General features: G+C 56.0%; 19 protein-coding genes across 84 annotated transcripts; 11 read left to right on the plus strand and 8 right to left on the minus strand.

Annotated features, from left to right (window-relative positions):
* Positions 1-7,481: 7,481 nt before the first annotated feature.
* On the minus strand, positions 7,482-23,132 carry ZNF34 (zinc finger protein 34). Of its 16 annotated transcripts, none has more exons than XM_061438194.1 (8): positions 23,028-23,132; positions 22,322-22,434; positions 18,322-18,374; positions 17,920-18,060; positions 17,482-17,608; positions 16,979-17,089; positions 7,862-15,124; positions 7,482-7,741 (listed from the first exon to the last, which is right to left on the minus strand). In XM_061438194.1, exons 4-7 carry the CDS (start codon positions 17,950-17,952, stop codon positions 13,764-13,766), a joined length of 1,632 nt encoding a protein of 543 aa, XP_061294178.1. In that variant the 5' UTR covers positions 17,953-18,060; positions 18,322-18,374; positions 22,322-22,434; positions 23,028-23,132; the 3' UTR covers positions 7,482-7,741; positions 7,862-13,763. The 16 variants fall into 16 exon arrangements, with proteins under 16 accessions (XP_061294178.1, XP_061294181.1, XP_061294176.1 ...); XM_061438197.1 differs by having other exon boundaries at positions 22,312-22,434; XM_061438192.1 differs by lacking the exon at positions 18,322-18,374.
* C14H8orf33 (chromosome 14 C8orf33 homolog) lies at positions 7,964-9,902 on the plus strand (the record flags this gene model as incomplete). Its single annotated transcript, XM_061439541.1, has 6 exons — positions 7,964-8,157; positions 8,229-8,274; positions 8,358-8,513; positions 8,704-8,788; positions 8,934-9,080; positions 9,404-9,902. Coding segments are annotated over 6 exons (768 nt in total), but the record flags the coding sequence as incomplete, so codon positions are not given.
* A 2,618-nt stretch (positions 23,133-25,750) lies between the features above and the next one.
* On the minus strand, positions 25,751-28,428 carry RPL8 (ribosomal protein L8). Of its 2 annotated transcripts, none has more exons than XM_061438284.1 (6): positions 28,323-28,428; positions 27,953-28,099; positions 27,729-27,870; positions 27,294-27,512; positions 26,173-26,288; positions 25,751-25,944 (listed from the first exon to the last, which is right to left on the minus strand). In XM_061438284.1, the coding sequence occupies exons 2-6, from the start codon at positions 28,088-28,090 to the stop codon at positions 25,786-25,788; spliced, it is 774 nt and encodes a 257-aa protein (XP_061294268.1). In that variant the 5' UTR covers positions 28,091-28,099; positions 28,323-28,428; the 3' UTR covers positions 25,751-25,785. The 2 variants fall into 2 exon arrangements, with proteins under 2 accessions (XP_061294268.1, XP_061294269.1); XM_061438285.1 differs by lacking the exon at positions 28,323-28,428 and adding an exon at positions 28,226-28,281.
* An 8,217-nt stretch (positions 28,429-36,645) lies between these two features.
* On the plus strand, positions 36,646-46,097 carry ZNF7 (zinc finger protein 7). Of its 12 annotated transcripts, none has more exons than XR_009740660.1 (7): positions 36,648-36,746; positions 37,217-37,268; positions 38,129-38,173; positions 38,651-38,777; positions 40,465-40,581; positions 41,851-45,306; positions 45,552-46,097. XR_009740660.1 is itself a non-coding variant. In XM_061438114.1 (7 exons), exons 2-7 carry the CDS (start codon positions 37,245-37,247, stop codon positions 43,833-43,835), a joined length of 1,860 nt encoding a protein of 619 aa, XP_061294098.1. In that variant the 5' UTR covers positions 36,648-36,746; positions 37,217-37,244; the 3' UTR covers positions 43,836-46,097. The 12 variants fall into 12 exon arrangements, 9 of the variants coding, with proteins under 9 accessions (XP_061294100.1, XP_061294098.1, XP_061294093.1 ...); XR_009740661.1 differs by having other exon boundaries at positions 41,851-45,064; XR_009740662.1 differs by having other exon boundaries at positions 41,851-43,964.
* A 6,118-nt stretch (positions 46,098-52,215) lies between these two features.
* COMMD5 (COMM domain containing 5) lies at positions 52,216-54,285 on the minus strand. Of its 4 annotated transcripts, XM_061438290.1 has the most exons (3): positions 54,177-54,282; positions 53,686-53,910; positions 52,216-53,282 (listed from the first exon to the last, which is right to left on the minus strand). In XM_061438290.1, exon 3 carries the CDS (start codon positions 53,063-53,065, stop codon positions 52,391-52,393), a length of 675 nt encoding a protein of 224 aa, XP_061294274.1. In that variant the 5' UTR covers positions 53,066-53,282; positions 53,686-53,910; positions 54,177-54,282; the 3' UTR covers positions 52,216-52,390. The 4 variants fall into 4 exon arrangements, with proteins under 4 accessions (XP_061294274.1, XP_061294273.1, XP_061294275.1 ...); XM_061438289.1 differs by lacking the exon at positions 53,686-53,910 and having other exon boundaries at positions 52,216-53,117; positions 54,177-54,285; XM_061438291.1 differs by lacking the exon at positions 53,686-53,910 and having other exon boundaries at positions 54,177-54,278.
* Positions 54,286-63,837: 9,552 nt separating this feature from the next.
* On the plus strand, positions 63,838-123,350 carry ARHGAP39 (Rho GTPase activating protein 39). Of its 3 annotated transcripts, none has more exons than XM_061438087.1 (12): positions 63,838-63,959; positions 82,761-82,924; positions 87,914-88,348; positions 93,578-93,661; positions 103,684-105,040; positions 106,666-107,227; positions 116,853-116,945; positions 119,769-119,842; positions 120,203-120,402; positions 121,028-121,119; positions 121,527-121,696; positions 121,781-123,350. In XM_061438087.1, the coding sequence occupies exons 1-12, from the start codon at positions 63,930-63,932 to the stop codon at positions 121,973-121,975; spliced, it is 3,456 nt and encodes a 1,151-aa protein (XP_061294071.1). In that variant the 5' UTR covers positions 63,838-63,929; the 3' UTR covers positions 121,976-123,350. The 3 variants fall into 3 exon arrangements, with proteins under 3 accessions (XP_061294071.1, XP_061294072.1, XP_061294070.1); XM_061438086.1 differs by lacking the exon at positions 63,838-63,959 and adding an exon at positions 77,628-79,104; XM_061438088.1 differs by lacking the exons at positions 63,838-63,959; positions 116,853-116,945 and adding an exon at positions 77,620-79,104.
* Positions 123,351-123,450: 100 nt separating this feature from the next.
* Positions 123,451-126,622, plus strand: C14H8orf82 (chromosome 14 C8orf82 homolog). Its single transcript, XM_061438287.1, has 3 exons — positions 123,451-124,256; positions 124,791-124,839; positions 125,119-126,622. The coding sequence occupies exons 1-3, from the start codon at positions 124,062-124,064 to the stop codon at positions 125,562-125,564; spliced, it is 690 nt and encodes a 229-aa protein (XP_061294271.1). The 5' UTR covers positions 123,451-124,061; the 3' UTR covers positions 125,565-126,622.
* On the plus strand, positions 125,869-131,075 carry LRRC24 (leucine rich repeat containing 24). 4 transcript variants are annotated; one of them, XM_061438163.1, is made up of 5 exons: positions 125,869-125,952; positions 128,395-128,645; positions 128,795-129,073; positions 129,221-129,389; positions 130,010-131,075. In XM_061438163.1, exons 2-5 carry the CDS (start codon positions 128,478-128,480, stop codon positions 130,978-130,980), a joined length of 1,587 nt encoding a protein of 528 aa, XP_061294147.1. In that variant the 5' UTR covers positions 125,869-125,952; positions 128,395-128,477; the 3' UTR covers positions 130,981-131,075. The 4 variants fall into 4 exon arrangements, with proteins under 4 accessions (XP_061294147.1, XP_061294148.1, XP_061294145.1 ...); XM_061438164.1 differs by having other exon boundaries at positions 130,064-131,075; XM_061438161.1 differs by lacking the exon at positions 125,869-125,952 and having other exon boundaries at positions 128,271-128,645.
* A 388-nt stretch (positions 131,076-131,463) lies between these two features.
* Positions 131,464-135,194, minus strand: LRRC14 (leucine rich repeat containing 14). 2 transcript variants are annotated; one of them, XM_061438232.1, is made up of 4 exons: positions 134,932-135,194; positions 133,393-133,746; positions 132,623-133,207; positions 131,464-132,522 (listed from the first exon to the last, which is right to left on the minus strand). In XM_061438232.1, exons 2-4 carry the CDS (start codon positions 133,719-133,721, stop codon positions 131,955-131,957), a joined length of 1,482 nt encoding a protein of 493 aa, XP_061294216.1. In that variant the 5' UTR covers positions 133,722-133,746; positions 134,932-135,194; the 3' UTR covers positions 131,464-131,954. The 2 variants fall into 2 exon arrangements, with proteins under 2 accessions (XP_061294216.1, XP_061294215.1); XM_061438231.1 differs by having other exon boundaries at positions 134,831-135,193.
* A 375-nt stretch (positions 135,195-135,569) lies between these two features.
* On the plus strand, positions 135,570-142,109 carry RECQL4 (RecQ like helicase 4). The gene is made up of 23 exons (XM_061438311.1): positions 135,570-135,723; positions 135,788-135,821; positions 135,945-136,045; positions 136,283-136,423; positions 136,727-137,328; positions 137,421-137,520; positions 137,598-137,724; positions 137,833-137,943; positions 138,042-138,173; positions 138,258-138,350; positions 138,427-138,563; positions 138,958-139,041; positions 139,121-139,294; positions 139,367-139,546; positions 139,618-139,759; positions 139,839-140,101; positions 140,181-140,466; positions 140,540-140,669; positions 140,748-140,914; positions 140,988-141,168; positions 141,250-141,403; positions 141,562-141,670; positions 141,761-142,109. The coding sequence occupies exons 1-23, from the start codon at positions 135,640-135,642 to the stop codon at positions 141,883-141,885; spliced, it is 3,657 nt and encodes a 1,218-aa protein (XP_061294295.1). The 5' UTR covers positions 135,570-135,639; the 3' UTR covers positions 141,886-142,109.
* A 56-nt stretch (positions 142,110-142,165) lies between these two features.
* Positions 142,166-144,621, minus strand: MFSD3 (major facilitator superfamily domain containing 3). Of its 3 annotated transcripts, XM_061438249.1 has the most exons (5): positions 143,310-144,621; positions 142,850-142,997; positions 142,646-142,770; positions 142,470-142,579; positions 142,166-142,385 (listed from the first exon to the last, which is right to left on the minus strand). In XM_061438249.1, the coding sequence occupies exons 1-5, from the start codon at positions 143,995-143,997 to the stop codon at positions 142,212-142,214; spliced, it is 1,245 nt and encodes a 414-aa protein (XP_061294233.1). In that variant the 5' UTR covers positions 143,998-144,621; the 3' UTR covers positions 142,166-142,211. The 3 variants fall into 3 exon arrangements, with proteins under 3 accessions (XP_061294233.1, XP_061294234.1, XP_061294232.1); XM_061438250.1 differs by lacking the exon at positions 142,646-142,770 and having other exon boundaries at positions 143,310-143,997; XM_061438248.1 differs by having other exon boundaries at positions 142,470-142,770; positions 143,310-143,997.
* An 872-nt stretch (positions 144,622-145,493) lies between these two features.
* On the minus strand, positions 145,494-150,327 carry GPT (glutamic--pyruvic transaminase). Its single transcript, XM_061438229.1, has 11 exons — positions 148,197-150,327; positions 147,867-147,956; positions 147,684-147,792; positions 147,380-147,513; positions 147,048-147,291; positions 146,813-146,892; positions 146,587-146,723; positions 146,297-146,471; positions 146,064-146,219; positions 145,858-145,970; positions 145,494-145,787 (listed from the first exon to the last, which is right to left on the minus strand). Exons 1-11 carry the CDS (start codon positions 149,328-149,330, stop codon positions 145,697-145,699), a joined length of 2,463 nt encoding a protein of 820 aa, XP_061294213.1. The 5' UTR covers positions 149,331-150,327; the 3' UTR covers positions 145,494-145,696.
* A 94-nt stretch (positions 150,328-150,421) lies between these two features.
* Positions 150,422-174,028, minus strand: PPP1R16A (protein phosphatase 1 regulatory subunit 16A). Of its 8 annotated transcripts, none has more exons than XM_061438215.1 (15): positions 173,904-174,028; positions 159,777-159,938; positions 158,273-158,392; positions 157,979-158,104; positions 157,355-157,480; positions 154,606-155,585; positions 153,481-153,551; positions 153,259-153,404; positions 152,268-152,371; positions 152,064-152,188; positions 151,856-151,981; positions 151,702-151,777; positions 151,499-151,628; positions 151,173-151,338; positions 150,422-150,990 (listed from the first exon to the last, which is right to left on the minus strand). In XM_061438215.1, exons 6-15 carry the CDS (start codon positions 154,832-154,834, stop codon positions 150,616-150,618), a joined length of 1,548 nt encoding a protein of 515 aa, XP_061294199.1. In that variant the 5' UTR covers positions 154,835-155,585; positions 157,355-157,480; positions 157,979-158,104; positions 158,273-158,392; positions 159,777-159,938; positions 173,904-174,028; the 3' UTR covers positions 150,422-150,615. The 8 variants fall into 8 exon arrangements, with proteins under 8 accessions (XP_061294199.1, XP_061294205.1, XP_061294204.1 ...); XM_061438221.1 differs by adding an exon at positions 155,836-156,068 and having other exon boundaries at positions 158,273-159,938; XM_061438220.1 differs by adding an exon at positions 155,836-157,149 and having other exon boundaries at positions 158,273-159,938.
* Positions 174,029-174,071: 43 nt separating this feature from the next.
* FOXH1 (forkhead box H1) lies at positions 174,072-177,809 on the plus strand. The gene is made up of 4 exons (XM_061438266.1): positions 174,072-174,605; positions 175,798-176,490; positions 176,776-176,880; positions 176,984-177,809. Exons 2-4 carry the CDS (start codon positions 176,317-176,319, stop codon positions 177,785-177,787), a joined length of 1,083 nt encoding a protein of 360 aa, XP_061294250.1. The 5' UTR covers positions 174,072-174,605; positions 175,798-176,316; the 3' UTR covers positions 177,788-177,809.
* An 83-nt stretch (positions 177,810-177,892) lies between these two features.
* On the minus strand, positions 177,893-185,427 carry KIFC2 (kinesin family member C2). Of its 13 annotated transcripts, none has more exons than XM_061438103.1 (18): positions 185,238-185,424; positions 184,938-185,019; positions 184,657-184,808; positions 184,393-184,531; positions 184,132-184,256; positions 183,961-184,026; positions 183,747-183,875; positions 183,123-183,200; positions 182,893-183,007; positions 182,710-182,819; positions 182,201-182,309; positions 181,934-182,091; positions 179,920-180,024; positions 179,718-179,839; positions 179,496-179,619; positions 179,260-179,389; positions 178,920-179,176; positions 177,893-178,832 (listed from the first exon to the last, which is right to left on the minus strand). In XM_061438103.1, exons 1-18 carry the CDS (start codon positions 185,334-185,336, stop codon positions 178,578-178,580), a joined length of 2,355 nt encoding a protein of 784 aa, XP_061294087.1. In that variant the 5' UTR covers positions 185,337-185,424; the 3' UTR covers positions 177,893-178,577. The 13 variants fall into 13 exon arrangements, with proteins under 13 accessions (XP_061294087.1, XP_061294088.1, XP_061294078.1 ...); XM_061438104.1 differs by having other exon boundaries at positions 182,893-182,947; positions 185,238-185,422; XM_061438094.1 differs by having other exon boundaries at positions 182,192-182,309; positions 184,657-185,019; positions 185,238-185,425.
* A 297-nt stretch (positions 185,428-185,724) lies between these two features.
* LOC133260118 (zinc finger TRAF-type-containing protein 1) lies at positions 185,725-199,716 on the plus strand. Of its 7 annotated transcripts, XM_061438256.1 has the most exons (5): positions 188,270-188,829; positions 196,447-196,685; positions 197,248-197,459; positions 198,781-198,863; positions 198,972-199,049. In XM_061438256.1, exons 1-4 carry the CDS (start codon positions 188,440-188,442, stop codon positions 198,846-198,848), a joined length of 909 nt encoding a protein of 302 aa, XP_061294240.1. In that variant the 5' UTR covers positions 188,270-188,439; the 3' UTR covers positions 198,849-198,863; positions 198,972-199,049. The 7 variants fall into 7 exon arrangements, with proteins under 7 accessions (XP_061294243.1, XP_061294244.1, XP_061294241.1 ...); XM_061438260.1 differs by lacking the exons at positions 188,270-188,829; positions 198,781-198,863 and adding an exon at positions 185,894-186,464 and having other exon boundaries at positions 198,972-199,716; XM_061438257.1 differs by lacking the exons at positions 188,270-188,829; positions 198,781-198,863 and adding an exon at positions 188,209-188,263 and having other exon boundaries at positions 198,972-199,716.
* A 3,519-nt stretch (positions 199,717-203,235) lies between these two features.
* Positions 203,236-214,302, plus strand: TONSL (tonsoku like, DNA repair protein). The gene is made up of 26 exons (XM_061438073.1): positions 203,236-203,342; positions 203,443-203,538; positions 203,687-203,829; positions 204,363-204,546; positions 204,894-205,023; positions 205,246-205,417; positions 205,491-205,605; positions 206,145-206,290; positions 206,371-206,523; positions 206,678-206,803; positions 206,917-207,103; positions 207,461-207,540; positions 207,636-207,725; positions 208,012-208,084; positions 208,181-208,344; positions 208,426-208,549; positions 208,664-209,421; positions 209,528-209,604; positions 209,948-210,098; positions 210,179-210,257; positions 210,608-210,909; positions 211,051-211,222; positions 211,858-212,033; positions 212,433-212,506; positions 212,723-212,856; positions 214,048-214,302. Exons 1-26 carry the CDS (start codon positions 203,318-203,320, stop codon positions 214,239-214,241), a joined length of 4,125 nt encoding a protein of 1,374 aa, XP_061294057.1. The 5' UTR covers positions 203,236-203,317; the 3' UTR covers positions 214,242-214,302.
* Positions 214,303-216,669: 2,367 nt separating this feature from the next.
* Positions 216,670-219,773, plus strand: VPS28 (VPS28 subunit of ESCRT-I). 3 transcript variants are annotated; one of them, XM_061438293.1, is made up of 9 exons: positions 216,670-216,759; positions 217,285-217,313; positions 217,432-217,469; positions 217,676-217,765; positions 218,382-218,487; positions 218,591-218,692; positions 218,996-219,049; positions 219,139-219,230; positions 219,525-219,773. In XM_061438293.1, exons 1-9 carry the CDS (start codon positions 216,723-216,725, stop codon positions 219,640-219,642), a joined length of 666 nt encoding a protein of 221 aa, XP_061294277.1. In that variant the 5' UTR covers positions 216,670-216,722; the 3' UTR covers positions 219,643-219,773. The 3 variants fall into 3 exon arrangements, with proteins under 3 accessions (XP_061294277.1, XP_061294278.1, XP_061294279.1); XM_061438294.1 differs by having other exon boundaries at positions 219,502-219,638; XM_061438295.1 differs by lacking the exon at positions 218,591-218,692.
* Positions 219,774-235,486: 15,713 nt separating this feature from the next.
* Positions 235,487-245,452, plus strand: SLC39A4 (solute carrier family 39 member 4). Its single transcript, XM_061438147.1, has 12 exons — positions 235,487-241,223; positions 241,671-241,955; positions 242,346-242,541; positions 242,642-242,784; positions 242,877-243,048; positions 243,400-243,572; positions 243,684-243,821; positions 243,901-244,029; positions 244,210-244,264; positions 244,394-244,546; positions 244,905-245,092; positions 245,179-245,452. Exons 1-12 carry the CDS (start codon positions 241,023-241,025, stop codon positions 245,305-245,307), a joined length of 1,962 nt encoding a protein of 653 aa, XP_061294131.1. The 5' UTR covers positions 235,487-241,022; the 3' UTR covers positions 245,308-245,452.
* The last annotated feature ends 2,422 nt before the right edge of the window (positions 245,453-247,874 follow it).

The following is a 247,874-nucleotide window of genomic DNA, read 5'->3' on the forward strand; positions in this document are numbered from 1 at the left end:
GCTCACGTCCTGTTTGGGTGTCAGATTTTTGTATTCTTGCAATATTTCAAACCTATCATTATTATATTTGTTATGGTAATGCACAGTCAATGATAATTGATGTTTTTAATACCACATGACTTGCTAAAGACTCAGGTTATGGTTGGCATTTTTAGCACTATTTTCCCCAGTGTACATACATTGTTTTTTAGACATAATGCTGGTGCACACTTAACAGACTAATAACTTTTATATTCACTGAAAAACTAAAAAATATATGTGACTTTTATTGTGTCACTCATTTCATTGCAGTAGTCCAGAACTGAACCTGTCATATCTCCAAGATGTGCCTGTATTTTAATTGCCATACTTTTTTTTATCTTTATGCTTATGTTGGGGGTTTCACTGTTTAAAATTGCCTCAAGCAGAAAGCTGAAGTGCTATCTAATGTCCCTAAGAGCAAGGGAACGGTGATGTGATGTCTTTTTGGAGAGAACAATGTGCTAGGTACACTTCGCTCAGTACAAGTCACAGTGCTGTTGGCTGAGTTCAATGTTTAGGAATCAACAGTATATAGCAAATAAGGTGTCTTTAGAGAGAAACACGCATAAAAGAACGTCATGTATTGATTGGTTGATGAAGATGTTGTGACCAGAGACTCCTAGAATCCTAACTGCATTTCTCCCAGGAGCAGTGGTTTGTTATTCCCTAATTCACTGTTCTCAGCTACTTTATGGGACTACCAGGAATGATGAAAATTGACTGTACATAAATATTTATATCTTAAACAGGCTAGGGGAATGTGCCATGGAAAGATTGTGTTAGTGGAGACTAGTGTGTCTCAGGAGATAGGAAGCAGCCATGATGGTTGAGAGTGAAACGTTAGGAGTGGTTTCTGGAGTGGCTGTGGGGGTGCAGACAGCCAGGCACAGCTAGATGAAGGCTCGCCATCCATTTTCTGAGCCTTTATTATATACCAGGGTGGGAGGCAGTGGAGAGGAGATTTGATGACATGAAAGACTTGACTTTCTACTTCTTCCTCGCTAAAGTTCTGCAAACACCTACTGCCTGATTCTGGGGGTTTGAACAGGTGCTCATATTGCCAGGGAAGAAAAATGAGGTTGCTGGTCAAGCAGAGGGCAGTAGGGGTTGCGAGGGCCTGTAAGGAGAGGTGGGGGGTGAGGCTCAGAAAGCTGGCAGATCAGCAGGGCCAGAGTAGAGTCAGGTCTGGAAATAGTTGCCTCCGTATGATTTATGGGGCATGTGCTGGCTGGAAGTCAGGAGCTTGGACTTTATGCTGGAAGAAATAGAAGATTTCTAGGCAGGAGAGCAATACAGTTTTGTTTTCTAAAGACCATTTCCACAACATGGTGGTTCAGAAAAGACAGGAGGGAGGCAAGTGCAGCCAGAGAGATGAATGAGAACTCGAATGCAGTTCAGGCCAGAGACAGTATGTGTTGCATGGTGGAGAGGGGTGGAGATTAGTTGGCAGATAAACTGATAGGTGGTGAAAGTAAAGTTCAGTTCAGTTCAGTTGCTCAGTCATGTCCGAATCTTTGTGACACCGTGGACTGCAGCACACCAGCCTTTCCTGTCCATCACCAACTCCTGAGGCTTGTTCAAACTCATACCCATCAAGTTAGTGATGCCATCCAACCGTCTCATCCTCTGTTATCCCCTTCTCTTCCTGTAAAATAAAGTCTGATGCTGTAAAGAACAATATTGCATAGGAACCTGGAATGTTAGGTCCACGAATCAAGGTAAATTAGAAGTGGTCAAACGAGATGGCAAGAGTGAACATTGACATTTAAGGAATCAGTGAACTAATATGGACCAGAATGGGCGAATTTAATTCAGATGACCATTATATCTACTACTGTGGGCAAGAATCTCTTAAAAGAAAGGGAGTAACCCTCATAGTCAACAAAAGAGTCCAAAATGCAGTACCTGGGTCAAATCTCAAAAATGACAGAATGATCTCTGTTTGTTTCCAAGGCAAACCATTCAATATCAGAGTAATCCAAGTCTGTGCCTTAACCACTAATGCCAAAGAAGCTGAAGTTCAACCATTCTACGAAGACCTACATGACCTTCTACAACTAATACCAAAAAAAGATGTCCTTTTCATCATAGGGGACTGGAATGCAAAAATAGGAAGTCAAGAGATACCTGGAATAGTAGGCAAATTTGGCCTTGGAGTACAAAATTAAGCAGGGCAAAGGCTAATAGAGTTTTGCCAAGAGAACACATTGGTTATAGCAATCACCCTCTTCCAGCAACACAAGAGACGACTCTACACATGGACATGACCAGATGGTCAATACTGAAATCATATTGATTATATTCTTTGCAGCTGAAGATGGAGAAGCTCTATACAGTCAGCAAAAACAAGACCAGGAGCTAACTGTGGCTCAGATCATGAACTCCTTATTGCAAAATTCAGGCTTAAATTGAAGAAAGTAGGGAAAACCACTAGGCCATTCAGGTATGACCTAAATCAAATCCTTTACTATTAAACAATGGAAATGACAAATAGATTCAAGGGATTAGATCTGATAGAGCACCTGAAAAACTACGGACGGAGGTTCACAACATTGTATAGGAGGATGTTATCAAAACCATCCACAAGAAAAAGAAATGCAAAAAGGAAAAACGGTTGTCTTAGGAGAGCTTACAAATAGCTGAGTAAAGAAGAGAATCAAAAGGCAAAGGAGAAAAGGAAAGATATCCCCATCTGAATTCAGAGTTCCAAAGAATAGCAAGAAGAGATAAGAAAGCCTTCCTCAGTGATCAATGCAAAAAATAGAGGAAAACAATAGAATGGGAAAGACTAGAGATCTCTTCAAGAAAATTAGAGATACCAAGGGAACATTTCATGCAAAGATGAACACAATAAAGGACAGAAAGAGTATGGACCTAACAGAGCAGAAGATGTTAAGAAGAGGTGGCAAGAATACTCAGAAGAACTATACAAAAAGGATCTTCATGATCCAGATAACCATGATGGTGTGATCACTCACCTAGAGCCAGACATCCTGGAATGTGAAGTCAAGTGGGCCTTAGGAAGCTTCACTACAAACAAAGCTAGAGGAGGTGATGCAATTCCAGTTGAGCTATTTCAAATCTTAAAAGATAATGCTGTGAAAGTGCTGCACTCAATATGCCAGCAAATTTGGAAAACTCAGCAGTGGCCACAGGACTGGAAAAGATCAGTTTTCATTCCAATCCTAAGGAAAGACAATGTTAAAGAATGATCAAACTACCACACAATTGCACTCTTTTCACACGCCAACAAAGAAATGCTCAAAATTCTCCAAGCTAGGCTTCAACAGTACATGAACCGTGAACTTCCAGATGTTCAAGCTGGATTTAGAAAAGGCAGAGGAACCAGAGATCAAATTGCCAACATCCATTGGATCATAGAAAAAGCAAGAGAATTCCAGAAAAACATATACTTCTGCTTTATTGACTACACCAAAGCCTTTGACTGTGTGGATCACAACAAACTGTGAAAAATTCTTCAAGAGATGGGAATACCAGACCATGTGACCTGTCTCCTGAGAAACTTGTATGCAGGCCAAGAAGCAACAGTTAGAACTAGACATGGAACAATGGACTGGTTCCAAATTGGGAAAGGAGTATGTCAAGGTCACCCTGCTTATTGAACTTACATGCAGAGTACATCATGCAAAATGCTGGGCTGGATGAAGCACAAACTGGAATCAAGATTGCTGGGAGAAATATGGCAATTGCTGGGAGAAGTATGCAGGAAAGTTTAGAGGAACTAAAGAGCCTCTTGATGAAGGTGAAAGAGGAGAATGAAAAAGTTGGCTTAAAACTCAACATTCAAAAATCTAAGGTCATGACACCCGGTCCCATCACTTCATGGCAAATAGATGGGGAAGCAATGGGAACAGTGACAGACTGTTTTCTTGGGCTCCAAAATCACTGCAGATGGTGACTGCAGCCATGAAATTAAAAGCTGCTTGGTCCTGGGAAGAAAAGCTATGACCAACCTAGATAGCGTATTAAAAAGCAGAGACGGCCAACAAAGGTTCGTACCATCAAAACTCTGGTTTTTCCAATAGTCGTGTATGGATGTGAAAGTTGGACCATAAAGAAGGCTGAGCACTGAAAAATTGATGTTTTTGAACTGTCATGTTGGAGAAGACTCTCAAGAGTCCCTTGGACTGCAAAGAGATCAAATCTGTCATCCTAAAGGAAATCAATCATGAATATTCATTGGAAGGACTGATGCTGAAGCTGAAGCTCCAATACTTTGGCCACCTGAGGTGAAGTGCCAGCTTGTTATAAAAGACCCTGATGCTGAGAAAGATTGAAGGCAGGAAAAGGGGATGACAGAGGGTGAGATGGTTGGATGGCATCACTGACTCAATGGACATGAGTTTGAGCAAGCCCTGGGAGATGGTGAAGGACAGGGAAGCCTGGTGTGCTGCAGTCCATGGGTCACAAAGAGTCAGACACGACTTAGTGACAGACCAACAACAAACTCATAGGACTCAGTGACTGACTGGGAGTAAGGGCTGTGGAAGAAGAAGCATTTGGAGTGAGGCGCAAGTTCAGGCACACATGTCTGGGCTAAGAAGGCTTCTGCAGGAAGTAGTTCTGGGCCAAGTCATAGAGAGATTTCACAGCCAAAGAAGGCAGGGAAAACCCCCTTAGGATCTGTAATTTACTCACTTCTAAAACTCTCGTTTCCCAGAACTTAGAGACATCCTAACCGTGGTTATTTTAAAATATGTCTACCAAAAAATAAATTAAAATAAAAAACATCTAAAATGTCTTTGGTTTTACTCCCTGAAGAGAAAGCCTGAGCTAGAACCAACCAGGTATGCTTTGCTAGATTTCTGATCCTCAGAAACTGTGAGTTAATGAATGTTTGATATTTTCAATGTGCTAAGTTTCCTGATAATTCGTTACCCCTCAATAAACACCTAAAATGTTAGCTTTTTGAGTTGGCCAAAAAGTTCATTCAGTTTTTTCCATAAGATGGCTCTAGTAATGCTTAGTTGTCTTTAACTTCATTGTAAGCAATTTTGTTAGATTGCATTGTGACAGCTGTTGTATGGGTGTGCTTTTAAAACAACTTACCAAAATTGGTGAATTTTTCTTTTTTCTATTCAACCACTGTGAGCAGAATGTAGGATATTACTTCCTCGACCAGGGATCAAACCTGTGCTTCCTGCAGTAGAAACATGGTGTCTTAACCACTGGACAACTAGGGAAGTCAGTGATTTTTATGTGTAACCATTTTACTATTAGAGATGTTAGGGGAAAAGCAACATTTTTGGCCTATTATGCTTTATTATTTCAAGAAAGGTAAAAACACAACTGAAACGCAAAAGAAGATTTGCTTGCAATATATGAAGAAGGTGCTGGGACTGATTGAATGTGTCAAAAGTGGTTTGTGAAGTATCGTGCTGGAGATTTCTCTCTGGATGATGCTCCACAGTGGTGTAGACAAGTTGAAATTGACAGCAATCAAGTTAAGAACATTAATTGAGGACAAGCAAATTACAGCATGGGGGAGATAGCTAACATATTCAAAATATCCAAATCAAGCACTGAAAATCAGTTACACCAGCTTGGTTATGTTCATCACCTTGATGTTTGGGTTCCACATAAGTGAAAAAACCTTGACCATATTTCCACATGTGATTCCCTACTTAAACATAATGAAAACTTTCTGTTTTTAAAACAAATTGTGACAGGCAATTAAAAGTGGATACTATACAGTAATGTGAAACGGAAGAGATCTTAGTGCAAGCAAAATGAACCAACACCAACCACACCAAAGGCCAGTCTTCATCCAAAGAAGATAACGTTGTGTATGTGATGGGAGTGGAAGGGAGTCGTCTGTTATGAGATTGTTTCAGAAAACCAAACAATTAATTCCAACAAGTACTGCTCTCAGTTAGATCAACTGAAGGCAGCACTTGACAAAAAGTGTCCAGAATTAGTCAACAGAAAATGCAAAATCTTCCATCAGGATAATTCAAGATTGCATGTTTCTTTGATGATCAGGAAAAAACTGTTTGAGCTTGGCTGGGACATTCTGATTCATCTGCTGTGTTCACCAGACATTGCACCTTAAGATTTCCATTTATTTTGGTCTTTACAAAATTCTTTTACTTATTATTTTTAATTGGAGGATAATTGCTTTACAATGTTGTGTTGGTTTCTGCCACACATCAACATGAATCAGTCATAGGTATACATATGTACAAATTCTCTTAATGGAAAAAAATTTCTATTCCTTGGAAGACTGTAAAAGTCACCTGGAACAATTCTTTGCTCCAAAACATAAAATGTTTAGGAAGATGAAATTATGAAGTTGCCTGAAAATTTGCAGATGGTAGTGGAACAAAACGGTGGATAAATTCTTCAATAAAGTTAAATGTGTCTTTTATTTTTACTTAAAAACTAAAGAAACGGGCTTCCCTGGTGGCTCAGTGGTAAAGAATCTGCCTGCCAATACAGGAGACATGGTTTCAATCCCTGATCCACGAAGATCCCACCTGCGCTGGGGCAACCACGCCTGTGCACCACAGCTATTGAGCCTGGGCTCTAGAGGCCAGGAGCTGGAACCATTAAAGCCCATGATCCACCACAAGAGGAGCCAGCACAACGAGAAGCCCACGCACCACGGCTAGAGAGTAGTCCCCACTCACCACCAGTGGAGACAAGCCCCTGCAGCAATGAAGACCCAGCACAGCCAAAAATAAATAAATAAATGGTAAATTAAAAAAAAAAAAAACTGAAGGAACTATCGGGATGAGCAAACTCTACTTTCTGATACCGCCCATCCTCTTGCCTCAGGAAGCGACCCAGATTTCACTGACAGGAATGATGAACAGCACCGCGCATTCCCGTTCTCCTGATGCCTGTGAAAGAAAGTGAAAGTGAAGTCGCTCAGTCGTGTCCGACTCTTGTGACCCCATGGACTGTAGCCTACCAGGCTCCTCTGTCCATGGGATTTTCCAGGCAAGAATACTGGAGTAGGTTGCCATTTCCTTCTCCAGGGGACCTTCCTGACCCAGGGATCGAACCTGGGTCTCCATCATTGTAGGCAGACGCTTTTACTGCCTGAGCCACTCCCTGACGCCTGTGGTGCGGGGCCAACAGCGGCTGTGCAGTAGGGTGGCCCTGGGCCGGGAGCCTGGAAGCGCAGGAGATGGTGCCGACCACACAGCAGCGTCCGGGGAAGGCCGCGACACTGCGACACTCCTCCAAGGCATGAGGGGGTTCCCGCAACTCCCGAACCCCCTCCCACCCTCTTCCACTTCTCTTGAAACAGAAGCCGCCTGCGTTGCGGTCCAGGGCCCCACGACCCGCCCACCTCGCCGTGTGGCTCGCCCCCGCCCTGCTTCCTGCTGCCAGAGCAGCCCCGCCAGGCCTGCAGGTCCTCGGAGGACTGCTGACCACTCCCCGCCCTGCTGGGGCCACTGTTACAGCGTTGCGCTCAATGACAGCTATTCATGTCTGTTGACCGGCCTTCTTTATTTTATTGTTTATTTATGTATTTTGGGGGGCGCAGGGTCTTTGTTGCTGCACACGGGCTTTCTCTACTTGTGGCCAGCAAGGGCTACTCTCTAGATGCAGCCGCAGGCCTCTCGCTGCGGAGGCTTCTTCTGTTGCAGGGTTCAGGGTTTAGGCTCCGCGCCTTCAGCAGTTGCCGACTGGGGGCTCTGTTGCCCAAGCACGTGGCATCTTCCCAGACCAGGGATCCAACCCGTGTCCCCTGTATTGGCAGGCAAGTTCTTAACCGCTGGGCGTCCAGGGAAGCCCCCTGTTTTCCCACTGTTCCCGCCCCACTAGCAGGTGGTTCCCTTGAGTAGCGTCCCTTCATCCAGAGCAGTACCTGCAACCTCTCCAGTATCTTGCCTGGAGAATCCCAGGGACAGAGGAGCTGGCGGGCTACAGTCCATGGGGTCGCAAGAGTCGGACACGACTGAGCGACTAACCCACCACCACCACCACCTGCAACCTAGTAGGTCCTGAGTGGTTCTCGTCCAGACGGTGCTCCGAGCGCCCGCGCCCCGCCCACCGCGCGCACAGCCCCCGCCCCGCGGAACTCTGCGACGCAGACTTGTTTCCCTGGGAGCGCATTCGGCGTGGGACCCCAGCCCTCCTCGGTCCTGGCGGCAGCGCATGGCGGTGAGCGGTGTGCAAGTGGGTAACGCCTTTGGGCGGTCGGCGGCTCCTCATGACCCTCGTTCTTTCCCCAGGCTCCAGGACATCCTGCTCGGGAGACAGCGGCAGCCCCAGGCCCAGGTACTGCCCGTGCACCCTGCAGCCCCTGGTTCCCCAGGCTGCTTCCTAAAGCCCCGAGTCCTTCACTGTAAGGCCTCAGCCAGTCCGTCTGCTTAGGGCGCCCTACGTGCCGTGACGCTGCCTCGAGGACCAAGAAGCAAAAGAAGAAAACCCGGGATGGGGCGTCTGTTGCCAATGGAAGCGGGAAGACCCCAGAAAAGCAGGACCCCGAGGAAGCCCCCCTAAGCGCAGAGGCCCAGGCAAGGGCGGGCCTCAGTCGGGAAGGGTGAAGTCCCGGGCGCGTACTGGGCGGGAGCCCGCCTGTGGGTGTGGTCCCGGATTTACAGCGGGAAGTGGATGAGATGCGGCGTTTGGGGTTCCTATGGGATGAGGCTGGAGGCCCCAGCACCCAGATGCCCGCTCACAGTCACTACCCACAATCCATCATAGGCTGAGCAGCTGGCTCGGGAACTGGCCTGGTGCGTGGAAAAGCTGGAGCTGGGACTGAAGATGCAGAGACCCACCCCTAAGCAGAGTGAGGGCCCATCTGTAGAGTTGGGGGAGGGAAACGGTGACAGTCCTATGGCCTCAGGTGCTGCCAAGGGATGGAATTGTTGCCTTTGCGGTAGGACAGTTGGAAGTGAGGATAGAGGTTACTAGTCCTTTGTTTTCATCTGCAGAAGAACAAGCTCTTGGAGCCATCCGAACCTTGCGCAGCCAGAGAACCCCTCTGCCCCGGAAGAGGCAGCTGATGCGCTCTTTGTTTGGGGACTACAGGGCTCAGATAGAAGCCGAGTGGCGCGAGGCCCTGCAGGCTCTCAGGACTGGTGAGAAGCTGAGAACTGGTTGATGAAGAACTGCCTAGTTCAAGGGGGCAAAAGAAAAAGCCTGGGCAGTGAAAGGGGGAAGCCTCGAGCAGCGGGGCTGCCACAGTAGGAGGGGGCTCAGGAAAGCCACAGGGAGAAAGCCTGGGGCGCGGGTCACAGAACTCCGGCTTGGACTAGCGAGACAAGGGGAGCAGAGTTAGTGAATCTCTCTGTGATGATAGGACGAGAAGCCAATAAGTTAATTTTTACAGTGAGGTTAGAGTTGTATGGGCAGTTAATGTTTGCTATTATTATTCTGATACTGTCCCTCTCTTCGCTTACAGCTGCCCACTCAGCCCAGGTGCAGCCTGTAGGTGAGGCTGCCAGAAAGAAGAGCCGAAGGGTCTGCAGACCTCGTCCAGAAGGAAGGTCCAAGGGCACCTCGGATACTCGTGATGAAGAGTTTAGGTTTAATTTCTTTTAGCCGCTTCCCTAGAGTGGCCACCTCTGCAGTGATGTGGGGTTTCTGTGGAATGTAGCACTTTTCCAGGAATGCTGTGGGGCAGATGGGAGACCTGCATGTTGGGTGCTGACAAGCCCAGGACCCCATTTGTAGGTTTTCAGCTGAGATGTCCTTCCTGCCAGAAGAGGGGGGTTCCTTTAGATGGTTCTACAGTAGACTGAAGTGAGTGTTCACAGTGTGTTGTAAAACAGCTGTCCCCAACCTTTTTGACACCAGGGACAGATTTCATGGAAAACAGTTTTTCCACAGAGAGGGCGGGAGGTGAAACTCAGGTTGTAATGCAAGCAATGGGGAGTGGATATAAATATAGATGAATCTTTCCTTGTTTGCTGTCTTTTCATCTCCTGCTGTGTGGCCTGGTTCCTAACAGGCCATAGACCAGTACTGGCCCAGGGGTTGGGTACCCTGTTATAAAAGACTCTCAACAGTCTCAGGAGCAGACTAAGTAGGTATTGTTAATAAGGGTTAGTGGGGAAGCTGTATAGTTGTACACTGGTGCTCACTTATGGAAGGATGTCCTCTCAAGTGGTATGGCGCTCCATACCATTGAGTCCCATTGCTGTAATAAAACTGTTTCTTATAAATGTGGATAAGCAAAAGCGTGTGCTAACTGTGCTGTTACAGGAAATGTAGATGAGGTGGTGTCAGGCACTGCTGGGTCCAGGCTCTCACCCCAGGGCTTGGTCCTTTATACTGCCTTCATTCCTAAGCAGGTGTCATCCTCAAGGAGCCAGTGTATCCCCCAGCAGCCCAGGCTTTGTTCTGAGGAGCAGGTAGCTTCCTGCCCTAAGAATCCCAGCCAAACACCAGCACTGACTCTCTGGGCAAGCTCTGATGTTAGCTGCTCCAGGTGATAGTCCCAGGACTTCTGCATTAAGTTGGGTTTTCACGGTGGCTTAATTCTGTTGTGACTGTGATGCCATCTTTGGTAGTGTTTCCCAAACTTGCAGACTAGACAGATACCCAGAGCCCACCTGCCTACTCAGCATCTCTGCTTTGGTGTTTCACAGATATTTCACACTTGACATGTCCACAGCATCTGATTAGTCCCTAAATCTGTCTTCTGCTTTCCGGTGAATGGCACTACTGCCCACCCAGTTGATTAGGCCCAAAATCTATGTCATCTCTGCAAAAGGAGTTCCTGGATCCAGTTCCAAAGAGTGAGTGTGTGTCTGTGTATGTGTGCGCACCTTGGCTTCCTCACACCAACAGCAATTCTTGGATGTCAGCAGCATGTCCAAAATTCAACTCAGTTATGACGTTATCTACCCAGAGTCAGATTCCACAGGAAAGTGCTCAACCTCACAAGACCCAGTTCTTCATCCACCAGTTGCAAGTCCAGGTTGTTACCTGTATTTCTGACCAACTGGCTACAAATCAGCTTCCCGTGACCCACTTCTTGGGTTCAGTTAACTTGCTACAGTGGGTCCCAGAACTCAGGAAAACTTGTTTACTCACTAGATTACCAGTTTATCACTAGGATGTGAATAACAGGCAGATGAGATACAGAGTGCCAGGCATGAGGGAAGGCATGGAACTCCGTGCTCACCACCCAGAAGCTCTGTTGGTTTCTATGGAGGCTTCCTTCACAGACACCATCAGTTCAACCTCTAGCCCATCCCCGCTCCCTAGAGGTGGAGGTTTTTAACCCTCTAATCACAGGCTTCATTCTCCTGCCAGCAAAGTGACACCTGACATCTCTCTCCACCAAGTGAGGACACACTGAGGTGGCTGTACTTTAGCCTGGGAAAGAACCCTGACCAGGAGCTAGATCAGCCAGCACACTGGTCTTGGACTTCTCAGTCTCCAGAAATGTGAGAAATAAACTTCTGGATTTTAATCCACCTGGTCTGTGATATTTTGTTATGGCAGCCTGAGCTAACACACCATTCTGTGGGTGGGGAAAAAAAAAGCTTTTCAAGAAATGTTATAGGGAAAACTATATCCACACACCAAAGATTTTAAAGTTGGACCCTTACCTGTCAAGATATATAAAAAATTAGTTCAAAACAGATCAAAGACCAAACCATAAGACCTAAAACTATAAATCTCTTTGAAGAAAAGATAGGGGCACATCTTGATAATATTGGATTTAATAATGATTTCCTGAATATGACACCCTAAGCACAGGCAACAAGAGAAAAGACAGGTAAGTTTTTGTTTTTGTTTTGGCTGTGCTGGCTCTTCACTGCTGTGCGGGCTTTTGCTCTAGTTGCAGCGAGCTGCTGCGTGCAGGCGTCTCTCATTGCTTCTCTTGTCGAAGAGCAGGGGCTCTAGGGCAAGTGAGCTCCAGAGCACAAGCTCAGAGTTTGGCGCACAGGCTTGGTTGCTCCGGGGCGTGTGGGCATCTTCCCAGATGAGGGATTGAACTCATGTCCCCTCCACTGACAGGCAGATTCTTTACTACTGAGCCACCAGAGATGCCCTAGATAAGTTGAACCTCATAAACATTAAAAACTTTTGTGAATGAAAGGACACTATCAACAGAGTAGACAGAAACTCATAGAATAAGAAAATATTTGCAATTAAAGATTAATTGCAATTAATCTGATTAAGATTAATCTGATAAAGATTATCCCTTTAATATGAATGGAAAGCTAGATTTCTAATTAAAAAATAGACATGCAACAAAGGTTTACTGTATAGCATAGGGAACTATAGTCAACATCTTGTATAACCTCTGATGGAAAATAATTTCAAAAATAATATGTGTATCTGTACAACTGAATCACCCTGCTGTACACCTGAAACACTAAGTCAACTATACTTCAGTAAAGTATATTTTTTTTTAAAAAAAAAGGAAAATTAAAGACTACCCTTCAAAATACATTAAGAACTACTACACCTCAACAACAAAAAGAAACAGCCCAATTCAAAAATGGGCAAAGGGTCTAAATAGACACTTCTCCAAAGAAGACATAGGAATAAAGGGTCAATAAGCACATGATGCTCAATATCATTAGTCATCACGGAAACGCAAACCAAAAGTAAATGAGATACCACTTCACACTCAGGGTGACAATTATCAAAACAATGGAAAACAACAAGTATTGAGGAAGACACAGAGAAACTGGAACCTTCATGAACTGACAGTGGGGATGTACAATGAAACTTCCATTGTGGGAAAGTTTGGTCATTCTTCAAAAACTTAGAAGATCCATATGATCAACTTTATTCCTGGGATTATACCTGCAAAGTATTGGAAGGATGGAAAGTACAAGCACAGATTTGTACACCAATGTTCACAGCAGCATTATGCACAAAGTCAACAAGCAGAAACACCCATAACCCATCAACAGATGATGGGTGAACAAAAAACATGGTGTCTGCAAACAATGGAGTACGCTTCAGCCATGAAGAGACCTTACGTTAAGTGAAATGAGCCAGGACACAAAGGCAAATGTGTGACCTCACTTACACGAGGTACTTCAGAGTAAGCAAATTCTTAAGAGAGAGGATAAGGAAAAGCGGAGGAGTGCAGAGTTTCTGTCTGTAATAAAAAAAGTTTTGGAAACAGATTTGCTGATGGTCATACAACACTGTGAATGTATCCAATACCACTGAGTTGTACACTTAAAAGTGGTTAAAATGGTAAACATAATGTTTTTACTGGAGAAGGAAATGGCAACCCACTCCAGTATTCTTGCCTGGAGAATCCTATAGACAGAGGAGCCTGACGGGCTACAATCCATGGGGTCACAAAGAGTCAGACACGACTGAGTGACTAACACACAATGTTATTACCACAATAAAAAAGGCAATATCAACTCTATTAAGTGACATAGAAAAAGTATGAACAACATGCTGTTTTAAAATTTACAAGGTGTAAAACCACATAAACACGTAGAACTCTCCAGTATGAGTTTTCCAGGACTGAGGAAACAGGAGCTGCTCTCACAAGTTCCACAGTACTTCTCTTGTGGATGCTATTTGAGTGTCTGGACACAACCTACGCTGATCGCAATAGTAGTGAGTTCTCTTTCTAAGGGTAGGCCACAGGGCTTCCCCCTTTTGCTTACCTTTTTCCACTCAATTTCTCTAAAATGAACATCCACTGCTTTTAAGAAAGAGGTTTTTAAAAATTAGAAGTGCCTGTTCACCTGTGACACCATGTGGACAGTAAGTAAAGAGAGGGTGGTCACGTGGGGGAAGTGCACCACAGACCTTGGGCCTCCCGACCGTCACAGGGAGAAGTCTTCCCGGAGGTGAATCCTCTGGTGCTGGGACATGTTGGAGCTGTGCCGGAAGGCCTTGCCGCACTCGCCACACGTGTAAGGCTTCTCCCCAGTGTGGATCCTCCGGTGCTGCAGGAGGTACGTGCCCTGGCTGAAGGCCTTCTTGCAATCAGCACACTTATATGGCTTCTCTCCGTGGTGTGACCTCTGATGGTGGATGAGTCTGGAACTGTTGTGGAAAGCCTTCCCACACTCACTGCACTTGTAGGGCTTCTCTCCCGTGTGGATCCTCTGGTGCTGGATGAGGTGGGTGCTCTGGCTGAAGACTTTGCCACAGTCATTACACTCATAGGGCTTCTCTCCGGTGTGGCTTCTTTGATGTTCAACAAGCTTGGTTTTTTGGATGAAGGCTTTCTCACATTCATTACATTTATAGGGCTTTTCCCCAGTGTGAATTCTTTGATGCTGGATCAGATTGGAGCTCTGGGTAAAGCCTTTGCCACACTCTTTGCACTCGTATGGCTTCTCTCCGGTATGGGTCCGACGGTGCCGGATGAGGATTGAGCCGTCACTGAAGGCCTTCCCGCAGTCACTGCACTTGTAGGGCTTCTCCCCTGTGTGGATCCTCTGGTGGTAAATGAGGGAGGAGTAGGCACTGAAGTGCTTCCCGCATTCGCTGCACTTGTAGGGCTTCTCCCCCGTGTGGATCCTCTGATGCTTCATGAGGTTGGGCCTCTGGTTGAATGTCTTCCCACACTCATCGCAACGGTAGGGGATCTCTCCAGAGTGCATCCTCCGGTGACTGATGAGCTCACAGCTCTGGTGGAAGGCCTTCCCGCACTCTTCACACTTGTAGGGCTTCTCTTCACTGTGCAGTCGCTGGTGCTTGACAAGGTTAGCACTGTACCTGAAGGCCTTCCCACAACAACCACAATAATACAATCTTTTCCCAACAGGAATTTTCTGATCTTCTTTAACTAAATTTGCAGCGAAAATTTCCCCTGAATCGTGAACTATATTTGTTTTTTTGCACCTGTGTACACGTTTATGGTTATTAAGGTATGATCTCTGTTCAAAACTCTGTTCACATATATCACATTTGTGAGGTCTTTGATCAGGGACAGGCCTTGACCGCGACCTGAGGTTTCCTCCAGACTCCAGGCCACACTCCTCATTGGCCAGTGTGACTAGCCTGGGGCCTCTCTGCTCCCCAGGCCTGTCCAGGCGCCCCTCTGGCTCCCTGACACGCTCATGGACTTCTCCTGGCTCAGGTCCCCGGAGAACACTCCCCCTGAGTGGGTCCAGTTCTCTCCCAAACAGCATTTCTCCTGAAGTGACCTCCTGGTTCTCAGTCCTGGTCCCATGAGCTGAAAAAACAAACAGAACACCTCAAGGTCACCTGTTCTGACTCTGGAAGGAAGGTAAAAGCTGCTGCCAACCACCTGTGGACTACCAGCTCCACCATCTCCAATGTCATGCAGACACGAGAGCCTGGCAGTCAGAGGCTAAAAGCCTTGCCCAGGGCTGCAATCACAGGGCAGTGCAAGCATCCACCCAACTCTTAATACTCAACCTTTCCTGCACACAGAGCCTGCTGCAGGATACCTGTCCTCGTCCCAAAAGGACGGAAGATGGAAGCTTCACAGCATCACCAAAACCAGAGCAAGGAGGGGCCCCAGAGGACACTAAGGATATCTGATGAAGAAGCTGCTGATCCACCCCAACATCCATGGTGGGAAACCGGCTGCCTCCCCAGGAACACAGAGAGCACAGCTTGTGCTAACTGAAGATTAGGGTGACAAGCACACAGGCCATGTCCATTCTCAAGGGTCTCCCCAGGGTCCTGAGAGACCACCCGTGAGCCACCAGCACTTACACTCCAGACGCCACAGAGGATGCCCTCATCTGAGGCCTTGTCTCCACCCTTCCTTCCCTGACAAGACACACAGTGACTCCACGTGCAGGAACATGCTCATCAGAAACTTGTTCTCTGTGAGCCAAGACACACACACACACACAACAGGCCCAAGGTGGGGACAACCAAATGCCCTGCAGAAGTATAGTGGAAAATACTCTGCGGTATGTTCATGACAGAACAGCAAATGGTGATGAGACCAAACTCCATACAACACGGCAGCCCTGCCCTGCAGGAGTCAGAGAGGAGGCCCAGGGGAGCTATGGGAGATGACAGAGGTGGCCCTGTGGTCTCCCAGGGAACTAGGAATGTTCCCTATTTTGATCTGGTGGGTGGACTGTTTGTATAAACTCACTGAGCTGTAAATAGGATTTGTCTCATTTCTGTAAGTATTTATATCTGAAGAAACAAATTTACAGAAGAGAAATTCAAGTCCTTTGAGCCAACAGTTCCTTCCAGGGACACTAGGAAGACACTGCAGGACAACACTCTCAGGTCATCCGCCGCAGTGAGTCTAGAGAACAGCCTTCCCAAGTACCTCCAGTGAGCACAGGGACACAGAAACAGAAGTGCGTTCAGTGAAAAATCAGCAACCCAGCAAAGCGCACAGGTCACTGCATTCCTGCTAGGAAGTGACGTCTGTGTGCGGGCGTGGCCTAGACTCCACTGGAAAAGGGACAGCAGGCACACACCGTCACACATCTGCATCTGGGTGCTGAAATCCAGGGTGATGTGTACCCCCTCCCTTTCCTGTATAAGTCTATGACCATCCAGTAGGTTAACTTAGAGGAGGGTGATGAAGTGATGCTCTTCCCTGTGGCCCCGTGTGACCACCTGATAATCCTTGGGAGGGAGGACTCTGGAGGGCAGGGCTCCACGGGGTCCCTCAGGGCATGCCCAGGTGTCCTCCCCTCTTCTCCTCCATCAACACAGCCCCCTCTCACCCTTCTACAAGATTCAGCTCAAGAATTACCCCATAAATAAACAACAAAGATACTGTACCACATGGGGGAAACAGCCATTATTTTGTAATAATTTTAAAAGGCATATAATCTAAAAAAAAAAAAGGAATATAATCTGTAAAAATACTGAATCACTAAATTATACACCTGAAACTAACAGAATGCTGTAAATCAACTATATTTCAATTAAAAGAAAGAGCACCCAGGTTTTGGCAGAGGCCGCTCCCAGGGCCTCTGTACTGCCCATCTTCCTCCAAACCCATGAGTCAGTTTGGTACCACATTCTGTGGGCCTCCACACATGCTTGTTCAGCAGGCGGGTTGGGGAGGCAGCCCCCCACGCACCTGAGCCATCAACGCTTGGTTGCTCTGCCCCATGCATGTCCAGGACCCACAGCTCATCCCCTTGCTCCAACTGTGCAATCACCTCCGGCTTGGGACCTGCAAGTCCAGCTCCTGGGAAGGAGACGGGGCCTGGGGTGGGTGCCACGGACACAGTGCGGGCTCACCCAGGACTGCCAAGGGAGAGGACATACACGTGCGGGGGTGACAGGAAGTCTGGATACTCCCTGGAGGGGTGGGCGTGGGCATGCAGTTGAAGATCTGAGCACAAGGGCTCTCTCCATCAGGAGGCGCATCTGCCTTGGGCCTGGGGAAGGCAGGCAGTCTCATCTGGGGCTGCCTAACCAAGCCCCACCGGGGGCCCTCTGCTGTGCAGACAGGCCTGCCTGGGACCAGAATCAGTAATACATCTCTGAACCCAGGGGATGAGGCCCCCGGCCCAGCCCCTGCTCAGCCCTCAGCCGCCAGGGCTGTTCCTTGAGTTGCATCCCAGTGAGGGGGCTCACCCAGCGATACCAGGTTCCTGTAAGTCTCCAGCATCACTTCCCTGTAGAGGCCCTTCTGAGCAGGGCCCAGAAGGCCCCACTCCTCCTGCGAAAGGAACACAGCCACGTCCTCGAAGGTCACTTCAGCCTGTAACAACAGGAGCTGCTGAGGCCCAGGCGTGCCTCAGGCTGGGCCCTGGGCTAGAGAAGTAGCACAGAGGTAACTACAGGCCTGACCCCCAATGTGTGGCCTGGAGTAGTTGGGGGAGGCGTGGGCCCTGACCCTTTGGCTGCTGAGCCAACCCATTCAGGGAGGCTAGGCAAATCCAAGGTCACCCTTCCTCTGCTCAGCACCCCTCAGCATCCCACACCAGAGAAGCCTGACAGTTTGCTAAGGCTGAGCAGACAGGGAAGCCCTGGGAGAAGACCTCCCGCCTCCCAGGGAGGACAGACACTCACCTGAGGCAGGGCACACAGATCCAAAGCTGCCATCCCCTGGTACCCTGGGCTTCCTGGGATGGATGGATGCAGGAGCCAATCACTGCCTGGCCCCTCCCACAGTTGGCCTCAGCACTCGGCCTCCGAAGCAGACTCTGCTCCCTGCAGACACATGCAACATTTCAGATCATCTGCCCCTACCTCCTCCCAGGCACAAAGTTATCTCATTCAGGTGGAAAATGGAGAGTTATTCACTTTACATGAAAGAATAAAGATAACACATTAAGGGCTGAGAAGGAAAGGGAAGTTAAAAAAATTGAACAGAAGGCGAAAAGCAAAGACAAAGATTAGGAGTCAAAAGATACAAAATGAGCAGAGGTAAGTCCAATGGATGGGTAACTGAAGCAAAAGGATTAAACTCACCTACTGGATGCAAAAAACTCCCCAAGTAGATACACAAAGTGCACCTATATAACCTAAAATAAAATACACAGAAAGGCTAAACATAAGGCAGACCAAAGAAACAGTAATTAAAAGAAAGCTACAACAGCTATATTTACCTTCTCTGTATTTTTAAAGCTCTTTATTGGAGTAAAACATTTATACAGGAAAGTCAACAAATCCTGACCACACTGGTCAAGGGGCTCAGCAGACAGACCCAGCCGTCAGCCCTCCGGCAGCTGCGGGCTCTGCCTGCTTCCCCACCTCCCAAGGGAGAGCCGCTACCCTCCTCTCACCAGCACAGACCAGGGCCCTGGGGACTCCATTAGACTAGCTATGCTTTCTACATTCTGCGCTGGCTTCCTCCCTTTGGCACACTATTTGCAAACTCAATATGCATTGCTGCATGTGGTTTAGCAATATTTATACCAATCAAAACAAAACTCAAAAAAAAAAAAAAAAAAAAACTCAAACCAATAATCATTATTAGGAACAAAAGCAGACACTGCATGTTAATATAAGAAAAATCCACCAAAAAGCTGTAATTATAACCACACGTGTCTACCAACAAATCCTCAAAGTATAGATAATGAGAGCTAAGTGCAGTGCCGATAAGAAACATACAAACCCTCCCCTGCAATGAGAGAGTTTAACACACTTTCCTCAGAAGTGAGTGGATCAAGTAGAGAATACCTACTTAAAGCATAGAGAATACATACACATTTTTTTTCAAACTGTACATTGACTATTATAAGAAATACCACATACCAAGCAAAAAAAGAAAGTTTCAAAAAATTCCAAAGACTGGTATCTTTTGGCAAACATTCATATTGTGGTCCTACTATCTGATTAATTTTTTAAAAGTACCCCTTCAAGAAAAACATAAGAACAGAGACTGAAGGGAAAATGGAAATAAAGCTTACCTGAGGAAAAATGGGCATCCTTAACACATTTATTTTAACAAGGGGATTGAAAGAATAATCTAAGCATTAAACAAGAAACCAGACACAGAATAAGACAGCAACTCAAGGAAAGAAGATGAAGAAAATAAACATGATTTAAAGAAACAGAAAATAATCTCAACCTTGGTTCTTTGAAAATGCTAATAACATCTGGCAAGTCCAATGTGGGGAAGGGGAAGAGATGGAAAAGGACACAATATTTTAAAGAACAAAAAAGGGAACACAACTCTACATATCACACATACAGCAGTGGTTTTCAGAGTGCAAGCCTAGCCCCTGGCAGTCCCAGCACTCAAGTCTGGTTGGTAGCAACCCTAAAGTAACACAACAGAAGTGTCTGCATTGGTCAGTGACAAGATGGGGATGCTTGCTTCCTCACTCCGCTGCTGTAACGATGCACCAAAGACCCCAGTCAGTGCATTAAGTCACAGAAAAAGAAGCAGATGTCATAGTTCAGTGGTTAGGGAGCACAGGTCCGATCTTGGGTCGGGGAACTGAGATCCTGAATGCTATCGCTTGACCAGAAAAGAAAAGAAACACAAGCCATAAAGATTGCAAGAGAACACACAAAATCATCATTATTTGAGAATGATAAGACCATCTACATAAAAAATACAAAAGTATTAGCCAAGTGTTGGGATGATAAAGTTCAACAGGACTGCCATATAGAAGGTCAACAGGCTAGTTAATACCACTCCTGTGTACTAGTAATCAGCAACCAAAAAACAGCTTTCACAACACCTACGAAAACTACATGCTTATGAACAAAACTTTACTGAAGGACACTAAAAAAAAAAACAAAAAACACCTATGGAGAAGTAGACAGTGTTCATAAACAGGAGGACTCAATATAAAAATGTCAATTTTCCCCAAATGAACCTATTAATTCTATACAATCAAAATTGCAATAGGATTTTCCTGGTGATCCAGTCATTAGGAATCCACCTGCAGGAGACACGGGTTCAATCCCTAGCCTGGGAAGATCCCACGGGCCAAGGGGCAACTGAGGCCATGTGTCACAACTACTGAGCCTGCTCAGTCTAGACCCCAAGAGCTGCAATTACTGAGCCCACAAGCCCTAGAGCCCAGGCTCCACGACAAGAGAAGCCACTGCAAGGAGAAGACTGTACACCGCACTAGAGAAAGTCCAAGCAGCAAGGAAGACCCAGTGCAGCCAAAGACAAAACAGAACATATCATGACATCTGAGCACAATGACTGACTATCATGAGTCATGACTGAAGATTAACCAAGGAAATGCCGAAGAACTCAGGCAGAGCCATGCCCTACCAAATAGCAAGTCTTATCATGGGGCTGTGGTTGTAAAAGTGAAATACAGTTGTCCCTAACTGTCCATAGGGAACTGATTCCAGGATCATGCTCAACTGGGTATCAAAATCCAAAAATGCTCAACTCTCCTATATAAGCTCCATGCATACACTATGACACACTTGCAATGTTAACAGCAATGAACCATTCAATAAATGGGACTGGCACAACTGATTTTCCACAGGCAAGTAAAATTAGATCCTGCCTTCCACGGCACACAAAAAGGTATCTCAGACAGGTTGAAGGCCTGTTTCTTAAAAATGTTTATGGCTATTATAGGAAAATAATACGGAAAACACACTATCCAAACAGAAAAAATTGCTTAATTTTACTTTATCAAAAAAAACTTCTGTATGAGACACAACAAAATTAAAAGCAAATGGCATGATGAGAGAAGATATTTTCAAACATACTTAATAAAAGTTATGGGCTTCCCAGGTGGCTCTGCAGTAAAGAACCTGCCTGTCAGTGCAGGATATAGCAGGTTTGATCCAGGTCAGGAATATCCCCTGGAGAAGGACATGGCTACCCACTTCAGTATTCTTGCCTGGGAAATCCCATGGACTGAGAAGCCTCATGGGCTACAGTCTGCTGCTGCTGCTGCTAAGTCGCTTCAGTCGTATCCGACTCTGTGCGACCCCATAGACGACAGCCCACCAGGCTCCCCCGACCCTGGGATTCTCCAGGCAAGAACACTGGAGTGGGTTGCCATGTCCTTCTCCAGTGCATGAAAGTGAAAGTGAAGTCGCTCAGTCGTGTCCGACCCTCAGCAACCGCATGGACTGCAGCCCACCAGGCTCCTCCATCCATGGGATTTTCCAGGCAAGAGTACTGGAGTGGGGCTACAGTCTACCAGGTCGCAAAGAGTCAGAAACGACTAAGCAACTAAACAGCAGCAACAATAAAAGATATACATAGGATATATTTAAAAATACAAAAAGAAACAAACAAAAATCAATATTTAAACCAGTATTCCCTGGTGGTCCAGTGGTTAGGACTCTGTGCTTTCACTGCGAGGGCCTGGGTTCAATCCTGGGCCCTGGTCAAGGAACTAAGAGCCCACGTTCGCTGCCCAACTGAGGCCAAGCACCGCAACTACCGAGCACTCGCTTCAACTAAAAAGAAGCCAGCTGGTCTCAAGGGAGATCATGCATGCCACAACGAAGACTCAATGCTGCCAAAATAATAATTCTTTAAAAATAAAAAATAAGGCCATTCAACACACACAAAGTAAGCACAGGATGAAACCTAATAAATCATATAAAGAAATCAAACTGTCCAATAAACACCTGAAGATTTTCAGCGCAATTAAGAATTAGGAAAACGCAAATTAGAACAAGACTTCTCATCACCACAGATAAGGGAAAATATATAAAATGCTTCACAGTATCTACCGCTGCACTTCCCCCCATGGCTCAGTGGTAAAGAATCTGCCTGCGATGCAGGAGACTCAGGAGACGCGGGTTTGACCCCTGGGTGGGGAAGATCCCCTGGAGAAGGAAATGGCAACCCACTTTAGTATTCTTGCCTGGAAAATCCCATGGACAGAAGAGTCTGGTGGGCTACAGTCCATAGGGTCACAAAGAGTCGGGAGACGACTGCGAGACTGAACACACGAAGGCCTGAGAAACAGGGACTCACAGAGTGCCGCAGACAGTCTGCTAGTCACTCTGGAAACCCACCTGGCCCTACCTGGCAGAGCTGAAACTCTTCGAAGCCCTGGGACAGGAAACCAAATTGAAGGTACGTGCCCTTTAGAAATTCTTGCTAATGCACAAAAGACGCACAAGGATGTTCCTGCATATCTGTGTACAAGCAAAAAGTATTTTTTAAAGAGACATATTAAAAACAGAAACCTATGGGGCAAATAAAAATGTTTCAAACCTTGAATAAAAGCCTCTGAGAAAGAAACAGAAATCTGCTGCGGGCAGCAAGGTCTCAGAGCGTCAGAAGCAGAAACGGGTGAGGGAGAATCGTGCGGGGGGGCGGGGCCCGCAGGGGGAATGGGGAGGGGGCTGCTGCGGGAGGTGACAGGAGCTTGCGCGCGGGCCAGCTGGAGGCCCGGGAGTCAGGAGGCGGAGGTGGAGAAGAGCCACGGTAGGGCGAGGCCGGCGCGCTCAGCGCTTGGTTACCGGCAGCATCTCACTCCGCGGAAGCAGCCCCTTGGGAAGGCCCAGAGGGAAGTCCGGTGGAGAGACCAGGACGGGCTTGGGGCGGGTGACGGAGGCTCCACCGCGGTAGAGGGGCACGGCGAGGAACGACCCCAGCCGGGAGGGACTCGTGGGACTCGAGGCCTTCGGGTGGGAGCCTCGGCGGGAGATTTGGAGTCGAGGGGACGTCCCCACCCCGCGTCCCGGGCGCCCCGCGGCCGCCCCCGTCCCCAACCGCCCACCCTCACCTCAGCGCCGCCCAACAGCGGATGACCGACCAGGCCCCGCCTGCTCCCTAAGCCCTGAAGACCTAAACCTGACCGGAAGTGACGATCCCTCCTCCGAGATACTGGCAGGAGGCGCCTTCCGGTCGCTCTGGGAACAGGACTCCGCGTCTCGGTGGTCAGCAGTCGGCGTGTTGCTGCTGCTGCTGCTGCTGCTGCTGCTGCTGCTGCTGCTGCTGCTGCTGCTGCTGCTGCAAAGTCGCTTCAGTCGTGTCCGACTCTGTGCGACTCCAGAGACAGCAGCCCACCAGGCTCCCCCGTCCCTGGGATCCTCCAGGCAAGAACACTGAAGTGGGTTGCCATTTCCTTCAATGCATGAACGTGAAAAATGAAAGTGAAGTCGCTCAGTCGTGTCCGACTCCTAGCGACCCCATGGACGGCTCCTCCGTCCATGGGATTTGCCAGGCAACATAAAAGCTAAGCTTTGGCTCCAAAGGCTGCCGCCAGTTGGCAGTCTGGACTCATGACCCCGACGCTTTGCAACGAAGGCTAGGTGAAGGCTTTTGGTGCTCGATTCCAAAATTTCTTTACAGTGACACTCTCCCTAGACAGCCACTCAAGGCACTACAACTAAAATCAGGAAGGCCCTTTTCTTTACAGCTAAAAGCAGAATGTGAAGAACTAAAGGGCCTCTTGATGAAAGTGGAAGAGGAGAGTGAAAAAATTGGCTTAAAGCTCAACATTCAGAAAACTAAGATCGTGGCATCCGGTCCCATCACTTCATGGCAAATAGATGGGGAAACAGTGGAAACAGTGGCTGACTTTATTTTTCTGGGCTCCAACATCACTGCAGATTGATTGCAGCCATGAAATGAAAAGACGCTTACTCCTTGGAAAGAAAGTTATGACCAACCTAGACACCATATTAAAAAGCAGAGACATCACTTTGTCAACAAAGGTCCATCTAGTCAAGGCTATGGTTTTTCCAGTGGTCATGTGTGGATGTGAGAATTGGACTATAAAGAAAGCTGAGCACCGAAGAATGGATGCTTTTGAACTGTGGTGTTGGAGAAGACTCTTGAGTCCCTTGGACTGCAAGGAGATCCAACCAGTTCATCCTAAAGATCAGTCCTGGGTGTTCATTGGAAGGACTGATGCTGAAGCTGAAACTCCAATACTTTGGTCACCTGATGCAAAGAGCTGACTCATTTGGAAAAGACCCTGATGCTGGGAAAGTTGAGGGCAGGAGAAGGGGACAACAGAGGATGAGATGGCTGGATGGCATCACCGACTTGATGGACATGGGTTTGGGTGGACTCTGGTCGTTGGTAATGGACAGGGAGGCCTGGTGTGCTGCAGTTTGTGGGGTCGCAAAGAGTCAAGACATGACTGAGCGACTGAACTGAAAGGCAGAAAAGTACAACCTTCTTCAGGGCCATGTGATCACTCAGAAAATGAAAATGGTTCCCTGGTGGCCTAAACAGTAAAGAATCTGCCTGCAAAGCAGGTTTCATCCCTGGGTTGGGAAGATCCCCTGGAGAAGGGAATGGCAACCCACTCCCATATTCTTGCCTGGAAAAGCCCATGGACAGAGGAGCTTGGGGGGCTACAGTCCATGGGGTCGTGAAGATTCACACATGAATGAGCGACTAACACACACATACTGGTCAGAATAGCCCTTGTTTTAAACCTCTGTCCCCAGCACCAATGCCTGTAAATGGGGCCTTAATGCTCTTGGAGCAAACCCTCCCTGTTGCCAGCCCCCTGGACAAAGCCCCAGGCTTTACCCAGTAAAGCAAGTTATGTCCTGGCAAACATGTGCAGTGCCCTTTTCTCCAGGAAGAAGCTTACAGTCCTCTCGTGACAGAGGTCTCAGCAACAAAGGGTCACTGTCTGGGTGTGGGTGGCTGAGGGCAGGTGGGGCCCCAGAAAGGCAAGACCAACACTGAAGTTCACACTAGCAGAGGCATGGACCATGAGAACACGGAGCCGCCTGGAACCAGTGGCACCGTTACCGAGGGGCCCTGCCGCACAGCATCCCAAGACAGCCAAGATGACCAGCTGCTGTGTGCCACTTAGGAAGGTGGCTGCCAGTGCCCTCCACCCAGGCTACTGAGGGGATCCTTCCTCAGCCAGCCACCCACCACCCACCCTTACTGTGCCCTTACCATTACCTTACCCCTGTCTGCTTACCAGTCCCTCCTGTGGTCAGTTACCCACAGTGGCTTGCAGCTCTTGCTTTCACACCAGCTCACAAGCAGATCCACCGGGGGCAGGGCACTCTAGCTGGCCTGTGGAAGCACGTGGTCCTGTCACTTATGGGCCCCCAACCCACATTGGTGCCCAAGCCAGCATGGCCCTATCAGCTTTGACCAGTCTATCATTTAAGTTCCAGACAAGGTGCAGGTGAGCTATGACAAAAAAGGAAGCCCGTCTGGTCCTTCCACTGCAGGACAGAACACCCTGGCCCTCAGCCTGTGGCACCAGGGGCACCACTCACACCCAGTAGCACCCAGACCCTCAAGACAAGTTGAAGGTAATAAACAGGAGACATGGAGGTTACATTCCTTTCAAGTGGGATTCTCTGCTGTATGTGTTGGGGGCGGGGGGGTGGGTGCGATTTACAAGAGGCAAGGTGTGAAGCAACCCAGCAGCCTCACCCCCCAGAGCCTCCACTGTTCCCTGGTGCACAGGGCACTCCTCGGAGAGGGGACCCTTCCCTCTGAAACCAGAAACACACAGCTCAGTTGTGAAAAGAAACAAGCTTTATTGAGCCACAGCCCTAGTTCTCCTTCTCCTGCACAGTCTTGGTTCCCCGGAGACGGCCTGTCCGGCGGGCAGCAATGAGACCCACTTTCCGGCCAGCAGGGGCGTCTCTTCGAATAGTAGAGGGTTTGCCGATGTGCTGGTGGTTGCCACCTCCGAAGGGATGCTCGACAGGCTGCAGGAAGAAGGAGGTGATGGTGAGGTGGGGCTGACCCTCATCTACCTCAGGAGGGCTTGGGAACCGGCAGATTCAACCCGGCCTGTGCTTACAAACTATCAGCTACCTCAAACCACAGATCTCCCACCATCAAGAGGAGACACTCCAGGAAGGAACTTGTCCACCCAGTCTCACAGGCCTCATACACCGAATACTGACCCCACTGTCCACTTCCGGGCTACTTACGTTCATGGCCACACCCCGCACCCGTGGCCAGCAGTTCCTCTTTGCCTTATACTTGTGGTAGGCACGGCCGGCCTTCAGAATGGGCTTGTCAATGCGGCCACCTCCAGCCACCACACCTGTTGGAGACCAGGAGACTCAGGGAGATGTATCACCCACCCCACCCAGCGCTGGGGGACACTCCCCTCAGGCAGAGCATCCCCTGGTGTGTCCTTGCCAGTGCCCCACCACCAGGTGTCGTTCAGGATCACATGATCCCAGGAGCCTCAAAAATGCCTGGAAACCATCACCAAGCAGTAAATCCTGCAACAGCCTGTCAGCTAGGGCTTCCCCAGTGGCTCAGACAGTAAAGAATCTGTCTGCAATGCAGTATACCCAAGTTCAATCCCTGGGTTGGGAAGAAGCCCTGGAAAAGGGAATGGCAACCCACTCCAGTATTCTTGCCTGGAGAATTCCATGGACAGAGGAAATCCCATGGGATTGCAAAGAGTCAGACACGACTAAGCGACTAACACACACAGCCTGTTGGCTGATAGTTTTTTCAGCTACAGGGTAGCTAAACCAGGGCTTTACTCACATCGTCTGGAATGCCCACCTTGAGCCACAGCTTTTCAGAAGCCCTCCCCTTTGCAGGGTCTGGCACTAGGCTCCTCCCCACCCCAAAGAGGACAGCTGACCTGGCCCACCACTTCTCTGCCATTGTTCTGCTTATTCTGTGAGCACACCCTCAAGAGTCTCCCCCAAGCAGGACTGGATTTGCCACACGGATTCAAAGACGTTGTCAAACAGCCAACAAACTTGAGTACATGCATTTCAACACACTTTGTGGCTTTAACTAGGTGGCCCACAAAAGCAAAGATCACCTAAATCCAGGTTATCCCAGAGTGCAACTAAGCCTGCCTTTACTTTAAGTCCAGCACGTTGAACCCACTCTCATTCAACACCCAACCAGGAGTTAAACAGGCACTACTTGCATTCACTTAACAAGTATCCCGAATTAGACCACATATTGTGCTCAAGCTTAAAAAGCTCCCTGAGTGAAGCAGACAGCTGGGTTCCTGGCCCGTCTGGCTGCGGGCTGTCCACAGGAGACCCACAGCATACAACCGCTGCCTTCCACTCACCGACCACAGCTCTGTTGGCAGAGGAGATGACCTTTTTGGAGCCCGAAGGCAGCTTCACTCGCGTCTTCTTTGTCTCAGGGTTGTGGGAGATGACTGTGGCATAGTTTCCAGAGGCTCTTGCCAGCTTGCCTCGGTCACCAGGCTTCTCCTCCAGACAACACACGATGGTGCCCTCAGGCATGGTGCCCACCGGGAGCACGTTGCCGATGTTGAGCTGGGCTGCAAGAGAAAGGTGGTATGTCCTCACCACTGCTTGCCAAAACCAAGGCCAGCCTCCTCCCACAGCTCTCTGAGCACTCACCGGGACGCCTGGCCAAGCAGGTGTCCCCAAGTGAAGACTGCAGCCTTAACGTTCCTGCCTGGACCCAAGCTGTAAACCGCCAGGCCCCGCAAGTCCCTCCCCATCAAGACCTTTCACCTCGGCGCGGAGCTCACCCTTCTTGCCGCAGTACACAAACTGGCCGGTGTGGATGCCCTCAGCAGCGATGAACAGCTCTGTCCGCTTCTTAAAACGGTACGGATCCCGGAAAACCACTTTGGCAAGGGGCGCTCCGCGGCCCGGGTCGTGGATGATGTCCTGCGGGTCGAGGCAGCGTGAGCGGCTTGGGGGTCCCGCTGGGCGCCCCGCGCCCCAACCCGTCCCGGCCCACGCCCCGAACCTTCACGATGCCCTTGATATATCCGTGTCGCTCGGCGAAATCCACGGCGCGTAGGCGCGCGGCGCCTTTTCTGTGCTTCACATGTGCGCGGAACACGGAGCCGGCGCCCTTCCTCTGCCCACGAATCACGCGGCCCATGGCGGCGATCTGAAGGAAGCTCACAGTCAGCAGCCGTTCGGCCCTGGCATCCCCACCACCGGGCTTCAGGGGCCCCGCTCCCTTGGCTCCTCCTCCCGCCCTCAGGATCCTCCGTGTCCCCAGCCCCAGCCGTACGCCCCCGGCGCTTTTTCCAGAGTCAGCTAGGGTCCCTAGCGGAGCCTAGAACGACGGGGGGCGCCGGATGGCTCCGGATAGCACCAACACATCCTACCTGGTGCAGAGCGCGGCCCAAAGAGGGGACACGGCCCTAGAGAGCCGCCTTATCTTCCGGGGTGGGGCCGAGAGCCCGTAACCTTCCGGCCAAGGGCCGCCGCCGCCGCAATGCACACCGGGACTTGTAGTTCTATGGAGGTCGCCCGTAGCTCCTCCCGCGCGCCCGGCCTTCTACGCAAGCGCACTGAGTTAGACCGGCCGGCGCTGCACTTAAGACCCGGCGCGGGTCTAGCGGCGAGGCTGCTCTCTAGCAGAGGGGCCGCGGATTGGGTGGGCAAGGCTACCCGGCAGGGAGTCTCCAGCAAGATACATCTTTCTTTCTTTCGGAGAGGGGTCTCCTGGAGAAGTGGGAGGAGTCCTTCCAGAGAAGGTCCCTGGAGTTAGCAAAAGAGGAGGTGGAACCCCTGAATGATAACAGAGTAGGCGCAGACGGGGAGAGTTTAGTGATCAAGACCCTGGGTGTGCAGATTAGGCCTGAAGGGGGAGACCCGGCGAGGTAGGGAGAGAGGGAGGGCAGGGGTCTCACGGAGCAGAGGGGCTTGTGCTCGGGACTCCGGGGTGATGTTTTTGCTCCAGTGTGGCCTCGCAGGGGTGGATGCCAGGGAGACATCGGAAGATGACAGGAGCGGGAAGGAAGTGGCCATGTGGCCACGTTCTGAAGCCACGAGGGAGCAGAGGGGACTGTGCATGAGGCCCAGTTAAGAGACAACCGGCTGGGCGTGTCAAGGAGAGCCCACCAGGGGGCAGCACTTCCCACAGCAGGGCCAGAGCTGAGGGGGCACCTGGATCTCCTTGGGGCAGGTTGAGGGGTTTTGAGGTCAGCTCCTCAAAGGACCAGAAGGTCAGAGGGATGGAAGTGGGGACAGTGCTTGGACTTGTGTGCTGTGGGGTCCCTGGGATGGAGTATGGGGGAGGGGCGGGGCGGGACACACGGCCCTGCACTCTCCCTTTGACCCTAAACTGGCTTCCCAAGCTGTGGATGCAGCCAGAATAAGGCTGACCAAACCCACTCCAGGCTTGTGTCCAGGCTTTCACCACAGTCTGGGTACGACAGAGGTAGCAGTGCAAGCCCAGGAGCCAGGGCGTGTCTGGTGGCTGTGAGCCCCCACTGGGGGCCATGGGCCCAGGGAAGCCTGAGACCTGCTGTTCCAGGGGTGGTGCTCATGTGAACTCCTCCCTAAGGCCTACCTTGAGGCACATGTGTAGACTCAAGGAAGGGCAGCTGATGGTGGGGCTTGGAAGGTGCACACCCCTGCCTCATGCTTGGTGCATCTATGCAGAGATGGTAGTACTGGCTGGCGAACCTCCCACAGTCCGAGATCTGTGCCTCAGCTCCCCTCACTGGTCTGAATGTCGGCTTCCACATGAGGCAACTGAGCCTGATATACAGCCAGGTCTCTGCAGATCCGGGCCATTCAGGGTGGTGAGGACAGCCTCCCTGGGCATGGGGATCTCAGATCTTCAGGAGGGGCCCAACTGCCTTTGTCCCCAGATGAGGCACTCCCCACACAATGCCATTGCTCACACTGGTCAGCCGGGGTGCCCTCTAATACCACCGAGTTCCACTTCCTTTAAAAGTTGTTCTTCTCACACCTACACACATGAGTAATTTGGAATAAACTCGAGTAACCATGCCCCTCTTCTTTTTCAGCTATGCTCCCCACGCTAGCATCTTTGGCAAACAGAACCCTATACTCCTGCTGTCTTTGATGGGAACAATAATACTACCTATCATAAGATCATTGTGAGGGTTAGATGAGTGAATACACATGAAGAATATAAAGTAAGCCTACAAAAATCACCAGGGCTGTAGAAGTTAGAGGGGCCAAGCTCAGGCATAGACGGGAGAGGTGGCCTGAGAGAGTGACCAGGGGGAGCAAAGGGAGCCTTCAAGCTGGGCAGGATCAGCTTGTTGACAAGAGTTGTGCATGCTGAAGGTGTTTTTATCTCCTGTTTGTGTATTCTACTTCTAAAAATGGGTTTTTTTTTTTAAGTGTGCATGGGGGACTTCCCTGGTCCAGTGGATAGGACTCTACATATCCACTGCAGGGGGCAGGGTTCAATCCCTGGTCTCGGAACTAGGAGTTCTCATGGCACAACTAAAGAGCCCACATGCCTCAAGGAAGATGGAAGAGCCTGCATGCCACAACTAAGACCCAGTGCAGCCAAATAAATAAATATTAGAGAAAAATTAAAAAACATTCTCTGAAAGACCCACCTACAGTGATGAATGCTGGCCTGAGGTGCAGACAGGCCGTTGCCTCTGAGCTGTGTCAGGTAGTGGGCTCTCTGGCTTCAGAGCTCCTGCAACCCCCCAGCAGAGCCCCACCACCACCACCACCCTGACACACACACACCACTCAGTGATCATCTGGCCCCACACTGCAGGCCAGTCCAGCCGCTGTGATTTTATCTGCATTTGGGGGCCTCCTGGGGGCCTCTTGGACGTTTAGGGGTTGTGTATGGGGCCTTCTTAACTTGTCCCTTTCCGTGGACAAATAGCTCTTCTGTTCACTCCACCCTTTCCTGTGTCTGCCCACGTGCTCTGTGTTGTATATCTGGAAACTGTCTCATCCACTCTCCTAATTTGTTGTTCTACAGAAAAACTGAATATTCTGGAGTTGTCCAGCAAACACACACAATAGAGCCTTTATACTTTCACTTTGAGTTAATTGATGCTCATTAACATAAGCATAATGGGGATTTTCTTCTGATTTTGAAAAAATATTAATGACTTCCCTGATGATCCAAGGGCTAAGACTGTCTGCTCCCAATGCAGGGGCCTGCGTTCGATCCCAGGTCAGGGAACTAGATCCCACATACTGCAACTAAGACCTGGCCCAGCCAAATATATATATATATAAATATATTAAAGTGAAAGTGAAGTCGCTCAGTTGTGTCCAACTCTTAGCAACCCCATGGACTGCAGCCCACCAGGCTCCTCCGTCCATGGGATTTTCCAGGCAAGAATACTGGAGTGGAGTGCCATTGCCTATTAGCAAATCTCTGAAGTACTTGCAAAATGTGGTCTTGTCACTAATAAGCTAAGAATGTACTTAAAGAGGTACCCTTTTCCCAAAGTGCATTTTTAGCCCTGACATTTTTTTTCCAACTTTTTAAAGCATGGTAAAATACACATAATATTTGCCATCTTAGTCATTTATAAGTATGCAGTTTAGCGGTATTGGGCTTCCCTTGTGGCTCAGGTGGTAAAGAATCCACCTGTAATGTGGGAGACCTGGGTTCAATCCCTGGGATGGAAAGATCCCCTGGAGAAGGGAAAGGCTACCCATACCAGTATTCTGGCCTGGAGAACTTCATGGACTATATAGTCCATGGGGTTACAAAGAGTCAGACATGACTGCATGATTTTGACTTTCACTTTTGGTGGTATTAGGGTTAGGGTTAGGGTTAGGAGATGGGCCCCTGGGCTGGACACCTGGTGTTTGTCAACTGGAGTAAAATTCAAGCTTTGTTCTCACCCTGACACTTCAAGGACAAAGCTAGTGGCAAAAACTGAGCTCTGTTAAAGCAATGAGATGACCACTCCTGAGGTTAAGGAAGACTTCTCTGTCTGCACTTGCACAGGAAGGCTTCATGGGTGTCGAAAAGCAAGGGAGCCCCACCCCATTACAAGTGTGGACATGCACCCACAGGCCTCTGCCTTGGGATTCATCTTAGGAAAAAGTTGTGCACACATATTGGGGAGGATCCAAGGACAGTCAGTTGTGAAGAAAGAAACAAAATAATTAGCCAAATGTAAACAAAGACCCCAAACACCAGGAGAGATAAGAAAGCCTTCCTAAGTGATCAACGCAAAGAAACAGAGGAAAACAATAGAATTGGAAAGATTAGAGATCTCATCAATTAGAGATATGAAGGGAACATTTCATGCAAAGATGGACACAATAAAGGACAGAAATGGTATGGACCTAACAGAAGCAGATGATATTAAGAAGAGGTGCAAGAATACACAGAACTATACAAAAAAGATATTCATGACCCAGATAACCATGATGGTGTGATCATTCACCTAAAGCCAGACATCTTGGAGTGCAAAGTCAAGTGGGCCTTAGGAAGCGTCACTATGAACAATGCTAGTAGAGGTGATGGAATTCCACTTGAGCTATTTCAAATCCTAAAAGATGATGCTGCGTAAGTGCTGCACTCAATATGCCTGCAAATTTGGAAAACTCAGCAGTGGCCACAGTACTGGAAAAGGTCAATTTTCATTCCAATCCCAAAGAGAGGCAAAGCCAAAGAATGTTCAAACTACTGCACAATTGCACTCATCTCACACGCTAGCAAAGTAATGCTCGAAATTCTCCAAGCTAGGCCTCAACAGTACATGAACCGAGAACTTCCAGATGTTCAAGCTGGATTTAGAAAAGGCGAGGAACCACAGATCAAACTGCCAACATCCACTGGATCAGAGAAAAAGCAAGAGAATTCCAGAAAACCATCTACTTCTGCTTCATTGACTAAAGCCTTCGACTGTGTGGATCACAACAAACTGTGAAAAATTCTTCAAGACATAGGAATAGCAGACCACCTTACTTGTCTCCTGAGAAACTTGTATGCAGGTCAAGAAGCAAAAGTTAGAACTGGATGTGGAACAACAGACTGGTTCAAAGTTGGGAAAGGAGTACATCAAGGCTGTATATTGTCACCTTGCTTATTTAACTTATATGCAGGGTTCAGTTCAGTTCAGTCACTCAGTCGTGTCCGACTCCTTGCGACCCCATGAACCGCAGCACGCCAGGCCTCCCTGTCCATCACCAACTCCCGGAGTTTACCCAAACTCATGTCCATTGAGTTGGTGATGCCATCCAACCATCTCATCTTCTGTCGTCCCCTTCTCCACCCACCCTCAGTCTTTCCCAGCATGAGGGTCTTTTCAAATGAGTCAACTCTTCGCATCAGATGGCCAAAGTATTGGAGTTTCAGCTTCAACATCAGTCCTTCCAATGAACACCCAGGACTGATCTCCTTTAGGATGGACTGGTTGGATCTCCTTGCAGTCCAAGGGACTCTCAAGAGTCTTCTCCAACACCACAGTTCAAAAGCATCCATTCTTTGGCGCTCAGCTTTCTTTATGGCCCAACTCTCACATCCATACATGACCACTGTATGTATGGAACCATAGCCTTGACTAGACAGACCTTTGTTGACAAAGTGATGTCTCTGCTTTTTAATATGCTGTCTAGGTTGGTCATAACTTTCCTTCCAAGGAGTAAGCGTCTTTTAATTTCATGGCTGCAGTCACCATCTGCAGTGATTTGGGAGCCCAGAAAAATAAAGTCTGACACTGTTTCCACTGTTTCCCCATCTATTTGCCATGATGTGATGGGACCGGATGCCATGATCTTAGTTTTCTGAATGTTGAGCTTTAAACCAACTTTTTCACTCTCCACTTTCACTTTCATCAAGAGGCTCTTTAGTTCCTCTTCACTTTCTGCCATAAGGGTGGTGTCATCTGCATATCTGAGGTTATTGATATTTCTCCCAGCAATCTTGATTCCAGCTTGTGCTTCATCCAGCCCAGCGTTTCTCATGATGTCCTCTGCATATAAGTTAAATAAGCAGGGTGACAATATACAGCCTTGACATACTCCTTTTCCTATTTGGAAACAGTCTGTTGTTCCATGTCCAGTTCTAACTATTGCTTCCTGACCTGCATACAGGTTTCTCAAGAGGCAGGTCAGGTGGTCTGGTATTCCCATCTCTTTCAGAATTTTCCACAGTTTATTGTGATCCACATAGTCAATAAAGCAGAAATAGATGTTTTTCTGGAACGCTTTTGCTTTTTCTGACATCTTACCATCCCTGATTAAAACAGAATCCACATACATTTTAACTCACCAGGAGATTCCTGAGTGTTCGGGGATAGTGACAGCCTTCAGCAGCTCTGTCCCACTTCACTGAAAGTGTTATTTCCCTGTGCCATCTACTAGACTACAGAAAGTGGCCTTGGAAACACATCTCTTTAAAAATATATATACATATCTGTCCACACATTTTGTGGGATCTGAATTCCCCAATCAGGAAGTGAATCTGTGTGCTCAGCAGTGACAATGTGGAGAACTAATGACTGGATTGCCAGGGAATTCTCAAAGATAATTTAATTATTTATCGATTGATTTTTGGCTGTGCTGGGTCTTCGTTGCTTTTGCGTGGGCTTTCTTTAGTTGCAGCAAGCACTCTCTAGGCATGTGGGCTTCAACAGTTCTTGTACCCCAGGTTCAGTGACTGTGGCACACAGGCTTAGTTGTTCTGAGGCATGTGGAATCATCCCAGACCAGGGATCAAACCTGTGTCCCCTCCCATCCACTGCACCAACAGGGAAGTCCTTGAAAATAACTTTCAAGCATGGCTTTTCCCCTGGAAACACTTACAGCTCAGAATCCTAATCCCAGGCTGGAAATAGCCACAAAGTGATTTGGGTTTGCCCAGAGAAGAGGCACTGTGACCATTTGGGGACCATGCAGGCCCCTGGCTGTTAACAGTCTGTTTGCTCAGTGGGTCTAAGGCTCAGTGAGGATTATGGAATGCAGGTGTGGAGGCCCTGGAATGGCCTGCAGTGGACAGACACAGTCTCCTTCACCCTGCATCCAGGTAGCACCCTCAGAACCCTGGTCCCCACACCTCCCACACTGCCTGGGTGTCTGCTGGGTGGACACTCTGGGCCAGACTCTTGTGGCAGCTGAGGTGGTTCTGTCATCAGTCTGAAGATCCCAGTGTCAGCCCTGGCTCCCCTTCTTGCTCCCTGGGTCAGCCTCACGTTGAGTAGAAGTGCTCCCCTGATCTTGAGTAGGAGTACTCCCCTCCTTGAGGGGCTAGGCTGGGGCCCAGGTTTGCCAAGACCTCCTGGCTCAAGATGGTGCAGTGTGATGACACTCCAGCAGAAGGGGGACCCAGTAGGTCAGGACACCAGTGAGCTCAGGGTGCCTGAGTACTTGGCTAGGGGTTAGGGTTAAGAAGCAGGTGTACACCCAGTCCTTTCCCATTCCCCATTTCTTCATCTATTCATCTTTTGCACAGATGCTTTCAGAGTTATGAGGGAGGATGTGGCGATGGGAGAGCTGAGAATTGTTCAACATCTGGAGGCGTGGGGTGGGAGACCCAGACTACACCCCGCAGGCACCCAGGGAAAAGAGCTGGTTCCTCTGAGCATTCTAGGTTTTCCCTTCCACCTCCCCTAGGAGTCCGTCCAGGAACTGACTCTGTCCACCTCCTTCCTTGGGCTTGCGCCCATTCACCAGGGCTTTGCCAGGGACCCCAGGGTTTGGATCATCAATGAGGCTGGTGTCAGGGCCCTCCCCTCAACCTTGCCGCTCCAGGGCTGTCCAGCGTGAGAAGTTCCAAGGGCCCGGACCACACAGGAAGCTGTGGCCTCGGAATACACGCGCAGCGTCCTCCCCAAAGCTGAGGGAGCTGGGCTGCCGAAGGGGAGGCTCCTGCCGAATCCCAAAGAAGTTAGGGTGCCCTCCCCCTACACACAGGACCGCGTGGGTATGGGAGAACACCCAGAACAAGCTGCCCCAGGAGCCAGACAAAGCTGGGTTGGGAGAGGGCACGGCGAGGAGCAGCCTTGACCTGACACCCGGGCGCGCCGCCCTTCGCCTGAGGGCCCACCACCTCAAGTCTCTCGGTGGGTCCTAGGTTGTCCCGCTGCCTCGAGCCCCGCGACGCAGCCAGGGACGCCAGCCAGACGTCCCGGTTGACGTCTGCCCTGGGCCTCTCCTCCTGGTGGTCCTCACCCTTTCTGCAGCCCTCACAGCCTCATCTCTGGGCTGTCGGTGCCCCTCCACACTCTGCGGTGCCCGTGGCCCGAGACATCTCCACACCAAGGACAGGAACACCTACTCTCTCCACAGGGCTCCTTTGCACCCCATCTGGCCGCTCGCCCCCGTACTCCACTGGGCACAGCTGGGGCAGCGGCGTCTCTGTAGTCCTGGAGCCTGGAACAGGCCCAGCAGGCGCGTTCTGCCCGGCAGCAGCCCGCACACAGAACCCAATGCGGGGACCAGCGGCCCAGACTATGACCAGAGGTGCGCGGGGCCGGCCCGGGCGACCCTCAGGTCGCTACCGTTTCGTCCGGGTCTACTCCCCGCCTCCAAGCCACACAGCAGCGAGCCCGGGCCCTCGCTTTCCCCCGGCCCCAGCCCCGCCCTCCTTGAACTGTGACCCCGCCCTTTACCGGATTCCGCCCCGCCCGCTCCGGGCTCTGTCGGTTCCCAAGCTACCTGGCCCCGCCCCGTCTCCGGCTTCCTAGGTTGGGGACTGGCTGGGAACCACCGAGTTGGCTGAGCCTCCGAACCGCCCAGAGCAACCGGAAGTCTGCGGGGCGAGCGGTCGCGAGCGACTGAGGCCCGTTTCCGGCGTCGTCGCGCTGCTAGAGTCTCCGGCTGGCCCCAGGAGGGTGAGTCGGTGCTGAGGGCGTAGATTAGCGTCGGGGCGGCCCAAGTTCTCCTCCCCCGCTTGGTCTAAGAGGTCTCCTACCGGCCCCCTCGTCCTCCCGCCTCCAATGAGGCGGGCTCCGCGCTCCCCCGGCCTCTCCGCTGGGAAGCGCTGGTGGAGCGGGCGGCTCTGAGAGCCCGTTGGCGCCGGGTAGGGCGGTGGTCGAGCCTTGTCCGTCTTGGCCGGGAAGAAGCGGGAGGGGTCATCCCACAGATCCGGCCTCGCGGCAGCCTCGTAGCCTCCCCTTCGAGTCTAGGCATGCTCCAGCCTGCATACCCATCATCTCCCTCGGGGGCACTCTTTTACCCTTTCTCACTGCTCCTTCAAGACCTAGACTTCATGAAGGTGGCCAAAAGGGCTATGTCTTGGGATCGTAGGCTGTGTATTTTCTCTTAATTCTGGCTGCTACTTAGAGCCTGTACTTCTCTACAGGGACCCAGGATCCAGCACCGGGAGGCACATGCCTGCTGCTGGTCAGGCCCAGGTGGGGAACCGCTTGACAGTGGTCACTGCAGTCTGAATCAGCTCATGGCCTAAAGCTTCTTCCCTCAAGCCGCTTTTGGAGTCAGACTCTCCCCTAGGAAGTCTACTTCTCTATTTGACCTCCCAGGGGGATGCCCGGAGAGGGGTCAGGTTTTTGTACAAGGGTTGGGGTGTAGTCAGGTGTCCCCTCCTCTTTTCCCTGCAGTCCATCCTTCTGGTTCCTGTCTACTCCAGCCGCCCGTCACACCATGACTCATCTTGCTGCCTGAGATCTTGCCCCACTGGCTCATTCAGCCCTAGTCCTTCCTGCCTCGGAGGGTCCTTCTTGCCTCTGGCCCTTGCACACTCTGTTCCTGCTGCTTACGAGTTCCCTCCCCACCCCGATTAGCACCGAGTTAGCACCTAGGGGAAGTGACCCATCAGACTAAGTCAGAGTTTCCTAGTTTAAATGCTTTCTGAGTCCCTTGTACTTGTGCTGTCATCACAGTTGTAATTTTGGTTTGTTTGCATGGTCAGTTAACTCTTTACCCCACTAGGCTGCTCCAAGGAGGTAGAGTCCTTGTGCGCTATTCACTACCACATCCCTATTGCCTAGCCGAGCACCTGGTACACATGGCAACTACCCATTACATGTTTGTGGAGTAATTCTTCCATGTCACACTCTCTGAAAGACGAATGAAGCTTCGGAGGGCAGATACTGTAGTGCTACAGCCATTTTGGCCCCACCACAAGTCCCTGCCAGAGAACACTTGGAGTTGGAAGTAAAAGATTGGAGGACGTGGTGCCCCCTCGATTAGTCTGGAAGTGAGAGGTTGGGGCCTCCAGGATCGTGACCTCTGACTCTTTGGTAACCGCCAACAGGTCTCTCAGCCAGGACACGTGGATTCCCACCCACCGAGCCTCATGGTAGGAGTCTGACTTCCCCTGTTCCCTCCCTCGTCTTGTGAGGCCCCTACCTGCTCCTCTGGGCACCCACCGTGCCCAATGGGCCTGGACCTAGACCCTCGGCCTCTTGCTGACCCCTTGCCAGTCTCGGGTGTGTCCAAGGTAGTGAGCAAACCCTGCTCAGATTGGGCCTGCCTGAGGCTCTTGGGGGAGGGTTGTAGATCCCCATGACCTGGGTCCCTCCCTCTCCTCCATACTGTCCCTCCCCTTGATTTTATTTTATATTTTGGCTACACTGCACAGCTTGCAGGATCTTACTTTCCTGACCAGGGATTGAGCCTGTGCCCCCTACAGTGGGAGCAGAGTCCTGACCACAAGACAGCCAGGGAATTCCTTCCTCCCCTCGATTTTAAAACCAAAGGGGCCTGGTGACTGTCTCACTCAACCTTGTGGTCTGTGTGCTTGAGACAGCCAGGAGACTGGTGTGTGTCCTTTCAGGAGGCTGTGACATTTGGTGATGTGGCCGTGCACTTCTCGCGGGAGGAATGGCAGTGTCTGGACCCTGGCCAGAGGGCTCTCTACAAGGAGGTGATGCTTGAGAACCACAGCAGTGTGGCTGGACTAGGTGAGGCTTTATTTGGACACCCCTAGCCCTTCCATCATCGGTCAGCACCCACCTATTTTGGCCTCTGCTAGAGGCTGCAGATCTGGAGGCCATGTGTTCGAGCCCTCATGAGCTAGGCAGGGGCTTGGGACTGTGAGTCCTTGTGGGTCAGAAGCTGACCCCAGGAGGAGTCTTGGTGAGCCAAGCAGGCTCCCAGGTTTGCATACGTCATGTGATTCAGTGCTCACAGGGTAGGTGGACTTTCTGCCTGAGTGGGTAGAAATACAATCCAAACTTGAAATGGCTTAAACAGCTACTCAGATTTTCAATTTTTCTAGTGTGTACTTATTCAGAACACTCTTCATTTTTAATGTCTGTTATGTTTGTATTTGTTTCCCTTATTTATTTTTGCAGCATTTTTTCACTGTGTTGACCGTGATTGATACTGACTGCCATGAGACTGTTGTTTCATCTTTCAGAGACCCAGCTTGTGGGTTTTGGGGGGCAGGAGGGGCAGGGCGCTCCGTCACTGAGTCTTTCCGCCTTTCTTCCTTCTTCCCTTTTAATTTATTGGGTCTGCTGTGTTGTTTCTTTCCTTCATACCTTTTGGCTGTGCTCACAGTGTAGGTGGACTTTCTGCCTGAGTGAATAGAAATAGAATCCAAACTTGAAATAGCTTGAACAGCTACTCAGTCAGATTTCTTACTGTTTCTTGAGCTTAGTATTTACCTGTTCTGTGTTTACCATTCTTGTTTCTAGTTGGTGTATTTAAAAACATGAAATTTTATGCGTAAATATCACTTCAGCTGCATCCTACGAATTGTAACTCACAGTAAATACAGTTGCCACTTACTCACTCATCACATAGTTTCTGGATAGTCATAGTTTTGAGCCACCCATTGTGGTTGCTGTTGTGTCCAGCTGCACTTGGGTCAGGTGCAGGCTGTGGTGGTGTTTCATGGCCTTTGCCTGACCCCCTTTCTGGCTGCCCAGGGACGTTTCTCTGTGAGCCGCACACGTGTGCTTGGCGGGAACCTATTTCCTGTCGAGTGTGGGGTCCTGCTGTCACCTGAGCCTTTGACCTTCTCTGCCTGCTGCCTTCTCCACCCCATGGCTGAACACCTGAGGAGTGCTCTAGCCAGAGGACTTGACTGGCCCTTGGGTGGGCTGGGAGCACTTCACATGGCTGCCCCACAGCATGGGGGCTACTGGCCCCAGAAGGCAGGTGCCAGGGGGTGCCTGCCGGTCTCCAGCCCTCTGCTGAGGCCCTGGGCTCTGTGTGAGGACTTGAGACTGGGGCTGCTGGCTGATGATTGGGCTTCACACCTTCTGATTTAAAATCCATTTTGGTTGATTTGTTGTTGTATTGTTTCTTAAGCAACCGTACCTCTTGGAGCATCCCTGAAGGGACTGAGGGAAGTGCTGGCTGTGCCTGCTTCTCTCCCTGTGGGGGATAGCTGGCCTGTGTTCTGCAGCCTTGGGTGACAGGACTCCCTGGCGATCCTGGCCCTGTCTCCATCTGCAGCAGGGCCAGACTGGGAGTCCACACGCTCCTCTCTGTCCAGCCTCAGGAGGCAGCAGGTCTGGACAGGAGGCCCCTGTGCTCCAGTAGCCCCCAACCCTTCACTCCTGGGGACCAGGGAGAACTGAGCCCCGAGCTGCACTCCCAGCCACAATGATACCGTCTCCTCCTCTGCTGCCCCCACAGCAGGATTCCTGGTCTTCAAGCCTGAGCTGATCTCCCGGCTAGAACAGGGGCAGGATCCATGGGTCCTTGACCTGCAAGGAGCAGAGGGGAGAGAGGAAGCCAGGACCACCCGGACAGGTGAGGCTTCTGGGCACAGGAGGGATTCAGGGTCCCCATGCCCGGCAAGGGCTCAGGTGGGAAGCTGGAGGGGGACCCCAGAGGCTGTCCATGCAGCTTTGCTGAGCTGGCTGGGTATGCTGTGGGGTGGGCCTAGAGGCGTAGGCCAGTCATGGGGCAGCCTCAGGAGAGACTAAACTACAGAAAAGCAAGGGCAAAGAACTCCTGTGCATTATAGCAAGACAGTTTGTTTTTGAACCACATTTTGTTAGTTTGAATTTTACTAATATTCATATTAAGCAAAGGCACACGTGTGACTCTGAGCAGCTGTTCACCTGCCACTGCCATGCTCCCTCCAGAGTTTCATGGGGTCTGGGTGACCCAGCCTCTCAGATGAAGTTCCAGGGCTGTGTTGGTGTCCTGAAGCTGCTGTAACAAAGCACATAGACTGGAGGCTTACCACAGCCGAGATGTACTGTTCCTTAGTTGTGGGGACCACATGTCCAGGATCAAGTCACAAGCAGTGTTGTGTCCCTCTGAAACCTATAGGGGAGGATCCTCCCTGCCTATTCCAGTTTCTGGTGCCCCCAGGTATTCCTTGGCTGGTGGCCACATCCCTCCATCCCTCCATGTGGAGGGCAAGCAGGGAGGTGGGCCCTCTGGAAACCCCCAGGAAGGAGGCGTCAGCGTAGCCCAGTGTAGTCACTGTGGCCACCTGGAAGCTGAGGGGCAGGGCAGCAAGGGATGGACACAGCAGTGTGAGTCAGAGGGCAGGACTGGCAGCGGCTGGAGAGAACCCTGCCCGGTGGACAGCTGAGGCCCACCTCTCTCGGACTCACCCGTGCGCCCCTTGGCAGCTCTTGTGCCTCATTTTTCTCAGTACATAACACCCCTCTGTTCAGTTTTCAGCCCCTCTTTCCTCCTTACTCTACTTCCTCTCACAGGCACCCTAACCCTGCCTCTTATCCTCCACCCTTTTGGGCTCACTTTGCCTCTTTGTGGGTTTTTCCTCGTACTCATTCCCTGTGAGATGACCTTTTCTCCATGTAGGAGAGTGGCTCTTTGGAGTCTTCCAGGTATATAGTAACTGAATGAATGCATTAAGCATGAACAGAACCAGATTTTGACCACTGTCAAAAGGCATTGACTTCTCATTGCATCTTTCCAAATGCTCAGTACAGCCTGTCCTGGGAGGGGGCTCAGTCCCAGGGGTGGTATGCACCCCCAACCCCCAGTCTCCTTTCTCTGAGCACAGGGGATTAGCAGCAATTTGCTTCCTGTTCATTTCAGATTCTACAGTTGGGACTGATGGTGAGCAGGACATGGACAGTTTTAAATCAGAATCCGGGGGGGTCAGGGTCAAAACCTTGCCCCAGAACTTTCCCCAGAGTCCTGGCTTTGGAAACACCTCAGATCCTGAAGTCTGTTCACAGAGACAGCCAACCTCCCTCTTCCATAAAAACTTCTTGAACATGGGGACCACGGGTCCCAGGAAGGCCTTCACCGAGGACGAGTTCCAGGGTCATGGTGAGTGGGGAAGCAGTGGCCGCCTGGGTTGTCAGCCTGATCAAAGTCAGTGGTCCTTCGGAAGGTGCGATGTATGTGGCAGGAGTCTGCGATCTCCTTCAGATGCTGCTCTACACCAGGAAGTGAATACCCAGCAGAAACCCAACAGATGCCAAGAGTGCCAAAAACAGTTATCCGATTGCTTCCAGGGGAGACCTCTGAGTACCTTTCCTGGAGAGAAACCGTATGAGTGTAGGGAGTGTGGGAAGGTCTTCAGGTTGTGCTCACAGCTTACTCAGCATCAGAGGATCCACACTGGAGAGAAGCCGTTTAAGTGCACCGACTGTGGGAAGGCCTTTCGCCTGAGCTCAAAACTTATTCAGCATCAAAGGATTCACACTGGGGAGAAGCCCTACAGGTGTGAAGAATGTGGAAAAGCCTTTGGGCAGAGCTCCAGCCTCATCCATCATCAGAGGGTCCACACGGGAGAGAGGCCCTATGGCTGCCGGGAGTGCGGGAAGGCCTTCAGCCAGCAGTCTCAGCTGGCCAGGCACCAGAGGACCCACACGGGAGAGCGGCCCTACCCGTGCCGGGAGTGCGGCAAGGCCTTCAGCCAGAGCTCAACCCTAGCTCAGCACCAGCGGATGCACGCTGCGGAGAAGCTTGAGCTCCCGAGAACCCCGGAGAGTCCCAGCCTGGGTGCACGTCAGAGGATGCATGTTCCTGAGAAGCCATTTAAGTGTGACGAGTGTGGGAAGGCTTTCCGGTGGGTCTCCCGCCTGAGTCAGCATCAACTGACACACACTGGAGAGAAACCTTATAAATGCAACAAGTGTTCAAAAGCCTTTGGTTGCAGCTCACGACTTATTCGCCACCAGAGAACTCACACTGGAGAAAAACCGTTTAAGTGCGATGAGTGTGGGAAGGGCTTTGTCCAGGGCTCACACCTCATTCAGCATCAGAGAATTCATACCGGGGAGAAGCCGTACGAGTGCAGTGACTGCGGGAAGGCCTTTAGCCAGAGCTCGAGCCTCATTTACCATCAGAGGATTCATAAGGGGGAGAAGCCCTATGAGTGCCTCGAATGTGGAAAAGCCTTCAGCATGAGCACACAGCTCACAATACACCAGAGGGTGCACACGGGCGAGAGGCCATATAAGTGCAGTGAGTGTGGGAAGGCCTTCAGCCAGAATTCCACCCTTTTCCAGCACCAGATTATCCATGCCGGGGTGAAGCCCTATGGATGCAGCGAGTGCGGGAAGGCCTTCAGCCGGAGCTCATACCTGATCGAGCACCAGAGGATCCACACTCGTGCCCAGTGGTACCGTGAGTACGGGAGCACCCTGGAGGCTTCCACCCACACGAGTCGTAGGAGAGTTAATACTGTAAAGAAACTTCACAAATGTAATGAATGTGAGAAAATATTCAGGTGGCGGTCGCATCTCATTATCCACCAGAGAATTCACACTGGAGAGAAACCTTACAAATGTAATGAATGTGACAAAGCTTTTAATAGGAGCTCAAGGCTTACTCAGCATCAGAAAATTCACATGGGCTAGACCACTTACCTTTACAAATGTGTATAAATGTGAATAAACCTACAGCCTTAATTTATTTGACATGGGATCTTTTACACTGAAGATCTAGAAAACTGGGGAAGATTCAGAATTGCTCTCTTAGGGAGTGTTGAGATTCCTACGTGGTGTATGTTTCTGCTGGCACGTTTGACCTTATCTCCTCCAATAAAGCTCGTGTCTCCATCAGGGTGACACGTGTAGCATTTGAGCTCTCAGAGGGATGACCCTGGACCTTGCGGACGAGGCGTGAGACGAGCCCCGGCAGCCCCACCGGCTGAGGGGGTGGAAGAAGTCACCCAGGACGCCTTCCTTAGGCCCCAGGTACCAGACTGGCTTCTGCAGCAAGGATGTGTTTGTGCAGGGCTGCTGGGGGGGTGCCTGGGCTCCCCTTCTGCTCTCCTCAGCGGATATGCCTCGCAGAGCAGCCCTTCTCTTTGGGGAGGTGCTGGGTCCATGCAGGCACGCCAGGAGCAGCACCCAGGCCTGGGGACAGTGTCCCTGGCCTGCCGTAAGTCCAGAACCCAGTGGCCTCCCCGAGCGTTGTCTTATAGTGGTTACAAGAATGAAAGAGCAGCCCCGAGGACGCCACCAGAGGCGTACCCTCAAAACACCAGCCACACGGACCACCAGAACTGGAAGGTCTGCAGGCAGACGCGTGAGCTGGTGCCTTTGCATATGCCGATGGGTGCTGGAGACGCCTGCTCACCAGGATCAGCATGGGGGTGTGGCCTCAACGGGCCCCACAGGTCCCAGGGCAGAGGGCCCATGGGTGCCAGTGAGCAAGCCCACTCTGCTGGCATCACCTCCTGCTCAGGTTTTCTCTGCCAGCACAGCCCGGCTTGGGTTGAGTGGTCAGAGTATGTGGCCATCTTGTCACCAGCGAAAGGAACGTGCAGGGAACATCGCTGCTCTGGTTGACTGACAGGCTGGGCTGCAGAGCGGCTCCTGGAGCAGCTCAAGGCCTGCGAGCTGCAGGATGAGGCTGACATGCAGCGGTAGTTCCCGCATGGCCCAGGGCCCTGGGCTGTGCAGGGGGACTCAGGATGAGGAGTGTCACCAGCTGCTACCCAGGACCACCCCGAGACCTGGCAATCTTTGGCACCACTGACGATAATCACAGGGCAAAGGGCTGTCTTCCATGGAGGGGCCATGTCTCCCGTGTCCAACAGGTGACCCTGAGGTCACTTGAGGGTTTATTGCAACAGGACTTGGTGGGTCACATCACACGGGTTGTGTTAAGCCCAGGTTCACCTTGTGTGATGTAGCCCAGAAGCAGCCTGTGGTTTTCTCTCCGAGAACAAGTGCCAGCCGTTCCAGGTGCCTGGAGAGGTTGGGACAGCAGAGTCCAGGATGTTCTCAGCAAGTAGACGGGACTCAACCCCCCAGCAGCTCAGCCTGATTGGCTGCTTCCCTGGCACAAGGTGTGTAGGTCGCAGCGCTGTCTTGGGACAGGATTGCCCCACCTGCAACTTCGGTGTGCTCCTGCCCTGGGTGGGGCACCATGCAGTGTGCATCTGCAGCAGCTGTAACCCCCCGCTTCACCCACAACTTGTGTCTGAAAGTCAGTGCAAGACGGCAGGGACCTCTACAGACACCAGAGGTTACGTCCCCACCTCAGCTGCTGTGCTGAACCAGGTGGTCACTGCCTTCAGAGCCTGGCAAGGTGGGCACCTCTAAGTGGGCCATATCTTAGGCCTTTTGAGCCACCTAACAGTGGGACAAGATCAAGGTCCTGGGTGGACATGCCACACCCCCACCCTCTGCTGGTGCTAAGAAAGTGGTTTGTCATCGGATGGGCCCTCCCCACAAGGGAGTCGTCCTGGCCACTTCCTGGTAATGACGTGCAAAGGGGCGCAGGGCCTCTGGACTCCAGGGTCTGCACCACAGGATGCTTGTCTTTCCTGACAGCACTTGCAGGCCAGCCAAAAAGGGCCCGAGGACCCAGCCTTAAACACACTCTAGCACCTGGACTCGGAATCAACATGGTCCTGTTGGGGCTGGCCCACTGTGTGCCCCGTGGGCCAAATGCAGGCCTGTGCCCACGTCTGTGAAGCCTGGTGGTCAGCCTGAGGACGCTGGCCTGGGACCTCCACAAAACCTGAGCTGGAGTCAGTCTGTAAATGCATGCAGGTCTGAGAAATGTAATCACAGACAGCCAAGGAGGCTTCGCCAATGCAGCAGCTGCTTCTGATCTGACAGCCTCCTGGTTTTGCTTCCTGGCCAGTCGGCAGGGCTCCTGACCACGTGGGCTTGGTGCTGCTCACAATCCGTGTGTGCTTGAATCACCTTCAGAATCTTCATGTCCCCGTTTACCTTGTAACAGGCCTAAGAACTAAGAATGGTTTTTACATTTTTAAATGGTTGGAGGCGGGTGGGGAAAGACTATTTTGTGACATTTGAGAATTATATTGAAATCAGATTTCAGTGTGACCAAATAAAGGTTCTTGGAACACAGCTGGCCCTTTGCTTGCAGGGTGCCTCTGACCGTGTGGCAGTCCTGCTTCCAGCCTTTGAGGTATTATTTTTCCTCTGTTCTTATGTTTTGTTCACTTAAATGTCCCAGGATAACCAAAAATTCAATAGAAATAAATCTTAAGCCCTACATTCCAGCCTAGAATACTGGCTGCAGAAGCATTGGGTGAGGAGTCTCCTTGGCTGCATCCACATGAAAAAGGTTTGTGGTATTTGTGTGTCACCTGACGACGTTGCATTCAAACTGCTGCTGCCTGGGTTTCAGATCCCAGAGCACGGAGAAGTGTCTTTCTTTCTTCTCTGTGTGCGCTGGGAGGAGAGGAGAGGGCTGCCTGCCAGGTGTGGGAGTTCTGGACTATTCTATCCTACTTCCAAGCTGTATTTCCCAGTTGGGGTTTCAGGAATAGTAAACTCATTTTAAGAATTTCTGGGAATTTCTTGGCACTCCAGTGGTCAGGACTCAGCTTTCCCCTAGATCCCACAAGATGCCCAGCATGGCCAAAGAGAATTTCTAGAATGCTGATAGAATAGATTTAAAATACTTGGGATTTCTTTCTCTTTTGGAGACAAATTAAACTCATAATTTTGACCTGAAATTTGTCTTCATTATCAGATAAGCTTTATGATACTTTGAGCATTCTGGAAGCTTCACTAATAAAATGGGGTGTCTGTGCAGAGCCCAGTGGGTTTTCACATTCGTGTGTCCCTTTGTGGATGTGGCTTGCACTCAGAGCCCAGGAGAAGTTTGTTGAATGAATGCTGTGTTTGAGGTACATCCGGCTTTGAGGTGAAGCTTTAGAGGCCCACAGATAAGAGAAAATGCTCCAGCGCCAAGAGTTTCCACAGAGGTCTACTTAAGGTCAAACATCTGCTCTCTGCAAGGTCTTATTCTTGTCTGGGGACATGGGGGCAGGGCTAGCTCTGCAGTCTGAGGGAGCCCTACAGGCGTGCAGGGAGGTGCAGCATTTAAAGCCACCCTCACCCCACCTGGTTTTGCAAGGCCCTGGAAGTGAGAATGGTTTTTCTGGTTTTGGCTGTGCTGGGTCACAGTGGTGGCACACAGGATCTTTTAGTTATGGCATGCAGGATTTGATCCCCGACCTGGGATTAAACCTGGGGCCCCTGCATTGGGAGTGTGGAGTCTTAGACACTGGACAACCAGGGAAGTCCTAAGAATGGGTTTTAAATGGTTGAAACAAATTTTGTGATGTGAAATTAAAATTTAGTGTCCACAGGACATTTTATTGGAATATAGTCATGCACATTGGTTTCATTGTTTTCTCTGGCTGTTCTGAGCTACAGTGGCAGAGCTGATAGAATCGTGACCTGAAAGGCTAAAATATCCTCTAGCTGTTTAGAGAAAAGGTCACCACACCCAACGCAGGTGAGGAGGGCCACCTCTGCTAGCCTCCAAGCCTGTGCCCCACAGCTGGAGGGACCTTCTTCAGCTGGATCATGTCTACGTCCCCACACACAGTAAGGCCAGAGGCTGTGCATGGTCTCGAGGCTGGTGGCCTCATTACCTGGCTCCGTTCAGCGCCAGGAGCCAACAGTCCCAGGAACAGCCTGCTGCCCATCGTCTGCTTCTCACGAAAACCTCTCTCTCTGTACAGTGATGCCTGTGTCACTGTTTGCCCGTGTGCGCCTCCTTGAGACAAGCACAAAGGCTCACAAATGGACAACCTGGGGCTGGCAGTATTAGAACTGTCAAGAGCTCATTGGAGGCCAAGGCGAGGGGTCGACATAGTCAGGGCCCACCACATCCAGCTTCCGAGGATGGAGGTCAATGTTCTGGTCCAGGCGTTCCTGACCAGTGACTTAAAAGGCACAGATGGTGCCTTCTGGGGATGAGGGAGAGAAGCAGGTGAGCAAGCAGAGCTCTGCACCCCCAGTTAGCAGCCTGGACCCCTCAAGGGTGGAGATGACAGTACGTATAGACATGGAGCCTCAGAGGGGCCCAGACCCACTGAGTCTGCTGACCCTCCAGGGCCTGGGGAGGGGATGAGCAAGGTGGACACACCCACGTGGCTGGCTGGGAGACAGGGGGCTACTCCGGCCGGGAGCACGGCAACAAAGGCCTCTGTGGCCTGGCAGGCAAAAGGGTGTGCAAACCCTAGTCCTGAGGCGCGGAGCTCCGAGCCTCGGTCAGAAAAGCACCCCTGCCTGCTAGATCAGCCAAGAGGATGAGGTGGGCTTCAGTTGAGAGCTCTTGTCCTCCTCCAGGGTCCCTCAGGAAGGGACCCTATGTGTGTTCCTGCCAAGTATGTGCCTTAAAATCACAGAATCGTAGCCATAGGGCCCTTCTGTGGCAGCGGAGCTAAGAGCTGGGGCACCTGGGCTGGGCTTGGACTCCAGTCCTCGTTCCTGGTTGCACCAGTGAACTTTGCTATGCTAACCTGCAAAACAGACACGCCGCAGCCTGTGGACGTCTGCCCTGAGCGCGTGTCCTCACCCTGGGGCTAGCGGCCTCGGGGGACGGGAGCCAGCACGGAGCGCCTCACGCCACCAGGGTCACATGCCCGAGAAGCCAGCGGATGTGCAGGCAGGAAGGGAAGGCTGGCAGAGAACCGCCCACCAGTTCCCCCATCAGCTGTGTGTCACTGGGTAACACTCAACCCTCTGCGCTTCGTCACCATGTCGGTGCCTTTGAGTTAACGGTCTAACATGAGCCTGGTGGAGCGCCTGCACTTGGTTCCTTCCACCTGTTCCTTCTCCCCACTCGGCTGCGTCGTCGGGGCCTGGCCTGTAGGGGGCGCGCAAGGACGTGCTTTGGGAAGTTAGGTACTGTCCGAATCTTTGGGACTCAGGATTGCAGCCCGCCAGGCTCTTCTGTCTACCTTGGCATTCATTGCTCGAGGCGAGAATACTGGAATGGGTAGCCATTCCATCCCGACCCAGGGATGGAACCCCTGTCTTCTGCATTGCAGGTGGATTCTTTACCAAAATGGTCGCTTTTTTTTTTTTTTTAAACAACACTATGCTAAGTAAAACGCCAACACAAAAGGCTACACAAGGTATGATTCAATGTAGAAATTGGTCACGTTCTGCCTTCTCTGTTCCTACCTCTAAACAGTCTTAATACATAAAATCCATTTACCACTTACTATTGATCAGTGATTAAAACAATTTTGTTGAAATACAGCTGATTTACAACGTTGTGCTAATTTCTGCTGTACAGCAGTGATTCAGTTATACATACACATTTTCCATGATTTATCATGGTCAGGGCTGGTCAAGGGCTCTGCACACTGCTGCCCTAAAGGCACCCAGGAGAGGCCCGTGCTCCCCCTTCCCCACCACTCTCCCACTCAATTGTTGAAGCCCAAACCCCCTGCTGAGCAGGTGATTAAGGTTGGATGAGGTCATAAACACAGGGCCCTGATCCCACAGGACTGGTGCCCTCTTAAGAGGAGGAGAGAGCGCTCTCTCTCACACACACACACTCACACACTGTCACATACTCACACACACATATTGAATATAGTTCCCTGTGCTGTACAGGAGGACCTTATTGTTTTTCCATCCTGTACATAATAGTTTGCATCTGCTAATCCCAGACTCCCAACCCTTCCCTCCTCCGCCTCCTCCCCCTTGGCATCCACAATTGTGTTCTGTGTCCGTGTTTTGTAGATGTGTTCATGTGATATTTTAGATTCCACATGTAAGTGATATCATATGTCTTTCTCTGACTTCACTCAGTATAATAATCTCCAGTTGCATAACATCACTGTGATTTTTAATTGTGGGAAAAAAGGAAACATAGAAGTTGCTCTGCTCTGAATGTTTGTGTCAAATGACCTAATGCCAAATGTGAGGAGGGGGGCCTTTGGGTGTGCTCGGGTCATGAGGGTTGAGCCCCCCCCTTTTTTTGGAGTCCCCTCATGTGTCCTCTCTCCACACGAGGACAGCGATGTCTGCAGCCAGGACCACGGCTCCCTGACCCTGCCGGCCCCAACCTCGGCCGTCCGCCCTCCACACTGTGAGAAATCAACATCTGCTGTTTTAGGAGCTGCCCAGTCTCTGGTGCTCTGTCTGCGAAGCCCAAGAGAAACTCAGCATGCCCACTGAAGGGATGCACGCTCTGCAGCCGGTAGACAGACCATCACGTTCAGGGAGAGTTAAATGAACAGAGCTGCGTTAACACACAGGCACAGCACAGAGAATAAGTTCAAATCTGGTCAAGACGGTTTCTCCACGGCTGTCTATGGGCAAAGGAGCTTTCTGGTTCTTTTTAGTTTTGTTTGTTTTTTAGGATTTTCCAAACATATCATAATAAGTACATATTCCTGACACATGCCTGACGGTTGAGGAAGAAGTCACAGCAAAGACAGCCTCCATCACTGGTTGAGGCAGACGTGGTGCTCAGCTTCCAGTGCAGGTCCTTGTGGGCAGGCCTAGGCAGCAGCGAGGATGGCCCAGTCCAGCTCCTGTCCTCAGGGAAGAAGGGCCCAGGATGCTGGCTGATACTGCAGACACGGGGAGTCCGAAGCCCTCGGCTGAGCCAGGACTGAGCCCCACGTGGGCCGTGGCTCAGGAAACCCCAGCTCTGAGTGCAGCCCCCAGGGCACCTTCTCTTCTCTGTCCCTTTGGCCCAACTTGCTGGGACCCTCGCTCAGGGAAAGGCCTAATTAATCAAGACCATGGGAGCATTCTGGAAACAGCACAGAGGAAACACTGCTGCCCTTGATGGGTTCTGGCACAGAGTGGGGACAGGAAAGGGGTGCTAGGGAAGGCTAGGGGCTTCCAACAGACATGGCAGGATGCTAGGTGGGCACCCAAACCCAATCACTATTTTTCAGAGGAAGCTCCTGCCTGATGCTTGGGCCCATTAATCCTACCAGGCTGTGACCTGGTTTCCTGGTAGAGCAAACCACAGAGGCGGGGACACTGCCAGGCCCCCTACCTGGGGTGCAGTTATGCCGAAGGGGACAGGGCTGGTCAAGGGCTCTGCACACTGCTGCCCTAAAGGCACCCAGGAGAGGCCCCTGCTCCCCGCTCCCCACCACTCTCCCACTCAATTGTTGAAGCCCAAACCCCTTCTGAGCCTGCATTTAAAAATGCGGCCTTCAGGGAGGTGATTAAGGTTGGATGAGGTCATAAACACAGGGCCCTGATCCCACAGGACTGGTGCCCTCTTAAGAGGAGGACAGTGCTCTCTCTCTCTCTCACACACACACACACACACACACACACACACACACACGCTCACACACTCTGTCACATATTCACACACACATGCATACACATGCACAGAGGGAAGTCCAAAGGTCGGGGGAGAGGCCTCACCAGGACCTGACGATGCTGACACGCTGACCCCAGCCTCCAGAACTGCGAGCAAGTCATTTCTGTTGTTCAAGCCACTTAGTCTATGGCGGTCTGAGCTGCCTGAGCCACCCAGCCGCAAGACACCCCGCTCCCCTCTCCGCCTCCACCACCAACTCCAGACTCCTCACCCCCATCCTGCAGCCTGCCCTTTGCAGTCAACACAGTATCCGGTGTGATCCTCTAACACGACTATCTCATCACACGCATTTCACTCAGAGTTGAGCCGAGTTCCCAGAGAGGCCCTCGGCCTGCCCCTATGCCTCCACTCATCTCCTCCCACTTGGCCGCAACCCCGCGCCCCCAGGCTTTCCCTCTGAGCAGTGTTCCTGCTTCCTCTTGGCTAAAGAACCACGTCCTCAGGAGACCCGCCCCAAGACCTGATTTAAAGTGCAGCCCAGCTCTCCCACCGCCCTGCCTCCCATGTCCGGAGGCTGCTGCACCTCCTGCAGCACCTACCCTCTCCAGGGCTACACTGCTTGTTTTTATTACACATTCCTCCCCACACCCCCTCCACTAGAATGCACTTTAAGGTCAGGGATTTAAGATGGGGAATGAAATGTGCACCCTGAAATACAGGGTTCCCAAGAGCAAAGGAGCAACAGCTCGGATGCTGCACAGGACAGGCTGAATAGCCTGTGTCCTCACAAAGGCCTTGGCCTGAACCTCAGACTACACGTGGGCCCACCAGCGCAGTGGGTGCCCTTACCTGGCAGCAAAACCGACCGACCACTGTGCAGAGGGCGCATGCAGTTTGATGCCTACCCAGGAGGACGTATTTTTTTTTTACAGTTGCTTTACTTCCAAAAACAGGGAAAGACACAGCTGTCTACTTCACTTAGAGAAAGACATGGTTACACTCCCTCCCTGGAGTGCCTTCTCAGAAGGGCAGGCTTCGCTCCGGAGAGCCCATCTGAGACAGCCGCCTGGGCGACTGGAGGCACTGGCGAGGCTCAGTCCTGCAGCTTGCGCTCGCACCTCTTCTCCAGGTCGGCCATCTCCTTCAGGACCAGGGCCACAGCAAACCGCAGCTCCTGGAATTTGGCCGTGGGAACCTCAAAGCGGAGGGCAGACCCATCCGAGAGCTTCAGGTGCATCAGGACGCTTGGCTGCAGGGAGCGGGCCAGGGCGCTGGTGGAGATGGCCACGTCCACCCTCCACCGAAAGTCGGCGATGTGGGGCAGCCATGCCCCCTGCTGCCTGGCCACAGAGTCAAGGAGAGGCCGCTGGCTACCAAACACCACGCTGGCCAAGTCCACAACCAGGTCTTGGGGGATGCAAAGCTCCTGGAGCTGGTTCTTGAAGGTGTCGGGCTTCAGGCTGGCCGGGGGCAGCCGGAGAGCCTGCTGGAGCAGGGTGTGTGTGCCAGCTATCAGGGCACCCAGCTGTTCCTCAGGCAGGTTGGCGCCAGCCCTGAGGTGCTGCACAGCCTCCCGGCAGTCTTCTCCCTGCAGACTGCTGACCACCAGCTTCAGCAATTTTCTGAACGTGGCCCTGTCCAAGTCCCCCAGAAGCTGGGGCATTGCTGCCACCTCAGGGGGCAACTGGGCCCCCAGGAAACTCACGCAGTCACTGTGACTGTCACCAGGGCGATGCAGGTGTGCAGCGGCAGGACCCACAGCAGACATCGATGCTTCCTGCTCTTTGACAGGCAGCCTAGTAGGTCTCAGCCCAGCCGGCCTGGAAGAGGTGCGAGAGAAGCCCAGTGACCCCCACACCCTTTGGGCCAGTGAATGAGGACTGACAGGGTCTCCACTCCCAGATGCTGATGGTATGAACCACTGATGACAGCCAGTGTGACAGGAGGTGCCCTGGAATCACGTGGCAGAAAGCCCTCTCTAGTCCCTGCAAAAGGGGAGGCAGAAAGCAGCTGAAAATGGAGATGAGGTGAGGAGGAGAAAAGGAAGAGAACCAGGAAAAGGAGAGCACACATGAGTTCTTCAAATAAACATCGAGTTAAAGAATGAAAGAGAAGCGAGGTCCAGAGAACACAAGGACACAACAGCCACTGCCACTGCAGACTCTGAGGCCATTTATCTACTCTGCCTCCGGGCCTCGCATGGCTCTACCATCAACACGGAAATCAGGCGCAAACAATCACTCAAGCCGAAGATCAGAACCCAGGCTCGTACACTCAGAAATCCCTGCTGTTTTCGGGACCAGATGGCGCCTCTCAGGCAGGAGGGGCTAAGGCGCACGCGGCAGCAGAGGTGGGGGCAGTATCTAGAGAAAAGGGCTGAGAGGTTACCTGAAGGCCGGCACGACGCCCCACCCCTGGTCCTGCAGAAGCACCCCGCGCACCGCAGCCGCGCCGACTGCAGAGCAGAGCCGTCCTCAGCAAGGCGGCCCGCGAGGAAAGGGGGACTCTCCAGTCTTCCTCGCACCCCGCTCTCCGGGAAGGCCGAGCGCCCCTCACCCTAGTCGTCAGCGACCAGCCACTGCCGGAACTCCGGGTTTTCCTTCAGGGTCTGGCCTGTGCCGGGACAACCGTCCACTGCCCCGCTGCCGGCCGCTCGGGCTCCGCTCCCAGGAGGCCGGTGCGCTGCCTCCAGGCTCGGAGAAAGGAGCGCCCGAGGCGGCCTCCAAGCTTCGCCGGAGCCACCGCCCCACCAGCGGTCAGCGACCTTCGGCCCCGCCCCGAACTGCCATATCGGCTTCCTGACTCCCGGGCGCTCGCCGTTCCGCGGGCAAGGCAGACCTCTTCCACCCAGCAGCCCGCTCCCCGCGCCTCCTCCGCACCTTACGCCTGGTCCTGAGCCCGGAGCAGCACCGCAAGTAGCCGGAAGCAGGGCCTGGTTCCCAGAACCGACTGAGAGGCGACGCTCGCCACGCCCTACGCCTCTCCACGGGCCGCTCTAGGGCTGCTGGAGGACTGCTCTCGGTGCTCCGCGGTCGGAGGGGCGAGGCCCAGGCGCCGCGTCCGCGGAAACCTCTGCGGATTCCGCGGCCACCTCTGCGGATTCCGCGGCCACCTCTGCGGATTCCGCGGCCACCTCTGCGGATTCCGCGGCCAGCTCTGCGGTTTCCGCGGCGGCTGTGGACCGAAGAGACGCGGTCGGCTCTGGGGTGTGGGGGCGCTGGAGGGGCTGAGTGCAGACTCTGGGCCGCGAGGCTCGCCTGCACAAAAATGTGAGCGAGTTTCGCCTCTCAGTTGTTCACTTTGAATGGGTAAATTGACGGGGTGTGCATTTATCTCCATGGAGTAATATTTTAGAAGTCAATGAGGGACGTTCCTTGACGTTCAGGTGGTTAGGACCTCGGCGCTTTCACTGCCGTGGTTCAGGTTCAGGACTCTGCAAGTCCCGGCTCCCCTCGCCCCGCAAAGTCAGTGAAAAACAAGGCAGACAAGTCCACAAAATGAGCAAGGGGGTTGAATAGATTATCTCAAAGAAGAACAATATAAAATGCTGATGAGCACCTGAAGAGATGTTGGGCTTTGCTGGCCATTAAGGAAATGCAAGTGGAAGCCACAAAGTTGCCATTTCACACCATCAGTGTGGATACAGTCAGACAAATCACGTGTTGAATGTGCCCCACCCCTCAACTCTTATGTAGAAACCCTAATCCCAGTGTGACCCTATTTGGAAATTGGACCTTTGGGGAAGTATTTAGGTTAGGATGGGATTAGTGTCCTGCAGACTTAAAAAAAAAAAAAAAATTACACAATGTGAGAGTTGTGAGTTAAATTTTATTGGGGGCAAAATGAGGAGTACAGCCTGGGAGAGAGCATCTCAGATAGCTCTGAGAAATTGCTCCAAAGAGGAAAGGAGAAGGTCAATATATTTGTGATTTTGGTGAAGGGGGAGTATATGTGACAAAGCACATATTTGTTGCAGAAGGTTTCTGCTAGTCACAAGGAGCAGTAGTGACTTGTGAACCATGAAGGATTTTAGTGCTTTCCTAGATATGAGGAGATACAAGAATTGGGCTCATGAAATCATCTTCTGAAAATATCTACTTGAAGACTTGTTCTGCCAGTTTTTCCCAGAGCACAGAGAGCGTCATTTCTGCTCTCCACTCTCAGCTCTTTTCAAAGGGTGTTGAAAATCAGCAGCTCTGGTAGCACATGATTTAATCCTTGAAGAGGTAGATGAAAAGTCCAATTTGTAGTTGACAACCCTTTAAGAAGAGACAGAGTGGTGACTAGCCCTGTCAACTCTGAGGACACAACCAAAAAGCTGCCCTTTTCCAGAGGATCTTCCTGAGTCAGGGATCGAACCCGCGTCTCCTGCATCTTCTGCACTGACAGGTGGTACTTTACCACATGGAGAAGGAAATGGCAACCCACTCCAGTACTCTTGCCAGGAAAATCCCATGGATGGACGGAGGAGCCTGGTAGGCTACAGTCCATGGGGTCGCAGAGAGTTGGACACGACTGAGCAACTTCACTTTCTTTCACTTTCACTTCACCACTAGCGCCACCTGGGTAGTCCTGAATGGGGCATGTTCAAGCCTTATTCTCCACCATGGTCTGGCTCACCTCCCCTACCAAACCACAGGTAGAGTCTGCAGATGGGAGTTATGGTCTTGGTTGGAGCCCTAGTGTTTGCATTTGTAAAATGAAAGTTTATTTATTTATTTTTTATCTCAAAGGGATATAGAGTTCAGCCAAGGAGGGTACCTGAGGAGCTAGCAAGGCAGGAACTTTCAAGTGGTCCTAATTTTTTTTTTTTTTGGTCCTAGTTTTGAAAATTGAAATGAATGATGCCAGGTTTACTGGGACAAGAATGTCAGTAGGAAAATTCACAGTTAAGCACCAAGGAGAGAGGGAGCACCCCCAGGGCTGAAAAAGAGGAGAGAAATAGAAACCAAAGCTTCAAACTTGGAAATGATGCTGTGGCAGCTCTGGGGCCTTGGCCAACATGGAAACGACAGATTAGGCCCGAGTGACTCCAGAATAGTGGTGGCAACTGAGTCTCCTCCAGCGCTGGAACTCCAGAGGGCTCTTATCTTCTGTGTAAAGATGAATGAGAAAACATTCCATTTCCTTGCACAGAGATGCTGGGCATCTCCATGAACAAAGGAGATGGAGCTGGGAGTGCAGGCAGGCCAAGGTAACTAGAGTTCAAAGAGAGCAGAAGAAACTACTAATACTGCAAACTGAAGTAAGCATTCACAAACAAGCATTTGGAGATACCGAAAACTTAAAAAAAATCATATCTTTCAAAACTAAAAATGAAAATGCACCCCCTCAAAAAAAAAGAAAAAAAAGGAAGAAATGCAATGAATGATCAAATGAAGGAAGGGAACTTTTTAAAAACTTATTTTCAAGCCATATATCCAACCTACTTCCAGATGGTTCAGGATAAAACAAGAAATATAAATGTGGAAAGAGTTAAAAATTGATTAACCTGAATGAAGGTTATCTGGGAGTTCTCTGCATTATTGCAACTTACCTGTAAATTTTAAATTATTTCAAAATAAAAAGGAATCTCTCTGTCAATGCAGGGAACATGAGTTAAATCCCTAGTCAGAGAAGATGCCACATGCCTCGGAGCAACTAAGCCGGTGTACCACAACTACAGAGCCTGTGATCTGGAACCCACAATCTGAAAAAAGAGAAGCCACTGCAACAAGAAGCTACCACTCATTGCAACTAAAGAAAGCCCATGTGCAGCAATGAAGACCCAGTGCAGCCAAAAAAAAAGAAAAATCTATATGATTCAAAAGCAAGAAATATGGATTCGCAGAAGATAGCTATACAAATACCATAATACCTGCTTCTGTTCCCATACTTATGAAATAAATTCCATGGAGTCAGGAGAAACAAATAAATAAATTGTATCTCAATAATGCTGTTAAAAAAAATTTTTTTTAAGTCAGGCTGTCTTATTTTCCAGACACAAAATCAAAGGATGTCTGAAGGCTGTTTAACATCTCAGCAGCCAGCCTTCTGCAGAGGAGGAATAAGAGTGGGTGTGGGTGCCACCAGTCACCTCTAAACTTCCTAGAACCAATGGAGCTGAGCCCCTGGCCCTGTCAGAGGACTGCAGGGTGACTTGGGCCAAGCTTCTCAATTCTGTGCTCAGCGTCTCCACCTGGAAGACAGAATGATGACAGTGCCTACAGAAAAGGAACAATTAAGCCAAGCCTAGTATGCAGAGGAGCGTTTTGTGTGATGCAATATTCAAGAAAATTAGAGATACCAAGGGAACATTTCATGCAAAGATGGGCACAATGAAGGACAGAAATGATATGGACCTAACAGAAGCAGATATTAAGAAGAGGTGGCAAGAATACACAAAATAACTATACAAAAAATGTTTTAATGACACCGATAACCATAATGGAGTGATCACTCACCTAGAGCCAGACATCCTCGCGTGCGAAGTCAAGTGCGCCTTAGGAAGCATCAGTAGGAACAAAGCTAGTGGAGATGATGGAATTCTGGCTGAGCTATATTAAATCCTAAAAGATGATGCTGTGAAAGTACTACACTAAATATGCCAGCAAATTTGGAAAACTCAGCAGTGGCCACAGTACTGGAAAAGGTCAATTTTCATTCCAATCCCAAAGAGAGGCAAAGCCAAAGAATGTTCAAACTACTGCACAATTGCACTCATCTCACACGCTAGCAAAGTAATGCTCAAAATTCTCCAAGCGAGGCTTCAACAGTACGTGAACCGAGAACTTCCAGATGTTCAAGCTGGATTTAGAAAGGAAGCAGAGATCAAACTGCCAACATCTGTTGGATCATAGAAAAAACAAGAGAATTCCAGAAAAACATTTACTTCTGCTTCATTGACTATGCGAAAACCTTTGACTGTGTGGATCACAACAAACTGTGGAACATTCTTAAAGAGATGGGAGTACCAGACCACCTTACCTGCCTCCTGAGAAATCTGTATGCAGGTCAAGAAGCAGCCATTAGAACCAGACATGGGACAGCGGACTGGTTCAAAATTGGGAAAGGAGTACGTCAAGGCTGTATATTGTCACCCTGCTTATTTAGCTTATATGTAGAGTACATCATGCAAAATGCCAGGCTAGATGAATCACAAGCTGGAATCAAGATTGCTGGGAGAAATATCGATAACCTCAGATACCCAGATGACACCACCCTTATGGCAGAAAGCAAAGAGCAACTAAAGAGTCTCTTGATGAAGGTGAAGGAGGAGAGTGAAAAAACTGGCTTAAACCTCAACATTCAGATAACTAAGATTATGGCATCTGATCCCATCACTTCATGGCAAATAGATGGGGAAACAATGGAAATAGTGACAGACTTTATTTTCTTGGATTCCAAAATCACTGCAGATGGTGACTGCAGCTCTGAAATTAAGAGACACTTGCTCCTTGGGAAAAAATCTATGACCAACTTAGACAGCATATTAAAAAGCAGAGACATTACTTTGCCAACAAAGGTCTGTCTAGTCAAAGCTATGGTTTTCCAGTAGTCATGTATTGATGTGAGAATCGGACCATAAAGAAGGCTGAGCACCGAAGAATTGATGCTTTTGAACTGTGGTGTTGGAGAAGACTCTTGAGAGTCCCTTGGACTGCAAGGAGATCCAACCAGACAAGTGTAAAGGAAATCAGTCCTGAATATTCATTGGAAGGACTGATGCTGAAGCTGAAATTCCAATACTTTGGCCACCTGATGTGAAGAACTGACTCATTGGAAAATACCCTGATGCTGAGAAAGATTGAAGGCAGGAGGAGAAGGGGACAACAAAGGATGAGATGGTTGGATGGCATCACCAACTCAATGGACATGAGTTTGAGTAAACTCCGGGAGTTGGTGACAGACAGGGAGGCCTGGTGTGCTACAGTCCATGGGGTCTCAAAGAGTTGGACACGACTGAGCAACTGAACTGAATTGAACTGAACTTACCGTCTCCAAGGTCATAAAGATTCACCTCTCTATATTTTTTTTCTATTAGTATTTTGGTTTTACTTTCTTTTACTTTTCATATTTATGTAGATAATCTGTTGGGAATCCAATTTTATACATATTGGATGTGGGTCCAGCTTCCTCTTTCTTCATATAGTTCCTCAAGAAAGAATATATTTTTAAAAATAATATATTAAATAATCAATCTTTCCCCATTAGTTTTTATACATTAGTGAGATTCTGATTCTTTTTTTCTGTCCCATCTGCCTATTTGTGTTCCCTATCAAGTACCACTATTTTGGAGTAGCTCCTAACATCTGGTAGAGTACCTGCCTGCTGAATGTCCTCCTTCAAAGCTGAACTAGCAGGAACTTCCCTAGTTGTCCAGTTGCTAAGACTGTTCGGTCCCAATGCAGAGGGCCTGGGTTCGATCCCTGGTCAGGGAACTAGATCCCACCTGCTGCAACTAAATAAATAAATTAAAAAAATAAAAAACTGAACTAGCTATTTGTAGACCTTTATTCTTCCACGTGTATTTTTAAAATATGTTTTTCATAGTACTCAAAAAAATCTTACTAGAATTTAGATTTTTAATATTTTGTGTTTTTAGACCACTTTAGTGAGGATTGACATCTTTACAGTTTTATGCCATCTGGTCCATGAACATAGTATGTTTCTCCATTTATTTAGGCTTTCTCTTAAGGTACTTTGATATAGTATTTAAGTGTCATCTGTAAGATTTTTATATTTTTTTAATTTGCTTAATTTCCACATGGTTTATAGCTTCTGTTGGTGAAGTGAAGGGCATTTCACTTTCCATCATATTTTCCAGTTGGTGGTTTCTCAACTGTAGAGAACCATGTCGGGTTTTGTGAGCAGATCTTATTGAACTTACTGATTCTGATACTTTGTTGTCTGTATATTTTCTGTGTAGAATTTGATATTATCTTCAATTTTTGATACTTCAGGTTATTCTCTTCTAATCTTTAGGCTCTTTTCTTTTATTGTTGCGTTGGCTGAGCACACCCGCCTACCCCCAAACCCCCAACATTAGTTAGCAGCTTTTCTTTTTTTGGCTCAGAGGTTAAAGCATCTGCCTGCAATGCAGGAGACCTGGGTTCAATCCCTGGGTCAGGAAGATCCCCTGGAGAAGGAAATGGCAAGCCACTCCAGTATTCTTGCCTGAAGAATCCCATGGACCAAGGAGCCTGGTGGGCTCTAGTCCATAGGGTCACACAGAGTCAGACATGACTTAGCACAGCACCAATATTCTATATTGTGTGTGTGTGTGTGTATATATCACATCTTCTTTATCCATTCATCCCAAATTAATAGTGTGGGATTAACCGATTCTACTATATATAACATAGGAAAACTATTATATATAAAATAGGTAAACAACAACGACCTACTGTATAGCATAAGGAACTATACTCAATATCTTGTAATAACCTATAATGAAAAAAAATCTGCAAAAATTCGTATAACGGAATCATTTTGCTATACAATTGAAACTAACATAACATTGTAATTTTTTTAAGGCTTAAAATATATTTTAATAAGTTCATGTTGCAATATTTCATTTCTCAGAAAAACTTCAAAGGTATTAGGGACAAATCAAACATGGTACACCAATAAAAAATGCACAGCATAACTACCCAAGATAGGCAAAGCTAAGAGCTACCGTCTGACATTCAGCATACAGCAACCCTGTTCTCAAGATTGTACTAGGCCTATCAAGAAAAGCTGTGAATGGCAACATCACAGACACAAAAGGGCCATTTCTGGGTTGTCCTTACCCAAGAAAAAGATGGAGGCAAGTTTAACACAAGATTTTTTAAAGATACACTAAATGAAAATCCCGAAGAGAAAATGTCTTCCTTGGGACATGAAAGGGTAATATATGGGACATAACAGAACCGTATGTATGTTGTCTGTGACCTCTGTGGACACGTGCCTGAATTCCCACCAGGGAGTGATTGGAACAGTGGGGCCAAGGTCACTGGGGGATGTTTGGTTTTTGTGGTATATGTGGCAGGATCTCTGGGGTGAGACAGTGCAGTAAGTCGTATCCAACTCTTGCGACCCCATGGACTGTAGCCTGCCAGGCTCCTCTGTCTATGGGATTCTCCAGGCAAGAATACTGGAGTGGGTTGCCATTTCCTTCTCCAACACTGTAAATTAACTATACTTCAATAAAACAAAATAATACGGTGATGAAAGTGAAAGTGTTAGTTGCTCAGTCGTGTCAGACTCTTTGCAATCCCATGGACTGTAGTCCACCCGGCTCCTTTGTCCATGGAACTCTAGGCAAGAATACTGGAGCGGGTTGCCATGCCTTCTCCAAGAGATCTTCCCAACCCAGGGATCAAACCTGGGTCTCCCACATTGCAGGCAGATCCTTTACCATCTGAGCCACCAGGGAAGCCGCAATATGCTGATGAGGTGCAGGCAAGTCTTTGTGAAGAATGGTCATCTGGGGACCTGAGGACCTGGCAGGAAGAAATGAAGTCAAAAGAGGTGTTCTGTTTTTAAATATTTATTTTTATTTATTTGGCTGTGCCCGGTCTTAGTTGCAACATGCAGAATCTTTTATTTTTATTGCCATATGTGGAATCTTTGCTTTTAGCTTGTGACCTCTTACTCATGGAATGGGATATCTTGGTTGCAGCATGAGGGGTCTAGTTCCCCAACCAGGGATCAAACCTGGGCCCTCTGCTTTGGTAGTGCAGTCTTAGTCACTGGACCACCAGGGAAGTTATGGCTTCTGTGTTTATAATGAGAAATATCAGAGTGTCTTTGTATACACATCCAAATAATATTAATAAAACACAGAGAGACAAACAGATGATGCAGGAGAGGAGACAGCTGAATAAAATCTTTGAGAATGGAAGAGGGAGTAGATTCCAGTTCATCAGAGGAGGGCCTGCCTTGTCTGGGAGCAGGGAAACACTGCCTGCCCATTTTCAGGAGGGAAGGTGAAGGGCAGGGATGGATATGGGCAGGGCTTTGGGTTTGGTGCTAAGAAAAGGGTTTTTTCGTATCTGGGAGGCTCAACTGTGCTTAGTTCCTCAGTCGTATCCAGCTCTTTATGACCACACGGGCCATAGCCCACCAGGCTCCACTATTGTTGCAATTTCCTTCTTCAGGGGATTTTCCTGACCTAGGGATGGAACCTGAGTCTCCTGCATTGCAGGTGAATTCTTTACCATCTGAGCCAGCAGGGAGGCTCTACTAGAGAGGCCTAAGAAATACCTATGTTCACTTTGGAGGGTGGGAGACTTACCCTCTGTAGGAAAATCACAGGATTGCCAAGGAGGTATAGTGCTCCATCTGAGTTTAAAGTGAAGCTAGCCAGCTTAGTTATGTGGTTTCTGCAGTACTTGTCATGGAGAACGGTGGGGTTCATCCAGACTGGGCTTTCTCAGGTGTACACGATGGAGGGGAGCTAGAGACAAGGGAGTAGAGACCACTGTCCTGTCCACGGGAGTTCAGTATGAGGATGGGCCAAAAGGGAAGCCAGAGTGGTGACACAGTCAGGGATCAGGGAGCCAGGAGGCAGAGAACTACTGCAGCAGAGCACTGAGGGAGTGAACTGTAGGCGGGAGGTGGGACTGAACTGAGAGCTCTCGAGCTTGAGCTTTCAGCCTTTGTAGTTCCCTGGTGTTGAGGGATCCAGACTGTGACCACAGAGTGATGTGGGCTTCTGTGTTTTGCTGTGAGAGTTTCAGGCTGGTTAGATTCTATCCGTACCAACATGGAAGTTAAATACTACAACTTCTGGAAATTAATATTGTCTATGTAATAACCATTTTTTAAAAGCCTGAAGAACAGGCTAAACGCAGGTTAGAAAACGCTAAAGAGAATAATGGTGAAACCGAACTGAGCAATTACGAGGTTAAGATGACAGAGCAAACAGAGAAAATCTTAGGGACATGGAGGACACAGGCCATCCAGTTTATCTGACGGACACATAGGGAGGTCCCATAGGATGGAAGAGCCGATATTTTAGAGACAATGGTCGGTAACTTTTCAGAATCGAGGGAAAGTGAAATCTTTCCTGGGAAGGTAAAATTAGACCAAATCCACACTGACACGTAAGAAATGTCAACTGCACCGTACAGAATGGTATCGGAAGAATCTCATGGGCGACCCCACAGGCAAGATCGGCGGCGGTGCAGACGGCGGGGCGGAGGGGGCGCTTCGGCGTCACTTGGCCAGCGGCCGTCCCTCTGCGCCCGCCGCACCCTGGGGTACCCGCACCTGGGACACCCTCGTCCGCCCGCCACAGCTCCGGACCCCAGCGAACCTCACCGGGGCCGCACCCCCCGCCTTGGGGGCGGGGGCAGCGCGAGTGTACGCCCACGTCCCGGCAGGCCGTGCGCGCCCCCGCCGGACCCCGGCTCCCGAGGTGCCGCGCGCGGCGCACGCGCCAGAGCCCCACGGCGGCGCCCCCTGGCGGGCAGGGCCGCGCGGCGCGGGGGCGGGGCCGGAGGCGGGGGGTTGCGCTGGTGACGGGAGGACGCGCGGCCGCGGCGGACGGGGCGGCGGACGGGTCCCGCGGCGGCGGCGGAGGAGGCGCGCGCCGAGCGGGCGGCGGCGGCGGCGGCAGCGCTGCGAGCGGCTCCCGCGCGGCGGGCGAGCCGGGATGAGGGGTTATGGCGGCGCGGCCCGCGCGCAGCCTGCGGGTGAGAGCGCGGGCGGTGGGCGGCGCGGGCCGGGAAGATGGCGGAGAGGCCGGCGCTGCGGCCCCCGCCCCGCCTCTCGGAGGCCCCCAGCCCGGCCCGTGGGGATTCTAGTCCGCGCAGCCCCAGGGGTGGGCGGGCTGCAGCCGGCGGGGCCCGGGGCCGGGCGGGGCCCGGGGCCACGGTGCGAGTGGGTGTGGGGTCAGGCCTGGGGGTGCGGGCGGGTGAGGGTCCCCGGCTCGGAGCTGTGAGCGTGCCCGGCCGAGGGTGGGCGTGAGTGGAGTGCGGAGACTTAGCGCGGGGCGTCGGCGCGGTTTCGGGGCGCTGCGGAGCCAGGGAGTCAGGACGCGCGTGGCCGGGTGCCGGCCGTGGCCGCCGGCCCCGCCGATCGGGCCTCTGGAGCGGAGCGGGCAGGGGCGTCCCCGCCTTACCCGCCGGGTCGCCCTCCCGGAACTGGAATTTGCTCAATTGCCCGCGGGTTGCGGGATTGGTGTGGGTGGAGGCGGTGTTCAGTGCGAGGGCCCAGATCGAGGCAGGCTCCGCGCATCTTGGGGGTCAGGACGTCTTTTATTTTAAAACGTGCAGCTGGCTGCGAGGCCGTGGCAACTGTGGGTGTGTTACATGCTGCTCCCACCAGCAGCTGCTGTGGGCGCTGCGCAGCCTTCAGCAGCTGAAATGCGGCGCCCCTCCACCCGCTTCGGTGTCGTAGGGTTTAAGCAAACCTCCTGTGACCTTTGCAGAAACCTACAGTTGCAAGGCTTCGTTTTCCTCCCCTACTGCAGACAATAGGAGATTTGTCTTTGAGGCCAGCGAGGGGAATTGAACCCTGCACATCCTGGGTGCCTCTGTAAAACAGCAGGTGGTTCCCGGTCAGCGGCTCCCCTTTCACAGTGAGCAAGGTGTGTTTCTCCTCGCTGGGGGAGGGGAAGGAGATTTGATAGCTGTGACTGTAAAGCAAGGAGACTCGTTCCGTAAAGCAGTTTGGCGTGGACTCAGTGACCTGAGCCCTGGCTGGGGAATGAGCAGGGCCTGGGTCTCCCTGCCCACACTTTGTCTAGTCAGCTGTCTTGCCCAGAGGCTGGAGAACAGAGGGGAGAAGAGGGCGGGTTCTGGAGCCAGACTGCCTGCCTTTGAGTGGCAACTCTTCTGTTTCCTGGCTTTGTACTCTGCCTCTGCTTACTCATCTGCAAAATGGGTGGTTGTGGGACTCCGTGAATTCATCGTGCCTGGCACTGTGTCCCTCTTGAGAAAAGTCAGGAGCTATTTATTATGGCTGCCAAGATCTGGTTTTCAGGACGCACCTGCTGGGTCAGCTGTTTTGTCTTAGTTTAACACAAACTCGAGGTCTGTGGCTTTTTTTTTCTTACACAAGCTGGGGAGAAGCATATTTGGAGAAGCAGGTCTTCATAAAGGTAAACAAGGAACAAATCCCACATGCTTAGATTATCATATAGAACTGTTAAAAAAATCTTTTTAGAAGAGAAAAGCTTCTGATCTAGAATCCTGCAGTACTTATTGCCCTAGGAGGTAGGTAGGATTGTTGCTAACAGAAATGAGATGCCGAGCAGTTCTTGGGTAGTTCTCTTCTTGAGTTAAACTACCAGAGCCATTGTTATACTTTCCAGTGTTAACACTTGTGACAGAAAAGATACTTTATTAACCAACTCTAAGTAACAGTGAGGGCATAGGCACCAGAAAGCAAAGACTTGGCACTACCAGTGCAGTGATGTTCTGTCTTGCTCAGTGTTGGCAGGGGTAACTTAACTTGCTTCAGAACAAAGTGGAAAAATTTGTCATGTTTCCCAAGGAGATGGTTCTCCTTCCCAGATCCTAGACTCACTCTGATCACTTCATCTCGTCCCCTTTGTCTCTGTCACACTGAGACGAGGGGAAACCCCCACTTTAAGTAGAGTCTTCTGGCATTTGTGGAGTTTAAGGTTGAGAACATTTGATTTTCGGAACAAATGGTAATGAAACAGCTTCTGTGAGCAAATTTTAAAATATCTAAAGATAGATTTAGAAACGTCCATCCTGCCTTCTCTCCCGTGTGTGTGCTGAATGGGCTGCCCTCCAGCAGTGGTAACAGTGAACACGGTGTCTTATGAAGCTTCTCCCTGGTTCTTTGGTGCTTTTGAGAAAAATATCCGTATACTATGTTCTCAGTGAAATGCCTAGTTTTAGTAGTAAGTGCCTTTGCTGTGCTTGTTCACTGATCCCTGTGGCCATTTGTTGTGGGTCTTATACGTTCCCTCTTAAAGTTAGCTCTGTGGGTGTCCTGTCTGAGAAGCACAGCCTGGGGGTGCAGAGCCCTAGGCCTGCCAGAGCTGAACTGGACGGGTCTGCCCCCAGCCCTCTTCTGATACTTCTTGCTCCTCTGGTGAAGTCTGCACCTTCAGCTGTTGGCTCTGCCTCCTGCCTCCTGCACCTGCCCCTCTGTGCCTTCTGCCAGCCCCTGGGCCTGCCCTTGATGTTATCTGGCAGCTCTGGCCTGCTCCTGGGGTCGCTTCAGACCCTCCCTGCCATCCTGCAGCCACACAGTTCCACCCTGTGGAGAAGAACCTCCCCCCTGCAGCCCTGGCTCACTTCTGCTTCTGCTGTGCTCCTGTCTGCACCTTCCTACTCTGCTCCAGATGAGGGTCTGTAAGCTGCAGCCACTGCCAGCCCGCTGCCTGTCTTTGTAAATAAAGTTTTATTGCGGCACAGCCACACTGGTTTATTTTTACATCATCTATGGCTTCTTTGGCAGAATTGACTAGTTGGACCAGAGACTTTATGGCCCACAATGCCTGAACTGTTTACTTTCTGGCCCATTTCCAGAAAGTTTGCTCTAGAAGTTCAGAGGGAAAAGGCTTGCAGGGGCTGCAGTGTGAGGGAAGGCTTCAAGGAAGAGGTGGTCTTTGAGCTGCACCTCCCTCATAGCAGCTGCGTGGGGGCCAGGGGTGAGGACTTTTCAGCAGCACAGAGAGGGTGTGTCAGGTTTTGGAGCAAAGGCGAGAAAGTGAGTTATGTGCAGTTTGAGGGGTAGAAGGTTATGTGAGAAGAGGAAATAATAACGTGAAGATGTCTGAACTCAGCTGAAGGACTGTAGAGTTTAGTTCTGTGGCTATAGGAGCCACTGCAGGTCTGTGCGTAGGGGAAGTCCTGGTAAAATGGTTCAGGACGTGTGACTGGCAGTGACACATAGGATGGATTGGAGAAGGAAGAAATCAGAGACTTAAGGATTGCAGCAACAACTCAATAGAGGTTTATTTCTAGCTCACGTTTCATTTGCTTGTGGCACTTTTCTCTCAAGTCTTCATTTGCAGATTCGGGCATGCCCTTGTTTGGGACATGCTGTTCTTATGACAAGAGAGTGGTAGAAACTGTGTCTCACTGAGCTTCAGTGGAGAGCTGGCAACTCAGGTTCTGTGGCCAGAGCAGGTCACCTGGCCAAGCTTTGGTGAGGGGTCGGATGCTCTTCCCAGGGACGGAGTGGGAGGCTGCAGGATGGACAGCCCTCTTCCAGGGCGAGGGTGGGCTCACACCTGGAGACAGGCCTAGGACCCCCTGGGGAAGAAGCGAGCCTGCTCAGTGCCCTGTCTGGGTGGCAGGGCCAGCCTCACTTCATCTCTTGGCCTCCCTGCCTCCTGCTTCACTTCTGGCCTTGACCATGGGTGCCCCAGGACCGTCATCTCCAGGCTCCTGCCTTGAAGCTTGGTGCTCTTGGTCTTCGCCCAGCCACCGTCTCCTGCCCTCCACATCCTGCTCACTGTACCTCCCAGGTAGTTAATGAGCTCATACTTCCTCTGTCCAGTCCACCTGCCAAGCGGGCCTGTGCGCCGTCCTGTGCGTGCTGTGATTGTGCCTCCTGGATGGGCTGCCTCCTTCTGTCTTCCTGCAGATCTTCAGGGGATGTGTTTTGGTTCTCATCCAGGGGTGGTTGCCTCTGGAGGCATTTTTGGTTGTTCCAGCCGGGATCCGGTGCAGCTGGCAGTGTATGTGCACAGGTCAACAGGCCGTGACACCCTGGATGCTCCAGGGCAAGGAGCAGACTCAGGGCGTGTCTGCCAGTCATGCCACTGCACGGGTCTCCTTGGAGTCCGGTGCCCCGAGACCACCCTCCATGGCCTGGTGTGCCCCCACTGGCATCCTGTTCTCCGGCGACCCTGCTGAGTGCCACCAGGCCCAGCCCCGCTCTGCATTCCCTCCTCCCCTGAAACATGCAGAGCTCCTCTGGCCCCGCTGGGGCTGCCCAGGACCCGCTCTGTCCCTACACAGGCAGGCCCTACACAGCCTTCAGCCGTCCCCCTCTGCACAGGGAATCCTTGAGGGCATTCTCACTTTTGTGTCTCAGGGCTTTATGCAACAGTTCCATTGTGTCTTGGCATCGGTGGGGATGAGTGGCTTTGGGTAGGGGTCACCCAGGTGCTCTTGAGGTTGACACAGCAGTAGGCAAGATGCCTTTATTGGTTTGCTCTTTTTAACTACTTCCAGGTACCAAGATCTCTCATCTCTTGCTTTCCTAAGTGTGAATGTTTTAATTCTCTTAAATTATCTTTATTTTCACTCCCCAAAGGGTTAAACATTTTTTCAGCTTGATAGTGTATTCAGGGTGTGAAGGTACAGAGGGTGCGTGGTTAAGCTGTCTGTTGCTTCCGTTTCCTGCCCTCCAGGCCTGGTCTGGTGGAGGCACCCCCACATCTTCTCCTAGACGCTTTGTAGCTATGCGAGCAAACACGTACATGTATTACCTCCTGCTCTTTTCTTTTAAAAGTTTCTCAACTTTGCCTTTTTAACTAAATGTGTTTGGGAAGTCACTCCATGAGTGAAGCTCACTCAGTCATGTACGACTCTTTGCGACCCCATGGACTGTAGCCTACCATGCTCCTCTGTCCGTGGGATTGTCCAGGCAAGAATACTGGAGTGGGTTGCCATTTCCTTCTCCAATATCAGTACATTTTTCATTTCATTCTTTTTCATGACTGGCTGTGGGGGTGCTGTAATTTAACCAGCCACTGCTGGTGAATATTGTATTTTCACTGTATATTTCCTGTGAATATCATATTTCATTGTGACTGTAATTTAACCAGCCTCTGCTGGTGAATATCGTATTTTGTACAGTTAAAATAAGGCTGCAGGTACAGCATGGTGCAAACCTGTGGATATGGCTGTAGGGCGCATCCCTAGAAGTAACACCTCTGTCTTTAACTACTGTTTATTCTGTTAGATCAGGTTTTGCTTTTGTTTCTTTATGTCTTTAACTCTTTGGTCATTTGTTTCTTTGGTCATTTGTTTCTCCCAGTTATCCGTCTATGTTTAAGTAATATAGTATGGTTAGCCTAAATGAGCTTCTCAGTTGGAAATTGGCTCACCTTTTATGTGTTCTTATTGGTAAGAGTGACTAGGAAAACATCCACACAGAAACTTGTATACAGATGTTCACGGCAGTATCATTCACAGCCCAAGAGTCTGTCCAAAGGGGAAACAGCCCAAAAAGGGGAAAAAAGGGGGAAAGGGGGAAACAGCCCAAAAGTCCATCAATAGGTGGACAGTGTGTTCCGTCCATACAGTGGATATTGATTGGCAATAAGAAGACATGAAGTACTGATTCATGCTACAACGTGGATGAATCTTAAACATTATGCTGAGTGAAAGAAGCCAGACACAAAGATCTGGCTTTGTACGGTTCCATTGCTATGAAATAGGCAAATCCATAGAGACAGGAAGTGGGTTCAAGGTGCCAGTCCCGGGGGATAACAGCTGAGGCGTATGGGGTTTCTTTTGGAGCAGTGAAAGTATTCTGAAATTGACGTTGCTGAAGATTGTACATGTCAGAGATTGTGCTAAAATATTCCAAAAATCTGTGCTTTAAATGGGTAAATTTTAGGGTATGTGAATTATATCTCAATAAAGCTGTTAAAAATAAGAGTGACTAGGATTTTTCAGAAGGGAGCTTTCCAAGGTGGAGGCCAAGGCCTTAATGTTGACTCCATCCCGGGGTCGTGGTGAGGAGTCTGGTGGGCGGCACGATAACCCCGAGTCAGTCCCTGAGGGGCCGGCCAAGGGGACGCAGCACTGTTCGCGGCGCGGAAGCCTTAAGTTCGGCCTTGCCGCTGCCCTGAGGGATGCAGTCCATCACAGGTGAATTGGTCACATCACTTCGCAGCCAAACCTTGGCTCGTGTCTGAGGGTTGGGTTGCATCTTCTCCATCTGTCTTCCATGGCTGTTGGACTGGAGCATGACTGAATTTCAGAGGATACTGTACACTACTGAGGGTTACATGTGTATAAGGTTCTAAAAAGTTAATTTCAACACGAGGAGGCCAAGTCAGCAGAGCATGTGTCCCATCCTCTTGCAGGCTTGTGGACCCCGAGTGTGGCTGCAGTGTGAACCGTGGCCACAGGGCGCTGCCCCAGGCCTGGCACGCCTCCTCTGGCCTCCACTGCTGGGGCCTGTGTGGCTCCTTGGCTGCCCTTCTCTGTTTGTTCCTCTGTCTCTCTCAGTCCTTTCCTAACGTTCCTGCAGGCCCAGCATGAACCAGAGGCATGGGGGCTTCCTTCATGGGTTGAACTTTACAGGAGTGTCATCCCGAGATACTGCTGGTGGTTTCGTGACAGCCCCTTCAGCCACTTGCTGTGACTTCTCTAGTGGCCAGCATGTGTTCCTAGCCATTGGGATTGTGTGAAGCATGTAAAATACGAATTTCCCAGCCCGTAGACCTCATGTTGTCTGTCACCTGTCTCTGATGTGCGTTGGTTTGGCCACCCTGGATCTTCGTTGGCGCATGTGGGAGCTTTAGTTCCCTGACCAGAGGTTGAACCTGGGTCCCCGGCATTGGGAGCTCAGAATCTTTGCTACTGGGCCACTGGGGAAGTCCCTGATTGGTGTTCCTTTGTCGATGATTGCTCTAGTTATTTTATTCTCGTTAACAAATCACCCCACAGCTTAGGGGCCTAAAACAGTCTTGTATAATCACCTCTCATGGTTTCTGTGGCTTAGGAATTCAGGAGACACTCAGCATGGGATATTGTGTGACTGCATTTCAGACAGGGCTAGGGAGGGGTCATCTCCAGGCTCCCTCGTGTGCACTGGAGTCTGACTGAGGAGTAGCTGGACCCACTTGGTGGGCTCCCCGGAGTAGCACCTTGCAGCTAACTCCTTGCTGGTGGCCAGAGCATGCATCCCAAGAGCTGACAGTGGAGCTGCAGCTTCTTTTGCAGCCGGATCTCAGTGGTCGCAGTGTCACTTCTTCCCCATCACGCCCACTAGGAGGGAGTTAGGTTGCCCACCTGTGGTCCAGGAAGGTGGCTTAGGCTCTGCCCTTTTGTCTAGGCCTGGGGTCCAGGAACCTGCTGGTGTCCTTTCAGACTACTGATCTTGCTCTCTTCGGTGGTAGCTATTAGGACATTCAGTCCTTCACGCAGTGAGCCTGGCTATGGGTTTGTTTTATTTACAACAACAAAAATGTACACGCATGCACCAGGTGGTACTGTTGCTCCAGAAATCACTGTCTGGAGCTGCTCTCGCTGTGTCTTCTTCGGAGGTTCTCTTGAATTTAACGGGGATTCCAGTCCGTTGTCCCCGGCACAGTGCTTCCCTGCTTGTTTCTCAGGCATTCGGCATGAATTTCAGTCCTGTCCTCTAGTTCACTTAGCTTTTGAGTAGGTAATTCCTTTTTCCTCATGCACCAGCACTCTTAACCTGACACAATTTAAAGTTGCTTTCAGGTTGCTGTTTTGTTTATAAGGAATAACCAGAGTCTGCTTTCAGATACGTGCTGCACAGGCAGCCACGGCCCATGGGCAGGAGACCAGGCTGCTAAGAGCTGGTGTCGGAGGTCGCTTGGGGATGGTGAGCGGGGGCTCGGGCACTGGGGGGTGTGGTCAACATCCCTGGGGGTCTGCAGCAGTGAGAACGAGGACAGGTGGCAGTTATGGGGGTTTAACACATGGACAGACTGTCTCCCCCGCTCTTCCCCACACTGACACATAAGAAGGATCAGAACAAACACTCCCAACTGTGCTCCATCGAGGAGGAGGCAGAGGAACAACCCCACCCTTCCTGGTGGTCCTGTGATGCACCTCTGCAGGGGCCACGACCCCCAGGAAGTCCTGGGGCCAGGGTGAGGCTCAGTAGGAGGTGGGGCATGTTCTGGCATGAGCAAAGGCCCTGAGGTTACTGAGATTGGGTGCAGCAGGAGCAGAAATACTCCCCTCGCAGTGCGAGTGCAGCGCCTGTGGGTCAGAAGCAGGCTGGTGGGGATGGGTTTCCAGCCCAAGTCTTCTGGCTGCAGGGCTGACCTTTCCCTGACGCTGGACGCCTCTGTGCAGTCCACCTGCCAAGAGGGCCCATGCAGCCCGTGCCCCAGCAGCACGTGCCCAGGACGCTTCAGACGTGCACAGCAAGTGTGCTAGTCACTCAGCCATGTCCGACTCTTTGTGACCCCGTGGACTCATCCAGTAGGCCCCTCTGTCCATGGGGTTCTCCAGGCAGTAACACTGGAGTGGGCTGCCATTCCCTCCTCCAGGGGTCCTCCTGACCCAGGGGTCGAGCCCTGGTCTTCTGTGCAGCAGGCAGGTTCTTTCCCAACTGAGCCCCAAGGGATGCTTTTCCCAGCTGAATTTCAAATCCAACCTGAGGTTTTTTCCCTGCATGTTGTTCTGAGGAAATGTTTGATTTAGTTTTTTGACATAAGTAAAATTTTACCCCTTTAATAACCATTAACTGAAATATGTATTAGAATAAACATATGATTTATGAACTTTAAAAAATTTTATCAACGTTTAGTTGATTTACAGTGTTAATTTCTGTTGTATAGTCAAATGATTCAGCTATACGTATATATATGTATATATACTCTACGAACTTTTAAACTATCAAAACCTGAAAGATACTCTACCAAAAAATGTTAATCAGGATGATTTCCATGGGAGTATGCCTGTATTTGTAAAGTGGTTAATGTTAATAGATGATGAGGTTAGGATATTATTCTTCTCTGTATTTTGAAATAATTTCTATGTTGAAAACTAAATTTTAATTAATTAAAATTTCTAAAATCCAGCTCCTACTTTTCCCGTAAAGATAATATTTTAAAGAAAGCATATTGACTTTCAGGTGAGGGTGGCAGGTTGAACCCGTGCATACAGTTTCAGTCTCCCAAACACCTGCTGAATAGACAGGAAGGTGACACTTAACAGATCAGCTCCCACGGCCAGGGCGAGTAAAGGGAGGGAGACAAACCAGGACAGTTTGGGAGCCGGGAGGAGACCTGAGGACTCTGGGCTGTGTCCTGCGGCAGGAAAGCCTACACTAACCTTGTTGGCACCCTGGGCTCATCCGAAGGCTCCCAGGAGTGAAAGGCAGCGAGAAGAGACCACAGTGAGGAGCAGAGGACGGGAGGCTGACAGGAAGGGCCAGGGAGATTTGAGACAGACCAAATGGAATCTCTAGAAACAACCCTAACCCACTGGCTAAATGTCAGATTATAAGTAGCTGAAGAGAGGCTTTGTGAACTAGCTGAAAGGAGTTTAATGAAAACAGCACAGAGGTGACCGGATGGGAAGTGTGACACGGTGGCTGAGCCTGGGGGGCGGTGCACCCCTGAGTTGCCGCCAGGGGGTCACCTGAGCCCCGGCTGAGGCGCCTCGTGAGGGGGCAGGCGGTCCGTCCCTCTGGGTGAGTGCAGGGAGCCTGCTCCGGGGCTCTGAGCTCGGACCTGCAGGCAGTCTCTGCTCGGGCCAGCTGGGGGCCTGAGGGTGCCCTCTGCTCAGACTGTCAGTGATCCGGGGAGGTGTCAGCTCTCCCGCCACAGCCGAGTGTGGGTCTCCTTGCCCTGGTGGTGATACCTGCGTTGTCTTCCGCGTGCTGGCCCTTCGTGGTGGGGGTGTCCATCTCTGGGCACCGCTGCCTCCTCCAGGCCTGCTGTCCAGCTCTGAGCATTTGCTGCTGTTTCCCCATCATGTGTCCCAACCTTCATGAGCTCCCACAGTTGCTTCGTGCTGGATGTTACTGATGACCGCAGGGTCAGGGCCGTCGTGGACGACATCCACCTTGAGGCCAGTGTGACACAGGCTGGGTGGGAGCTTGTGTGTCCCCGACCCGCGTCACCGCTCCTGAAGTGCCGGCTCTTACTGTGGCCTTGGTGAGCCCTCCTTACTTCCTTTGTGCTGCAGCCGGGAGGGGCAGCCTGCCTGCCGCAAGCCAGGCCGTTGGGGATGGAACGGACTGGAGATGCCCTTCTGCTGTGCCCCAGCTCCTGCTCCCCTCCTCACCTTTCCCTGCTCCTCGTGACAGCGGCAGGTGTGGGGCGGGGGCTTTTAATGGCCCCACGAGGGCTCTGTTAATCACCAGTGTGACCCAACTGTGGGACAAGGGATCATCGCCCTCTCATTTGGCTCCTCCCAGGGCTGCCTGCATCAGGGGTGGCTGGATCCAGGTGCCACGTGGTCATTCACCTTTTTCCTACTGTTTATTTCTGCCTCCTTTTTTTTTTTTTTTTTGAGAAGCTTCTCCCTGTTGGGGACAAAGCACCCAGCAGCTTCAGTCCCCAAACCCAGGCTGGGACTTAAGCAGGCAGGCCATGTCCTCCCTCATGGTCCTCTAGGGCGTTGCCGCTTCAGTGCACCCGTCATGTGGGGTGGGGTGCAGGAGAGGCCTGGGCTCAGACACCTGGAAGGCCTCAGGGAAGGGGTCTGCTAGCAGAGGAGGGAGAGAAGTGTGGACAGACAGCCTGGCCCAGCTGCAGGGTGTGAGCTCAGACGCTGGCCTTTTAAAAACCAGGGTCTCATTTTCTATCCTGTGAGGTGAGGATGGACACAGCTGCTGTGTCCTGGGTGAGAGGGGAAATGTGATCATGCTTTTAGAGCTCTTGCCAAGTGTTTTCTGTATACAGTAGGTGCTCAGTAAGTGATGCAGCCAGGGCGAGGGCTGTGCCTGTTTAGATGCTGAAACTGAGGCAGCTTTGTGGAGGAAGTGCATCTTCCAGGTCTGGTTGGGACAGTGGCATGTTGCACTCGGGCCACCTGCTGAGCTGCGGGTTCCACACTTCCTGCCCTGTCTCGGCCTTGCAGCTGCTCACAGGGTAACTGTGCGTGTGGGCTTCTTGTGCCACCAGAAGGCAGTCTCTGTCCTGACCTGCTGTCCTGGCTGTGCTGCCCGGGGAGCATGGATGCCCCCCCAAAGCTAGGGCAGGGGCGGTGCTCAGGTGCAGACTAGAGCACCGGGGTGACTGTGGTTCTAGGTTTCTAGGTTCCCGTAGAGGTGACATCCCGCAGTAGCTGCAGCCCCACCTGCAGCCCCGTCCCCGCCCAGGCCCCTGCCTTTGGAAACACCGCCTACAGCTTCCTTTTTCCTGTGAGCTGTGACCCCAGACAACTGCTGGGGTCAGGTCTCATTCACTGAGTGCTGTGCCCCAGGGTTAGGGCTGTGACTGAGCAGCTGGTCCTTTGGCCTTTGTTGGGACCTTTGACTTCTATGCCCCGATGGAGTCTGTTTTCAGATGTTCCTGGGATGGTCCCTGAGATGAAGCCCGGTTCACATGCTGACTCTTCTTTCTCATGGACATGAGCCCCCACCTCTGGAGCTGCATGGCCTTCTAGCGGACCAGGGCGTCTTATCCACTCTTGACCGTCACGGTTTCACATCCTTATGTTGAATGTATCTGGATCTTTAAACATATGGTTTGATGATCTTTGTCTTAACTAGACCACCCGCCCATTTGTGTTTATGAAAATTACTGTGTTTGAATTTATTTCTACCATCCTACCTCATACTCTGTCCTGTCATTGAGAACAGATTCCTCTTTTCTCCTTTTGGACTAATTTTTTCTTTTTTTTTTTTCTTATCTGAACTGGAATTCACTCACTTGACTTCCCTCGTGGCTGCCCTGGGTATTTTAACACATAGAATTCATTTATCAAAATTTAATTGATATTTTTACTCCCCTCCAAACAGTCCGGAGCTCTTAGATACTTCCTCCCAGCTCTTGCTTCCTCTGGGTGGGAGGGCTACGTTTTCTACCTGCTGCCTTCAGGGTATCAGCCTTGGGGTGTCTCCAAGGGTCATCACCCAGGCACGTCCAGGGCTTTCTATCCATTCCCTTGCCTCTCCTGAGTGGTACAAATGCTCCTCGGATGCACACAGCAGAATGATCCCCATTCCTGGTTTTACTTGGCTTTTGCCCTCTGGGGTTCTGAACTTTCTTCCTGTCTCATCAGCAGATTAAATTTTTTTTTTCCCATAGTTTAAAACTGTCATAATAGTGTGTGTTCTCTCTTAGGAGGGTTGGTCAGAGCTATATGTTTCATTATTGTGACAGAAATGGCAGGGTTCCCCGAAGTCTTTTCTCCCAGGAGGTCCTGGGGCTAGCCTCCTATGTATGTTTGGGGGGGTGGGTCGTGTCTACAGCACGAGGGCCCCAGTTTTCCCGGTAGCCTGGCTGGCTTGGCCCTGCCAGGAAGGCACTGTCTCTCCTGTTATTGGAACTTGGCTCCTTGGTTTACCTGTGCACGCTGCGGTGTTCACATGCTCAGGAGTCTCACAGCCCGCGCCACGCAGGCTGCAGGGGCAGAGAGGCCCGGCCCCAGCCTGCTGGGGACAGTGCTGCTGAGCACCAGCCAGTCCAGCTCCTGGGGCTCGTGCTCTAGATGCAGCCCATCAGGAGCCAGCACCAAGCGTGTCTGCTCTGCAGCCCGCGGAGGGAGCTGGGCTCAAGCACCTGCTCAGCCACAGGTGACTGGAGCACACCTGCAGCAGGGTGCTGAGGAGCGGGCGGCAGTCCCCAGCACTGCAGCCTCCGCCTGGCAGGTCTGTGGGATGGGGAGGGGCAGCCCTGCCTGCAAGGTGGGGGAGGGCGCCCAGTGACCCAGTGAGTTCACCTGCAGCTGCACTGCAGGTGCTCAGCCAAGGGCGACTGTCGGCATGTCCCTGTGCATTTTTTGTGAGTTTTTCGTGTGTCTCTACTTCCCCTCCAACCAGGTGCTTTTCAAGAGGTGGGGCTGCAGAGCTCAGGTGTGGAGCCGGCCTAGGGCTCCTGCTGGCTGCAGGGCCTGCGCGCAGGCAGTCTTAAGGGGTCTTGGCGGGCAGGGAGGTAGGAAACTTCCCTCAGGTGTGGGGTGTTTGTGGAGCATTTTGGGGAGCTGACCAGGACAGAGTGAGGGTGGCCAGCGGTGAGCCTCCATTCAGTCACCCGTGGAAACAGGTAGAACATCCATACCTGCAACTGGAGAAGGCCAGACCCGAGACTGAACAGCAGGGCAGGGCAGCGAGGGGTGTCCTGTCTCCAGTCTCACCCACGGAAGCCTGGCGGAGGGCTGGGCAGGCAGCAGGCGCCCTGGGGAGCAGCGAGCGCGGCTCTCAGCCTGTCGCCGCCCCCGTGCTCTGTTGTCCCGCAGTGTTAGGGGCTCCCTTTTCTCAGGGAGGCTCTGTGTTCTCCTGGGTGGGGCAGACGGGGCCAGGAGTGAGCACGAGAGAGTCTGACGCTGGCTTTGCTGAGTTTCACTGGAAACTCAGGTCCTTTCACTGCAGTGAGTGCAGTGGACTCGCTGAGCGAAGGTCTGGGTGCTCAGCGAGCACTGGCAGAAGGTGGTGCTCTGACAGTCATGGGGAGGCCGTTCTGCTACAGGAGTGCCACTGGCTCCTCCCGCTAGAGTCCAAGCTCGCTCTGCTCACCGCACAGCAGGCCAGTGAATCTGCGAGGTGAGGTGCTGAGGCAAGGAATACTTTATTCAGAGAGCCAGGTGACCAAGAAGATGGCAGACTAATGTCTCAAAGTGACCATCTTGCCAGCGTCTGGATGCCAGGTTCTTTTATGTATCAGAGACAGGTGGGAGGTGAGGAAACAAAGTAAAAAGGCCATTAATCTTGCGAACATTTACTAGGATGGCAAGCCTCCAGCAGGGGGTTGTGTCATTTTAGTCCTTCGTGCCATCTACAGGTAGACAGGGCTCTGAGCAAAGGCACTTTAGTTTAACAGTCAGGGAGAGGGGTAGGATTCTCTGAGGCAGGCCACTATGTGTGATTATAATAACAAGAGCAACGAAAAGCAAGTCAAAGAGACAGTTTCAGCATGGTGTCAGAATTGACTTCTCCGTGCAACCCTGCCTTTGTGCGGATCCTGTCCTGTCCTGCTGCCTGGGGTCACTGTACCACCCCACACCCCTCCCTGAAGCCCCCATGGGGTTTTGTGGGCCAAGGCATCTGGGGGCTGGGGGATCAGCCTGGAGGGGTGGGACTGGCCTCCCTCTGGTCTCTGGGGTGACGGAGTGTCAACGTTGGCCCCCCGTGACTGTGTAGACCACAGCCGTCTGGCACTGACCTCCTGGAGCCGGGGCGCCGTGTGGGGCTGTTCCGGTCACAGGCCAGGCCATGTGCGAGACCCGGCTCGCAAACACGTGACAGGCGCTCTGCTCCCTCAGCAGTCCTGCAGGGGCCCCGCGTCTGTTGTGTTGGTGAGGGAAGCCCAGGAAGGCGAGGAGGGGGCTGTGCCCTGCGGGTGAGCAGAGCAGGGTCTGTGTGTCCTGATGGCCTGCATGTGACCCCGAGGCCAGGCAGGAGCCGGGTGCTGGCTCCACGGTGGCAGCTTTCTGGGAGCTTGAAGGGCAGCACCAGCCTCCAAGATTAACTGCACGCATGTCCAGTTGACTCTGCACAGCCGTGTCCTTTCTGTGTGGATGCATCAGACATCCTTTCCCAGAAGGGTCTGAAAAGCTGATTCTGACCTATAGGCTGATTCTCTGACCTGCCGAGGGGTTAGGTCACAATGTTCAGCATAACAGCGTGGCTGGGCGCTAGAGGAGGGGAGTCAGTGAGAACAGCTGGGCGGGAGGCGCGGAGGCGGAAATGCCAGCCCGGCCTGTTCCGAGCAGGAGAATGCGGCCTTGTGTCTCCAGCTCAGAGCCAGGCTTTCAGAGCTCGAGACTGAGTTGGGCTCATTGTTCTGAACTTGGAAAACTTATTAAAAACAGCATTGAGAATGGAACGAAGGCCTTCTGGAAATGATGGCTGAGCAGAGCCTTGTTTATTCTTCTTCCCTCCCTGAAACTCACTGAAATGGACAAAAAGAATGAAAACTGGGTAACGGGATTTAATCTACAGTGAATCAGGGATAAGCACAGCCGGAGAATGGTGTTGGCCAGACAGGGAGGAGGAGAAAGCGAGAGCCTCGAGCAGGTTGCAGTTTCCCCACTGGAGTACTTGGGAGGGACTGTTGATGACATTTACTTGGCAGAAAGGGGTCTGTGGTCTGGGTGGGCCTTGGGGTAGACCAGATGTAGGTGGGTGTCTGGTGAGAGATGAGCTGAAGGAGGAAGGCCCAGGTGTTCCAAGTGCATTTTCTACAAGAGCCAGATTCTTACGGGGGGAGGTGGGGGAGGGAGGGGAGGTGGCCCTCCCTGGGGACGTGCTGGCAGGGCCTTGGGCCTCGTCCCCCTTACGGTGGGGCTGAGAAGAGGCCTCCTGGTCAGTCAGCTTGCTTGCAGGTGGGCAGGCGGTCACCTCAGAGGAGCTTTGGCAGGAGGGCCTTCAGATGCCCGTGGAGCCAGCTTCCAGCCCGTCCCCTCACAGCACTGCAGAGGCTGGGGCCCCTGTCCTCAGTCAGAGACCAGGAGACTCTTGTTGGAACCAGAGGAAGAAACGTCTGGTTGTGTTTGAGGTGCTGCTGCACGCAGCACGCCAGCCTGCGCAGAGCGGAGAAGAGCCGTGCCGGGCGTCCTGGGAACCCACATGGCCTTACCAGGTGCAGGTGCAACGCTGTCTTCAGTCGGAGTTGGGTTTCTGTCACTTACAACCAAAACATGTCCTAAGACCAGAAACTCATTTCCAGAGCAGAGCCTGTAAAGAAATTTGGCGATCAAGCTTCCAGGAGCGGCACAGCTGGCAGGGGCTCCCATCTCTGGCCTTTCCCTGTCCTCATTTGCAGACAGACAGCGACCAGAAGCCAGAGTGGGAGCCTCGTGTAGACACTGGGAGGAGGGGGGGAGGGAGCTGAGCACTTGGGAGAAGAAGTTGGGGTGGGGCTGGCAGAGCCGAGAGCGGGGACAGGGCTGTGGCAGCCACGAGGGCCCACGAGCAGCGCAGACACAGGGCGGCTGCTGCACGGAGGACCACGGCCCTGGGACAGCTGCTCTGGCTGGAGAGAACGGCCGCACAGAGACGAGCAGACGGAAGATGGTCAGAGACGTGCGGGGTGGGGAGCTGTGGTTGGTGCTGGAGTCTGGAGAAGAGGCTGTCCAGGGAGGGCAAGAGATGCCCTGGGTTGGAGGGCTGGCTTGCATATTGAGAGTCGGGTTTGGGAAGAACTGGGTATGAAATGAACAGCACGGCCCAAGCCGTGGTGCCCAGACAGAACCCTCTGCTCTAGAGGGAGGGCCGTGGGCAGTGGTGGGCAGGGCCTGGGGGTGCCCTTGGGAGGAGGGTCCTGGAGTTGGAGTGTCTGCAGCAATGGTACTCTGCAGGGGATCTTTGTCTCCCCATCTTTCTTACTCGTGTGTCATTATATCAACATGGACTTAGGGACATTTACTTTATACTTCGCATTACAATTTAGTATGGCTTTTTTTTTTTTCCTCAAAATGTTCCAGCTTTGGTCACTGGAAGCTCTTTATTTGGCACTGCTGTCCCTTTGACAGGCCCCTTCACTGTTGGGCTGTGTTTTTGTCTTAAGTCTTCATAACCTTCTGACTACAGGACTCTCCCTCCAGGGTCATCGTGTCTGTCTGCTTTCCACAGTCTCTGAAGATTCTGGGCGTGAATGTAGGAGCTGCTCTGCCTGTTGCTGCTCTTAGGCCCTCTCGTGTGTTTGTGTGAACTGACCTGTGTACACACGCACGTATGTGCAGATCCCCACATTACAGTAAAGGGGGGCGGGCGCCTGCCCAGGACTCCACCTCCAGTCCACCACCTTGTGGGTTGTGGATGCCTCACTCGCTGGTTCCTGACTGTCCACTGCTGCTGCTCCGCACTCCCTCAGATGTCTCCCTGAAGTGGGAGGCATGTGAACGGAAAGGTGTGAAAGCAATGGCGTGGAACCCAGAGAGCTTTTGTAAACCAAGACATGCGCAATGGCGGCCCGAGGTGCTGGTGACTCCAGGTCAGGCTTCTGTCTTTCACCCCTGGGAGCTACACCCACGCGCCGCTGGGGATGGTGAGCAGGTCCGGGTGGCCGAAGTGGGCCCCTGTGCTGAGGCTGGGCCTCAGGCCCCCAGTGGGAGGGCTCCCCTGCGCCCGCAGCCCCAACGCTCGCGCCCGCTGCGGGTCTTCTGCATCTCAGCCACTCGGGTGGGCGCGCCAGTGTCCTAGGGTGCTTTTAGTTAGAATTTCCCAATGATGAAAGAGGTGGCGCACAGTTCTCTCTGCGTTTACTGGATATTTTTTTTAAAGTTTGTTTTCAAGTCTTTTGTCTTTTTTTCTGTCGAGTATTAGATTTTTCTTATTTATTTCTAGGAACCTTATATGAGTTCTGGAAATAGTCCTTTGTTAGGTCAGATAGGTACACACGCATATGTAATGCATTATACATATTCTGTGCAGCAAATACCTCCCACCCAGGGTTTGTGTTTTTACTTGTAATAGGAAAAAAAATGTTAATTTTTAAAGATTTTATTGAATTAAAGCTGATTTACAATGTATTAATTTCTAATGTATGGTGCAGCGATTCAGTATACATATATATGTTCTTTTTCCTATTCTTCCCCATTATGGTTTATCACAGGATCTTGAATTCAGTTCCCTGTGCTATACAGTAGGAGTTTATCCATCCTATATATAGTTTGTATCTGCTAATCTCAAATTCCCTATCCTTCCCTCCCCCACACCTCCCTTTGCCAATACAAGTTCCTTCTTTTTGTCTGTGAGTCTGTTTCATAGACAAGGTCATTTGTGTTATAGTTTATATTTCACGTAAAAGTGATATCATATGGGATTTGTCATTCTCCTTCTGAGTTCCTTCCCTTAGTATGATATCTCCAGGTCCATCCATGTTGCTGCAGATGGTATCATTTCACTGTTTTTTTTATGCCTGAGTAATATCCACGATGGTAAAGATTTATAAACAGAGGTTCTGAGGTTGTAGTCCAATTTTTAATGCTTCTTTTGTCGTGAGTGGTTTTGTGTCTGATTAAGTGTACCTACTCCAAGACCACAAAGATTTTCTTCTACATTTTCTCTAAAAGTCTTATTTTTCACTTTATTTATTTTTGGCTGGGGGGGGGGGGGTGTCTTCATTGCCATGCGCAGGCTTCCCTAGTTGCAGCGTGCGTGCTCAGTTGCCCCGAGGTGTGTGCGGTCTTAGTTCCCTGACCAGGCATGGAACCTGTGTCCCCTGCACTGGAAGGCGGGTTCTTAACCACTGGACCACCAGGGAAGTCACCGTATTGTTGTGTCTTTAATGTTTGGAGCAGTGGTTTACCTAGAATTGAGTTTGATGTATCGGATGAGGCAGGGGTCGAGGTTCATTGTTTCCCATGTGTAAATTATGCCATTGCAGCACCGTTTCGGAACAGCCCCTCGGTTGTAGATCCCGGCCCTGTGTGTGTGTAGACCACCCTCAAGTGCTGCTCAACCTCTTACTGTGGACACCCACCTGGAAGCACCAGTGGGTGGTGCTGTTCCTGTTCAAAGGCAAGGACCCTGCTCTTGGAGGAGCAGGCAGCTTGCCCAGAACCAGCTGGCGAGGGGTCTGAATGCCCTCCCCAGGAGCCAGATTCCAGCTGGGTTCAGGTTGGGCACTGCATTCTCACCAGCGACCTGGGCCATGAAAAGGGCTGGGCTGGCTGTTACTGGTGCCCCAAACCCCAAGGCATAACACTGTGGCTTCTGCTGTCTTGTAGGGCGATGCCTTCCTGACTGATGCTGGAGGGCGTCCTGATGACCGGCTGACGGCCGTCCGTCTGGCTCCTGAAGAAGAGGCTGCCATGTCCCAGGCGCAGGACTACGAGTGTGAGAGCCAGCATGCCGGCCTGCTGGAGTCCCGGGTGTCAGGGTCCAGCACGAGGTGAGGAGGCTGACCTGCGGGACCAGAGGAGCCGGAGCCTTTTGCTCAGCTCGGCAGTAGGCACGTGGGGCTGGCCCACTCCCTGTCCCTCGGCCACTGCACTGCAGGCCGGGGAGGGCCTCTCCGTGGGCAGTGGATGCCCTGCCAGCCCTCAGCTGGACCCTGCCCCTTAGGCCTTCTCTCAGCATCCATGCCGAGGCAGGCAGCTGCAAATGGTCACTTTCGTTTGTGTGATTTATGGCATAACTTGGGAATAATTCCACAAGTTGCCCAAAGAAGAAGAGTGCAGTGTACGTTGGGGCCCTTTACCCGGATTCATGCTCTGGCAGCTGTGTGGTCACTGCTCCCCCAACCCTGCTCTGGGCCACTGGGGGGTGGGGCCCGTCTCCCAGCACAGGGGGCGCCATGTGGCTTGAGGCTCCGGTCTCTTGCGCCGCTGTTTGCCTTTGGCCCCTGGTTCCCTGCCTCCTTCTTGACATTTCCGGCCCCTCCAGTGCCACTCACCCTGTGGCCGCTGCATGTCCCCTGGAACATCTCCACTTCCTGTCTCTGCCTTTTGTGACATCGACATCTTTTCAGTGGACAGATTGAGCCCTTGGTATGGTCTGTCGGAGGGTTTCTGAGTGGACTGTGCCCCTCTGCAGGGTCACAGCCACCTGCCACCCCTGCTCTCAGGACAGTGGCTGTTTTTCCTGCCCCTGCGCGCCTCACCAGCTCTGGGGCTTCGACCCTTTCTGGGCCTTCCTGGGGTGGGTGTGGAGCTGTCCAGCCTCCCAGCCACAGCACCCAGCCTACCCCAGGGGGCCAGTGCCCAGCGTCTTGTATTCACTTGAACCTCTCTGTGTGGAATCACGAGTTCTGTTGTTTTATGTGGTTTGTCGTTTATTCCGCACTTTGGATCCTGTCACAGGGCCCCGTGTCACAGGCGACGTGTTTGGCCACACTTGCCTCCCTTTCTGCTGGTAGATTGCCCGTGACACACTTGGCACCCATTAGGCTCTTCTGGAAGTGAGTCTTTGAACAGGTCACTGTCTGAAGTGAAAGTCTGCAGGACTTGGAGAACAGAGAGGCGGTTGTCCACGCAGCCCCTGGGCGCTGGGGAGAGGCCGCGGCCGGTCATACCCAGAGACCGCCGCCATCTTGAGTCTTCCTCCCACATCATGCCAGACACTGTCGCCAGATGAATCTCCCTCAGACTCGACAGCTTCCACAGTGTGGCTCGGCCACGGTCATCCGTCCGTCACCCGCAGGTTCTGACCCTTCTCAGCCACGTGCCCTGCTGCTCCCACTGACTGGTGCTTGGTGTGGGCGACACTGACCCCAGGGACAGGCATGTCTGCTCGGTCCACTTGGGGTCTGCACAGGGCCTGCCTTCCCCCCGGGCCGTGGGGTCTGCTGCGGCCCACCTTGCTCCTGACCCTCACTAGACTCCGGGTTCCAGCATATTCTCTGCCCCCTGGGTCTCTGGGGGTCTTCATTAAAAGTGCTGTGGGGGGCACCCAGAACGTTCTTCTGAGAAAATGGGGTCCTGCCCACATGCACACAGCAGTGTGCTGAAAAGGAACCAGCTTCTTTTCTTCAGAGAGAATTACCACCAGTAAATTCATTTGAAAGTGTATTTAGAGCTATAAAAGGAGTTGTTACTGCTTCCCTGGGGCTCACAGTGTTCAGTCCAGTACTTTCTGAGCACCTCTGCTGGGCCGGGCCTTCCTTGGGCACCTCCACCCTTTGTCCTGGCTGATCCCACGCCGCAGCTCAAGGGGCAAGCAGGCCATCAGCTGAGGGCGATCACAGAATTCAGAGCTTCCCTTTTCACAGGAGCGAGGTCTCCAGGCTCTTTTGTCCCTGTGAGGAGTGCCCTCGGGCAGTGCCTTCTGGCTGCCAAGCATGGGGGCTGTGTCCTCAGGCCGAGAGTGGACGGTGCCCGCTGAGTTGTGTTGGGGGGATCTCCATCCTGGGGGGACAGGGGGCACGAGGCTTCCCAGTTAAAAGTGTCAGGTTCCCAAGTTTAGAAGTTTGCTCTGTCCTCTGTGTGAAGAACGGCCAGCCAGCAGGCAAGAGCGGACGAGTCGGGCCTCACACCCCCGCTGGGCAGGGTGATGGCAGTGGAGGTTGGGCCTGCGAGGGGCCTCCAGGGACACGGATGACAGTGGGCACACGTGAGGCCTCCTGCCCACTTTCCGCAGGCGCTGGCCTTGCAGGGTCACTAGAGATCAGAGGCCACGAGAGACCTGTGGGGCCCAGAGATGCTGCAACCTACGGGCGCTGCTGCGGGGCTGCCCCGCCCTCTGCGTCAAGGACACCCTCTCACGGCCCTGTCCCTCTAGCCATCCGATCCCACAATGCCTACCCAGCCCTGCCCCACCTTCTGCAGAATGGCGGGTTAGGCAGTGGTCCCACGCTTGCAAGCACAGAGCCCCAGCGCCTTGCCCCACCGGGCTGCCTAGTATGACCATGCTGCAGGGGTTGCTGCCCAGACATGGCCAAGCCCCTCAGGCTGCTCCCTCCTGCGTTCCCTCCTCCAGTCCTCAGGGCTCTCCCTCTCTACTGCTCCCTCATCTCCTGCCCCCTTTTGGCTCCACACCCTCCAGCTGCTGTACCCTGCCCACTCGGCCAGCCTACCTTTGCTCTGAGAGCTTCTAGAAGACACTGTGCATCCAAAAGATGCCCCAAACCTGCAGGGCTGCTGCGGGGCATGAGTGTGTGTGTGGTGGGGGCTCATCTGGGTGTGAGAGTGTGTGTGTGTGAGTGTGTGTGTGGTGGGGGCTCATCTGGGTGTGAGAGTGTGTGTGTGTGAGTGTGTGTGTGGTGGGGGCTCATCTGGGTGTGAGAGTGTGTGTGTGTGAGTGTGTGTGTGGTGGGGGCTCATCTGGGTGTGAGAGTGTGTGTGTGTGAGTGTGTGTGTGGTGGGGGCTCATCTGGGTGTGAGAGTGTGTGTGTGTGAGTGTGTGTGTGGTGGGGGCTCATCTGGGTGTGAGTGTGTGTGTGTGAGTGTGTGTGTGGTGGGGGCTCATCTGGGTGTGAGAGTGTGTGTGTGTGAGTGTGTGTGTGGTGGGGGCTCATCTGGGTGTGAGTGTGTGTGTGTGAGTGTGTGTGTGGTGGGGGCTCATCTGGGTGTGAGAGTGTGTGTGTGTGAGTGTGTGTGTGGTGGGGGCTCATCTGGGTGTGAGAGTGTGTGTGTGTGAGTGTGTGTGTGGTGGGGGCTCATCTGGGTGTGAGTGTGTGTGTGTGAGTGTGTGTGTGGTGGGGGCTCATCTGGGTGTGAGAGTGTGTGTGTGTGAGTGTGTGTGTGGTGGGGGCTCATCTGGGTGTGAGAGTGTGTGTGTGTGAGTGTGTGTGTGGTGGGGGCTCATCTGGGTGTGAGAGTGTGTGTGTGTGAGTGTGTGTGTGGTGGGGGCTCATCTGGGTGTGAGAGTGTGTGTGTGTGAGTGTGTGTGTGGTGGGGGCTCATCTGGGTGTGAGAGTGTGTGTGTGTGAGTGTGTGTGTGGTGGGGGCTCATCTGGGTGTGAGAGTGTGTGTGTGTGAGTGTGTGTGTGGTGGGGGCTCATCTGGGTGTGAGTGTGTGTGTGTGAGTGTGTGTGTGGTGGGGGCTCATCTGGGTGTGAGAGTGTGTGTGTGTGAGTGTGTGTGTGGTGGGGGCTCATCTGGGTGTGAGAGTGTGTGTGTGTGAGTGTGTGTGTGGTGGGGGCTCATCTGGGTGTGAGAGTGTGTGTGTGTGAGTGTGTGTGTGGTGGGGGCTCATCTGGGTGTGAGAGTGTGTGTGTGTGTGTGTGTGTGGTGGGGGCTCATCTGGGTGTGAGAGTGTGTGTGTGTGAGTGTGTGTGTGGTGGGGGCTCATCTGGGTGTGAGTGTGTGTGTGTGTGAGTGTGTGTGTGGTGGGGGCTCATCTGGGTGTGAGAGTGTGTGTGTGTGAGTGTGTGTGTGGTGGGGGCTCATCTGGGTGTGAGTGTGTGTGTGTGTGGGGGGGCTCATATCTGAGTGTGTGAGTGTGTGTGTGTGTGGTGGGGACTCATATCTAGGTGTGAGTGTGTGTGTGTGTGGTGCAGGCTCATCGCCCTGCAGGGTTGTGCCTTCTCCTTCCTGCCCTGAGCACATCTGGCCTCAAAGGGCAGGATGAGGTTCTCAGAGAAGATTGTCAGCACTGTCCCCTCAGTCCTCTGCTAAAGCCCACCTGTGCTCCCGCCTGGAAAGTTGGGCTTGCAGCAGAGAGTAAGGAGACGGGTGCTCCCCTTCTCTGCAGGTCCTGGAAGCTTCTGACCATCCCAGTGCTGGTGAGGACCAGGGCCATCACAGAAGTGGTATTTAAAGGATTGTTATTTGTGTAGAAACTTGGAAGCAGAGTAAAATATGCTATCTACCTATCAGCTGGAGCACACTGTGATATCAAACACATTGGCATTCAAATTGCCTTATTCTGAATAGTTTTAATTTACACTTTTTTTTTTAAGGACCTTAGCTGGATGACAGGCTTGTCCTCGGGGCGGGGTGTGTTTGGGGGGCTTCTAGGGGAACCAGCTCTGCTTTTGACTGGGACAGTGCAGCGATGTTGGCATCCCCTCCCGCTGCGGGTGACGGGTGGCGCTGGCAGCCAGTGGTGGCTGCTGCTAAGAGCAGCCAAGCATCCGGGAGGGACGTGACGCAGTCTGGGAGGACGGTGAGCAGTACCCGTGGCCCAGCCCCCTGTGGACAGGGAGCCAGAACCCAGGGCAGCCCTGACGTGGGGCCGGGCTGGAGACCCCGCCACCCAGGGCTGGGCCCTGATGAGCGTTTAGAAAATCGGGAGTGGATGGAATTTAGGTAAGCTTTGGCTTTACTCTGTATGTGAGAAGATTTCTTGCTTTTGAGGCTGGCAGACAGGAGGAAGGTCTGGTGCTGGATACGCCAGTCCGCGGCCGTGGGGCCCAGAGCATGTGGCCTGACGGGCGGGATCCTTGGTCTCGGGATGGGTGGGGTCCCCCAGCCCTGCCTAATGCTGCCCTCTCCCCAAGGCTGGAGTGGGTGGAGATCATCGAGCCGCGCACGCGCGAGCGCATGTACGCCAACCTGGTCACCGGCGAGTGCGTGTGGGACCCGCCGGCTGGCGTGCGCATCAAGCGGACCAGCGAGAACCAGTGGTGGGAGCTCTTCGACCCCAACACGTCGCGCTTCTACTACTACAACGCCAGCACCCAGCGCACCGTGTGGCACCGGCCTCAGGACTGCGACATCATCCCCCTGGCCAAGCTGCAGACCCTGAAGCAGAACACGGAGTCGCCGCGCGCCTCGGCGGAGAACAGCCCCGGGCGGGGCAGCAGCGTCAGCCGCGATGGCAGCACCAGCTCGTCCCTGGAACCCGAGCTGGACTCCGGCGACAGGGCGCCAGAGCCTGTGGGCCGCGCGAGCCGGCAGGCCACGCCAGGGATGGTGAAGGACGAGAGTGGCAGGTGAGGCAGGCCCCTGCACCCTGCCGCCTCTAGGGGACCACCCGCTCTCTTGTGCCCACCGGGGCAGAGCTGGCCAAGGCGCTCTGGGCCCTGCTGGGGCTGGAGTTTCTCTGGCTAATCGTGAAATTATTTGGTTCTCTCCACTGTGGGACGTGCTTCCGGGATGGGAGCACCCCAGAGCTGGCCCCCAGAGCTCCTGTGATGGAGGGGTGCCCTCCCCAGGTCCACCTGCCTATTGTTCTCTGGACGCAGATCCATGGGGGTCCATCGGCTGGCCCCACCTAACTCTAGGCCTCCCTGCCCGAGCTTGACTGACCTCGCCAGCACTGAGGGCGAGAGGTGAGGGCATCACCCCTGTTTTGCAGAGGAAGGTCTGAGGCGGTCGGCAGTGGGGCAGAGCACTGTCCTGGGTGCCCCCAGGGTGTCGACTTGTCCAGCAGCCACTGTGGCTGTTTTCCCTCCTGGTCTTGCAGACAGTGAGGCCATGGACACCTGGGCTCCCACCCCCTGCTGCTTGTGCACCCCAAGTGCCCATATGGCAGAGCCTGAACCCCAGGGAGCTGTTCCCCAGGGCCAGCACTCAAGGGTCCCAGTCCAGAAGAAGTGGCTGGAGGGCATGTGACCTGGATAAACCCTGACAGGCTGGAAGTTACCAGAAAGAAGCCAGGGAGGAGCAGGAATGGGACATGGGCCTTGGAGACCAGGCAGGCTGGGTTTCACCCGGGGACAGTGGAAGTCACAAAGTAGTCGAAAGCCGACTTAGGCTGTGGGTCTGTTTGCTCCTGGGAGGATGACATGCCAGGCCGGGGGCGCAGTGCCTGTGATGAGGGTGTGCAGGAGCCTGGCACGCACAGGGCGGGGCTGTGGGCAGGGGCCTGGGCACGCAGGCCGGAGAAGCCTGAAAAGGTTGCTGGGAGTTGTCCTCATGAAGCAGAGCCTGGGATGGTCCCCAAGGAAAAAGCTAGTGAGTAAGGTTTAAAGACAGCCCTGCATCCCTCTGGTGTTCCGGCAAGCTCAGACCGGTGCCGCCGCCTGTCCAGCAAATGTGACAGCCTCTGGGCCCAGGTCACCCGCGGCATTGCTGGTGGCGATTGCTGGCTCTTCGCTGCAGGCCGGTGAGGGGCTGGACTCTTCTTAGGTTCTGTTGGCAGACGTCCTGTGGGCAGGGGTGTCCTCTTCCCAAAAGTGTCCAGGGTGTGGTATGGTGACTCGGATCATGGTGTTACCTTCGGATCGGCCTCCCACGAGGAGCTTAGTTGGAGGTGGATTAGAATTGTGTTTAAACTGTGGGGCAGGTTGGGGACTAGGCACCTTGCTTGTGTCATTTTTTCCCATTCATGAAGGTAGTACATTTTATACATTTTCCCCCAAAGAACTTGCATTTTTTAAAGGTTTATTTTTAGATACCATATAAAGTCATATTGTATGATCATTACTGGTATTCAGGTACTACTTTTTAAAAATTAATTTTATGTATTTAATTCGTCTTTGACATCGCTGCACAGGCTTTTCTCTCGTTCCGGTGAGCGGGGACCACTGTCTGGTTGTGATGCGCAGGCTTGTCACTGCACGGCTTCTCTTGTGGGCATGGGCTCTGGCGCGCGGGCTTTGGTAGTCGTGGAGCACGGGCTCAGTGGTTGCAGTCCCCGGCTCTAGAGCACGGGCTCAGTGGTTGTGGCGCAAGGGCTTAGTTGCCCCGTGGCACGTGGGGTCTTCTCAGGCCAGGGATCGAACCCATGTTTCCTGTGTTAGCAGGCAGATTCTTTAGCACTGAGCCACCAAGGAAGGCCCCAGATGGTATATTTATACGTCACTCCTGTTTTCACACTTGTTGAGCTCTTATTACAAAGTCGAGCACACTGTCTCCAGAGTTGCCTGTGATTCTGCCAGCTGTCCCAAGCTGGCCGGTTCTCCCCGAGGAGGTGGGGCCAGGGAGGCAGGCAGGCCGATGGCCCCGCGACCCTGTGGTTTGGGCTGGGACGTCCCTTTCTCTTACTAGCTTCCCAGCGTGAGTGGATGGGGAATCCTGTCCAGTATGTTTCTTTGTCTTGTGGGTTGAATTTGCCCCGTCCTGTTCTCAGCACCTGTGAATGTGACCTGGAGACACGGCTGTTGTGGATGCCGTTGGTTAAGCTGAGATGGGCCCTCCTGCAGTGGGCAGGGCTCTGACCCCTCAGGACTGTTGTCCTTGCAAGAATACGGAGACGCACAGGACAACACCCTGCTGGCCGAGGCAGACAATTTCTCTTCTCTGTTAGCTCTAGGATTCTCTGTGTGTTTGTTAGGTCAGATCTGTTCATTGTATCAGTTGAGTTCTTTACTAAGTTTTGGTCTGCCGAGACACGTGGATTCTGGGAGGTGAGTCCCGCTGGGTGGTGGGAGTGGTCTGTCCCTTCTTCCTGTCTCCTGCTGCTGCTGCCCTTCTGCATGGAAGCTGTGGGTCGGCTCCAAGGAGGTTTGCAGTCAGCTATTCCCAGCACGTTTCCCTGTGTTGTATCGCTGATGCTTTCTGCCTTGACTTGTGCTTTGGAACCAGGGTCAGCCACTTCCCCATGGTTTGTATTTGCCCCTGAACAGCCATCCTCACGTGTATTAGGTGTGTTCCTCCTCAGGGACCTCTAGGGTCTGGTCACCTTCACCTGTTCTAATACTTGGCCTTAGTGTGGTGGGATGGTTGTGGGGTGCTTTGTGGGGACCCCTGATGCAGCAGAGGATGTGGTGTCACCTCAGCAACTCCAGGTTAGGCCCTTCCCGCCCCTTCCTCCTGTGCATTCCCATGTGCTCCACACATGCATTGCTGCCCAGTGTGTTCCTGGGTGCCCCTCCAGGATGCTGCATTCACCCCACAGCCTGGGGAAGCCTGCACCCCTGCTCTGCACCTGGGGCCCATTGGGGGCCTGGGGCAAGTGCTGGGCAGGCAGAGCCTCAGGGGTGTGAGGCAGCTGCTTCTGCAGACCTGCTCCTGCAGACTTGCTCCTGCTCAGTGTGTGGGTGGCTTCACCCCACAGACCCCCCCCCCCCCATGCCTGCTGATGGGTCCCTAGAGCCCTTGATTTTGATGCAAGCAAGTTTATTGTAATTTTCACCTTGTTTGTGTTTAATGTTTTGTTTAAAAAGTTCTTTCGGGCCTTGGACCAAAGGTATTTGCTTACGTGTCTTGTGTTAACTGTGGTTTTTGCACGTTGTGGCCTGCATCCGCCCACACCACGTGCTGCCCTGTACCCTGGCCGCGCTGTCCGTGTGCTCTCTCAGGGGCCATCACCTCTCAAGCCTCAGTGCTGGGAAACATTCCTGTCTCCCTTTGTATTTACGACCATCTTAGCTAATTGTGGGCATTCCTTCTACCATTCAAGGCCTGGAGTTCAAGCTCCTCAGAAAACCCAGGTGGCTTTGCATGCTTAATAGACTAGTTCAGTGTGAACATAATGTTGGTTGGCACTGAGACACCAGAACATTCACGTGACTGGCTTTATTGCGCTGTTCTGGAACCAGTAGTGGAGCTCAGAAAGCGTGTCTCCTGTGTGGGAATGGGGATCTTGCCTCTTGTTCCAATTTCGGCAGTATGAGAAGGAGATGCTGAAGAAGCTTTATGCTGCTTATGACTCAGACATCCATTGTCATCAAAATGACTGTTGCAGTCTCAGTGTCTCATATAAGCACTGTTTGCCTTATAATTTTAGGTTGAATTCATTGAGAAACATTGTCAAATCTAAAAAAACCCCTCACATTCAATGTTTGATGATAGTAGTTGAGAAGAATCTTTTCTCAAAGAAAAAATTTCAGTCTAGGCCATGAGTTTTTTAAACATTGCAGCAAAGCTTTCTGTATCCAAGCTTTTAAATTGCTGTGTGGTGGGTCAGATTGGGATATTTCCCTTCTGTTCCTGACACAAACCTGTGGGACCATTGACGACCGAGTCCAGGAGGGCAGAGGATGCTGGCGGCCTGTGCGGCTGCCTCACAGCTCACGACGGGCTGCTGAGCTCCTGTCTGCTGCTGGGGCTCACCGTGCCCCCTCAGCGCCAGCCTGCACCCTGTGCTGGCCCCCAGCGCATGTTTTAAGCATGGTCAGTCGTGACAATCTCAGCTGCACTGCAGGCTGGACTGAATAGTGTTTCCTCAGTTTTTTGGTAGTGATTTCACCTGCAGGCGTTCTGCAGAGGTGACGCGTGGAGGCCAGTTCCCCAGTCCTGTCGCACTCAGCTGCGACCCCTTAGTGCAGCAACAGCCTGGAGTAGCGCCAGGAGCCCCGGCACCCCCGGGGCCCCGCTGCCGAGCGCTCTCACTGTCCTTCCCTCTCCCCAGCACTGTCCGTGCCTCAAGGCTGCTGGTCTAAAGCAAGCCTGTTTCCTCTGGACACGTGCCTTCAGCTGCCGTTGTCGGCGTAGTTTGATACTTGTCCTCCGTGAACAGCGTGGTTGCTCTCCCTGCTGGGCTAACAGATGAGCTGCTGGGAAGCACATGTGGTGTGAAGATCCCTTCCGTTTTCATTAAAGTAATTCTGCTGCGACGAGATTCCCGTCTTGGGCTCTGACCGCTGTGCACCTTGCAACCCTCCAGTGGGGCCGTGTGTCTGCCTGGCCCAGCGGCACAGAGCCTGCACGCCGGCAAAGGCAGAGCTGTCCAGGCCCCCATCTGTGGCCGGCAGATCGGCCTTGTGGGGGCACTCAGGCTGCTGAGTTGTGGCCGCACCCGGGACCTGTGGTGTGCTGAGTGGTGTGGCCACACAGGACTGTGTTCCCATGATGTGCTCCTGACAGACACTGGAATTTGAATTGCATGTAAAAAATTCATTGCCCACTTGCTGTACAAAACCAGGCACTGGAGCTGGATGAGGCCCACTGGCTGTAGTCAGCTGCCCTCCAGCCTGAAGTGGAGTGCAGGCTCCCCACCATGGCCAGCCCAGGGGCCCTGGCAACCAGGCCCGAGCCCTTCTGTGCCCCACTCCATGCCCCCTGGTCCAAGCCCAGCCCGGAGGCCACCGGCCAGAGCTCCAGCTCCTTGCTGGGCCTGGGGCTGTCCTGGGTGAGGCAGTGGGCTCCATCGGGGCATCGTGGGAGGGGGCAGTGAGGGTGCAAGAAACCCTGCCCAGGTGCAGGCAGACCTGTGGGAGGAGCTGTGGTGAGAACCAGAGGGCTGCACTCGTTCCGCGGCGTGCAGCGTGGACCCGCTGTGTCTCTAAGCGGTTGTACTTCTGTTCACGTCTCCTGTTCACTCTGCTGCATTTCAGCTCCTCACCGTCAGGAGTGCTCCTTGAGAAGGACTACGAGGTTTACCGGGACTACAGCGTGGACGGCCACCTTCTCCACTGCAGGTAGGCCCTGCCTCAGGCCTGTCCATCTCCTGGCCGGGGGTGGTTTTCCTGGCAGCTCTCGGGTGAGCTGGAGAAGGGTCTGGCCCAGCAGGAAGTGACCAGCTGGACGTGCAGAGCGTGCCAGGCCCTGCCCTGGCCCGTGGGACACAAGGAGAGGCTGTTGGGCCACTGTGTGGTGTGGAGTACTGTTGTGTCCATGGTACTGGCCCTGGTGGATCCCTTGGAGGTTCCTTAGTGTGTGGTCCCCCCCAGAGCCCCAGGCGCATCAGAAGCGTGGCTTCCCAGGCCACATCGGGAAGACTGGTGCCCACCAAGTGGGGCAAGGAGTCTGGCTGCCCTCGGGCCTGGGTTGGCCTTGCTGGGTGTTGGGGTTTCTAGATTGAACGCTCAGGACCCTGGGCACAGCAGCAGCAGGCTGAGCAAGGGCCTCCCCTGGGTTAGCTCGTGTGTCCAGGCTGGAGCAGGCACCTCATCCGTAGCTGATGGGGGATGGACGGGGTGCCGGGCCTCTGGAGGTGGGGATTTGGAGCGCGAGGGGCCTTTGGCAGTTTGCTCAGTTTAGAGATCGAGACTAGGTTTGTTGATACAGGGAGGGATCTAAGCCTGCCTGGGCCAGCAGTGCGGCTGTGTCCACGGGTGTCCTCACTGGTCACCGGGAGACTCGGGTTTGACTGGGGTTTGTGGGCACAGAGCTGATGTGGTCTCGTGGCCTGTGAGCGGGGCCCACATCGGGGGCAGAAGCTTCCCTCCGAGGCAGTCCAGGTCCCGTTTCCTGCTGCTCTTCCAGGGCGCTGAGCATGGAGCAACGCTGCCCTGTTGAGGCACCTCCAGAAACAGGCAGGAGGTGGTGGGAGGGGTCTTTCCCCTGGGTGTCTCCTCCCCAGCAGAGCCAACAAGGAATTGGGGCTGAGAGAAAAGGCCGGGCCTCCTCCTGGGTCTGCGGGTGGTGGTGAGGGGCTGCGGGGGTCGTCCTGTGGGAGGGAAGGTGATCAGGGGCTGGGAGAGAAGCACAGGACTCTGCCTGGGCCTTGGGGCGCTGAGGGGCATCGTCTCTGGGCCGCTGGGGGCGCGTTTCCTGAAACAGGCCGGCACCCGCCTTCGTGCTGCCCCGTGCCTGCCTCTGCCTTGGCTCCCTCCTATTTGGTTGCTGCAGCCCTGCCCGCATTTGGTGGGCAGTGGACCATGTGCAGTGTCTCCTGTGTGCCCCTGCTGAACCAAGACCGTGATTTTCCACGCGTCCTGCTTTTAGTCCTCGCAAGATCTCGTGAGGACTGGGGTGGAAGTGGGAGGTGATGCCCCACAGCCCAGGAACTACAGGCTGGAGTTCAGCCCTGGATCTCTCAGACTCCAGGGCTGGTTCTCCAGGTCTGCAGGCACACCTGCCGTCCTCTGCTCTGCTTGGCTGGCCTGTGCGGCTGGCCAGGAGCAGCCTCTGGCAACCAAGAGCTGAATTCCCAAAGGGAGCCTGCCTCCCGAGCCCTGCTCGCTCTTACCCTGGTTCTCTCAGTCCTGCCTTACCCACGGCCAACAGTTAGGACTTGTGGCTCAGTCAGAGGACAGAGGCACAGGACCAGAGTACACAGTTCGTTTCTTTGGATACTTGGGCTTTCTACTTTCTGTGATGGTGGATTCACTTACCTGAGACCAGCCTGTACAAGAACAAAATAGACCAAATTTCTGCAGGCATCAGAGATCCACAGAGGAGCCAAGACCTGTGGCCGTGGTCTGACAGCCAGGGCAGTCCAGAAGACGTGATTCTGCCTCAGGAGCCTCAGAGGGGACAGGAAGGCTCTGAACAAGGCTGTGCACACAAGCTTGTTAACCTTGGCAAAATAAACCAATTCCTTAAAAGATACAGTTTACCAAAACTCATAGAAGAAGAAATACACAATCTGAATAGGTCTATATCTGTTAAAAGAGATTGAATCAATAATTAATAATCTTCCAAAAAAGAAAGCAGAAGTTCTGAATGGGTTAACTGGTGAGTTCTACTAAACATACATGGAAGAAATTTTATGAGTTCTGTACAATCTCTTTCAGAAGATAGATGCAGAGGGACTACTTTCTTGTTCTGTGAAGCCAGTATTACTCTAATATCCAAATCAGAAAAACACAAGAAAACTACAGACCTGTCTCTCTCATGAACATAGATGTAAAAATCCTCAAAAATATGTTAGGAAATCAAATCTACCAATGTATCAGATCAGATCAGTTGCTCAGTCGTGTCTGACTCTGCAACCCCATGAACTGCAGCACGCCAGGCCTCCCTGTCCATCACCAACTCCCAGAGTTCACTCAGACTCATGTCCATCGAGTCAGTGATGCCATCCAGCCATCTCATCCTCTGTCGTCCCCTTCTCCTCTTGCCGCCAATCCCTCCCAGCATCAGAGTCTTTTCCAATGAGTCAACTCTTCCCATGAGGTGGCCAAAGTACTGGAGTTTCAGCTTTAGCATCATCCCTTCCAAAGAAATCCCAGGACTGATCTCCTTCAGAATGGACTGGTTGGATCTCCTTGCAGTCCAAGGGACTCTCAAGAGTCTTCTCCAACACCACAGTTCAAAAGCATCAATTCTTCGGCGCTCAGCCTTCTTCACAGTCCAACTCTCACATCCATACGTGACCACAGGAAAAACCATAGCCTTGACTAGATGGACCTTTGTTGGCAAAGTAATGTCTCTGCTTTTGAATATGCTATCTGGGTTGGTCATAACTTTCCTTCCAAGGAGTAAGCGTCTTTTAATTTCATGGCTGCAGTCACCATCTGCAGTGATTTGGGAGCCAGAAAAATAAAGTCTGACACTGTTTCCACTGTTTCCCCATCTATTTCCCATGAAGTGATGGGACCGGATGCCATGATCTTCGTTTTCTGAACGTTGAGCTTTAAGCCAACTTTTTCACTCTCCACTTTCACTTTCATCAAGAGGCTTTTGAGTTCCTCTTCACTTTCTGCCATAAGGGTGGTGTCATCTGCATATCTGAGGTTATTGATATTTCTCCCGGCAATCTTGATTCCAGCTTGTGCTTCTTCCAGTCCAGCGTTTCTCATGATGTACTCTGCATATAGGTTAAATAAACAGGGTGACAATACACAGCCTTGACGTACTCCTTTTCCTATTTCGAACCAGTCTGTTGTTCCATGTCCAGTTCTAACTGTTGCTTCCTGACCTGCATACAGGTTTCTCAGGAGGCAGATCAGGTGGTCTGGTATTCCCATGTCTTTCAGAATTTTCCACAGTTGATTGTGATCCACACAGTCAAAGGCTTTGGCATAGTCAATAAAGCAGAAATAGATGTTTTTCTGGAACTCTCTTGCTTTTTCTATGATCCAGCGGATGTTGGCAATTTGATCTCTGGTTCCTCTGCCTTTTCTAAAACCAGCTTGAACATCAGGAAGTTCACGGTTCACATATTGCTGAAGCCTTGCTTGGAAAATTTTGAGCATTACTTTACTAGCATGTGAGATGAGTGCAATTGTGCGGTAGTTTGAGCATTCTTTGGCATTGCCTTTATTTGGGATTGGAATGAAAACTGGCCTTTTCCAGTCCTGTGGCCACTGCTGAGTTTTCCAAATTTGCTGGCATATTGAGTGCAGCACTTTCACAGCATCATCTTTCAGGATTTCAAATAGCTCAACTGGAATTCTATCACCTCCACTAGCTTTGTTCGTAGTGATGCTTTCTAAGGCCCACTTGACTTCACATTCCAGGATGTCTGGCTCTAGGTCAGTGATCACACCATCGTGATTATCTGGGTCGTGAAGATCTTTTTTGTACAGTTCTGTGTATTCTTGCCATCTCTTCTTAATATCTTCTGCTTCTGTTAAGTCCGTACCATTTCTGTCCTTTATTGAGCCCATCTTTGCATGAAATGTTCCTTTGGTATCTCTGATTTTCTTGAAGAGATCCCTAGTCTTTCCCATTCTGTTGTTTTCCTCTATTTCTTTGCATTGATCGCTGAAGAAGGCTTTCTTATCTCTTTTTGCTATTCTTTGGAACTCTGCATTCAGATGCTTATATCTTTCCTTTTCTCCTTTGCTTTTCGCTTCTCTTCTTTTCACAGCTATTTGTAAGGCCTCCCCAGATGGCCATTTTGCTTTTTTATATTTCTTTACCAATGTATAAAAAGAATTATATATCATAACCAAGTGAGATTTATCCTAGGTATGCAGGGTTGGTTCAGCATTTGAGAGTCAATATAATCCATTACATCAGTAGGCCAAAGATGAAAAATCATAGCTCAGTTGGTAAAGAATCTGCCTGCAATGCAGGAGACCCCAGTTCAATTCCTGTGTAGGGAAGATCTGCTGGCGAAGGGATAGGCTACCCACCCCAGTATTCTTGGGCTTCCCTTGTGGCTCAGCTGGTAAAGAATCCACCTGCAATGTGGGAGACCTGGGTTCGATCCCTAGCTTGGGAAGATCCCCTGGAGAAGAGAAAGACTACCCACTCCAGTATTCTGGCCTGGAGAATTCCATGGACTGTACAGTCCATGGGGTTACAAAGAGTTGGACATGACTGAGCGACTTTCACTTTCACTTATGATCATATCAACAGTTGCAAAAAAAGCGTTTGGTAAAATCCAACAGCCAACCTTAATTTAAAAACAAACTCAGTAAAGTAGAAATATGTGTGTGCTTAATTACTTCAGTCCCATCTGACTCTTTGCAGCCTCATGGACTGTAGCCCACAAGGCTCCTCTGTCCATGGGATTCTCCAGGCAAGAACATTGGAGTGGGTTGCCATGCCCTTCTCCAGGGGATCTTCCCAACCCAGGGCTCAAATCTGTGTCTCTTACATCTCCTACATTGGCAGGTGGGTGCTTTACCACTAGTGCCACCCAAAAAGAGAGGAACTCCCTTAACTTGATGAAGAATATCTGCAAAAAATTTACAGCTAACATCATACTTAGTAGTGAGAAGCTCAATGCTTTTCCACTAACATCAGAAGCAAGGCAAGGGTTTCCCTTCTGACCTCTGGTGCTCAGCATTGTATTGGAGCTCTTTGCTAATGCAGTAACACAAGAAAAGGAAATACAGAGTATACAGGTTGGGGAGGAAAACATAAAACTGTCTTTGCTTGCAGATGACTTGATCACCTATGTAAAAAATCTTAAAGAATTGGCAAACTCCTAGAACTAAGTGGTTGTAGCTAGGTAGTAAAATATAAGCTAAATATGCAAAAGTCCATTGCTTTCATATATACTAGCAACGAACAAGTGGAATATGAAGTTAGAAACAGTAGCATTTACATTGGTATCACCCAGAATGAAATACTTAGGTGTAAATGTGACAAAATATGTACAAAATCTATGTAAGGAAAACTGTAAAATTCTGATGAAAGATATCACAGAAGAACTAAACAAGTGGAGGAAGGACTCCACTCTTTCCAACTTGACCTATAGATTCCATGCAGTCTCAGTCAGAATCCCAGCAGGTGGTTTTGTGGATATTGACAAAGCAATAATTAGATTTCTCTAGAGAGGCAGAAGACCTAGGACAGCCAACACAATATTCAAGGAGGACAAAGTTGGAGGAATAATACTACCTGAGTCCCAAGACTCCCTGTAACGCTGTTGTAAGCAAGACAGGGTGGTGTTGGTAAAGAATAGACACATTAATGGAATAGAATGGAGAGACGACCAATCAGTTCAGTCGCTCAGCCGTGTCCGACTCTTTGCGACCCCGTGAATCGCAGCACGCCAGGCCTCCCTGTCTATCACCAACTCCCAGAGTTCACTCAGACTCACATCTGTCAAGTCAGTGATGCCATCCAACCATCTCATCCTCTGTCATCCTCTTCTCCTCCTGCCCCCAATCCCTCCCAGCATCAGAGTCTTTTCCAATGAGTCAACTCTTCGCATGAGGTGGCCAAAGTACTGGAGTTTCAGCTTTAGCATCGTCCCTTCCAAAGAAATCCCAGGGCTGATCTCCTTCAGAATGGACTGGTTGGATCTCTTTGCAGTCCAAGGGACTCTCAAGAGTCTTCTCCAACACCACAGTTCAAAAGCATCAATTCTTCGGCGCTCAGCCTTCTTCACAGTCCAACTCTCACATCCATACATGACCACAGGAAAAACCATAGCCTTGACTAGATGGACCTTTGTTGGCAAAGTAATGTCTCTGCTTTTGAATATGCTATCTGGGTTGGTCATAACTTTCCTTCCAAGGAGTAAGCGTCTTTTAATTTCATGGCTGCAGTCACCATCTGCAGTGATTTTGGAGACAACCAATAGACCACCATGAATATTATCAGCAGACCTTTGATGAAGGGGTAAAAGGAACGCAATGGAGCCAAGATGGTCTCTTAAGAGACGTTGCTGGAACACCTGGACATCCACATGCAAGAAAGTGAATCTGGATGTAGACCTTACACCCTTCATGGAAATTAACTCAAGATGGATCACAGACCTGAATGGGAACACAAAACTATCTCCTAGAAGGTAACAGGAGAAAACCCAGATGACCTTGGGTTTGGCAATGACTTTCTAGGTATAACATTAAAGGCACGATTCATGAAAGAAACAATTGATAGGCTGGACTGTGTTAAAATTAAAAATTTCTGCTCTGCGAAAGACGAACTAGGAGAAAATGTTTGCAATAGACACAAATGATAAAGGACTGTAATCTGAAATATACAAAGAATTCTTAAAATGCAGCAGTAAGAAAACAACCTGCTTTTAAAATAGGCCAAAGAGCTGAACAGACACCTCAGCAAAGAACCTATACTGTTGGCACAGAAAAGCATGTGACAGATGCTCCACATCACTTGTCAGCAGGAAATGCAAAGTGAAACAAGAGTGAGATACCTCTGCAGGCCTGTTAGAGGAGCCAGAAGGCGGACACTCTGACACCAGGTGCTGGCGAGGGTGTGGAGCAAGGGAACCCGCGGTCAGTGCTGGTGGGAGCGCAGGAGGCTGCAGCTGCTAAGACTGAACACAGGGACTTCCCTGGGGTTCAGTGGTTAAGAATCCCCCATTCCAAGGCAAGGGGAGTCAGGTTCAGTGTCTGGTTGGGAAACTAGGTTTCCACATGCCACAGAGCAGCTAAACCCGTGCACCCCAAGTACTGAGCCCATGCACCACAGCCGCTGAGCCCACGTGCCACAACTACTGAGCCTGTGTGCCATGACTGGAGGACGCCTTTGCACTGCAGGGAAAGATCCAGCATGATGCAATGCAGATTTCATGTACTGCAACCAAGACCTGACTCAGCCATAAATAATAAATATATTCTTTTAAAAACCTGAATATACTCTAAATGATTTGGCAGTACTGCTCCTTGGTATTTACCAAAATGAGTTTGACATTTTATGTTCATATCAAATCCTGCACACAGATGTTTTTAGCATCTTTATTCATAGTTGCCAAAACAAGATGTCCTTCGGTAGGTGAATAGAGAAGTAAACAGTTGTCCATCCAGACAATGGCTTATACAACACTAAAAAGAAATGAGCTGTCAGCCGTGAAGAGTCACCGAGGAGCTTAAGTGCATGTCACAAAGCGAAGACACCAGCCTGAGAGCCTGCACACTGCGTGATTGCACTCCTGACATTCTGGAGTCAGAGTATGTAGGTTTTCAGATTGCCTTTTTTGGAGGCCAAAGATTTGCTCATTGATTTGGCATCAGAGATGCCTCCTATGGAGACAGTGAAAAGATCAGTGGTTGCCAGGGATTTGGGGAGGGGGATGAACAGACAGAGCATGTGGGTTTGGGGGGCAAAGAAAAATGCTCTGTACAACACTACAACGGTGGATACGTGTCTCTACATTTATGCAAACCCACAGAATGTACAACAGTAAGAGTGAGCCCTAATATCAACTAAGAATTTTGGTTGATTATAATGTGTCAGTGCTGGTCCATCAGTTGACAGTAGATGTTCTGTCTCTTGCGAAATGCTGATAATCGGGGAAGCTTTGTGTGAGTAGGTGCAGGGGGTACGTCGGAAATGTACATTTTTTTCTGCTCGGTTTTTCTGTGAACCTCAAAGTACTGTTAAACAAATTTAAATATCAATAGATATTCTAGAACTGAAAAAAATATAATAAGAAAACTAAGAACTCAGTAGATGGACTCTTAAAAGGTTAGTAAATTAGACGGTAGATCAGAAAAATGTCTGCAGTGTGGAGAGTCCAGGGGATGAGAAGCACAGGACACAGCCTGAAACTTTGTGGAGCTCAGTGCAGAGGACAGCACCTGACTCCCAGAGAAGGAGAGAGGAAATGGGATGGAAGTAATATTTTTAAAGATATGGTCAGGAGTTTCCAGAAATCATAAAATATGTCAGACCACAGACTGAAGAAGCGCTATGAAGCAGAGACACTGACGCAAAGGTTCCAGATGTAGAAGGAAATGTAGAAAGTGAAAGTCGCTCAGTCAGGTCCGACTCTTTGTGACCCTGTGGACTATACAGTCCATGGAATTCTCCAGGCCAGAATACTTTGCCCTCTCCAGGGGATCTCCCCAGCCCAGGGATCGAACCCAGGTCTTGCGCATTGCAGGTGTATTCTTAGAAGGAAGTCTTTAAAGCAGCTGGGAGTTTCTTGAGGGGGCAGTTGGAAGCGGGGAGCCTCGCGCACTGCTCCGGGCCTCTTGGTCTGCCGTGTCATGGCTGGTACAGCTGTGGGACGTGGGGCTGACCGTTAGTTGGTGGGCACGGTGTGTGATCAAGTCCCTGTATCGCCAGGGGCAGTGTCTCCGTGTTGTCATCAGGCAAATGAGACTCAGAAGAGCCTGAACACCCCTAGTGCCCCCTGCTAGGTGGAGGGGCCAGGGTCTGGGCACGCAACTCCCTGGGGCCACAGGTGCCCTTAGGAACAGGGAGCGGTTTTACCATCTCGGTCCAGGTGCGGAGTGCTGAGAGTGGCAGTGGGCAGTGCTAGCAGGGCAGTCAGCCCTTCTGGACTCATGGGGGCCTGTGGTTGGAGTCCAGGCCCTGAGAGGTGCTGCGCTGCGGGATGATCGGCTGTGTTGCGGGAGTGGGGAGGGTGCTAAACCCAGGATTCCAAAGCCACAGAGGCCTCTGGGAGCCCTCTGGTCCCCGGCGCTTCCGTCCAGGAGTGGTTCTGTGCCTGGTTCTGGCCTGGGACCAGAGCAGAACCTCTCACAAGGGCCCTGGAGGAGCGTCCCCATGGGCAGCAGTAGGAGAGCCCCCTGGAGGGCTGCCGGGCTGACCTGGGAAGTGTGTGAGGAGGGCTCCCAGGCCAGGGGGCAGCTGCTCCAGGCTGCACGACCCGGGGTCAGGGCCTCAGCAGTGAAAGGTTCACAGCTCATCACAGCACCCGGCAGTACCAGGCCCCACAGCCTGCAGCCCCTGGGGCAGCTCTGAAGAGGACAGTGAGAGACGACCAGGCCTTCTGGGCTGACCTCACACACCCGTGAGGTCAAGGGGGGTGGTCATGGGTCCAGGCTGGCGAAGGGGTCAGATTTCCACCTCACCCCGGGAACCTGCCCCCACCAGACTCCCCTCAGGTAACCTGCCCCCCCCCAGGACCTTCTCAGGTAACTATTCCCTCCAGGACTCCCCCCAGGACACCCCCAGGTAACCTGCTACCCCCAGGACCGCCCCCCCATGTAACCTGCTCCCCCCAGGAACCCTCTAGGTAACCTGTTACCCTCAGGACCCCCCTCCAGGTAACCTGCTCCCCCCAGGGCTCCCTCCAGGTAACCTGCCCCCAGGACCCCCCCCCCCCAGATAACCTGCCCCCTGGCCAACTCCCCAGGTAACCTCTCCCCAGAACCCCCCCAAGTAACCTGCTCCCCCCAGGAACCCTCTAGGTAACCTGTTACCCTCAGGACCCCCCTCCAGGTAACCTGCTCCCCCAGGATCCCCCCAGGTAACCTGCTCTCCCCAGGACTGCCCCCCACATAACCTGCTCCCCCCAGGTAACCTGCCCAGGACTGCCCCCCGCCCGCAACCTGCTCCCCCCAGGGCTCCCTCCAGGTCACCTGCCCCCTGGCCAACTCCCCAGGTAACCTGCCCCCCCAGGACCTCCTCAGGTAACCTGCTCCCCACCCCCTACCAGGACCTCCTCTCTCCGCTGGAACTCGGGCACCAAGGAGCGCATGCTCATCAAAGTTGCCGACAGGGAGCCCAGCTTCCTCTCCCCCCAGGGCAATGGCTACGCCCTGGACAGCCAGCCTGGGGGTCGCTCCCGCAGGCCCTCCGGAGGACAGCACTCGCCCAGCCTGCAGACCTTCACCCCTGATGCGGACAGCCCCGTCTTCTTCCCGGAGCGGAGGCCGTCGCCTTTCCCGAAGAGGGCTGAGCTAGGGAGCTGCTCCCCGCTGCTGGCCCAGCCCCGCCGGCCCGCTGGAGACTCGCAGCCTTCCTCACCACGCTACGCCTACGAGCCCCCCCTCTATGAGGAGCCCCCCGTGGAGTACCAGGCCCCGCTCTACGACGAACCCCCCATGGATGTGCAGTTTGAGGCCGGCTCGCCCCGGCGGTCTCCTGGCCGCAAGCCACCCAAGGCAGCCTCTGCGTCGCCCTACCAGCAGCTGGTGCTCACCAGGCAGAAGTGCCCCGAGCGCTACCTGAGCCTGGAGTACAGCCCTGCCGGCAAGGAGTACGTGCGGCAGCTGGTGTATGTGGAGCAGGCCAGCTCCAGCCCCAAGCTGCGGGCAGGCCCGCGGCACAAGTACACGCCTCACCCGGGGGGCGGCTCACTGTCTCTGCAGCCCAGCCCCTGCCTGCTGCGCGACCAGCGCCTGGGGGCCACGTCCTCGCTGGGGGTTGTGTCTGGGGACTATAGCAGCATGGAGGGGCCCGAGCTGCGGCCCGCCCCACCGCCCACGCCCCTGCCCCAGGCCCAAGACGATGCCATGTCCTGGTCTAGCCAGCAGGACACCATGTCTTCCACGGGCTACTCCCCCAGCACGCGCAAGAGGAAGAGCAGGAACCCCTCCGTGTGCCATGCTCCCAGCGCCCCGCCCGCTGAGGGCCCCGGGGACTGCGACCCGCTGAGCCAGCAGCCCCTGACGGATGAGCGGCCTCTGTGTGGACCCGGCCTGACGCCCATAAAGCGCACAGAGGGGGAGGCGGGGGACGGGGAAGGCCACCGGGGCCCGGCTGAGCCCTTCCTGGCACAGGCCCGGCTGGCCTGGGAGGCACAGCAAGCCCACCTGCACATGAAGCAGAGGGGCAGCTGGGACTCGCAGCAGGATGGCTCGGGCTACGAGAGTGACGGGGCGGTGCCGCTGCCCATGCCCGGGCCCGTGGTGCGTGCCTTCAGTGAGGATGAGGCACTGGCCCAGCAGGAGAGCAAGCACTGGCAGAGGGGTGCCTTGGACAGGCTCGCCTTCCCGCAGGTCCTGCTCGAGAAGAGCGTCTCCGTGCAGACCAGCCTGGCCTCCCCGGAGCCCTACCTGCACCCCTCTCAGGTAGGCACTCACAGGCGGGTCCTGGGCAGGGGTGGGGCAGGTCAGCACCCCGAGACGTGTGTGGCCTCACAGTTCCTGGCGGGCCTGAGGGCAGACGGTGGACGGCCGCCGGGGTCTCCACCAGCACAGAGGTCTCACCTCGGCTCCTGCTAACTGGGGAGCCAAAGGCACATCCTGATTCCAGGACGCAGAGGCAGCCACCCGCCCTCTGCTCCCTGAGCCTCTGCCTCCCACCTATGAACAGGCACAGTGAGAAGCTGTGCAGCTGGAGTGCCGGGCCCTCCTTGGTGGCCAGAGACTCCGGGGCCAGGCTCCTTAGGTGCACCCCCAGCCCTGGTGCAGAAGACATGCCATGCCCAAGAACCAGGACATCTTAGGTGGCCAGTGTTCCCTGGGGCAGGGCCACCTTAGTGTACTCCAGATTGGAGCGTTCAGAGCAGTGTCTCTGTCTGTGGCTTGTAACACAGGAGGGCATCAGGACAGACGGGCAGGGCAGGGGCAGGTGGTGGGTGGGGTGTGGGCAACTGCGTCCTGTGGCACCCAGCTCCCAGCCTGATCTGGACGGAAGGACTCGTGGGCTCCGAGGGCCTGACTGAGGTCCATGCCAGGTGCTGCCGGGTGAGGTGGCTTCCTGCCCCAGGGGTTGGGGAGGCTGTGCAGGTGTGGGCACGACCTGCCAGGAGAAGGAGGGGCCGGGGGCATCCCCCCTGCCTCTGATGCCTGGGAATCCTTGTGTGTTTGTTGGGGAGGTGTGGCAGTGGCGGCCCAGAGAAGGTTGCGTTCCTCTGTCAAGCACGGTTGGCATCTGGGGCTCTCTGTGTCCTTGAGGGGCTGCCCTTCCCACTTGAACCGGCAGAAGCCACAGCGCTCTCCCCCTTGCCCACCCTCACGCATGGTCGGCCCCCTGCCTGGGGGGCCGTGTGAGTCCGGGACGCGGCGTCCCATGGGCCACACGAGCTCCTCCTACTCCCAGACTGTGCTGGCCTCCCGACCCTTGGTCTTTGGACCAGGGTGGGTGCCTCCCAGAGGCCGAGCCCCCAGGGAAAAGTTGGTCCCGTCTCAGCCTCGTGAGGCACTTAGACCAGGGTGAGGATGGCGGACCATGGGTGGATGGGCAGACAGGTGAGGACAGCAGACATGGCTGAGGCGGGCGGACAGGGGTGAGGAGGGCAGACGGGTGAGGAGGGCGGACATGGACTGAGGCGGGCAGACGGGCGAGGTGGGCAGATGGGTGAGGAGGGTGGACATGGACTGAGGCGGGCAGACGGGCGAGGTGGGCAGACGGGTGAGGAGGGTGGACATGGACTGAGGTGGGCAGACGGGTGAGGAGGGCAGACGGGTGAGGAGGGTGGACATGGACTGAGGCGGGCAGACGGGCGAGGTGGGCAGACGGGTGAGGAGGGTGGACATGGACTGAGGCAGGCAGACAAGTGTGAGGTGGGTGGACAGGGGTGAGGTGGGCGGACAGGGGTGAGGAGGGTGGGCATGGACTGAGGCGGGCAGACTGGGATGAGGTGGGCAGAGCTGAGTCCCAGGCCTCTCTCCTCCAGCAGCATTTGGGCCTATGTGGGGTGGGGGCCACACTTCTCCACTGGCTGGCTCATGTGGGCCCCTCCGTCCCCCAGTCTGAGGACCTTGGCACCTGCGCCCAGTTCGAGAGCAGCCGGCAGGCCCGGAGTGTGATGCCCAGTGCCAGCTGCGTGTTCCCCACCTTCACGCTCCGCAAGCCGTCCTCGGAGACAGACATCGAGAACTGGGCCTCCAAGCACTTCAACACCCACACGCAGGGCCTCTTCCGGCGGAAGGTGTCCATCGCCAACATGCTGGCCTGGAGCAGTGAGTCCATCAAGAAGCCCATGATCGTGACCAGCGACCGCCACGTGAAGAAAGAGGCCTGCGAGGTCTTCAAGTTGATTCAGATGTACATGGGCGACCGGCGCGCCAAGGCAGACCCGCTGCACGTGGCCCTGGAGATCGCCACCAAAGGCTGGAGCGTGCAGGGCCTGCGGGATGAGCTCTACATCCAGCTGTGCCGGCAGACCACCGAGAACTTTCGCCTTGAGAGCCTGGCCCGTGGCTGGGAGCTTATGGCCATCTGCCTGGCCTTCTTCCCACCCACGCCCAAGTTCCACTCCTACCTGGAGGGCTACATCTACCGGCACATGGACCCTGTCAACGACACCAAAGGTAAGAATGGCCCAGGCGGGCACTGGCTCTGCCACTGGTTCAGGGGCGGCTGCGGCAGGTCCCCTGCCTGGGCTCAGTGCTGGGCCCGCAGGCAGCAGGCACACACAGGCACCGCCTCTCGAGGGCACACCCTTGGCTTCCACAGGGACACAGGGTCCTCAGGGATCCCCTCTCAGCACAGAGGCCCTGAGGAGAGCCGCTCCAGGTGTGCCGCCGTCCCGGCGCTGGCTGAGAGATGTGGCTGCATGTCACACCTGCATCCCCACCAGCCAGCGTCTGCTCCCTCCGAGGCCCCATCCCAGTGGCCCTGCCTGATCAGGGCGCTTACTGCATCCACCCCGGCTGGGCTCACACTGTCCCTTGAGGCCATTTCAGGAGGGCTTCTGAGAGCAGCAAGGAGCTGGGCACTTGGCCCAGCACCAGGGCTGAGGTGACCAGTAGGCTGTTGTGGTGCTGTGAGCTGAGATGGCCCTGAGCTGTGTCAGGGGTCAGAGGTTGGGAACGTCATAGCAGCAACCTACTGACGGCTGCCTGGGGCCGAGTGCAGGCTGCGTCTGGAGGCCATGTGTCAGGTCTGTGTGGCCCTGACCTGACCTGCGTGGGGAGGACGCTGGGCCACAGTCCTGCCAGCCAGGTGGTGCACGTCCTGGGCCTGGGCCAGCGCCAGGGTGGGGCTGCAGGAGCACCTGCCCATGCAGCAGCCGTCAGCCACCCTGTGCTCCTGAGTGTCCTCCGTGCTGTAGATGGCTTGGGGCGAGTGGTCACCTGGCCTGGCCTGACCAGGGCCTTGCTCCTGCCCAGCCGTGGGTGCCGAGGCACGTGCACACAGTGGGGAGGGCTGCAGGCAGTGTGGGTCCTGGGAGGCGCGTCAAGCACAGGGACCGTCCAACACGCCAGCCGTTGGGAAGCACATCTCGGAAGCCTTGACGTTTTCACTCAGGCGTGTACCTTTGGAAGCATGATCCCTGAACACCACAGACAGGCCTCCCCAGGTTGCTCCCGGGGTGAGGCAGGCGCCCTGGGTCTGTCTCTGTCCTCTCAGACCTTCCCAGGTGCAGGTGGGCCTTCAGTAGCTTCATGGTTCACCTCAGCCTCTTCCAAAAAGGACTTGAAATGTCCCTGCTGTGAGCTGGAGGTTTGGAAATGTGTTTCCACCACTTAGCACGCAGCCTGCGGGGCTCCAGCAGTGCTGCTGAGTGACAGCTGAGTGAGCGGTGGACAGAGGCCAGAGGCTTGGGGCCGGCCTCTCTCTCGCCGGGGCGCCTGTGCAGAGCCGGGCACTGCCCAGCAGGACAGTGCCGCTGGCTCCGCGGTCAGTGAGCCTCTGGCCTGACGTCTGTGCTGTGGGAGCCAGGCGGAATAGAGGCTCAGCCCGGCAGCCATGCTTGCCCAGCCCCGGTGGTCTCTGTCCACAGACCACACTGGGTCTGTGTGCTTCTGCAAGCTGGGCCCCGTGTCTGGGCTGTGGGGTCTGGTCTTACATCAGTGGCACAGGGTTGCCCTCCTGTCAGAGCCCTGTCTCCAGCTGTGAGACCCACTCCTGGGTGAGCACCAGCACAGAAGAGCGGCCTTGAGAGAACGTGGGTGCTGGCCACTGGTCAGGAAGACAGGCCCCCTCAGCCCAGGGGGACGAGCCTGGAAGGACATGCAGTCTGTCCCGGGAGCAGTGGTGAGGGCAAAGCTGAGCTGCTCCCGCACGCGGGGCCTCACCCAGCTGCTCCCTGCCTTGGCCTCAGAAGCTGTAGTTCATCTGCCAGCATATGTGTGACGTCTGCTGTGTGGTCACAACCTCGAGGGACCAAGGTACCGCACAGTGAACACAAGTTCATGTGAGCTCCTGCCCCCCTGGCTTAACCTCGTCTCATGTGATCGCATCTTTGTGCCAACCACCCCCAGGTGACTCACAGCTTGTGTGCCCTGGACCCCCCGAGCATGCTGACAGCACAGGTGTCCCAGGGGTTTGGCGACAGCACACCAACTGCAGCTCCTGCAGGAGCACCCTGAGGGACGCTCAGTGCAAGCGCCTCATGCCTGCAGCAGGCGTTTATCCTCCGGGTAAAGATAGCAGGCTGGACACGTACATTTACTTGCATCCCACCTTGAGTTCATGGTAAAAACAGTGAGGGAATCTTTTAAACACAAAAAAAGAAACCTCGCAAGGAAATGTGAAATACTGCAGTCACTATGGAAAATAGAATGGCAATTTCTCAAAAGATAAAAATATAATTAGTATAGGACTCCACAATTCCACTTATGAGTAAATACCCGAAATAATTGAAAGCAGAGACGTGAATAGATATTTGCACACCTGTGTTCATAGCACCATGTTCACAACAGCCAAGAGGTAGAAAGCAGCCAGGTATCCATTGATGGATGAACAGATAAAGTAGAATGTCATCTGTACATACAGTGGAGTATTATTCAGCCTAAATCAGTTCAGTTCAGTTTAGTCGCTCAGTCGTGTCCGACTCTTTGCGACCCCATAAACTGCAGCATGCCAGGCCTCCCTGTCCGTCTCCAACTCTTGGAGTTCACTCAAACTCATGTCCGTTGAGTCAGTGATGCCATCCAACCATCTCATCCTCTGTCATCCCCTTCTCCTCCTGCCATCAATCTTTCCCAGAATCAGGGTCTTTTCAAATGAGTCAGCTCTTCGTATCAGGTGGCCAAAGTATTGGACTTTGAGCTTCAACATCAATCCTTCCAATGAACACCCAGGACTGATTTCCTTTACGATGGACTGGTTGGATCTCCTTGCAGTCCAAGGGACTCTCAAGAGTCTTCTCCAGCACCACAGTTCAAAAGCATCAAGTCTTCGGCACTCAGCTTTCTTTACAGTTCAACTCTCACATCCATACATGACTACTGGAAACACCATAGCCTTGACTAGATGGACCTTTGTTGGCAAAGTAATGTCTCTGCTTTTTAATATGCTGTCTAGGTTGGTCATAACTTTCCTTCCAAGGAGTAAGCATCTTTTAATTTCATGGCTGCAGTCACCATCTACAGTGATTTTGGAGCCCCCCAAAATAGTCAGCCACTCTTTCCCCATCTATTTCCCATGAAGTGATGGGACCGGATGCCATGATCTTCGTTTTCTGAATGTTGAACTTTAAGCCAACTTTTTCACTCTCTTTCACTTTCATCAAGAGGCTCTTTAGTTCCTCTTCACTTTCTGCCATAAGGGTGGCGACATCTGCATATCTGAGGTTATTGATATTTCTCCCAGCAGTCTAGATTCCAGCTTGTGATTCATCCAGCCCAGCGTTTCTCATGATGTACTCTGCATGTAAGTTAAATGAGCAGGGTGACAATATACAGCATTGACATACTCCTTTTCCTATTTCGAACCAGTCTGTTGTTCCATGTCCAGTTCTTTTGCTTCCTGACCTTCATACAGGTTTCTCAGGAGGCAGATCAGGTGGTCTGGTATTCCCATGTCTTTCAGAATTTTCCACAGTTGATTGTGATCCACACAGTCAAAGGCTTTGGCATAGTCAATAAAGCAGAAATAGATGTTTTTCTGGAACTCTCTTGCTTTTTCTGTGATCCAGCGGATGTTGGCAATTTGATCTCTGGTTCCTCTGCCTTTTCTAAAAGCCAGCTTGAACATCTGGAAGTTCACGGTTCACATATTGCTGAAGCCTTGCTTGGAGAATTTTGAGCATCACTTTGCTAGCGTGTGAGATGAGTGCAATTGTGTGGTAGTTTGAGCATTCTTTGGCATTGCCTTTATTTGGGATTGAAATGAAAACCGACTTTTTCCAGTCCTGTGGCCATTGCTGAGTTTTCCAAATTTGCTGGCATATTGAGTGCAGCACTTTCACAGCATCATCTTTTAGGATTTGAAATAGTTCAGCTGGAATTCCATCACCTCCACTAGCTTTGTTCGTAGTGATGCTTCCTAAGGCCCACCTGACTTCACATTCCAAGATGTCTGGCTCTAGGTGAGTGATCACACCATTGTGATTATCTGGATCGTGGAGATCTTTTTTGTATAGTTCTTCTGTGTATTCTTGCCACTTCTTAATATCTTCTGCTTCTGTTAGGTCCATACCATTTCTGTCCTTTATTGAGCCCCTCTTTGCATGAAATGTTCCCTTGGTATCTCTTAATTTTCTTGAAGAGATCTCTAGTTTTTCCCATTCTATTATTTTCCTCTATTTCTTTGCACTGATCACTGAGGAAGGCTTTCTTGTCTGTGATGAACTGTGGACAGAGGTTCGTGACCTTGTACAGGAGACAGGGAGCAAGACCGTCCCCAAGAAAAGTAAATGCAAAAAAGCAAAATGGCTGTCTGAGGAGACCTTACAAAAAGCTGTGAAAAGAGAAGCGAAAAGAAAGGAGAAAAGGAAAGATATACCCATTTCAATGCAGAGTTCCAAAGAATAGCAAAGAGAGGTAAGAAAGCCTTCCTCAGCTTAAATAGGGAAGGAGATTCTGGCACAGGTTACGATATAGATGAACCTTGAAAACATTAGGGTGAGTGAATTAAGCCAGACCCCAAAAGACAAATATATGAATCTACCCATGAGGTCCTTCCCTGTGTGTGTTTAGTTGCTCAGTCGTGTATGACTCTTAGCGACCCCATGGACTGTAGCTCACCAGGCTCCTCTGTCCATGGAATTTTCCAGGCAAGAATACTGGAGTGGCTTGCCATTTCCTACTCCAGGGGCTGTTCCCGACCCAGAGACTGAATCTGCCTTTCCTGCATTTCAGGTGGATTCTTTACCACTAGCACCACGTGTCCCTGGAGCAGTCAAATTCGGAGAGACAGAACAGCGGTGCCGTAGGTTATAAGGAAGGAGAAAGGGAGAGTTGTTTGAGTCGTAGTTTCCACTGGGGAAGAAGCACTGCAGGTGGGTGGTGGTGGGGACACAGTGACACAAAGGATTAATAACCTGAACTGTACAATTGAAATTGTTAGAATGGCAAGTTTTATGGTATGTACATTTTATTATAATAAAAATACTAAAACCCACCAGGACAAAGACGAGGGAAGAGGAAAAACAATCATGTTTTGGAAGCTGAAAAGCAAATGGACAAGTGGTGAAAAACTCATTTGGCAGACCAAGAAACATGGATCCCAAACAGGTGGTGGGGAAGCTGAAAAGTTGAAGCAGTTGGCAAAGCCTGAGAAGTTCAGTAGCAGGGGCGAGCATCCTCCACAGTGGTGTGAAAGTGGGAGTGACCGTGGCGCTGAGAACAGAGGGCGTAGCTGAAGGTCTGCATGAGAAACAAAGCAGCCACACTTCAAGGATCTGGGTCGCAGAGCGGGTGTGTTATTTGCTGTCGTGTCCGACTCTTTGGGACCCCATGGACAGTAGCCCACCAGGCTCCTCTGTCCATGGGATTCTCCAGGCAAGAATACTAGAATGGGTGGCCATTGCCTTCTCCAGGGGATCTTCCCAACCCATGGATCGAATCCAGGTCTCCTGCATTGCAGGGAGATTCTGTACTGTCTGAACCACCAGAGAAGCCTAGAGCATCTGGACTCAAATGTCAGCCACTTTTTAAAAATAATCCATATCCTGAGCCATGAAGCAAGTCTCAGTAAAAGTTAAAGAATATGAGTCAAAGAAAGTGTGTCCTCTAACCACAATGGAATTAAACTGACAATCAGCAACACACAGATACCTGGAAAATCCTTGAGTATTTGGAAACTAAACATGATACTGAACAATTCATGGGTCAAATAAAAATGAAAAGAGAATATAGAAAGTATTTTGAACTGAAAGAAAATAGAAACAAAACATGTTAAAATTAGTGTGATGGAGCTAAAGCAGTTCTTAGAGGGAAACTTCCAGCACCTAATGTCTGTACTAGGAAATAGATCACGTAGCTCCTACATTGAGAAATGTTAGAAAGGAGAGAGAGAGGAAATATGCCAAAAGTAAGGAGAAGAAAGGAAATGATGATTAGAGTAGAAATCAGTGAAAGAGAAAACAGAAAAAAACATCTGGAAAATCAGTGAAACAAAAACCTGATTATTTGAGAAGGTCAACAAAATTAACAAACCTCCATACAGACTAACCAGGACAAAAAGACATAAATTACCAGTTTCAAGAACGAGAGATGATATCACTACAGATTCAACAGATGTTGAAAGGATAATAAAAAAAATACTGTGAACAACTTTTATGTCAGTATTTTTGACAATTTAGAGGAAATAGACAAATTCCTCTAAGAACACAGACTACCAAAGATCATTCAGTAAGAAATAGATCAGATCAGATCAGTCGTTCAGTCGTGTCCGACTTTGCGACTCCATGAATCGCAGCACGCCAGGCCTCCCTGTCCATCACCAACTCTTGGAGCTCACTGAGATTCACGTCCATCGAGTCAGTGATGCCATCCAGCCATCTTACCCTCTGTCATCCCCTTCTCCTCCTGCCCCCAATCCCTCCCAGCACCAGGGTCTTTTCCAATGAATCAACTCTTCGCATGAGGTGGCCAAAGTACTGGAGTTTCAGCTTTAGCATCATTCCTTCCAAAGAAATCCCAGGGCTGATCTCCTTCAGAATGGACTGGTTGGATCTCCTTGCAGTCCAAGGGACTCTCAAGAGTCTTCTCTAACACCACAGTTCAAAAGCATCAATTCTTCGGCGCTCAGCCTTCTTCACAGTCCAACTCTCACATCCATACGTGACCACAGGAAAAACCATAGCCTTGACTAGATGGACCTTTGTTGGCAAAGTAATGTCTCTGCTTTTGAATATGCTATCTGGGTTGGTCATAACTTTCCTTCCAAGGAGTAAGCGTCTTTTAATTTCATGGCTGCAGTCACCATCTGCAGTGATTTGGGAGCCAGAAAAATAAAGTCTGACACTGTTTCCACTGTTTCCCCATCTATTTCCCATGAAGTGATGGGACCGGATGCCATGATCTTCGTTTTCTGAACGTTGAGCTTTAAGCCAACTTTTTCACTCTCCACTTTCACTTTCATCAAGAGGCTTTTGAGTTCCTCTTCACTTTCTGCCATAAGGGTGGTGTCATCTGCATATCTGAGGTTATTGATATTTCTCCCAGCAATCTTGATTCCAGCTTGTGTTTCTTCCAGTCCAGCGTTTCTCATGATGTACTCTGCATATAAGTTAAATAAGCAGGGTGACAATATACAGCCTTGACGTACTCCTTTTCCTATTTCGAACCAGTCTGTTGTTCCATGTCCAGTTCTTTTGCTTCCTGACCTGCATACAGGTTTCTCAGGAGGCAGATCAGGTGGTCTGGTATTCCCATGTCTTTCAGAATTTTCCACAGTTGATTGTGATCCACACAGTCAAAGGCTTTGGCATAGTCAATAAAGCAGAAATAGATGTTTTTCTGGAACTCTCTTGCTTTTTCTGTGATCCAGCGGATGTTGGCAATTTGATCTCTGGTTCCTCTGCCTTTTCTAAAACCAGCTTGAACATCAGGAAGTTCATGGTTCACATATTGCTGAAGCCTGGCTTGGAGAATTTTGAGCATTACTTTACTAGCGTGTGAGATGAGTGCAATTGTGCGGTAGTTTGAGCATTCTCTGGCATTGCCTTTCTTTGGGATTGGAATGAAAACTGGCCTTTTCCAGTCCTGTGGCCACTGCTGAGTTTTCCAAATTTGCTGGCATATTGAGTGCAGCACTTTCACAGCATCATCTTTCAGGGTTTCAAATAGCTCAACTGGAATACCATCACCTCCACTAGCTTTGTTCGTAGTGATGCCTTCTAAGGCCCACTTGACTTCACATTCCAGGATGTCTGGCTCTAGGTCAGTGATCACACCATCGTGATTATCTGGGTCGTGTGATCACACCATCGTGATTATCTGGGTCGTGAAGATCTTTTTTGTACAGTTCTTCTGTGTATTCTTGCCATCTCTTCTTAATATCTTCTGCTTCTGTTAGGTCCATACCATTTCTGTCCTTTATCGAGCTCATCTTTGCATGAAATGTTCCTTTGGTATCTCTGATTTTCTTGAAGAGATCCCTAGTCTTTCCCATTCTGTTGTTTTCCTCTATTTCTTTGCATTGATCACTGAAGAAGGCTTTCTTATCTCTTTTTGCTATTCTTTGGAACTCTGCATTCAGATGTTTATATCTTTCCTTCTCTCCATTGCTTTTCGCTTCTCTTCTTTTCACAGCTATTTGTAAGGCCTCTATTTCTTATCTATTTCAGAAAAATCATATATCTACTAAAGAAATTAAATTAGGACTTTAAAACTCTCCCACAAAGAAAATGCCAGGCCCAGATGGCCTCACTAGAGAATTATCAAATGCTTGCTTGTGTAGCAATTCTTTACCAACTCAGAAAACAGAAGTGGAAGGACTATCTCCCAGTTCTCTCTGTATCAAAATTAGAAAAGAACATTACCAAAAATTTGAAAAAAAAAAAGCACAGATAGTATCCCTCATGAACATAGTACAAAAACTTAACAGTATTTTTGACTAATTGAATTAAATAATATATTAAAACGATAATGCACCTTGAGTACGTGGGGTTTATCTAAGAAAGGGAAAGTTGGTTTAACATTCTAAAAATGAGTCATTGTGATTTGTCATATTAGCAGAATAAAAAAAAATCATATGAGCATATCAATAAGTGGAGAAAAAAGCATTTGACAAAATCCAGCATTCCATTCCTGACAAAAACTCTGAACTGGGAAGAGAAGGCAGCCTCTCCCACCTAGCTACCTGTTTATTTGCCCAAGCCCTGTCAGCGAGGGCAGTGCCACCCCTTAGAAGTGAGCACAGCTGACCAACAGCTCTTGGTCTCTGGCATTTTCTATGAGACAGAACCAGTGCTCTTTGGAGAAGCAACTGATTCTAAGGGTGGGGTTGGGAATGTACATATTGTTGTTCGGTTGCTAAGTCGTGTGCGACTCTTTGTGACCCTGTGGACTGCAGCACGCACGCCAGGCTTCCCTGCCCTTCACCATCTCCCGGAGTTTGCTCACACTGATGTCCGTCGAGGGGAGGAAGTGCTGGAAGGGATGAGGGTTGACACAGGGCTGTGTTAGAGAACACAGCTCCCGGGGCCAAAGCTGGAGCACTGAACAGCAGAATAAAGCATATTGGGTTATAACCCAAAGTGTAATTAGGTAAATAACAGCTTCCCCATCCAGAAGAATTACGAATAATATATGTAGGTAAGAGGGTCCACCGTGATGGGAGGTAGCTCCCACCTCAGTGTGGACCGTGCACCCCAACTTCCTTCTGGAGCATGGGACGGGGGAGGAGGGGCTGTGTCAGCGGTGCCGAGTGGGAGGCGCCCCGACTGGCCAGAGAGGGGAGCCCGGCGCCCCCCCTTGCTCAGCGTCCCCTCAGCCATGTAGGAACCCCACGGCTGGCCTGGGGCCTCCTCAGGGTTCTCCCCACCCCTTCCGTCCTGTCAGCCAGAGGGTCAGGAGCTGACCACAGTCCCTCCCCTCTGCCTGCGGGCATCTTGCTGGCACTTCCCAGCCACGTGGCCCGGACAGGCCCTCACACCCACCCCTGTCCCGGGAGTGAGCAGGACACTCGCCTTCACCCCTCAAGGAGCCCCGCAGGCTGGGCCGTCACCCACCAGCCACCCGGGGTCAGCCCCGCGTGGGGCCGTGTGGGCTCGTGTTCCTCTGTGTTCTGTGGCCTCACCCTCTGTTTGCTCCCCAGTGACCCAGCACATGAAAGCGCTCCTGGAAAGGAACACTAAGAAGAAGTCCAAGTTGAGAAAGAAACCCAAGCCTTATGTTGAGGAGCCGGATGGTAGGGCCTCTCCCGCAGCCCCGGGCGCTGCGCTGCACAGCTCTGCTCTCCGGCTCGGCCGCCTGGCCCCCTCTCTCTAACCACTTCCGGGCTGGGGTGCGGGGGGCACTAACTGCCAGGCCTCCTCCAGAGGGGGCTGAAGCCTGCTTGTCGACAGGGCTTCCTGGGAGAGGCCGCGCCGCCCTGTCTCGGCTTCCGCGGTGCTCGGGACACTCTCCTGTGTGCATGCTGGGCGCACAGTGCGGAGGGGCCTGCTGGAGGCAGCCCCTGGTGTGGGAGTGCCCTGGGGGCCAAGCCGGGCCTCGGTTCCCTGGCAGGGCCCCCAGCACACTCAGGGGTTCCCCAGCCTCCCTCCCCCAGCATTCCCATCCCTGCCCTTCTGGGCCCTGGCTCAGGAACCCCACCCCTGCTCAAGCTCCAGGGAAGCCTTGTTAGCTCAAGGCTGTGTACCCTCCCCCACCAGGAGAGCCAGTGGTGCATTGCTGTGCCGTGAACTGCCCCTCTTGGCACCAATATCCTGGGACTAGCTCCCAGCCTGCCTACACCCAGTTACCCACACTTGCCCCACTCTTCTTCCTCTGGGAAGTGCCTGGCTGGCTGCTGCCTGTGCCACGAGAAAGGAGGCAGCTGCCATCTGGGATTCCAGGGCACCCTTGAGCCACTGTTGTCGTGGGTAGGAGCAGGTGGGGTCCTGAGCTCCTGCCCAAGCCAATCCACAAGAGCAGTGCAGCCATGAGCAGGGTTGGGGGTGATCGGAGCCCTGAGTGGGTCAGAGAAGGGAGCCAGACCCTTGGGACCCTGCAGAGCATGTGCCAAGAGGCAGCAGGTTCTGGCCACACTTGGTGGCCTTTGAGGTTCATGGCCTGGGCCCTGGCACAGCAGCAAGGCTCTGGGAGAACTGCTTTGTCAGCCTCTGGACGCGGGGCTCAGAGCAGAGTCCCCCACACCACCAGAGGGTTCCCTGGGCTGAGCGCTGGACATGGGGCTCAGAGCAGGGTCCCCCCACACTTCCAGAGGGTTCCCTGGGCTGGACGCTGGGCACTGAGCAAACACCCCGTAGTCTTGGCCCAGGAGGATGTGCCCTGGGACTCCAGCAGTGGTGGTTCTCAGTTGAGTCCTCACTCTGCCAGATTCCGAGGTCGGCCCTTAATGGGCACCCGTCCCCGTCCTGCAGATAGGGAATCAGGCCAGGAAGGGCTGCACCACCAACCCTAGGTGAGAGGTGCAGGAAGCCCCATGAGACCTGTGGCAGGAGGGCGGGGCAGGTCTGCCCGTGGGCCCCAAGCCCAGGGACAGAAGCAGTCACCCAAGGGAGAGGGGGCTTGCACCCAGGACGGGGAGCGGGAGCGCTGCTGCCAGGTGCTCCCAGTGCTCAGGGTGCAGCCCAGGTTCCTTCTGCTTGAGCGCCATCCCTTCTCCCTGAGCCCAGAGCTTGCCCACGTGGGCCACATGGGCCAGGGGTGGAAGATTCCAAGCGCTGTGTTCCAAGTGGGCTAATGGGAGGCAGCAGCTAGGGTCTCTGCCAGGGGTCTGTGGGTCCCCAGGGACCTGAAACAGATTCTTCAGGGTTTAAACATCTAGAAGAAACATTCATTTTCATTCTGGTTCCTCTAAAATAGAACTCCGTCACCAGTTACGACAGCTGTTCCGTGATAACTAGAAATGAAAAGGTTTTCATGGATGAGACATGTTTGTGTTCTTCACACTGAGGTTCAAGGAGCCCCATGTCCTCAGACATCTCAAGAAACTGCTTCCTTTGAAAAAGACTCTGTGTTTGGATTTGAGGCTTGGGTCCAGAGGCCCCTAGGCAGGTGGCACTCAGCAGAGGCAGAGTCTTACAGGGAAGGGGCCTGACCTGAGCCTGGGGGCACATGGTCCAGCCCCTCTGTCCGTGGCCCGGACAGCCCGGCCCAGGTGGCTCCTCTGTCCTGTTGCTCCTTCCCTTGCTTGCCTGGGCCAGGAAGGATGTGCCCACGTTTCAGACCCTCCTTGGACTAGGTCTCCTCCTAGTCCCTCTCCCTTCAAATCTGGAAAGACCCCAGCCAAGGTGCTCGAGGCCTTGCTCTCGGATTGCTGGCTCTGCCGCCCTCCATGACCACCAGTTAGAAAGCCTCTCTCCTTGAGAAAAAAGACCCATCCTCCCATCACCTTCAGCCCTCAGGCAGAGCCCTGAGTGGTTCTTCCCCAGCGTTGCCCTCCCAGCGAAACCAGGTTCAGGACTTGGGGCATCCACTCCCACTATCCCCCTCTCACATGAGCCAGGCCCTGCACCTCCCTCTCCCTGACTCCCATCCAGGCAGCCTTCAGCCACATGGGCATGGGACCCTACAGGGTAAGGCCTCTCCCTGAGCTGCCCACGGCCTCCTGCTGGAATCAGAGCTACAAGAAGGCCTGCAGTCCAGCCAACCCAGAGCTCCGTCCTGTGTGACCCTGGGCAGTGGGTGCCGAGTGCCCACAGGCCTGCTGCACACAGAAATCCCCCTTCTCAGGGGTTCCCCAGGCCCTGCCCTATCCGGCCTGCCACTTCTCCAGGGAAACACCACATCCCCAGCCTGCCCTTACTCGCTAGGGGGAGGGTTGGGTGGGTTGGCAGAGGGCTTCCTTCTGCAGTCTGGCTCCTCTGGAGGGGAGGGCAGTGCCTCCTTCCCTTCCACATAGGTTTACTTCAAAGCACAGCCCAGGAGAGTAAGGCCCTGGGTGCCCACGTTCTTACAAGAGCCACTTCTCCTTGCCCCTCTTGCTGCTTCCTCTCAGTCACTGGTTGGCCTGCAGCCCCTGCTCCTACATGTCCACACCAAGCCAACTGGTACCATTCTTTTCCAGGGGTGGCAATAAGCACATATGCCAAGTACTGTTACCACAAGCTGCAGAAGGCAGCCCTAACCGGGGCCAAGAAGGTATGAACTCCCTGCATTGCCAGGGAGAGGTGGGCGGGCACCCTGTGCTGGTGAGGCCCAGACAGAGTCCAGCGGGAGGTGGGGCTGCAGACTTGGGAAGGGGGCAGGTGAAGTGACTGGCTCACCCTTCAACCTCTCACAGGGCAGAGGGTGTCACTTGGAGCTTCCGGTGCTGTAGGTGGCCCAACAGGAAGCCGCCGTGTTGACTTGGGGCCAGGGAGTTGGGGTGCTCTGGCTAGGCAGAGGCCTGGGGCTCACAGGAGAGGCGGGTGAACCAGGGGTAGGCCTTGCAGGGGTGTCAGGGGACAGAGGGCTGGGTGCTTGGCCACACTGGCACAGAGTGCTGGGCTGCCTTTGCAGGGGCTGAAGAAGCCCAACGTAGAGGAGATCCGACATGCCAAGAATGCGGTCTTCAGCCCGTCCATGTTTGGCAGCGCGCTGCAGGAGGTCATGAGTATGCAGAAGGAGCGCTACCCTGATCGGCAGCTGCCCTGGGTGCAGACCCGACTGTCGGAGGAGGTGCTCGCACTCAACGGCGACCAGACGGAAGGCATCTTCAGGTGCCCTGCAACCTGGGCCCAGGGTGTGGGGGCCTTGGGTGTCTCCACCAGTCTTGAGCAGTCAGGGCCACTGGGCACTGGGTCCCTGCCTCAGAGGAGCACTTCCAAGAGGCCAGCATGCCGGAGAGAGGCACCTTGGAGCACATGGAGAGGCTGGGCATAGGACTGTTCCCCCTGAACTACATCATGCCTGAACCCAGGCAGGGGAGCTGGTCTGGGACAGTAATCCTTCAGAAATGGCCACCAGGGCCCCAGAGGGCACTTGGACAACAGCCATGGGCAGGGCCAGGAAAGATGCAGCAACTCTCAGCAAAGGATCCTCACCTGTGCGTGGAGATGATAGCCCTGCCCCATGGGGGTGGCACATGGCCAGTCACCTGCCGTCATGACTCACCTGCCCAGGACAGTTGGGGAAACAAGCTTGTGGGTTTGGGCCTCAGGGATCATTCTGAGGAAGGGATCTGCATGGGGCTAGTCAACAGCAGGATGAGGGCCTGGGGCAGGGGACCCCAGCCACACCTCCCCTCCGATAGGAAGGAGGTCATTCGGGCAGAGAGGGGTCATGAAGCCCTGACCTGGAGGAAGCCCAGCTCCTCCTCCCTGAGACCTGCCATGTGCTCGGCAGAGTACCTGGGGACATCGATGAAGTGAATGCCCTGAAGCTACAGGTGGACCAGTGGAAGGTGCCTACAGGCTTGGAGGACCCCCACGTCCCAGGTGAGCCCCCAGCCCCGTCAGCAGGAGCAGCTGGAATGGTTCAGCCTTCCCTGCTTCCCATGCAGAAGGGGCAGCCCTCTGATCCATTTCCAGTGCAGAGATCCACTGTCATTGGTCAGTCTCCATGGCTCAGAGTGGCTGTACAGCCCTCCTGATAAATCCTCTCTACAACACTTGCATGTCCTTCAGGACAGTGTCCCCACGCTTGGGGTCAGTCCTGACGGTCAGGACTAGGAGCCCACTGGCTTCCAGCCAGGTAGCCCACACCACTGTGTGGACACCTCCAGTCTGGTCCTGCCCCCTCGGCGCCAGCACACAATCACCGCCCCCCACGGTCCGGTTCACCCCTTGCTGCTGCCGGTCCCCAACGGCCCCACATGGCTGAACACCCCGCGCTGTGTTCCCAGCGTCGCTGCTGAAGCTGTGGTACCGGGAGCTGGAGGAGCCCCTGATCCCGCACGAGTTCTATGAGCAGTGCATCGCGCACTACGAGAGCCCGGAGGCCGCCGTGGCCGTGGTGCACGCGCTGCCCCGCATCAACCGCCTGGTGCTGTGCTACCTCATCCGCTTCCTCCAGGTAGGCGGTTGGCACCCCGCCCCCTCCGCGCTGCGCCCCGCCCCCTCCGCGCCCGGCTCGGGCCCACTCGCCGCTCCCCCGCAGGTGTTCGTGCAGCCTGCCAATGTGGCCATCACCAAGATGGACGTCAGCAACCTGGCCATGGTGATGGCGCCCAACTGCCTGCGCTGCCGCTCAGATGACCCGCGGGTCATCTTTGAGAACACTCGCAAGGAGATGTCCTTCCTGCGCGTGCTCATCCAGCACCTGGACACCAGCTTCATGGAGGGCGTGCTATAGCGCGTGGGCACCGAGGGACCGAGGGTGGGGACAGAGCCTGCCCGGGTGCGCCTGGGCAGGGGGGCACGCGGGGAGGGGGGAGGGGATGCCCCAGACGCGGAGGTAGCATGCCGGCTCCGCCCATGCCCGCCCCAGCCCTGGAACCCCCATCTCCCCCACCCTGGCCCTCGGCCTGAAGGCGCAGCCGGGGCAGAGGAGCGGAGGGAAGGGCGCCTCCGCCCCGCCCCCGGCCTCTGGCTGGTTCTTTAGGCGCGACCCCGCCCATCGCCAGCCGCAGGTCGGTCTCGAGAAAGTGCCTTCTGTTTCCTGGAGCCAAGTGACACTGCCCCTCCCGGCCGGCCCGAGAGCACAAGCCGCCCTCCCTGGGGCAAGCTGGGTGCTGTGCTCAGTCTGGTCCAGCCCGGCTACCCCTCCCTTCCTCTGCCCTCCCTCTGCCCTGGGGGTCTCCTCGTCTTCGACTTTCAGTCTCCCCAATTTCTCCCGCCCCCTACCCTACACCCGCGGCACCGCCCCCCCCCCCCCCGCCCGCCACCTGTTGCTTCCAGCGTGGTGACTGCACAGGAATTTGGGGTCTCCAGGGCTCTGGGCTGTCCACCACCAGAGCAGAGTCTGGCCGGTCCAGGGCCCAGTAGGCTCTCTGGGCGGGAAGGAGCCTCCAAGCCAAAGTCCTCCGGGGTGGGGGGCAGGGTTGGGCAGGCATTCTTGGGGCAGGGTGGGGGAGGGGCGAGAATATTTTTTCTTCGTGTAACTATAAATTCAGAATCTATCCCGCATCCCAACCCGCCTGTGTATAGAGATATAAATAGAGCGAAAGATATAAGAACTAAATTTGCTAATGACATAATCTTAACCCAAATGCTATTTATTTCTGAGTCGTCCTCCCCCATCCTCTGCAGACAAGTTGCTATCATTCCTTCATTTTCTTCTCCACCTTCTTGGCTTTGACCAAAAAGCGAATCCTGCCCTATCCCCGCCCAAAACCTGCAGCAGATGAGAGGGCAGGAGCCCAGAGCGGGGGACCAGAGGGGCACCAGAGGCTGTCCTTCCTCTAGTCCAGAGCGCGCGCGGGCAGGGTGAGGATAGGGAGGCAGAGGTACCTAGACTCTGTACATTTTCCATTTTGGAATTTTGGGTTCCAATCGTTGTAAAACTTAATTTATCCCCAGTTTATATATATATATATTTTTTAGAGTTGAGTTTTTATTTATTATTAAAAAATCCCAGCCCTGCCGAGGCCCGGTGTCCCCCTGGGAGAAGGTCCTGGGTCCGGTGGTCTCGAGGCTTGGGTACCGGCAGCCCGGCCAAAGACTCGCTCTGACGCATGGACTCGAGAGATGAAAACACTTTGTGCGAATAAAGTACGTATGGACACTTCCGAGTCTGTCGCCTCCCATTCTTTCCAGTGGCAGCGAGGCAGCTATCAGCAGCCAGTTGCCGGTGTGGGCACCCGGGTGGACGTAAGGTCAAAGGAGAATAGGGGAGGGGGAGCAGGGAGGGGTTCGGGGAGGAGAGGAAGGTATCTCCAGGGGATGGGGCGAGGCACCTGACTCCACTTGAGCCCGTAAGCTCTGCTTGATTGCCTGAGGGTGGGGTGGGGACGGCGGGAGGGATTCTGACCTATCTACGGCCCAAGCTGGCTTAGGCTTTCTGGGCTGTGTTTATTCACCACCTGCCTTCAGCAGCCACCCTCACATGCAGGCTGCCCAGCCGGGCCGGCTTCCTGAGGGCGGGGGTACATTGCACGTACCTCGCTCACGTGAGGACAGCCAGTCTCCGCGGGCGGAGGGACAGGGCCTGCATGCCCAGCGAAGTTCAGGCCCAGCCGATGTCCCTGTTCCCGAAACCGACCGCACCTGCGTCTCACACTAGAACCCCAACGTCGGGCGGTCCCGCTCGCCACCCTTTCCCCAGCCGGAACGCTGGTCGGCGTGCCCCTGACGCCTAGAGTGTCGGGAACGCCTGGGATTGGGAGGAGAGAAGAAGAGGGTGGGGGTAGGTGGGGGACGAGCTCCTTGGCCGCAGACGGAACCCAAAGCACGAGGCCAAGACCGCCGGGGGACCGGTGTTCCCACAGCACCTGCCCCGCATGACCTCCGGCCGTTTCCGGCGCAGGAGGAGGATGTGGGCGATGAGCGGGGCGCTGCGGCCCTGGGCTCTAATCTTGGCGCGGTCCCCGGGAGCCCGGACCTACGCTGGGGGCGGGGGCGTCTCCTACACGCAGGGCCAGAGCCCAGAGCCTCGGACGCGCGAGTACTTTTACTATGTGGATCATCAGGGCCAGGTGGGCGGGGGCGGGGTCTTTACAGTAAGGCAACCCGGCCTCCCGGGTCGCGCTGGAAACACTAGGACGCGCGGCTATGGCCCCAAAGGGTTAGGCCCCCAGAGGACAACGTCCCGCGCCTGGCTGCGCCCTGCGGGCTTTGCATCCCCCGGTCCTGCGTCCCCCGCCGCCGCGCCTGATTTGGAAGCCCTGGCGGTGGCATCCACCATACACACAAGGAAGCAACTCAGAGAGCCTATGCGGAAGAAGTGGCACATCTCATTAGAAACTAAAAGGGAGGAGGGAAAGAGGCGCGGAAAGGGCGTGCCAGCTGAGAGAATCTGTGCTTGAGGAAGTAAGGCGGGGGGCGCGGGATAGATGTGGGGAGGTCAGCAGGGCTCCCAAGTTTATCTTCCACGCGCCTCCCTGCACATGGTGTACACAGACGAGCGAAGAAAGCGGACATCAGCCCGGGCTCAGGCCCACCAGGCCCTTCTCGCCCTGGGACAGCTCTCTCGAGCTGTTACTCAAGGGCCACGGTCTGCTTCTCTGCAGCTTTTCCTGGACGACTCCAGAATGAAGAACTTCACCACCTGCTTCAAAGGTACCGATGCTCCTTCCACCCCCACCTTCCCTCTTCCTTCGGGAAAGGCTCTTAAGCGTTCGCGCTGCCCAACCTGCCAGCCGTCCTGCCCGCGTTAGGAGGCTGGCCGTACTGTGCTTAAAAGCCCCCTAACTGAAGTGAGGCCTGGGCGGCTGTCCGACAGCCGGCGCAAGCCCTTGATGTGGCCCAGGGAGAGCCGCCTGCCTGGAGCAGTAGGGCCCGGGGGACTCGGGGTCTGGCGTGCTGAGCAGTCACGCCCTTTCCCCCTCCTCCCCACAGACCCGCAGTTCCTGGTCATGTTCTTCTCCCGCCTGAGACCCAACCGCAGCGGGCGCTACGAGGCCTACTTCCCTTTCCTCTCGCTCTGCGGCAGGGAACGCAACTTCCTACGCTGCGAAGACCGGCCCGTGGTCTTCACGCACCTTCTGGCCGCGGGCCCCGCGCCCCAGCGCCTCTCCTACTGCGGCGGCGGCGAGGCCCTGGCTGTGCCCTTCGAGCCGGCGCGCCTGCTGCCTCTGGCCACGAATGGGCGTCTCTACCACCCAGCGCCGGAGCGCGCGGGCGGCGTGGGCCTGGTGCGATCGGCCCTGGCCTTCGAGCTCAGCGCTTGCTTCGAGTACGCGCCAGGCGCGCCCGAGCTGCCCTCGCACGTGCGCTGGCAGGGCCGCCGTTTCGCACTCACCATGGACCTGGCCCCACTCCTGCTTGCTGCCCCGCCGCCCTGAACCGCGGGCCAGCAACCGCTGGCACCCGCAGCGCCCCGGGCCGGCGGGCTGCGCACGCGCCACCCAGAGAGCGCGCCAGCCGAGTGCGCGTGCGCGGCGAAGGTGCTCCGCGGCCCCGCCCCGCCGGCGCTGTCCGAGGTGGCGCCGCGGACCGAGTCCCGACGCCGGCAGGGGCGGGGTCTCCGGGGCCCTACTCCCTCCACACACCCCCGGCCTGGGGCGTTTTCGTCCTCTGGTCTGCCTGGCCCTCGCGACGACGGATCGGGGCGGCCGGGCGGGAGGCGCGGGGGCTCCAGTGCGCGAGCCCGAGCGGCGCCCGTCCCTCCCCTGCTGGGTGCTGCTCTGTGGGCCGGGGTTCGGCGGGGGAGCCGCGCCGCGGGAGCGTCAGGTGAGGGGGCGCCCGGCCCAAGGTCAGCGGGCGTGGGGCGGGATCAGGGCCCATCCTGGTTCTGTCTCTGTCGACTACTGAGAAGGGCGTGCGACCTGACGGGGACCACGCCCTGCCCTGAACTGCCCTGGACAGACCGCGCCGGAGGGGATGCAGGGGGCGCCTCGGGAGATCAAGGTTCGGGCCTCGCACTGCGCAGAAGAGCGAAGCAGGGCTTCCTCCATTATCCCTTCACTCACCCCTCCTCGCACAGATGGGCCCCCTGGAGACTGACAGCTGTTGCCAAATCCAGTATGTTACACCCCACCTCCTACCCAGTCAGATTAGGAGGGTTTCCGCTGGGTTAAAGTATTTCTGAGCTAGCCTCCCCTGCTCTTCCTGCTTGAGTCCTCAACCATGCCCAGGCCAGCTCTTCCACACGTATCAGCATCTAGGGGGTGTCCACGTGAGCAGCAATCCTCTTAAGTCCTTAAGAAGAGGCCAAGAATCTTCTCTGAGAGGCCTTGCCGCTGAAAGCTGGGTGGGCACTCTAGGCCAGCCCTTTTGCTGAGGGAAGTGGGTCCCAGGGGCTGAGAATGCCCCCCAACTTCTTGGGGTTCACACACATTCTGAGACATCTGGTAATTGCCTCTGCCTAGACCAAAACAATTACATTAAAACTTTCACTGTGCTTGCTTCTGTTCAGTAATTTTAAATAACTATGTGACTTAAATTTAGAGCAAGATTTAAATAAACACCAAGGCCACTTGGTAACTTTCCACATTGGAGAAGGAAATGGCAACCCACTCCAGTATTCTTGCCTGGAGAATCCCAGAGACAGGGGAGCCTGGTGGGCTGCCGTCTATGGGGTCTCACAGAGTTGGACACGACTGAAGTGACTTAGCAGCAGCAGCAGCAGCGTGAAGCCTTCCAGTGTGCTCAGTTAGTGCAAGATTTGTACTAAATCTGGCTTTCAGAGACGTTACCACTCTTCTTCATTCAGCCTCTGTTGTGTGCTAAGTGCTGAGCTGCAGTGAGGAGCAAGGCAGACACCAAGTCTGCCCTCTGGATCTGTCAGCACAGCTAAGGATCTGGATATTAAAGCATGAATTTGTAAGTGCCGAAGAGGAAACATCAGAGAAGTTGGGTAACCTTAGTCTAAAAAAACAAAAAACTTTCCACATGACACACTCTTCCTAGTAGGAGACCTGGTGAACAGGCAGGAGTTCAGAGCAGAGACCATTTGAAGTGGAGGCTAGCTGATGGCACACCTCAGCCCCACCATCCAACTGGACTCATTGTGCTTTGAACTGGACTCGTGCCTTGAACTAGACTCAGGTCTTCTCTTTCTAGGATCACAGCTGCATGTGTATAAACCCCAAAACAAAACACTACACACTCCTTCAAAGTCCAGGAGGTCACTGAGCACAGAACCTACTTGGCAAACTACACTAGAAACTCAGTTGGTGACCCAAGGTTCCTTCTTTCACAGCCCAGTCATCCCAAGGACCCACCTAACCCAAAGATGGATGCATCTTTCTAGGAGTCAGCATGGCCCCACAGCTGAACTGGCTTTCCTATTTGTCTCATCCTCCAATTCTCTAGCAAGTTCCCTGAGAAAAAGCTCTAATTATAGCTAAGCTGTTCTACACACTCCCACCCCAAGTAGGGCAGGGCTAGAGGCTGGACAAAAGTATGCCTCCATTTTCCTGTGGCTGGTGGCCCTCCCCCCCCCCAACCCGAGGCCAGTTGTGCCCATGTCCTCAAGTCACAACAGGAAAATCTGAGCATTGAGGACACAGCATGAGTTCTAGGGATAAAAATGACGAGAGTAAATTCTGGATCAAAATTAGGTGAGGACAAGGACAAACACTAGCAACAGGGAGACTTGTGCCCTGTCCTGAGGTTATGCAAAGGACCCCTGATCTGGGCTCCATATCTTGAGGTTTCATGCCAGTGCTCAAGAGTGAGTTCATGCAGACCAGGGGATGTGTCTGTTCAGAGCCTATTCTTTCCCTTCTAGTCCATGCTTTGGTGACTGACCCTGAACTTTACCCACGTGTTCCCAAGCCCATACCAGTCTCTTGCAACTAAGATCCAAGGAGTGGCTGGATGTTGGGTTGTAGGCACTTCAGTCCATGTGTCCACATGCATGAGCAGGAAACCCTTCAGTACCAGGCAGATGGGGGATGGGGAGAGAAAAGTGTTGGGGTGGCATAGGCTTCCTTCCTGTGGCCTGTGTGGCGAGACTCTGAAGACAAGAGAAATTCTAAATTGAAACCTGATGCTCCAGATCTTTGACTTTTTTTTTTTTTTTAAGCTTTTTATAAAGGAAGGCAATGAAATTTTACCAGTTTCTTAAACCGATTTCAAGCTTCAAAATTCAGACACGGTGTGTGCCTCCATTCATGCTTTTCGCTGGCTCTCAAATGTTAGGGACAGGCCTGCCAACCTGTGTTTCAGGAGTTGCATCCCACCGGGGCCGGACTGTAGGGAGGCTGCTGGAAAGGCTGCAGGCTTGTGCCCCGCGGCCGGTCCCGCGAGAGATGGCCCCAGGGGCGCCTGCACTGCTGCTATTGTCGCTGCTGTCTCTGCCGGGTCTCCCGCCTCGCGCTGCCGCCTGCCCCGCCGCCTGCCGCTGCTACAGCGCCACGGTGGAGTGCGGTGCTCTGCGACTGCGCGTAGTCCCGCCTGGAATCCCACCCGGGACGCAGGTGGGCACCGCGTGGGGCTGCCGGGCGGCGGTAAGGGGTGCCAGCGAAACGGAGGGACGGGTGTGTGAGCCTCCCCGTGGGTGAATGGGGCGCTCTAGGGAAAATAAAGACCCCTTCAGAGGGGTAAGCGCCGTCTCTCCCTCCGACAGACGCTGTTCCTGCAGGACAATAGCATCGCGCGCCTGGAGCCGGGCATCCTGGCGCCCCTCGCCTCCCTGCGCCATCTCTACCTGCACAACAACAGCCTACACGCCCTGGAGTCGGGCGCCTTCCGCACGCAGTCGCGCCTGCTGGAACTGGCGCTCACTGGCAACCGGCTGCGCGGCTTGCGCGTCGGTGCTTTCGCAGGCCTGGCCCAACTGCGCGTGCTCTACCTAGCTGGCAACCAGCTGGTACAGCTGCTGGATTTCACCTTCCTACACTTGCAGGTGAGGTGGGAGGAGTGTGCAAGAAGGTCCTCCTGCACTGCCACCTGCCCTACTGGGCTGGAGTAGTGAAGGGGAGAAAAGGCAGCCCAGGCTTAAGGGGACCTGTCCCCCAGGGCCCTTTTCTCTGATAATCTGTCTCTACTTCAGCGACTGCAGGAGCTGCACCTGCAGGAAAACAGCATTGAGCTGCTGGAGGACCAGGCCCTGGCTGGGCTCTCCTCACTGGCACTGCTGGACCTCAGCAGGAACCAGCTGGGCACCATCAGCCGGGAGGCCCTGCAGCCACTGGCCAGCCTGCAGGTCCTGCGCCTCACAGGTAATTCTTTCTGGAGGCAAGGGGCTCTCATGCAAAGGCAGCTTCCTTGGCCACAGTGGTGGCACTAGAGAGCCAGCCAGCTGTGGAAGGGGCTCCAGTGGCAGCCCTGGGGGGCGGGCAGCACTACCTACCCACAGCCATGATAGAAAGCTGCTAGGAACAAGGGTAGAGTCATAGTTGCCTAAGGGAGACAGAACATATACAAGGCCCTGAACAAACCAGACAGCTGAGCAGCTTCCACATTACTGAGCCAGGAGAGGGCCTGCAGGAAAAAACTGGAAACATGACCAAGAGTGGGGACATTCCCTCCAGACAGCGCCTGTAGACAAAGCTGGCAGGATGTGCAAAGTCTTAGTGCTGGTGGGATGTCTATGTGGACACAGAGGTTCCCCTCAAATAGCAAAACTTGTGGCACGGAAACGCCAGGAACAGGAGCTTTCTCAGACTGGTGAAATGAATTGGACATGCATCACAGAACCGAGTTTGGGGTGTGTGTGTGGGGGGGGCGGTGGATGGGTGCTGCCCACTCTAAGGCGCCCCTGTCAGAGCGAAGTGGCAAGGGTCCCACACGGTGTTAGGTAAGAGGGCTCCTGCTCTTGCCAACCACCCCAACCGCACAGGCTGTGTTCCAGAGCCACCCCTGAGCTACATGCCTGCTGCTGCTCCACCTACAGAGAACCCATGGCGCTGTGACTGTGCCCTGCACTGGCTGGGAGCCTGGATCAAGGAGGGAGGCCAGCGACTGCTCAGTTCCAGGGATAAGAAGATCCTGTGTGCAGAGCCCCCGCGCCTGGCACTTCAGAGTCTCCTGGAAGTATCTGGAAGTAGCCTCATCTGCATCCCACCGTCTGTGCACGTGGAGCCGCTGGAGGTGACAGCCAACCTGGGTGAGGACCTGCGGGTGGCCTGCCAGGCTTCAGGTTACCCGCAGCCCCTGGTGACCTGGAGAAAGGTGGCACAGCCTCGCGAGGGTGCACCTCGCACCCAGGCGCAGCCGGAAGTTGGGTGGCGGGGCACAGGAGGTCTCGGGGCCTCCGACACCGGCAGCGGCATGCTCTTCCTCACCAACATCACCCTGGCCCACGCCGGAAAGTACGAGTGTGAGGCCTCCAACGCCGGAGGCGCCGCCCGAGTACCCTTCCAGCTCTTGGTCAACGTGTCCCGGCAGCAGCAGCTGGCACCCGCGCCGCCCCCGGCCGGCGGCCCAGTCAGCCACGAGCCCCTGCCCGAGACGGGCAGCATGGCCTTCCGTGCCCTGGGCCTGGCCACACAGACGGCCATCGCGGCTGCCATTGCGCTCCTGGCGCTCACGGCTCTGTTACTGGCGACCATGATCTGCCGCAGGCGGCGCAGGCGTAAAAAGGCGCCGGGGCCTTCCGGGGAGGGAGCGCTCTTCGTCAACGACTACTCCGACGGGCCCTGCACCTTCGCGCAGCTCGAGGAGCTCCGCGACGAGCGGGGCCACGAGATGTTCGTCATCGACCGTTCCAAGCCGCTCTTCGCCGAGGGCCCGGCGGAAGCGGCCGAAGCGCCTGGAGTCGCGCAGGGGCTCCCACTGCAGCCCCCCTCCGCCTACGAGATCCACTGCTGAGGGGCGGGGCGCGGGCCGATGACGTGGGCACCGCGGATTGGCCGGCCCGACTCACCCGCGCATGCCCCAGCGTGGTCAGTAAAGGGTGGAAGCTGCGCAGTGTAGCGAGCTGTGTATGCGGGTTTAGGGACGCGGGCGGGGCTGGGCCGGGCTGGAGCACCTGCGGACCCCTGCAAATGAAAGTCCTGGGACGCGAATGGAGGGTGCCCGGGGATAGGCTCCCAGCACCCCACTGAGACCCTCCAGAAATGATTCCCCCACTTCCCAAATTAACCCGACCTCCAGCTCTACATGTCTGCCTCTGGTCCCACCGCCCTTTGTAGGCCTGGACCTCTGAGATGTGGAAGAAGGGGACAGATTGTGGAAATGCCCAGAAAAACGAAGGGGCAGCAAACCAAAGACATGGTCCCCAGTGACCAGGCTGGGGATGACAGAACAGGAGATGAGTCACTCTAACCAATGAGGACAGAAAAAAGTCACAGATTTAAGTTCTAAGCACACTGCACGTTTGTACCTTTAAGACACCCTCTGGCACCAAAACCCAGAAGAGGTAAGCGGCCCCAGAGTGCCTAGGATCCCAACCCTCAGTGAAGTAGGCCCCTGTCCCAACTTCCAACCCAGAGCAATCTGCTCTTGGGGAGGGCCTAGAGGAAAACATCTCTCAGCTTGAAGACCCCAGGACACTGAAGGGCAGCTAAGTGCAGCCAAACCAAGCAGGGCCATGTAGGCCTGGAATCCAGCCCTCGGGCCCACAGATGGTCAGCCAGCCAGGGGAGCAGACGCAGGACAAACTGCACACGGTGCTGCAGAAAGCATGGGGAGGCTCAAGGCAAGCCCTGGAGCAAAGAAATCAGAGGCCACTGCCATTGTGTCAAGCCTCCACAGGGTTCCAGGATAGGCTCTGCCTACCCAAGGGGCAAGGGGTCTCCAGCAGCCCTGGACCCCCGGACAGTCTCTCACCCAGAGCTTGGAGGTCACAGGCTGAAGTAGTCTGCAGCCAGGCGCCCGTAGATGTCTGTGGTCCAGAGCACGTGCGCACGGCCTGAGGCCAGTAGCAACTGGTGCAACTCGGCCTCTACACGGGCAAACTTCTCCTCATTGATGGAGGCTTCCAGGAGGACAGAGGCAGGCGGTGGCCAAGGCAGGCCCTCGTAGCAGTCCACAGGGAAAGGGTGCACCACTGTGCGCAGCTCAGCCTGCACCACCGAGTCCCGCAGTAGCTCCCTGAGCCCTGCCACAGACAGTGGGTTGCCGTAGAGGCCGAGGTAGCGGAGGCTGGCACAACGAGTCAGCACAGGCAGTGTGGCTAGCAGCTGGGTATCGGCAAGCTGGCACTCGGTCAGCTCGAGGTGCAACAGTGTGGCTGCTGCTGCCTGCAACAGACCCTGGAAGGGCTCCAGCTGGCTCCCAGACAGGTCGTTGCCACTCAGGTCCAACTTCTTGAGGTGGACAGCATGGGAGCTCCGTGCCAGAAAACGCAGGTCCTCAGGCAGCAGGGCACAGAAGGCTAGCTCCAGGCTCTCCAGGGGGCTCTGCAGGGTGCTGGGGTGGGGGGAAACACAAGGGGTCACAAATAGTCAGAGCCAGGGGAGGGCCTGCTGGAGGGGAAGGGAGAGGCGGGGCCATAGCAGAGTCCACTCACCTGAGCAGCTGGTCCAGCCGCCCTGAGAGGAGAGAGGAGCCCATGCTGAGCTCCCGCAGACAGGTGAAGCGGCCCATCTGGGCCAGAAAGTAGCGGAAGTTATCCTCACCGTCCACAGAGGGCTGTCGAGAGTCCCCATGCACATAGTGCAGCCGCAGGCTGGCCAGGTGCTGGAAGCGGGCCACGTGTGGGATGATGACGGACAGGCCGCGCAGGCCCAAGTTGTTGAAGCGCAAGTCCACGCGGCGCAGGCAGCCTGCATCCAGAAGCTGCAGCAGGGCCACTGTATTGCGCATGGGCAGGTCCTCAGCCCGCAGGTCCCGACAGCAGAGCCGCAGTGGGCTGCCTACACTGCTGCGGAGTGCCTCCCGCAAGAATGCATAGGAAGCCCGGTTCACCCGCAGGTCCACACGCACCTCCACAGGAACAGGGGCCTGGCCAGGCTCTGCAGTCCTGCCCTGCTGCTGTTCGATGCACGTGCGGGCCACAGCTGCCGTGCAATCCCACATGCTCATGGTGCCAGGGTCCTGCTCCACGCCGTCATCCAGGAGGCCCGTCATATCCAGCACCCGCAGCGTATGCTTCCTGGGAGCATGGGTGGGCTGAGGCAGGAGACAAGGGGACAGAGCCCACACCCACTCCCAGCCACCTTGGGACAGAAGCAACATGCCTATTTCTGCACTGAGCTCTTGTACCAGCCTGGAACCTCTTGGGGAGACCCACTCTGCATCCCCCCACCAGGCCTGAAGGTCCCTCCAGTGAGCCCATACCTGCAGAGGGGCTGCGTGCCAGGCTCAGTCTCCGGGGTGTGGAGCCGGGCAGTCAGGCCCAGGATCACAGCTTGCATGCTCTCTGTGCTGGGCCGCTCCTGCAGCAGGGCCCGGCTGCAGTGGGCACACTCCTGCAGCAGCTGCTGGAAGCTGAGCAGCGGGAAAGGCCAAGTGTGTACCAGCTCACGCAGCACTACAGTCTTCTTGTCCATGAAGGCCACTTTGAACAGCAAGGGGAAGAGCTCTCTCGGCAGCAGGGGCAGGGCCTGGCAGGCAGCTGACTGGCACTGGAGCACCTGCCGTGTGCTCAGGAACACGAGGGTGTGCATGGCGCTAGGCCAGGCAGGAGGTCACCTGCAGGGAAGTGCCCTTCAGTGGGGAGGACAGACTCCAGCCCCACCCCCTCCATGCTGGTAGTGGGAAAGCTCAGCCTGGTGCTTGGCACAGAGCAAAGAACCATGGCTCTGACGAGCAAGTGCTAGATACTTCGCAGTAGGCTGAAAAAAGGAGAAAGGAGAACAAGGCCACCCCCATCCTGGCCCCCGAGAAGCAGAGGGGCCTCTCTAGGGAGACAAAGCCACCAAGCAGCATGTAAACAGCACGGCTCCAGAGATGACCAGCCCGTGTCGGTGTGCTCTTGATGGCTGCTGCTCTGCAGGGCACACCATCTGTTTTTCAGACCTTCCAAATCACAAAGCCACTTATCAAGAGATCCTCCCCTTCTTAAATATAGGAAAAAGCCAACCCCCACCCGCCATCCTCCCACCCCTGGCCAAGCACTAGAGGGATGAGATAATCCCAGGGGCTGGAAGGTGCATCACAGCACCCTCTCTCAGCCGCCTCACAAGCTCCTGCAGGCTGCCCTTGGATTCTGCACAGCACAGCAAAGAGGAGTTGAAACTATAGATACAGTTTAATAAACAGCAGGACAAGTACAACGGACCAGAACCCAGTGAACTCTGAGTCTGAAGAACTAGAGTAACCCAAGCCCTCAACATGTACTATCTTCCAAGAGCACTGTCAGACATGGAGACCCCTGGAGATTTACAGAAAAAAGAATACCTAACCCATCGGTGTCCTTGCCATCTGTGTAAATGTCTCTCTTCCCTGGAAAACCATATTAAGAGGACAAGTATCAAACCCATGGGATTCAAAGACCCCAAACTAGGGACCTCTCCTGAGATAGGTAGAGGCGGCTGTCAATGGTATATCCAAGCTGACAAGGAGCACAAAAGAGATGCCTGAGACCACAAGGTATCTGCATGACAGCTCTGCTACTGATTTACTGTGTGCCAGGCACCTCATCCTCAAAACTGCCTTCAGGCCACTTTCCTGAAAATGGTAGGAAACTAAGACCTAGGCCTTGCCAGACAAAGTTCCCGGGTAACGAGCTTGGGAAGGGTGGCAGACTGGCCCCAGAGCCCCAGCTCTTGCGGACCTCATACACAAGTCCTTAAGGCGCTGGTTCCTGAGAAGCCCGGGACGTCAACCCTCGGTCTCGCTCTGCCTGAGGATAAATCTCGCGAGGACGATTCATACCTCGCTGTGAGAGGACAGACCAACCGATCACCTGTCACGAGAGAAAATCAAAGCAGCCAGTGTGGTCACTATGGGAGGAGTCTCGGCGTGGTGGCCACCGTCCCCTCCCACCGGCCCACGGCTCCAGCGTTTCCCTTTAGACGCCCCTGCACGGCTCCTCCGGGCCTTCAGCGGCGGGAGCCCGTCAATTCGACGCCCTCCGTCTCTCCGGCGAGGCCTGCCTCTCGAAGACGGAGCGTCGTTCCCCAGGACCCGAGGCCGCTCAGCCCGGCACCCTACTCGGGTCTTCCCCTTCCTTCAGCTGCCCCGCCCGGGCTTCCGCCCCCGCCCCCGCCCCCGCCCCCGCCCCCGCCCCCGGTGCGACGCCGCCCCGAGTGACCGCACCCTCCTTGTGCGGCCAGGCAGAGAAAGCGCCGCAAGCCGCCGTGCTCGGTCCCCAGCAGGCAGCCCGCGCTCAACCGGACCCAAGCCGCCGCCACCGCCGCCGGCCCCGCCTCGCCGTACGTCGCGCTCCGCCTGCGCCGTCGCGCGCCGCGATGACGTAAACGCACCTTATTGGTTGCCACAGCGGGGCCCCGTGGATTGGCTGCCCCAGCCCAGGGGCCCCCGCGGTGTTACGCCTCCAACGCTGCCGAGCGTCCCCATTGGCTGGTGGCCGTCTTCGCCCTCTAGGCGGGAGATTCGCCGGGCGCCAAGCTTCCGGTGACCATGGAGCGGCTGCGGGACGTGCGGGAGCTGCTGCAGGCGTGGGAGCGCGCATTTCGGCGGCAGAGCGGGCGGCGGCCGGGCAAGGTGCGGGCTGCCCGTGGGCGGGGAGCTGAGGGCGCGGCATCCGCCTGACGCGTTCCCTTTACAGGAAGACGTGGAAGCGGCGCCCGAGGAGACCCGCGGTGAGCCCGCGGGCGCGGGGCGGAGGGAGTGGCCAAAGCCGTGGGCCGGGGGCGGGAGGCCTCCACGCCCCCTCCCGGGGGAATCCTGAGTCCTCAACTCCGATCCCCCGACCCCGCTCTCAGCGCTGTACCGAGAGTACCGCTCCCTGAAGAAAGCTCTGGGCCAGGCCGGTGGCGTCGAGCCTCACGGCTCGGGGCAGTCGCTTCCCGTGGCGGCCGAGCAGGTACCTGAGCTCGACATCCCAACCTCTGGGTCAACAGCCTGTATGCCGGAGCCGGGAGGAGTCGTGACCCCACCTCCGTGGGGCACAGAGCTCGGTGGGAGCGGGGGGCAGAGGGGGAAGTGTAAGAGGGTGGAGGAAGGACAGCCCCTCCTCGGGTTTCTCGGGGGTGGAGACATCTCTGTTCCTCGCCACACACCAGCTTCTTCGTGGTTTAGGTCTCTCCACTGTCTCCTGCAGATGTTGGAGCCCAGTTGCTGGGGGCACCACTTGAATCGGGCTGCTACCCAGAGTCCCCATCCTCCCTCAAGGTGGAGCCCTCAGGAGTCTGCGCAGGATTATGGGAAGAGGCTTAAGGCCAACCTAAAGGGCAGTCTGCAGGTGAGGGGTGAGGGCCCGGCAGACAGTGCATCCATCCTGGGTCCAGAGCTGCAGGTGGCCCCAGGCAGAATTACCAGATGCCCATCCCTGTCAAGTCTCTCACGGGTAGTCTCATGCTCACTTGTGCACACACAGCCAGCACAGCTCCACAGAGGAGCTCCAAGTCAGCCTCTACCTTCAGCTTCCTTTACATCCCAACCTTTTGCTTCTCACCTTACCCAGCTGTTACAGATGGGCCTCCAGCACGTATGAGTCTGTAGCACCCCAAGGGCCTGAGTTCCTGCTTGCTTGTCTCCCTCCCAGGCTAGGTCAACCCTGGGCCGGATACCCCGGCTTGCACAAAGATCCTCCTCCAAGATCCCTTCACCGGAGCCATCAGGCACAGCAGCTGCCCCCATCTCTCCAGAAAATGTCAATGAAGTGCTCCCTCAGCCTCCCAGGCCCCAGCTGAGGCCAGGCCGGCTCCAGCAGCTGAGGGCATCCCTGAGCCTGCGACTGGGCTCCCTCGACCCTGATTGGCTGCAGCGGTGTCACAACAGGACCCCAGATTTTCTGGAGGTTCCCAGGACCTGCCAGCCTGGCCTGGGTGCAGAGGATTCACAGCTTCTGACTCCAGTTGTTGAGTCTGTCCTTAGCCCCAGCGCTGGTCCTGAGGTGCCTTTGCAGGACCCAGAGGCTCCAGCCCTACCAGCAGCTGCTGTCAGTGCAGGGAAGTGTCAGCCTGTTGACCGTCAAGGCAAGAAGCGGAGACAGAGTGGGGAATTGGAGGGAAGGCTTGCAGAGACCCAGCAGGGCACTGACCAAGCAGGACCCCTGCCTGAGGGAGCTGGGGCTGCAGGGCCTGCAGAAGACTGTCCAGATCAGCCTGTGAAAGCACAGCCCCCAGGCAGGACCCCAGCCTCCAGGTATCACTGCTCTAACCTCCCAGCAGGGCTGCCCTCAGTTGAGCCAGTGTGGGGAGGGCTGTGGGCACTGCCGACCTGTGCGTTTCTTCCAGATCTGCCATCCAGGACAGGGGGAACTATGTGCGGCTCAACATGAAGCAGCGACGCTATGTGCGGGGCCGGGCCCTGCGGGGCAGGCTCCTTCGCAAGCAGGTGAGGAGGTGGTACCGGGTGCTCCCCTCACCTGTCCTGCTGCTTGCCCTGTGACCCTTCTTTGTGTCCCCAACCAGGCATGGAAGCAGAAGTGGCAGAAAAAAGGGGAGTGTTTTGGGGGTGGTCAGCCCAGAGCCCCAGCCCAGGATTCTTGCTCCCAGCATGGGCAGCTCAGCCAATGGGCGTCCCGATGCCCTCAGCCCGGTAAGGCCTCTGACCTGGACGCCAGCCTGCTTACAGGGGTGTCGTGCTCTTTGGGGAGGCAATTCTGGCTCAAGCAAAGGCCCTACTAACTCCCTGCTTCTGGTCCAGAACCTCTCCTGGTCCCTCAGAAGGATGTCAAGGTTGCAGATGGTGCACAGACCCAGCCCACCTTACAGGAAGCATCCCTGAGGACAGGTGCGGCCTGCTGCCAAGTCTCTGGTGAGTGAAGAGTTGGAGGAGAGGCTGTAGCAAGTTGCTTTCTTGGTAGTATGATGCCATACCCGCCCAGGGCGCCTATGCTGTTCATCTGTTCTCAGCAGGTGAAGAAGACGCTGAGCCTGGGGCACCTGAGCTGCTGGTGCCCACGGGGCAGTCTGTGTCCAGAATGCCCCGTCCACCTCTTTCCGTGCCTCCACTCTACCCACCGGGGCCCTCGGGTCAGGTGGCAGGTCAGCAGATGCCTAACAGCTCAGGCCTGGACGGAAGGGTTAAGACGAGTCAGCGCCAAGCTGACTTGACACCTGTGTCCACAGACACACCGGCTGAGGTGTTTCAGGCCCTGGAGCAACTGGGGCACCACGCCTTCTACCCCGGGCAGGAGCGTGTGGTCATGCGGGTCCTGTCTGGTGAGTTGGCGGGCAGGAGTATGGCGGGGCTGGGGCCAGGCTTCAGGATGGCTGTCTTGACTCTGGATCATACCAGGCATGTCCACCCTGCTGGTGCTGCCCACGGGGGCTGGCAAGTCCCTGTGCTACCAGCTCCCAGCGCTGCTCTACTTCCGGCGAAGCCCCTGCCTCACCCTGGTCATCTCTCCTCTCACGTCACTCATGGATGACCAGGTAGGTGGACAGGGCCCACGGACACACGTCAAAAGCAAGGACTGGTATCCATGGCTCTGCCGACTCACTTGGGCTGCTGTTTCTTGCCCCACCCCCACCCCAGAGCTGCAAGTTATCAGGCCCTTTCCACTCTGTCCACAGTCGGCAGTGGCCCAAAGGCACAGGGACACGGCTGCTTAGACCTAGTCCCACCCACCAGAGGAGCAGCTTGGTAGGAGCAGCCCCAATGGGACCAGTCCCCAGTGCGCCTCAGTCAAGGTCCACGGGCGGCTCTGGCCTCTCCTCCCCAAAGGGCCTGGAGGGGAGCCAGCAGTAGTTGTCAGGTGAAACCACGCTGGAAGGCCTTTGGGAAAGGGCCAGGGCCGTGGAACAGGCTGCGCTCCTGTACCTGCAGCTCTCTGGCCTGCCCCCCGGCTTGAAGGGGGCCTGCATTCACTCAGGGATGACCAAGAAGCAGAGGGACTCTGCCCTGCAGAAGGTGAGGGGGCCTCCCAGGGCCAGACGGGCGGAGCAGCGGGTGGAGCTGGGTGCCGCTGCTGACCAGCGGGCCTCCTCAGGCTCGTGCGGCCCGCGTGCAGGTGCTGATGCTGTCCCCAGAGGCACTGGTCGGGGCCGGGGCCAGCACCCTCCTCTCTCAGCTGCCGCCGGTCGCCTTTGCCTGCCTCGATGAGGCCCACTGCCTCTCTCAGTGGTCCCACAACTTCCGGCCTTGTTACTTGCGTGTCTGTCAGGTGAGCCTGGGCGGGTGGGGCAGTGTGCAGAGGGGCAGGGAGGGGACGGCTGGCTCACCACCCCCCTCACAGACGCTGCGGGACCAGATGGGCGTCCACTGCTTCCTGGGCCTTACAGCCACGGCCACACGCAGCACTGCCCTCGACGTGGCCTGGCACCTGGGCGTGACCGAGGAGTCTGTGCTCAGAGGGCCAGCTACCATTCCTGACAACCTGCACCTCTCCGTGTCCTCGGACAGGGACCCGGACCAGGTAAGCGTACGTGCGTGGGCCTGGCAGCGGCCTTGCCTCCCAGGTCTCTGCAGTGACCCTCGTCCCCACAGGCGCTGGTGACACTGCTGCGGAGTGACCGTTTCCGGGCTCTGGGCTCCGTCATCATCTACTGCCACAGGCGAGAGGACACAGAGCGTGTCGCCGCCCTGCTGCGCACCTGCCTGTGTGATGCCCAGGATCCGGGGCCCCACGGTGAGGTGGAGGCAGGCCTGTGCCCGCAGACGCACCCCGAGCACGCACCCCACCTGACTGCCCTGTGTCTTCTCTGTAGGCCGAGCGCTGGAGGCCGTGGCCGAGGCCTACCATGCTGGCCTGTGCAGCCGAGAGCGGCGGCGGGTGCAGCGGGCCTTCATGGAGGGCCGGCTGCGCATGGTGGTGGCCACGGTGGCCTTCGGGATGGGGCTGGACCGGCCGGACGTGCGGGCGGTGTTGCACCTGGGGCTGCCCCCCAGCTTTGAGACCTACGTGCAGGCAGTGGGTCGTGCAGGGCGTGACGGGCAGCCGGCACACTGCCACCTCTTCCTCCGGCCCCAGGTGGGTGCCCACCCCACCCCCCGCAGTTCCCCCATCCCCGCCCGGGGCTGTGCCCCATGTTCACGCCACTCTGCCCCAGGGCCAGGACCTGCGGGAGCTACGCAGACACGTGCACGCCAACGCCGTGGATTTCTTTGCTGTGAAGAGGCTGGTGCAGCGTGTGTTCCCTCCCTGTGCTTGTGCCCGGCAGCCCCCAGAGCAGGAGGGCAGCAGGAGCGAGGAAGGGCACTTGGCCGGGGCCCCTGTAGCTGCGAGTGCCCAGGATTCTGGCCAGCCCAGCGTCCCACACACACCCCGGTGCCCAGGCCATGAGCGGGTGCTCCCAGTGCAGCCAACCGTTCAGGCCCTGGACATGCCGGAGGAGGGTGAGGAACAGGGGTGTGCGCGGCGGGGGTGGGGGTTCCCACAGACCCCGAGTGAGCTCTGCTCTGCCCACAGCCATTGAGACGCTGCTGTGCTACCTGGAGCTGCACCCACGGCGCTGGCTGAAGCTGCTGGCACCCACCTATGCCCGCTGCCACCTGCGCTGGCCTGGGGGCCCCACCCAGCTCCAGGCCCTGGCCCGCAGGTGAGCACACATCCCACCCGAGCTGTCTACTGGGACAGAGTACAGGGCTGCCAATCACATGCCACTCCCCTGGCATAGGTGCCCCCCACTGGCTCTGTGCTTGGCCCAGCAGCACCCCGACACGAAGCAGGGATGCAGTTCTGTGGAGTTGGATCTGGTTGAGCTGGCGGACTCTACGGGCTGGGAGCTGGGCCCTGTGCGGCGAGCTCTCCTCCAGCTGCAGTGGGACCCAGAGCCCGGGACAGGTGCGCCCACCCCCAGCCCCGCTTGCCACCCGCTCTCCACCCCTTGGCCAGTTTTTGACATCCTATCTGGCAGGTGTGCCCCAGGGCACTGGGGTGCTGGTGGAGTTCAGGGAGACGGCCTTCCGCCTGCACAGCCCAGGGGACCTGACGGCCCAGGAGAGGGACCAGATTTGCGACTTCCTGCACAGCCGTGTGCAGGCCCGAGAGCGAGAGGCCCTGGCCAACCTGCACCACACTTTCCGGGCTTTTCACAGGTGCACGTGGAGGTGGGCAGGCTGTGGGCCACCCCACCCTTCCCCTAGGCAGGCCCCTCTGACAGGCTCTCCCCTCCACAGCGTGGCCTTCCCTAGCTGCGGGCCATGCCTGGAGCAGCCCGCCTGGGAGCGCAGCAGCAGGCTCAAGGCCTTGCTCAGTCACTACTTTGAAGAAGAGTCAGAACAGCCAGGGGGCCTGGAGACAGAGGATGACCCCGAGCTGGGACAGGACAGGGTGAGTGTCAGGGCCTAGAGGGGTGGCTGCAGAGGATGCGCCGTCTGCAGGCACATACCCGCCTCTTGCTGGCACCATGACAAGCCCGTGCGCAACACTGAGCTGTGCAGAAGAGCGAGCAGGGGAAGCTGGGCTGGCCTGACTTGTCCCCCCCACAGCTCCAGGACTGGGAAGACCAGATCCGCCGGGACATCCGCCAGCTCCTGTCCTCCTGGCCAGAGCAGCGGTTCTCAGGCAGGGCTGTGGCCCGCGTCTTCCATGGCATCGGTGCGGACCTGGGAGGCCTAGCCCTGAGGGAGGTGGGGGCTGGGGGCACATCTGGCCCGGAGTCCTCAGCCTCGTCTCCTCCCCCTCCAGGGAGTCCCTGCTATCCGGCCCAGGTGTTTGGGCGGGACCGGCGCTTCTGGAGGAAGTACCTGCACCTGAGCTTCCCTGCCCTCATGCACCTGGCCACACAGGAGCTCCTGCTGTGGGGCCGCTGACCACCCTGCTGCAGAGCACCCAGTGCCCCCGTGTCCCAGACAGGGGCCTAAGTGGGGCTGCAAGGCCACAGCGTGGGGGTGTCAGGTGTAGTGGGTCCTCAGGGTAAAGATGGAGGGGGATGCAGTGATCAGGACAGTGGCCCACCACCCTGAACACAGGCCACCACCAGGAGCACGGGGGCAGAGAGGCCCCAAAGTGCAGAATAAAAGTTGCATGAGTTGTTTTTAGGATCCTTCCTTCCACTGGGAACCCCATAGTCTGGGGATGACTGCACAGTACTTATCCCAGAAGCACACTCCACTTTATTGATGTTCTGCCTTTCAGCTCAGGCCAGGGCACTGGGCGCAAAGCCCAGGTACAGGATGGGGGTGGCTGAGAGAGCTAAGAAGAGAGAGAAGCAGAGGCGTGGCCCCAGGCTATCAGCCAGGGCTCCTGCCAGCGTGCCCACCAGCAGCTTCCCCAGCAGCTCCAGAGTGGCCAGGAGACTGTAGTGTGTGGCCTGCAGGGTGGACGGAGAATGTCATGTCAGGACCTCCTTGGACTCCAGGCCCACAGTCCCCGATGTTGCAGCCATGTTTCTCACCTGCAGGGCACTGGGTGCCAGCTGACTGCAGCGCATCATCATGGTGAAGGTGGTGGTTGTGACCAAGCCCCCCAGGAGGTGCTGCAGACACAGGCTCAGCAGGGTTGCCCCTGGGAGGGTGTGGGTCAGCAGGGCCCAGGACCCCAGGCTCCTCCCCCCTGTGGCCCACCCCTCACCTCTCAGGACTGTGCCAGGGACAGGGTTGGTTCTGGGGCTGTTCAGCTGAAAGAGCAGGGCAGTCTGGTAGGCCAGGCCCCCAAGACGGAACCAAAGCACTGACCTCAGGAGGGGCAGTGGCTGCCTGAGGGGGAGACAGCAGGTCAGAGGGCACAGGGAAGGAGAGGGGAGCAGGTGGGCAGGGCACGCTGAGGGGGGCTCACCAACACCTGGCTAGCAGGACCCCACCCAGGGATGAGCCGGCAATGGAGCAGAGCACAGCACCCACACCGTTCCACAGCCCCAGCTCTGCAGTGGAGATGCCACCGTCCAGCAAGAGCAGTGGGAACAGGCCGCTGGCACCCTGCTCACCTGTGGAGAGAAAGTCAGTAGGGGCAGCCTGCCCTGCTTCTCCACCTCGGCCTCAGTCACGCTCCCCCAGCCCTGCCTCTGCTGGGCCACAAACGCCAGCAGACAGATGAGGCTAGGCTTTGGCCAAATTCAGGGTCAGCACAAAGCAGCTCAGAGAGGCCTGAAGGGGTGTCACTGGGGCTAGACCTGCAGGATAGGAGACAAGGCCCAGCCACAGTCAGGGTGGGCTCCAGCCTTCAGATCAGACCCCACAGAGGGAAGGCAGTCCCGCGCCAGTTCCTGGGGACCCACCTGTGCTACTGCCTGACTTACCCAGTTTGTAGGTGAGCACGAAGCCCGCTGTCCACAGGGTCCCAGGCACGGCCAGCAAGTCCTGCTGAAGGCGCAGGCTGGGGCGGGGGTGCGCTGAGGGCGGGGGTACAGGCAGCTGTCGCAGGGCGGGCGCCACCCAGGCCGCGGCCGCAGCCAGCCAGTAGGTGGCGGCCAGGAGCAGGAAGAGCAGCGTCCAGGAGAGCGCGGGCAGGAGAGCCAGCAGCCCGCCGCTGGCCAGCGCGGCCCCCAGCTTGTAAGCAACCACCTGCACGGTGTTGCCGGGCCCCAGCTCGGCTGGCTCCAGGAGCCGCACGGCCAGCATGTCCAGGGCCACGTCCTGCACGGCCGCAGCCAGATTCAGCAGCAGGAGCAGCGCCGCCACCGGGACAGGCAGCGCGGCCCCGCCAGGGCCGGCAGGAGGCAGGGTTGCCAGCAGCCCGCACAGCAGGCCCAGGGCAGCCGTGCTGAGCGCCAGCCAGCCCCTTGAGGAGCCCCACTTGTCTACCAGCGGGGCCCAAACGAGCTTGAACAGCCACGGCGCGTACAGTGCCTTGGCCAGCCCCACGCGCGTCAGGGAAAGGCCGCGGGCGCGCAGCAGCACGGGCAGCAGGCCTGACTGCAGGCCGTAGGGCAGGCCCTGCACCAGGTAGAGACCAGCTAGGGGCAGCAGCTTCCCGAGCATGGCCATGGCCAGAGGGCGCGGCCCTGGGGCGGGGGCTGCGTTCAGGGCCAGACTGGGGCGGGATGAGGGGTCCCACTCAGCAGGGGCAGGGAGGTTCCCAGGGGGGTCCGGTCCGTCCAGTCGCGATGGGGTTAGGGGTGACACAGCGGCATGACTGGGGCTGGGTCAGGGGTGGCCAAGCTGACATCCGCGAACACGCCTTCGGGTCCCGCGGGCTCAGGCCCCCGAAGAGCTGGACGTCTCGACTGCTGGGCTGGGTAGCCCTCGCGCGCCACAGCGCAGCCCGGAAATAAGGCGGCCATAGAGAACGCGGGCGGGCTAGAGCGCCGACAGCCCGCGCGCGCCCCTGGTGGCCGACTGGCTTCGAACGTCGGAAACTGGGACCCATCCAGGGCCCTCCCCGGCCGTCTGATCCGCTCGCAGACGCCACTCAGCCTCCGGAAGTGCCGCAGATGTCCCACGGGGGCTTTCGCTGGGTCGCCTACAGCCCCACAGAACAGCTGTCCTCTCAAGCCTCCACTGCTGCTTCCTTGGCTCCGGTGCCCCTTAGCTCCCTGAGGTCGTGGTCTCAGCGCCCTCTGCAACCGGTGGCTGAAGAGGGTCGTGGGAAAGGCCCGAGCCCTGTTCATCCCAGGGACTCATCCGGCTGCTGCCCCGAAGGCCCTCGTGTCCAGTCAGGAGGCCCCGAGAGCCTGTCTAGGCTCCAGCTGGCCTCAGCGAGGAGGCAGTCCCCGCCCCGCAAGGGGAAACCCGAGCCTGAGCGCAGGGTCTCACACAGCCTCTTCGGCCCAAAGCTGTGCTGATGCCTGAGGACACCTGAGGCCCAGGGGAGCGAGTGAAGCTTGCACTGTGGCTAAGAACCCCCTCCAGAGCTGAGTTCGGAGCTTGGCCAGTAGTCTCCCCATGCCTGTGGATCTCTGAAGCCACCCAACCCTTAAACCAACTCATAGGCACTTTAGCCAAGACCCTTGGTCAGCTGCCAAGGCCACGTGGAGTAAGTTTCCTGTCATTTCTAGGCATGGGGGGGGGGGCGGGGGCAGGTTTCTTCTTCTGTGAAATGGGGACTAAAGTGCCCACCACAGAGGACCCACAACAGTGACAGTAGGTGCTCATCCTTGAGGGCTGGGGTCCTAAACCTGCCCCAGCTCTGAGGGGGCCTCCTCTCTGTTTTCCAGCCCAAGGACTGCATTTGCACGTGGATGTCACACACTCCACACACAGCATGACAAAGGCTGTGACCCATGTGCCCTTCCTCCCCCCATTCCTTAGCCGACATCGCTCCTCCTGAAGCTGTCAAAAGCAGCAGAACCGCTGTCACCTGCCCCGTTTGGAGAACCAAGGCACCCTCCTTGCCCTCTCACGGTTGCTTGGTTTCCCTCTGCCAACTCTGCCAGTTCCCATCCAGCCAACTCCATCCTGTAAGAATGTCTGCTCCTCAGGAAGCCCTCCTTGACCATCCCCCCTGGCCCCCAGGCCTGCACAGAACCCAGACAGACAGGCAGTCAGGAGTGGACAAGACTGTGAAGGTGCACATGGGTGTGCACGCAGCCTCCAAGCAGCCCGACCAGCCCATTGCTTTATTAGGGCCTGCGGAGGGGCAGGGGCTCGGCCACACGGCCAGCAGGAGCAAGTCCAGAGGCCCCAGGGCAGAGTGCCCTCAGTCGGAGGTCGTCCCTACTGGCCGGCCCTGGCCTCTGACGAGTCCTCAGGAGTACTCGCGGGTGAACTTCGCATGGAACTGGCTCAGCTTCTCCAGCAGGGGCCGTAGCTTCTCCATGGGGGGCAGAATAGTCATCCTGAAAGGGCGGGGAAAGTAAGCCAATGCGGTGGGGGTCGAGGGGAGGGGCTGCGTAAGCAGGGCCTCACCGAAAGTGGTAGGTGCCTTCCCGTTGTCCAAAGCCACTCCCAGGCACCACGCAGATGCCAGTCTCCTCTAGGAGGCGCAGGCAGAAGAACATGTCGGGAGCCAGGCCCAGCTCCTGGGGGTTCGGGAGGAGGACGGGAGGGGACGCTCAGGGAGGACGTCCCCGGCCCCGCGGGCCCTGCCCGGCCTGCCCGGCCTTACTTCGGACCTGAGCGCGCTGCACCGCACGCGGGGGCAGCTGCACGCGCGGGAACGAATACATGGCGCCCTGCACCGGATTGCAGCGGATGCCGGGAGCTTCGTTGAAGACCTGCTCCGTGAGCTTGGCCTTGGCAGCCAGCTCGGCCAGCACCGCCCGCCTCTCCTGCTGCCGAGGGGGTAGGGTTGGTCAAGCCAGGCCGGGGCGCAGGCGCCCCTACGCCCGTGGCCCCGCCCACTCACCGCCTGGAACCGCGGGAAGGAGGGGTCTGAGGGCGCCGGCGGGCTGACAGCCACGTCGAGCAGGACCTGGCCCGGGGTGGGTGGGCACAGCCGCACGCTCCGCAGCTTCTGCATCTGCTGCTTCACCGCAGCGTCCATATTCACCACTTCCACGTAGCCGCCGCGGAAGCCGCACCTGCGAGGCGAAGACAGGCGTCGAAGCAGGGCTGGCAAGGAGGGGCCAGCCTGGCGGCGACGAGAGCCCGGCCGTCGCCCAGGTTCTGGGCTCCACCCGCCCAGCCCGCACGCACTCGCCCATGTAGCCCTTGGAGATCGAGTGGAAGGAGGCGAGCTCCTGTTGCGCCGCGTACGGCGGCCCCATCTCCGTGAGCACCTTCTTGAACGAGTGGAACTGCGAGCTCTCGGCATACACGTTGTCTTGGTACACCTGGATGGGTGGCCGGGAGACAGCTGGCCACGTCACCTGGGCGCGCGTCGCCGCCCGCCGCCCCCTCCCCGCGGGCGCCCAGCCAGCACCTCATCGGCCAATAGGAAAAGCTTCTCCTCAAAGGCGAAGCGGATCACGTCCTCGATGCACTCGCGGGTCTGCACCTGCCCTGGGGCGCGGGGGTGCGACAGGTCCGGGGTCAGCCGAAGGGGCGCTCTGCTCTGCGCAGGGCGGCGGGCGGAGGGAAAGGCTGACCCAGGCGCGGTGGACAGGGGTGCCTGTTCGGGCCGGGGCGGCGGGGCGGGGACGGGTGGGGACGCGCACCGGTGGGGTTCCCGGGGTTGATGACGCAGAGCGCGCGGGGGCGGCAGTGGTCACGCGCCTGGCGCAGCGCGCGCCGCAGCTCGGCCACGTCGAGCGCCCAGGCACGCTCCTCGTCCAGGTAGTAGTCCACCTGCACCGCGTTGAACTCGGCCAGCGCGGCGGAGTAGAGTGGATACTGAGGGATAGGGATAAGCACGCCCGTGCGCGTGGGACCCTCGCCGGTTACCAGCAACTTCAGCACCGTCTGCGGGCGGGATGGGAGGTGGGGTTGGCAGACCCTCCCGGCTGCGCACTAGGAGCCACGGTGGCTTCCCGCACTGGCCCCGGCCTACCACAATGGCATCGCTGGCCCCCGTGGACAGAAAGATGTTATTGGGGTCGGCAGGAATGCCTCCATCGCGCCGCTCGATGTACCGCGCCACATCCTCACGGATCATCTGGACGCCGGCGCTGATGCTGTAGGCCCCTGAGCGGGGAACGGGGCAGGACGGCCGGGGTGGGACAAGTGAGGTCCCCTCGCTGCCCTCGGAGGAGACCCGCCCCCCTTCCAGCGGGCCCACCCCTCTCCCGGGACAGCCTCCCTCCAGCTCCTGCTCACCACCCCTCCCCCAGGCTTGGGCGGGTTCTGGCGCTCACCCAGGCTGTGGCCCCCACACGCCTGCAAGATGCGCTCCGCCCTCCTCTTGGCGTCGTCCGGGAAGTCAGGGCTGTTCAGGAGATCGGGATGGACGCAGAGGGCCAGGACCTGGGAGGAGTGAGTGCTGAGGCCAGGGTCCACGGGCTGATGGGGGGAGGGTGCAGGGCAGTGCTGAGCCTCACCTGGCGCGGGAAGGTGATAGGGATCTGCCCCATGGCCTGTGCGTCCCCGATGTTGGCGCGGATGACCTCGGTGAAGGGCTTCTTTACGCCCTGGAGGGAGGCGGGGAGCGCAGTGATGGGGGAGCTTATCACTCCCACAGGCCTTGTCTCCTAAGGAGGTGGGGGCGGGGCACGTGGGACCAGACAGGGGCCCTCTCACCAGGCCCCGGGGGCGGGCAGGGGTTGGGGGACCAGCCTGGGCCCCTCTTGCCAGGCCCGGGAGGTTGGAGGCTGGGGGGTAGGGTGTACCGCCTGGGGTCCTCTCGCCAGGCCCGGAGGGCAGGACCATACCTGGCGCAGCTCCTGCTCCAGCTCCAGTGCCCGCTGCACTATGGGGCCTCGCACCGCATACTCCACTCTCCGGACATAAGGATTCATGGAGTCCAGTGTCAGCACCTTCTCCTTCAGCCCATTTGCTGCCTCCTGGCTGTGCTCACCTGCCCTCAAGGCCATGACTCTGCTCAGATGGGCAGGAAGGAGGCTCAGGAGGCAGCAGGATCCAGAAGCAGGGGTGAGGTCAGCTGGTCCAGGCTCGATGGGCCAGGGCTGGGAAGGGGGAGCCTGGGAAGGGGCGCCCTCTTGGCTGCAGCCTGCTGGCCCCACTGAGAGGACAGAAGAGGCTGAAGGAGCCGGACTGCCAGGCCCCGCCCACCTGGGCACAGATCTGCCCTGGGAGCCACAGAGAGTGGGTGAGAAGGCAGGCGGGGCTTGGGGTGAGGCCTGGTGCCCGCCCAGCGTCCCCAGGACAGGGGACAGGAGACCCACATGGGGCAGGGACAGGCAGAAGGTGCCAGCAGCTCTGTGGGACCAGGCCTGCGGGCAGGGAGGGGGTGAGCGCCCTGAGGGGTCCACAGAGCTGGGAGGGCTGGGCCCCCAAGCGAGCGGGACTAAGGCCCAGGACCTCAGCATAGTTACCCCAGTAGGGCTCAGCCGAGGCCCAGCCCTCTCGGACCCCCCATCTTTGCTCCCGGCCAGCAGAGCAGGCCTGTCTCCCGGGTAACTGAGCCAGGCCTCAGGCATCTTGGGGCTGTTGGGGGAGGGGAGCGAGGCCCTCCTGCGCTGGGGCCAGGCCTGGGCCAGCAAGAGCCTGTGTCTGGAGCTTGGTCCCCCATCGGTGCTGCAAGGCTGGAGTCTCTGAGCTGGGGTGCTGGGAGTGGGGGTGCTGGGCAGCTCCGGGCCTTCGCAGGGCCCTCGGGACACCTCTGCAGCTCTGGACTGCTGTCCTGCCCTTTTGCCAAACACGTACCAGCCTGGAGCTGCCCTTGGGGCTGCACCGCCTGCAGCTGCCCTTGGGGCTGCACCGGGGGCAAGGTGACCTAAGCGCCCCCTCCCTGAGGCTCCTGATTGGTGCAAAGAGTGGGAAGGGAGCTGTGATAAGCCTCGGGGCCCACCTCTGCAGGCCCTGCAGGGAGCGATAGGCCCCATGTGGCCTGCCCAGCCCCAGGCTCCAACCCCATGCCGAGGGTCAGGGAGCGCCCTCTCAGCGGAGCTGGACAGGCCTGTGGCGCGCCAGCCCCTCAGCTCCCGTGGGCGGGAGAGGAAACCGGAGCCCAGGCAGCTGGCCTCTCACCTCGTGCCTCCTGCTCCTCGGCCACCGCTGCCTCCCAGAGCGCAGGCCTCTCTGGCCCCCAGGCAGGAGCGCTGGCTGATACGGGCCCAGGCTCAGGCGGAGCCCGCCTCTGCCCGCCCCCTGGCAGCAGGGCCCAAGTGGCAGCTGTGGTGGCGAGTGGACCCTGGGCAGCCGCCCCGGCCCACACGCTAAATTTAACCGGCAGCCTGCCCCCGCAACCCCCCGCTCTGCTGGGGACATCCCTCCAACCACTCATGTTCAGGGAAGGGTGGGACCGCGGACCCTGGGCTGACCAGGTAAGTCAGTGTCCAGCAGAGAGGGTGACCCCAGCCTATGGCACCTAGCACTCGTGGCCAGGCCAAGCAACCTGCCGGGGACAGACAAGCTGGCAGGGCCCAAGCCCTCCCAAGTGAGGCCCCTAAGCAGCCCTGTCACCCTAACGCATCATGCCTGGCCAGCTCAGAGCCTGTTTGCCAGCCCAAGCGGAAGCTGGCAGCCAGGGCCCCGGGGCTGCATGCCAGGAACGGGGAACCCACCCCCGACAGGGAGGCTTCTGACACGAGCCTTGAACCGCTTTGCCCTGCTGGCTCTGGCCAAGAGCCTTATGGGAAATACCCTCTCCTCTTCTAAAGCAGGGTCCTTGCCCTCCAACGAGGACACCCTCAGCCCTGGCCCCCCAAGGAGTGTCCTTCCAAAGCTACTTCTTCCGCTCAAGAAAGCAAAGTATTACAGAGGGGCCTCCAGGAGCCTGGGAGGCAGGGTGCAGAAGGGCTAGGCTTCTTGCCTGATGGGCATGTGTCCCACACCCACGCGGGGCTGGGCACCCTGAGCAAGCCCCAGCGTGCGCTACGGGCCTCGGTGCTCACGGGGCAGGCGCACCCAGGCCCAGCAACACAGCCGCTCCCTGCTGACAACAGAGGCCCAGCTGAGACACACGACAAGGCAGTGGCAGAAGAGCCCTTTATCGAGAGTCACAGAACAACACTAGGTCTCTGCAGCCAGCGGTCTCCCAGGTACAGCTTCTGCCCCAGGTCTATTCCTCAGGGAGACTGGCAGCCTGGCCTGGGACATGCACTGGGCACGCAGAGCAGGAGCGCAGGGCTGGGCAGTGGGACCTTCGTCACCCCAGCCACCGGCCCCTCACATGAGCAGGCAGCACGGTCTCTTCTCCACGGGGGCCTCCTCTGAGGGGGCTGTGAGTTTGAGCAGGGGCGGGTCTCCACTCGCCCCACAGCCACTCTCCGGCTGGGGGGTCTCAGTGTCCACAGGCAGGCCAGCCTCAGCAGCCTCGGGCCCCTCAGCTGGGGGTCGTTGCAGCTTGGCAGCGGCCCGCTGGCGCTTGAGATCTGCCAGGGTGTGGTGGGCCTTGGCACGCACCAAGGCGTCAGGGGAGGCACTCTCCAGGGGGCTCAGCTGGTAGGAGACACTCCGGTCCAGCCGCTTGGAGTACAGGTGCCGTGCTGGGGCGCCCCCCACTCGGCCGTTGTGCGGCCTTGCCTCTTCGGGGTCCTCCTCCTGTGGGGGAAGCGTGGCCTGGAGGCCATCAGCAGGCGCGCTCTGGCCCGGGGCCCCAGGCAGCACGGTGGTCCAGGAGCCGAAACAAGGGTGGGGGTGGAGCTGACCCCCGAGCGTGTGGCTCTTGCGTTTGAGGACAGGGTCACTGGCCCTACCAGGGTGTGGGATCGGGCCAGGCTCACCTCCAGGGGTGGCGGCTGGAGCTCTGCGTCGGTCTGGCGGTCCTCATCCTCTTCCGACGGCTCGGGGCTGGCAGGCGGGGGCTGCTGCCACACGATGGCCTCCTGGGCGTGCTCCCTGCGGTACAGGCTGGTGCGCTGGATCAGGCTCACCCGCCTCACCACCTTCCTAGGGGCGCAAAGAGAGGGTGTGGGAAGACATCGCCTTCCCTGCGGACTCTGCCCGGGCTGGCACCCTGGGCTGCCAGCTGACCTCAGCGAGGACAAAGCCCTGGGCCCAGCCCACGGGGTGGGGCCGCGGGGGCCTGGCGGGTGGGGCAGGCACTCACCCACGGCTGCCGGCGCTGGAGGTGCGGCGGCGCAGCAGGGAGCGCTGGCGACCCTGGGCACGCAGGAGGGCATCGTGCTTGTGCTTCAGCTCCAGCAGCTTGGCGCGCACCTCCTCGTCCCCGCACACGTCTGTGGAGGAGCCGGAGGGTCATGGGCCCCGCCACGCGCCCCCTACACCGCGAGGACGCGGCCCCCGGCTCACCGAGAGGCGTCTCATCCATCAAGGACTTGCCGTTCAGGTCAGCCCCATGTGCCACGAGCAGCTCCACCAGGCGCACCTGTGGACCAGAGTGACGGGGCTGCTGAGGCCTGCAGAACCTGCGGGCTCATCAGCCCCGCCGTCCACGGGCACTCACCTGGCCCCAGTAGGCCGCCGCGTGCAGCGGCTCCCAGCCATCGCGGTCCTTGGCACTCAGGCTGGCCTGGTGCTCCAGCAGCAGGGCGGCCGCCTCGCTGAACCCGTTGGCCGCGGCGATGTGCAGCTGCAGGCACACCGCCTGCACCTGAGTCCCGGCTCGGCTTGGAGAGCACCCTCCCCCGCCCAGCCCGGTGCCACGTCCTCACCAGCGTGGCCCCATGGTCCCGGGGGGCGTCAAGGTTGGCCCCCGCCTGCAGCAGTTTCCGGATGTCCTCCAGCATGTGCAGCTCCGGCAGGGCCCGGGCCTGCTCGATGCTGTCCTGGGTGATGCCTGCGGGGCGGGGCACTCAGGGCTCGCTCTCCCAGAGCAGCCTCCCCCACCGCGGGCAGGGGGGAGGGGGTGCCCTCACCTCGGCTGGCCATGGCTGTCTCCAGGCAGTCCAGCGTCTGCTCGTCCTCACACAGGTCGTAGGGCATGTTCCCATCCGTGTTGACTGCCAGGAGGTCAGCACCACTGTGGAGAGGATGGACAGGGTGCTGGTCACGGGGCCCTTGTGTCAGGAGGGAGGCCCCCACCTCGGGCAGTGTACTGTGGGGCTGCGACCGAGGGGCCCGGGCTTCTGCTGAGCTGAGAGGCAGCCCTGCTGCATGCCCCTGTGTCTGTCCTTGTGCTGCTGGACTGTCAGGTGTTCTGAGCTCCCAGGCCCTGGCTGCCATGAATGCGTCCAGTGGGTCCACCCACCCCAAGGGGTGCCAAGATTCTGGGTGTCCCAGGCACTCTGCAGGGAGCGGGGTGTCCTCTGTGGAGAGGAGTGGAGTGGGGCTGGGGGCTGCACACCCACCCCTCCCCACGGCCAGGCATCTGTGTGTGAGCAGGGGTATGGTCATCCACCTGCACACCCACCTCCGACGCCCTGCAAGGCCAGCTGAGGGGGGCTCCTGGATCCTGGTGAAGCTGACCACCCTCTCCATTCACCAAGGCAGGTGTTCAGGAGCCCAGCCCTGCTCTGCCCTCCCCATTAATGGCCCCACCAGTGTCCAGGTATCCCCTTGCCAATTCCTCCCTTGTGACTCTGACCAGAGTGGCATTTCTGTGCAGACCCTGGGAAGGTTAGACAACAGAGTGGGAGGTCAAAGCCTGCCCTCAGGGAGCTCCCACAGGCGGAGGGCCATGCTGCCCTGCGGGGTGCCAGTTCCCTGCGGAGGCAGCACTGTGGGCTATGTCAGGCCCCAGCTGTGCGCACTGGGGTGCAGGCAGGGCATACCAGGGCAGTGGAGACAGAGACCCAGGGGAGAAACCTGGGCTGTCTCCACACGAGCTGCCCCTGCGGGGAAGGTCCTGCCTGCCCTGGCCTGATAGAGATGCCCGCTCTGGTCGCCCACACTCCCAGCGGGCCCTACCGAGCAATGAGCAGCTCCACCAGGCGCAGGTGGCCACAGGTGGCCGCGGCGTGCAACGGTGTCCAGCACTCGCTGTCGCGGGCATTGACCCGGGCCCCAGCTTCCAGGAGCTGCTGCACCATCTCCCGGAAGTCGTCGATGCAGCTCTGTGGAGCAGGCAGCCTGAGTGTCTGAGCCCACACCATGGCCCCAGCCTCCCCTCCCACCGCCAGCGGGGCTGACCTGATGCAGGGCTGTCAGGCCATCCTCATTGGCCAGGTCAGGGCTGACCCCGCTCTCGAGGAACTGGCGGACTGCGGGGAGGACAGAGGCGGTCAGGGCTCGGGAGCGGAAGTTGGCTGCAGGCCCGTGAGTCCTGCTCAGGCCCCTGCCCAGGGTACCTGGGTCACGTGCTGTGCTGTAGCCAGGACAGCAGAGGAGCACAAGGCAGGAGGGACCCAGAGCCCAGGCCGAGGGCTCGGGGCTGGGCCCCCAGGCAGGGTATAGACAGACAACAGCCCCCTGCCTCAGCCTCAGCCTCAGAACGCCTTCCCAGTTAGGGCCTTCCAGCCTTCCGACTCCTCCCAGAAAGGGCCCCCCAGGCCTGGGGGCTGGCATGCACCCTCAGACACCTCTTGGTCAGGTCCCGTGTCCCCCCAGCCTTACACGCTCACACTCACATGCACCCCTCCACTGGTACTTGCAGCCCCCTCCCTGCACCTCGGTGGCCAAGACTGAAGGCCCAGGGTACCCAGGCCCAGCCCTCCCCAGCTGCACCCCCTGCCCCACAGCTCCTGTTTGCTGGCCGACCCACGGCCGCCATGCCCAGCCCCCTTTCCCTGCTCTGGGCACACCCTGCCGCTCCTTGCCCTCTGCACCTGAGCTGCCACAGCAGAGGCCCCGCCCTGGAGGGAGACAGAAGGAGTCCTCAGGAGCCTCCCTGGGAGGGCAGAGGGACTGAGAGCGGGTACAGGGCAGTGGCAGGAAGGTGGTCCTGCCCAGCCTGTGCTCCAGGAAGGCTCCGAGGGGGAAGGAAGAAGTCAGAGGCAGAACTGAGGGCAGACGTCGAGGGGGTCCTGCTGGGCAGCCCTGCACCCTGGGTCTAATCTGCCGGGGGGTGGTGGGGCATGTGTCCTTTATGGAGGCGAAGGCTCAGAACCCAGGCAGGCAGGCATCGTGGGCAACCCCCAGCACCCTGGCCAGAGGCAGAGAAGATGGCGGCTCCCAGCCCACCCCGCCTTGGCCCCTGGCCCAGCAGGGCCCTCTGCGGGCTGCCCTGGGCTCCTACCAGGGGGCTGCGGCTCCTGAGGCCTGCGTGAGGAGTGGGGACAGGACTGCTGGCCCGGCCCGGACTTCAGCCACACTCACCTTCTTCCAGGTCATTCCGGGCAGCCGCCTCGAGGAGGGTGACGCTGGGCGGGAAGAGCACCCGTTTCTGCGGCCGGCTGCTGGCCCTCCGGCCCTGCGCCTCCTTCTCAGCCCGGGCCCACATCTTCACCTGCTGGGCCCGTCGCTTCTGGGCGTGCTTGAGCCGTTCCTGTGTGCTCATCCTGCTCACCACGGGCATCTCTGCCAGCAGTTCCAGGTGCTCGGCCATGGCGGGGGCTGCCTGCCGCGGGGGCTGAGGGGGGCACCGGCCAGGGCAGCACAGGGGCCAGGCTGGGCCTAAGGCAGGGGGCAGCCGGCTGGATTGGAGCCCTTGGGGGCATCCCCTCCCGAGGTTCGTGGCCTCTGTGCCTGGCAAGGCTGGGTCAGGAGGCCTCACGCTGTGACCAGGCCCGGGCAGGTGTGAGGGCCACGGGCCCCAGGCAGAAAGGTGGCGTGGGACGGCACCTGCAGCCCGCCTCCCGGGGCCCGAGCACCTTGGCCGCTCGATAGGCAGGGCCTCCCTCCCGCGTGGGGTCAGGAGGACACCCTGCAGGAAGCAGGCGGGACCTGGCCAGCGTCAGTCCAGGGTCTGAAGCTAATCACCCAGATGACAAGGCTACAGCTCCCGGCTCCTTACACAGGGGCAGGGCAGGGCAGGGCAGGGCAGGGTACACACTCCTGGGAGCCCAGAGAGCCCTTGCCTTCCAGTCTTAGGAGACCAGGTGGGGTCCAGGGGCAGCCATGGCCAGGCCTTCCTCCCCTACCGCCCCCCGGGGCGTCAGTGCTAAGAGGAGGTGCAGCAGGAGGGAGGGCTGGGCGGGTGTGTGTCCAGAGTCCGGGGGTCCTGGCCCCCGGCACCCAGGGCTGATGCTCTCTAGGCAGGCAGGGCACCCAGGGCCCGGCAACTGTGTCTTCAGGAAGGGTCCCCTCTGGAGTAGCCAGTGGCCGAGCTGCACACGCAGGTACTCCCTCCTGCCGGCCTGAGAGGAGGAAGCAGGAAGCCGTCAGGGCTGGACAGGGACAGGCCGGCCCCCCCAGAGCCCCGCCCTGCCCACAGAGAACCTTGCATGGCCCGCATTCTGGCCCCACACTCAGCGTTTCTCTGCAGCTCAGAGTAAAGAGCAGGAGGACAGCACGCCTGCTCACAGCAGGCCTCCAGCCGGGTGGCCCCTCAAGGCCCCACGTCAGCCCTTGACCTGTGTGCCCTCGGGCTGGGCTAGGCAAGCTCACTTTCTCCTGCAGCTCTGCCAGACTCCTGAGGGTGCCCAGGCCACCCTGCTCCTCAGCTGCAGAGGGTGGAGGGCACGGCCTGTCCTGGCCATGAGCTGCTCACCGCTCGAGTCTGGGCCTCTTCCTTGCCAGGCTTTCTAGTTCAGGCCATTCAATGCCCCCTCAGCTGTCCTGGGCTACATGCAAGCCCTGCTTGTGTGAACATGGGCGCAGTGGCCTGCCCGACCTGGGAGCTGTCAGGACAGACAGCCGGGCAAGCAGCTGGGCTGCAGCACAGCCCCACAGTCCCCACCATGGACTGTCCTGCCCAGCATGCCTGGGGTGGTCACTGGGCATGGTCTCAGGACACTGCTCAAGAGGCTGTGGCCAGGCTCTACCTAGAAGGTGCCCCGTGCAGCTCAGCCTGACCACCTGGAGTCCCCCTTCCCACTCGGACAGACCTCATGGCCATCTAGAGACTGACCAACCTTCCTTTGACCAGACTTGTACTAGTGAGTGCCCATTCCTTCTGGAAGGAAACTGTCCTGGGCCAGATCAGGTCAGGTCAGGCCTCTCCAGCCTGGGGACCCCCAGTGTACCCAGAGCCTCGCTTCTTGGGTCTGCCTGGCCCTGGACGTGGCTGGCACTCCACTATCCCCTCTGCGAGCCTGGCCTCAGAGGCTTCCTGGGGACAGGATAGGGGACCAGTGAGGCCAGGAAAGTGCTCTCCAGGTAGCACCCCTGCTCCGGGCAGCCCACCCCCTGCTGGCCAGCTCTGCCAACTGCAGGGCCGGCACAGGAGCTGCCCAGACTGCCTGCCTGGGTTTCCCGGGGCCCCATGTCCTGCCTCTGCCTGCTCCCCACCCATGAGGCCCCGGCCAGACCCAGGTGTGACAGGGCTTTCTGCCTCCCTGCTGGCCACTCACAGGTCTCTCATGCTCCCCTGGAGGGACTGGGCACCCCCTCCTGCCCACATGTAGGACGTACATCTCTCTGGAGTTGGCCTTAGGCCTGCCAGGGAAGCCAGCCTGAACAGCCTGCCCCACAAGACCATAAGGAAGGAGCAAGGCCGGCTGCCTTCTGCCTGGGCCTTGTCCCTGCCCCATCGCTACTGCCCAGGGCGGGCAGGAAGGGCCGGGGCTCGACAGAGACCTGCTCCCTGCGGCCCCCACACCCTCGCCAGGCAGTGTGCCCTGGAGCCAGGCACTCACCCCCACACTGGGGGCCCACCTGCCTGAATCCCCAGGTCCCTTCTGGGTTCCTTCAGCAGTGCTCCTTGCAGGAAGCTGCCTAAGGGCGGTCTCTCTGTGACCTTGGGCCTCTGGACTGCCTCCCCTGAGAGAAAGGTGACCCATTGGCATCCAGGGGCCCCGGGCAGTGGGCATCCGTCCTGGGAGCATCTCCGTGGAGGGCAGCATGGTGCTCAGCCCCACCTGGGCTGAGTCTAAGCTCTCTGCCCGCTCCCCCACCCAGCCTCTGCCCTCTCTGCTACCTCCCCCAGCCACAGTCCAGGAACAGCCCCCTGGAGCTGAAGACTCACCCCTGACTAAGCCACAGAGGCCAGCACAGCTCGGCAGAGCCCCGGCAACACCTCACCACACCCAGGCTGAGGGGGGCTGAGCAGGGCAGCTACAGCCTCAGTCCACAAATCCTGCCCCAAGCCTCCCTGGAATGTCAAACAGAGATAATCTGCACGATTTTTCCAGTTCTCAGCTCCACGCCTGGGGTGTGGGACGAGGCGGGAGGAGCTTTCTGGAAGGACCACGAAGACTGCCCCCCTCCTCTGAGCCAGCACCAGGGGAAGGCCTGAGTCTGTTGGGAGTGGCCCTGGGCCCTCAGGATGGACAGACCCACGCCTAGCCTGAGTGCCTCGGGGGCCCCTCCACACCTACAGCCACCCTGCTCCAGTGTCTCCACCCTCCACCTGGGAAACTGAGGCCAGGCCTGAACTCTGGTGCTCTGCTGAGACTCCCCCATGCTGCCTCATGCCTACGCCCAGCATCTGTGTGAGAATCAAGGTCACAGCAAGAGCCCAGCGCCAGGGCGCTGGGACCTGGGGTGGGCCATGGGGGTGGGGTGGGGGGCCTGACCTGCGGGGAGTGGCATGACCTGTGGGGGGGCGTGACCTGCAGGGAGGGAGAAGGTATGGAGGGAGGGTGCCCACCTTCCCACAGGTTCTGGGGCTTCACATCCTGACTGCTGGGGCTGGTCCCTGTGGCTTTATCTACAAGAGCAAATGGTGGGGCAGGCGTGCTCCTCGCTCTGGGAAGGGTGAGGCGTGCGGCACCAGCTGCAGTCACACAGAAACGCGCCCTCAGCAGGGCAGGTCATGGGGCCAGGGCTCTGTGGCCAAAACCCTGAGACAGATCTGACCCCGCCCGGTCGCAGGCAGGGACTGGGAGGCAGGACTCCCCTGACCCTACCCCGGCTCTGGCCTCCTGGCCCCAACTCAGCTCACCTGGGATGCCGCCAATCCCCGCCTCACGGCCAGCTGCCAAGGGCACGAGTCTGTCGGGGGCACCGCTTGTCCCCGCCGGCTGCACGCCCGCCGGGCCTGTCCCCGAGGCTAAGCTGGAACCTGGAGGGAGGCCTCGAGTCAGTGCCGCTCAGGGAAGGGGCCGAGGCCCCAAGGCAGGGCCCGACTCCTAACCCTTGTCTGGCCACGCAGCTCTGGGGGGCCCTGGGTGGGGTGAGGGGCATGGGCCTCTGTGCAGGCACAGGCTGGGCTCCACGAGGAGGAGAGCGTGGTGCCCGGGCTCTGTGCTGGCCCTGTGATGGGTCCACCTGGCGGGCCCGGGGGGGGCGGGTGGCACCAGCCGTGCGGGGACAGACAGCGGAGCCATGAGCGGCTAAAGGCAGGGGCTGGGCCGAGCGGCTGGACGGCGGCGGGCAGGGGCGCCCACGCTGGCGTGGCAAGCATGGAAGGCCTGCTCGCCTTCCGTGATCTGGGGGTGCTGCCAAGGGCGCCATCATCACAACATGCGTGCAGGGCAGCCCCCAGCAGGCCTGCTCTGGAAGGCTCCAGAGGCTAGACCCGCAGCATGCGTGTCAGGCCTGCCGCCGCCGCAGCTCTCAAGCCTTCCTCGTCTACCTCAGGGTCATGACACGAGGCCCTGAGGGGTGTATGAGGGAGCTACCTATACACTACCATGAAAAGGTCACCAAGAAACAGTGTTCAGTGAAGAACCAGGGACTCACAATCTGTACGTGAGACAGAGCTTCGCTGTGAATACGCCTGTAAACCTGAATCAGCCACAGGCCTGGGGGGGCTGCAGGGACCGCGGGCGCCGAGAGCTCGGGGCCACTCCTGCTGTTTGGCTTCTGAGCCACGTGAGGGCAGGTCTCTTCTAAACAATGTTAACTGCTCTGTCTGGGGAGGGCAGGTGTGAGCACGGCTGTCAGGTATCCGGTCAGCCTGGAGGGAGGGGCGGGGACAGAGCAGGCCCAACAGGCTGTGGGAGCCACAGAGGCTTCCAGATGCATGAGAGCCGGCAGGAGACACACGGGGACCCGGATGACCGCCTGCCGGGGAGGGGTGCGGGGGGAGTGCCCTGGGAGGAGGGCCAGCAAGGGGCAGATGGAGGAGGGAGGCCCCCAAGAACTGGGACGGGGAGCATCCAAGGTGAGCAGGGCCACAGACGCCCCTGAAAGGGGGTCCGGAAGGGAGGGGTCTGTGGAGGCACAGACGGGGGAGCTGCGCAGGGCTGGGGAGGGGTCTGCAGGAGGCATGGGGGCAGCAAGCACCGCAGACACAGCCGTGCGGAGGGACAACCGCAGGAGGCCCGGACCATCCGCGTGACCCCAGTAAGGGCTGGGCCTTTCTAGCCTGACACAAAACCCAGAAACCAAAAGGGAAATTAACAAATCCCATCCTGCTAGATTTTTTTTATGTCCGCACTGTGAAAACAAAACAAAGCCTGTAAAATTAAAATACAGACGGTCGATTGGGTAAAAACACTTGCAGTGAACAGGACAAAGTGGTCTTCGTATCAGTTAGGACGGCTTCACACAGAGACGGAGCACGGATCCTACTGGAAACACCGGGCCTGTACTCAATCAGTACAGGCAAGCTGGAAGCAGGATACGGCAGTCCGGAGAGGCCCCTGCCCACTCATGGACAGCATCTATGACTGGATCACAAAGATTGAGGGCATCAGCCAGGAGAATGTACCTACTGAGTGCCTACTGAAGTGTAGAGAGCCTTCGACCTGCTCAGCCAAGGTGCCGCCCTGCAGGCAGCCCGCCCAGCACACCAGCGGTCTCCTCACATGACTCGTCCGCAGTCCAGAGGCAGGGCCCTGCCACCCTAGAGCCTCTCCGGGCACGAGAGGCAGGCAGCACGCAGGCTGCAGAAGAGAAGCGGCCCCGCTCCCCACCCTAACACCCCCCCAGAGTCAGGCACAGCTCAGTCTTTGCTCTCCCCCTTCCCGCCAGCCTTCTCTGGGGGCTGCTTTTTCTCTCCCCACCTCGCCCCCAGGCCTGGAAGTGCCATCCCCTGTTCCTGCTTCAGCCCGCAAGCCCCTGAGTCCTGGCTGACACGCCCATTGGCTGCACCGACCACCCACCCCAGCCCTTGCCATGTCAGGTCCAAATTCCTGGTAGGCTCGATATCCCTGTGGACCACCCTTCAGCCCCTGCCCCTCGGTGATGACCTCATCCTCGGGCTCAGTGGTACCCTGGACCCCATCACCTCCGGGAACTCCCCCAACCCCGCCCCGGCATTTCAGTTCCACAGCCGGGCTCTCTGCTGCCACCCTCTCCCAGCTTACTCCTGACCGCAGCACCCTAGAGCCCCAGCCTCACAGGCTCCCAGGCCCTGAGCTTGTGGGAAAGTCCTGCCTGGCCCAACACAATGGCTTTGAGTCAGAATGTACCAGCCAAGCTGCTGACTGAAGACCAGATTCAGACTTGACAGCCCCAAAGCCTTCCATTCCCTTCTTCCTCATCCTCACATTCAGCTGCTGACATGTCTCCTGACAAGACAGAAACCATCAGAAGAGGACATCCACCTCCGTGAAAAAGCCAGCAACCACGGAGCCCATCACGGGGCCTTCACGGGCCTCAATGCCCCCCAACCCCAGGGCTCTCCAGCACCCTGGGGAGGACCCAGAACCCGGGCTCCCAGCACTAGCTCTCTGCTCCAGCCCCTTCCTATCAGCAGAGCGATGATCTCAACATAATTCAAGAAACAACAAATCCCACTGGAGGAGACGAGGATGCTTGCTACCGCTATCTCTATTCATACTGTACTGAAGGTTCTAGCCAACGCAACAGGGCAAGAAAAAGCAATAAAAGCAGCAAGAATAGGCAGGGTGAGGGACGTCCCTAGCGGTCCAGTGGTTAGGACGCGGTGCTTTCACTGATGGGGCCCAGCTTCAGTCACTGGTTGCGGAACTAAGATCACACAAGCCAGATGCTATGGCCAAAATACACACACACACACATATAAAAGAACAGGAAGGGTAGGGAAAAACTCAATATTTGAGAATGACACATTATATATGATAAAAACCTGCAAATTCCTAAAAAACTATGAGAATATGAGAACACAGCAATAGTGATAGATACTAGGCTAATGTACAACAATAAATTATATTTGTAAATGCCAGCAACAGTTAGAAGATAAAGCTGTAACGACGCTATTTATGTCCAAGAGCATCAATGTGTATGAATAAATCTAATAAAAGATGTGCAAGACGTCCACACAGAAGACCACTGAAACTTCTGAAAGTTCACAAGAGAAGAACCAAAAGGGACAGACCACACGTAGGTTCAAAAGCCTCTGAACCATAACGGTGCCTTTTCTCCCCAAATTCACCCAAGGCTCAATGCAATCCCCGTTAAAATCTCACTAGTTCTATTTGAAACTCACACTAATTCTCCATTTAACAGGGAATGCCGAAGGGCAAGACTTGTCAGTAAAACTGTAAAAAAGGAAGACATGAAGTAATTAGATACACAGAGCAAGGGGGCACCAGGGAGTCCAGAAGCAGGCACCCGGCTACGACAGTGCAGCAGAGCAGAGGCTCACTGAGCGTGGCGGGCCAGCCGCGAGGCGCGAGGAGACGCCCACCTCACCCCCGCCCCAAGCTGTGTCCACACGTGACGGGTGAAGCTGGGACCACGGACGCCTGACGCCGAAAGCACAGCCCTCTCAATGAATGAGACAGATCTCAGCAAAACCGCAGTGTTCTGTCCTGCGGAGGACCTGCGGAGGAGACAGGCTGGAGACCAGGGAGCAAACGGTGATGGACACCGCGGCGGAGCCGGGCCGCGGGGGCCAGTGCCTCCCGCTGCGCCTGCCCCTTCACTCCACAACCACCACCCACAGCACCACAGCCGCCGCTCCTCCCAGGCGGACCTCCGAGGGACGGGCGGGGCGACCCACACAGCCACCTGGTGCCCACCTCCAGGAAAGAAGGAGCACCCAGGCCAAGTGAAGTGTGGCCACAGAGGCCCAGAGAAAGACACCTGGTAGGTCTGAGGACTCGGGGGCAGGTGGGCGGGTGCAGGGAGGCGCAGGGCATGGCTGGCCCTCCCCTCCAGGAGGGGCGCTGACCACGCTGAAGGTGAAGCCAGGGCACAGCCCAGGCCGCTCCCTCCAGCCCGCTCCTGCCCCAGCCCCTCTGGGCCTGCACCTCACGGGCCACTGCCTGCTGCCTTGCTCCTAGTCTGGGGTCCAGCTCTCTCCACACTCAGCCCCGGGGCATTGAAAACGCAAGCCTCAACCCAGTCACCCCTCGCCTGAAATGGTCCTAAAGCCCTGCTGACCCTGTGAGGTCCGTGCGGCTCAGCCATCCCATCGAATCCCGGGCTGGGCCCGCTCCTAGCCTGGCCCTCAGTGGCCCTGCCCACCACCCCACTATCGGGCCTGCAGGGACGGGGGTCCCTGTGCCCGAGATGGGCTTTTCCACACAGCCTCCCGCAGGGTATTGGGGTGCCCTCTTAAAATCTTTATATTGTGAAGTGTGATACTGTGAAAATGAATAAACAGAAACCTCATTTAAAAATCAAGGCAGGGGATCTCCCCAGTGCTTAGGACTCCACACTTCCACTGCATGGGGCCCAGGCTCAATCCCTGGTTGGGGAACTAAGATCCCACAAGTCATCGGGTGAGGCCAAAAAGATATATAAAATAAAACAAAAGAAATAAGATGGAGTCTGGAGGCCAGAAGAGCACTCTCACACTCTGTCACTTCCCTTCAATTGCAGACCCCACAGGGGCAAGGTTACCACAACACAACCTGGCAGGAGGAAAGCAGATTTTCTCCCCACCTGGCAACAGCGCAGCCAATGAGAAGCCACCACACCCAGTTTCCTCCAAAGGGCTCTCCGTTCATCACAGCCCCTCACACTCCCCTTCTCCTCTGTAAGTTTCCTCTCCTTTGTTCTCTGCACTTGCCTGTGGTTCCCCATGGGCTACAGGTCCTGATTTGCAGTTGTTTGCTCCTCTGAAATAAATCCATTTCCCTGATAAAATAACTGGCTGTTTTAAATCAGTAATACAGTCCTGAAAATGCAAAAATCACAATGCACTAATAATGGAGATGCAAACTGATATGAACTCCACCCCATCAGGATGGCGCCAAGCAGCTCAAAGTCCTCCTACACGCCTCCACGTAGTGACCACCACCTTGCTTTTCTCCACACCAACACCCCCCATGCTCCTCCTGAGCTCAATCTGGTGCTGACGTGCCGGAGTTCCAGATGGAGCCGTGCCCCGTGCTCTAGGCTGCCTCACCCCACTGTGTGGGATCCACCCACTCCAAAGTGTGCAGCTCCAGGCTTTCTGCCTTTGGCTGAGTAACAGCGCACTAGGAGCCTGTCTGCACAGCCCAGGGCACACTCTGATGGGTGTGGGCCTGTGAACACCCTGTCCACTGACACTGGTGTGCAGCCGCCAACCACAGGCTATGACATGAGTCAACAGACACTACCACTGCTCTCCAAAGCTGTACCAGTTTCTACTCCCAACAGCGATGGGGAAACAGTCCAGTTGGTTTTATTCTTTGTGTCACTCTTTGCGCAGTGGTCAGTTTGCAGTTGTCTGAGTATTAATGAGATGAGACATCTTTCTGAAAACAAGTCTCCTATATTATCTCCTAAAAGGAGGCTAATCTGCATCACATTTAGGTCTGCAGTCCACCTGGAGCTAATGTTTGTGTCTGGTGTGAAGAAGGGAATCTGTGGAGTTGTAAAATACGCCTGCAAAGTAAGTGACACTCCTCCCTTCAAAAGGTAGACCTAGTCCCTCCCACTTAAAGTGTGGGTGGTGGCACTTCCGCACTTGCTCAATGCCCACCATGGTCAGAGTGTGCAAGGCGCCCTGACTGCACCCCTGTGCTCCTCCAGGCTACTCACTCTGGGGGAAGCCAGCCACCCGGAAACAGACTCTTCCCCCCAGTCAAGCCTGAGATGTGGGAGAGAAGTGCTGTATTTGGGGGCAATTTGTTGGGCATCAATATATAACTAGGACAGGCTCCAATTTCATTTTTGAAATTGATAAAGTGATAAAGCGTTAGTCAATCTGTCGTGTCTGACTCTTTGCAACCCCATGGGCTGTAGGCCACCAGGCTCCTCTGTCTGTGGGGTTCTCCAGCAAGAATACTGGAGTGGATTGCCCTTCCCTGCTCCAGGGGATCTTCCTGACTCAGGGACTGAACCCAGGTCTCCTGCATTGCAGGCAGATTCTTTACTGTCTGAGCCATCAGGGAAGCCCCTTTTTGTTCTATATTTATATCCAATTGTCCCAACACCATTATTTAAAAGTTGCTTCTCTCCATGTTGTTCTGCAGTGCCGCTTTGGTAACAAATTAAATTCCTATACACATATGTGATTCAATGGACATGAATTTGAGCAAACTCTGGGAGACAGTAAAGGACAGGGAAGCCTGGAGTGCTGCAGTTCACAGGGTCGCAAAGAGTCGGACACGACTAAACGACAGAATGACAACATACATGTGAGCCCATCGAGACTTCTGACTCTGTCCCACCGGTCCCTACAATATCTTACCCACTGTGGCTTTGTAATGAGTCTCCTCTCTAGCTCCCCAGCCCTCTTTCTTGCTGGGGGCGCACAGTCCTGCACTCCTTCTGGCCTCAGCTGCCCTTCTGACCCACCCATGAGATCTGAGTCCTTTCTCAGACTCCCCTCAGCAGTAGAACCACAGGAAAGTGAAGCCCTTTCAAAGCTGTGACCTACAAATGTGACATTTCCTTTGGCTTAGCTACAGCTGCCCAGCCTCTATCCTGGGAGGGACGATGAACCCAGGATGCTGGCACACGTGTACACGTGATGCTGGCAGCTGCCTTGGCCCGGGGCCAGAACACGCACTGGAGGCCATTTGGACCATGTGAGGAAGAGGCTGCAAGCTCAGCAGCAGTGTTGTGGGGCTGGAAAATTGGAAGGGTCCCTCACCAGAAACCAGGGGAGCCCCAAAGCTCCCTCCTCCATTGCCTTTCCGTCTAAGTAAATCTAAAGACCAACTCACAGCAAGGTGTGAGAAGTCTAGATGGCCAAATGAAAGAAGTTAGGCAACTGGAGGTATCTGCATGTCAAAAGAGTCTTTGAGAACCAAGGATAGACGCCAGCCCTGGCCACTCTCACTGCTGAGGGCCTGGATTCCATCCCTGGTTGGGGAACTAAGATCCCACAAGCCACACAGAACAGAGGGGGAAAAGTCCAGCCCTCTCTTAGCTAAGAGGAGGCTTCCAGAGGCCTGAGCACCACACCTTCCCAGCGGCCAGGCTCCAGGCTCGAAGCCCCACTGCCCACAGCCATGCCAGCCTCATGATTCCCGTGTGGTCTGGAAACGAAGGCCTGTCAATTCAGCAGTGTCCAAACCAGAATACTGGAAGTGGGCTTTGGAGAGGGCAGCACTGGAACCCTGGGTCTGCTCTCTGACTGGATGCTTAGCCTGAGAAGAAGGGGTGCGCAGGCTCTGGATGGCCATGGGAGCACACACGTGTCCCCACGAACCCGGGAAAGCTAATGATCGGTTTACAGGTGCCTGATGTGAGAGGGAAGAATGGTGGGAGCCCCGCGGACGGGGGCCAGGGGGAGACATGCCACTGCGCAGGGAAAGGTGTCTGGAGCGGCCTGAGGCCAGAGACTCTCCAGCAGACCGGAAACAGTGCCCGACCCTGTAAGCCTGACTGCTCATCTACAGGTCCCGTGAGGGGACAGCCGGTGCACCGTGTCTGGCTCTGCAAACAGAAAGACTGACATGTCTCCAGCTTCTGTGCCACAGGGCAGTGCACTAGCGTGCAGAGTAAAACATCACCGACCATGCAGTGTGAAACCAAAGGCGTGCTCCACTTCCGGGTGTACAAACAGAAGAACTGGAGGCCGGGACTCAGCTATTTGCACACCAATGTTCACAGAAAAACTTCACAATTGCTACAAAGCAGAAACAACTCCAGTGCCCAATGCCAATGGACAGATGAGGAAATAAGATGTGGTACATGCTGCTGCTGCTGCTGCTGCTAAGTCGCTTCAGTCGTGTCCGACTCTGCGCGACCCCATAGATGGCAGCCCACCAGGCTCTGCCGTCCCTGGGATTCTCCAGGCAAGAACACTGGAATGGGTTGCCATTTCCTTCTCCAATGTATGAAAGTGAAAAGTGAAAGTGAAGTCGCTCAGTCAGGTCCACCTCTTCGCAACCCCATGGACTGCAGCCTACCAGGCTCCTCCCTCCATGGGATTTTCCAGGCAAGAGTACTGGAGTGGGGTGCCATCACCTTCCCCAACATATACAAACACAATGGAATATTCAGCCATACAAAGGAACAAAATCCTGACACATGTCAGAAATGTATCAAATAAAAGGACACATGTATGATTTCCTTTTATATAATAGGTAAATTCAGGCATAGAAAGCAGGGGCTGGGGCAAGTGGTGTAAGGAAATAGTGTTGAATGGACAGTTTCTGTTTCAGGTCATTCAAAAGTTCTGGAAATTGAGAGTGATGATAGCTGCACAACACTGCAAATGTATTATTCAAGAAAACAGACCACATGCTGGAACGCAACACAGATTCAGTGAGTTTACACGGAATGAAAGCATATAGAGAATTTTCACTGACCACAATGGAATTAATCTAGAACTCAATAACATAAAAATATCTGGAAAAATTCCCAAATATTTGGAAACTTTAAAGCATACTTCTAAATAACCTACAGGCTAAGGAAGGAATCAAAATGGAAAGTAGAAGATACTTTGAACTGAATGAAAATGAAAACGCATCAAATACAATAGATGCATTTAAAGCAGGGTTTAGCACTTCCTTAGTGGAAGAATCCACCTGCCAATGCAGAGGACACAGGTTTGGTCCCTAGTCCAGGAAGATCCCACATGCCAGGGGGCAAGTAAGCCTGTAAGCCATGACTACTGCGCCTGTGCTCTGGAACCCTCAAGCTGCAACTCCTGAAGCCCACACACCACAACTAGAAAATAGCCCCCGCTCAGCAAGAAAGACCCAGAGCAACCAGAGATAAGTAAATAAAACAAAGCAGGGTTTAGAAGAAAACTTCTAATTCTGAATGCATAAATAACAAGGATGGTCAAATCAATGACCAAAGCTTCCAACTTAGTAAGAAGCTACAAAAAAAAAGAGAAAACTCAACCCAAAGTAAGTGAAGGGAATTCATAATAAGAACAAAAAATAATGAAACAGAAAATGGGGAATTGCCTGGCGGTCCAGTGGTTGGGACACCATGCTTCCACTGCAGAGGCCACAGATTCAACCCCTGGTCAAGGAACTAAGATCCCGCATGCCTTGTGAACCAAAAAAAAAAAAAAGAAAGAAAACAGAAAAGAAGAGAATACTGAAACTAAAAGTTGTTCCTTTGAAAATATTCATAAAATCAATAAGACTCTCACTAAACTGATCAAGAAATGCAGACAAAAATGACCAAAATTGTAAAAGAAATACAGGCTATCACTACAGATCCTACAGACAACTAAATGGGAACATTCTGAACAATTTATAATCATAAACTTAATTCAGGGATCAACAAACTACGCCTATGGACCAAATCAGCTTACCATCTCTTTTGTAAATAAAGTTTTATTAGAAAAAACCATCCTCATTTGTTCACGTATTGTCTGTGGCTGTTGTGTGTTACACAAAGAACTGAGCAATCACAACAGAGACCATATGGCCTGAAAAGCCTAAAATATTTACTATTTGGCCCTTTATATATATATTTTTTAAAAATTCCCATGTTTGACTTAGATAAATGGGTAAATTATTTGAATGAAACAAATTATCAAAATGGGGTCAAGAAGAAATAGAAAACCTGAACAGCCCTATAACTATTAAAGGAATTAAATTTCTAATTAAAAACCTTCCCACAAAGAAACTCCATAGTTTGCTATTTAAAATAAACAAGCAAATCAATAGAAGCAGAAAAAGACTTGGAAAAATTCAGTATCCATTCATGATTTTTGTTTTTATTTTTTTTTTCCATTCATGATTAAAAAAAAAAAAAACCCTAGGAAACTAGGAATAAAAGGAAAATCCCTCAGTCTGGAACCAGACTGAGAACAAGGTAAAAGCATCAACTCCTGCCCCTCCTACTCAACACTGCAACCCCCAGGCAGCGCACGGAGGCAAGAAATAAAGAGCAGACAGGTGGAAAGGAAGATAACTCCTCAGATGCAGGAGGCACATAGAAAGATTTGTAGAAAATCCTTAGAAATCTATAATGGGGCTACTCGAACAAATGAATATATTTAGCAAGGTTGCAGGATACAAAGGACAGTACGCCAAAATCAAGTTTATGTCTGTGAACTAGTAACAAAGGATTGGAACATGTAAAATGTGAAATACATCATTTGCAAAATTAGCGTCTCCAAACGGAACAGACGCTGACGCTGGCTGCTGGGGGCAGAGCCTGGTCTCCTTCCCCTCGATACGGCTTGAACACAGTTAATCAGTCACTTCACTTGGACTCAGTTAATTACTTCTAAGGAACAAAAGGAAACAAAGCCTGAAACCAGGAGGTACCAGCTCCGGACCAGGTCCTGGAGGGCAGTGCAGCTTGCGGGCTCTCTCCTGGACCCGGGGCCTGGGGGTGAGGCTGCCCAGAGGCCGGAAGGGCGGGGCCAAGAGCCTGGCCCGCCCTCAGGGAGCCGCCTGGTGGAGCATCCCCACGGCGGGCTAGACCTGCAACCTGAACCACCCAGCCAAACCACTGTACAATTCCTGACCCACGGCAGCTGTGAGAGAACAAAACTTCATTGTTTTAAGTCATAATGTTTAAGGATAATTTCATATACAGCAATAGATAATTAATACAGAGACCTACATAAATGGAGAAATGTGTACCATGTTCTACATTCTTACAATGTCAATTCTTCTCCTAACAGATCCCTAGCTTCTGTATAAGCCCAATCAAAATGCCAGTAAGCTCTTTTTGAGAAACTGACAAACCAATTTTCAAATTTACATAGAACTACATCATATCTTCGGAGAAGGCAATGGCACCCCACTCCAGTACTCCTGCCTGGAAAATCCCATGGACGGAGGAGCCTGGTGGGCTGCAGTCCATGGGGTTGCTAAGAGTCGGACACGACTGAAGCGACTTAGCAGCAGCAGCAGCAACATCATATGTTGAAGAGCCAAAATGATTTGAAAAAGAAAAACCAAGTTGGAAAACTACTTATACTTGACCTCAAGACTTATTTTAAAGCTAATATAATCAAATCTGCAGGATATGAGCAATAAGATCAATGAATAGAGAATCCAGAAGTCCACCCACACATACTGTCAGCAATGGAGTTAAGGCAACACAATGGGGAGAGGGTGCCCTTTCAAAATGGTGTTGGAATGCCCAGATATCCAAGGAAAACAATGACCCCTGACCTCTTGACCATTAAAGAAAGCATAAACCATAAAGAAAAAATGACAAACTGAACTTCATCAAAATTATAAGTATCCGTCTGTTTAAGACACTGGTGACAAAATTAAAAGCCAAGCCAGAGACTGAGGACATTTTTTCAATACTTGTATCTGGCAAAGGACTAGCACCCTAATCATACAAGGAATTCTTAGAGCTTGATGAGACAACCCATTTTTTATGGGTAAAAGATCTGGACACGTCACAAAATAAGATATACAAATGGCTGAGCAGGCAAATGAAAAGGTGTGCAACACCATTCATCATTAGGAAATGCCAACTCAAGGCACAACAAGCCATCAACACTCACATGAAGGGCTAAACTTCCGAAGAATGACTAAAAGACACAGAACAATTGGGAATGTGATATGACTTCCCATTTTAGAAAATAGTTTTGGCATTTTTTGTATAGAGTGAAATACAAGTACGCACTTCAACCATCATTTCTGTCATTTCAACCCAAGAGAAATGAAGTGTATGTCCATACAAAGACTGGTAAACATGAATATTCACAGCAGTTTTATTCACAATAGCCAAAAACTGGAAGGAACCGAAATGTCCATCAACAGGTGTGTGTATGGAGTAAACAGTGTACCTATACAATGGAATACCAAACCCCCCAGCAAGAAAAACAATGAACTATGGAGACGTGCAGCAATCTGAATTTCCAAAACGTTCTGTCTGGCGAAAGGAAGTAAGACACAAAAGTGTTCATCCTGTATCCGTCCACTTATGTGAAATTCTAGGAAAAGAAAAGAGGGACAATGAATCTATAATAACAAAAGCAGATCAGTGGTTGCCTGGGGCAGGGAGGACCGTGGACTGAGCGCAGGGAAAGGGACTTTCAGGGATGAGGGAGATGCTCTGTGTCTGGATTGTGGTGGCGTTTACAAGGAGCATACATCTATCAAAACCCACCAAATTATTTTATATAGGTGCCTTTTATTATATGTAAACTACACCTCAATAAAGTTGGGTGTAAAAAAATATAAGTATACAACCTAAGTCTTCCCCTGGCCTCTAACTCTGGTGATCGGGCCCCTCCTGGCCTTGTCTCCTCCCACACCTCTCCACTACCCACTCAGCACTGGCCTGCTTCCTGCACCTCAGGGACCTCGGCTCCATACCACAGAGGCTGGAAGCTGAGCTCGGGAACCACACTCTGGGTTTAAAGTGCCAGGAGCTGAGGGCACTGGTCAAGTTTCTTGACCTCTGAGGAAATCAGTTTTCTCATCTGTAAATGGAATAATAGTACCTTCTTTATAAGGTTCTTATGAGGATTCAATGAACTAAGACACAGCACTCTTTGGTGTCTGGCACAGGGGCTGGCAAACTGACCCACTGTCTGTTTTGGTATGGCCCATGAGCTGAAAATGGTTTTGACCTTAATGATTGGCAAAGACATTAAAAGAAAAAGAATATTTGGTGACACATGAGTATTACGTGAAATTCAAGTTTCAGGGTCTGTCAGTAAAGTTTTGTGGAAACAGAGCACATTCACTCGCATATTGTCTGTGGCTGCCCTTCCACAAAACGGCATAATAGCTGCCACAGGGATCACGTGGGCTGCAAAGCCTGAAACACTGACTCTCTGGCCCTTCACAGAAAAGCTCTGCCGACCCCGATCTGCCACCTCATCGTCGTGCCCCTTTCTGTCAGCTATGCCTTCTGTCTGGAAAGTTCTTCACAAGATCTCAGCATAGCTCCTTCCTTCCTGCAGCTCAGATCCCAGCTTAAACGTTGCCTCCTCAGGTCCCCTGAAGTCAACCCATCACTCTGCTGCGTCTTCACCCCGCTTCCATCGTTGCACTAGTCACTGTTTTCTTCCCTGAGCCCCGGGCCTGACCTGCAGGAAGTACCCATGACCGCAGGAGCTGATGGGTTCCCGACACTGAGGGACGGCGTGGAAGCAGACGCAGGTGAAGCCCAGCCCAGGACTGAGCCGCTGGGTGGATGAACTGTCACTCAGCTGTGAGTGCAGCTGTGCCAGGGCTGGGCTTGGCACTGGGATGCAGAGCCTGCGATGGTGACACATATAGTGCCCACGCGCCCTGAGTGCAACCCGGAGCAAACGCAGGAAGCCTGTGGCCACGGCGAGGCTGGCCACGTGCCCTGCCAGTGCAGAAGGGCCATCCAGACCTCCCAGACGGTAAGAAGGGTCTGCAGGAGCTTCACCTGAGTCCTGGAGGCTCCCAGGGCTCACCTGCTTGTCCTTCCAAAACAGGAGGAGGTTCTGGGGGTGGGTGGGGGTGAGTCTTACAAAGCACCCCACACAAAACCCACCCAACAGCAGTGATCAGATCAAAGAATGACCAAGGTCTCAGGCAGTCCCGGCAATCTGTGTCTGTCACAGCCGCCCAGGAAGCACGCAGCCCAGACTCGCTGTCTGCCATCGGGCCTCACCACACAGCCAGCACGGGGCCCAGCAGCCGAGAGCCTCCTCCTCCCCAGCCCGCCATCCCAGGCGTCTGTGGAATTAGACTTGACTGTCCCTCTGTCCTTTTTTCTCAGTCTGATGTGCTGGCAGACACAGAGCTTGGAAAGGGAGGCAGAGGCTCACTCTCTCCCCTCCTCGCCTCCTCCACCACTACTGCAGGGGTTCAGGAGGGTGGAGGCCCGACACACATGGCAAGGTGCTCAGGAGTGGGGCGGGGACAGAGGAGGGGGGCCAGTGTGCAAAGACAGGCATGTCGTCCTGCAGTCTCTGAGGAAGGATGTTCAGGAGGGACAAGGATCAGATCTGCATTTCGAACCCATCACTCTGCCTATGGTGAGAAGGGTGGAGTCAAAGTGCTGAGTCGGAGCCCAGAAGAGTGGCCAGGAGCAAAGGCTCCCATCCCAGAAGGAGGTGCAGGCTGCTGGTACGAGAGATGGACAGCACAGCCAGGATCTAGGCAACTGAGGAGCAAGTCTGAGAGAAGACACTACCACCCAGACATCTTGCTTTGGCTAACAGGTGGACCGGGACAGAGGCACTGGAGTGGGGAACTCTTGGGGTGCAGGTGCTGTGCTGGGTCACCACAGGCTCATCTGAGACTGAAGTTCCAAAGCTGAACGCAGTGAGATTCAGAAATCCCTAGAACACAGACACCAACGTGGAGCCCACAGGTACCAGGGCCTCTTGCTGGGCGCCTGCCAGCCCAGGAACCTTCTGGGAGAGCAGAATCCAGGGAGGTGAGGAATGAAGCCAGGGCAGGTCCGCGGAGAGCCCACAAGGAAGGAAAGATAGGCCTGCTGATGCTGCTCCATCCCAGCTCTAAGCAAAAGTCACCGGCACAGCGGAGGCAGGCAGGGAGCTGGGTGCTCAGAGCGCCACACGCCCCCCTGGCAAGGATCGCGGGGCCAGCACGGTCGAGGATCCGTCAGGGAGCCATCCGCCCATAAGGCGACTCTGGCTGCCCCTGAAGTAAGCCAGGAGGCCAGCCAGGGACACAGAAGTCCTTCCTTCACAGCTCTCTCAGGGAGAGCCCCCAGCATCGCTAGGGAGCATCCCGGGGAGCAGAGGGGCTGAGCAGTGCGGGCCCCCACTCCACCCCCAAGCTAAGGACGGGGTAGAGAAAGGAAGGCCCAGAGTTCTGGGAAGGGCTAGCCAGAGCTCGGCCCTGGCTCCCGCTCCCCGACACCTGGAACGCCTCCGCACCCACGGAAACTAACCCCACAGTAGCCTCAGCCTCCACTGCAGGACAGGGAGGGGCTCCGCCGGCGTGGACCTTCCCGCCCAGGCCCGTGCGCCTCCGAAGCCGCGGGGGCCGGCGCTCGCCGCACAGCGATGGCTATTCCAGCCCGGACACCCATCGGTGGGCTGGAGCCCAGGATCCCCACAAGGAGGTCACTAGAATCCCTGGAAGTTAAAGAATTTGGCACAGAAGGTTCAGGTTTTTCCTCTGGCCTCGGTCCAAAGCACACACGAAGCCTGGCAAGTACCTTCTCTGCAGGCCCGAATGTCCTCAGCTGAAACGGAGGTAACTCCGGTGCTGCCTACCTGGCCAACAGGTTACACGGCTGAAAATAACCCCGCATTCGGCTCAGCCGCGAACAGCGCCCCGGCCCGGCCTTGACGGCCGCCACTCCTGGAGCCTTCCCGACCCTCAACACCCGCGCGGAGCGAGGCCTGGGCGGCCTCCCGCCAGGATCCCAGCCTCCCGGTCTACCCGCCAGCCTGCAGGCCCCGGAAGTCCGCTCCTCACCTTCCGCCTCGCGCCAGCAGCCACTTCGCAGCCGATCGGAGCCGGTCCGCGGGTCCGTCTGCCCCGCGCTCCTCCCGGCGCCACGGGGGCGGGCCCGCGCCCGGCCCTTGCCATGGCAACGCGAAACTTCCGGCCTGAGCGCCCCAGGACCGGAAACCGCCGCGCGGGGGCGGGGCTCGCCCAGAGCTACTGAGGAGGTTGCGGACCGCCGCGTGGGCAGGGGGCAGTGATGGCCTGCTGGCAAAGGGAGGGCCTGCCGGGGCGAGAAGCGCAAGTAGTCACAAGTTTACCAGGAGGGAGGTCGTCTGATTAGGCTGATCTTTTAAGGAAGGGTCCGAGTTCACTCGACAAAGCAGGGGCATTACTGGGGGAGAGCATGCGCCAAGGTGGGAACAGTTGAGGTGGTGGTTTAGGAGGGTGGGGCCCGCTCTGTGGGGTATGTACAGTCACCGATGAGTAGTCAGGACGTGAGGAACCTTGAACGCCAAACCAAGAGCTGGGCTTTATCCTGGAAGCAAGGAAGGGACAGTGGAGGAAAAGCGGTGCCTTAGACCTGTTGGAGAAAAAGACCTCTCAATAACTGAACTGGGCTAGGGGACACAAGAACCTCTCAGCTAGAGCCCTGGAAACGAACAGGACTTGAAGAAGTGACATGGGAGTCCAGAGGAAGCCAGATGAAATATGAAGAATCTGATAATGGAGGTAGCAATGTAGCACCCCAACAACATCATCTCAGCCCCAGGCTTCCTCCTCCAGAGCACCCATCACCCATCCCTTCTCTCAGCACCTCAGTGAGAGCCGCACATCCACTGTCTGCTCCAGATTTTCAGCCCTCTAAGGGTATAATTGGGGGCGGACTGGGCAGGGGGAGTGCTGCTGCTGCCCGAGAAAAATCTTGAGTAAAGTGATACAAAGTGTGTCCCTGTGCTTTCATGGCTTCCCTCGGGTCTGGGGGTTCTAATAGCAACACCCCACCACTGCTGGTGTCCTGGGCCTGATAAATCCCTTGTGCAAACTTGCCCAGTCCTCATGGGCGGGGGGGACCAGGCTTTGGGGTAGCATACAGAGCAGGGTACACAGCTACAGAGCACTTGAGAGGCAGAGCCACAGATCGGGCCAGGGAGGAGGTGAGGGGACAGAAGGGTCTGGGACCAGGAGAACCATGTCTCAGGGTTGCTGCCAAACACACTTTTCCAGGGCCACACCTTTGGGCCAGGCCCTGTGTCTGCTAAAGCACTTAGAGGCTCTAGCCAGGCCTGAGCAGGGGGTGCTGGCACCACAGGCTTCATGGGGCTCACCCTCCACCCGTCCCAGAGTGCCCCTTCTCCACTCAGGCCAGACCCCGCCAGCCTGGGGAGCATCTCCCTCCTTCTAGAGTAAGCTACAGGGCACTGGGAAGTCCTGTGTACCCACACATAACACAGCTGTCCTCACTCCTGCCCAGGGTGATGCCAAGTGGTCCTCCCAGGCTCCCCTGGGTAGGGACCATGATCCACAGGGATGTATTCTCAAGGCATGGCCCCAAGATGTAGCCAGTAAACCCATACGGCTAGAAGGCCTGCTTCTCCACGCACACCCACCCAGGGGCACTGCCTGAGTGCCCCAGAGGACCAATTGACCTCCTCCAATGGAAAACTTCCAAAGGATCTGGACCCACAGGCCCAGAAGAGGGGTAGAAAGACAAACGTGCTTCCAGGAAGTTCTCTCAGGCCATGGAGGTCCAGCTGTCCCAGGGCCACTAAGGTGCAGAGTGAGTGCACAGTGAGGACCTACTGTTGACCAGCACCAAGAAGGGAGGGAAAGTGGCCTCCAGGACCTGGGGAGCCCCCTGGGGCCCTGCAGCAGCCTGTGGGAAAATCCCTTGAGTCAACTGTATCTGTCTCTTATTTATGAGGTTTCCTCCAGGAAGCCCTCCCAGACCACCATCCAAGTCCTGCTAGCTGCTTGGCCTTGAACTCTGGGCAGGACCCACCCCTTCTTGGCAGCTCATCTTGGACCAATCACTCCTCTGTTAAATGTGAGCCTGAGATCTGGGTGGGATAAAGTGTGTGTCATAAGCCCCTTCCACAGACTTTTCTTTCCAGCTCTAGGGGGGTGCCCAAGGCAGCCCAGGGGTGAGGAATGGGGCCTGGGTGGCCGGCCACAGCCCCCACTGGAATCTTCCCTGCCCTTTCCCTCCCTTCCAGATTAACCGAAACCTGCTAATTGTGGCTGCCCTCAGCACGCTCCCCTCCCCCATCGCGTATTTCTGCCTCCCCTCCCCTCCCCCTTCCATCCGAATGATAAAGGGCTTGGCCCGCCAGCCCCCGCCTGGCCTCAGGTCCCAGCTCTACCTCCCCACACTACCACACTACCCCGTGCCCAGCGCCCACTGCCCGGCTGGGCCCCTGCCCACGTTTCCTGCTTCCCCTGCATGGGGCCCTGCAGCAACCCCGGCCTGGGGCTCCCTGAGGGGGATTCGCCCTCCCAGCCCCCCAAGAGGAGGAAGAAGAGATACCTGCGGCATGACAAGCCCCCCTACACCTACTTGGCCATGATCGCCCTTGTGATCCAGGCTGCACCCTCCCGCAGGCTGAAGCTGGCCCAGGTGAGAGGACCCCCGCCCGCTCTCCCTCGCACTCGGTGATCGGACCTGTGTCCCTACGCGTCCTCCAATGGCCTGAGGCCCAGGCTCCGGCCTCCACCCCGACCTGGCCGTCCCCAGCCATACCAGGGGGGCCAGTCCCGGCCTGGGCACCCAGGGAGAGAGCTAAAGTGCTCGGGTAGACCCCTTCCTGGCGAGGCAGGCCACGCAGTGGCGAGGAGAGGGACAGCGTTGCCCCCGCCCGCGCGCCCTGGCTCACGGCGCCCACCGCCCACCCGATGGTTTCAGATCATCCGTCAGGTCCAGGCCGCGTTCCCCTTCTTCAGGGACGATTACGAAGGCTGGAAAGACTCCATCCGCCACAACCTCTCCTCCAACCGGTGCTTCCGCAAGGTAGGGCAGGGCGAGGGTCGGAGCCTGGGAGCCGGACGCCGGCGGAAATCCTGATATCCGGGGTCGTGCGGCCCCACCCAAGCCTGCTCCCCTCCCCCACCAGGTGCCCAAGGATCCCGCGAAGCCCCAGGCCAAGGGCAACTTCTGGGCGGTCGACGTGAGCCTGATCCCGGCCGAAGCGCTGCGGCTGCAGAACACGGCCCTGTGCCGGCGCTGGCAGAGCAGGGGCGCGAGGGGAGCCTTCGCCAAGGACCTCGGCCCCTACGTGCTGCACGGCCGGCCCTACCAGCCGCCCAGTCCCCAGTCGCCGCCCTGCGAGGGCTTCAGCATCAAGTCTCTGCTAGGGGACTCCGGGGAGGAGACGCCGCGGAGCAGCCCCAGACGGTCAGGCTCACAGCGCTCAGGGGAGGGAGAGGTGCCTGCTGCACCCCCGCCCTCTGAGAAGCCTTTGTGGCCCGTCTGCCCCCTCCCAAGGCCCATCAGGGCAGAGGGGAAGACTTCCCAGGGGGAAAACAGCAAGCCCTCCGTCCTGTCCCCTGAGCCCAGGGCCTGGCCTCTCCACTTACTGCAGGGCACCCCAGACCCCGGGGTTCTCTCTGGTGGAGGTCACAGGGCCTCGCTGTGGGGGCAGCTGCCCACCTCCTACTTGCCCATTTACACTCCCAATGTGGTGATGCCTTTGGCCCCACTGCCACCCACCTCCTGCCCCCGGTGCCCTCCCTCCACCAGCACAGGCTATTGGGGGGTGGCCCCTGAAACCCATGGCCCCACAAGGCTGCTCTGGGATCTAGATACTCTCTTCCAGGGGGTGCCACCCAACAAAAGCATCTATGACGTGTGGGTTAGCCACCCCCGAGACCTGGCTACCCCCACCCCAGGCTGGCTACTCTCCTGGTATGGCCTGTGATGCTCCCAGGGCAGGGACTGCTTTCCTCTGCCACCCTTAGGCTTGTTGAGGAGAAACCAACGTCTGTGTGACTCTGGCAGCCTGAGACAGAGGCACCAGCCACGCTGAGAGTCCACATGTTTATTGGCTGCCCCAGAAGAGCTATGGCCCAGCAGGGCATCACCCGGCCCGATGGTTAGTTGTACCTCTCCTACCCCTAGAGGCAAGGCTGGATGGAGCAGGGCTCTGCCTGGAGTAGCCCTTCCTTTCCCCTTCCTGGTCCCACCTTCTCCAGCTCTCCGTCCATCTGTCCATCCATCACCAGCTGTCACCTCCCCTCCCTGGCTCCGGCTGGGGGAGGGAAAACCTAATGGGGCTCCAGCCTAAAGCCCTGTCCTCCCTCAGCTGTTGCCTGGGAAAGAGGAAGCACCTTGGGGGGGAAGGGGATTGAGAATGGAGACCCTACTTGGCTTTGGTGATGGAGGTGGGGCGGTAACAGTAAAGGAATAGAAAACATTTCAACGCAAGTCTGATGGGATAGTGACTCTGGTGACCACTTGGCCGCGGTCTGCCTCTGCGGCCCTGGGATCCCCTGCTGTGCGCTACGATAACAGCAGATGGTGATAAGGGGGGCGGGGGGGGGGGGTAGTGTGATAATTACCCCAGGCGGAGCACTCCTTCAGGGTGGGAGAGGAGGGTGGGTTCTGGCAGTCTGGGGGGCAGCGGCCCCCAGAGGTCAAGGAAGTCATGAGGGAATAGGGATTTTGCTGCCTCTGCCCGCAGAGATGTGACCCAGGCTCCTTGGGCAGGACTAGGAAGGCAGGTCCTCTGGTGGTGCCAGGGCCGAGCTGGAGCCGCTGTCTAGGCCGGGGCTTGGAGGGCTGCCGGGCGACGGCGTCGGGGTGCAGGGGGTCCCGGAGAGTGGTGTGTCGGTGCTCAGGGAGGAGGGCGTCCCGGAGCGGGGGGCCCTGCGGGGCCTGGCCGGCCCCAGCTCCACTCGGCCCACACGCTCGGCGAACTTGAGCGAGCACACTGTCTCGCCGAGATCCTCGGGCCGCGTGGAGATCTGCGGGTAGCCGCGCTGGTGGGCGTGCCCTGGTGGGCGGTGCCTGGCATGCAAATGACCACCCTCCCCGCCGGCCGTCCCGCCCACCTGCAGGAGCAGCACCACCGTGGCGCCTGGACCCAGCGCCGGCTGCAGCAGGCGCGTGAGCTGCGAGTCGCGGAAGGGCACGTGGGGCCGGCGGGCCCGCAGCGCGGCCATCACGCCTCCCAGTGCCAGCAGCGAGCGGTTGATGGTCCGAGCCTCCCGTAGACGCTGGGCGCCGTCCCGGTCTTCCTGCGACGTTCCGGCCGTCCCCGCCTTCCAGGCGCGCTCGGACCCCGCCAGGTCGACGAGGTGTAGCGTGCCTGCAGGAGCGAGCGAGCCCGGCGTGGACGGAGGCCCGGCGTGGGTGCAGCGAGGCCCCCGCAGGGCTCAGGCGCCGAGGTACCTGCGGTGCCGGGACCGCGCGATGGGGACGCTGTGCGCAGTGTCAGCGTGACCAGGGCGTGCGAGCGAGAGCTGCGCTGGTTCATGGCGGTGGCAGCGGTGGCCCGGTTGCTCCTCCCCAGGCTCAGCATCTGCAGGACGGGCGGACAAGGGCTGGCCTGTAGCGGGTCCCGCGCCCCCGGTGCGGGTACAGGGCGGGGGCTTGGAGGACTGCAGGGCCCCACTGGGCAGCCTCACCTGGTGCAGAGACTCCAGGTTGGGCACGTCCCAGTGGGTGAGGCCAGCCACCTGGATTCCCCCCTGGCCTGCTGGGCCCTGCCTCACTGCCAGGCGCTGGGGAGGCCCTGGGGCAAGGAGGTCCCTGGTGAAAAAGGGCAGGGCTCCGTTGGGGGTTCTGGGGGGTGGAGACAGAAGAGGTTGGGGCTGGGGGCAAGGCAGGAGGCACCAGGTGCCCCTGACCTGACAGCCTCGTTGTAGATCTCCACCATGCTGAGGGTTACACGGTGCTGCCCGCCTGTGCCCATCTCCTGGAACAGTGACTGCAGTGCCCTAGGAGCGATGCCCGGGTCCTCAGGCGGCCCCTGGGGATGGCATGGGGTGCCTCAGCAAGCTCACATCCCAGCCCCTGGCTCCGGAGCTCCCCAACTGCATCCTTTCCCACCTCCATGCTGTAGGTCTTCCCCGTCCCTGTCTGACCGTAGGTGAAAATGCAGACACTGTAGCCCCCGAGGCAGGACAGCACAGCAGACTCCAGCTCCCTGAAGACCTAGGGGTGCAAGGGGTTTGGAAGGGCCCTAAGCCTGAGGTAAGAGAACTTGACCATAACTTGATTCCCCTGGGAGGAGACTGGCTTTAGGGGAACGTAGGGGAAGCGAGGATCTCCCAACAGACAGAGGAGGCTCCCTGGACAAGGTGGCATTTGCAAGAATTTGCCAGCCAAAGAGGGAAGGAACATGACAAATAGCGGGAACAGAGTAATAGAGTCCTGATGACTGACTGCTTGGGAGACTTGGGGGTGTAGCAGTCAAGGGTCCAGACCCTGGGCTCGATGGCCAGGTTCAAACCCCAGGTGGGATTGGAGGCAAATCACTCATCTTTTCCTCTGCAAGGTGGGGACTGTAGTGGCACCTGTTGTGAGGATTAAGTGATAACGAGGAAAGAGGGCTAGTGCAGCACGTGCCACATGAAGGATGAACCCAGAGGGCCCATGGCTGGGGGGTGGCAGCAGCCAGGATCCTGAAGCCGTCCCTGGGCAGGTGCACAGAAGCAGGTGAAGGGGACATGGAGCTGGGACTTGGCATCCTGCTCACAGCTGGACACCAGCAGCAGCCTCCTGAGCAATGACAAGGTCAGCTTCCATGCCCAGAGGCATGAAAGCCTAACTGAGTAGGGAGCCAGTGCTGTCTGAAATGTTGATTGCCAGACACTAAAGCAGAACCCAGAATAGCCAGTGAGGTGGCTCAGACTCCGTGGCTAGAAAGGAGCACTGGAGGTGCTCCTGCAGAGATGGGGGCTCAGTGCCAGATGCCTTTAACTCTTTCCTCTAGAACTGGAGGGCCCTGTCCACCTGGAAGACAATGCACAAAGGGGCCCCTATCCAGGGCTGCAGCGGGCATGGAGGCTGAAGACAGGGTAGGGGTGGTGTGGGGGTAAATGGAGGTAGGTGGCAAACAGCTGTGGGGACCCCGAAAGTGAAAGAGGGAGCCCTGGCCACCTGCCAGGCACTCTCACCAGTCTGTCCCTGTGAGGCCACCACAGTCTGATCTCTGACAGCTCTGCCTCTCACCTCACCCTCCCAGCTCTCAGCCTTGTTCCTGAGCTAGGGAAGCTCCAGCTGCACAGTGTGTGCGCACTGGAGAGGGTGTGTGGGAAGCAAGGTGGCGGGCGCTGGGACTTAAGCCTCTGCTTTCCAGCTCCCTGGGTCTGGCAGCAAAGGGGAGGAGGGCAGCATCTGAGCAGGGCATTGGGAGAGCTCAGGTGCTGGAAGCTCACCTGTGCTCCCCACTCCCCCAACCACAAAGCAAGGAGGGGTACCCCTCTCAGAGCGGGTCAGTCTGAACGCTGGGCCAGGGGAGTGGACAGCCAGAGAAGCCTGGGGGACAGAGGTCCCCGGGCACAGCAGGGCCCCAGCCGGGCCCTGCAGCCCTGCGGGACTGTCACCTCAAGCATGCTCTCCTGGCACAAAGTTACTTTTGAAAATGTTAATCTTCCTTTAAGCCATAATTTGTCTTCCCCGGCCTGCAAGAGCTTGGTGAAAGTGAAGTCACTCAGTCGTGTCCAACTCTTTGTGACCCCGTGGACTGTAGCCTATCAGGCTCCCCTGTCCGTGGGATTTTCCAGGCAAAAGTGCTGAAGTGAATTGCCATTTCTTTCTCTAGGGGATCTTCCCAACCCAGGAATCGAACCCGGGTCTCCCTCACTGCAGGCAGACTCTTTACCGTCTGAGCCACCAGGGAAGCCCCAAGAGCTTGGTGGCCAGATGCAAAGGAAAAACCCTGGGAGGAAAGCAAGTGCCCAGCTAGGATGCCAGCCCTGCTCCTAGGCCCCCCGGCTCCCTCCCTTCCTTGCTGGAGTCCAGCCACCCTCTCTCCTAGGAGGGCGGACAGACAGGCGCCTCCTCAGGACTCCAGGGGATCTGAGAGACAGTCAACACAGATCCAAGGGTGGAGCATCACCTCCTCTTGGCTGGCGTGCGGAGGGAAGACCCAGTCTAGGCGGAAGCGACGCTGGTGCCCTCGATAGCAGGTGGTAACAGTGCCACCCGGGCCGGGCTCTAAGCTCACCAGGCTGGAGGGTGTCCCTGGCCTCAGCCGACACAGCACACGGATGTTTCCTGGGGTGGAGATCAGGTCCAGAGCTGCCTCCTAGGTCCTGAAGTGTGAAGAGCCTCCACGTCCCCAACCTCTGCCACTCCAGCCCTTTGCTCCCCAAACCTGCTGTACCCTTGAGCTCCAGCAGCCGCCCTGAGCATCCAGGCAGAGGCCCCTGCCGCGCCTCTGCGAGTTGACTCCCAGCCCCGTCAGCTGACAGTGCCCCTAGAGCCCAGGAAACCTGGGGGGACAGAGACGTGAGGGAGGGGCCGGCACAGGGAGGGGAGGCAGTGGAAACAGCTGGGGGATGCTGTGCTGAGGGCAGGATCTACTACGCAGCCCAGCTGCGGTGATCTACCGCTTTCTGTGGCTTCAGGCCCCAGGGGGCGGGAGTGATCTCTCAGTGACCTGGGATGGAGCTCAGGGACCTGAGGAGAATGGTGGCTCCTGGCAACCGTGTGAGACATCCACTGTCACCCCAGTCTGCACAGGACACAGTCTGGCTCCAGAGCCCCTGGTCTCCATCAGAGCAGACAACACCCTGGGAGTGGAAAGGAGGCGGGGACAGGGGCTCCCCAAGGGAAGGCCAGTGAAAAGGCTGCCAGAGAGCAAGTGCGAGGGAGGGAGCAAGCGGTCCTGACCTGTCCCTGGGCTTCACTCAGAGAACCCTGGCAGCTCTGGGTAAAGGTGCTGACGAGTCCCCGGAGGTCCCCACAGCCCTGACGCAAGCTGGCCATGCGAGCATGAAGTCCTGCGGGGGAGGCTATGGTGAGGGGAGGCCAGACGCCACACCTCGCCATGAGCTCCACAGCCCCGGAGCTTACCTGCCAGCTGCCCTCGCATCTGCTGCAGCTCCCTCCTGCAGTTCTGCTCAGTCTCCTGCTGGAGCTGCCGGAGGGCCCCCTGAAGGCCCTGCAGCTGCACCTCCTGCACCCCTAGCTGCCCCCACCCAACCCCACCCCTGTCACTGAGGAAACAGGCACTTACCAGGCTCTGCCTCAGACAGCCCCTTCCCAGAGCCCCAGACTTCCCAGCCCCTGGGCCCAGTGCCCACCTGGACTCGGAGAGCTTCTGTGGTGTCTTGGGCTTCTTGAAGCCGCCTCCGGAGCTCCAGCAGGGCTTCTGCCTCCTCCTGCAAGGGGAGTGGGAGGTGCAAGGGGGTGCATTCCAGCTGCCCCATTTTACAGATGAGAAAGTTGAGAGGGTTGTAAAATTGGTCACACATCCGTGCCTCCCAATTCCATGCATGGGTCCTTTCCCCAAGTCCTTCTGCTCCCCTGGGGTCAGCCACTGGGAGGAGCCTTGGAGTGAACTGAGGGGATTCTCAAGTCCCACCACCCCACCCCCCACCCCTTTTTAAAAAGCATTTATTAGGCTGTGTGGGATCTTCAGTTGCAGCATTCAAACTCTTAGTTGAGGCACGTGGGATCTAATTCCCTGCCCAGGGATGGAACCGGGCCTCCTGCATGAGGAGTGCAGAGGCTCAGCCCCAGGAGCACCAGGAAGGTCCCAGCGTCCTATTCCTGAACAGGGCTGCCGTGCACTTGCTGCCCACAGTCTGGGCCCAGGTCTGAAGGGTCAGAGCGTGAGTCCTGAGAAATCACGGGCAGTGCTGCTGGAGACGAGTTGTGTGGGAGCCCCAGGCTACAGGGATGGTCGCAGCTGAGAAGCAGGATACCTGGGGGGCCCTGGTGTGGGGGGCAGGGCCCCAGTGCAGCAGGAGGTCCCGAGTAAGGCTCAAGCTCTGTTTCAGCGCTTTGTTCTCCAGAGTCAGATGCTGAACCCTTTTCTCTGAGTCTGTTGCTCCCTGGGAGAGAAGGAAGCCCTCAGGACTCACCTGGAGGCTGGTACCCTCTTGGGTCCTTCGTCCAGCCCCCATCCAGCAGCCTCACCACTCCCAGGCGCAGCTGACCCAGCTCCTCCTCCTGATGTTCCAGCTGCTGCTTCAGCTCTTCCAGCTGGAAAGGAGGGAGGGACACAGGGTGGAACACCACCTTCCAGTCCCCTCCCAGACTCCCAGCCCTTCCCAGATGCCCAGGTCCCAGCTGCTCTGGACTCCTCACCTGTCCAAGGATGAGCTGTTCCAGCCGCTGCCAAGCCCTCTGGTCCTCCTCCAGCTGAGGAGGCTGCTGTCCCTGGGCCTCGCCCCTTGGTGAAAGGGAAGGGCTTTCTTCTTGCAATGGGGATCCTGGGGTGGGGTGGATCCAATTAGAACAGAAGAGCTCTGTGGCCTGAAAGAGGGCACCTCACATCTGGCCGCTCGGGTTCTGGGGGGCGTCAACCCCTGGACAGACTCCCTCTTCAGCTCACTACTCCTTACGCACCAGCAGGAGGAGGGTGCTGCACCCCTGAGACAGGCTGCGTCCCCTGGGACAGGGCCTGCCTGCCCCTGGGACTTCGAATCCATGCCAGGAGAGCCAAGAGTTGACCAGTCACTGTCAACAGTGGGGGAACATCACCGGGCTGGGAAAGAAACAGGTATCAAAGTGGAGAAGAATGGGGGCCGGGTGTAGGGAAAACAGGGATGGATGGTGATCAGAGGACCTGGGGAAGCAGAACAGGTAGCTGGAAGAGTTTCAACTGCTCACCTTGCTCAGGTCAGAAGGAGTCCCAAAGCTCTCTTCCGCCCCCAGCTGGACTGAGAGGAACTCGGCAAGACGCACGAGAGCCTCTTCCAGAGAGACCTCTGCCGGACAGCGCTCGGCTCCCTCTCCCGACCCATCCTCGGCCTCCGAAGAGCCTGCGAGGCCAGGAAGCAGGATGGGGAGGCGCGCTGGGTCTTGTGTCGGACGCCAGGCCACCAGCCGGCGCCTGCCAGGTCCCTCCCTGTATCTCTCAGCAGCGTTCCCGATGCACCAACAGTACGTACCGACCAGGCCGGTCAGCTCGGTCCACAGCTCAGCGGATGGCTGGTAGGCGCGGCGGCGACTCCCGGGCTTACAGCGGGCGCTCTAGGGAGGCAGCGGGGGAGAGGCCCTGAGGAGAGGCCAGGCAGCCCGTGGGGTCCCTGCCTCCGGGGACTTAGCCCGGTGGCTGGCTCCAGTCTCTCAGCCTCCAACACCAGAGACGGGGTCTTCGGTACGGGCCCTCCCCCGCGTCAACGCCCTGGGACCTGCGAACCGTTCTCGGGAAGAAGGTAGCCGGCCGAGCTGAGCGCTCCCCCGCTCACCTGGGCGGGGTTTTCAGCGTCGGCGGCCGCCGCGGCCCCGCCATCCCTGCGGAAGAGACTGTAGAAGATGTAGATGAGCAGCGAGTAGAAGGCGTACATGGGAGCGCGGGGCGGCAGAGGGCCCGGCTTCACGCCGCCCCGCGTCCCCGCGCCGACACCGCGCCCGCCCGCGGCAGAGCCCGCGCGCATGCTCCGGCGGCCGCCCCCTCGGCGCAGCCCCGCACCCTCTTCCAGCATCCCTACCAGTCCTCGGCGGAGGACCGCGCGCGGCGCCAACCCTCAGAGGCTGCTATCCGCAAGCATCCAACCTCCCTATCCGCGAACCTCCTGCTCGGCCCCTCCCCTCAAGGCCCGTCCTCGGCCCTTTCCAGGCCCCGCCCCCCGCCCCTCAGCCCCGCCCCCGCCCCTCCTCAGCCCCGCCCATAAAGCCCCTCCCCTCACCGCCCCTTCCTCCGCCTCCTCCCCTCACCGCCCCTTCCTTCAACCCCACCTCACCGGCCCTCCCTTCACCGCTCCTTCCTCGAGCCCCTTCCCTCCTCGCAAACCATGGACTTGCGCGTCCCATCCCAAGCTGAGACCCACCTCCTCCCAGCCCCGCCCATCTCTCACGTCCATCTGGCCCCATCTGCCCCGCCCCCCCCCAGCCGCTCTAGCCGCCGCTCTTCTCGTTGGTCGGCGCTCGGAAGCCGCAGGCCGGGTGCGAGAGGCGGAGCAGCAGCCCGAGGGCGGTACGGTGGGCTGGTTTGGGCCTCCAGCTCGCCGCTGCGTCGTGGTCAGCGGCCTGAGTGCTGGGCTGTCGCTCTTTCCCGACCGGGTTCCGAGGACGGCGCCTCCCCGAGCGCAGGGCCCTGCACCCTGACTTGGGTTCCAGGACGCCAGAAATAACGCCCACCCAGCCCCGGCTCCTCACCGCATTTTCCCTTCCCGGCCTATTTAGGCCATTCTTCCCCAAGGTTGTGGCGTCAGGGCTCCCGCGAGTTTCGGATGAGCCTATAACAATATTTAGAAATGGGACTCTGGAACCTGGGACTCCTGAAGAAACACCCTTAGGGCTCCCCGTCGCCGGCTTCTACAGTCTTCTCAAGTTGAGGATCCCTTTCCTGTCCCCTTAAACTCACTACCGCCTGAGGTGTCATGACCCCCAGGCCAGGGGGCGAGTGGAGTTCCGCCCTGTCCCACCTGGCGCTGGGAGCAGTGTCTCTACACGCAGCCCTGAGCACTGCCCAGGTGAGTACATTGGGGCGGGGCAGGGGCGTAGCCTACTCCCAAATTCCTAGAGGGTGGTGGGAGGTTAGTGTGTGGGCCAGGCTTCCCTGAGACTCCCAGACCCTCCCCTGCTTAAAGGGAGGTCCTGACCCCTTTTCCCCACATTTCCTTTCCTGTGTTGACAGGCAAATCGAGGGGCCGCTGCTGGTTTCTTGCTCCAGGCCCTGGCCACCGCCACCATGCTGGCTTCAGGGCTGGGCACGGATGAAGACTGTCTTGCTGGAGCCTGGGTGGCCACTGTCATTGGCCTGCCCCTTTTGGCATTCGATTTCCACTGGGTGAATGGGGACTGCTCCTCTGCCAACCTGCTTCTGGGAGGAGGCATGGTGCTGGCAGTGGCTGGTGACCACCTTGGTGCTGAGGGCCGCTCTGTGGCTGGTCAGGCAGTGGTGCTGGTGGTCGCAGTGACCATCCTCATTGTGGCCGTTTTCACAACCAACTCTTATGGAATGTGGGGGGGTGTGATGCTGGGTGCTGCAGGTCTTCTGAGCCGGCTGGAGGAGGACAGACTGCTGCTGCTGCTGCCGAAGGAGGACATCTGTCGCTGGGCCCTGGCAGGGGGCAGCTGGGCCTACCACCGGGCCCTGCACACACAGCGCCTACAGTGGGAGTGATGGCTGGAGACCACAAGGCGAAGCTTCTGCCCAGCTACCACCTTCCCGCTAGTGATAGACTCTCCTTCCCAAAGCCAGCTTTCTGCAGATTGACTATCTCCCTCTCTGGCTCAGTGTGAGGACTTGCCCAAAACCAAAATGAGGGGGACCGGGTCCCAGGCACGTTCTCAGACTTGATTTTGGGCAGGCCATGGTTGTGGATCCAGAGAGAGGCTTGGTCTCCAATAAACCTGAGGGATTTAGCAGGAATATGGACTCTGCCTCTTCTTTAGCCAGATTGAGGAGTCCTGCAGTGAACTTCCTAAGGCTCCCAGGGCAGCAACTGGTTTTCCTGAGCAAAAAAGGCAATGTGCAGGACCAACTCTGGGGGTCTCTCTCAACTTGGCCTGACGGCCCTGTTGTCAGGAGGGCCCCTGGACTGAGAAGATAGAGGAGCCCTTGCTCTCCTGGGACACGATGGAGTTATGAATATCTTTGCAAGGTCTGGCTGGTGGTCCTCTGAGGCAGTGACCTTCACTGGCCGCCGGCTGGGATGAAGGCAAACGAAGCCCACAGCTGTTCACAGAAATGTACATCCCCTCCCAGGGCTGACTCAACCTCTACCCGTTTGCCCTTCGGCCTGTGCAGGGCAAGTCCTGATTTCCTAAGACCCTCGCTTTCCTTATTAGACCGCTCTGCAGCTCCGAACGCCCGGGTTAGGAGACGGGATTGGGCGGAGAGGGAGAAGTAGCCGGCAGTTTCTCGCTCCGGTGAGCTAGGCTAGAGCCCCGCGCACTCAAGCCTGGGTGTCTGGGGACAAAGGCGCAGACATGTAGACTTGGGAGTCCAAGGTTGCCCTCCTTGCCTGGGCACCCAAGGCGTGTGGTCCGGACCTGGAGTGGCAGGAAGTACCTTGCTCACCAGGTATTGTACGCCAGGACTTCCCCGCCGGGGTGAGCACCCTTCAGCTGGTCGCCCGGGACCCCGCCCACCTTCTGCAGGGGCGGGTCCTCGCGCGCCTATTGGCTCTGGACGACTCGCAGTCTCGCCCGAGAGGCCCTCCCATTGGCCTCACGCAGTTCACGTGACTGGGAGAACGAGGGGGCGTAGGCGGCGGTGGAAGGTGGGGGAGAGCGCAGCAAAAACAAAGATGGCGACCGCGCCGGGGTCGGTGGCCGCGGCGGCTGCGGGGCTACGCGCGGGCCAGACCCACTGAGGCGGCGGCATAGGGAGCGGGGCTGCGGGGTCTCGGCGGCGGCTAGAGGGCAGAGGGAGCGCGCGGCGCCCCTAACCTCCAGCCGCGGGAGCGCGCCGGCACCCGCCCGCCGGGCCGGCCGGCCGCGATGTCCGGCGCCGAGGAGGCTGGCGGAGGCGGCCCGGCCGCTGGGCCAGCCGGCTCCGTGCCGGCCGGGGTCGGGGTCGGGGCCGGGGCCGGGGCCGGGGTCGGGGTCGGGGCCGGGCCCGGGGCGGCCGCGGGGCCGGCGGCGGCGGCGGCGCTGGGTGAGGCGGCGGGGCCCGGGCTCCCAGACGAGGCGGGCCTGGCCGGCGCCCGGCAGCTGCAGGAGGCGGCGGGCGACCCCGACGCGCCGCCCAAGAAGCGGCTACGGGCGGCCGAGGCAGCCGAGGCGGCAGCAGCGGCGGCGGCGGCGGGCAGCGGGAAGCTGGAGGAGCGGCTCTACTCGGTTCTGTGCTGCACGGTCTGCCTGGACCTGCCCAAGGCCTCCGTGTACCAGGTAGGGCCGCCGGCCCGACCCCGACCCGGCTCGGCTCCAGCCCCGCCGCGGCCGGCCCCCCCGGCACCGCGTCTCCTCGGAGGCCAGGCCGGAGCCCTGGGGCCCAGAAGTGGGACTCTGGCGCCTGTTCGGAAGCTCCTTTCTCGTTCTCTGGCAACTTTTTTGTTTCCTGTTCGGAACCCCTTTTTTTCTCCTGCTCTTATACCCTGATGGGAACCTCTTGTGTCCCACTTAGACGCCCCTTCTCTTTCCCGCTTCCCCTGTTCTCTTCTCTTCAGCACTCCCCAGCCCACCTTCAAACTGACCCCAGAGAAAGCTGGTGACAGATGTGGGCTCCTCTCCACTTCCCGGCCTGCTCCCCGAAGCCCTGAGCTCCCTGGGCTCTAGGAGCCCCTGGTCTTGGCTCTTCCTCAAGAGTTCTTGTCACTTTCTTTGCAGACACCCCCCGCCCCCCGCCGCCGCCGCCCAAACTTGTCCTCATGCTCGTCCTGTATCCCTTTACCCTTTGCAGTGGAAAAATCCCCTTCCCCTTGTTATTTATTTCTGGAAAAACTTTGAGAAGGGAAGGGCTCACGTCTTGCCTTCCCCCACCCGTACCCTCACTCCTGGTATGGATGAACTGCCTACCTCAAGCCCCACAGTCTGGGCCCCTTCCCCAGCCCAGCCCAGCACCTTCTGGGCTTGCTTTGCCTCAGACTGGGCTCCTGCCCCGTCCCTCGTCACCCACACCAGGCCTGGCTTCCTAGGCTACTGGCGCTCCAGGAGGTCTGTTGGCTTTCTTTATACATGAAGAGGCAGCCTAGTGGCTGGACTCCGAATCCTTAACCAGCTCAGGCCTACCAGAGAGGGTACTGGACCCTGGGGGATCATATTCATGCACCACCCAGCGACAGGGTCACACTCTGGTCCCAGGGTCACTGTGCAGTGTTCTGCTCTCTCTGCTGTCTGTCTGTCCACGCCAACCCCCATCTCTGATTTCCCTCCCCCAACTGCTTTGAGGAGCTCTTGTCACCTTTGTTTGCATTTACAGGAGCTGGACATGACTGATGAGGCCTTGTCCCCCTGCTTGTGCTCAACCTGGGGGCTGTGGTGAGAAGGTCATTTTTGTGCTAGACAGTGCAGGGCTAGTGTGGACTTCCAGCCTCTGGATCTCCGGCTCCTTCCTGCTCTGGCAGGAGGCTGCTGGGGACGACCCCAGTGTGCCTGGATGATGGAGAGACGAAAGAGGAGGCATTGGTGGGGGAGAGGACACTGGTTTTCGACTCACTTTCCTGGGTTTTGGGAAGCTCCTGGCCAGAGGTCCTAGCTCACGGGTACCACAGGCCTCCTGGCTCAGTACAAATGGCGGTAGTGCGTCTCATAACTCCCTCAGGCTTCGGGGTGCGCCTGAGGACCTGTCCTTCCTCTTACCCCTTTTGGTTGCCCATGACCTTTTGATTCTTCCAGAAGGACTTTTCCCTGGGCCTTAATTGAGACAGTGGGAGACCAAGTCAGTGGTGCGAAGTCCCAGGGGAATTTGGGGGTGCCTCGTCTTCCCTCATGTGAGTGGGCTGGAGCTGGACCTGGCATCAGAACAGACCATGCAGTGCCGGCTCTTGGTCCACTCAGCAGAGACAGCTGCATTTCTGCCTCTGGCCAGAGCTTCTGGTGACCGGGCCTCTGAGCCTGGCTGGTTCAAACCGGCCCACACTGTGCCGGGAGCTGAGGTCTGTCCTGGCCCGGCTGGAGGCAGGCGGCTGAGCAGCTCTGATGAAGGGTGAAGGCACTGTGGCCACGTGGGCTGTGGCCTTGCCCATGACCTCGTGGGCTCTGCTCAGTGCTTCCCCAGGAATGGGCCTACTGAGCAAGGAGAGCCACGGATGGTGCTGGCGCTGGCCGTCTGCCCCACCTCCATCCTTCCCCAGTGACACCGGGCGTTGGCAGGGAGTGAATTTCCTCTCATCTCTAGAGGCTTGAGAAAGCTTTAGAGCATGTGGTCAGTGGGAGAGCCATTGGCTCTGGAAGAGTTGGTCAGAGCCCCGCAACAGGTCAGAACTCACTTTGGCTCCCTGAAGTCTTGCTGTGGGATGGGGGCCCCTGATGTGGATGCCCAGCCATTCCCACACTGGAGCCTGGGGTGAGTGGGGCCCCGAGGGAAGGCTTCTTGGTCGCTCCTTGCTGCAAGTAGTAGTCCAGGTCACCTTCACAGCCACCCCGGATGGGGTCATTGATGGGGGAGAGGTTGAAATGGACCTGGAGCCCTGCGCCATTTTCTCCTGGGAGGATCTGGGCAAGGATGGCATGGGTCCTGCATGTACTACCTTGAAATGAGTGGACGCAGAGCTCTCTGCGTGTCCCTGGTTGGGGCCCACTGCTTGCTGTGTCTTCCTGGCCTGGGTTCAGCCTCTCCACTTCTGCTGGCCGTCTTGGTGAGTTACACTGATGGGCTGTCTGGTGCACTTGCCTCTGGTGTTGTGGTATATTTTGCTCTCTGTTGCTACAGGCAACATTTAGCCTGACCCCACCAGGATACATGGCTTGGGGCCGGCACCAGCCGTGCCATGCATCTGAGGGCTGTTGCAGTTGGTGCCCAGTTCTGGGGGTGAGGAGAAGAGCCAGTGACCATGCTGAGCCCTCGTGCAGTGCCTGGTGCTGGGGTGTCTGCATAGGCCTCTGGATGTGGCTGGGCACACAACTCGAGAGCTTGCTCTCTGGCTGCCAGCTCCTACCTCCCTGCGTCTGGGGAAGCCTGGGTAGTGCCGAGAGCAGACACGGTGGCATGCCTGGGCTTGGTCACCTGTCCCTGATTGGAAACCCTTGCCCACATCCAGTGTGCCACACCACCTGGGTTGGGACTCTTGCTGTGGAGTCAGACCAGGGCGCTCATGCAACTGGTTCTCACCATGGCCTTTGTTAGGTTGGGTCAGGTCAGGATTGCAGCTGGTACGGCAGGTGCTGGTTTTGCTGTTCTTATGTGGGTGTTAGATGCATCCCTGGTGCCTGGCCTGACAAGGTGTGCAGCTGCTTTCCAGGCTCTCGGATAGGCACAGCAGCGGGCAGCCAGGTAGGGGTAGGCGGTCAGGGGTGCAGCCGGGACAGAGGATAGGAGCTCTGCACTGGGCGCGGCGGGCAGTGGTGCTGCGCCTGTTCTGCATGCAGTTCTGGGGCCCCAGGGCACTGTGACCCGGCTCCTCTGCCATCTTCGGGGGAAACACAGCTTCAGCATGTGGGCCTGGGGTGCTGCCCCCTCATCTGATTCTTGACCCCCGTCCGGGCTCGCCCACAGCCCTTCACGCAAGGCAGACTTGTCCCTGACCCCGCTGATGTCAGCGAAGGCTCTGAGCCGCAGACCAGCCTCTGAAGTACAGGCCCAAGAGGCTCTGCCACCCCGACTCGGTTCTCAGCCAGGAGAGCGCCTGTGCCCCCGTGAGGGTGGAGGAGCTGGGGCCTCTGTCACAGGCTGTGGCGCCAGCTGGCCTGGTGCCTGGTCCACTGCCTCAGGCCTGAGCCTCCTCCAGCCCTTTCCTCTGGTGCCCCTTCTGCCTGGGGGCCCTCTTCAGTCCTTTCCCCTCCCACTCCCGCAGGCCCTGCTGAGGCAGCACCCCGGGCCAAGGCTGTCCTCTCCCTGCTGCGGGATGCCTTTCCCACCCCACCTGCCCAGCCAGTGGCACCGTCTGCCCCGGGGGAGGGTTGAGGCCGTGCTGCTGTGCCTTCTGTCCCCAGCAGGCCTCAGGTCAGCCCAGGGCCTTGGCCACCTGGTGGGCGGTCGTGTGGGTGAGAGGCTTGAGGCAGGGGTGGCTCCATCTCTGCCCAGGTCCTGGCCAGCGTGGGCACCTGCCTTGGGGATCCTGTGAGTGCCCCGCCTCAGCACCTGTCCACCTGCCTGGTGCCACAGACTCTGTTCGTGGTGATGTTCAGGGGTCTCCCACGGGGCTGCCCACCCGCGTGGCTGGGGGTCCTCTTCCCTAATGCCGAAACTGCCGGCTCCCGCTTTGAGAACCTGTCTGCTTAGCCATCCACACCAGGGGAAGAGCCAGTCTGTGGCCACGAGAAGTTGTGCTTGCTTGAGCTGGCTGTCACTTTAGTTAACGTTTGGTCCAGGCAGGACTCCTGGTCCCCGCCCAGGTCCCCGAGCCTTGGGGTGGGGAGTCGGGCTGCTGGCCCAGAGCTTCAGCCCCGAAACCTGGGGGAAGGTTGGAGTCCTGGCTTGCCCTGAGAAGGGGCCTTCTGCGTCTCTTGACGAAAGAGGTCAAGGAGACGTTGGACAGAGGGTGCAAGGGTGTGGGGTGCCGTGACGCCCTACTGGGCCAGGTGACAGGGTGGGGGTTCGGCTCCAGCTGGGCTGAGGGGCACGTAGATGGTTAGTGCCTCCACTGTGCTTGGAGGGCGGGCTGGTCCCGTGAGTCTGGGTTCTGAGCCTGCCTTTACTGGTAAGCAGTGGCGTTTAGGGGGCACCCCAGGGTTTGAGGGGACCATGCACTCCGGGCTGTAAGACCTACTGATCAAGGACTTGATCAAGTACTGAGGGCACTTTGTAAGATCTGTGTTTGTCCCAAAGCCCAGAGCCCAGGGCTTTTCCTCAGGAGTGCAGACACAGCCTCCAGCTGCCCCAGGGAAAAGTGGTTCAAGCAGAGGCCTGACCTGCACGGCCTAGGTGCACTGGCCAGGTGATGACCTCGGGGGCAGGTGCAAATGCCCCCTTCAGGGCTGTTGCAGAGGGACTTGACTGGAGAACCCAGTGGGAGGGAGGGCCTTTGTTGAGGCAGGCTTGTGCCTGGAGCCCTTCCTGAGGCTCCTGGGCAGGGGTGTACAGAGGCCCGCTGGCCGTGGCAGTTAGTTCTGTGCCCTCGTGTGGTGCTGCCATACCTCTGCTGCACATGGTAAGACCCGCGTGTTCTCATTGCAGGTTTTTTTTTGGGGGGGGTGGGTGGAGCAAACTTGTGGGATCTAGTTCCCTGACCAGGGATCACACCTGTGCCCCCTGCAGTGGAAGCACGGAGTCTTAACCACTGGGTCTCCAGGGAAGTCCCTTTGCCTTATGTGCTTGAGAAAATGAGGCCCAGAAAGGGAGGTGGCCAGTCTGTGGTCGTCCTGCCGGTGGCCTGTGGGGTCTGGCCAGCCTGGAGCCCCCTCCCCAATCCTTCCTGTCTCTCAGGTTTTCCTGGCAGGTGGTGGGCAAGCAGCCCAGGCTGGGTGCGGCAGGAGCTGCTCCGTGGCGGGCCCATGCTCTCAGGGGCTTGGCCCTGGCAGTTGTGTGGGGCACTCTGGCCTGCCCTGGCTGGTGCTGTCCATCAGAGGCTTGGCGCACAGCCAGTACTGGGCTGAGCCCTCTGAAGCCCAACTTCTGGCTGGGCAAGAGGCCCGCTGCCTCGGCCAGGCCTGTGTGCAGAGTTGGGTCTTGGTCGGGGGTCCAGGGGGTTCTGGATGTGGGGAGGGCTCGAGTGTGGTGATTGCAGACAGACCCGCAGGCAGGTCACCTGTTGTCCCCCCAGAGAGTGTCCCTTGGGTGGCCGATAAGGGACTAGCTGTGGATATTTGCTTGCCCCTCAGCCAGGCCAGCAGCACTGCTTCGCTGTGTTCGATCCGAGAACTGAGCTCTTAGGGCTGGAGGGGCCGTCACCGTGTCTCCCCAGAGGCCAGGAGAGGGCTGGTGCCTGTGTTAGGTCTGGAGGCTCCGGGGGGCCAGACAGAAGCTGGCCTGGAACAGGGTTGCTCCTGCAACCCCCAGGTTCTGAGGGGAGGCCTGCAGGTCACCCCATTTGCTCCCGAGCAGTGGACTTTCAGGGCAGGGCCAGGAGTGAGCAGTCACACACTGGGCAGCCTCGCATCCCTCACGGGGTCCCTGGACCCCATCCCGAGTCTCTTGCCCTCAGGCCCACATCCTGGCTGGACCACCAGAGACCAGAAAAGTCAGCTGGGCCGGGCCCAGCAGCAGCTGTTGCTCTCCACCCAGACCCTCGGGCCCTGCCTGAGGGCATCTAGAACTAACGTTGGCCGCACAAAGTAGCGTGGGGTCCCAGGCCCTGGGGTCCCAGCGTCCAGCCGGCTCCCTCCCTGGGGTGCTGGGCAGGTGTGGTGCTGCCTTGCCTGGCACTTCCTCCCGTGAGTCAGCGGTCAGGTTAGCAGGTCCTGCTTGCCTTTCTGCCTCTGGAGGTCACAGCGACTCTCTCTGTGGATGTGGCTTGGTGCAGCCAGGCCCTCGGGCCCACCTGCGCGGGGGCTTGGAGAACACACCCGACCTGGGCGGGCGGCAGCAGCCTGTGGTGCCTGGTCCTCCACTGTCCTCTGCACTCAGACCTCTCTGGCTTCTCCACGACTCGGGGGGTGGACAGAACAGATTCCTTTTCTGCCCTGACTGTTCTTGGCGCCAGCCTCACCTCCACCCTCAGCCAGCCCGCATGTCCAGAGCAGACCCTGCCAGGCTCCCCCCTCATCTCACACACTTTAATCTTTCACCTGACTTAGAAATTGAGATTTGAGTGCAGCTGATCTAGGGCACTTGTGTGGACCTGAGTTCTGTGTCTGAGGCCTTTGTCTCTGGCCCCCAGTCAGCCTTCAGCACGTAGTCCCCTCACCCACTAGACCCCAAGCGTGGCCTGTCGGTGCTGAGAGCCCACTCGGCCTCCTGCAGCCCTCAGCTCCGTGCCCGGACCCTGGAGCGGTGGGATGGAGGCTGGTGTTCACTGAGGACCCACCTTTTGCGGGCCTGGCCTGGCAGTAGCCCCGATCGTCTCAATTGCGTTGCATCCCACTTGCAGAAGGGTCCTGGGCCCCAGGGGAGCTGGTGGGTGCACTGTCCGCCTGCTCATCCTCTGCCCTGGGCGTCTTGCGGGGGAGGTGGGTGCCCAGAGCGGGGGCACCACACTCCCTCCCAGGCTCAGCGACCACCCAGTGTGCCCCAGAGGACATGGCTCGTCTGCTCCTGCACCACTGGTTCCCTTGTGGGCCTCTTCTACCCCAACCCTGTGAGTCCCTGCAGACCCGAGCCCACAGCCCAAGTGTGTCAGTGGCATCAAGTGGGTGCTCTGGGGATGTGTGGAGCACCCTCCCTCAATGAGGGAGCTGAGCTGGCAGCCTGCTGTCCACACACCAGGCCCCCAGGCTGGAGGGGAGGTGGACAACCGCAGCGTTTGGGCCTTGGATCCACAGGCTCAGAAAGGGAGGGGCCGGCTCCAAGGCTGAAAGCCAGCAACCCCCTGCAGACACGCGCTGCCCCTGTGCCCAGCCCGTGCCAAGGGTCTCCCCATCTGCCCGGGCTGTGCTGCCAGCCATTAAGAAAGCCACTGGTGGGAGCCAGCCCCTTGGGGGGGTGGCAACTGCCTTGCCACCTGTGCCGACCCAGGAGGCCAGTGTGGCGGGGCCTGGGTGAGGGCACACCTGCCAAGGGTGGGAAGCTCGCCGAGAGCACGTGTGCTCCAGGCGTCCCTGAGTCAGGTTCTGCTGGCGGCGAGGGCCACCTCGAGACCCGCCCTCCCCACGGGGCCGTGCGGGCTCCGGAGGCCAGACCTGTGCTGCTCAGACCGCTGCCTGCCTGTGGCCCCTGCAGCTGCAGCCCTGGGAGGGGCCGGCCATGGGGCGGGTGCGCCTCTGCCTGGTCCCGCAGGTCCGTGAGCTTCATCTCCCTTTCCTTCTCCGCAGTGTACTAACGGTCACTTGATGTGCGCTGGCTGTTTTATCCACCTACTAGCAGATGCCCGGCTGAAGGAGGAGCAGGCCACGTGCCCCAACTGTCGTTGTGAGATCAGTAAGAGCCTCTGCTGCCGCAACCTGGCCGTGGAGAAGGCCGTGAGCGAGCTGCCCTCTGAGTGTGGCTTCTGCCTGTGCCAGTTCCCCCGCTCCATCCTGGAGAGGCACCAGAAAGAGGAGTGCCAGGATAGGTGAGCGTCTGGACCAGCTGGCCCGCCTACCTCCAGGCCCTGGCAGGGCGGGGTCAGCGGGAAGCTGCTGGGGCAGGCAGGCCCCACAGACAGGGCTTAGACCCTCACCTGGCAGCCTCTGGAGTCACCCTGGCCCTCCAGAGTTCTTGTGGCCGTGTGGTGACTTCTTCCTTGAAGCCTGTCCTTGGTGGTCCTGGGCCAGTAGAGTGTGGCCAGCCCAAGGGCTCTGGGATCGTGGTGTAAGGGGGCACTGGCTCCACAATCCCCTAGGGAGCCAGGCCACTGAGCCTCCCTGGAGCGGAGCCATGCAGGGCTTAGGACTTTCGTGGAGGGCCCACCCCGGTGGGTGTAGGTGGTGTGCACACCCACAATTCACACATGCCCTGCTCCTTCCTAGGCCCTCCCGAGCTCTGACCCTTTCTCGGGGCCAGCACACGGGGTATTTGTCCTTCAGGGAGCAGTTCAAATGAGAAGGGCTGGGTGGACGCACCCCTTGGGAGGACCCCTGGCACGGCCGCCTTGCATAGGCAGGGTGTGACCGCAGTGCTCACCGCCTCCCCAGGGTGACGCAGTGCAAGTACAAGCGCATCGGCTGCCCGTGGCACGGCCCTTTCCACGAGCTGACGGTGCACGAGGCCGCGTGTGCCCACCCAACCAAGACAGGGAACGAGCTGATGGAGATCCTGGATGAGATGGACCAAAGCCACCGCAAGGAGATGCAGCTCTACAACAGCATCTTCAGCCTGCTCAGCTTTGAAAAGATCGGCTACACAGGTGAGGCGCCCTGCCGCCTGCTGCACCCCACACGGGCTGGGGCGGGGCCGGCAGCCAGGAGCCAGGGCAGATGCACCCGGTGGCTAGGCTCTGGATGAGCTCCTGGTGCGTGGGAGGATGCCTCGGGGAAGAGGGCTGGAGGCTGAGCAGGGGGGCCAGACAGGACCCTGGGGGCCCTTGCATGGCTCTGCAGAGGCCCCTCTCCCTGGCGTCCCCACCCTGGTCCTGTGACCCCAGCAAAGTGGTGTCCTCACTGCGGGGGGCTGCACGGCCTTAGGACTGGTGGATTCTCACTGGAAGGTGGGTGTGTCTGGGGGGCTCTGGGAGCTGAGGGCCTGCCCTGCGGAGCCAGGGGCAAGAAGAGCAGTCATCACATCGGGTCCTGCCAAAAGGCAGTTACTGCAGTGGCCACAGGCTTCCTGAGGCCAGTGAGAAGATGGGCAGGGCTGGGGCTCCAGAGCGAGCTGAGGGGGCCCGACTCAAACCGCAGAGCCGGGAGTGGATGCCCAGGGATGGGCAGGCTGGACTGCGCCCAGGCCCGCTGGATCTCCTGGGCTCTCCTGGTCACCACCACTGCATTTGGACACTCTGGGGAGCAGGAGTCAGGCCAGAGCTCGCTCTAGACAGAGGATGGCAGGAAGCCTGTGCTCGCTGGAGCTCACGCCCGGCGGCCAGCTCCACGTCAAGGGCAGTCAGGCAGCAGTCAGACCGTGCTGCCTGGGCCGGGCCTGGCTTCGTGCGGGCCCGCGGAGGCCCAGGGAGCCGAGGGCTTGGCCTCAGCAGCAGAAGGCCATGGCTCTGGTTAGTCGTAGCCTCGGCTGCCGTGGTGGGCACCGTGTCCCAGACCACCCAGCCTGGAGAGTCCCTGTGGACCGAGGCGTCGTGACTGCGGCAGTGGCCGGGAAGGGAGGATTGGCCACCTCTGCAGAGGGACTTGCCGGCCAGGGGCCACGGGCTCTACTGTGAGGACTGTGTGGCGGCAGTCACCGCTGACTGAGGGGCCCTTCGGCCAGCTGGCAGAGCCAGGACTGGGCCCTCAATGGGGCTGCGCCTTGAGGCCCAGTGTGGGCTCGGGGGCCACGTGCCAGCCCAGCTACCGGCTTTTCTGGCAGCTCTGTATCAGAACCAATAAAGTGCACTTTTTCACAGAACTGCATCCTGTCTGTGTGTCTGCTTACCCCGGCTCCCCTGGGTGGGGCCGCTCGCCCTGCGGGGCCCCGGGGGGAAGAGGAGGGGCCAGTGGGGGTCCGGCCACACCGGCCACTCTCCCCTCAAAGCCTCTGGGTTCCCTGCCGCTAACGAGTGTCACTTCTGTTTGTAGTTGTTCCCCCAAAGCTTGCGTGCGCCTTCGTTTGCCCTAATGGGTTTGATTTGCCTTGTGACAAGTAGAGCTGCTGTGTCCGGGTAAGTTGCCTTCCTCCCTGGCCGAGCCCTTCTCCTCGGCCGGCCGGGAAGGCGCCACCCTGGCCCTGCCCCCTCTGACCGCCGGCCCCGGCCTGTCTGTCTCCACAGAGGTCCAGTTCCGGCCGTACCGCACAGACGACTTCATCACACGTCTGTACTATGAGACGCCTCGGTTCACGGTGCTGAACCAGACGTGGGTCCTGAAGGCACGCGTGAACGACTCGGAGCGCAACCCCAACCTTTCGTGCAAGCGCACCCTCTCCTTCCAGCTCCTGCTCAAGAGCAAGGTCACTGCGCCCCTGGAGTGCTCCTTCCTGCTGCTCAAGGGCCCGTACGACGACGTGAAGATCAGCCCCGTCATCTACCACTTTGTGTTCACCAACGAGAGCAACGAGACGGACTACGTGCCGCTGCCCATCGTCGACTCCGTGGAGTGCAACAAGCTGCTGGCTGCCAAGAACATCAACCTGCGGCTCTTCCTGTTCCAGATTCAAAAGTAGGCGGCCCCGCCCACGGCCGCGGCTGCACCGCGCCCTTGCCCATCTCAGCAGAGAAGGGACGGAAGCGAACCCTGGGATGTCTGCATGTGTGTGCGAAGGTGGGAGCCCCCTCGCCCTCTGCCCCACCTCCCCTGTCCTGGGCGCCGGAGGCTGGGCCCCGAAGAGGAGACACTGCTTGGGGACCCAAGGGGTGTGGCGTGGCTCAGCTGCCTGGCCCCAGCCCCAGCGTGCAGTGGGCCCCATGCCTGCTCTGGGCTGCACACCGAGCCACCCACAGCTTCTGGGCCGGGCTCGGGGGCACTGACCACAGACAGCATATTTGATTGCAATTAAAAAGGCACCCTTGTTTCCTACTTTCTGTTTTGTTCAAGAGGAAGGCGTGGCTATAGTTGAACAGAATGGGGTCTTCAGTTTGGCCAAGGTCAGAGCCCATCCCTCAGGAGAGACTTGGAGTTGCTGCCCCCTCTGTTGTAGGCCTCGGGGAGCGAGCAGTCAGTTTCCCCAGCACACCCACCCCCAGCTGCTCCAGGGAGGCAAGGCTTAGCTACAGGGCTCAGCAGGCTCTTCGGAATGCAGGGTGATTTTCTGTCTCTTCCCAGGAAAATAAACCCTTTATGGGCTCTTGTCTAAGTTACACAAATTTAGCAAAAGAGACTCTATCTTCTCTATTCAGTCTCAAGGACTCAGTGTCTTCAGGTCATGAGGAGAGTTTTGGGGTGCGCTGGCAGTGAGCAGGCCTGGCTGGCTGAGGGTCTGAGTGGTCCAGCTGCCCCCAGACTGCTCTCAGGGACCATCCGCTGGTCCTGCATCCAGTGGAAGTCAGCGCTGAGCAGGGTGGTTCCTCCCCAGGGAGGTGGTTCCTCCCCTAGGGAGGTGGCCCCCTGAGGTGCAGGCCTGTGGGCCTCACGGGGGGAGGAGCCCTGCCTGGGACCCCGAGGCCTGCTCTTGAAGCGGGTGCGGGCCCTGCTGAGACCAGGCTCCCCGCACTCACAGCTTCAGTACCAAAGAGCTGGTTCCCTCCCCGCAGGCCAGCCCACCTGGGCCTGGAGCAGCGCCTGGTGGCCTGGCCCCCACTTCAGGCTTGGTGGGCAGGGCCACCCTGGCCTGTCTTTGGGGGCTGCTCTCTCCTGGCTCTCTGGTGGGAGCTGAGCAGAGGGGTGAAGGAGCTGTGGGGTACAGCTTGAGCCCAGTTCCTAGTGGCCAAGACAGCTCTCCCAGGCCCAGGGCTCCCCTGTTCCACACCCAGGGCATGGTGCTGGCGGGAGACGACTCCTGCAAGGCCGACTCAGTGTTGCCTCCCCTCCACAAAGAAAGACTCCCAGCCACACCCTGCTGTGGTCCCACTGCCCTCCAGGGCTGCCTGCACCTGCCGGTGGGCACAGGTGAGGACATTCAGGTCCACGCAGGCTGCATCTCCTGTGTGTGGAATGGTGCCATGACACCATCTCAGGTCTTTTGGGGCCAAACACCCTTTCTGTGGGTTCCGAAGTGACCATGTTGGGGGGGGGGAGGCAGGACAGGGCAGGCTCACCTGGTCTGTGTGTGTGTGGGTGCCTGTGTGAAGCTGAGGTAGCAGAGGGCCAGGCCGCCTGGGTGGGCAGGTGAAGGTGTGTGACGGGGGCGAAACCAAGGCCGGGAGAGCCATGCTGCGTGTGTGGGGAGGGCCAGGAGGAGCGGCACTTTGCCACCCCAGGTCAGCTGTGCACGGAGGGGCACAGCCCAGGAGCTCCAGCGGCCTGCGAGCCAGCACTGGGCGGGGGAGGCTGGTGCCCAGGCAAGGCTCCCCCCGTAGGGGTGCCCGAGACTACTAATCTATCCCACAGCCACACCCTGTGACAGTCACCTCAGCAGCTGAGCCTTACAGCCTGTGGAGATGGGCACCCTGGGACACTGTAGTGTTCTTGGCCACCGATGGAGGCTGGTGCCATGAACCTGCTTGTGGCATCTCACCAGGAGTCACTGGTTTACTGGAGGGTGTCCGAGTCATGTTGTTAGAAAGGAGAAGGCCCCAGTGGTCTGTCTCCAGGATCCCAGTCCATCTTAGCATCCTGAGCTGGTGAAGGTGGGGGTGCAAACTCAGCAGATGTGGGGGCAGGCCTGGGGGCACAGGTCGAGCCCCACTTCCCCCTCTCACCCACTTCCTTTTAAACACTACATTTCTCAGCCCAAAGTGAGACATTTACAAAAATAATAAAAAATAATTTTTTTAAAAAGAGGAGTCAAGAGGTATTTTTACAACATACTATGTTGCTTTTGTGGTCTATAATCTCTTTGGATATTTTCTGTCTCTATAGTTTTTAAAAAGTTCCAAGCCAAGTTTTGTTTGTATTTCCTTACAAGACAGCCTCACGGATGGGTCTCCCAGCCAAGGGCTGAGGCTGGCCCCAACTTGCAGTCTCCTCACCCCAGGCCCCCAGCTCTGGCTGGCAGTGCCTTGGATGCGCATCCCTGTCTGACGGGTGCAGAAGGCCAAGGCTAGAGAAGCTGGGTCCTCTATGAAATGGGATCAGGCCCAGAACCTGAGCTGCCCTATGGATGCTGGTGCTGGAGGGCTGGAGGCACAGAGGTGTTGGGAGACACCCTGTTCAGCTGGGACAGTCTGTTCCCACGACTTGACTCCCCCATCCCCACCCTGCATCTCACTGTGCCCCTGGAACCTCACAGCCCACCTGCCAAGCAGCCACCTTGGTTTCCTGTCCCTGGGATCCATGTTGGGGACGGTGGGGGGCAGTGGAGAGCCCTACACCCTTCAAGGACGCTGAGAGTAGGCCCTCCTGCAGCTCCCCAAGCTCAGCCTCACCCCACCCCTGCAGCCACCCACTGGCCCTGGGCAACCTTCCCTGGACCTGAGGACCAGCAGCCCTCTATACAGCTCCCTCCCCAACAGGCCTTGCTGCCCATCCACTGGCTGAGAGTTTTACCCCATTGGGTCTGACTCCATTTCTGATTCTTTGTGACCCCATGGACTACAGCCGGCCAGGTTCCTCTGTCTATGGAATTCTCCAGGCAAGAATACTGGAATGGATAGGCATTCCCTTCTCCAGGGGATCTTCCTGACCCAGGGATCAAACTCAGGTCTCCTGCATTGCAGGCAGATTCTTTACGGTCTCAGGGAAGCCCCATTTCATTACATTTGCCTCCCAGTCCTTCCAGACCTCCTCTAGGGCCTTTGGGGCGCTAGCCCTGGCACCTAGGGCCCAGGGACCCGCAGTGGCAGCGGGGACAGAGCCACACGGCCTAGCAGGTGTTTGGTTCTCCAGGCGTGGGGTACAGGACGGGCACTTAGAGGTCGCCAGGGCTCCCCACGCCCCGGATCTCCCGGCTTTGAGGCCACAGCGCTCCAGGCTCGGATCCTGCCCCCTTTACCTCTCAGCACACGACGGTTTTGCAGTTTTAACGAGCGCACGCTGAGTTTTCCAGGAACACAACCGTCGAGCACACTGAGAAGTTCAGTTCATTTTGGAACTCAAACCCCCCCCCCCTCCCGCCGGCAGCACTGGAGGTCGGAGTTCCCGCGTGTGAGGACTCCGGCACATTCGCGGCTGATGCGGGTTCTGCGGGGACACAGATCCGAGCGCCCAAGTGCCCGTGGTCCCCGAGGCCTTCCTCTCCTCCCCTGCGAGGGCAGTGCGTTCCTCAGACCAGGTCGCGCAGGTGTCCAGAACAGCGGCAGCAAGCGGCGGGAGCCCGGGAGACCTCACCCCAAGGGCCGCTGCGATCGTGGGGCGGGACCCGGGCTCCGCGCGCAGAAGACCCGGGGGCTGAAGGCGCCTTCCACGCTTCGAGCGCTAGCGCAGCCCTACTACAACTCCCAGGATGCTTTGGGCGCCTAGACTACACTTCCCGAGATGCTCCGCAGCAGGACCGGGCCTGCGTTCGGGGCCAGGAAGGGCGGGGCCGCCGCGCCAGCAGAGAGCGCGGGAAGTCCGGAACCCCGGGCGCGGCGACTACAGGATGAGCCTGGAGCGCGAGCTTCGCCGTGAGTCCAGAGAAAAGCGCCCGAGCGCGGGGGCTGGAGACGGCCCTGGCCCTCCCGTGCGGAGAGGCTCATCGCTTAGGCCTCGTTATTCTCTCTGCAGAGCTGAGCAAGGCCAAAACTAAGGCCCAGAGGAGCGGCCAGCTGCGGGAGGAGGCCTCTGTCTGCCACCAGCTAGGGGAGCTCCTGGCCAGCCATGGTGCGTGAGGTGGAGTAGGGGCCGTAGGGGCCTGGGACTGGGAGGACCAGGGGTGAGGGCTTCCTGAGCACCGGCCGGCCGCCATCTCACTGGCCTTGCTCCCCTGGCCCACTGCTCAGTCTGACTGAAGCCTGTCCCGCCCACCCAGGCTGCTACGCGGAGGCACTGCGAGAGCACCAGCAAGAGCTGCAGCTCCTGGAGACCACCGACGACCCCCTGGGCTGCGCCGTGGCCCACCGCAAAATCGGAGAGCGGCTGGCGGAGATGGAAGACTACTCGGCTGCCCTGCAGGTGGGCGGAGACCGGCCCGCCCCCACGCTGGCCACAGTCAACACTCCGTGGTTTGCATCTCCTGGGGGCAGAGCCTGCCAGGTCTCTGCCCTCTAGGCCTCTGGCTGGAGGGAATAGGGGGACATGGTGCGATGCGGCTTCAGCTTCAGAGAGCCCTGCACCAGCAGTGGTCACCTGGTCCTTGGATGCATGCACCACAGCCTCTCCTGGGAGCGTGGCTCCAGAAACCACTGATGAACATGTTACTGGAGCTGAAATCACCGGGGGCTGGCTGGGTGGGATTCCAGACCTTTTATCCACACAGAACTGCCCTGGCTTCTGTGTTCCCGCAGCACCAATGACTCCCAGTCAGTCTCTCCTCGTGTGACTGGATGGTTAGCATGTGGTGCCACCGTCCCCACAGGCAGCGCTTGGCACAGAGGAAACAGTGTGTGTGCAGCCTGGCTTCGGCCTGCACCTGGGGGCTTGGGGGACATGTGGGGCTTGCTTGCGGTGGGGGTTGGCTCACAGTGGCCATTCTTCTGTGCCTCCAGCACCAGCACCGCTACCTGGAGCTAGCGTGTGCCCTCTCCAACCACGTTGAGCAGCAGAGGGCCTGGGCCACCATTGGCCGCACCCACCTGGACATCTATGACCACCACCAGTCCCAGGACGCCTTGCAGCAGGCACAGGATGCCTTCGAGAAAAGCTTGGCTATCCTGGATGAGAAGCTGCAGGGTGACTGCCCTTAGGCCTCGCCCTCCCCCACTTTGGCTTCCTGTGCTTTGCAGGGAGAAGAGGCTACAGCCTCCTTGCCCATGTGATGGGTCTCCTGTCTAGGTTCCTCCCTTTGTGAGGCTGAGACTGGCTCTCAGAAGCCACCCACACCCACACCCCCCACTTTGCGGCCCTGCAAATCCCGTGCTCCTCCTGACCTCAGATCTGGCTGCCTTTGCTCTATTCCCTTCACTCTATCTGCAACAGAACCCCTGGCACCTACAGGGAGAGGCTAGAGGAGGGTCAGGGAGAGGCCGGAGACCCCAAATGGGGGTGGGGCACTGAGTGTCTGCAGGGGTGTCTTCCAGGTTCACTGCCCAAGCGAGAGCTGAGTGAGATGAGGACCCGAATCTACCTCAACCTGGGCCTCACCTGCGAGAGCCTGCAGCAGGTGGCCCTGTGCAGTGCCTACTTCAAGAAGAGCATCTTCCTGGCCGAGTAAGTCCCCACCAGGCCCCAGGGGGATCTGGGTTCCTGCCCCTGGAGGAAATGGCCAGGGCGAGGGCAGCCAGCTGGCTCACCCCTGTGCCCCGTCAGTCTCCTGGGAACAGAGGCTTGGCTTGACTTTGTGGGGCCGGAGCTCTCGGTGGGGTCCGTGGGTGCCTGCTCTGCTGTCCCTGTGCAGAAGCCCCGGGCACCGACAGCCCCATCCCCCCACAGGCAGAACCACCTGTATGAAGACCTGTTTCGAGCCCGCTACAACCTGGGGGCCATCCACTGGCGGCGGGGGCAGCACTCGCAGGCCATGCGCTGTCTGGAGGGGGCGCGGGAGTGCGCGCGCGTCCTGAAGCAGGCCTTCCTGGAGAGCGAGTGCTGCCTGCTGCTCTCGCAGGTGCCCTGGGCTCGGCCCTCGGGTGGGCTTGGGCCTTCGGGGGCCTGCAGGCTTACCTTCCCTTGCCCCCCAGGTCCTCCTAGACCTTGGGGATTTCCTGGCTGCCAAGAGAGCCTTGAAGAAGGCCTATCGGCTCGGCTCCCAAAAGCCTTTGCAGAAAGCTTCAGTCTGCCGGACCCTGAAGTATGGTGAGCCTAGAAGGAGCCCTGGGGTCTCGACCCCCCAAGACAGGGTAGGGAGGGCTCCTTCTTTCAGCAGATGAGGCCAGGGTATGCGTCCTTGGGGAGGGGGCACCATCAGGAGAGGCCCATCCTCTCCACTTCCGGTTAGGAGGGGTCTTACGGTTCTCTGAGCCTCCATTCAGCAAGGAGTGTAGGAGGCACCCTGGGTGGTCAGGAGGCTGGTGTCTGCTCATAAGCCAGCGTCTTCACTGGCAGACCCAAGACAAAAAACGTCCTGCTTAATGGCGGGAGTATGGCCTAGTGGGACTGATAAGTGGCCCGGTGTCCTCCATTGATAAGTAGTGGTCACCAGGGCCCCTGCCTGCATCCCTGCCACAGGCCAGTCCCTAACCTGTGCTGAACTTAGTTGGTTCTCTTGCTGTGACCCCACGAGGTAGCCCCTCCTACCACCCCCTTACTGGGGGTGAGCAGAGGCTGGGTGTGGTGGGTGCTGGAGCTGGGTCAGGCCCGCACTGGCCATCCCTGCATAAGGCTCTTTCCGGCAGTGCTGGCGGTGGTCCAGCTGCAGCAGCGACTAGAGGAGTCCGAGGAGAGTGACCCCGAGGTTGCCATGGGCATCTGTGAGCAGCTGGGGGACCTGTTCTCCAAGGCAGGCGACTTTCCCAAGGCCGCTGCAGCCTACCAGAAGCAGGTGTGTGCCAAGCGGGCATGGCGGATGGCAGGGGCTACAGGGGGTGGCACAGCCCTGGCCTGACGGCAGCTGCCCCCCAGCTGCGCTTTGCAGAGCTGCTCAGCAGGCCGGGGCCCGAGCTGGCCGTCATCCACGTGTCCCTGGCTGCCACCCTGGGGGACATGAAGGACCACCGCCAGGCTGTGCACCATTACGAAGCGGAACTGAAGCTGCAGGAGGGCAACCCCCTGGAGGTGAGCAGTCATGGCCCCGTCCTGCCTGAGGCTCCATCACAGGGCTGCCACCCTTGGGGGTGAGCACGGGGGCCTTGCACCCCCGGGGCGGCCACCCGCCATCTCGTGTTTGGCAGCGGGGGCCACAGCCGTCAACTTTGTGCTTCTCCTCCAGGAGGCCAAGACCTGGTTGAACATTGCCCTGTCCCGTGAGGAGGCTGGCGACGCCTACGAGGTGCTGGCGCTGTGCTTCCAGAAGGCTCTTGGCTGCGCCCAGGTGGCCGGGCAGCCCCAGCTGCAGGTGGGGAGCGCCTGCCCACCCACGCTGGGATCCCGCACACAGCTTCCCCGGAGCCTGACTGTCCGCGGCCCTGTCTCGCCCACGGCCCTGAGCTGGGTGCCCCCTCTCCTCAGAGGCAGATCTTGCAGCACCTCCATGCTGTACAGCTGAGGCTGCAGCCCCAGGAGGCCCCCAGCACCGAAACCAGGCTGCAGGAACTGAAAGCGGCTGGAGACGAGGACGAGGGGGACGGGGAGGACGAGGAGGACGAGGAGGACGACGATGCTCTGGAGGCCACGGAGCTGGAGCTCTCCGAGAGTGGTGAGGCTCGCTCCCTGGCGCCTGCTTGGGGTGGCTGGGGCCAGCTCACGAGCTTCTGACTCCTGAGGAGGGAACAGCTGGGCACCCAGCAGGTGGAAGAGGGATGCTGTCCACTAAGCAGTTGGGTGAGAGGCACCCACGGTGGAGAAGCAGGTGCTGGGAGGGTGGGCGCACACAGGTGTCGCACAGTGAAGGACACCTGCGCCCGGCGTCAGCTGCTCTCATCGAGGGCGGGACCTGGAAAAGAAATAGCGGAGGTCTGGGGCTGGGGGAGACTGACCCACGGGCAGTCTCAGCTCAGGAGGCCTCGGCACAGGGACCAGCTCACATGGGGTGGCGGGCTTGGCTCTGCTACAGAGAACGAAGCCGACGCGTCCCCGCCACTGGAGGAGGATGAGGAGCTACGAGGCTGCCTGGGCCGGCAGAGGGTGAACAAGGTGAGGACCGCGGGCTGAGGACAGTGACCGTTCTGTGGTCACTGGTGCCATCCAGCCCCTGACGCCTCTGCCCCCGTCCTGGGCTGTGCCCACAGTGGAGTCGGCGAAACGACGTGGGAGAGACGCTGCTGCACCGAGCGTGCATTGAGGGCCAGCTGGGCCGCGTTCAAGACCTTGTGAGACAGGTAGGCACCCCCCTGCAGGCTGGGCCGCGCCCAGGACCTGGTGAGGCAGGTAGGCAACGCCCCCACAGACTGGGCTGTCTCCCCAGGGAACAGGGCAGGGCTGGAGGGCCAGAGCCAGAACTGGGGACCCTGTCCCTCCTTGTAGGGAGCATCTCTTTGTTCTGTGATCTGGGCCAGGCCAGGCTGAGGGGTGCGCCCGTGGCGCCTTCTGCAGGCTTCAGTGCCAGGGAAAGGCTAGGTTGGTGGGGGCACTCGGGGCCAGGCTCCTTCCCATTCTTGGTCACAGGGCCACCCCCTAAACCCTCGGGACTACTGTGGCTGGACACCCCTGCACGAGGCCTGCAACTACGGGCATCTGGGTGAGCATGGGACGGGGGTTCTGGCCTGTGATGGGGAGAGGGAATGTGTCCCTCCCGAGAGAGGGCCTGGGAGCCAGCTCATGCACCTGTCCGCAGACATCGTCCGTTTCCTGCTGGACCACGGGGCTGCGGTGGATGACCCAGGCGGCCAGGGCTGTGACGGCATCACACCCCTGCATGATGCCCTCAACTGTGGCCACTTTGAGGTGGCTGAGCTGCTCATCGAGCGAGGAGCATCTGTCACCCTCCGCACCAGGAAGGTGAGTGGACGCAGGCCAGGAGGGCGTGGGCAGCGGTGGGTGGAGTTAGTGCCACCAACCCTGCCCAACTGGTACCCCCAGGGCCACAACCCGCTGGAGACGCTGCAGCAGTGGGTGAAGCTATACGGCAAGGATTTGGACAGTGAGACGCAGGAGAAGGCAGCTGCCATGGGGAGGCTGCTCCAAGCGGCCTCCTTGGGTCGAGGTAAGCAGGGCCTCCTCTGCCCTTGGGGATTCCGCTCCTTAGCCTGAGAGTCTTGGGCCCAGGGTGGCGGTCATGTGCCAGGCACTGTCTCACAAGAGATTGCTCTCTCCGCAGCTCCCCACAGCTCCCAGGCTCCACAGACCCTCCCAAGTAACCATCTGTTTGACCCTGAGACCTCTCCTCCCTCAAGTCCTTGCCCAGGAACCCCAGAGGTCTGTGAAGCCAGCACCAGAGTGTCCCAGGGGCTGGCAGTGTCCACTGTGGCCAGACCTCGGAGGAGCAGGCACAAAGTGGCCAGCAGTAGCAGCTCAGAGGGCGAGGACAGTGCTGGCCCGTCCCAGCCCACCCAGAAGAGGCCCCGGCACGCCAGCCCATCACTGCAGACCAAGGCCCCGATGCCCGGGCCTGCCAGCAATAGGGAGGCAGCCACAACAAGTACCAGCTGGGCTGCCTACCGGGAGGCCATCCGTGGAGTGGGCAGTGCCCAGACCTGCCGCCTGGGCCCCAGTCCACTGCGAGGGCCCAGCGAGATTCCCATCCCCCAAGCGGCACTCATCCCTCAGGAGGAGTGCTTGGCCGGGGACTGGCTGGAGGAAGACTTCCCAATGAGCCCTGGTCACCGGGGCCGCTGCCCAGCCCGCCCCCAGAGCAGTGGGGATGGCGGCAGACACCGTGCCTCCGGCCCAGGCAGCGACACGGCACGCAGGCCCCGGGCCCAGGCCCGGCAGAGCCGGTTGCCCTATCTCGAGAGCCGGAGCACGCCGGTCAGAGCAGACAGAGCCAACAGCCAGGCCACAGAGCCCGCACGGAGCCCCGACGTCCCCAGGGTCGTGGCGCCCACTGGAGAAAACCCCACAACAGGCCACCTCCCGGTGGGTGCTCACACCTGGGGCAGAGTGCCACCCAGGCTGTGGGAGAGGACGGGCAGGGGCCTATCTCTCCTGGCTTCAGCCCCTTCTTCCCTGCCCCCACCCCTAGGGTCAGGTCCTGCCCCCTCCCATCCGAGTCCGAGTTCGAGTTCAGGACAACCTCTTCCTCATTCCCGTTCCACACCGGTAAGGTGTCTCCTCCCGGCGCCCAGCTCGCTGTGCCTCCGTGGGCTCTGTGCTGGGGGTGGTGCCCGGGGGCAGTAGAGGGCCCTTGTTGAGATGAGGCCTGTGATGAGAGCCCACCTGGCCCTATCCCTTGCCCCTGGGGGACTGCTTGCGGGGAGGTGCCGGCAGGCACGGGCTCAGGAAGGCCCCGAGTGGTCCGCCAGGCCCTGGGATCCCTAGGAGTGGCCCAGAGGTGCCCCGTTGTGCACGTCGCAGGCGGACAGAAGGAGAGGGAGGAGCTGCGCACCCCCAGGTGGCAGGGCAAGAACCTGCCTGTACTCAGCCTGCACCCGTGCCCGCACAGGGAGGCCCACTCCGTGGCCTGGCTGGCTGAGCAGGCCGCCCAGCGTCACTACCAGGCCTCCGGGCTGTTGCCTCGGCTCTCCCTGCAGAAAGAGGGGGCCCTGCTGGCCCCTCAGGACCCCATCCCCGACGTGCTGCAGAGCAACGAGGAGGTAAGTGGCCAGAGCCAGGGCCCTGAGCTGGGGGCGTCCTCTAGGACGGGTCGGGGCCACTCACCACTGCTGCTCGCCAGGTGTTGGCTGAGGTGACTTCGTGGGACCTCCCCCCACTGAGGGACCGCTACCGCCGGGCCTGCCAGACCCTGGAGCAAGGTAAGGGTCCAGGCAGCCCTGCGGAGACCTGGGCAGAGAACTAGACCAGGCCCACGGCCTTCAGTCTCAGGACCCCAGGCATTGACCGGGGTCCCCCCGCCACATCTGGCCTCAGGGTTTCCTCCCCTACCTAGCGGCCCCCTAGGGTGTAGGTAGTGGGGGCAGGAGGTGGCTCCATCTGGAGGTGGGTCAGCACCACGCACCCTGGCTCTGCAGCATGCCTTGGGGCCCCAGGAGCTGCCCCGGAGCTCATGCTGGAGCAGGGGGCGGGGTGCCGCCTGACTGGCCACCACTGACTCCCAGGGCAGGACAGGCGGAACCTGTCCTGGTGACACCATGTCCCTCCCCAGGGGAGCACCAGCAGGTGCTACAGGCCGTGGAGCACCAGGGCTCAGCCCCCACATTCAGTGCCTGCTCCCTGGCACTGCGCCAGGCCCAGCTCACGCCGCTGCTGCGGGCCCTGAAGCTGCACTCGGCACTCCGGGAGCTTCGCCTGGCCGGGAACCGGCTGGGGGATGGGTGTGTTGCTGAGCTGCTGGCCACCCTGGACACCGTGCCCGGCCTGACCCTCCTCGACCTGTCCTCTAACCACCTGGGCCCTGAAGGCCTGCGCCAGCTTGCTGCGGGCCTCCTGGGGCAGACCACCTTGCAGGTAAGAGGAACGGGGAACAGCAGCATCTGAGTGTCCACATCCAGCCCATCCCTGGTGGGGAGGTGCGGTTGAGAGCACTGGCCGGCGCCCAGATCCAGGTGGCAAACACCAGACCCTCTGGGGGCCTTGTGTCTCCCACAGAACTTGGAAGAGCTGGACTTGAGCATGAACCCCCTCGGGGATGGCTGTGGCCAGGCCCTGGCCTCCATCCTGCGGGCCTGCCCCGTGCTTTGCACCCTGCACCTCCAGGCCTGTGGCTTTGGCCCCGGCTTCTTCCTGAGCCATCAGGTGGCCCTGGGCAGTGCCTTCCAAGGTGAGCTGCTGGCACATCCACTCCCCGGCTCCAGGGGTTCAGAGAGCCTCAAACCAGGGCACCAGTTTGGCTCTCGGGAGCATGTGAGTGGACATGGGGGTGGCTTGCCTGGCCTGGGCAGCCCCCCAGGACCCAGACCCAGTCCCAGCTACATATACTGCAGGCCCAGCCCTGTTGCTCCCCGGCTCTGAGCATTCTGTTTGTGGGAGACGATTCCACCCGCAGTCCCAGCACCAAGAGGCGGGAAACTGAGCATCCTCCAGGAGGTTTTCCACGGAGGCCTGAGCTAGGAAGTGGGGCTCAGAGCTGGGAGTGCAGCAGAGGGGAGGAGGGGCTGGGACTTGGGTGGTAGACGGAGTGCCCCCACCCAGCCCTGCCCCACCATGTGTGGGTGTACCAGTCTTGGGGCCACCCTGTCATGAGTAGGGACAGGTCGGGTACCCAGAAGTGGTGGGAAGAAACTGAGCTCAGGAGTTTGGCGCTGCCCCCTCCCCAGCGTGAGACCCTGGGCCGAGACCCCATTTCCTAGTACATAGAACCTCGGAGACAGTGACAGTCTCCCAAGGGTCACGGGGGCTCTGGGCCAAGGCCTGGGGACAGGGAGGAACCTGATGGAGGTTCTGGCCTTCATATAGACACCAAGTGCCTGAAGACACTGTCCCTGTCCTACAATGGCCTGGGCCCCACTGCTCTGGGCCAGGTCCTGGGGAGCCTGCCGGCACACAGCCTCCTGCGCCTGGAGCTGAGCTCTGTGGCCACTGGCAAGAGTGACCTCGGCCTCACGGACCCTGTGGTTCACTACCTGAGCCAGGTACTCGTTCAAGGGGGGCACTAAGCCAGAGGTACTTTGACCCCCAGGACTGGGGGTGGGGGAGCTGGGAGAGGGTGCAAGTTGGGAGAGAACAGGGGTGGGGAACTCTTTCTATAGACTTGCTCGCCTCGGGTTCCGAGGTCCTGGCCAACAGGAAAGGCGCCTGGGTGGCGCGGGTCTACTGAGATCACGTCATGGTGTGCCAAGTATGACCCACTCCTCTGGGTAGAAGCATTTCCTTCTGACCTGCAGACTTGGGGAGATGCTGCCCCCTCTGGCTTGGGGGGTCAGGCATGCTTCACTCCATCATTCTCAAGGGATGGGGGCGGTGTCTGGCGCCCTGGGTGTAGGGCCTCTACTGGGAGGCAGGGAGGGCAGGTGTCCCTCTCTGATGTCTAGGAAGGCTGCGTCCTGGAGCACCTGAGCCTGTCAGCAAACCACCTGGGCGACAAAGATGTGAGAGCTCTGAGCAGGTAACGCTGCCACTACCCTGCGGGTCTGGTCGCATAGCTGGGAGGCTGGGGCCTCACGACCTGCCTCCCTCGGGCTCTCACATCCTTCCGCTGGGTCCTCCTGTCACCCATGCGCCATGGCCTCTAGCTTCAGTGGCTCTCAGGAGTGTCTGGTGTCACCTGGAGCAGCTTCCCCTCATGACGGAAACTGACCCCCAGGCTTCTGCCCTGTCTCAGATGTCTCCCTCTCTGCCGCTCACTGGTCTCGCTGGACCTGTCTGCCAACCCTGAGGTCAGCAGTGCTGGCCTGGAGGAGCTCCTGTCTACCCTCCAAAAGCGGCCCCAAGGCCTCAGCTTCCTGGGCCTGTCAGGTGAGCTCTGGGTGTGGCGGCCGCAGCTGCCCAACTGGAGCTGGTGACACAGCCCCTGCTTGGGAACTTGCCTGAGGCCCAGGTGCCTCCTCTGAAGGGGCCGTCCTGCCACTAGCCAGGCTGCAGAGTGGAGCTGGGGCCCCTGGGTGCTCAAGTGGAGGACAGTGCCCAGCATGCCCAGAGGCAGCTGCAAGCCTCACCCCTCAAACCACAGGGCGGGAGGAGCGTAGGCCTCTGCCTCCAGCGTGGTCAGCCCGACCCTCAAGACCATGGCTGGGGGACCCACTGCCGCAGGGACTTTTTCATTCCTATTGTCCAGAGGGAGGGAGGGGAGGTCAGCCTAGAGTGGCAATACCTGCCTCCGAGGGACCCTTCTGCTTCTGGCCAGGGCGCCCTAACCGTACCATCTAGGCCTGTGGCCTGACTTAGGTGGTTCTCTGGCCACACATGTTGCAGGACCCCGTCTTGAGAACGACCCCAGGGAGGTGCATTGGGTGAACTGGTGCGTCCTGCTGGGCTGGGAGCAGGGCAGACCAGACTTGGCCCTCCAGGAGAACCAGGGCTGGGAGTGGGTGTGCACACTGGGGACCCCTGGGTTCTTCCTGCTCCTCGCCTACTGCCCTACAGGGCCAGGCTGGTTCTTCAGGAAGGCCCTCCTGAAGGCAGGCTGGTGGGCGACCTACCCCTCACTCAGCTGTGGGGCTGCTACCCACACATCTGGCTTCCTGGCACCTGTAGGCTCTCACCAAGCCCCCTGCTGGGTACTCTGTGGTCTCTGAGGATTGAGCATTGGCAGTTCAGTGTCCTGAGACTCCCAAGAAGCCATGCTGGGTCCATCTTATGGACAGAGACATCATCAGACACTGTCAGAGGCACAGATGTGAAAGCAGTGTCTCAGAGCTGACCTCCCTCCTGCCTGACCACTGGCTGTGGGAGGGGTCTGCAGTCCCAGGCAGCCTCTGGGAGAGCACCCTCCATCCTTGAGAATGATCTGGCCTCTCCTGGGCTTTGCTCATGCCCCTCACTGCAGCCCTCGGGGCCTCAGGGGAAGTGCATATCGTCCCTAGGGCAACACTGGTAAAGAAAAAAGTCCTGTGAGACCCGAGACAAACCCCACTGGCTCCCGCGGGACTCCTGCTGCATCCTGCCAGGAGCAGCTCCCCAAGGCTGACTTCTGCCTCCCCTCTGCAGGCTGTGCTGTCCAGGGCCCCCTGGGCCTGGACCTCTGGGACAAGGTTGTGGCGCAGCTGCAGGAGCTGCAGCTGTGCACCAGACGTCTCTCCGCTGAGGACCGGAATGCCCTGCACCAGCTGTTGCCCAGCCAGCTGGGCCCCAAAGTGTGCACCCTGGACCAGGGCCCCAAGCTCTTCTTCAGGCACCTCTGACTGGCCAGCCCCATGGTGTGCCCTGCCCAGGCCTCTAATAAAGAAGCCACTGCTGCTTCCACCCCTCTCTGCTGTTGCTCCTTGGAAGGCAAGTGGGAGGTGGAAGGCAGGGTTGTAAAGCTTAGAGCCCACAGGAACTGAGGGTGTTACTGGAGCAGGTTCGTCTGCCCAGGAAACAGCAAGCCAAAACCCAGAGACCAAGGTTTGCAGCAGAGGAAGGATTTATTCACAAGGCAGCCAAGCAAGGTGATGGCAGGACAGGTCTCATATTTGCTTCCTCAAAGGCGAGGGGCTTGCGACATTACAGTATAAAGAAACAGGTTGGGGGGATTCCCTGGTGATTAGGACTCTGCACTTTCACAGCCAATGGCTAGATTCGATCCCTGGTAGGGGAATTAAGATCCCACAAGCCTCAGTGCCCCCCACAAAAAGCAGGATGATTTTAGGTGTGGGGAGAGAACCTTGGAGGCAGGGAAGAGGTGAGATCATCTGTTCTGCAGAGGCACATCTGAATTACTTGCTTCTTAATGGCACACGTTAAAAATGGTGGCACATGATGGGGTGGAGCTCTGAAGGCAAGAGGTCATTCGCTGGACCCCGGAGCAGGGCCAGTTTTAGCGTCGTGCATGCAAGCTTTTGTATCAACAATGAAAGCAACCTCGATCCGTGAAGACAGGCTACAAATGGAGGGCCTGCGGGAAGGGCTACCCACTCCAGTATTCTGGCCTGGAGAATTCCATGGACTGCATAGTCGGAAGGGCGGCAAACCTTCACACAGTTAACTTGCAGTGTTACTTCAGTTTCTTATATGTGTATATGCACACGTTATTTTTCGGATTCTTTCCCATTATAGGTTATTACAAGAGACTGCATAATTCCCCACGCTATACAGTAGGTCCTTGTTTACCGCGGGCTTCTTATCAAGCGGTAAGACAAGCTCTAAGGTTTCTGTTACCAGTTTCTGTTAACCCTGTGGGGCGGTTTCAAGGGCAGAGCTGGCCGCTTAGAGGCCCTCTAGGGGAACGCAAAGCCACTTATCCGCAGCTTCCTTCCCTCTGTCCCAGGGACAGACTCACCCGCAGCCTCAGCTCTCAGGGGGCGGGACGTAGCCAGCGCGCAGGCGCAGACGGCGGGGCCTGGCGCAGGTGTAGCGTGCGCATGCGCAGGCGGCGGGGCCTGGCGCGCAGGCGCGGGAGCAGACGTCAGGTGCGCCCCGCCCTCGCGCCGTCGCTGGGACCTGCGAGGCGGTCCAGGTATTCCGGGCAAGGGACGGGCGGAAAAGGCGGTCTGACCAAAACCCACCGTCTTCGCCACGCCGCGGAGGGTCCTCTGCATCCCTGCTCCTCGGTGCCCTCTCGGAGTTCTGTGTCCCGGGCCCCCGGGTCTCCTGGCTCCTTCCGGGGTCTGAGGCCGTCTCCCGGGCCTGCGCGCCCTGCGCTCGCCGGGCTTTCTCTGGGAGCTCGCCGCCCTGCTCGTGCAGGGTGACGATGCTCAGCGTGTGGCCGCGGAGCTCCCCTTTGGTGGCTGCTGGGGTCCCGCTGTAGGGCCACAGCCGAGCCCCTGATTGCTCCTGGCCGTCCCACCGCCTCACGGTTGCTGAGCGGTCTGTGTGTCCCAGCCCCGCCCCCGCCGCGCCCAGCTGAACTCCCAGCCTCGTCCCCCAGGCCTCATCCCGCCTTCCCGCTGCACTGCCTCTGCGCCGGGTCCCGGGGCTCAGCATAGGCTGTCTTTTCGCTACCTTGGTTCACCCTCAGCCATTTCCTGTGGGGCGCCACCCACCCGCTCAGTGCCACAGGCTCAGGCTGCCCGTCCGGGCCTCTCCCCTGACCTCCAGGCGCCTCTGCAGCCTCCTTGGAGCCTGCGGAGCTTCTCAAAGCCCACACGTTCAAACCGTAGTACACCCACCTACTCTCCACACCTACTCTGTTTACCGTCTCCGTGTCAGCTCATCTGACGGTCATGGTGCCTTTGGTCTGAAAATAAGGATGTCGTTCTTGAGTCGTTTTTAATTTTTACACATTTTAAAATTCTCCATTGCACCTGGTGGGTCCATCTCCAAAGCACGTCTGAACCTCGCCCCAGCCACTGCATCAACTTCTCAAGTGAGCAGGGCTCCTGCTTCCACTGTCTGCTCAGCTCACTGCCCATCTGGGTCCCCGAGGACTTGTCTCCAATTGTCCAGTGACTCCAGCTCGCTGCACCAGGATAAGCCCAGACTCCTCTTGCCTGTGAGTGGTGCGTCCTTTGACAAACCACCCCCCGACACACACTCCCCTCTGCCTCTATCATCCTCCGGACTGTCCTCACAGAAAGTTCACCCCAACCCCCGTTGGTCTGCTCCTCCAAATTTATTCTTGTGTGAAGATATGCTCAGGATTGTCTTTTAAGAGGTTGTGTCGTGTGTTCTCTTCTGCAGGTCACTCCTCCAGTGGCTGCCGCATCTTCCTCTCTTTCCTGGTCACCTGACTCAGAGCCGGCAGGATGTTTCACGGGATCCCAGCCACTCCTGGCATGGGAGGTGAGTATGGCCCATGATGGGCCCAGGGACCCAGACGGCCGAGGCTTTCAACCTGCAGAGGCCAGGGGTTGCCGGCAGGCTATAACGTCTGACACAACAAGGTCCCAGGGGGTAGCCAGGGGCCCAAAGACCTCCTCCAAGTGGGGTCAGCTGGACGCAGAGATGACAGCTGTAGTGTGCCTGGACTTCAGGGTGTCTCAAGTATCCCGGAGTCCCCAGGCCAGGAGGATGGTTGCAAAGCATGTGACAGACATTGTGTACCCACAACCACATCATAAGTAAGTTGTGGTCACTCAGCTATAGGGGCAGTAGCTGAGCAACAGGAGTGGAATGGAGCACCAGGCCTAGCATGCAGCCCCTGAACCCAGAGGCCTGTGCTCTGCTCGGGGGCCCCTCAGAGTGAGGGGGGCCTATGTTCTGCTCAGGTCCCCTGCAGACTAAGAGGGGCTGGGACTGAAGTTCCTACGGCCAGGGTGGTGGCCAGGCTCGCTGGGGTGACTTTCCACTCTGCCTGTTCTGTCGCAGCCCCTGGAAACAAGCCGGAGCTGTATGAGGTGAGTGGTGGGCACCCTCCTGGCCATGTCAACTGTGGTTCTCATCTGCGTGGTCCTCACTGGGGCCCCGCAGCCTCACTGGTGCTGCTGGCCGACCCTCCGCCTGGTCTCCCGACAGGAAGTGAAGCTGTACAAGAACGCCCGTGAGCGGGAGAAGTGAGTCCAGCCCCAGGCTGCCTGCCTCCCCCACCCTGGGGATCTTCCCAGGGAAACAGGTCCCCAGAAGCCTCTGCTCAGGGTGGGGTGAGGAGGCGGCCAGACCAAGAGCTCCACCTCAGTGGCACCCAGGCAGGGCTGGCAGGTGTGCTCGGGCCCTCAGCTTCCTGCCTGGGCAGCCACGCCTGAAGTCTGCGCCCCCTCAGGTACGACAACATGGCGGAGCTGTTTGCGGTGGTGAAGACGATGCAAGCCCTGGAGAAGGCGTACATCAAGGACTGCGTCACCCCCAACGAGTGAGAGCCCACCTCCCTGCACCGCTGGCCCAGCCTCGGAAGCTCAGCTCTGGCCTCCCAGGCCAGGTGCTCAGTGGGGAGGGAGGGTGGGCAGTCCGGGGGCAGTGCCCACGTGGGTGCGGCTGCGCCCAGCTTTCTCCAGGGTTCTGGCCCCGCCCCGCTCCCTGGGACCTCATCAGTGAGAACGCTTTGAAGGAGAGCTGGGGGCTCGGGCAGTCAGTCCGTGGGGAGCTGCTGGCCAGGCCTGGAAGCCCGGAGGTATGTGGGGTCTTTGTCTAGTGCGGTCGTGCCCCGCAGCAGCACTGTGAGCTGTCCATGTGGGGGCATAGCCAACACAGGCCAGGAAACAGGCTCAGGGACCTGGCTGGGACCTGCGGAGCCAACTTGCAAAGTCCAGACTGGTCCTCTGTGGCAGCCACATTTGGGGCATTACCCCACCCCACCCCCTGCACCTTTCAAAGCTTCATGAGGAAGCCTCTGCCCCCATGGCCGGTCTCTGGCCCTTAACGTCTTGTCCATGCGAGCTGCCCTGTGTCTGGAAGGGCAGAGGATAAGCAGAAGGGACCCAGAGGCGCTGGCCTGGCACTGCGGGCAGCAGCCTGGCCTCTTCCCCCAGGTACACCGCAGCCTGCTCCCGACTCCTGGTCCAGTACAAGGCGGCCTTCCGGCAGGTCCAGGGCTCAGAAATCAGCTCCATTGATGAATTCTGCCGCAAGTTTCGCGTGAGTGAGCGACTCCTTCACCCCGAGGGACGGGGGCAGGCGTAGGGGCCCCGGGGCTGCGGCCGGGCTGCCCTGTGAGGCCCAGCCGTGATCCTCCCCTCAGCTGGACTGCCCACTGGCTATGGAGAGGATCAAGGAGGACCGGCCCATCACCATCAAGGACGACAAAGGCAACCTGAACCGCTGCATAGCCGACGTGGTCTCGGTGCGGGCCCTGTGCGCATGCCCCGAACCGCCGCGGGGGTCCACGGGGCGGGGGCTGGGGGGCCGCCGCGAGGCTCCGCCCCGTCCCAGGCCTACGTGGGTCGTGTCCTGCATTCCTACCCAGTAGCCCCCTGGCTGTAGGAATGGGTGGGGGTGGCGGGGGGGGAGGCCCAAGTGATCCTCCAGCTAAGGCGAGCAAGGGGCGGGGTGGGGCGGCCCCAGGCCCCTCTCTGCAGAGGAACCAGGGTGTCGGGGGTCTGAGCCGGGGGTCCGGGAAGTCACACGCACACACACTCGCTCCCAGCTCTTTATCACGGTGATGGACAAGCTGCGCCTGGAGATCCGAGCCATGGACGAGGTGCGGCCCTGGGCAGGGGGAAGAGGGAAGGGGAGGTTCTGAGGAGCCCGGCTCAGCGGGGCGGGACCCAGCGGGCGCTGTTCCCTTAGATCCAGCCTGACCTGCGGGAGCTGATGGAGACCATGCACCGCATGAGCCACCTGCCCCCTGACTTCGAGGGCCGCCAGACGGTCAGCCAGTGGTGAGTGCTTGTCGCTTTCCAGGGCCCCCAACCCTAGCCCCAGCCCCAGCCCCCTCCCCTGTGCACACACCCCCTGGGTCTATAGCTACAAACACGCGTGCACACACGCACACACTGCAGCCCCATAGCCCTCCCTCTCCACCACTGCACACACAGGCAAGTGCTATAGCCTTGCCCCCCAGACACCGCCCCCCACCCCAAGCCCCATAACCTTACACACACACCCCCCAGCCCCATAGCCCTCCCCCTCCACCACCACACACACAGGCAGGCGCTGTACCCTGTGCCCTGCAGGCTGCAGACCCTGAGTGGCATGTCGGCCTCAGACGAGCTGGATGACTCCCAGGTGCGCCAGATGCTCTTCGACCTGGAGTCGGCCTACAACGCCTTCAACCGCTTCCTGCATGCCTGAGCCCTGGCTCCCCAGGCCCGCCTTCTGCCATGGTTCCTGCTTCCCCGGACACCTGCTTTCCACGACCACCCGTCTGTCTGTTCATGGCGTCTGGAGTCCCCTCTTCCCAATAAAGCTGTTTTCTGACCTGCTGCTGAGGGCACTCCTCCCTCTCCAGCCCTTCCCTGTCTGTCCTCTCGGCCCTGGGAGCAGGCATTGACCTCTCTGGTGGGCACAGTCTGACACACAGGCAGGGCTGAGTAAATCTGCCGGCCACAGCCACCCCCAGTCTGAGAGTAGGAGGCTGTGCTGCCTGGGCTTGGCGGTCTGGCCACAGCCCCAGCAGTATCTCCCGGCCCTGGAGACGGGCAGCTGGGGCAGGCTCACACCTTTGCAGCAGGACCCGTCCTCGTGCAGGGCTCACTGGAGTCCCAGCTAACAGCTGCCAAGGGCAGTCCTCACCCAGGAGCAGTGGACAGCTCGGAACCCCTGGACTGGCCTCACCCAAAGCCTGGTGGGGAAGCACCCCCTGCTCCCTGTGCCTGCTCCAGGGCCTCAGGCCTGTGCTGTTCACATCCGTTCCCTTCAGACAGACAGCAACAAACCAGAGACCAAGGCTCTGGGTGCCAAGGTGGGTTAGTCTCAGCACCTATGGCGTTGGGACTAGGGACAGGCCAGTTTTACTGTAACATTTTCTTAGTGGTTCTTCTTCGTATATGGCTTCTAAAGGCAACAAGGTAAAGTGTGGTGTTTCGAGGGGGCAGTGTGGAGGTGCGCTTCCTGTGGACTCAGCATGAGCAGAGGATGAGGGGAATGAGCAAGGTTGCTGGAAAAGGAGGAGAGGGGTGCAGGAAGACAGGCGGGGTGGCGACTGGCCAGTGAGGGCTTAGGATTGTACCCAGGAGTCCTGGATGCCAGCAAGGCTCTCAGAGCCATGTGTATGTGTTGGGGGGAGCAGAGCTCACGCATGTGTGTGTGTGTCTCTGTGTGAGAGCAGGGTGGCAGCTGGGGGGCTGACGTTGTGAGTGTGGACTGTGCTGTGTGTGGTGCCCACAGTGTCTGCTGCTGGTCCAGAGACAGCAGTGGGGAGAGAACTCAGGAATTGCACTCAGGCTTGAGTCTGGGGACGCCTGAGACTAGATTGGCCTTCAGGGCTCCTCCCAGTGACCTTGAGAGAGTGGGTGAGCCTTAGCCCCAAAGCCCTGCTGTCTAGGGAGCCCAAGGGGCAGAGGGCCAGGGAGGTCCTTGGGATCTCATTGCCTCCACTCGTCTCCAGAACCCTTCTCACAGGCCCCCACTACTCCTGCCACCTCCACCTACCATTCTGGATTCTGAAAACTCTAGAGACCTCTAAGTGTGAAGAGTCAGTTCAGTTTGGTCGCTCAGTCGTGTCCGACTCTTTGCAACCCCATGGACTTGTTAACTACAAATTGGTACTTACAAGAAAATTGCCAACGACTGAAGAGCAAAGGCATTTGCCATCTGCCTCTACAGAGATTGAACCCCATGCCCTATAGCTGTAGACCTTCAACACCCCCCGAGAGAGTTCAGGGTGGAGGGAGGCACTCTGTGCTCCAGAGAATCTGGTGGGACTGGTCTTTAGATAGTTGGATGTTTTTAGGAACAGATTTTATTATCTCAGTCCTTGCATCTCCTCACATCCAGAGAAGCACTAAATAAGTTCCTTCATGGTGACATCAGATCCTCATGATTAACAAAAAACCTTTTGTAAAATGAGTGCTTCATAGTATTGAACTCCCCCTTCATCAATATTGACTTTCCCCCACTGCCACTTTGGAGCAGTCTCTCAGAGCTGAGATGCTGCCTCCTGGGCTGCAGTCCTCATTTTGCTCCAAATAAAACTTGATCGCAACTCTTAAGTTGTACATCTTTTTTTGTTTTTTTTTTTGTTTTTTTATGTCAACAGAGTGCAGCACGCCAGGCCTCCCTGTCCATCACCAACTCCTGGAGTTTACTCAAACTCATGTCCATTGAGTTGGTGATGCCATCCAACCATCTCATCGTCCATTGTCCCCTTCTCCTGTCTTCGATCTTTGCCAGCATCAGGGTCTTTGCTGATGAGTCAGTTTGTCGCATCATGTGGCCAAAGTATTGGAGTTTCAGCTTCAGCATCAGTCCTTCCAATGAATATTCAGGACTGATTTCCTTTAGGATGCACTGGTTGGATCTCCTTGCAGTCCAAGGGACTCTCAGGAGTCTTCTCCAACACCACAGTTCGAAAGCATCAATTCGGCGCTCAGCTTTCTTTGTAGTCCAACTCTCACATCCATACATGACTACTGGAAAAACCATAGCCTTGACTAGATGGACCTTTGTTGGCAAAGTAATGTCTCTGCTTTTTAATATCCTGTCTAGTTTGGTCATAACTTTTCTCCCAAGGAGTAAGTGTCTTTTAATTTCATGGCTGCAGTCACCATCTGCAGTGATTTTGGAGCCCAAAAAATAAAGTCTGCCACTGAAATAAAGTCTGTCACTGTTTCCCCATCTATTTGCCATGAAGAGATGGGACCAGATGCTATGATCTTACTTTTCTCAATGTTGAGCTTTAAGCCAACTTTTTCACTCTCCTCTTTGACTTTCATCAAGAGGCTCTTTAGTTCTTCTTCACTTTCTGCCATAAGGTCGGTGTCATCTGCATATCTGAGGTTATTGATATTTCTCCCAGCAATCTTGATTCCAGCTTGTGCTTCCTCCAGCCCAGCATTTCTCATGATGTACTCCATATAAGTTAAACAAGCAGAGTGACAATATACAGCCCTGACGTACTCCTTTTCCTATTTGGAACCAGTCTGTTGTTCCATGTCCATTTCGAACTGTTGCTTCGTGACTTGCATACAGATTTCTCAAGAGGCAGGTCAGGTGGTCTGGTATTCCCATCTCTTTCAGAATTTTCCACAGTTTGTTGTGCTCCACACAATCAATAAAGCAGAAATAGATGTTTTTCTGGAACTCTCTTGCTTTTTCCATGATCCAGCGGATGTTGGCAATCTGATCTCTGGTATCCTCTACCTTTTCTAAATCCAGCTTGAACATCTGGAAGTTCACAGTTCACATATTGTTGAAACCTGGCTTGGAGAATTTTGAACATTAATCCCACGGATGGAGGAGCCTGGTAGGCTGCAGTCCATGGGGTCGCTAAGAGTCGGACACGACTGAGTGACTTCCCTTTCACTTTTCACTTTCATGCATTGGAGAAGGAAATGGCACCCCACTCCAGTGTTCTTGCCTGGAGAATCCCAGGGACAGGGGAGCCTGGTGGGCTGCCGTCTATGGGGTCGCACAGAGTCGGACACGACTGAAGCGACTTAGCAGCAGCAGCAGCAGCAGCAGGGTGTGAGATGAATGCAGTCGTGCAGTAGTTTGACCATTCTTTGGAGAAGGAAAAGGCAACGCACTCCAGTCCATGGGGTTGCAAAGAGTAGGACGTGACCGAGCAACTTTCACTCACTCACTCGAGCATTCTTTGGCATTACCTTTCTTTGGGATTGGAATGAAAACTGACCTTTTCCAGTCCTGTGGCCACTGCTGAGTTTTCCAAATTTGCTGGCATATAGAGTGCAGCACTTTCACAGCATCATCTTTTAGGATTTGGAATAGCTCAACTGGAATTCCATCACCTCCACTAGTTTTGTTCGTAGCGAAGCCTCCTAAGGCCCACTTGACTTCACATTCCAGGATGTCTGGCTCTGGATCACACCATCATGATTATCTGGGTCATGAAGATCTTTTTTGTGTAGTTCTTCTGTGTATTCTTGCCACCTCTTCTTAATATTTTCTGCTACTGTTAGGTCCATAGCATTTCTGTCCTTTATTGAGCCCATCTTTGCATGAAATGTTCCCTTGGTATCTCTAATTTTCTTGAAGAGCTCTCTAGTCTTTCCCATTCTATTGTTTTACTCTATTTCTTTGCACTGGTCACTGAGGAAGGCTTTCTTTTTTCACCTTGCTGTTCTTTGGAACTCCGCATTCAAATGGGTATATCTATCCTTTTCTCCTTTGCTTTTCGTTTCTCTTCTTTTCACAGCTATTTGTAAGGCTTCCTCAGACAGCCATTTTGCTTTTTTGCAGTTCTTTTTCTTGGGGATGGTCTTGATCCCTGTCTCCTGTACAGTGTCACGAACCTCATTTCATAGTTCATCAGGCACTCTATCTATCAGATCTAGTCCCTTAAATCTACTTCTCACTTCCACTGTACAATTGTAAGGGATTTGATTTAGGTCGTACCTGAATTGTCTAGTGGTTTTCCCCACTTTGATCATTTTAAGTCTGAATTTGGCAATAAGGAGTTCATGATCTGAGCCACAGTCAGCTCCTGGTCTTGTTAACATAGAAACCTGGAATGTTAGGTCCATGAATCATGCAAATTGGAAGTGGTCAAACAGGAGATGGCAAGAATAAACGTTGACATTTTAGGAATCAGTGAATTAAAATGGACTGGAATGGGTGAATTTAACTCAGATGACCATTATATCTACTACTGTGGGCAAGAATCCCTTATAAGAAAGGGAGTAACCCTCATAGTCAACAAAAGACTCCAAAATGCAGTACCTGGATCAAATCTCAAAAATGACAGAATGCTCTGTTTCCAAGGCAAACCATTCAATATCACAGTAATCCAAGTCTATGCCCTGACCAGTAATGCTGAAGTTGAACAGTGCTGTGAAGACCTACAAGACCTAGAACTAACACCCCCAAAACCATGTCCTTTTCATTATAGGGGACTGGAATGCAAAAATAGGAAGTCAAGAAACACCTGGAGTAATAGGCAAATTTGGCCTTTGAGTACAGAAAGAAGCAGGGCACAGGCTAATAGAGTTTTGCCAAGAGAACGCACTGGTCACAGCAAACACCCTCTTCCAACAGCACAAGAGAAGACTCTACACATGGACATCACTAGGTGGTCAACACCGAAATCAGCTTGATTATACTCCTTGCAGCCAAAGATGGAGAATGATGATCCAGACCACGTTTTAAAAATGTCTAGAGCACATTATATCTCCATCCAGGGATGGGCTCTAGGGCTGCTGTGAATATCATGCAGTGAACAAGGGCGTCTGGTGCTTGCTGGATGGGCTGATGCAGGAGGGACCTGGGGGTCCGCCCAGCACTGGGCGGGGGACAGGCAGGTGTGCAGGGAAGCTGCTGACATGTTCTGGCAGCCCTGGGCTAGGAAGGCGGGGCTGGGGCAAACATGAAGCAGAGAAATGTGGGCCCACGTAGAGGGGTGCTGAGGCCCGGAGGCCTGCCGGTGGGCTCAGGCCTGCACACGGGACCTGGGGGGCTGATCAGACGTGAGCTGAGACCTCTTCCCTGAAGCTGTCCAGGCCCGAAGACTGCAGGATGAGGTGGCTCAGCTCCGGCCAGCCCAATGGCCGTGGCACGGTGGGATAGGAAAAGGGATAGAGCCCGTGGACTTCACAACTGTGTGAGGGGGGCCTGCATCTTTCCAGCTTCCTTCCTAACTGATCCAGGGGTCCAGGAACCCTCAGGTTCTTCTCAAGACCGCCACTTCCCCATACCCCCTCAGGGCCCACCACGGTCCCCCTGCGGTGAGGGAGGGGCAGGACTGTGCCTGAACTCAGCCCTTGGCTCCTGCTCAGCCAGGTGCCCTGCCCTGGGTGGCAGGGGACACTGGGACAGAGTCCGGAGGCCTGGGCTCCCAGCTCTCTTGGAGCCTCTCCTCCCCAACCCCAACCACACCCCACAGAGGGGTCTGTCCAATCAGGTATGGAAGGGGCCACCTAAACACTCCCTCTAGAAGGCAAGGCTGCCCTGAGACCTGCCTGGGCGGAGGCGACTGGCTCCCTGGGGTCTGCCCCTTTCCCCAGATTGCCAACTAGGCAGAGATAAGGCCTAGGGGTTCAAAGGCCGGAGTGAGAGCCCGCAGGGAGGGTCAGGGCTGGGAGCCACGCTTCCCCCCACCCCCAAGCCCCTTCCCAGGTGGAGTGCTCAATGCCCAGGGCAGAGGCCTGGCTCCTGTTCCCTTCTGTTTATGTGGCACTTTGGCCATTTCCTGGGGATTTTCCCTGGAGGCCGTAGAGGGAGTGTGACTCAGCACCTTATCTCAGTTCCCTCTGATTCTGTTGTGGAATCTGGAGTCAAAAACACGCCTCGGAGGACACTCAGGACAGTGGAGTACAGTTTACTACGCCAGCAGGTCCAACGGGGATCAGTTCCCAACAAGGATCCTGATGTTTCTGAGAGGCCCCGTTTCATACCCCCCACTATGTGACTGGTTACATGTTAGCAACCTCTTTGTTGCGTGTGATTGAGTTTTACAACAAGTAGGTGCTGGGAGAACAAACGATGAAGGTTAAAGGGGGGAACAATGACTATACATCAGGGGGTATCTCCGCGGTTAACCTAACAGGCAGCCTGGCCTCCACTAGTCTCCCTTTGTCACCTGTAGGGAGGGAGGCCTCCAGGAGACCTGGTTTTCACTAGCAACGGTGTCCTCACTCTTGGGCAGGGTTCAGGCCCAGGTCACATCCTGTCTTTAAGATGGATGACAGGCTTCAAGATGCAGTCTCTCCTCTTTCCTCACATGGGCCCCAGCAAGTCCACCCTGAGAATTCCAACACAGCTCAGGATCCACACCCCCACCCCCAGCCAGGGCTCTCTGCAGTGTCTGAGCTGCCTTGAGGGGGAAGATACTGCGGTGGGGGGGAGGGGAGGGGGCAGAGTTGTACTGGAGCTCTCTGGTGGGGTGGGGGACAGCCCCGGTGGTCTCCTGGAACCTCTGCCCCAGATGCCCTTGGCTTGGAGGCAGCCCCTAGCGAGAGGGCCACAGGAAGCAAACCCGGACAGAAACCGAGTTCCCGTAAAACCAAGTTCCTCTGCCAAGTCTACGCTTAACCTCTCTACACAAAATGTTATTCCCTTCTTTGTCCGATACCTGTTCTCAAGATTGAGAAGTTAAAAAAGGAGGGGCAGGGATGGAAAATGAACTGCACCCTGTAGGGCCCTTCCCAGTAAAATCCTTTCCAGGTCCTCCATTTCTCCTTGTAGGAAACAGGCTTCCTTCAGTCCCCTAAAACCTCTCCTGAATTCCAAAGGTCAGGTTCAAATGGTTGCTAATCTGGGAAGGGCAGGACACAGAAACCAAGGAGGGGCGGTTGAGAAACTACAGCCTTGGGGCAGGGTCTCTTGAGCTTTTCCGCCAGGACTAAGGTCCCAGCCTAACAGGTGCCCAGGGCACCACCGCTACCTCTCCACCAACCAATTATGAGAAAGCCCTCTCCCCAAATTCTGCCTATTGCAGACTCCCCCCAAAGCCATCCAGAGATTTAAGGGATTTTGAACATGAGTCACCTGTTCTTGCTTGGCACCACAATAAACCTTTCTCTGCTGCAAGCCTCAACCTCACCATGTGTCGGGCACACAGACCTGCGTTCAGTAACAAGACCTTTGAAGAAGCAGAGGGGTGAGCCAGGCCCATCCACCCAGAGACCCTGGCCTGCCAGAGTCCAGCTCCAGCAGCCAGGGATTCAACCTGAAGGGGTGGGCGGTGTCAGCGAGAGAAACTGAGGCAGCCTCTCATTTTTCTTGGACTGCCTGTTTATTTCAAGCTTATGATTCTCTTTTATACTTTTACAAAAGCATTAGGTCAGAGGTTTGATATTTTTAGTTCCCATTGACCCAGATTTATTTTTCTCAAAAAATCATTGTTGCCCCTCAAAAGGAGTTCCTTCCTCAGCGATTCTCTTATCTACTTTTTCTCAAGTGTCCTTGTGAATACACTGTAACTCATGCTAATGTCTGGGCTGCATACCACATTCCTCAGTTTCTTTCTTATCTTTCTAAGCCCTGTTTGCCCCTAGTGTCCTAAGCTCACTATTTCTTAGAAAGGGCTTCTAGCTAATACTACCTCTAAAGTCCCTAATTTCTATAAGCTATAGTAGAATATGCTAACATTACAGCAATCCTTGTATCTTTAGCTTCTAACTATTTTAATTATTCCTAAGCCCTAAATTCAGCAAACTCCTTTGCCATAAACACTTTTCTCACAAATGGCCTTCAGACGGCAATCCCTCCCATGGTCTCAAGCTGCGGCCTGTGTGCTCACCCTGGAACACTTTTTTGTAAAAGTCCTTGAACAAATGTCAGTGATTAACTTTATGAATTATTCTTTGAGCACAGCTGCAGAAGGCTTTATGCCTTCTTATGCTCCTCTCAAAAACAATAAGCACCTTAATATTCTCTTCAGTCAACTCAGCCGAGGAAAGGAAGAAACAAGTCAGAATCACAAAGCCTAACTACTTCATTCCGGGTCCGTGCCTACGGAACAAAGGGAGGGGGTTTAGGGCCATGCCTCCGTTTTGTCAGTAATGCCTAACACGGCTCCCGACATCTCCCCCTTTTTTATTTTTTAGAGCGTAGGTATGAAACTCAGTAGATAGAGCAGAAACATTTCTGCTGAGTATTCTGAAGAGGCACGAGGCTATTACACAAATCAGAACTAACAGGCATAAGCACATGGCCGCATTAATCATTATTGTAGAAAAGGATCCATGGGAAAGATACCCCTCCAGATTTTCAAAGAGGGAATTAGAAAGCCATTGAGAGGAAAAGGACTGGAGTTTCAGCTTTAGCATCATTCCTTCCAAAGAAATCCCAGGGCTGATCTCCTTCAGAATGGACTGGTTGGATCTCCTTGCAGTCCAAGGGACTCTCAAGAGTCTTCTCCAACACCACAGTTCAAAAGCATCAATTCTTCGGCATTCAGCTTTCTTCACAGTCCAACTCTCACACCCATACATGACCACTGGAAAAACCATAGCCTTGACTAGACGGACAGGAGATGGTGATGGGCAGGGAGGCCTGGCGTGCTGCGATTCATGGGGTCGCAAAGAGTCGGACACAACTGAGCGCCTGAACTGAACTGAACTGAGAGGAAAAGTCAGACTCCGCCTGCTTCATATCCTGAATATCCTGATGTAATTTAGAGATATCAATACTAAAATCTGAATGATTCCAGATGCCTAAAATATGATTCTTAATGCGTTCCCAAGAATGCATGGACTCATTCACTTGTAGAGTGGTAACGCACATCCATTTAAATTCAGCATGGCACCTTAAAGATAATTTAATTTTTAAGTTTGTAATTTCTTGCCCCATAAGGAGAATTGCTTATTCTAAAGCATTGACCCTATTTTCTATTTTCTTATCTATAATTTCCTGCATAGTAAGAGCTATGGAGACATTTTTGGACAGCTGATCAACAAATGAGGCCATATATACTTCTTTTGACAGGGCAACAGCAGAAACCGTGACTGATGCAATTATGGCAATCAAGGCAGTTATTCCCACAACCAGAGCTGCAATAAATCTCTTAGGTTGAGAAATTAAGCCATTAAAATCATATAAAACTTTCAATGCATAATCATCAACCATTGTCCCCCTAATTTCACAGGAACCATCAAATATGGTGGTTGTTTCACAATCATCACAGCCTTGTAATTATTATAATCATTCCCATCAACATAATTTGATATAAAACAATTCACACATATATCATTGTAAACAGTTCCGCCTTCAGAAACTTCCAAATCACTCTGATTTCTGGCCAATAAAAAGGCATAGGGAGAATGTACACAGGCCCGTACAATGTATCTTTGTTCTTTTAAAGGTCTATATAAAACCACAGGTGCCGCAGCAGCCAACACTTTCCATAACTCAGGCTGCATGGGACCCGTTCCATCAAAGCTCACTAAAGGAGGAACCCATCCGTTAGCATGCCACCTAGTAATTACTAAAGGCATAGGGAGAAATGAATTATCCCATGTGGACCTATAGGGTTCCACATAAATCAAGCCCCACTGTTGATTCGAATGATAGGGGCACCCCCATTCAGTCAGCGGAGAAGGCAATGGCACCCCACTCCAGTACTCTTGCCTGGAAAATCCCATGGATGGAGGAGCCTGGTGGGCTGCAGTCCAAGGGGTCGTTAAGAGTCGGGCACAACTGAGCAACTTCACTTTCACTTTTCACTTTCATGCATTGGAGAAGGAAATGGCAACCCACTCCAGCGTTCTTGCCTGGAGAATCCCAGGGATGGAGGAGCCTAGTGGGCTGCCGTCTATGGGGTCACACAGAGTCGGACGTGACTGAAGCGACTTAGCAGCAGCAGCAGCAGCAGCAGGATTCAGTCAGAAAATGTCTGGTGGAAGCAATGGGAATAGATAACTTTATGCCGTATATGCATTCTTTCCAACAAGGAAAGCCAGAAATTCTGCTTATGCTTTCCCAGGCCTGTAGTCCTTGTTCATCAGAGTCCGAAGTGGAGAGTGCACAGCTCGGATAGTCCTTTAAATGAGGGGCTGCCTTTTTTAAGGCATCAAATAGTCTTTCTTGCGCCCCCGGCATTAGCAGCTGTAAAGACCAAAAGTCTCTCTTGCCATCTCTTCTTGGAGAATCAGTAAGCATGCCTTTCAAGGAAGTGCTAACGCATCCATTCAAAACTGGAGTTGATCCTTGTAAAGAGGAAGGTATGGCAAAGCAAATAGGTGGATAAACAGACACGCCTGAAAAATTGAAGGAAGTGCTGACCATTGATTTAACATTATTAGGATAGATGGAAGCCCCGTCCAAAAGAAGAGTATCATTAACAAAAACACGAATGGGCTCATTAATCCAATCAACAGGCTGAAAAGAAGGTGGCCCCTCGTCCAAGGTAAGGAGCAATGGCTGCACTTTGCTGGAGCAGCCGTGAAGAGATACCCCACGCCCAAGGTAAGAGAAACCCAAGTAAGACGGTAGGTGTTGCAAGAGGGCATCAGAGGGCAAACACACTGAAACCATACGCACAGAAAACTAGTCAATCTAATCACACTAGGACCACAGCCTTGTCTAACTCAATGAAACTAAGCCATGCCCGTGGGGCAACCCAAGATGGGTGGGTCATGGTGGAGAGACTTGACAGAATGTGGTCCACTGGAGAAGGGAATGGCAAACCACTTCAGTATTCTTGCCTTGAGAACCCCATGAACAGTATGAAAAGGCAAAATGATAGGATACTGAAAGAGAAACTCCCCAGGTCAGCAGGTGCCCAATATGCTACTGGAGATCAGTGGAGAAATAACTCCAGAAAGAATGAAGGGATGGAGCCAAAGAAAAAAGAATACCCAGCTGTGGATGCGACTGGTGATAGAAGCAAGGTCCGATGCTGTAAAGAGCAATATTGCATAGGAACCTGGAATGTCAGGTCCATGAATCAAGGCAAATTGGAAGTGGTCAAACAGGAGACGGCGAGAGTGAACATCGACATTCTAGGAATCAGTGAACTGAAATGGACTGGAATGGGTGAATTTAACTCAGATAACCATTATATCTACTACTGCGGGCAGGAATCCCTCAGAAGAAATGGAGTGGCCATCATGGTCAACAAAAGAGTCCAAAATGCAGTACTTGGATGCAATCTCAAAAACGACAGAATGATCTCTGTCCGTTTCCAAGGCAAACCATTCACTATCACAGTAATCCAAGTCTATGCCCCAACCAGTAACGCTGAAGAAGCTGAAGTTGAACGGTTCTATGAAGACTTACAAGACCTTTTAGAACTAACACCCAAAAAAGATGTCCTTTTCATTATAGGGGACTGGAATGCAAAAGTAGGAAGTCAAGAAACACCTGGAGTAACAGGCAAATTTGGCCTTGGAATACGGAATGAAGCAGGGCAAAGACTAATAGAGTTTTGCCAAGAAAATGCACTGGTCATAACAAACGCCCTCTTCCAACAACACAAGAGAAGACTCTATACATGGACATCACCAGATGGTCAACACTGAAATCAGATTGATTATATTCTTTGCAGCCAAAGATGGAGAAGCTCTATACAGTCAGCAAAAACAAGACCAGGAGCTGCCTGTGGCTCAGACCATGAACTCTTTATTGCCAAATTCAGACTTAAATTGAAGAAAGTAGGGAAAACCACTAGACCATTCAGGTATGACCTAAATCAAATCCCTTATGATTATACAGTGGAAGTGAGAAATAGATTTAAGGGCCTAGATCTGATAGATAAAGTGCCTGATGAACTATGGAATGAGGTTCGTAACACTGTACAGGAGACAGGGATCAAGACCATTCCCATAGAAAAGAAATGCAAAAAAGCAAAATGGCTGTCTGGGGAGGCCTTACAAATAGCTGTGAAAAGAAGAGAAGCAAAAAGCAAAGGAGAGAAGGAAAGATATAAACACCTGGATGCAGAGTTCCAAAGAATAGCAAGAAGAGATAAGAAAGCCTTCTTCAGCGATCAATGCAAAGAAATAGAGGAAAACAACAGAATGGGAAAGACTAGGGATCTCTTCAAGAAAACAGAGATACCAAAGGAACATTTCATGCAAAGATGGGCTCGATAAAGGACAGAAATGGTATGGACCTAACAGAAGCAGAAGATGTTAAGAAGAGATGGCAAGAATACACAGAAGAACTGTACAAAAAAGATCTTCACGACCCAGATAATCACGATGGTGTGATCACTCACCTAGAGCCAGACATCTTGGAATGTGAAGTCAAGTGGGCCTTAGAAAGCATCACTACAAACAAAGCTAGTGGAGGTGATGGAATTCCAGTTGAGCCATTTCAAATCCTGAAAGATGATGCCGTGAAAGTGCTGCACTCAATATGCCAGCAAATTTGGAAAACTCAGCAGTGGCCACAGGACTGGAAAAGGTCAGTTTTCATTCCAATCCCAAAGAAAGGCAATGCCAGAGAATGCTCAAACTACCGCACAATTGCACTCATCTCACAGGCTAGTAAAGTAATGCTCAAAATTCTCCAAGCCAGGCTTCAGCAATATGTGAACCATGAACTTCCTGATGTTCAAGGTGATTTTAGAAAAGGCATTGGAACCAGAGATCAAATTGCCAACATCCACTGGATCATGGAAAAAGCAAGAGAGTTCCAGAAAAACATCTATTTCTGCTTTATTGACTATGCCAAAGCCTTTGACTGTGTGGAGCACAACAAACTGGAAAATTCTGAAAGAGATGGGAATACCAGACCACCTGACCTGCCTCTTGAGAAATCTGTATGCAGGTCAGGAAGCAACAGTTAAAACTGGACATGGAACAACAGACTGGTTCCAAAAAGGAAAAGGGGTATGTCAAGGCTGTATATTGTCACCCTGTTTTTTTAACTTCTATGCAGAGTACATCATGAGAAACGCTGGACTGGAAGAAGCACAAGCTGGAATCAAGATTGCCGGGAGAAATATCAATAACCTCACATATGCAGATGACACCACCCTTATGGCAGAAAGTGAAGAGGAACTAAAAAGCCTCTTGATGAAAGTGAAAGTGGAGAGTGAAAAAGTTGGCTTAAAGCTCAACATTCAGAAAACGAAGATCATGGCATCCGGTCCCACCACTTCATGGGAAATAGATGGGGAAACAGTGGGAACAGTGTCAGACTATTTTTCTGGGCTCCCAAATCACTGCAGATGGTGACTGCAGCCATGAAATTAAAAGACACTTACTCCTTGGAAGGAAAGTTATGACCAACCTAGATAGCATATTCAAAAGCAGAGACATTACTTTGCCAACAAAGGTCTGTCTAGTCAAGGCTATGGTTTTTCCTGTGGTCATGTATGGATGTGAGAGTTGGACTGTGAAGAAGGCTGAGCGCTGAAGAATTGATGCTTTTGAACTGTGGTGCTGGAGAAGACTCTTGAGAGTCCCTTGGACTGCAAGGAGATCCAACCAGTCCATTCTGAAGGAGATCAGCCTTGGGATTTCTTTGGAAGGAATGATGCTAAAGCTGAAACTCCAGTACTTTGGCTACCTCATGCGAAGAGTTGAGTCATTGGAAAAAACTCTGATGCTGGGAGGGATTGGGGGCAGGAGGAGAAGGGGACGACAGAGGATGAGATGGCTGGATGTCATCACTGACTCGATGGACGTGAGTCTGAGTGAACTCCAGGAGTTTGTGATGGACAGGGAGGCCTGGCGTGCTGCGATTCATGGGGTCGCAAAGAGTCAGACACGACTGAGCAACTGATCTGATCTGAACCTTTTCTGCACTGGAGGGCCTCAGCTGACAATCCAACACAGCAAGCATAGCCACAAACATTACTATAGGAGTGGCCTCATATTTCCCCCTTTCTATTAATTTTTCAGCCCGCTGAGCGAGATGTTTTAGCTGGCCCCAAGTTAGTACTGTGTTGGAGGTAGCTGTTTGAGTATGATGATGGCGACGAGGTGGAGCAGAATACGGTTGAAGTCGATCAGCATGTCTCTCTTGAAGTGCCAGGTGCCTGAAGCGATGTACTAGCGATGAAGCCTCAGGTGAAGAGTCACTCACCCTTTGGCTTTTCCCTGGCTCCTTCAGGCCTGGACTCAACGAGCTTTTGGTCTCCCCATCTTTTTTCAGTCCCGGACTCCAGGGCGCCAGGGATCTCAGTGACCTCGGGGGTCTTCGTGATCCTGGAGGTCTCATGGGGCTGGACATGTCAAATCAGTCTGTCAGGAATCCGGACAGGAGAAGTGGAATCCTGTAGAAACACACAAGCATACCCTCTCCCACAAGTTAGCAACACATCTGGCCCTTTTCACTCTCTGGTAAGGAGGTCTTTTCACTTGACCAGGGGCCGAGTCATAGCCCCTTTAGGAATCCAGTGTCTCGTCATTGCAGTCTACCCCTGTGTGTCTACGTTTAAATGATTAATTACAAACAAAGCATGGTGTAAAACATGATGTGGAGAGGAATACTTAAATTCTCCCTGCCTTAATTTAGCTATCTGATTTTTTAAAGTCTGGTGCGCTCTTTCTACTATGGTTTGGCCTTGGGGATTATAAGGTATTCCTGTTGAATGCACTATAGAAAATTGTTGACAAAATCTCTTAAAAGCAGCAGAGGTATAAGCTGGGGCATTGTCTGTTTTTATCTGTTCAGGGAGTCCTATTTGGGAAAAGCACTGAAACAAGTGTTGAATTACATCTTTTGCTGCTTCACCTGATCTAGCAGAGGCTGTAATAACATGAGAAAAGGTATCCACGGTAACTTGCACAAAGGATAGTTTTCCAAAGACCCAGGTATGAGTGACGTCCATTTGCCAGAGAGCATTCGGCCTAAGGCCTCAGGGATTCACTCCTAATGGTGGAGATGGATTAGATGTTAGGCAATTTGGACATGACTTAACTATTTGTCTAGCTGCCTCCCTAGGGATATGAAACTCATGCCTTAAACCAGCTGCATTTTGATGGTGGATTTTGTGAGAACTTTTGGCCTTGTCAATCTTTTCATGTAAGTTAAAAGCAATTACTTTAGTTAATGCATCTGCCAAAGCATTTCCTTCATGTAAAAGGCCAGGCAAGCCAGAATGGACTCTAATATGTCCCACAAAATATTTCTTATCTCTGTGTTTAATCTCTTTCTGTATATCAGATAACAAGGAGAAGATAATAGTTTTATTTTCCACAATATTAGCAGTCTCTATATGAGGAAACAACCCTACAATATATCGGGAGTCAGTCAAAAGATTGAAGGTGTTGTCTCTTAAATGTTGAAAAGCCTGAATAACTGCTAGTAACTCAGCCCTCTGGGCAGATGTCTCTTCAGTTACCTGAACATGGGATATTCTATCAATAATTGTGACTGCTTTACCATTAGAGGAACCATCTGTGAGAACTAAAATCGCCCCTTCCAAAGGTTGAATAGAAAATTTCTTCGGAAAAATCACTGGATGAGTTTTCAAAAAAAGCGAAAGGGGGCTTGAGGGCAAATGAAACAAAATTTGACCCTGGAAATCTACCAGGGAAACTTGCCAATCATCACTATTTTGTAAAAGAAATTGCAGTTGATCTTTATTGAATGGAATCACTATATTTGCTACTTCTTTTTCAAAAAGTTCTACACTTTTTTTTTTTTTTACCTTTTATATATTAATTGTGCCACCAAGCTGGGATAAGATAAAACTATTTTTCTTGGGGTCACTGGTATATGGAGCCATTTCAATGGGCTTTCTTGCCACAAGCATCCTGTAGGTGTATGCTCTGTGGCGAGAATCATTAAATCCCATCCTCTGATAATATTAACCCTAATTAATTGATCATTTAAACCCTCATCCACTTTAACAAGAGCCAACTCACTAGTCAATTCTCTCTTAGAACTCGGATTAGGATCGCCTTCAGATCAGATCAGTCGCTCAGTCATGTCCGACTCTTTGCGACCCCATGAATCCCAGCATGCCAGGCCTCCCTGTCCATCACCAACTCCCGGAGTTCACTTAGACTCACGTCCATCGAGTCAGTGATGACATCCAGCCATCTCATCCTCTGTTGTCCCCTTCTCCTCTTGCCCTCAATCCCTCCCAGCATCAGAGTCTTTTCCAATGACTCAACTCTTCGCATGAGGTGGCCAAAGTACTGGAGTTTCAGCTTCAGCATCATTCCTTCCAAAGAAATCCCAAGGCTGATCTCCTTCAGAATGGACTGGTTGGATCTCCTTGCAGTCCAAGGGACTCTCAAGAGTCTTCTCCAGCACCACAGTGCAAAAGCATCAATTCTTCAGCGCTCAGCCTTCTTCACAGTCCAACTCTCACATCCATACATAACCACAGGAAAAACCATAGCCTTGACTAGACGAACCTTTGTTGGCAAAGTAATGTCTCTGCTTTTGAATATGCTATCTGGGTTGGTCATAACTTTCCTTCCAAGGAGTAAGTGTCTTTTAATTTCATGGCTGCAGTCACCATCTGCAGTGATTTTGGAACCCACAAAAATAAAGTCTGACACTGTTCCCACTGTTTCCCCATCTATTTCCCATGAAGTGGTGGGACCGGATGCCATGATCTTCGTTTTCTGAATGTTGAGCTTTAAGCCAACTTTTTCACTCTCCACTTTCACTTTCATCAAGAGGCTTTTTAGTTCCTCTTCACTTTCTGCCATAAGGGTGGTGTCATCTGCATATGTGAGGTTATTGATATTTCTCCCGGCAATCTTGATTCCAGCTTGTGCTTCTTCCAGTCCAGCGTTTCTCATGATGTACTCTGCATAGAAGTTAAAAAAACAGGGTGACAATATACAACCTTGACATACTCCTTTTCCTATTTGGAACCAGTCTGTTGTTCCATGTCCAGTTTTAACTGTTGCTTCCTGACCTGCATACAGATTTCTCAAGAGGCAGGTCAGGTGGTCTGATATTCCCATGCCTTTCAGAATTTTCCACAGTTTGTTGTGCTCCACACAGTCAAAGGCTTTGGCATAGTCAATAAAGCAGAAATAGATGTTTTTCTGGAACTCTCTTGCTTTTTCCATGATCCAGTGGATGTTGGCAATTTGATCTCTGGTTCCAATGCCTTTTCTAAAACCAGCTTGAACATCAGGAAATTCACGGTTTACATACTGCTGAAGCCTGGCTTGGAGAATTTTGAGCATTACTTTACTAGCCTGTGAGATGAGTGCAATTGTGCGGTAGTTTGAGCATTCTCTGGCATTGCCTTTCTTTGGGATTGGAATGAAAACTGACCTTTTCCAGTCCTGTGGCCACTGCTGAGTTTTCCAAATTTGCTGGCATATTGAGTGCAGCACTTTCACGGCATCATCTTTCAGGATTTGAAACAGCTCAACTGGAATTCCATCACTAGTTTTGTTCGTAGCGATGCTTTCTAAGGCCCACTTGACTTCACATTCCAGGATGTCTGGCTCTAGGTCAGTGATCACACCATCGTGATTATCTGGGTCGTGAAGATCTTTTTTGTACAGTTCTTCTGTGTGTTCTTGCCACCTCTTCTTAATATCTTCTGTTTCTGTTAGGTCCATACCATTTCTGTCCTTTATCGAGCCATCTTTGCATGAAATGTTCCCTTGGTATCTCTAATTTTCTTGAAGAGATCTCCAGTATTCCAAAGCCTCAATCAATTCAGATAAAATTTGTTGAAACAAGGCTCTGTCCTTATGAGCGGCCAAAATATCATCTATATAATGAATCAAATATAAATCCTTATACTTTCTTCTAACATTTTGCACAGCTTGGTCTACAAATTTCTGACACGAGATGGGGCTATTTTTCATTCCCTCAGGCAAAACCTTTCATGGAAACCTATAGGGCTGTTTAAAATTAGCTAAAGGGAAGATGAAGTCACTCAGTTGTGTCCGACTCTTTGCGACCCCGTGGACTGTAGCCTACCAGGCTTCTCCGTCCATGGGATTTTCCAGGCAAGAATACTGGAGTGGGTTACTATTTCCTTCTCCAGGGGATCTTCCTGACCCAGGGATCGAACCCGGGTCTCCTGCATTGGAGGCAGATGCTTTAACCTCTGAGCCACTAGGGAAGCCCATCTAAAGGGAGACTGAAGGCAAACCGTTCACAATCTTGATCAGCCAGGGGAATGGTAAAGAAACAATCCTGTAGATCTATAACTATCACATTGCACTGAAAAGGCACAGCCACTGGGGAAGGGAGGCCCGGCTGGAGGGCCCCCATGTCTTCCATAGTTGCGTTTATAGCTCTCAAATCTTGTAACAATTTTCTATTTTTTTGATTTCTTCTTAATAACAAAAAATAGGAGTATTCCAGGGGCTATTAGAAGGCTCCATATGGCCGGCTGCCAGTTGTTTCACAACTAAATCCTCAGCTGCCTGTAGCTTTTTAGCTGTTAAGGCCATTGCGCCACCCATACTGGATCATCAGATTCCCAGGTAATAGGGTCGGCAGCAAGAGCAGCAGCCTCTGGATAAATTTGAATATCCTTGACCTTCTGTATTTTTGTTAGGAACCACCTCTAATGCAGAAACAATTTTCTGCTGATCTTCACCAAGCGCCTTATCAGGATTATATCTCATTTGCAGCATTTGATTAGTAACCTTTTTATCTGGGCTATATAAAAGCATTCCCATCTGAGATAATATATCTCTCCCCCATAAAGAAAAAACGTAGTGAAGGAATCACATATGGACAAAAGGTGCCTTGTGCCCTCTTCTCATCTGACCTGGTCAAAATTTGTGAGGTCTTAGCAACCAAGGGCACTGACCCTATTCCTACCAAGCCAGCACTGGTCAAGCATGTCAGCCAGGACAAGGGCCAGTCTTTTCCAGCAATGCAAGAGACGTCTGCTCCAGTATCTAACAGCCCTGACATTTTATTCGCTTGAATTAAAAGATCTCTCAAAGGCCTCGGAGCTGTAACTTCCTGCACCCAAAAGGCTAGATCACTATATCCAAATGCTCTGGGGCCCCTAGCTTGAGAAGTCAAGTTTTTTCCTGTCTGATAATAAGATAAAACCAAAAGCTGTGTTACTCTTTGACCTTTATTAATTTCCACAGTTTTGGTGGGCAGCGAGATCAAAACTTTAATTTCCCCAATATAATGAGAATCTACTACACCAGGCATCACCGAAATTCCTTGAAAAGAAAGCGAGCTACACCCCAGCACAAGTCCCACGATGCCCTCAGGTAGGGGGCCAGCCACTCCTGTTGGAATCGGAGTAACTGGCATGTCAGGGGTTAATATTGTTGCTAAATCCCCTTATCGTTCAGCTTCTCTCCTAGCCTGGGTGAGGCCCCCCGAGGGAGTTTTCTCCAAGGAGTAGGTTCTGCATATTGTGCGTGCTTTAAAAGCTCCTTTGTTCAAGAAACTATCTTCCTCAGCCTTAGGCAACGCTTTGGGAGGCTTTGGGTGCAAAGTGGGGAACTCCTGGGCCCTGGGAGGCACAAACGGAGGCAGCGGCGGAGGCAGCGGCGATCGCCTTAAATCAGAAAATGGTGGATAAGTTTTTAAAGGTTTGCGTAGAGGGGGAGGGGGCTCGCCAGGGCGCCCGGCTGCAGCGTCCTGTAAGCCCTCTCCTTCCTCAGGAGGTAGAGCACAGTCTCCCTCCTTTTCTTCGTCAATGGCAGAAAATATGATCTGCACAGAAGGTGGAGACCCACCACCCACCGCCATAGCCTCCCCCATAGGCTATCTAACAGCCTCATGACAAGGGTCCAGGACATTTCTAATCATATTCCACAGAGCAAAAACATCTACAGGAACCTTTTCTGGCCCATGCAAAGTATAAAACAAATGTAGAAATTTAGACAGTCTTCCTGTGCTTTCTTTAATGCCTCTATGGGCTAACATGTGAAGTAATATTTCAATAAACATTTGTCTATTCTTAGATGCAGAGAAACCCATTCTTCTAGAGAATATTCTTATTCATTCTGTACACTCCTCACCCTGCCTAAACTGCAGAGGGGTGCCCGCCACCCACAGGTACAATCCTAATGCCCCGCGTTACAATCTCAGATTACCTTCCCTTCAGTGTCCCCTGTTCTGGGCGCCATTTGCCGGAGTCCAGCTCCAGCAGCCAGGGATTCAACCTGAAGGGGTGGGCGGTGTCAGCGAGAGAAACTGAGGCAGCCTCTCATTTTTCTTGGACTGCCTGTTTATTTCAAGCTTATGATTCTCTTTTATACTTTTACAAAAGCATTAGGTCAGAGGTTTGATATTTTTAGTTCCCATTGACCCAGATTTATTTTTCTCAAAAAATCATTGTTGCCCCTCAAAAGGAGTTCCTCCCTCAGCGATTCTCTTATCTACTTTTTCTCAAGTGTCCTTGTGAATACACTGTAACTCATGCTAATGTCTGGGCTGCATACCACATTCCTCAGTTTCTTTCTTATCTAAGCCCCGTTTGCCCCTAGTGTCCTAAGCTCACTATTTCTTAGAAAGGGCTTCTAGCTAATACTACCTCTAAAGTCCCTAATTTCTATAAGCTATAGTAGAATATGCTAACATTACAGCAATCCTTGTATCTTTAGCTTCTAACTATTTTAATTATTCCTAAGCCCTAAATTCAGCAAACTCCTTTGCCATAAACACTTTTCTCACAAATGGCCTTCAGACAGCAATCCCTCCCATGGTCTCAAGCTGCGGCCTGTGTGCTCACCCTGGAACACTTTTTTGTAAAAGTCCTTGAACAAATGTCAGTGATTAACTTTATGAATTATTCTTTGAGCACAGCTGCAGAAGGCTTTATGCCTTCTTATGCTCCTCTCAAAAACAATAAGCACCTTAATATTCTCTTCAGTCAACTCAGCCGAGGAAAGGAAGAAACAAGTCAGAATCACAAAGCCTAACTCCTTCATTCCGGGTCCGTGCCTACGGAACAAAGGGGGGGGTTTAGGGCCCTGCCTCCATTTTGTCAGTAATGCCTAATGTGGCTCCTGACCCCGGCCTCACCCTGGGGCAGCAGCCCCGGGCTCAGGGAGGACTGCCACTGGAATGGTTAACCTGCGGCAACGCCTTGGCAGCCAATCACAGGGCCCCGCAGGAAATACCTGGAGAGCCTCGCTGGGTGAGAGGTACTGGCCCAGCCCCAGTCCGGCATCAGGCAGCCCCTGCGCCCCGCAGCCACCCAGGCGAGCTCGGCCTACCCCGAGCTCAAGGCACCCGGCGGCTGCAGCATGGCGCTGCTGGGCCGGCCCGGACTGGGGCCGCTGCTGGCTGTGCTGGCCGCGCTGGCGGCGTCAGGGACGACGACCCGTCCTGTTCATCTGCTGACCCTGCTGTCTTCGGGCCAGGGCGCTCTGGACCGCGTGGCGCTGGGCGGCCTGTTAAATACACTGGCGGCCCGTGTGCACTGTGCCGACGGGCCGTGTGGAAAGGTAACACCCCCAACCGACGGGTCCTCCAGCCCCAGCCCAAGCCCGCCGCTCCACCCTGAGGCCGAGGCTGGCTGCAAAGAGCCTGGGCAAACTCCAGGAGGCGGGCCGCGCGGCGGCCTGACACTGGGCCCTGCCCGCAGGCCCAAGCCCACTCTCCTCAGCTCCCTTTCAGAACCCCCTGAGCTCCCTGGGGAGGGGGCAGGGTATGGCTCTGGGATCCCATGGCTGCCCCCCAATCCCGTCAGCGCCCCCCTCTCCCCACCCCCAAACTGATAATGGTTCCAGGCAGAAACCTCCCTAGGATGGGGGACCCTCCGTGGGTGTGCCTGCCTGTCACGGGGGACGGCGGGGGTCGGTGAGCGAGCCGACCGTGGAGGGCACCGGCGTGAGGGACAGGAGGGTGGCAGCCCTTGTGTATGGCCCCCGCCTGTCCGTCTGTGCCAACAGTGCCTGTCTGTGGATGACGCCCTGGCTCTGGGCAGACCTGAGCAGCCCGGGGCCCCCTCGGGCCAGGTCCTGGAGCCCAGGCACATCGCCCGCCTCAGTGCCGCCGCCGCCCTCTACCTCAGCGACCCAGCGGGCACCTGCGCCGAGGTCCGGGCTGGCCGCTGGGCTGCCCGGGCCGACCAGCTCCTGGTCCTGCTCGAGAGCTCTCAGGCCCTGAGTGTGGCCCTGACCAGGCTGCTGCAGCAGATCCAAGCCCGCGCCGCTGGCCAGCCCGCTTCTCAGCAGGTGGGCACCTGGGCCAGCTGCCCTCAGGCACTGGAGGAAGAGGGTCTGAGAGGGACTGAGAGAAGGGGGACCACTCAGGTGGCGCTGGGCCTCAGCACCTTTCTGGGTGCACGGGGGAGCCTGGGCTGGGGCGGTCACAAGTGGACACTCACCACTGAGCCAGGCAGGGCTGCGGGCATCCCGACAGGGACCTGATCCTCGACGGGGCTGAGAAAGCTCCCAGGGCTCCAAGGAAGAGCCCGGACGAGGCGGGGCTGGGAGCAGCTGGGCAGGGAAGGGGACAGCTGTGGTGCCTGGGTTTCAGCAGAGTCCGGGGGCACCAAGGGCACCGGAGAGGGAGAGGCCAGTGTGGCCACGCTGCTTGAGACACTGAGGCCGGCTCCTCCCCAGGCCTGTGTGGACCCGCCTCAGCTGCTGGGGGAGGCGGCAGGCGTCGGGGCTCCCAGCAGCCCTGGCCCCGTGCTGGCTGCCCTGCTGGATCATGTCTGGAGCGGCGCCTGCTTCCACGCCCTGCCGACCCCCCAGTACTTCGTCGACTTTGTGTTCCGGCAGCACAACAGCGAGAACCCCAACATCACACTGGACGGTGAGGCCTGAGCTGGGCTACAGGGCAGGGAGTGCCCTGAACCCCAGCATCCGCCCCGCTGGGGAGTGCAGGGCTGGAGCAGATTTTCACCCTCTGCCAGAGCTGGCAGCCTTGATGGAGCGCCTGGGGCTGGGCGGAGCGACGGAGCCCCATGACAGCCACAGTGACGACAGTCCTCTGGGAAAGGGCCAGGGCCCCGTGCCCCTTGCCGCCCCCAACAGCAGCGCCAGCGCGTGGGACACGGTGAGCCGTCCGTGTGCCTGAGTCCCGGAGAGAGGTGGGGACCCATGGACTGCTCAGGGCCCTGAACACCAAATCTGTCACCCCCACCCCAGCTGTGCCTGAGTGCTCAAGACATCATGGCTGTGTACGGAATGTCTGAGCAGGCCGGGGTGACGCCGGACGACTGGGCCCGACTGAGCCCCGCTCTGCTCCAGCAGCAACTGAGCGGGGCCTGCAGCCCTCAGCCCACGCTCCCCACCCAGGATCAGCTCAGCCAGGCTGAGAGTGAGTGTCCACCCTACTGCCTAGCTGCTTCCTGGTGGTGTCCAAGGGGCTGGCAGCATGGAGATGGAACCAAACAGGGAGGAGAAAGTAGCCGCTGGTCTGCGGAGAGCCGGGACCAGGGCTGGCAGACCAGGCAGCGGGGTGGAGGGGCAACAGGGAAGGGGGTGCTGTGAGGGAAGAGGATGGGGACTTGAGGCCAGGGGCCAGCAGGAAGCCGAGGTCAGGATTGCACCCGAGTGCCTGCAACCTTGGGGGGGGCTCCTGCTTCTCCCAGACTCGGTCTGGACGCCCCTCCTGAGAAAGCAAAGGGCCACAGTTGGGAGGGAGGCGCTCACTGTCCTCCCTGTCCAGGGTACCTGTACGGCTCCCTGGCCACGCTGCTGATCTGCCTGTGCTCCCTCCTCGGGCTCCTGCTCCTCAGCTGTGCCAGCTGCAGCACCACCTCCCACTACATCATCCAGGCCTTCCTGAGCATGGCTGTGGGCGCGCTCACTGGCGACGCCCTCCTGCACTTGATGCCTAAGGTTGCCCCAGCCCGCCAGAGCCCTCCCTGACCCCTAATCTCTACCCGCCTGTCTGGGAGGAGGAGGTCCCAAGGCACCCAGTCCAGTGTCCTCTGCCCACTCCCCCACCAGGTGCTGGGGCTGCACACCCATGACGGGGAGGACCATGGCTTCCAGCCCACCTGGCACCTCCTAGCTGTGCTGGGCGGGCTCTATGCCTTCTTCCTTTTCGAGAGACTCTTCAACCTCTTGCTGCCCCTGGACCCCGAGGTCAGGTGCTTGGGGGCTGGACGTGGTGTGGGGCCGGGGTGGCGGAGGCACGGTGGATCCTGAGCCTCGGTCCCCGCAGGACCCAAAGGATGGGGCCTGCAGCCATGGCCACAGTCACGGCGGCCATAGCCATGGCGTGTCCCTGCAGCTGGCGCCCAGCGACTTCCGGCAGCCCAAGCAGCTCCATGAGGGCTCTCGCGCAGATCTGGTGAGCCCGCTCTGCCCGGCGTCAACCCCTCTGGCGGAGCCCTGTCTGTGGTCCCAGTCACCCCTCCAGAGCTTCCGCCCCTGGCCTGATCTGGGGACTTGGCTCCGCGAGCGCCTCCTCACCTTCCTGCCCTGAGCCTAATCTACACGGCCCGCCCACCAACTTGGTCTCCCCCTCCAGGTGGCGGAGGAGAGCCCCGAGCTGCTGAGCCTGGAGCCCCGGAGACTGAGCCCAGGTGAGCCCTGAGGGAGGCCCTGGAGCGTTGGGGGTCAGGGTCTCGGTGCGCGGCGCAGGCACCGGGACGGGGAGGGGAGCGGAGGAACCGGCCGGGGCAAATACGCACCCACGCCCGCCGCGCCCGCAGGGCTGAGACTGCTGCCCTACGTGATCACTTTGGGCGACGCCGTGCACAACTTCGCCGACGGGTTGGCCGTGGGCGCCGCCTTTCTGTCCTCCTGGAAGACGGGGCTGGCCACCTCGCTGGCCGTGTTCTGCCACGAGGTGCCGCACGAGCTGGGTGAGCCTTGCGGGGTTCCAGCCGGCCAGAGGCGGGGCCTGCCCGCAGCTGGGGTCTGGGTGTGGCTGGTCGACCGCGTAGCTGGGCGGGACTATCAGGGAGTGGGCGCGGCCCTTGACCTGACCCCAGCCCCGCCCGCGACTCATGGCTCAGACAGTAAAGAATCCGCCCGCAGTGCTGGAGACCCGGGTTCGATCCCTGGGTCGGGAAGATCCCCTGGCGAAGGGAATGGCAACCCACTCCAGTACTCTTGCCTGGAGAATCCCATGGACAGAGGGGCCTGGGGGGCTACGGTCCATGGGGGTCTCAAGAATCGGACACGACGAAGCGACTAAACAACCCCCACCGCCCGCCCCAGGGGATTTCGCGGCCTTGCTGCACGCGGGGCTGTCGGTGCGCCGCGCGCTGCTCCTGAACGTGGCCTCGGCGCTCACGGCCTTCATCGGCCTCTACGTTGCGCTCGCGGCCGGCGTAGGCGAAGACGGCGAGACCTGGATCCTGGCGGTGGCCGCCGGCCTCTTCCTCTACGTGGCGCTCTGCGACATGGTCAGAGCCGGGCGGGCCGGGGCTGCCCCGGGGGGGTGCGCTGGGCGGGCGCTCTGAGCCGGCCCTGACTCAGGCCCCGTCCTCAGCTCCCGGCCATGCTGAACGTCCGCGACCGGCGGCCCTGGCTCCTCTTCCTGCTCCACAACGTTGGCCTGCTGGGCGGCTGGACCGTCCTGCTGCTGCTGTCGCTGTATGAGGATAACATCGCCTTCTGAGAGCTTCTGCCCCCCGCCCCTCTCCCCTTGGCTCTGGCTCCTGACCCTGGGCTCTCGCAGCCCTTCAGACGCGCCGTCTCCCTGAGCGCCCCAGCCTCTCCCCCGCGCCCTGCTTCCCAGCTTCAATAAATTCTCTCGACTTGGAGCCCGGCCTGCTCGCCTCATCTCTCCTCCCCAGGAGAGGAGGGTTTCCCACCAAGAAACGTCGACAGGTGGGGGGTCCTCTCCCCACAGCAGTGCCTGGTGCCTGATGGGGAGTCAGGACAGTTGAGCTCAGGGCCCTCCAAGAAACCAGCCTCAGACCCGCATCTGTGATGCATGTGTGAAGCGAAGCCCAGAGAAGTGGGTCCGGGGCTCAGGCAGCGGCCCTCCTCCTCCGCTTCCTGCCCGCCTGCTGCGGCTCTTCCCAGGGCGGAGCTGCTTCAGTGCCTCTGGCTCTCTCCACCCTGGGCCCCTTTCTCCCACAGACAGACACATCGCACATTGTTAGGGCGTGTACCACGAGCCAGGCTTGAGTCTGAGGGTTCTGTGGTCACTGAGCCGTTTAGCCGTCACAGTTGCCCTGTGATGTGAGTGCTGTGACTGCCTGTCTGACTCGGACGGGGAGGGCCCGTGTCCTGGCCGTGGCCCCCGCTTTGCCCACTCTCTCCTCTAGCACGTCCTCGGGGTGGCTCTGGCTAGTTGATTTGGGTTTTTTCTGATTTTACTTAGTTTTGGTGTGCTGGGTCTTCGCTGCTGCTCAGGCTTTCTCTAGTTGCGGAGATCGTGGGCCACACCCCAGTTGAGGTGTGTGTGCTTCTCATTGTGATGGATTCTTTTGTTGAGAAGTATGGGCTCTGGGGCACTTCAGCTTCAGTATTTGCAGCACGTGGGCTCAGTCTTTGCGGCTCCCGGGCTCTAGAGCACAGGCTTAATAGTTGTGGCGCATGGGGTTAGTAGCTCTGCAGCATGTGGGATCTTCCTGGATCCGGGATCCAACCCATGTCTCCTGCATTGGCAGGCAGATTCTTTGCCACTGAGCCACCAGGGAAGCCCTGGCTCCAGTTTTGTTTTTTTTTTTTTAATGACTTTTTTTTCATGCTCTCAGAACTTTATTAGGTGGAGTTTGGGCAAAAGAGAGAGAAAACCTCTGAGACAGTCACCCACCTGGTTCAGCACAAGCAGAACAGAGAAACCTTTGGTTGGAGATGTACTCTCACTGGGATGAAAATATCTCTGATTTTTAAATGGAGAGATGACTGGCTGAATATCTCTGGGCACAAATTTAGGTTATTTTAAATATTTAACATATTTTAACAAATATTTTAAAAATTTTCCACCAGAAGAAGGCAAGTCTCTGAGGACAAGACCGGACCAGAAGCAGGAGCCCCAGCCCATATGGAGACAAACCAGTGCCACTTTTATGTTGGGTGAGAGGCAAGGGATATACCTCTGCTACTCCCAGATCAAGATTTGGAGGGAGGAGAACATGACAAATGACAAAAGGACCAGTTTCTCAAAAAGCGAGGGATAATGACACAGGGATGAAACTCAGATGCTGTTTTTACAAGGAAGCAAGATAAGTGAAGAGGAACTAAAAAGCCTCTTGATGAAAGAGGAGAGTGAAGAAGTTGGCTTAAAGCTCAACATTCAGAAAACGAAGATCATGGCATCTGGTCCCATCATTTCATGGGAAATAGATGGAGAAACAGTGAAAACAGTGTCAGACTTTATTTTTGGGGGCTCCAAAATCACTGCAGATGGTGAGTGCAGGAATGAAATTAAAAGACGTGTACTCTTTCGAAGGAAAGTTATGACCAACCTAGACAGCATATTCAAAAGCAGAGACATTACTTTGTGAACAAAGGTCCGTCTAGTCAAGGCTATGGTTTTTCCTGTGGTCATGTATGGATGTGAGAGTTGGACTGTGAGGAAAGCTGAGCACCGAAGAGCTGATGCTTTTGAACTGTGGTGTTGGAGAAGACTCTTGAGAGTCCCTTGGACTGCAAGAAGATCCAACCAGTCCATCCTAAAGGAGATCCGTCCTGAGTGTTCACTGGAAGGACTGATGCTGAAGCTGAAACTCCAATACTTTGGCCACCTTATGTGAAGAGTTAACTCATTGGAAAAGACCCTGATGCTGGGAGGGGTTGGGGGCAGGAGGAGAAAGGGACGACAGAGGATGAGATGGCTAGATGGCATCACCGACTCAAGGAACATGAGTTTGTGTGAACTCTGGAAGTTGGTGATGGACACGGAGGCCTGGCGTGCTGCGATTCATGGGGTCGCAAAGAGTCAGACACGACTGAGCGACTGAACTGAACTGAAGATAAGTCATGACTCTTCATTGCTGTCTGACCCCACAGGGCGGCCTGCTGAGTCGAGTGAAGAGAGGTCTGCCTAGCTGCACTTGGTGGTCCTGGCTCATGGGCCCTTGAAACTACTTTAAAGCAGTCTCTTCAGACACAGCCCTCCAGGGGGCCATGTAGGGCTGAGGTGGAGGGGGGCTTATTTTGCTACAAGAGAAGGGGCTTGAGTGGGGAGAGTAGCAGCTACTCCCCACTCCCCCACGACTTCGGTCACAAAAA

The sequence above is a fragment of the Bos javanicus genome, chromosome 14 (genome assembly GCF_032452875.1).
Source record: "Bos javanicus breed banteng chromosome 14, ARS-OSU_banteng_1.0, whole genome shotgun sequence".
Taxonomy (NCBI): domain Eukaryota; kingdom Metazoa; phylum Chordata; class Mammalia; order Artiodactyla; family Bovidae; genus Bos; species Bos javanicus.

What these genes read in the sequence shown, in the direction of transcription:
- ZNF34 (XM_061438192.1), bottom strand. Translation starts at nt 17,952, where the DNA reads ATGGCAGCTTTGGATCTGTGTGCCCTGCCTCAG. An exon ending in CAGGAACCTGGTATCGCTGG is followed by an intron (nt 17,090 to 17,481) that starts GTGAGCCCCCTC and finishes TCTCCTTCCCAG; the next exon opens with GAGCTGGACTTGCAGGTCCC. An exon ending in ACCAAGCGTTGATGGCTCAG is followed by an intron (nt 15,125 to 16,978) that starts GTGCGTGGGGGG and finishes TTGTTTTTTCAG; the next exon opens with CTCATGGGACCAGGACTGAG.
- RPL8 (XM_061438284.1), bottom strand. Translation starts at nt 28,090, where the DNA reads ATGGGCCGCGTGATTCGTGGGCAGAGGAAGGGCGCCGGCTCCGTGTTC. An exon ending in ATATCAAGGGCATCGTGAAG is followed by an intron (nt 27,871 to 27,952) that starts GTTCGGGGCGTG and finishes CTCGACCCGCAG; the next exon opens with GACATCATCCACGACCCGGG. An exon ending in TGTGTACTGCGGCAAGAAGG is followed by an intron (nt 27,513 to 27,728) that starts GTGAGCTCCGCG and finishes TTTCTCTTGCAG; the next exon opens with CCCAGCTCAACATCGGCAAC.
- ZNF7 (XM_061438109.1), top strand. Translation starts at nt 37,245, where the DNA reads ATGCCTGCTGCTGGTCAGGCCCAG. An exon ending in CTGCTGCTGGTCAGGCCCAG is followed by an intron (nt 37,269 to 38,128) that starts GTGGGGAACCGC and finishes AACCGCCAACAG; the next exon opens with GTCTCTCAGCCAGGACACGT. An exon ending in CAGCAGTGTGGCTGGACTAG is followed by an intron (nt 38,778 to 40,464) that starts GTGAGGCTTTAT and finishes CTGCCCCCACAG; the next exon opens with CAGGATTCCTGGTCTTCAAG.
- COMMD5 (XM_061438289.1), bottom strand. Translation starts at nt 53,065, where the DNA reads ATGTCTGCTGTGGGTCCTGCCGCTGCACACCTGCATCGCCCTGGTGAC.
- ARHGAP39 (XM_061438086.1), top strand. Translation starts at nt 79,057, where the DNA reads ATGGTGTTGGCCAGACAGGGAGGAGGAGAAAGCGAGAGCCTCGAGCAG. An exon ending in CCCTGTCAACGACACCAAAG is followed by an intron (nt 107,228 to 116,852) that starts GTAAGAATGGCC and finishes TTTGCTCCCCAG; the next exon opens with TGACCCAGCACATGAAAGCG. An exon ending in CCCTAACCGGGGCCAAGAAG is followed by an intron (nt 119,843 to 120,202) that starts GTATGAACTCCC and finishes CTGCCTTTGCAG; the next exon opens with GGGCTGAAGAAGCCCAACGT.
- C14H8orf82 (XM_061438287.1), top strand. Translation starts at nt 124,062, where the DNA reads ATGACCTCCGGCCGTTTCCGGCGCAGGAGGAGGATGTGGGCGATGAGC. An exon ending in ATGTGGATCATCAGGGCCAG is followed by an intron (nt 124,257 to 124,790) that starts GTGGGCGGGGGC and finishes GCTTCTCTGCAG; the next exon opens with CTTTTCCTGGACGACTCCAG. An exon ending in CTTCACCACCTGCTTCAAAG is followed by an intron (nt 124,840 to 125,118) that starts GTACCGATGCTC and finishes TCCTCCCCACAG; the next exon opens with ACCCGCAGTTCCTGGTCATG.
- LRRC24 (XM_061438161.1), top strand. Translation starts at nt 128,271, where the DNA reads ATGAAATTTTACCAGTTTCTTAAACCGATTTCAAGCTTCAAAATTCAG. An exon ending in GAATCCCACCCGGGACGCAG is followed by an intron (nt 128,646 to 128,794) that starts GTGGGCACCGCG and finishes TCCCTCCGACAG; the next exon opens with ACGCTGTTCCTGCAGGACAA. An exon ending in TCACCTTCCTACACTTGCAG is followed by an intron (nt 129,074 to 129,220) that starts GTGAGGTGGGAG and finishes TCTCTACTTCAG; the next exon opens with CGACTGCAGGAGCTGCACCT.
- LRRC14 (XM_061438232.1), bottom strand. Translation starts at nt 133,721, where the DNA reads ATGCACACCCTCGTGTTCCTGAGCACACGGCAGGTGCTCCAGTGCCAG. An exon ending in GGCACGCAGCCCCTCTGCAG is followed by an intron (nt 133,208 to 133,392) that starts GTATGGGCTCAC and finishes CCATGCTCCCAG; the next exon opens with GAAGCATACGCTGCGGGTGC. An exon ending in CGGCTGGACCAGCTGCTCAG is followed by an intron (nt 132,523 to 132,622) that starts GTGAGTGGACTC and finishes CCCCCACCCCAG; the next exon opens with CACCCTGCAGAGCCCCCTGG.
- RECQL4 (XM_061438311.1), top strand. Translation starts at nt 135,640, where the DNA reads ATGGAGCGGCTGCGGGACGTGCGGGAGCTGCTGCAGGCGTGGGAGCGC. An exon ending in GGCAGGACCCCAGCCTCCAG is followed by an intron (nt 137,329 to 137,420) that starts GTATCACTGCTC and finishes CGTTTCTTCCAG; the next exon opens with ATCTGCCATCCAGGACAGGG. An exon ending in GGCCTGCTGCCAAGTCTCTG is followed by an intron (nt 137,944 to 138,041) that starts GTGAGTGAAGAG and finishes ATCTGTTCTCAG; the next exon opens with CAGGTGAAGAAGACGCTGAG.
- MFSD3 (XM_061438248.1), bottom strand. Translation starts at nt 143,997, where the DNA reads ATGGCCATGCTCGGGAAGCTGCTGCCCCTAGCTGGTCTCTACCTGGTG. An exon ending in CGTGCTCACCTACAAACTGG is followed by an intron (nt 142,998 to 143,309) that starts GTAAGTCAGGCA and finishes TTCTCTCCACAG; the next exon opens with GTGAGCAGGGTGCCAGCGGC. An exon ending in GTCCTGCTAGCCAGGTGTTG is followed by an intron (nt 142,771 to 142,849) that starts GTGAGCCCCCCT and finishes TCTCCCCCTCAG; the next exon opens with GCAGCCACTGCCCCTCCTGA.
- GPT (XM_061438229.1), bottom strand. Translation starts at nt 149,330, where the DNA reads ATGGGGCCTATCGCTCCCTGCAGGGCCTGCAGAGGTGGGCCCCGAGGC. An exon ending in TGGAGCAGGAGCTGCGCCAG is followed by an intron (nt 147,957 to 148,196) that starts GTATGGTCCTGC and finishes GCCTCCCTCCAG; the next exon opens with GGCGTAAAGAAGCCCTTCAC. An exon ending in GGGCCAGCGATGCCATTGTG is followed by an intron (nt 147,292 to 147,379) that starts GTAGGCCGGGGC and finishes TCCCGCCCGCAG; the next exon opens with ACGGTGCTGAAGTTGCTGGT.
- PPP1R16A (XM_061438219.1), bottom strand. Translation starts at nt 154,834, where the DNA reads ATGGCCGAGCACCTGGAACTGCTGGCAGAGATGCCCGTGGTGAGCAGG. An exon ending in CCGGAATGACCTGGAAGAAG is followed by an intron (nt 153,552 to 154,605) that starts GTGAGTGTGGCT and finishes TCCTCCCCGCAG; the next exon opens with TCCGCCAGTTCCTCGAGAGC. An exon ending in TCCAGCGCCGGCAGCCGTGG is followed by an intron (nt 151,339 to 151,498) that starts GTGAGTGCCTGC and finishes TTGCGCCCCTAG; the next exon opens with GAAGGTGGTGAGGCGGGTGA.
- FOXH1 (XM_061438266.1), top strand. Translation starts at nt 176,317, where the DNA reads ATGGGGCCCTGCAGCAACCCCGGCCTGGGGCTCCCTGAGGGGGATTCG. An exon ending in GCAGGCTGAAGCTGGCCCAG is followed by an intron (nt 176,491 to 176,775) that starts GTGAGAGGACCC and finishes CGATGGTTTCAG; the next exon opens with ATCATCCGTCAGGTCCAGGC. An exon ending in CCAACCGGTGCTTCCGCAAG is followed by an intron (nt 176,881 to 176,983) that starts GTAGGGCAGGGC and finishes CTCCCCCACCAG; the next exon opens with GTGCCCAAGGATCCCGCGAA.
- KIFC2 (XM_061438092.1), bottom strand. Translation starts at nt 185,426, where the DNA reads ATGCGCGCGGGCTCTGCCGCGGGCGGGCGCGGTGTCGGCGCGGGGACG. An exon ending in TGAGTGAAGCCCAGGGACAG is followed by an intron (nt 182,310 to 182,709) that starts GTCAGGACCGCT and finishes CTGTCCCCCCAG; the next exon opens with GTTTCCTGGGCTCTAGGGGC. An exon ending in CGCACGCCAGCCAAGAGGAG is followed by an intron (nt 179,653 to 181,933) that starts GTGATGCTCCAC and finishes TCCACCCCCCAG; the next exon opens with AACCCCCAACGGAGCCCTGC.
- LOC133260118 (XM_061438254.1), top strand. Translation starts at nt 188,440, where the DNA reads ATGTCCGGCGCCGAGGAGGCTGGCGGAGGCGGCCCGGCCGCTGGGCCA. An exon ending in CCAAGGCCTCCGTGTACCAG is followed by an intron (nt 188,830 to 196,446) that starts GTAGGGCCGCCG and finishes CCTTCTCCGCAG; the next exon opens with TGTACTAACGGTCACTTGAT. An exon ending in TGAAAAGATCGGCTACACAG is followed by an intron (nt 197,460 to 198,971) that starts GTGAGGCGCCCT and finishes CTGTCTCCACAG; the next exon opens with AGGTCCAGTTCCGGCCGTAC.
- TONSL (XM_061438073.1), top strand. Translation starts at nt 203,318, where the DNA reads ATGAGCCTGGAGCGCGAGCTTCGCC. An exon ending in CTCATTCCCGTTCCACACCG is followed by an intron (nt 209,605 to 209,947) that starts GTAAGGTGTCTC and finishes GTGCCCGCACAG; the next exon opens with GGAGGCCCACTCCGTGGCCT. An exon ending in CTGCCAGACCCTGGAGCAAG is followed by an intron (nt 210,258 to 210,607) that starts GTAAGGGTCCAG and finishes GTCCCTCCCCAG; the next exon opens with GGGAGCACCAGCAGGTGCTA.
- VPS28 (XM_061438293.1), top strand. Translation starts at nt 216,723, where the DNA reads ATGTTTCACGGGATCCCAGCCACTCCTGGCATGGGAG. An exon ending in GACTGCGTCACCCCCAACGA is followed by an intron (nt 217,766 to 218,381) that starts GTGAGAGCCCAC and finishes CTCTTCCCCCAG; the next exon opens with GTACACCGCAGCCTGCTCCC. An exon ending in AATTCTGCCGCAAGTTTCGC is followed by an intron (nt 218,488 to 218,590) that starts GTGAGTGAGCGA and finishes TCCTCCCCTCAG; the next exon opens with CTGGACTGCCCACTGGCTAT.
- SLC39A4 (XM_061438147.1), top strand. Translation starts at nt 241,023, where the DNA reads ATGGCGCTGCTGGGCCGGCCCGGACTGGGGCCGCTGCTGGCTGTGCTG. An exon ending in GCCAGCCCGCTTCTCAGCAG is followed by an intron (nt 241,956 to 242,345) that starts GTGGGCACCTGG and finishes GCTCCTCCCCAG; the next exon opens with GCCTGTGTGGACCCGCCTCA. An exon ending in TCAGCTCAGCCAGGCTGAGA is followed by an intron (nt 243,049 to 243,399) that starts GTGAGTGTCCAC and finishes CTCCCTGTCCAG; the next exon opens with GGTACCTGTACGGCTCCCTG.